The 261,310-nt window shown below is 41.7% G+C and overlaps 9 protein-coding genes and 1 long non-coding RNA gene across 35 annotated transcripts; 4 read left to right on the top strand and 6 right to left on the bottom strand.

Annotated features, from left to right (window-relative positions):
• Window positions 1-3,968: 3,968 nt before the first annotated feature.
• ZNF207 (zinc finger protein 207) lies at window positions 3,969-15,694 on the bottom strand. 14 transcript variants are annotated; one of them, XM_051635028.1, is made up of 13 exons: window positions 15,528-15,694; window positions 13,862-13,988; window positions 13,335-13,473; window positions 12,577-12,747; window positions 11,814-11,889; window positions 11,281-11,328; window positions 9,114-9,214; window positions 8,059-8,219; window positions 7,173-7,265; window positions 5,764-6,006; window positions 4,898-5,057; window positions 4,533-4,716; window positions 3,969-4,313 (listed from the first exon to the last, which is right to left on the bottom strand). In XM_051635028.1, the coding sequence occupies exons 1-12, from the start codon at window positions 15,566-15,568 to the stop codon at window positions 4,556-4,558; spliced, it is 1,521 nt and encodes a 506-aa protein (XP_051490988.1). In that variant the 5' UTR covers window positions 15,569-15,694; the 3' UTR covers window positions 3,969-4,313; window positions 4,533-4,555. The 14 variants fall into 14 exon arrangements, with proteins under 14 accessions (XP_051490988.1, XP_051490986.1, XP_051490990.1 ...); XM_051635026.1 differs by having other exon boundaries at window positions 3,969-4,716; XM_051635030.1 differs by having other exon boundaries at window positions 3,969-4,716; window positions 9,144-9,214; window positions 15,528-15,693.
• A 779-nt stretch (window positions 15,695-16,473) lies between these two features.
• C17H17orf75 (chromosome 17 C17orf75 homolog) lies at window positions 16,474-22,897 on the top strand. Of its 2 annotated transcripts, XM_051635042.1 has the most exons (10): window positions 16,474-16,670; window positions 16,950-17,027; window positions 17,664-17,789; window positions 18,168-18,308; window positions 18,499-18,556; window positions 19,228-19,347; window positions 19,995-20,059; window positions 20,182-20,318; window positions 20,813-20,916; window positions 21,446-22,897. In XM_051635042.1, the coding sequence occupies exons 1-10, from the start codon at window positions 16,534-16,536 to the stop codon at window positions 21,653-21,655; spliced, it is 1,176 nt and encodes a 391-aa protein (XP_051491002.1). In that variant the 5' UTR covers window positions 16,474-16,533; the 3' UTR covers window positions 21,656-22,897. The 2 variants fall into 2 exon arrangements, with proteins under 2 accessions (XP_051491002.1, XP_051491003.1); XM_051635043.1 differs by lacking the exon at window positions 16,950-17,027 and having other exon boundaries at window positions 16,476-16,670.
• A 4,697-nt stretch (window positions 22,898-27,594) lies between these two features.
• On the bottom strand, window positions 27,595-80,313 carry RHBDL3 (rhomboid like 3). 2 transcript variants are annotated; one of them, XM_051634828.1, is made up of 10 exons: window positions 80,194-80,313; window positions 76,740-76,763; window positions 60,244-60,327; window positions 46,910-47,068; window positions 38,759-38,983; window positions 38,335-38,483; window positions 34,271-34,383; window positions 31,548-31,648; window positions 29,392-29,452; window positions 27,595-28,679 (listed from the first exon to the last, which is right to left on the bottom strand). In XM_051634828.1, the coding sequence occupies exons 1-10, from the start codon at window positions 80,311-80,313 to the stop codon at window positions 28,408-28,410; spliced, it is 1,308 nt and encodes a 435-aa protein (XP_051490788.1). In that variant the 3' UTR covers window positions 27,595-28,407. The 2 variants fall into 2 exon arrangements, with proteins under 2 accessions (XP_051490788.1, XP_051490789.1); XM_051634829.1 differs by lacking the exon at window positions 60,244-60,327.
• An 8,038-nt stretch (window positions 80,314-88,351) lies between these two features.
• RHOT1 (ras homolog family member T1) lies at window positions 88,352-115,378 on the bottom strand. 8 transcript variants are annotated; one of them, XM_051634596.1, is made up of 21 exons: window positions 115,156-115,378; window positions 111,591-111,649; window positions 109,361-109,442; window positions 108,590-108,633; window positions 107,738-107,791; window positions 107,336-107,388; window positions 106,702-106,810; window positions 106,031-106,138; window positions 104,616-104,714; window positions 104,083-104,191; window positions 103,066-103,186; window positions 102,305-102,389; window positions 101,781-101,926; window positions 101,112-101,212; window positions 100,743-100,873; window positions 100,314-100,397; window positions 99,437-99,556; window positions 98,909-99,108; window positions 97,440-97,562; window positions 91,871-92,014; window positions 88,352-89,492 (listed from the first exon to the last, which is right to left on the bottom strand). In XM_051634596.1, the coding sequence occupies exons 1-21, from the start codon at window positions 115,190-115,192 to the stop codon at window positions 89,375-89,377; spliced, it is 2,127 nt and encodes a 708-aa protein (XP_051490556.1). In that variant the 5' UTR covers window positions 115,193-115,378; the 3' UTR covers window positions 88,352-89,374. The 8 variants fall into 8 exon arrangements, with proteins under 8 accessions (XP_051490556.1, XP_051490555.1, XP_051490557.1 ...); XM_051634595.1 differs by having other exon boundaries at window positions 98,909-99,111; window positions 115,156-115,369; XM_051634597.1 differs by having other exon boundaries at window positions 98,909-99,111; window positions 106,037-106,138; window positions 115,156-115,360.
• Window positions 115,379-118,207: 2,829 nt separating this feature from the next.
• ADAP2 (ArfGAP with dual PH domains 2) lies at window positions 118,208-126,472 on the bottom strand. Of its 3 annotated transcripts, XM_051634620.1 has the most exons (10): window positions 126,337-126,472; window positions 125,099-125,229; window positions 124,334-124,425; window positions 124,110-124,195; window positions 123,200-123,309; window positions 122,395-122,541; window positions 121,583-121,666; window positions 121,167-121,229; window positions 119,826-119,903; window positions 118,208-119,151 (listed from the first exon to the last, which is right to left on the bottom strand). In XM_051634620.1, exons 1-10 carry the CDS (start codon window positions 126,428-126,430, stop codon window positions 118,933-118,935), a joined length of 1,104 nt encoding a protein of 367 aa, XP_051490580.1. In that variant the 5' UTR covers window positions 126,431-126,472; the 3' UTR covers window positions 118,208-118,932. The 3 variants fall into 3 exon arrangements, with proteins under 3 accessions (XP_051490580.1, XP_051490581.1, XP_051490582.1); XM_051634621.1 differs by lacking the exon at window positions 122,395-122,541; XM_051634622.1 differs by lacking the exons at window positions 121,583-121,666; window positions 122,395-122,541.
• Window positions 126,473-129,714: 3,242 nt separating this feature from the next.
• Window positions 129,715-146,011, bottom strand: ATAD5 (ATPase family AAA domain containing 5). 2 transcript variants are annotated; one of them, XM_051634592.1, is made up of 23 exons: window positions 145,933-146,011; window positions 143,320-145,112; window positions 142,896-142,983; window positions 142,170-142,337; window positions 141,533-141,671; window positions 140,970-141,054; window positions 140,271-140,452; window positions 139,491-139,648; window positions 139,061-139,214; window positions 138,527-138,820; window positions 138,251-138,347; window positions 137,370-137,452; window positions 137,096-137,241; window positions 136,833-136,983; window positions 136,205-136,369; window positions 135,260-135,378; window positions 134,933-135,026; window positions 134,641-134,705; window positions 133,540-133,720; window positions 132,787-132,974; window positions 131,682-132,493; window positions 130,442-130,606; window positions 129,715-130,252 (listed from the first exon to the last, which is right to left on the bottom strand). In XM_051634592.1, the coding sequence occupies exons 1-23, from the start codon at window positions 145,996-145,998 to the stop codon at window positions 130,174-130,176; spliced, it is 5,472 nt and encodes a 1,823-aa protein (XP_051490552.1). In that variant the 5' UTR covers window positions 145,999-146,011; the 3' UTR covers window positions 129,715-130,173. The 2 variants fall into 2 exon arrangements, with proteins under 2 accessions (XP_051490552.1, XP_051490553.1); XM_051634593.1 differs by having other exon boundaries at window positions 142,170-142,334.
• A 488-nt stretch (window positions 146,012-146,499) lies between these two features.
• On the top strand, window positions 146,500-159,782 carry CRLF3 (cytokine receptor like factor 3). The gene is made up of 8 exons (XM_051634619.1): window positions 146,500-146,675; window positions 149,122-149,329; window positions 151,165-151,252; window positions 151,714-151,891; window positions 152,727-152,949; window positions 153,601-153,733; window positions 156,348-156,460; window positions 156,763-159,782. The coding sequence occupies exons 1-8, from the start codon at window positions 146,553-146,555 to the stop codon at window positions 157,014-157,016; spliced, it is 1,320 nt and encodes a 439-aa protein (XP_051490579.1). The 5' UTR covers window positions 146,500-146,552; the 3' UTR covers window positions 157,017-159,782.
• A 1,060-nt stretch (window positions 159,783-160,842) lies between these two features.
• On the bottom strand, window positions 160,843-186,147 carry SUZ12 (SUZ12 polycomb repressive complex 2 subunit). The gene is made up of 16 exons (XM_051634604.1): window positions 185,702-186,147; window positions 183,074-183,120; window positions 182,917-182,981; window positions 178,163-178,231; window positions 175,599-175,648; window positions 174,549-174,634; window positions 172,871-173,102; window positions 171,998-172,100; window positions 170,104-170,209; window positions 169,585-169,762; window positions 167,411-167,502; window positions 166,837-166,980; window positions 165,924-166,081; window positions 165,080-165,278; window positions 164,473-164,552; window positions 160,843-164,129 (listed from the first exon to the last, which is right to left on the bottom strand). Exons 1-16 carry the CDS (start codon window positions 186,003-186,005, stop codon window positions 163,784-163,786), a joined length of 2,259 nt encoding a protein of 752 aa, XP_051490564.1. The 5' UTR covers window positions 186,006-186,147; the 3' UTR covers window positions 160,843-163,783.
• A 252-nt stretch (window positions 186,148-186,399) lies between these two features.
• Window positions 186,400-196,029, top strand: LOC127391648 (uncharacterized). Its single transcript, XR_007891098.1, has 3 exons — window positions 186,400-186,639; window positions 190,132-190,249; window positions 194,591-196,029. It is a non-coding gene; the product is annotated as an uncharacterized LOC127391648 (long non-coding RNA).
• A 1,782-nt stretch (window positions 196,030-197,811) lies between these two features.
• Window positions 197,812-208,488, top strand: UTP6 (UTP6 small subunit processome component). Its single transcript, XM_051634614.1, has 19 exons — window positions 197,812-197,942; window positions 198,027-198,111; window positions 198,588-198,629; window positions 198,708-198,800; window positions 199,382-199,429; window positions 200,201-200,264; window positions 200,724-200,842; window positions 201,445-201,522; window positions 201,938-202,019; window positions 203,263-203,344; window positions 203,949-204,130; window positions 204,956-205,035; window positions 205,376-205,453; window positions 205,591-205,770; window positions 206,076-206,156; window positions 207,071-207,180; window positions 207,263-207,329; window positions 207,623-207,695; window positions 208,249-208,488. The coding sequence occupies exons 1-19, from the start codon at window positions 197,851-197,853 to the stop codon at window positions 208,404-208,406; spliced, it is 1,794 nt and encodes a 597-aa protein (XP_051490574.1). The 5' UTR covers window positions 197,812-197,850; the 3' UTR covers window positions 208,407-208,488.
• Window positions 208,489-261,310: the final 52,822 nt, after the last annotated feature.

The following is a 261,310-nucleotide window of genomic DNA, read 5'->3' as shown; positions in this document are numbered from 1 at the left end:
GCCTTCACCAAACTTGCTGCAAGTTTGGGGACATAAATATCCAACAGCCATGAAGCTGTGAAAGCCCCCAGAATGAATAAAATAAATCCCACTTGCCTCAGACTGAACAGGGCAACACTGAGACTCTGCCTCAGCCTGTCCTATGGCAGGGCTATAGGAAGAAGAAAAATTTAAATTTTAGAAAAAACATGACCCAATTAAGTGAAAGACATGCATTCAAAGTTAACAAAATTCCAGTGATCAAGCAAACAAAAGAAAATTACTGCTATTGCACCTGTTTCTTTAGGCCCAAACAAAACTTTACAGTTGGTAGCTATTTATGAATTGGAGAGTTTGTTTTGCTTTGTATCTTGATCAATGGAACATACGTCAGTTGTCTTGGGGCGATTTTCCCGTAACTGATAGTACTTACTGCACTAGTTCACAAAAAGTAGTTTAAAATTCCATCAGCCGCTGAAAATGTTCACACTTACCTAAGTATTTACGTAGAAGCTAGACCAGTACAATTATTAAGACATTTCCTATTATTTATAAATGTAATCAGTTACCATTTTAAATTGCAGCCCCAGCCCAGGGACTGCTACATCAATCTCAATTTAACTGAAGACTCATAATACACTTCTTGGTGTTTCTAAGCCTGAAGTAATCTTTGTTGTTTTTTTTTTATCTTGTATGCAGAATTCTTTTATTCCTATAAAATACCAGTTATATACTCCGATCACTTTTATCTGAGTTTTAAGGTGTTACACAGTTCTATGTAAGTTTGCAGAGCTCCATACACTAAAATCATTGCAGAAACCATAAAAGCCAGATGCAGCTGAATGTGTTTCTAGAAGCTTGTTTATTCTCCCATGCATGCACAGAGCGAGGAATAATTATCCACTGAAATTACTAGATACACATCCCAGCCTCAAATTTATTATCAGCATGTAAAAATCTCATCTGTGGAAGAAGGAAAAAAAAAAATCTAATAGTTTCAGAAAAATAAATTTTTCATCCACATAAGACAGTCAAATTTTCAGCAACCTTTGCCAAAGGCAAAGGCAGTCTAAAGAAAGTATGAAACAGCCATACTAAGACTTCTGAAAAACTAGCACATGCTTTTCCAAGGTTCTTTCATGCCAGTCTCACCCCTTTCACTCTAAAAATCAGTAGATATGAGATCAGCCTCTCATAATGATACTGAGGGACTAGGCATAAGATAATTTAGAACCTTTTAAACAAGTCCTAGATGCCATAAAATTTAAGTATTTTGCTAAAACATGTTTTCCCACCTGTGTTTAAACATTTTCTTGCAGCCTGATTTGTTTGTTGGGGTTTTTTTTTAATTCAACATTTCCATTACATTCCAATTTAAAGACTGATTAAATTCCACTTTCAAATTTTCATTTGACTTTAAAATCTGCCATAGCAAATTCAGGCAACAACTGAAAAACAAAGCTTCAGCCTACATAATTATATCACTAGAGGCCTGCAAGAGATACAAAAGATATCAAAGTTTTCTGCAATCTCCTTCTAAGGAGAGATTAATTGAAGTAAAAAGCTGCCTGCATGGCTGCTCTACATTAGGGATCTTGCTGGCACAACTGTGTCTGCTACACTTTGTACCATAAACCAAGCCTTAGTCTTTATACAAGCAATTACTGCATTCAAAGTAGTTTTTCTCTTTTTGGGAAAATGCACCATAAATCCAACTCTCTGAACATTAAGAAGCAGTATCCAAAGAAATGAAGGCAGGGACCAACAGACAACATATGCACTGAAATATCCAGCTCTTTAGAGAAGAGTACACGCAAGAGACACGAGGTACTAAAGATAGCCACATCACAGCTCTTACAGCACAGGAATACCAGGAGCAGGAAAGTTAAGTATCATGTGAAAAAACATGGAAAAATTGTTCACCTGCTTACTAAAGATTAGAGTAGTATATGAATAACATATGGCAGTACTTAGTTGAGAGACTATCATAACTTTACAACTAAGGCAAGTGCAATCTTAAAATGTGTCCAAGCTGTAAGTCTACATAGTATTAGCTACAAAATGGTACTATTACTGGAACAATGAGACATTCACTATTTAAGAGGGAAACTCTGAATTAATACAACTTGCAGAATATGCTGAGTTAAGAGTACATGCAGTAACATTTTCAAGTATTTATCCCAGGAAAAGTAGGGGTCTGAAAACAACATACCAACGAGTTACGCAAAGACACCGAAAGAAGGTATTTACTTTGCTAGAGGCAGTAGAGAAAAGCATCCTTCCAGCAGCAATATGATCTTCAGAAAAAGCACAAGTTCTATAGTTTTAAAAGCAGAAATTAATATCAATTTACAATCTGAATTTTACATGTAGTATTACAAAAAGGATCAATGCAAGACACTGTAAAAATCTCTCCAGTAAAAAGAATAATTGCAATTATTCTTATTAAAAGAAAAACAGAGGAAAACCAGAGTACAAAAGCACTGCCTAGTAGAACAGTTTCATCTGTTAGACTTCTGTATAAAGCAAGATGAAGAGCTCACAAAAGATCTGACATCAAGGCCCACTCAGCACATTTGCAAGCCAAATACTGCACATCTGACAGGTGATAAGAGAGAACTGCTTCTCATCAGAGGCTTGGAGTTATGGTCTTAAAACTGCTAAACACTTCAGATAATTCTTCATGGTTAAGCTAAGGCCATTCAGCTGCAATTAGCGTAGTGGGTGTTAATAGCCATTCCATTACCCTAAGTTTGAAGCTAAGAGACAATGTAGTATTTTAGCTGTACTGTATTTCTGGACTTTTAAGAAACAGTACAGAACTAAGCCACATGAAGTACTCAAATGCAGCTAAAGATCCCCAAGACTTCCAAGACAAAGAGCTAAAATGCTCCATATTATTAAGTGAACAAAGTCCACTATCAACAAAAACACATGTGGAACATAAACTGATATAAAAATGCTGATAAACTCCCTAAGATAGCCTGAAAGAGGTATCTCCATAAATTAAATTGCACAGATAAGGCTTGAGGCTGGAACATGTATTTAAAGTTGACCTGCAAATGAAAAGTTCACCACTCCTTTTTTCCCTTGCTGTGACAAGACCAGGGAAGCCCTCAGCTCCCCTATCATAAATACAGCACACTAACATGGGGATGTTAGACATTCAGAGAATTACAGCCTGGACTGTAATTTATCACTCTACTCTTATAAACAGATAACTGACCAATGCATATGGGGAAGATCTCTCTTTGAGAACTGTAACTAGGAGAACTGATAAAGGGGTCTCTTACTCTAGACACGTCTACTAAATGGCTTGAGAAACTCGGCCAACATCTGATCTAGACCCACAATGGATGACTTACTTACTTTTAGACTTTCTGAACTTCTGAACACTGAAAAGTAAAAATACAGTATATAACAAAATACTTTTGCTCCTCTTGCATCTCATACATGGGTCAAGCTACTTTTTCTCTTTTGCAGGTCAACTTCAATACAACATCATCTGGAGGTCACTCACCCATGTGACATGCACCTATGCTTCTAGAAACTTTAATCTAAAAGGCTCCTGAAATTGTTATGCACATTAAAGAGTCAGTTGAAGAATGAACTAACAGAACACATCTGGCACTAGGATGTATCTTAGAGCAAACACTTTCACATCCTACAAGTGCCAGGACTAGAAAACATTTAAGATTTATTCAGGACAAGAAAGCACAAATAAACATATGTATTAAGAGAAGTTACAACCAAGAGTTAATATATGCCTCCTGCAGCCTCATTTTTGAGGAGTCAGTTAATAAGTGTACAGGTCTTTGTCTACTCAGACGTGCAGCTAAGGAGTGATTTAATTTTAGAACAAGGAATTCAGATTTTATCAAAACAGCACCAATAAACAATGTGTTCCTTACACCAAAAACTACCATGGCATGCATCTGTACAAACCTTTCAGGCAGTTGTCCACAGCTGGTCATGAATAAAAAGGCATATAAATTTTTCTCTTCTTTTATTACAATGAAGTTTATAACAGTACAGAAAAGTCACACGACCTTAGTGGGTCAGTTTGCTTAAACCCTGAAACAGGAGTAACTCTAAATACATTAAATATTGTTACAAGTTCAGACTTAAATGTACAAGTAGTTGGGAACAGTTACAGCCCTCACCAAACTATGTTGGGGACATGAAGTCCAACAGCACTTGAAGTGCTGTGAAGGCATCATTTCACAAATAGCAACATAATGTCACAGAACTTGCCTTTAAGGTGGTATGTTCATGTAATTCCAGCGCCTTCACAATTTAACGAACCATATTTACTATACTTCACTTCTAAAAACCTAGATGAAACATGAAAAAGAAGCCATACAGTATAAATTGCAACATCAGGAAAAATTCCTGTTAATATTCCAAATAATTTTTTCCCATGTAAAATAAGAATGTCCAATAGCTCCTTGCATGTGGGAAGATATTTATTTTTAAAGTCACAATGAAGACTTAATTGACGGAAGCTCGGCTATATTAACAGCACAAGATGAGAAAAGGTTTAATCTCCAAACCTATTAGAGCGTGTGTAGTAGCATCAGTAGCGGCCACCTTGTGACATTACAGGAGGTCTCATTCCCATTGGAGGTCGAGGAGGTCCACTTTGGTAAGGGGGCACCATCGGAGGTCCCTGACCGTATGGAGGCATCGCTCCAGGAAGATATCCTGGCATGCCCTGGTGATGAGCACCATACTGACCTATAAACAGAACATTTAAGATGCAAAGAAGAATTTTATTTTTTTTTTTAATAATGAGCAGAACTTGCATTTTGTGAAATGTTTCACCCTCCCTGCCAGTATATGCCACTTGGAGTTTTAAAAAGGTTTATAGTGAAGAAAAATCTTTTCAAGAAAAGAAAGCTAGGAAACTCTTGATTACCATGAGGGGGCATGGGAGGTCTCATTCCTTGCTGTGGAGGAATTCCTGGCTGTGGTGGCATCATACCTCCAATTGGTCCAACTGGTGGATTACCCAAAGAAGCTTGTCCTGGTCGAGGAAGATTACGCTGATACTTAGGCAACTGTGCCCTTCTCTCTTCCTAAAACCAGGAACAGACAGACAACCATAACACATTGTAGGTTGAAAACTCACCAAGTATGAAGTTTAATAAAGTGGATTACAGGTACTGAATTATTTCAATTACCTTACAAGTTCAAAGAATGCTACTAGTAACATTACACAGCAGCACTAGGATTTCCCCCAGTTCCTCCACAGCTCCTGTATTAATACTGGCCAACCTAGCATTCTAACATATGCTCTCCTCCCTCAGCTGAAAAAAGTATCTTCCTCACAACAAGCTGAGACAAAAAGCCAAACACAAATCTAAAGATATCTGAACTGAAATGAAATGTCATTTGTTTGTATCCATAAATTCCGTATTTCTGACTGCTGTAAGAGCACCAAGATCAATTTTAAGTCTTCTGTCCTACACTCACTAGCTACATCTACTTAACGTCAAGCTTAAGCCATTATGCAGAGAAAGTCCAAGGTATATTTTGGGTTCAGTGATCTCCTACCACTAACAAAAATAAGGCTTAGATCTGCAGCAGGATCACTGCAATATGCCAGTCAGTCACCACTTTACAATGCAGGTTTTCTGAATGCATGGTTCTGTTACACTGATTCTGCAGTCTGCACTCTCACTGTTGTTAAAACACACATAATGCAGAAGAAAGTCCATTTTAATCAGCCATATCAGCATAAAATGCATTTTTCAGTAAGAAAATTAAAATCTTTTAACTTACCAGTGATATATCCTCATCTGGATGGATCAACTTACTGGTTGCACTGGTTGTTGTGAGGGTAGCAGGCTTACTTGTTATGGATGTAGCTGGTTTAGCTGCAGTACTGTTTGTCGTGCTAGTGGTTGAGGCTGTGGACTGCGTGTAAGCAGGGAATGTAGGTTTTGGGGGTTCTGTTGTTGTTGCAGGTGTAGAATTCAAAGGTTTGAAATCAGTACCAACTGGACCTGGAACAGCTGCCGCAGCCTGTGAAACACAGAGATCAGCATTTATTTCTTAAAGCATAAGAAAATTTAAATGATGTCTGTTAGACTTCTGAAACCTTCCAGTAAGATACATAATTAAAAGAAGCTCGATAAAGTAAAGTTCAGCCTTATTGCATACTAGAGCAACTGAAAACAAGACAAAATAAACCCCCATATACACACATACATACACACACAGGGAAAAATCTAAAATTTGCAGGTCAAAAGCCACAACTAGAAAAAAGGAAAAACAAAACACCCCCTCCACTATTTTTATCTCAAATACTGAGTTTGCTAAATGCCTAAATCTTTCCTGAATCACTGTTTCATTAAGAGCCTAGAAGTACAAATTCATGGTTCTCCCTAAATTATTAGCATACTTTAGCAACCGTTAAGAGTCCAGCTTAAAGTGTTAGTATTCATTAAAATTAGGTATTTAAGAAACGTTGTAATTAAATACTTAAGAAAGCTCTATTGTGTCAGAGTTTAAGCGTTCTGTCTATAAAAACACTGCAGTATTTTCACAAAGTACTGTGTCTCTCTATAGATCTTTAATCTCACCAAGAATCAATGGAAGGCAAATATGAGGCCTACTACAGATTCCAGCATCTCATCTCTCCTATGTTTTTCTTAGATTAGCTGTCAGATAGGCAAAGTTTGCTTTACCAGACTTTCTCTGAAGATGCAGCAATCTCCAAAGCAAGCTTTAGTCATGAGAGAATGCTTTCATTTCTGGCCACTATACACTTATAATTACCTGAACTTTCCAATTAAAAGAAAGTATTTCAATTTTTGCACATAATGGAAGTTATAAAATTCCCAATATTATGATGTACTATATTAAACAACAAACTAAAAAAGCCTTCACCATGCATCAAGCTAACCACTGCCCACTAAAATGCATTTAACTGCTTTCATGCTTTTTTAACCCTTTAGAACCAGGATGTTGCATTTCATTCACACTAAGAGAAAATTGGGCACTTTGAGATGCTTATTTCTATTAAGATGCAACTCGCAATCAAGGACTCTGCAGTTTTACCAGCTAAACATACTCAGGAATGTAATAGAAATTATCTGAAGATCTTAAGTCAATTTTAGATTTTACAGAACGGTCCAAAGGGTTAAGTTGCAAAGCAATTTGTTTTTTAACTGTGACTTCCTGCGTACTTGTGCTGTGCTAGGAAACAGAGCGTTAGAAGATGCTGACAGACTTTCTGAATTGGAGGAAGCTGTACTTGAGCTTGTGACAGGTGTCCCCATCTGTAGCATAAAAGAAAGGAAACAGTGAAAAGTCTCCAAACAAATGGGTGGACAGTATCCAGATGAAAGGACTTCTTATGCTAAGTCCTTTCTTATGAAAGGACTGTGTTTTTGTAAACAAGTATCTTTGTGCAGAAGTCCAAAATGCAAACAGCACACTGTTTCTGCAACACACTTGAGAGCATGTAAAAACGTTAGGACTTATATACAAGTGCAATCAAAGGGCAGAGGTCATAAGACACTACCAATTCCCCACTTCCCTCCCCAAAACATCTGTACTAATTTTTACTACTCTAAATTACTCCTGAAATTTTAAAGTAAAAAACCTCCTAATTCAGGCAATGTTTATGCAAAACTATAGAATAAATTAGTCCATCTATGGGTACAGAGCCCATTATGAAAAGCACAAGAGATAGTAAGTCATGTCAAGATTTATACTTCGGAAATTTTAGGTAAAGTTCTATGCAATCAGATTCCTGTAGCTGACTAACACATCCCTTCACCCACACAAAGCATCCTTATTAACAACAAGCTAAAGGGACTAAAGAAATAGTGTTTTGCCTACTCCTTTCTTCCCAACACGCTTACAGAACTTCTGTCTAGTTTCATGGCTAAGACAAACAAACGAATCTTTAAAAGTTCATACAAGCACTACACTGAATTAAACTTTAGAATCAACACAATCAAGAAACTTAACCAGTCATTTCTTGGGTCTCCTCAATAATAAAGAATAGACATTTCTGACATCACTTGAAGAATACAGGAAGAGATTCCAGGCTATGGGATACCTTACCTGCCCTGCACTTGGGAAGAGTGGTTTGGTAACCGGAGGCTGGGGAGTAGGTGCAGATGCAGCAGGTGCTGGAGGTCTGTTCAGAATGCCTGGTGCTGTAACAGGCTGTGCTTGTGTCATTGGAGGCATTCCAGGACGAGGACCAACAGGTGGTGGCATACCTACAGACCACAAAAAACCAGCAACAAATCAGGCTGAAGGAATTCAGAATAATCCGTTAGAGGATACTCCTCTGTGTCCCTTAGAACAAAGGCTCTCACAAGGAAGATGTATATTTAAGGCAACAGGAAAACAAAACATGACAAACGGTTATACCAGCAGTCATCAATAAATGTCCATGCATGGGCAGTAACCTGAAACACTTCAGAGAAATACTGAATTAAGCTGTTTTCTACTACAGCTTCAATGAAGAAGCAGCTTATGCTCCCAACAGATCAACTCCATTAATGCAGTGGCTGTTGCCAAGGCCCCTACCTGTGCTGCCAAGCACACGGGTGAGACTGTCACAAAATCTGTTAGGATGCAGCCATTATGAAAAGTACCAGAACTCTGACCAAAAAACAGATCAGCTCTGCTATGGGTCCTCAGCACAGTGGAACACTGACACAGGGCTACTTTTGGTAGCCTGTCATCACAATACATGCACTTGGCATGTGCGGGGCTCTAGGAGAGGTTCACAGATGGGAAGGTCCCATCACATTACTGTGCAGCTCTGAATGTTCTAGTGGCTTGCCTCCTGCTCCACTGAGAAATGTAGGCAAATCTCAAGCCATCACAGCACAGCTGTTGGTCAGGTGCAACAACTTAAGGGCATTAAGTGCTGCACAAACTTGAGAAACACAGAAGCCAGAGAAAGTCCAACAGTAAGAGAAAACTATTTTTTACCTTCAAAAAGTAATTATTTACAATCAAAAGCTATAAATTAACCCCTTCCCCTGTGCACCACAGTAGCTTCTGTGGCAATCAGTCCCCCCCAGGGTGGTGGCTTAAGTCTGTATATTCTTTATATAAATCCTAAATCTCAGTAAAACTAAATAAACATAATTAGCTCTCACCATAGTATGAGTTCGAGAACCCTGACCTACCTGGTGGCATACCAGGCATAAGGGGTGGTATTCCTGGCCCAGGAGGCATCATTCCACCCATTGGCATCATCCTATTAAACAGAAAATGAGCACTGGTATAAACACTCATTATGAACTCTAAAGACAATTGGCACATACCTGTATTAGATAAAAATTTATGGTAAATAATTTCAAGAAGCTCTCAATAGAGGCAACTAAAACCCAGCTGACTCCACAGTTAGAAATTATTTTCCACAATGAAAAAACACCAACCAACAACCCAAGAAAATCCCCAAACATTTTTAACTTTATTCCTCAAGTTTTCACTTCCACTAGTATCAGATTTCCAGAACTGGTGTTTCTCTCAAATGCTATTTCAGGCTACTAGTTTCAGCAGTGTTCCAAGTACCTACTTTTAGTACACTCAGAAAACATCTAAGTAGGGAAAACAGCTAACTCAATCACTGTACATCTGCTACTACTCCTTTCTGACACCACAAGTCTAATTGAGTTACAGCACTCTCATACTATTTTAACTTACTCTTCTTCCTCTAGGGAATTGCAGACACCCCAAATCTGTAAAACTATTCACAAAATACTCTTTTACAGCAGAGCAGAGACTACAGGATAAGAAAGCTCCGGAAGTTTCAGTGACATTAAGTATTCCCTATGCTAATGACAGGTAAGTGGGATTTTAAATTTTTTTTTTAAATGAGAAGCCCTTACTATGGCGTATTTTTCTTCTATATTAAAAACAGGTTTGCATTTTTTTTTCCTTGCAACTGATACCTGGAGAAAGTAACTGGTCTGTATTTCCTAACAGAAAGGTGGCATCTAAATAACTCCTTTTATCCTTATCTACTAAACCACACTAGAAATTAATAAATGTTCCACATGTAAAGTATACATACAACCCTTGATATAACCAAATTCCTTCTACACAGGGCTGCAACTCCATAAAAATAAGCTGTCTGCAACACTAAGTGTTTTAAAACTGGGAAGCCTTAAATCAAAAGATACAATTCCTTTACAGGGAACAAACCAAGTGTAGCCTAAGATTGCTTGAGTTTTTCCAGACATGAAGCTGGATTAGCCAAATGAAATAAAGGAATGCTTGTTATTCAGTTAGAAAGCTAAGCAGATGCATAGCAGCCAAGTGCACATCAAAACTTCAGTAAGAAGCAGTTCCTATTTGTACGATTAAGGCTAGAAACCTTCACCACTGCTGTTCCAAAATCAAACCAAATAGTCATCAACTGGGGAGCATTTATTCTGCAAAGCAAATTGCTGCCCAGTCTTATCTTTATTCTCAATTTGTCTACCACTGCTATAAAAGGAACATCCAATGCAGAAGCAGGAATGATGGGGAACACAGTATGCCCCTTTTTTGGGTTAATGGTTGGAGAAGGCCAAGTCAAGTCTTGCCACTCATTCTGCAACTACTTGTTAGATTCAAATAAGAGTGCTGCATGCTCACTGCCTGCTGCCACCACAGATAACCTGAGAAACCGCAGGGATAGTGCTAAAACTAGTGTCACACCCAAAACTAAGTTGCTTCCTAGGTCATAACCACCAAAATGGAAGTGCAGTGAATTTCTGGCAAATTATTTTGTGTTTTACTAGATGACATGAGTCACCTGAAGTTAGAGTTTAAGGAGAACTAAACATCAGCAAGCCCAACAAAATACCATTCAATTTCCATCCAGAAAAGCTAGTCATTATGAGCATCCACAAGAATTTCAACTATGTAATAATTTTTAAATTCAAAGATTGTTAAAACAACAATTATGCCCCTGAAGAGAAATACCTTTCACCTCAGTGCACTTTAAAACTTAGAAGCAAAGCTCCTGCTGTTTCAAAGTCCTAAAATGTAAAGGACTGAACAAAAGGAGCTGTACTCCACCTCAAGAGAGGTCTTAAGTCCCTAAAGGTCTATTTCAATAGTATTTTGTAGACTGCATTTCTCATAACATACAGTTTTGTAATATTTAGATAAAGTATAAAAACTTCAGATACACAGTAACAAAACCTAAACAGACATTTTCCCCAAATTAGGCAATATTCAGAGGTTTTCAGTAAGACAATTTCAAACTTATTAAAAACATGACAGAAAATGGCATAATGAATGTACCTAGAATTACATTAATGAGATGCTTACATGTTTCCACCACAAAATGACTGCATGTATTTTCTCTGTTGATGTAATCTGTGAAAATTTATGACAAAATCAAAAATCTAACTGTGATTTTCCAAAAACATTGTGACAGGGTACGGTGTCAATCCCAAACAACCATAAAAACCAACATCCTACTTTTGCCCCAACTACAAGATAATTAAACTATCTGGCATTTTTTTCCTGTTAGGTTGATGACTGATAACCAACTGCACAACATTATGTGCAATACACAAAGGAACAGCAGTTCACAGAAGGCTCCAAACCAACACAACAAGCTTTAAGTTATTATACTACTACTCAATAGTTAGGAGAAAGGCAACATACTTTACACATAAATTCATAGTTAAGCCATATAGCTAATGTTGGTTTACAGCCATCCAGTTCTTTGGTTAGTTTTAATATTAAGGTTATAGAGTTCACAGGTTCCTACATACATTTTTCTAATTAACTTTACTTTTTCTGTGACACTTTAAAATGCAGAGTACAAACATGTAATATTAAGTCTTTCTACTCACCCAGGTGGCATTCCAGGCATCACTGGAGGCATTCCAGGCATCATAGGTGGAACACCTGCCATTAATGGTGGTATACCTAAAAAGAAAAATAAACGTTAAACAACTCTGACAACATCCAGTCACTAACAAATCTCATCTAATAAATTTAGACTGGATAAATGCTCTACAAGCTGTAAAAGATTGGGTTTTGAATTAACACTGCTCACAAACAATGCAATACAAAAAAATTATCTGCAAATCTGACTTAGATTAATTGTTCTCAGACCTGCAAGACTGTGTACGTTTTCTTAACAGTCTCCAAAGAACATACCTTATCATTACAGAATATATAATGATAAGAGACTAGTTTTCAGTCACTGTCATTGGTGGAAAGTCTTTCCTCAGTGTATTTGTGGCTTGTGTATAAATTGCCTGTTCTCCATTAGGAGATACGTATGTGGCAGCCTTTCTGCCCCGTTCCCAAAATCCTGCTACAAAATACCATAAATACCATTGATAGACTTACGTTGAAAGTACTAATCAGTCTTACTGCCACATCAACATTCCTTCAATCTAAACACAAGCATTAGGCATCTAAATTACTTCACGAAGGAAAATGTGTGTGCACACACAAAACAGGGAAAAAAGGTAAAGAAACTGCTCACGTGCAGCTCACTGAACTATTTTGGGACCTCTAAAACCAAGTGTTATAAAGCGCCAGATTATTCTAGCATAAAAGCAGTATTTTCAGCTTTTCAGTAACCAGCTTATAACACCATCTTACCTGGAGGCATCCCTGGTGCTCCTGGCACAGGAGGCAACCCTGGCTGTGCCATTGGGGGAATGTATGCCTGCTGTGGCTGGACTTGCTGGGGTTGAAATGAAGTTGAAGCCGCAGATTCATCATCTTCATACTCATCAGAATCATCCTGTTGCTTCTTTTTCTGGCTCTCTGCTAAGGCATACAATGTATATGGTCACTCTGAAGACAAAATACATTCTACAACATTCATTTTACCTGAGATACTGCAGTTGGAATGCAAATAATAAAATTCAAGTCATATCAGCATGTTAAAAAATGGAGAGAATTACACATAAGAAAACATGTGAGCCTACCTATATGCACATATAATGAAGGGAAGGAAAGTGACTTCACACTAATGACCCTCAACATAAATGGGGGTCTTCCTTCACGTTTGTCTCATGCTTTCAGAATAAACCAAAGCAGTTCAAACAAATATATACTTAAACAGCAAAGAAATTCAAGCATTTGGGCATCATCAGGCTTCTATCACCGCTGACCCTTCCTCCCCTTGCCCTCAAAAGTAAAATCACCATCCCCAAATTCCTTAGGGAGTTGTTACAGCTGCACTGGCACGCAGATAGTTCTGAACAGGAGAACAATCTCCCTCACCATCCTATGTTAAGAGAATGTATTAAAACTCAATCCTTACTCTTCAGAGAAGCAAGACTTGTATCACACAGCTTAGTTATCAGTCAGAAACAGGGCAATAACAGGTAACTAGCAAAGTAACACTTTACCCTGAGTTTTTTGTTCAAGTAACCGCCTCCGTTCCTCCATATCTTTTTCTGGAATGCCCTCCATGCCATAGATTTCCAGTTCAATGTCTGTTCTTCCAGGAATAGCATTTGGAACAGCATCTATTGTTTCTTTATGTACCTAAAGAAAAAAAAAAGAAAAAAAAAAAACCTCCTGACCACAGTTCAAGTTAGATTCTAGTTGTTCTTCAGCCAGCTAAGGGGAAGAATCTCTCTGGCCAAGCATTTTCTTGACACGTGCTTCCTAATCACCATCAAATGCTATTACCTTCTAAAACCAGTTTATATGAACTTGTCTTCTGAACACCAATATGCTATAATTCCTTCACTACATCCCAAAAATGATGGCAGAGATCTTCTGCATACTCTCTGCTGACACATCAGGATTTCTGTCTGGAGCTGGGCCACTGCTGCCCTTTTTTTCATCAGTTTTTGAGACTCCAGAAGCCCCCAAACTCCTCTCTTTTAAAGTTTACTATTAATTCCAGTGCAAGTCTGAGACTTCTTACCTGCATGCAATGTATAGCTAAACCAGGTCCTGTATACAGTTTCTTATGACATATATGGCATTTAAAGTGCTTTGCTTTTTGATGCTGTATAAGGATCTTTTCATCATCAAAATCCCTGTTACAATACCTATTGAAGACTGTTAAGGAAACATTTAATTCTGAAAGTGACTTGTCATACAACACTAAGCTAAGGAACCTCACTGTGATTTTTCCTAAAGTGAAAAAGCAGCACAGGAAGCACCTCTGAGCATTCAAAGCATGACAATCATTTCACACATGTCTGAAACCAATCCTCCCCCTCCTACCATCCAGCATTTCCCTCTTCAGACAGGTACAAAACTGATAAGATGTTTGCACAGCATCAGAATTTGACTCCACATTCTTTGACACACACCTTTCAAGTTCTTGTTATTTCTAAGTGGATCCATCACTTCTCCACAGAGAAGCAGATTAAAATAAAGTCACTAAGCATTAAAGGAGAAATAGACTTGAAACCCAAAAAAGGGAAGTGATGATAAAAACTTAAAAGTGCATATTTAGTAACAACTATCAGTTCCTAACATTTTAAAAAGAGAATAAATGTTTTAGGTAAAAATGGCTTTTCTTTTTTTCAGCCATCAATTCTTATGACACTGCATAATTTGCTGCAGCCATTAAAGAATTCTGCTTTTAAACAGAAATATTTTAAATTAAGATATTTTTGTAAATCTATGTGAGAGAAGAGGCAAACACCAATTTCCTTTCTGCAGATCAGAATTAGTATTTAAGCAAACACTCCCAATGTATCTTCTTAACCAAGACAAATACAGAGCTGTTATTAGCTGTTCCTTGTTCGTGCAACATGTCCCTCATGTCCACCAAAACTTGAAATATGTTAATACCTAAAGCAGAAGCATAGCTACCTTCTGCCATAAAACGGTATCTCAGAGCATGTTATAAATTCCTTTATTAAACAATTCTAGATTGGGCAGAAAAATTTTAGAGAAAAGGGAAATCTGCAATCCCTTCCCCCCCTCAGCAGATCACGAAGGAGCGATCAAAGAAAAATCCACCAGTATTCCTGCACACCGAGAAATTTCATGCAACTCCGATGCAGCAATCCTAAATTCTGAAAACCCTGCTCAAAAAAAAAAAAAAAAAAAAAAAAAGGAAAAATAAACGGGCCTATTTTAACCATATTTGCCCCACTTATTCATGAATAACTGGATTTATTAGAGGCAGGGTTTTCTTCTGTTGACATCCTACCCCCCAGGGGATAAAGACCGTTCTCCATTTTCCCCACGACCTCGGCAATCCCGCCCGGCCTCGCCGCGGGAGCGCCGGGGACAGAGGGCCGGAGGAGCTGCGGCCTGGCGGACGGGACGCGAGGTGGAGGCCTGAAGCGAGGCGGGCGGAGCAGGCCGCGCGGGGGGGGAGCGGGCGAGGGGAGGAGAAGCAGAGGACACGGAGCAGGCCCCATCCCCGCGCCAGGGAACAGAAACGGGACAGGACCAAGCACGGAGCCAAACGGTAACGAGGGTGGAGAGCAGGAATCAGTCCCATCCCAAGCCAGCCTGGAGCCGGGCAGCGGATGGGACGGGACAGAGCCGCAGCCGGGCCAGGCCGCACCCCTCCCTCCCCCAGCTCCCCATTCCCCACACGGCCCCCGTCCCACACAGAAGGATACCAGCACCAAGGCTTCAGCTGCTTCTTCTTCTTACGGCCCATGGCGGCGGCGCCCCAGACCTACACAAACAGGAGACGGGCGAGCGCTTCCCTCCCGAGCCGCAGCGCCCGCAGCAGCCGCTCCGCAGAGGCTGGCGAGGCAGGCACAAAATGGCCGCCACGGCCCCGCCAGGCGCCGCCGCCTCCGCGCTCCCAGCCTGCACCGCGGCTGCCGCGTGACCAGCCCCTGGCGCTGCCCCGCCGCGGCGCGGCCGCCATTTTGCGGCTGAAGGGCTGGGAGGGAGGAGCGCAGGGCTCCGTGGTGCTGCTCATCTCCGCGTTCAGCCTCAGCCGTTTTTGTTTTTCCCTACGAAATCTGGCTAGGCAGGAAGCTGGGGTGTCTTACCCAGGCCGCTCTGTACAGTGGGCTGGGGATGGTCACTTGTGTGTGAAGCTCTTGCTAGGGAGGCGTTGGGGCGGAGGGGGCACAGACCTTCGAGAACACTGGGTGGAATCCCCAAAGATTCCTGTGCCTGGCCGGGGGCTGGTCCCTCTCTTACATCCCATCGGGTGTTTCAGTGTTAAGCCCTCGAGCATCCATCCCAGTGGCTGCCCCCTCGGGCCGGGACTGTGAGAAACGCCTGGTATTTCCGAGGCTGAGCTAACGCTGTTTTAAAAGTAAAAAATAATAAATTTGCAAGCAGAGTAGCCTTTTTTAAAACAGCATGGCTAATTTTGTCAAATGCGGTTTGAGTGGCTCCTGCTGCTAAGCAACCTTCGAAGGGTTCTCTGTACTGACACGGGCATTACAGCATCCGCAGCGTTCAATAAACGACATAAACGCAGCAGCTGCAGCAACGAGAGCTACTCCGGCTTCATCCCCACAGCTCCGCCTTGGCTGAGGAGCTGTCCCGCTGCCCGCCCTCCCCGCTGCCACGGGCGGCCCGTCCCGGGCGCGGCCCGCGGGGCGGGAGCGGCTGCGGTGCCGGCGGGGCGGGCCCGGCGGGGCGGGGGGCGGCGGGGCCGGGATGCTGCCGGCGCTGCCGGACGGCGAGGAGCGGGAGCTGGAGCTGGAGAGCAGCGAGGAGGGCGGCGCGGGCGAGGAGCGGCGGCCGGAGCGGCACGGCAGCACCTACCACAGCCTCTACGGCTACCGGAGCTGCGGGTGAGGGGGCCGGGGCCTGGCGAGGCGGCTGCCCACGGGGCCCATCCCGGGGAGGCCGCTTCCAGGCCTTGCCGGTTCCCAGCTGCTTGAATTCGCTTTATTTCCACCCTCCCCCCTCTCTCCCCAAACTGTTTTTTCCCCCCCCCCTCCCATAATGTCCCGGCTCCCAGCTCCTGCCTTAAAACGCCCTCAAGCCGTACCTTTCCCCGCTGCGGTCCCTTTTCCCGGTTCTGTGTGTTAAGGTTGTAAAATCCGTCTCGGGAATGGCTTGATTTCCAGATCCTGGGAGCAGGGCGCCGAGCCTGGGCATGGCGGGCCCGGCAGCGCGGCAGAGACACCTCCCAGCCAAGGCTTCAGGTAACGCCAGCCTGCAGAACAGCCACAGTGCCTCCGACATCCCTTGTCGAAGCTTTTGCCGTATTGCTGTTAGGGGAATAGTAAATAAGTATATTGGAGTCCCTTCAAAGCAGAAACCTCTGCAAAAAATGCTGAGATTCCCTGGGTGCTTCTTCTAGAATACCTAGGGAATGGGCACAACTACAGAGCTGAAGTAAGGTATTAAATATAAACCATAATCTCTGAGTTTGAATTCTTGCTTTCTTCAATAGTAATACATGACATTTCTGTACTAACTCCTAAAATACATGTAAAATTCATTAAACAATTTTAAAATTACCTATTTCCACAAGCCATGTAAGATTGTTGCTCTGTATCACAACTAGGGAAGCACAAGGGAAAAAAAGAGGGGCAGTGACTTGTTCACAGCTGCTGGGGAGCTCAGCATGAGCTGACATGACAGCTGCAGACTCCTGCTCTAGGGGACAAAGCACTGAATGCATTTCTGATGGGCCTGGGGCCACAGAGCCAGGTCCCTGAGAGCCAGAGAGAGATCACAGTGGTCCCCCTTCTAAAAGCAGGTGGTTCCGCACTTGCTCAGAGAAACAAAACAATAACATTTGCTTTTTGCTAATGGTTTATTTTTTATTTTTAAAGCCTCTCCTTGCTGGACACCAACTTACCAGCTGAAGCGGAGACTGAGCTGCGCAGTTTTATCTCCAGGCGCCTTGCCAAGGGAGCCCTGTTGGAGGGAATGGGGAATGTAGCATCAGTGGAGCTGAGGTGAATTTTAAACATTTTTTGTGAACGAGCAACTATAAGAAACGTTGACAGCATTGCACATCTTGCCATCTGCTGCTGCACTTGGGTTTAATCTTGATCCTGTGTTCTCAGTCTATTGCTGCTGTTAATAACAGCTTATTGTAGTAAATAATTTAGTGTTTGAATACTTAAAAATACATATGCTTAAGACTATTTCCTTTTAAACTACTCTGATCACACCAAGGATGTAAAAAGAGAAGGTTTAAGAGCCCTGTATATGACCACAGGAGCCACTAGTGCTAGAGGGTGTGAATTCCTTACAGAGATCATGTATATCTGCTTTTTGCACTTATTTACTGTGATGTATCTGTAACAAAATTATTTTTCTTTTCTGCATAGCATACCAGAATATAAAGTTGGTTGTTATTACTGTCGTTTCCAACAAGAAAATCTTCTAGAAATGGCAACACAGGAATCAGACATCAGCACTCCAGAATATGTCGTTTGCTTCTTAGGTGGCTCAGAGAAGGGTCTGGAACTATATCCTTACTTTTATCTGTGTGGAGAGGGAGATGATGTTAAAATTATGTTCTTATGTTGTCTGCTTCCTACTTGAAATCAGCTTGTTTATGCACACCATCCAGTAACTGCAAGTGTCAGTAACAGCCACATACTGGAAGGGAAAAATGCAGGTCTTAACTGATGCATCTTATTTTCCTTAAGAAGATACTTTCAGACTTGAGCTGGACAAATACATTCAAAGTCTGAAGATAAAACCTGTTTTGGAGGTAAGGCCTAACTTTTTTTGTAAGTGATGAAAATTATTTATACAAATTAACTACCAAGACAATCTGGAAGATTTAGTGTATAGAGACAAAACAGGTGTTTGGTGTACGAGTGTGAAACACCATGGGAGATACTTGATTCAGTCTAGTGACAGTAAATGGCTAAAGTGCTGTCAACCACACAAGCCAAAAGGGGAAAAAAAAAACAGAGGCAGCTTTCTTTTTTTGTGCCAGTCATAAATCTCTTAAAGGTTAGTTAGATTCAGAGACAGGAATGACTTATAAAAGGTAATGGTCTACAGGAAAGTTATCAATGTCATCCTAGATTCTTGTAACTTCTGAATGCTAAGGAAGGATTTTTAGTTTTTCTTATGACAATTTTTCTAATGGAAATGATGCATTTTAAGTCTGTCTCATCCCATCTGCTGTTGCATGATCTTTACTTAATATATACCATAAAATTACAGTTTTGTCTACTTAAAATGTGAAGCCCTTCATTGCTGATATTCCACATAAGTGTGGTTTAAATGTCAAACTCCTTATTTTAGTCTGCTGTGGTTTGAAATCAACAAGGCTCTGACATCCAAATATCTCAGGTTGAATACATTAATAGGCTTCTACTGGCGTAGAAATCTTCATTTGTAGTTAAGCTGTAATGTTTCAACTTGTTATAGCAAAAAACTTTGGAGACTTCCGTGAATCCTGACCTGAAAAGCTGGTTTGAGAATGCCCTGTGCCCAATTCAGAGAGTGGTTCAGCTCTTCCAGGAGAAACTCTCCTTTTTGCTACATGCTGTAAGTGTGTTTCAAATTTCTTAACTAAAACGGGTTCAGAAGGAATTTCAGTGACTCCAACATGTTTAAAATGTTTCTTGCATTTGCATTTCCAGCCAGGAGTAAATGAGGAACAACTTTTTTCTTCCTTTTGTGTTTTGTTGTTTTTTTCTTTAATTCATGGCAAGTACTTTTTCCCTGCTCTATTGCAGAGGATGCACATAGCAATTTCTTCTATCAATTTTTATAGTTAACTCATTTTAAATTACATAGTAATGTCCAAGCTGAAATTAGAATTAAAAAATGAGAAACAGCATGAGAAAGCTGTCCCTTCTAGAATTCCTGTGAAGCAAAAGGGATGCTGTATTGCCTGCGTGCCTCTTGTAATTCACTGGAAACAGAAATGAATTCTAGCTCTGGCCCTTGAGTTTGAGGAGACTTTGGATGGAATAGCTAACAGGGTATAATCACTGTGTTCTGAATGCAAAACCAGCTGCAATTGCTGTATTATGGAGTATTCCCTCAGCTTCTTTCTCTGTAAAGAACAATTTTTAACATACCATAAGGTGCATTTATTGCTACTAGCTCAAATATAGCAACAGAAGTAATATCAAAGTCCCATCTAGCTTTTCTTTTTTTTTTTTTTTTTTTTTTTTTTTTAATTTAAGGCTTTGAGTTACACTCCTGTGGAAGTGAAAAATGCAGATGAAAGAACAGAAAAAGATATTAGCAGGTAAAGATCCTTTGAGACCAAGGAATCTGTGAGTAACTTGGCTGTTGCATATGACACTCTCCTGTTCTTGCTGTTGAGCAGTTGTGAAGAAGCATGCAGTTGACAAGACCTTTTTGTTTCAGGTTTCTGGCAGCTGCTGGCCTCCAAGGCCTTGTTCAGGAAGGCACAATGACATCCTTGTCTATTGCCATGACGGAAGAGCAGCACAAGTCAATGATTATAGACTGTAGTGGACCTCAGCCTCAGCTGAGTAATGCAGGTGAGATTACAGATGTGAAGACTTCATGTTACCCTCTTACCTCCCTCAGCTGCTGAGAATACTCAGAAGTGCACAGGTTCATGCCCAGGAAGTGTGGCTTGTGGCTGGAAGCCACAACACCAGTTTTCCTGTGACGTAGCAGAGCAGTTGATTTTACCTGATACACTGGTTTGAAAATGGCTGATCGTAAAATCCACAGTCCCTTTAGTCTGCAAACCATGAAACTATCACTTGTGTGCTTCAGCAAAGCTTTTAATTTCCTCTTATATTTTTGACAAATGCTATGAAAAGGGATTCAACAATCAGAACAGAATTTCATATAATCTATGTAGCTATGTTTGCTTTTCTTTTTCATGTGTGACGTACTTCCTGGCCAAGGTGTACAATTACCAGTTGTTACCTGAGAGCAATTAAACCAGGTGAACGTGGTTATATATTTATGCTGAGTTCATTTACTACTTCTCTTCATCTCTGTGTTGCTGAACACGTAACAGGAAGCAACAGATTCTGTGAGGACTGGATGCAAGCTTTTGTGAATGGTGCTGAAGGTGGAAATCCATTTCTCTTCCAGCAGATTTTGGAAAACTTTAAATTGAAGGTATCTGTTCATATATGTTAGTCTTGAAGAAGGTATCATGGTTACCAAGGGAGCAAATACTTTTTGCAGTCAAGTGTTAGGTTACTTATGATGTCTATATCTCATGAACTGATTAACTCTGAAGTTAAAGTTGAGGACTGGCTCACTGTAGTTGACAAGACCAGAATGTAAAGCAGCACAGTTTTCTTCAGTGACCACTCCAAATGCATTTTCCCAATTTAAAATAACCCCCCCCCTTTTTTTTTTCTCCTTAAAATACTGTTAATTTTAGCTGTGCACACACAATATCGTGTAGTTTGGTCACGGATTCAGTAGTTAACACTTCTTAGGAACTCTCAATACAAGCTTGGGCATGATCAAGATGTGGTGTCCGCACATTTTTTCAGTACAATGGAAGTGGTGATACGCATCAAATACAACACTTGGTTCTTACATTACTCTTGAGCAGTAATATAAAATCCCTTCACTTTTCCACGTGTTTTCTTTCCATGTAGAAGGATAGGAAAACACTCTCTTACTTTTTTCCCAGGCTATACAAGACATTAACAACCTGAAGAGGTTTATCCGCCAGGCTGAAATGAACCACTACGCCTTGTTCAAGTGTTACCTGTTTCTCAAGAACTGTGGCAGTGGTGACATCCTTTTGAAGATCGTTAAAGTAGAACATGCAGAAATGGCAGAAGCCAGAAACGTAGTGACCGTCCTTGAGGAATTCATGAGAGAAACATCAGGGGCTTAAAAATTATTTTAATTATTCTGTACTTGTTTGAGGGTATTGTATAAATCATTCATTTCTTCTGTGCAGCTTAGTTTCACCATTGGAGGATTTCTTATTTATATTTAAAAGTATTACCTAAGGAAAACCTAAGTTGCAGTTTCATCTGCCTGTTCTCTTTTTTAGAGAAAGCAGTATCAGCTCTTTTTAATGTGTAAATACCCAATTATACAAACTCCTGCATAGTTTACAGTGCTTACCAGATTCTCCACATGATTTGCTCCTTTTCTGAGGAAATAATGACATTGGTTTTTTAGTCATTGCACATACACAAATAAAACCCCAAATCCCTTACCTGGCAAGTATTTTAAGTGTTTTAAATATTTTAAGTATCTTTAAAATAGTCATGTTTAATCATTAAGATCTGGTTACTATTAATACATAAAGCACAAATATCTGGATAAATAAAAGTAGATTGATCATATTTGTTTATGTAAGAGAACATGCGTAACAAGGCTGTAGCTAGTTTCCATATTCTACATTCTAAGTGGCAGTTTGATCTTCAGGTACTAAACAACTTGTTTATTGGTATAAAACAGACCTGCATTAAGCCTGAACTGCATTGAGGAATCAGTTTGTATGTAGGCATACATACACTGGACAGACATGTTACATTCCCAGGCTATTTGATGAATTCCCTTCTTTATTAGTTTGTGTTGTGACCTTCCTTGTATGTTCTTAGTACCCATTTTGCAGAGCTGTAAATAATCATGTGTTTTTCAGTTGTGGAAAATTAAACCTGAAAACTACAGGTTAAATATTAACTTTAAATTAATAGAAACTTCTTCAGAAATTGAAGTAAACTAAGTTACCAAGTTAATCAGACTTCAAAACATTTAATTATATTTCAGCAATGAATTCTTAACCACACAATAGGACATTTAGGCAGCAGAATCCTTGAATAAAATCTTTGGCTGCAGCTGGAGTTAATGCTCATGAGACCTCCGAGTGACCACATAAACAAGGATTATTTCTGCAAGCCTGACAGAAGCAAAACTTGTTACTTTCCTTTGCAGCAGAGGCTGAAGGCCTAACTTAAGGCATTGGAACAATTGTCCCCAAAACAGTAACTGTAACAGCCTTACTAATACAGTGAACTTGACTGACTGCTCTGCCTGTGCTGCATACTGTGATGATGAAAGCTGAATGCTTTCCTGTGACTGGAACCTGTAATACGGTTTACAATAAAACACATTCAAATCCTTATTTGTGTGCCTGCATTAAATGACAAATGAGTATTGTCCTCCATTTCTCCTGTTTAAAACCCAGTGCAGAGAAGCTGCTGGTGCAGTGTGCAGGAGTCTGCAAGTGTCATGGTGACATCTGAGGTGACACGTAACATACGAGGAAGTCAGAGAAGAAAACAAAAACAGTTTGAAAGAAAACAAGCCCCTTCTCTCATTTGCAGGACCTCCGAGAAGTACCAGTATTTTCCTTCAGAATGCTTTATTCATGAGTGAGTAAAGCAGCACCACACAAAACATGTTGCCCTCTGTTGCTGTTGTACATTTTAAGCAAAGTTGGGGAGCACTCATCATTTAGTATTTTGCCTGCTCAGGAAGCAGTGAAGAGCTCAAGACTCAAAAAAAAGTTGCATGTGAGGAACAGGTGACTGATCCGGTTGGAATACCAGAAATCATTGCAGAAAAACAGAACATCAAAAAACTCACCAACAAAAAAATTTAATGGACTCTGCATTCAAATAATATTGCTACAACAAAAATATACAGAATGTACAACAATACAAAAATATTTGGAAACATACGGCAGCGTCTTACCTTGCAAATATAAGTTTGTTTTACAGCCCTTAACGGGAAAGTATCATTTGCTCAGTATTTTAAGGCAGAAAATCACATTGTTTAGTGCTTTGTGTTTAACACTTGGACGTGTTAATAGCTTTAGCAGGGTATGCAAAAGAAAAGTTTCATAAATCTTGCTTTATGTGCAAACTAAATGGACACTGTGGGGGAGACAGTGACTAACATACTTATTAAGCTTCCTGGAAATTAAGGTACTTCTGCTACTTAAATCAGGCCTAGGGAATATTTTGTGCTCTGTGTTGTAAAGTATCCTGAAACAAATACTACTACTGGCATTTCAGAAATACCTCCTTAGAAAGCTTTTTCCAATTAAAAGCCAATTATTAATGCTGACATTAAAAATAATTTACCTTTAAACAAGCTTGGTTTCTGTCTTATGTGCGGTTCTTTCTAGAGCTGCAAAATGCACTGTTTTCCTTTATATCCAACTCAGCATCAGTGATTGCAGGAGTTTTTGAGTCCTATCACAGAACACCGTGGAGCCACCACTGCTGTAAAAGAAACAAAACAGCAGCAATATTCAGGGAGGCTGAAACCCCAGAGGTGCTGGCCTTTGCTCTCCAGATCCCAGGTTTGCCTCCAGAGATTGCTGGTGTTGAACTGCATCTGTATTCTCCAGTTCCACTGTAGATAAAGCCAGTGGATGGGGTTTCCAGAACAACTGAACTGAGCTGGAATCTATGTAAACAGATAAGACTGAGCTCTTCACTCACTGAAGTGTGTGTGAAAGTCCTACCCACTATCCTGTGAGACTAATGTTGGCACAACACAGCAGCTGTCATGTGAGGTCAGCAGAGGGCTGTTACTTTAGTATCAGCTCTGAGTTATCTGATTTAAAACAGTGGCAGGACAAGCCATCAGGAGGAGCAAGGTCTTGCGATGCAGAATCCCTGAGCTTCATACCTAGTTCAGCAGCTTCAGACAGCAATAATTTCTCTGGCTTCTCCCCTCCCCATTGATAAAATATTTTCTGCTGCTAAAGGAGCAAGTAGTGAAGAATCAAAACATGCCACATAAATGCTAAGATTCCTCATTGACTGATGGGGAAAAAGTGAGATGAGAAGTTGTCTTAAGAACTCAGCAAAAGTAAATTCACCAGCATTTTTACAACTCCCCTACATCTCACTCAGAGATTGCTCCTGGTAACCTCCTCTCCCATCATTCTCCCCCACCTCCTTGCTATGTTATGGCCAATGTGTGCAAAATTAATCTCTACCTGTCTCCAAGAATCTAGGAATAAAATATGCAATTTGCAAGCCCCGTGGACTTTGATTTACCTGGTTCTCTCCCTTCTTCCTCCCCACAGCTGCCAGAGCCCCTTTCTCCTGTCCCTCCCCTGTGACAGGGGTCAGCAAGAGGCTCCGGCTGGACCCATCTCTGCTCTGGCCGTGCTGCCAGCAGGTGTCCCTGAAGGAGCTCTGCAACCAGCACTCCAGGCTCTCCCAGTCTGCATTACTACTCCCTGCACCCATCCTCACTGGACCAGTACTGCAATATACTTACTAAATGGGAATTCCAGCACATAAATGGCTTTTTTTTTTTTTTTTTTCCCCAGGTGTTATGTCCTCACTCAAGGACACAAGCATAAAATAACTTCCTCAAGACATTCCCTGCTCAAATTTGTACCTTGATAACAGTCCCTGCCTTTTGCTCTAGCACTGCATGTTTACAAGGTTCGACAGATTCACAGTTTATCTGACTGACACAAAATCCTAGCAGCAGCTGAAATAAAACCAAAACAATCACCAAAACCAGTCCCTCTGTGGACAGCTCCTTCAGGGACATTTTGCCGACTGTGAGAAGTTAGAACCACAAATGAGCAGGATGGAGAGTATTACATCTCTGACACAAGCCAGCAGCTTCAAGGACATCTGGAGGTAAAAGAAAAGCCTGTTTGCTATTAGCTCTCTGGTGCTGCAGCAGTGTAGCACTTCTAAATCCATAAGAAAACAAAAAAACTGGGTTTCCTGATATTCTGTAAAAACATAACAAGCTTTCACAGTATAATTTTAGTTATTAAAAAAAAAGTCATAAAAGCTTAAGCACTTTGCCCTGCTCCTGACTCCATGAGCTGATAGACTCCAAGCAAACAGGCTCTGTGTATGGGGACAGATTTCAGCTGTGATCAGCAAAAATGTTAAGAGGTTTTCATTTCTTCACACACAATAAATCTAGCACTGCTCTAAAATCTGGCCTTTCTGACCCCCAGAGTTGCTTGTAGCCTTGCTCAGACAGGACATGGGGACACAAGAATGGAAGTCAGGAAGATGAACAACAGTTTAAATGAACAAGTCATAAGGTCAACCTCAGAGCCTTTTTCAACCAGTTCATGTAAACTATGTTATCTATGGATAGGGGACCAAAGAAGGGCACCTGGATTATTCTGTTCAGCTCCCTCCTACTCCTGATCAGAGGGCAAAGATATGTTGCTCTGGGTCAGGTTGATGAAGAAACAAGTGGCCCTTGATCTTGTAGCTTGATGCTTCACCCCAGAGTACACCACTGGCAGGCACAGAAACCTTTCCTGGGGAGAAACTGATGAGCATTAAGTTGCTTTCAGTTGAGAAACCACAAATAAAAGTCAATCAGTGCATACTGTACTCTGGTAAATTATCAGCAAAATAATCTGGGTTTTGTTACAACTTAAATTTTCTACTAAAAAATTCATAATTTTCCTAAAACTTCTGGAGAACTCCCATTTCTGCTCACCTCTGGTTTAAAGGCATCTGTAATCAGAAAGGCTTAGCAACAGGTGAGGAAAGGAACGACCTTCTTCTGTGTTAACCAGGCTTCTCTCAATATTCTCCTAGCTCCACGCTCTCCTGCTTGTCTGCTGCTCCCCAGGGAGATGATCTTCACAGCTACAAAACTCCCTGACCTGAAACAATGCATGCAAACTCTCTTTGACTGCTTTGATCTGGACCCAAACTGCAGAGATAAAATGGCACAGGAACCAATTCCCTTCTCCAAAGTGAACCCACCCGACCCTCATCTCTTGCCCTTGTTCCTTGATCAATGTACCAGCCATGCAGAACAACAAAGGTGCAATTGCCCTCAGAAATCCCATTCCTGTACACAAAGGTGACAAAAATTGTTTCTTTTGCAGGTAAGGCTTATTCCAGACTGTAGAAACACTTATTTTCTCCCTCCTCCCTTTCCCTGAGGCAACTGGAGTTTCACTAGTGCATACTGTGGGAGCAGAACTTCACACTTCCAGAGAGACTTTCCCATTAGAGGCAAAGAAGGGACAGCTAATAAGCACTTGTGAATGTCCCCTCTATAAAGATAGACTCCTACCAGTTTGTGGTGTCATCTGGCAGCACTGATGACACAGCTGAGGGAATAAAGCCCACGATACAGAGACATTTTGCTACAGAGCAAACACAACTGCTACAGTGCCTGTGAGACACGCTGTGGAAGGCTCTGGTGACTGGTGCTTGGGCACCAGTATGCAGATAGAAAACAGGAAGAAAGGAGCTCATCTAGAGAGACTCCTATGGCTGCTTTATCCAGACCATCAAACTAGGTGGGTAAAGCAGAGAGGAAAGGAGGGCATCCATATTCCTGGACTGTAATTTGGCAGCTCTCTATAGCATAAGCACCTTACAGAGAAGTGTAGCTATAAGCACTGCTTGAGCTACAGATGTTCCAGTTTGCCCCCAGGTTGGTGCAGGCAGCCTGTAACAGACCAGTTACAGATTGCTAAAACCTGGGCTTGACCAGTGTTAAAGAAAAAGGCATAACTGCAACTGCATTTTGCTTGGAGCCCCTGAACATCCATTGCCTCAAGAACAGGCATCCTCAAGCTTTTTACCAGTTTCACAATGGTCACTAACACGCTTTCCACCTCAGTGGGAAACCAGTGCTACATACAACCTGATTGACTCCACTGACTTCAGTGGATGGATTTGGCCCCAGATGGATTGTATGGCTGTAAAGACCACATAGTTCCCACCCTACACTGCTATAGGTGACCCTGACCCCACTTCACTAGTAAGAACCTGCTGGAAGAGTTGAGATCCTTGCTAGGAGCTCACTGCAGGCCAGGTGTTAGATCAACATGGCCGGAAACAAAGTGAGACAAAAACAGCACCTGATTGTCAGCTGACAAAAAACCACACTTGAACATTTGCCCCCTTTTTCCTCATCCCTCAAAAAAGAAACCCCAGTCACACCCTCTAGCCACAGCAGACTGGGGGAAAAATATTAATTAAAATCAAGTGAAACATGTACAGTAAAAGTCACCTCCGGCTAGGTGTCCACAACACTCTAACGAGTTCCCAAGGTTTATAGTGCAATTTAATGTGACCTGTAGTTGAAGACCAGTCTCCATCACTTTGGGTGATCAAGTTCTGCTGATTCCTTTGAAAGGTGCATAAGACAGGTTTCACTGTAGACTAAAATATCTTAGGAACCATTCAAGTAATTAGACAGTGGCACTGGTATGGCTGAACAGTCAAATGTGTCCATAGAAACCAAACCAAAGCTGCCTTGTGAGTACCATGTGAGTCTCTAATTAGCAAATGTCTGCTCTATTTCCCTTTTAGTGTTCAGTAACATCGAGGTGATTCATTCAACAACTGGCCATAATTCCAGCACTGATATGGCAAATACAAATCTCTCATACAAAATATGTGTGCTAGCAAACCAAGTGGTAAGTGCCCAGGCACGAGCTGCCCAATGGGAGCTCTGGCAGTGGAGAATCTGCAGGGTCCAGGCCAGCCAGTATTGCAGGACCTGGCTGATCTGAGATCTTTAAGCACCTCCTCCAGCACACTCTTGTGTTCAAAAGAATAATCCTCCCCAAAGCTAAATATAAAAATAGATCCTCCATCTTCATTCATTTAACATAGCTGACAGATTACTTCCACTCTCGAGTTTTCTGTCCCATTGTTCTCAAGGAGGGGGAGGTAGCTTCAGATCCAACAGGCTGTAGGCAAAAATGTTCCAGAAAATGGCAAACAAGACAAAAATTACATAAATAGAAAGGAAGATCCACCATAATGTCTGATCTTGGAGTCTCTGCTCATAGTTCCTTAGGATGATGACACCAAGGGTAATTCCAACCATCACCCCACCCAGGTGAGCCATGAAGCTGGGGTGTGGGCACGGAGGGTAAGCGGAGGGGTGGAATCGCAGCCAGACGGCTCTTCCAAATTCAAAGCTCACTGGAACAAAGAAGAAAAAATAAATAAATAATCTAGGTCTATACATCCTGAAGCCCATCTTGCAGGCAGCACTGCATCCCTGAAAAGGTGGAGAATAAGAAACTGCCTTGTGTGCTGAGCACAGAGAAGCTGGCAAGTCAAGGCTGTGTGAGGGTTGTGTTGCACAGACATGAGGCCTCCTCGGTGGCTGGTAAGTGATGTGGGTTTGTGGGAGTGTAGACCAGTGGGGGATTATTCAAAAATTTATACCAGACCCATTAAAAAAAGTCTTTGAAGACAATTATCTGATGGATACAGATTCTATGATACACATCCTAGTCTCCCTTATCGTGCCACTCTAGGGATATGGCTGGAAGATAATTCATTAATGTGTTTACGATGCTGTTGTCATCTCAAACAGAAGGTGCTCTATGAAACCTAAGCATTGTCATTCCAAAAATATTGCTTGTTTGCAAATCCAAAGATGAGAAGTGTAAGTCCCAAATGCCACAAGCTACAGAGGCTGGGTAACAATAAATCCTCATTTACAAATGCTTGTGTTGAAAGCCAAAGTCTGCATTTCACAGTGATGTGGTTTCTGCTGCCAGAAGGTCCAGCTGCAAGTTCCTACCAAAACTGCTGCAAAGTCAAAACTCTCTGCATCAGCCTGACTCTTGTGACAAGGACAAAGAAAACAGGACTGTGTGTGTGCCAAAGATTGCATGATACTTACTACAGACCAAGGCAACAGCCATGCGCAGCAGCTTGAATTGGCACTTCATTCCTGACCAGTTCTGGAAAAGAGACAAGGAAAAAAAGTGATGCTGCACACAAACCTGGAGGGATTTTACATTCAGATCTGCACTGGAAGAGCATCAAGGACGACTGGTCCTTGAAACAAACCCCTTTCACTGCATTTGCCACCTGGCTGTGAGCTCTCCACTCCTCACACCAAACACACCTCTGCCAGTCCCAGAGAACATAAACATAAGGGATATATTACAGACATATCCAAGTTATGGACAGTCCATGGCTTCTTTGCCTGGCAGCCCTACTGAATTGCCTTGCCTGGCCTTGCTGTTCTTCACTCTTCAGATGGACTAGCTTTTAACATGTTACTATGATGTTTCACCTTAAATTCTGTCTTCTGAAAATATTTCAACTCACCTACCCCGCAAAACCTTGTTGTACCAGGCCACATCCAATACAATTTTGTTAAGTAGCACCCAGCATTCAACACAAGCATCATTCTGGTTGACATCAACCAGCTCATCATGACTCACTTGGAAACCCAACACTGTCACCTGTCAGGTAATTTCTCACTGCATTCAAGCCCTACTGCACTTTTCCAGTGCTACTGCCAGTATCTCAGGCTACCCAAAATTCTGCAACTTGGATCTTCTGCAGAGCACACACAAATAATAAAGACCTCAAATAAAGCACACCAAGGAAACAGGGCCATACGAAAGTCTCCCCTGTCTTCAGGCTTGGTCATTAATCAAGACAGTGGAATAAAAATCTCTGAATGATAGTCAGAAATCTGGGGAGACATGTTTAAATTCCTCCTTTTCCAGTTGCACAAAATTTCCAAGCAGAAAAAGAAATCATGTTCCAGGGAACTCAGATGTATGACAACACTGTTATAATTATTAAGTGATTAAATAAAATTTTGCCTGCTGAAAGCAGTATGAGATACCAAGCTAGCCAAGCTTCTTGTGACAGACTCCCCATTTACGACACTGATGGAATAAAAAATAATGCTTGTAAACTCTTCAGCCTAACTTTAATGGCACCCAGTGAGTTTGCAGCCTGCTGAATAAATATTCCACTATACATATTACAGATATTCAAGTTTCAGGTGGGATTGATCTGTAAATCATTTCTGTGGCTCCAAAAATGCAATCTCTACAAAATAAGTAACTCATTTTCTCTCTCCACAGAGACACCTAATGCAGTCAGAAGGCTCTGAACTCATGCTGATTAAGACTGTGCTGCTTCCTTCCATTTTCATTTACATGTAGCTGTTTTGAATCCGTCACTATTTTCCTTAGGGTGACATGTTTTATTACTTCTCACTGTTGTTTATTTTATTTAATTCCAAGAGTATTTATTTCTACAAGCAGGAATCTTTTCATTTTCTTTGGCTACCAGGAGGCACAAGAAGATTTGAGACCCTCCCTATAACAGTCCTTCCTCTTCCCAACATGCTAAAAAGCACCTGTGCAAGACTGAGCTTCACCAGCAAGTGGCCAGCATCTCTTTCAGCATGTGGGAGCACTACATTTAGATACTATGTGAGCAGAGAGAGAAAAGAGGGGGAAGGAAAAGCAAAAAAAATCTCCACAAGAATGGGAAAGGCAGCAAAATTAATTTCAAAGGCAGCAGATAATGGAGAAATACAGGTGCTAAGGTAGCATTTGCTAAATAGATTTGGAGGAGATCAATGAGTAGTGAAATGACATGCCACTTTGCCATGTTTTAAGAAGCCTGGGAAGGTATCCACCAAATACTGAATTTCCTCAGGTACCTGACAACTCCACAAGGCACACGCAGACAGAGACAAGTCTGCAACCTCTGCTGAGCCAGTCAGCCCCTTCTTTTCCAAACATCTATCAGTTCTCACAAGGAGAGCTGATAGCCTGGAGTACACTGGTGAATCTTGGATTATCAGAACCTTTGGCTTCTCCTGGCAAGCTGCCAGCCACCAAGGTACCAAGCCACCATCCACAGTCTAGAATTTCCATTCCAGGACCACACCACTGAGACAAAACTCTTAACTGGGCTAAGCTCTGAATGACCAACAGTTTGGTCAGGCCCTATTTCCAATCCCTTTGGGCCACTAGACCCAGCTCACTTCTGAAGAGGTTAGACAGTCATTCTGGTACTCACCATGACTATATTGGCCAAGTGAGCTGAGACAAGAGCATACACGCCTCCAGAGGAGCCCACCACAGGAGCAGTCATATCAGCTACTGACACTGCCAGGGACCCTGGGAGAAAGAAGAAGGGTTTGTGACAATTACCAGCCACACTCTCTCCTACCTTAAATCCCTGCCTATTTTGTTTTAATTGCTGTAGGTCAGTAATATACCGATAAAGAGAAGAGGGGGAATCAATTGACTTGTAATTGACTCCATCCTGTAGTATTGATTGATTCTTTTGCATCTACCTTAAAAGCAGCCAAGCAAGGCAGCAGCAGATCTTCAGACCTATGCTGCAAAAAAGCACTTACACCCTGACTAAAATAACAAGGAAGCAGGAGACAGAAAAATGTCCTTGTTGTGTTCCACACCTGGAGACAGAAGAAGCTCCCATGCTGGATGCACAAATATTTGCACAGTGAGAATGAACTGAGGACTTGGAACTTAGCATAAGGCCTCTGATCAAAAGCACAGCCCATTTTTATAAAACTTCAGAGTAAAACTAGCTAAAAATAACCTGAATGGAGGCACTAAACACAAGACAGCAAAATGACAGGTCAATCACATAAAGGCACCATGAATAGCAATACATCCAACCATAGATACTGCTTCCCCTTATCCAAATTGGAGACTTGGATCTGCTCAAAGCTCTTTTCATTGCAAACTTTAAGAGCAATTAAAGAAATAGAGCCAAAGGCAGATGTGGTGTCGTAAGGCAGGGATAGTGAAGATCTCTGTGATGAGCAGGAATGGGAAAAAAGACACAATGGCAAATCTTGAGAGAGCCTTTGGTAGTACAGAATCTAACAAATTTCTTTGCTAATTGCTTGGCTGATTCTGGGTCAAGAAAGTGCTGAGGTACAACCAGTCAACACTGATGATACCTCCTTCCTTCACTGTATGGCCCTGGGACTTCTCAGCTCTTAAGTACTGCCATTAAGGAAAAAAGTTAATGAGAAGTTAAGAAAGGAGTAATAAGAATTCGCAGTTAAGTCTTCAGACACTGCACTGAGCATTTAACTTCAGTCTCTCAATCTCAGTCTCAAAATGTCTTCTAAGTGAAGCCTGACAAATAAGAAAAAAACCATAAAAGTAAGGAGTGAATATTATGGCCCATGTCTGCCTTATACTGTTTGTTCCTGATTGCTTAGGAGCTGTGTCATCCTTATGTTGCCAGATCCTCAACACAAATATGCCTCTTTCCCTCTCCCCCTGCACATGTCAAAGAATGAAGCATGTTTAATAATTAGCTGACAACTCAAACAGCTGAGGGGATTATCATGGGATGTTTTGTCTCTGTAGGACTGTCCAGTCACATTTGTAGTTCCCTCCTGCACTGAGAAGGGAAGTTTTCCCTTTCCATTTGGCACTTTGTTTCACCATTTATAGGTCATAGGGTGTGAAAGGCAAGACTGCCAGGAGGATGTGGCAACTTGTCTGAGAAAAAAATGGGATCATTTGTGCAGCAAAAACAAATCAGTAATGCTAGCTGGGATAGTGAGTCTCACTGATCCAAGCCTGCAGAGCTCTAGGTGTTCAGCCCAGCACCAATGCCCTTTAAAAAATTCCTCTGGCCCTGCAGGCCCTGCCAATGAGTCCATGACCACATGAACCTGAAGGGCAGCCGCAATTCCTGGTGCTTGTCTGGGCTCAACTGCAGCAGAGTCAACGCTCACTTGTTCTGCTGACCTGGCACAGGTGTGCTATGTGCATTTCCAGGTTTGGTAGATGGATCTATGTAGAAAAGCTTATGCCTGGAAAGCTGCAGACTGGGGACCACTTTAGAGCTTATTAAAATAACAGGAATGGGGTGGTGGAGCTGGTCTGCTAACTCTTTCCTCAAACAGCATGGTCTTTGTACCATGCTTACTCCTGTAACCTTGTCCCATTGTTCTTTCCACAGTCTCTCTCCTGGAATGCCAGATTTATTAGTACCCAGTGCAGCCCATTTTAGAAAAGGCTTTATCTGTTCATCATGGAAAACTACAATCATGTAGGTGGAAAAAAAATATCACCATAAATCTTGAACTAATACAGTCAATTGTTGCCCGAGTTCCTCTGTGAAGCCCTTGGCTGCTCTCATGCTCTCCTCCTGTGTTAATTAGATGTTGATCTATTGTCAGCTAACTTCCATCACCTGCAAACTGCTGGAAATGCTAAATAAAGGCAATACGGCACAAACTAAAAATCAATCAAACCCCACATCTTAATAATTAAATGCATTTGCAGATTTCTGTGCACTGCTCACAACCTACAACCAAATACTTCTTGCTTACTCAGGCTGTAGAAAGCAGACAGCACAGGACAAATGGAGGAGGAACTGGCACAGGACCTGGAAAAACAAAAAGACTCCTCATGCAAGGATGCCTGTGATGCCACCTTTCTTCTAGACCTCTGTGGGACACAAGAGGAGAGGAACAGCATGACCTCCACATTCAGGAAGACAACCTAAAGCAAGGCTATTTTAAAGTAACAGGTGGTTTGTGCTTTTTTATCAGGTGTCCTAAAAACAGAGCTTATGGCTAGTTAGATACCAAGTTGTAGCATATTTGCCACTTACAGCATCCAAAAGATTCTGAATGCACAGATCAGGGACTGCTCTTCTCCTATACCCAAATGTCACAAAACATTTATCCTACACAAAAGTCAGCACAGATGCTTCTCCATCTGGGGCATCCAGGTGTCACCTACCTGCCACAACTCCAGCAACGTACACAAAACTGATCCTTGCAGCTCCATGCACCATTTCCAGGGGAATCCCAACCAAAAGCTGAAGGACAACATTGAGTCCAAGGTGTTCTATTCTGTGGCAAGGAAAAACAACAGTTGTCCTCTTTTCTAAGTCCATGTTTCCCTTCTCTATCCTTGAGACAGAAATATTTTGGAAAGGAAATCAAATAGCACCTGTTTCACAAAAGTAGATTGTAATACTGGGAAAAACAATAGTTCCTGAAAAAAATCAGACTGAAAGTTGCAAGTTTCTTGCTGCTCATTATCTTTTTCATATCCACCCAGTTCTTTTCAGCCAAAGACTTCGTAGCATGCTCTGGTCTTACTGAGTTTTGTTTGGTTTCTTTAATGGAGGGTTTGAAGAAGTTAAATGATTTGTCCAAAAAAGAAGCAAGATGGAAGCAGAGCCTGGAACAGAAGCCTGAAACTTGACCTGCTTTTCTCCCCTCCTAATGATACAGCCCTTCCCTGCCCATGTTACAGTGCCATGATGGGGTGTGGATATTAAGTCAAGAGCAAGGTAAGTCTGGCAGTCCTAAGACAGTTGCCATTTCCTTGTGACACATCATGCTGCTTTACTGTTTGAGCCATCTGACCCTCACTCTTTTCTGCTGTGCCTACTTCAATGTGATCATGGCCAGAACGGGAAGCAGAGGACCATTTAATCTCTGGTTAAGCGTCTAGTGAGACAGTATTCACTGTAGCTCTCTGTTCACCTGCCCTTGTTCCCATCACAGTCAATAACAAAACTCCTGCTGAACAGAATGGAAAAAGCTGGGCTGAGACCAGTCTTGTAGAAAACCCTGCTGTGCACATTAGCAAGTAAGTCCAGGATGCACTGGCAGCCTAGAGGCAGAGGGCGTGACAGCTAAGATATTTGATATAGCATATTTGATAAACACTCTAGTGCAGTAGTTTTCTCCTGCACTGAATCAATAGTTTCCAAACAAGTCTTTTGTTGCTCTAATCAACAGTACTTAAGAAAACTGGCCTGTAACTTTTCAAAACTCTATACAAATATTTACTTATGCCTTGGTCATCTGCAGGATCCTCCAGTGAGTTAACAACATCAGGCCCCTGAACAGGGTTCTTCTCCTGAACAGGACTCCCAGGGCTGTGCCAGGGCTCACACCACACTGGGCCCCAGGGTTTTCTGATTCCTGTGTGAAGGGTGCCCGAGTCTTGCTTGCAAGGCAAGTGGAGCTAAATGACACAGTGTCAACCCTTAACACAGAAGATGAGCATCTTTTTGGGGAGAGATCACAAAACAGCTAATGTGCTGAAAATCTACACCCTATTTTGTGCAAGCAGTGGATTTCTCAGACAGCCACCAGCAATCTTTGGTTTAAGGTATATCCATTCTCACAGTTTTGGTCTTTCTTTATGTTACCATAGCAATTCCCCATACACATCAGAGAAAACGCAGGTGGTGAGAGGCAGTAATGACAGAGCAGTCTCAGAAATGAGAATGTAAACTTGGGACTGCAAAAAACTGCTAGAAATTATACTGCAGGCAACAGTCCTTTCTGGGTATCTTAATAATGGTTGTTCCACTGAATTTCTGTCCAAGGATAAATCTCTCTCCTGCAGAAGACACTCAGCACCTCAATCTGTCATCATGGGAAACTGCTGCATGTAACTGAGTGTTTTTATTACCTTGTTCAGGAATTTTGAAGCCCATGGGCACAGACATATTCTGGCACACACTCTGACCCTGCATGTTCAGAGAACTTAGGAACTAGATTAGGAACAACCAGCAAAGGTCAAGCTGAGATCACAGAAAAGAGTCAAAGCATCCAAGAACCCTCAGAGAGAAGAGAGGGAAGAAGCTTTGGCTGGCACACAGTCAACATCATGAGGCAGCACCTGACATTTTCACAAAAAACACTGGGTCTTATTTTTCAAAGGAAGTTTTTGTGAAGAGCTCAGCAAAGTTTATCGTAAAGTGACTGCTCTGATTCACTGCTGTTCTTAAAAGACTTTCCAGGAGCAATTCCATTCATTTCTGCTCCCCATCATGGCACAAAGCTTTGGAGACATCACAGTCAGTAAGCACCCATAAAATATAATTAGTCTTTGCCAGTGCTGAATGTGTCATTCTCAAAATGACAATTTCATTGATTTATTAAAGACTTTCTCCTTCCCCAGGACCAAACAAATGGGAGCATCAATGCAAGTCATTAGTTATGGCAGTATTACAAATGCATGGGCCCCAGATACTCAATGTCTACTTTCCATGAAAGCAGAAGGGCAGAATTTACAACTTTGCCTGCCTTTTCAGCCCTTGACAAAGCTCCCTCCATCCCAGCCCATGCATTTTTTTAATCTTTCTGGAGACACAGCCAGCCAAGTCTTAGCAACTGCTGTCTTCTTGGACACCTTATGGCTGTCACTTGCTCTTCAAAGCCACAGACTGAGTGCACTAAATTAGGGAGCAGTCCACATTACCATCTTAAAGTCTCAGCTGGAAGCAGTATAACAATAGACCCTGTGGCATTGTGTTAGCTTCTCATCTGTAAATGAGAGGAGAATGATGGGCTTCCACTAACAAATGTTATTACCTTTCCAAGATTTATCTGTTCTCCTCATATGAAAGGACCTTAACACAGAGAAGTTAGCAATAAATGAACATGTAGCTTAACTCCAGCTACTGCAGATAAATCATGGGGTTTATTGTTCCAGCAGGACTCTCCATTGTTTGGAAAGCTGTGTAGCTAAAGAACCTGGAATCCATCACAAAAACAATGAGTCTCCTGCACACCATCTTCTCCACTGCTCATCTCTGAGGCAGCCACAGACATGAAATAAACCCAAGATATTTTTCAGTCAGTAGGAGTGAACAATGCCAGAGCACTGCTTGCTACAGGAAAGGCTGACGTGGCACAGGTCAGGGAGGTGTGCCACAGGTGATACAAGACATGTAAATGCTGCACAAATTGCCCTTGTGCACATGCTTCCCTGCAAATGTATCCCAAAGCAATCTGCAGTTATCTAAGTGATAGAGTAGAGCACCACCAGAGGAAAATCCAGGCACAGCTTAGCTGACGTTAGTTAAAATCGTATGTTTCTTCCTTTTACAAGCCCAGTTTTCCTCATATCATCATCAATGGAAACTTTCAGTTCTCATTTTACATAACCAGTCTCATGTCAAAGCACAATAGTCTCCATTTGCAGATTGAAACCTGTATACAGTGGACTTTTTGGAGGAATTCAGCATGCAGAATACAGATGTTGCCATGTCCAAAAGTTTAATTTACAAATTTGTTCCTACTCTCCATTTGGGTGGAGTCTGTTCTGTCCTATGATTTTCATCCAGAGATCTGGGGCACATCTTGTGCTGAAAAGGAATTACACACTGAGGCAGTTATTCCATGGCAGAGAAGGGACATCAGCATGTCTTCCATCAGAGACATGGAAAAAGATCAGCTTGATCTTTCTGGCCTTTCATAAGAGAACGTGGACTGATGGGAATATAGGCTTTCTATTTAAGAACAAAGGGTCTTTATCCAGTTTTAAACTATAAACTGCTGCTAAAAAGCTTGTTGCTATGATTTTTCAATGACAGAATTCAAGAAAATTGCAATTATACTGCCAGGAATGTGTGAAGATAATGATCTGAGAAGCTACTCAGAAGGGGCACAGTGTCTTGTACAGGGATGAACTTCCCTGTGACACTCACTCATCACCATGGCATCACAAACATGACACAGTTAAGTCTTTTTCGAATCTTGGGAGGACTAGCACAGTCAAGAGGCACAGCATTAGAATCCCCATGTCTTGTCTTCTTTTCCCAGGTCTGCTACATACCTCCCATATGATGAAGGATTCATTGCCTCCTGCCTTTAGAAAGCTATGAAGGTTTGCTCCTCGTTGCCCAGCACTCCACAACAGATGCAGATGTTTATATGCAATTTAGAATTGATTTTTTAAAAATTATTTGAGATTATTCTGTCACTTCCTCCTCCTCCTCCCTCTCGCTTGAGAACCTGAACTGTGGAGAGTCTCCATAGTTTGTAAATACTCACCCTGCATGCATGAATATGTAGGTTAGGTACCTCCAAGCCTGAGCACGGAGCTGGGGATGGTAAAGCAGTGCATTCTTCAGGTATAAGGGATGGGTGACTTGCAGCACAAATCTGTCCAGTACCACCCCGTTGTAAAGAAAAAATGCAACCTAGAAGAGCATGGAGATTCCTGGGTTAGTTTTGCTATAGTTTCCCAAATTCTGTAGTTTCATATACAAATTGCTTCAATGGATAATAACCACACTTGGAGACAGGATAGGATCACAGACTCCACTTACACACACACACACACACAGGTAAGGCCAAATGGCTTTCAGCTTTGTGCCTGTCCTTGCCTGGGTGTAAAGGAGTCCTTGATCATACCCCAGCAAAGCCTCTGGCAGTGTGCCATGGGTTTCCAGAGACAGGGAATTAAGATACTTGCCTCTACAATAGTGATGGTAATCATGAACCAGGGGGGAGGGCAGCAGGTGTAGCTGTCATAGTACCACTTGCGGTCGATCTCCCGGGGCAGGGTTTCGTACGCCACATGTCGGATCAGCCTCTGCGAAAGGCTCAGCCCTGTCTCCTCCAGCAGGGCCTTGCTGCACAGCCTCCTGTTCCCCTGGAGGATGGCCTGGCGGAAACTATTTGATCTTTTGTTGCTCATCTGGGGAAAAAGGAAAGGGAGAAACCATGAGGACAAAGCAAGGCTTGGCACAACCATCGGGGACATCAGTGCCAGTCTGTCAGCACCAGATCTGGGCAGGCAGGAGAGCAACCATCAGGGTGGGGCTTTAGGAACCAAGTCTCAGGATGATCATGGGGTGACCAAATGGGGTGTGAGGAAAACCAGTAGCAGGGTTTGCTATTCCAAAGCCAAAAAAATGAGGTCAGGGCAGAACAATATGAAGGCAAAGCAGACACTGCTAGTGCACCTGGCTGAGCAGTCTCGCCCATTCTCCAGCCTTCCATCCACTGTCTTCACCATCAGTTACCACAGTACACACTCCTGTGTCCTCCTTTCCCCAGCTCCCCCTGCCCTATCACACTTCCCTGCACCTGCCACACAGCAGTAGGTACATTCACACACCCCTGTGCTCTGGCCCTTGTTGGCTGGAGTTAACTCTCGGCAAAGAAGATTATCCCTTTGTGTAAAAAAACCTGTATGAGCAACAGCAAAAAAACAACAGACCACCCTGGTGTACAGACCCTCTTAGCTGCTGCATATTTGCAAGAGGAAAGGATTTATTCTTTTAAAACAGTTATCCTCAGAGAGGGTAGGTTTTGAGGTGGTGCAGGCTTTGGAGGATACAACTAATTTGTATACTCATTATCATCTTACATGCATAGAATTAGCAATCTATCTTTTGAGTATGCACTTTCCCAATTTGGATGCATAATTAAAGCAATTGCATTTGCAAATTAGGCAGATGGAATTTTATGCCTTGCTTGCTTAGAGGGAAAAAACCCCAAAAAACCAAAAACAACCCTCATAAAACCCCCCACAACACACCAGAAAAACAACAGGTCTGAAAGAGCTTGCTCCAAGATTCAGATAACTGTTAATTAGCCCTGATGTCAAACAAACCTGCTGCATTAGAGTCACTATCTGTACTGGTTGAGTCTTTGGCTAAAATCCCAAAGACAGCAAAGCCCAGAGCTTCTGCTCTCAGGGCCCAGGCAGCTGTGTAATTGTTCCAAGCTGGACCAAGCTGCTTAAAACACAGTAATCACTGCAGGGAGCCACCTCCTGTTAATCACTGGAGGAATGCAAAGGGGCTATCTGAGGTGATGCCACTGTGACCCATTCTCCCAGCAGCTGCCCATCTCTCCTAACCCTTCTACTCCAATGTAGAAATTCACTGATGTGAGCAACATGCCCAGACGATTGATCTAATGTTCTTTACAACTGGGGAAAATTCTGCTCTTCTTGAGTTGTTTTAGTAACAAAAAGCTCTACACTAAAATATCTTCCTTTCTTGGTATTTCTCTTTTGCTCACTCCTTTGCTCATTCATAAAACACTTGTAAGAGAAAATTCTGGCAAAAGCAGCAGACACAGGAAAAAAAAAGAAAATCTGTCAACAAAAATCTTCCTTTTCACTCTTCTCAAGTCTATAATCTAAAACCTTTTACCTAAAACTAAGGAAGATCCAGGGAACAAATTGTTGGTGATCTTCTATTGCATTAAGAAAGCCTGCTCATGTTGAAAGACAGTATTTTCACACACAAACATCCACCAGGTGCAAGGCTTTCCTTAGCATTTGTGAGACGCTTCTTGGTAGGTGACAGACATACCTCTGCTTCAAAAGGTATTTTTAGCCACCTAATGACCTCACTGTGTTTTTAGGGAAAGTTTCCTTCCAGGTTAATTCAGAGCAGCCTCTCAGATGTACTGTGCATGCTCCCACGCAGAGTTCATTCTGTTCTCTTAGACTTCACTCCTCTTGTGGACAAGAACAAACTCAGACTGAAACTATAAACTGCCTGCTACAGATGAAGATACCGGGCAGTAGCCTGAAGCTGCTGGAATGCTTGTTCTAATTACAGTGACCCGTGTGATTTTCCTGCCCACCACAAACCGGTCAGTACTTTCCCTGCTTCAGCACTTCACTGGGAAATATAAATTGTTTCCAGAGCCAACCAAAGAAAATAAATCATCATTGCAATTCAGCATCAAGAAGTGCTGACTACTCTCAGCAGCTGATCACTTCATCACTGCAGAGTCTGGTGAAAGAGATGGGCAGGAAACTCCAAAGGCTGCTGACGTTCTGTCTGTACTGGGCTCATAACAGAAATTTCCTGGTGTTTGCTCAGCAGAGGATCGTGACGCAGGCACCGCGGAGCCCGCCTGCTGCAGCTGAGCATGGCAGAGAGGGACTTGGCTCAGTTCAACTGCCTGAACTCAGCACAGCCCTGGCACCCCAGTGTCCTGCTCTGCGTTCCTGCTAATGCTGCCCAAAGAGCTCAAATAACAGTGCAAATTCATCAACATGATGTTTCTGAAGGTGTTCCTCAACCTACTGACAATGAAGCAGAAGGAGAAAGGTGTTCTTAGTTTTAAGAGCAGGATATTGCAGCATCACTGTAGAAGTTGCACCTCACATGTACAAAGCATCTGGCTCTACTGGGGAGGTGGAAAGCTGGACCTCACAACAGTAAGACTTGCCCAAGGCCAAACACTAGAGTTATGCAGAGAGAAAGAAATTTCCCTTGCAAACCAGGCAAGCTGACATGACAGGTAACCACACTCTGCCACCTCTGCCCTTTGCTGTTACCAGACCAAAACAAAACAAGGCTTAATGCTGCAGCTCTGCTCAAAGGATGGCTTGATACATCTGCTAGAAAGTAAAACTTTTTCCTGCTTAGATCTGAACCCATCTTCAACACTGAAAATGTCAAAATTTAAGCTGAGAGTCTTTACCATCTAGTGTAGGACAGTGCCAAAGTTTGGTCAAGCACAAAGCCCTGCTTTTGTTCAGGACACCTGCCAGTCGAGAACCAGCCTCAGACAATCTGCAACTTGCAATGGAAATGACCCATCCCCACTGGCAGACCAATTTCTCTGGGTTTCTTGGCTATCTGTACTACTGCTGCCCCAGATAATCAATAGCCAAGTCATGTAGCATTTCCCCATCTCCAGTTTCATGGCCTGGGTGGGGCACAGTACCCTTTTTGTGGATTCTATTCAGCCTCACTCAGGAGGTTTTGAAAAACATGGATTCCTGCCCATTACGTATTGGCATCTTTGAGTCTGGTCTACAGCTATTTTTAAACATGTACAACACTGTGACAAGCCCTGCATTCAGCTCTCCAGCTCCAATCCTCCAAGACACAGAACACTAACTCAGAAGCTAGCAAAAGCTTTTTAAAAGCCTCTGTCACCTCCATTTTTATAACCCTCTTTACTTATAAATGCAGCTTTTCCAATCAATTTTGCTTTCAAGATTCACATTTATTTCCTTCCCTCAGTCTGCACTTCTACCAAATGCTAATGTGAGTACAGATTGCTTCTCCCAAAACACACAGCTCAGCGCAAAGTTCATCTGTCACAGATGTTCACATCCTCTGAGCCAACCTGGTAGCACTTTCCCAGACAGCACCAAGTGGGAAAAAAAACAGGTACTAACATCCTGATTTGCTCTCATCACGCAATGTTTTACTCTGGGGATTCAAGAAAAGTTAGAGACAGGAGAGACCAAATAAATTATCCTGGTCATTGCAAGTATTCCCTGCTCAAGGTTTTGTCTGGACTCCAACTAAATGTGCCAGGCTTCCAGCACTTCCATTAGAAAAGGTAAACCACCCTCAGATTTCAAGGTGAATTGAAAGAGCACTGCTTACAGGACAAGACTAACATCGTGGTTCAAATAACATTGTGTCAAAATACAGCAAATGTGAAACTTCAATCCCCCCAACACCTGTTCAATTTTTCATTGGTACAGGGAAAGATTCCACAACCTAGATGAATCCATATTTAATTTTTTTAAGCAAATAAAAAAAATAATAATCTTGATGACATTTCCCACTCACATGTGTGTTTCAGATACATACACAGTTAAAGTGACCATCTAAGTTGACACTGTGCTTCTCAAGTTTCAACTGTACACAACTGGAAACAGCAGAGGAATCATGGTTAAGGATATAAATTCCTATGCTAAGTTCCACTTTAATTGGCATAATGCTCATTTGCCAGACCAGTTCACTTGGAAGAGAGTTTTCTCTGCTGCTACATGTAGCCAGTATCTAATGGACTTAGATCAATGTACAAGCTGAACACACTCCAAAAGCAGCTCTTGCATCCCAGTCATTCAGTTTCAGGACTCTTACCTGGTCCACTGATGACTTCCCCCCACCAGGAGATGCACTTGGCTCTTGAAACACCAAAAATCCCCAGTTTCCTCCAAAATGGGAAAGAAAACAACATGAAGACACTGTGAGGCACATCTGTCAGGAGGGTATCCAGCTCCTGGAAATGCTCCCTGGAGTGGGAACTTTGCACCTCAATAAGGGCTTCAACACACTGAGAGGTAGGAGATGGATGAGAACACAATCATGTGACTGCTCTCATCCACCTCTTGAGAGCAGATCCTCCTTACCCATAACAGACTAATATTAGATCAAATACTGAAGTAAGATTTGCAAACCTTTTGTAATTAAATATTTATTATTACACCTCTGAATGACAGCCAGGAAGAGAGCTCAGGAATCCTATACTTTCAGCCAAGACAGTGAATTGAGGACAGAGAGAGCACTTAAAGGGCTATCCCATCGGAAACTGAAGGATATCCCAGAGGACTCCAGATGGGAGATGTTTGGCAGTGGATCTGCCCTAGTTCAACACTACAGCTAATTGGAAGCACAGGGGGGAAGAAGCAGAACTATAAAACCTGTAGCTTTGCTGAAACAAACCTTTCCAGATTAGCAACAGTAAGAACAAACCAAGGAACACTGGACAAGACCACTGGAACTGAAGTCCTGGGTTATTCTGCAATAGCCCTTTAAGCTAAAAACACTCACTAGAAAGTGAACAAGGATTTAGGAGGAAGAGAAGATACTCATTTGCGCAAACTTTTGTCTTGCCTGGGGATTCCCCTGAGAACTGAAGATTTAGGCTTCATTGCTTATCATCCCAGTGACTCAGGTAATAAAGAATTATATACAGTTCTTGTAAAGCCTTGTTCATCTAAGCATTCCATCCAGGCTGTCAGCTGGTTCAGTAAAGGACACACAAAGACACTGAAGTAGAATTTATAGCTACTTTATGGCTGTGCTATGGAGTACTTCTGAGCACTATTAAAAAAACACCAAGCAAAACATCATATAAAGGATTGCTCTCCCCTCTCCCTTCTCTGGCAGAAAGAATACTGTATGAAAGTTCTTAAAAGCTCCCCTCCATAAAGATAATAAAGCCCTCCTGGTGCTGTCACATACACAGTCACAAAGCCAAAATGCAAAATTCAGTATTTTCTCATTAAAAAAAAAGTTCTCTTTCCCTAGCTACAGCTCTTCTCTCACTGCTTTCCCTCAGTTTAGTTCAAGCAAGGCTGGAGGAAGTATCCCAAGCAAAAGTGTTACCATTGCAAGCACTGAAACAGCACAGGCAAGTGTTACCCACCCTTCAGAGCAGAAAGTAAGCCCATGAAAAGCCTACAGGCACTCAGTGTCCCCACAAGGGGCAGAACCAAGCCTTGCTTTTATCACTGAAGTGGCCAATAAGAAGAGATGGCTTCCAGCCATGCATTATTGGAAAATGTCTTGAGAGAAATATAAGAAGCTGGCTTTGAAGCCTTGGCAAACAATGGAAAAGCAGGCTGGAATTAGAGCAAGAGGGAAACAGGGAGCTAACGGAAAGCAGAAAGGGGTCACTAAGAGAGCAGCTTGTGAGATACACACACAGAGAAGTCCCGCACCTCTGCTTTGATAGCTGCACTGTGATGCACCTTTGAAACCCAGCCCCACTCCTCCCCTCAAGGCCTCTCCGGTGGCCAGAGCTTTATTAATGCAATTTTACCTCTTGCTCCAAGTTTCAGTACCTTGGATACATTTGGGAGGCCATGAGATTCTCTCATTATGTCAGAGTATTTGTTCATGAATATTGATGGAGAAAAGGAAAACCACACACAAAGTGCCATGCTTTTAAAACCTCTGTGGATCTAGTAAAAGGTCAGCCATTCCCTTCCCAACATCCAGCATTGCCTTTTCTGGGAGAAGATCAATTCTTCCAAAGCTACTGAAACAAATTACTCTGAGCAAAAAGCAGAGATGGCTGATGATCATCAAGCACAAACATGTACTTAAACACCACCACACACAGTTGCCAGGATTGACAGCTATAAAGTGAAGGAAATCACTAATAGCACAGTGATCCTGTGCCAACTGTCCTGTCTCTTTCTATCACAAAATTCAAAAGGCAGGTTTGGGAGCAGGAAACTATGGAAAAGAGATGGGGCCCTAAAAAGTTTGGATGTTGAAAATCAATAGCAACTAGAGGAGTGAGAAGAGAGATGCCATTTGTAAGTAGTTTAATGTCTGGCATTTGTATTGCCTATTGATTAATAAGGGGAAAAAAATGCAGATGAGGACACAGGTACTGATGACAGAAAAATCAATGGTTTCTTTACAGGAGTCATTCAACACTAGTGAAGGAAATCTGGCATTTTGCAGAAATCACATCAGGTGGGTGTGAGCTGGCACGATCTTCCATTCCTCAAAGGAGAAGGATGTCCAAACCTTTCACCTCCCACCTGCCTCTCATTAGCTTGTGCTGCTTCAGAGGTCAGTAGAGCAATGAGAGAGGAAAAAGCTCAGTTCTACTCCTGAGCTTGTTGCCAAAGTGTTGGCTGGCTTTAGGCCATAATTTCTGTAAACGAAATTAGATTACACCTCTTCCTGCTACCTAAGTGTTGTGCAGCTCAACTAGTGAATGCTTGTATGGTACTTTGAATATGTAAAGCTGTGGAACAAGATGCTGTTACTACAAACACACTGCTGATCACTGCCATTGTTTATTCAGCTGGAGCTGAGGAAAACCTCACACTGGGATCTGCTTCATAGTTGCTACATTTATTTTATTGTGTACCTAAATACATGCAAGGGGCTAACAAGACAGCTTGGTTAGATACAGCAGATCTACATCATTGCATCATAGTAATTTCACCTTCACACCGACCACAGCCTGACTGAGGTTGTGACCTCGATCCTTGACAGCTGTGCTCCATTATCATACTTTTCTGATTAATATGAAGACAGGACATGTGGAAGACACTTTCTTTCTATACGAAAAACAGATACATGAGTGACTGTGATTAATGGAGGGATCAAATCCCCATATTGACTGCAGGAGCACACAGAACGCAAATTATCACACTCTGCATCAAGAACACATCCAGCTTTCCAGCAAAAACTTAGAGATGTCACTGACTTTCATTGCTCATTGACTTTCTCACCCAGGTTTCTCTTACTGCTGCACTAAATCTGCTGGGACTCAGGCGGGGAATGACAGAGTAAGAACCGGGCAAAGCCCCTGGAATGGACATTGTCCAATATACTTATCTTGCAAAACACACTTGTAAGCCATTCTGGGCATCTAACAACACATGCCTACATTTGTGTTGAGTCACCAAACTGCCTTAATAAGAGAGAACCCTTCACTAATTGGCTCGTTAGTAGAGATAGAGAGGCATCCAAATCATGACTTATGCAGTCTGAGACATCTCACCTGTGATAAAACAAACATGACCTAGAAACACTTTATCCCTGTTGCTGCCTACAGCATTGCAATATGACTCCACTCAGAAAGTCAGCAAGTTATCTATATGTTTTTGTCTGGAAGTGGAGAAATCTCCAGATAAATCAGGAGACATCCAGACTGACAGACCTCTGCTTGCAAACCTGTTTCCCTGGAAAAAAGCAGCAGCAACTTGCCTGTTGGCTTGAGAGTTTCCTCACCATGGAATGTTTCAGCAAACCCAAGCAGAGTGTGATGCAGGGACACAGCAAACAGTGGTGTTGTAGGAGGGAGACTGTCCCTCAGCAACCAATGTTTTAGGCAGAGTCGAGGACTGACAGGCCCTATCAGCCGAAGCACTCACCAGGTTGACAAAGTCCTGGTAGCAGATCCTCCCCTCGGAGTTGCTGTCTGCCAGGGCCAGCAGGACCTCCAGCTTGTGGGGATCCAGCTCTGAGCCATGTCTCTGGAGAAGGGAGCGAAACTTCTCAGTGCTGATGTAGCCGGTGTTGTCAGGATCAAACTGGTAGAGAAGGGGAAAGTGCCAGAATTAACCATTCCACGTTACACACAGCTGTGCCCTTCTATGCATTCACCCACTGCAGATCCCAGGAACCCCAGGGGCTGCTCTAGGCTTGGTGACACATTGCCCTGAAATGACCCCATCTCCAGCTTCCTTTGCCCAGGGACTGCAAAGCACCCTGTTTCAGAGAGGGGTGAACCCAGGCATCACCATCCTCACTGTCATCCTGTCTTCACCCAAGTCAGCTCCTTTCACCTTCACTCTCTGCATCATCATTTCTCTTGGCTATTTTTTATATCCCTCTCTATGTGGGCTATCAAGCAAACCGGAGATGCAGTCTGTGAGATAAAATGTACTGAAAATGGTTTTATTCTTGTATTTCCTAACAGGATTGCAACACAAGAAAAACCTATCCCTCCTCAAGCCCTTTCTGTGCTCAGTGTTTCTGACAGTCACCTTTTCAGATCATCTCTACAGATGTCTTCAAAATGCTATATGCCTTCACTGCTGAAGAACTCTCTATTTTAAGATGGATTGCAAGGAAAGTTTTTGGACAGGGTGCAAAGCAGATGAATATTATGTCAAACTAAAAGTGACAAGGCAGCCACATGCTGTTTTCAGAACGTAAACCAGAGTCACTGGAAGGAAAGTCCCAGGTGAGATTCGGAGTTAATCCCACTGATTAAAACTATCACTGTTTTTCCTCAGACTAAGTCATTGATTTCCAAAAAATGCCACTGACCAAGAAGAGACAGCTTTGCATGGCTGTTCAAACTTAAGGCTGCTTCCAGAAGCCTCTAACCCACGCCGAGTTCCCCAGGGCACTCTGCAAGGGGCTGCCAGTGCAGAGGTGGGCAAAGCCCCAGCCCCAACAAAGCCAATGCTGGCACCATGCCAAGCACATTTCTTTTGTGCTTTGAAAACCAGTGGACACAAGCTGCCAGACCAGCCTGCACTTGCTGTGGTGCAGTCTGATCTCTGCCAGCTCTCTGTTGCTGGGAGATTTGCCTTTGATTTCCCAAACTTGGCTGTGAGGACCCTGGTTCTCACTGGCCTCCTTTTGTAGATAATGATATCAAGCTTGTTGGCTGGCGTCAATGGCTGTCAGAGGGCAGGGTGGTCAGAAGGGAGTCTTTTCATGGAAACATTTGGGACATAAAAGGCCTTGGCAGAACCAAAAAGGTCCTGACAACCCTGTCTCTCTCCTAATGGAGAACAAAAGCTGAACAGGCACCGGGCCTTTGATCAGATGCAGCAAAGTAAAGGCTCCCTTGCCAAAGGGGAAGGTGAGAGGGGCATGTGGCAGACGATGCAGCTTGCCAGAGGATGCAGCTTGCCAATGGCAGGGCTGGCACTGCTCCCATAAAACAGGCCAGCCTCAGGCACAAGCAGCTAGTTTAGAGAACCCAGTGCCCATGTGTGAGGCTGGCTCCATCTCCTTCTGGCCCAAACACCTTTTCTGGCTGCTCCTGGGGACTCTGCTATGACTGCCTGCTTTGTTGAGGAGGAGCTGTCTAACTGGAGATCACAGCTCCTTGCTGAGCAGGACTGGTCTGTTTTGGCAAAGCAGCAGCCCTTCCACGAGGAAGCTGCTGGGGCCAGGGGATTAGAGTCAGAGCTGAGCACTCTCCCCACCCTCTGTCCTTGCGAGGTGGCCTGGATGTACCTTCCTGACAGCTGGCACTCAGAGCCAAAGGTGGATTTCATCAGCTGTTTACTGTTAAACAAGGGCTTAATATTAATCTCTGGAGAAGTTTAGCTCCCCTACTCCAATCAGCCCACTCTGATGCTTTGAAGTAACAGATCAAATTCTAAAACCAACCCCAAAATCCACTTCTTCCACTTCAAAATCCGCTGCTCCACTCAGGCTCAGCTCTGATGCTCTTTGGCTCCTGCTGGGACTCCCAAGCCAGCCTAAGATGTGCAGTGTCCAATCCCAGGAAATAAAGTATTATTAGCATAAAACATGAGGTGACCTTTCTCAAGGGGAATCTGCAGAAGCTGGGAGATGAGTCATGCAGTGAACAGATCTAACACCTGCAATCCCATAGATACTGCTGTGTTCATCCTTGTTTCCTGAAACATTTGACCTAACCAAAACCTTATTTAACTGCACCAATTTAACCATATCTTGACATTTAAGATGTCAAAGACTATCCTGTCTAGGAGAAAACCATTTGCGCCTTGAAGGCTTAAATGCCTCCTTACTTTGAGGGCCAGGGTCAATGACTGAAGCGTGGGACACTCCCCATGTTCGCTCATTGTTTGATTTTGTAGGAAAGACCAGTGGCCACAGACACAGGGAACGTGGCTATTCCTTCAAAGGGCAAAAGAGACAGAGCTGAAGCATCCGTGCTCCTGAAGCACAAAAGAGCTGCTCAGATCTCAAACCAGTTTTCCCAGATTTTGTTCTCTTTTAAAGCACTCCAAAAAGAAACATTTTGTAACCAAACCCAGAAATTACCCAACTGCATTAGAGCTTCAAACCAGCTCCACAAGAGCACACTAATGACTCCAGACTCATTAGCACTAGAGCAGATAGGATCCTGTCACTCAAGACAGTACTGTCCATACCTGTTACTGGCTGCTGGCTTTCCAAATGGACAGACAGTTGAAGCCTGTCTGGTGGCTATCAATGAGCCTTTCCTCCAAGGATGCTCCCTTCTCACACCAACAGGCACCAGCATTCCTTCTTCATGTCACTGTCTTGCTGCTCATCCCACCAAAATCAAAGGAGCAGCAGCAGATCACTAGTATTTTTGGTACTGCAAACATACGAGGGAGCCTATTCTCTTCACATTACTATGCGCAGTTTTCTTTTTGGCACTAAGTTAATGATAGTAATTGGAAAAAGGTTTGAATTAAAATTATGTATCTGAACAGCATGAAAGACTAACAGGTGAACAAAGAACAAACTGGCATCTGAACTAGGAAGGCCTGCCCTAGAACAGGGCTAGACCACTGCTTCCACAGCATGGAACAGAATGTTTTACTCCAAACTCCAGCTCTAAGGGAGTTCTCTTGTTTATGTTTAAAGACATTTTTTCAGCATATAAAAAAACCCCTCATCAGTAACCACACACCAACATTTCAAACTGCCTCAAACCTTGCTTCTGACATCATAGCTAGCCACACAAATCAAGAGGCTGAGCTGGTCCTGCAGAACATGGGTCCCCACACATGGCAAAACCAATGGCTGACAGCATGCTCAAAACACTTGAGTCCATCAATTATGAAAGAGGCAACTGACCTTTGCTAGATGCTTCATGTGTTTATCCATGATGGTCTCGTTAAGGGCCCGTTGGTGCTCAAGCCCAGCTGAGCACCTTTGTCTCACGGCGAGGACAGCCGAGGACTGGCAGCAGCAGCATGGCTGCACTGAGCCCCAGGTCCAGCCCCACAGGGAGTGCTCCCCAGGAACAGCCTCCCAGCTAAGGCAGCGCAGTGGTTTCCTTCAGTGTAACCACCTCTGCAATCTACTTGGGCTGACAAGCACAACACAACCGGTGCAGGGATCAGGACGGGCATTTGCAACCCCTCCCCCCCCAAACAATGGGACACTAACGGCAATTTCATGCAAGGTTTCCCCCGCATTTCAATGACAATCACCCTTAACTCCCTTGATCCTCAACCAGGCTCTTAAGCAAAAATGTAAATATGTTAATGACCACAGCAGCCATCTGACCCAGGATCTTAATTCCCTGGCCCAAAACAAGCTATTATTTTCCATATCTTCCTTATTTTAGAACAGACATTCCATAAACTACAAGACAAAAATAAGGGGAGGGAGTCCTGTAAGCTCTGACAGAAATAGGAAATACAGTTGAGAAAAGAAAATGAGATCTCAAATTGTTCCTCCTCTTTAATTAAAGACGCATCAGCCACGGCTCAGTGAGCAAGTAGGGTGGAGGCTGGTGCTGCAGACAGACAATGGGTATCTTGGGAAAACACAGACATTTCACATAGTGCAGCCAGCTGCTCCTCTCCCCCATGGCAAGCAGCCCTCTGGGGCATCAGAGCAGCTGGAGAGTCAACAGCTGAACTTGGCACAACATGAGGATCCTTGGCTGGCTTTATGGTCACAGATCTGTTGTAGGAGTGGAGAATTTGCTGCCACCCATGGATTCCCCATTGAGGGGCTTTGTCTTGACATGAAGTTATCACCAAAGCCTTAACTTGTCTTTGCAATGAGCAAGGCTCCAAGCAACTTAATCTAATTTGAAAGTTGGCTTTGAGTTGCATCAGTCTCCTAAACCTGAATCATGCTATGATCCAGTGGTATCTTCACACCTGGGAGGGACAGTCCTGACAGATTCTGGAATACACTGTCCTAAACTTTTGCTTGCCCTCCAGTTATATGGAAATGACAGCTCCTGCCTTATTTCCCACCAGCAAGCAGCTATCAATAGTGGGCCTGCTTCTTGTTCACACATAAGCTCTTTCCCATGACTGGCACTGGAAAGAGGAAGTAAATCATGTGCAAAATCTCTTCATCTCCAAGGGTTTCAGAAACCACCCTGAGCTTTGCTGGATTGGAACTCATACCGTTAGATGGCACAGTCTCTGCAATCTAGAGATGCTTGTTACGAGCTTTGGGAACAACCAGACCATCTCCAGCCTCAAGGGCCATGCTGCAGTTAAATCAAGAGTCTCCAAGTCAATACATGGAATTGACAGTCCCCAGCTTAGAGCTGTGAAAAGACATTTAAGTCTGGCATTGAAACTCTTCTCAAGACAGTCACAGCCCATGCTCTACCTTTCCACAGCCTCTGGGGTCATGCTGTGAATTGGTGAGAAGGGTGGGGTTTGTTTATTAAAAAAGAAACAACCCAACAAAGTGGCAACAGAATAGGTAGCATTTGCTGTTTTGATGAAGATTAAAGGAATGACAAGGCAGAAGATGAAAGTCTGCTTTATAATCCAAATTAAATGGGAAAAAGCAGGGTCTGTTTAAACAGGAGTTTCATCACTGCCTGGTGGTGACAATCTTCTGAGCAGCTTAATGATCCTACTGTCTCTTCTAATAGTGGTAGGTGCATGGGAGAGAAGAAACCCTGATCCAGAAGTGAAGAAGGCCAGTCAAAGGTAAGCACATACCCCTCCACCTCAAAATCCAGCTTCTCACCATTAAAAGTCACATAATCTGAGGTGCCTGCTGTTACGGCTTAAGTGGCCCAGCAGGTTGTTCACACATCTAAGAGGAATTAGAGAGAGGGTCTTTAGTACCCTGAGGGACCCAGAAGGGTCAGAACAAAGAAGAGTCAGGATTCCCTCCTGCTTCCTGCCATACTCTTAAAAAACCCAGGAGAAATGGAAGCCCAGCCCTGCCTTCCTGTGCCTTTCTTTGTTGCTGCTGCTCAGAAGTTCTTCAGCTCCACACGTGCTCTTCAGAATCTAATTCCATCAGGTGCTGTGAGGAGTCATGGACCCCTCTCCTGAGGCAGCCCTGTCACAAGGGACTCTCACACACCTATTCCTGCCATCACTGAGATGGGTTTTGCATGTATCTATGTATAAGTTTATAGATCTGTTCTTTCCCACACACATTACTCCCTTTTCTGTGTTACAGTAAATTTCTTCTAGCTTCAATTCCCAAACCTTTAGTCTCCTTTCCTTACTCTCCTTTCATCTTCCCTTGGGAGGGTGGATGGGGAGTGACAGGGAGCAGTTCTGCCCTTCAGTTTGTGGTTTGCCCTGATCATTTAACCAGGACACCTACACATGTGTAGTAAAACGTTAGTGCTGGCCCCAGTGACATATACTCTCTTTCCCTGTAAATAGTGAATTCACCCACCCCTGCCCAGACAATATAATGTGATTAAGGGCTGTCCAGCAGGACTTTCAGTGCATGTTAGATTGCCTCGACCTGGGGTGAACCTGAGGGCTGGCACATCACCCAGCTCTCAAAAGCTAGGCTGCATTTATGCACGGACGGTATATCCCCACCAACCCAGCCAGACCTGCTCTCTGGAAAGCTGCATCCAGAGAGCTCAGAGCTGCCCAGCTCAGCACTCACCTTGGTAGGGAGGCAATGACAAAGCAGAACACCTGGATTCAAGTAAGTGTCTCTCTGGATGCATCACATGGCAAAGTAGAGACAAAGGGAGCTGCTGTAAGATTCCCTTTTCCTTGATGAGCAGAGTAGCCTGCAGGACCAGATCCATCAGCTAGCTGGCCAATCTGTAGAGGCATTTCTGCTCTAATTTATTTCTCCTACTGTCTTAGGAGCAAAGACAAGGAAGGGACCTACATTATGACCATCTGTTGTTACCTTCTGCAAAAGCACTTCATCTAAGCAGACACTGGAAGCATTGATTCAACATGAGCAAGAGAATAAAGATTTAGGAGTGCACCACTGCTCAGTTGTTAGCAGACAAGAAAGAGGCCTTTGGGACCAGGTTCTTGGTATTGCCAAGATTTCTGGAGTGAGCCCAGGTGCCTCTTGCAGTATCCTGACTTCCCCATCTACAAGGCACAAGCAACACACCAGTGCCTGCATGATCCAGCATAGTGAGGGCTGTGGAGCACCTCCAGAGCATGACTGGATGATGGCTGCAATGGCACAGGACTGTTAGCAAGCCACAAGGCCAAGCAGAACAGAGCTGGCCTTCTGCCAAGGCTTCCTGTATAGAAACATTTCAAATTTTCCAAAGCCAATGACAGCTGGACACCCCACTGAACTCCTGGACTCCACAAAAAGTTCAGACCCCTGGTTCAAGCCTCCACAGGCCAAGCAAATCCTGCATTTGGGGACCCGAGGAATTTGTGACCCCCAGCTTGCTGTGGAAGTCATTCATGCTGGGCCAGGTACTTAAATCTATCTTTCTGTCTCCATACACATTTTTAATGCAACTCTCTCCCCCTATCCTTCCTCTGCCCACAGGTTCCTTGCTAAGACACTAAGCAAGGACAGAGCTGAGATGCACTCACACAACCTGTTGAGCTAGCTTTCAGTCCTCTGTCATCGCCACAACCCACCACTCTCAATGATACCACTGTCTCTCTCCTGATCAGCCTCCTGGCAGAACACTCACAGGAATCAGCCTCCAGTCTCAGCTGGGGAATAACACAAAGTGTTCAAGCCACCCAGAACTAAATTATTCAAAATATGCCACTGTGCTGGCTTTGAAACCAGAGCCACTCCCCAGAAAGAAGGCAGGGTAAATAGAAGCTCCATTATCAGCAGCACTGACAAGGAAGGAGATGCAGCACTGAAAGTGAGGCAGATAATTACATGATTAATGAGACAGCATGGATGGCAGGAGATGCCCTCCATTACGCCACAACGCTTAATCCAAAGAACATGTTTATAGACTGAGCCTTCTCCAGCTCTACTTCTTCCTGTTTTATTATTTATGTAAGTGCATTAAGACTAATGGAAAGGAGCTGAGGCACTCTAAAATGTGGTGGGGTTTTTTAGGTGGAAATACAGTTTTTAATCTGATCCAGCAGTGGGCACACCTGGCACTTTTCTTCAGATAGATGCCCTCAGCTGCAGCAACAAGCTGGGCAGGTTACAGCCCAGGCTGGCAAATCACATATTGTACATCACCAGCCCAGCTCTGGTGCTGACTCTGCTCATTTCTGAGATTGTGGACAAGATAAAGCCTACAAGAGATCACCTAGCGACTGCCAGCACCAAACCCACTCTAAGAGTCAAAACCTTTTCTTAAATCCTTAGGCAAGAAGCTTAGCACTCTTTTCAGATCTGCTTGTCAGCACTGGCACAGAACTGTTTTATGTGCAAATGTCCAATCTCTTGCTCTCCCTTTTGAATTCCTCTGCTTCTCAGGGCTCCACAATCTCCTAAGGCAATGAGTTCTGCAGTCTAATTAAAATGAAACCCACTTTTCGTCTGGATAGCGTAAGGCATTAAATATCAAAAGCTGAAAACAGCAATATCCTACCATGACACACAATATTCTCATTTGGCACCAGATAATTATTGTTTCGGTCTTCTTAGTCATGTCTTATTGAAGAATCTCAAAATCCTACATCGATATGAATTCTATCTCTCAGGGTCTCTACATCGTAAGGGAACAATGCATAAGCTGCTTCATTCAGAGCTGAAACGTAATACTCTCTGGGTGGGATGCTGCATTTATTTGCACTACATCACTCAACAGAAGACCCAGTATGCACAGGCAACCTCGCAGCCTGGAGACACTCTCTAATCACTATTGCTACCAGGAAAATAATTCTAAAAAAACAACCCCAAACCAGAAATGAACACACAACAGTCACAGCATAGTGTTGAGCTGGGGCTTTATTTCAGGCCAAGTTCCTGTGGTCAAACCCCTGCTTGTCCCCAGGTTAACTAAACATACACAAACATTCCTGTAAAATTCACTACTATTGACCATGTTTCCTGTCACAGCAGCATGTCTGCTGGTACAGTGGAAGAATACAAGTCTTCTCATTCTAAAGAGGATTTTGGTCTGTTTAAAAGACACTTTGTTTAGACTTACGTGGGGAAGAAGAACCATTTCCCACAGTCTGGTATTATCTGTAAAAAGTAGAGGTGATACCAGCACAAAAGTGTCAGAAGTAGTTGAAATGTTTCTGTTCTATATATGGACAAAAACCCAACAAATGTCATACGATGATGATACACCTTCTGTCCCAGCAGTAATTCTGGAGAATTACACAGCAGCTGCTAAAGTTAGATAATCTTGAATCAGCAGGTCAAGGTAACTTTCATCCAAAAGATGTTTAAAAGTCAGTACTAATACTGATTTTCTGCAAGTCTGGGAACACTGGAAGAACATCAAGATCTGCTTTTTACCTTTCTTCCAGCTTTGAATCAGCAATGTAGCCCTCCCAACCATGGCTCCAAAACTTCTGTCCAAACATGGTGACAGGCATGCACACCACTCCCAAAACTACAGAGCTGTGACAAGAATTTAATGGGATAAAGCAAGTCTGTCAGCTTAATAGCAACCCACTAAAAATTAACAGATAACTGATATTGATTAATTCATAATTGAAGGAGGATTGGTCTAGTATCAGTCCAAACAGGCTACAGAAGGTAGACTATGTTCAGCTGATATTATCTAGATGAAAATACAAACTTGCTGCAGATAAGACAAGATCAATGGTATAACTGATTTCTGCAGCTGACACCACCAGACAACCTTGTGTTGGAGGACCTACTGTGACACAAACTCACACTGTCACACATTCAACATGCTAAAGCCCGGCTATTTGACAGGTCTCAAAAATAAAACTAAGCTAGAGAGCTACCATCACACGGAGATGCCACTAATGGGGTCCCATGAGAATTCACTCTTGCACTTACAGGATTATCATCAGTGACCTAGGAGAAAGCACAAGATTAGTCTGCATCATGCTCACAGATGAGCTAAAGCACCGAGTTACTAAGCATGAGCTGGGTCTTTTGGTAAAGCTGGGTGCTTGCAAACAATACATATTACACTAAAAGCAACTAGAAAATCATATGGCCAGGAGCCAAGAACACCATCCAGCTTACAGGATGGGGAATGCCATCTTCAGAGGCAGCCACACTGGGAGGTTGGGGAGGGTCTTGTTTGTTACACTGAGTGCTCTCGAGGTAACACTGCCTTGAAAAAAGGAAATGTGATCTGCAGGTTTGTAAATGAGGTGACTTTACCTCTGAGTTTGGCACTGGTAAAGTCTGACTGGCTCCACTGACAGGTTCAATTCATTTGTTTATCCCAGAAATTCCCTTTTGACCTGACTGCAAGTGATTAGGGCTCAGAAAAATGAGCCAAACAGTTGAATTTAAAGTTCCAACTAACAACTGCCATAACACACATGTAAAACCAGAATGACCCACCTATACTGGAATTCAAACCACATTTCTGGTTAGAACAACTGCAGAAGAAAACTACTAAATAGGTTGGGAACATTTAACTCCTACTGATTTTACATTGGCTTTGCCTGGTCGTGGGGATGAGATACTACCAAAGGAACTCCTCTGCTTTCCAAGCTAAACAGGAGCAGATAATGTCAGCCTTGTGAAGAGGAGACAGAGTTTCCACACGATTCCCTGCAATGCCTTGCAGGCACCTAGCACTACACTGCAGCAACAGAACCAAACCATGTCAGAAGTACTCCAGACTGGTTCCAAATGGATCCCAGAGCTGTGAGTATTTATCATTGAAACACTTCACAGCAAGCAACCCTGGCTTGCACCCTTCTAGGGTTACAACTGCAGTACAGGAGCCAGACTGCTGGAAGCTGTGGTGGTTCACATTGTTCCTTAGGAGATACATCCAAATCAGTCCTGGATGACACCCAAACAGCAGGTTCCCTGCATGAAGGACTGTGAGGGCAAGATCTGCAGGAAGGAACAAATCAAAACCTCCCAAAGAGTCACGCAAGAGCTGCAACCACTGGAAACAAAAGGGAAACAAGCCAGGTGGGAGAGACAGAAAGACCAGACTGAAAAGGATGGTTAGGAAATGGCAATGCTCTTGCTATTCATGCATCATGCTGCACCTCTGGGAAGTGGGAAGAGATTGGGGGAAAAAAAACCCAACAAACCTTCTCACCTGCAGGGTAACTAGGGAGACAAATCCACCCACAAAAAAAAAATCTCACCAGGCTTCCACTGGGGATTAATTAGCCCATCAAGTGGGGCCAAGTTCTAGCAGCATCCTCACAGAGCACACGCTGCAGGCTGCTGTGCTTCGGATGGTCGCAGAGAAGGGAGTGCAAGGACACAAAAGGAGGACTGCAGAAGGGGCAGGAGGAGAGGGCAGCCCAGACTGGCTGAGAGGAAGCCCAGATGAATGGAAAGAGGCAAGCAGTGAGGTGAATGAGCAAGAGGTGATGAATGGTAGGGAGGGCATGGAAGTTTTACACAGGGCAGAGAGCAAAGACAGACATGAATGGGGAAGACTGAAAGATGCCGCTTGAATGGAAGGGGAAAGAGGGAGGAGAAATGAGGCAGAGAGAGAGCTGAGCAACACAGTGAAACACTGCAGGCAGAATAGCTTCCCACATGGACTTGACAAGGCCTTAGAGAGAGACAAGTAACACAGCATGAACTTTAATCCAGGAGCAGAAAAGCTGCCTGGAGCAGACAGTGTTTCCGTCGTCTGTCCCTGTATAATCCCTCCACCACTGGGCACCTCCTTTCCTCCCTGTCAACAAATTCTCATGAACCCAGAGCAAATCGAGCAGCAGCCACCAAGGGCCAGGCGGGCCCCATCAAAGGCAATTGCAGCAAAACTGAGCCTATGACATGGAAAGAGCTGAGGGGATAAAGTACCAAGATAATTACAAGTGGCAGCCCAAGAGATGAACGTACAACGGGATCCTAAAGGTGGGACAAGATGCAGTTTATATCTATGACACAGAAACACTGTTTATCAGCAGTGTTATTCTCAGGACCTTCTTCCCATTTCTAAAGCCAGGATTTGTTTTTTCAAAACAAAACTTTTCCAAGCAAAAACTTGGAGATTTCAGTCATGTCAAAACTTTCCTGTAAATTTGCCTTAGGTTTGAAAACTGGCTCTTTAGAAGAAGTTCCCTCAGATTCTACAAGGCCAAAACACTGGACATTACCATTAGAAAACCAACATTTATGCTTATGTTCAGAGTGCTCAGGAGGTTCAGCTCAAGTAAAATATTTTTCTCAAAGAGAAATTGCAAACAAAACTCTAAATATCATTATTTACTCATCTCCACCCATTTCACAGCCAGAGAAAATAAAGCATTTAGAAAGGACACATATTCCTTGAACCTCACTGGCAGAGCTGAAAACTGGATGCACTCCTAACCCTTTTGGGTGTGCAGGTTAAAGTATGTTATCCTGATCTATCAGTGATCCATCAGTCACTCCCTGCAGGATCCTGTGCCAAATATAATTATTCCAACTGCAAACCAAAAGATAGAGTGACTCACTCTAAAAGGCAGAGTGCAAGGCCTTAAATCTTAGCCCTTTACTTTGTGCTCAGAAAATGTTTCGTATTTGTCAGGAATAACCATTTAAAAGCTAATTCAGTGTCTGGAGCTCATGTTTTGCTCACTCATAAATAGACTCCACTGTCACACAAGCTGAAATGAGAAGCCATAGAAACTCAGCATTAGGTGGGACACAGCCCTCAAAAACCAACACAGTGAAAGTAAAACAAATTTAAATCTAAGACTTGACCCTATTTGCCCTTTTCAACACATCAAGAAAGTCAAACATACAAACTGGTTTTTAAAACATTGCTAGAGGAACCATGAGGGGCCCACCTGTGCCTCAACTTGAGACTCTGGTTCTGCCCCTTCTTTTTTGATGTTTCTTGTGCTAAGCAAATAAAGATAACAATATCAATTAAGTTAATTTCAGGCAAAAAAATATGAGGATCCTAAAGCCAGAGCACATCTGAGAAAAGACATGAAGATTTTTCCCCCCTCCACAGAAATAGCAAAGGAATTCCTGAGAAATCTGGGCTGCACATCAATCCAGCTTAGAGAGGTCCAAAAATATAGGACAGAGACTTGGGATTTAGTAATTAGAGACTGAGTCTCTGTCACTAAGTGAATTTTGAAATGATAAATTGTGCTCTTTATGATTCATAGTGGTACCACTGCCCTTGGCTCAGTAGACACAGTTCCACAGTTCCAACTGGGAACTCAAGGTAGAGCAAAGTAGTAATTCACCCCAAGTTGCAAGAGGCTTAAAACACTAATACAGCTGAGATGAGCTGTCTGTGCTCCAGCCACCTCCACGAGGGAGATTTTTAAGGAGGGGTTAAGATAGAGTAAAGGTCAGAGTACCTCCAGGAAGTATGCTAAGCTTGGAGATATCTATAAGCAAAGATGGCCAAGCATGTGAGTCTCTCCTGGAAGCTGCAGGGAGATAAGAGATCAGTGTGTGTTTGTGCAAGTAGACACACACAGCACTGGCAGTGGGACAGTGATGGTCGCCAGAAAGGCTGCTCAGCTAAAGCTGACAAGTTTGACATCACAACTTCACAGGCCATTTGAGCCCATAAAGAACCATTACTGCAAACTGACTTGCTTTTCCATCTGCCAGCCTGGGTGCAGGCAGATCATGTTACATGTGGCACTGGGGGGGAAGGGAAAGAGAATATGAATAATTCTCAATTCAGTGAAAGGAGAGTGAGCTGTGCAGCTGCTGCAGTGTGAGCAAGCCCTAATAGCACGAGCTATTGCTGTGGGTCAAGAGATCATACCATTTCAGCCTGCTTCCTGACTTGTGCTTCATCCCAGCTGCTTTCCACTCCCTTTAGTGCCTGCCTGCGGGAACAGCTAGCTCTCTGGAAGAAATCCAAAAACAAGGAAGAGAGGTTACATGTGCCTGAGGGAGGTGACAACACATGGCAGGTCACCGCTTAAACTAAAAGCATTCAAGCAGGGTCAACACCTACTAAAAATAAATACATAAACACACACTCTACAGAAGAAGGATTTGCTCAGATGGGGCAGCCAGGAACTCAGGCATGCTTGGGGTTCCTTGAATCTGTATCTCTGGGAAGCTGGCAGCTATTACAGCTGAATCAGGCAGGCTTGTGCTGCCAGCCAGCAGGTGGGAGCTGGCAAGTTATTCTCCTTCTAGGAAGGGCTGCTGGAGTATCTATGCTGTCAGGGACCAGAACTGTCATCCCCTCCTCAGTCCACACCCAGCCTGGGAACTCGTTCTTTTCGGCTCCCCAAATTTAAGTGTCTCATAGCAGACAGCTAAAGCAAAGCCACTACCACAGGCTGGTCAATCTTCTTATGCAAATTAACTCAGGGTAATTGGGGCAGTTACAATGAGCCCCTGACAATGTTTGCCTTTGTGCACACCAGTGGTAAATATAGACTGAGCTGCTTCTAAGGATGGGGAATGAGGGGAGAGCTGCACTGAAGGACATCTCAGCTGCTCAGAGGGATGGTAAGGAAGTAAAAACTGTTTAAACACAAGGATGCTCTCAGAAGTGTGGACTTGATGGGCAAGGAAGAAGGCAGACGCTGCAAATAAAAGTCCCTGGCTGGAAGTCTCAAAAATATTCATAGCCACTGTGACAGGTCCATGGAGGTGTCCCCCCAAATTACAACCTTTGCTCCACAGTCAGAAAACTTCCACAGCATTCATCCAGCTAAACATCTCAGCCCATAGGGTTCAGACACCCACTGAGCCAAGAGTGGCCACCATACAAACACCTCCACCAGGGCAATTGCCAGCAGTCTCCAGGATGCAAACACACTGTGGCTGGCTCTGGCTCAGCCTCTCCCGCACTGTCAGCTGCGCTTCTTGGTGCTTCAGCCCATGAATCTCACATACAAACTCTACTTTTGTTGTTGCCCTCCAGGGCCCATGCAGCAGCCATGGAAGAAACTTGAACAAAAAGCAATCGCCCCCTGAAATCCTGTCATGCAAACAAGACTCTTCCCACCCATCACCACAAGGCCTGAATGGAGAGGGACTGAGCACCCCCACACACACCCCTGCCTGGTGGTCTTTTTGTCTCGTGACCTTCCCCACACAAACACAACCCCACAACAATCAGACAGGCAACATAATGCACCAGTGCCGGCTTTCCCAGCCCTTCAAGGCAGGCCAGGGAGGGAAGGGGGGAGAGCTGGGGAGAGCTGAAAGGATTTGGGGATGAAGGACAGATAGGATGGGCAAGGAAATACCAAGCAGTATTTTAATTTCTACTTGCATGAGCCAGGATAAAATCGTTTTAATGAAAGAAACAAAATAAATGGCTTAAAGGGACATGGGAATACCAGCTAGTGGGATTTTCATACAAAACAAAAAAACATCCAACAATGCTTCTAAACCCTGTGAACATCTTTTAACATTCCCTCCAAGCAGCTCACAAAATTGAGTCCTTTGCTGTGAACTCTGCTGGCTTTGCTTGCTTATCATTGAGATTTAAAGTCTGAGACAGACTAGATACAAAGGTTTTCCTTCAAACTGGGTAAAGACTTTTTTGCAACAGCTGCAGCCAGCACCAACACACAGGGAAACCCTCCTCAGTGTGACTGGTCCAAAGTACAGAAAGTTTCTGCCAGTGTGTCCTAACTATGGAAAGAGGGAGTCATCATCACCTGTGTTACTGGCAGCAATGTGCCTCCAGGCCCCAGATTGTCTTTGCAAGGTAACAGATACCCTTTGGTTACTGCAGGACACACACCACCTTTGAGAAAGAGCAACAAGGATCTCTAAGGACTTGCTAGGAGCAGATCAGGAAACCAAGAAAGTAAGGGGAAACTCCTACCTTCTGAAATGCCAAGGGATTCTCCCCTGCTCCCTGTGCACGTACAGGGAAAAAAAATACAGATGCCACAGGAAAGCAAACCAAATAAAGCAAAAAGAAATATCATCTCTCAGGGCCTGGATTCAGGGAGCTTAGCAGGGCCCTTGGCTATGCTTCAGGGCAACGGAAATACATACCAAGTACTTTTACAAGGAAAGGAGGCTGTGCTTTTGCCAAAAGCTGAGACCCGTGTCCCACGAAATCCTGGCAGCCAGGGTGGTAACAGAACACAAAGCTACAGGAAAGCACTTGTGTGATTTACAGACACATCAGCCACCTAGGGAGCACAAAATGACATCTCAGCCCCTACCACCAGCACTCCTTGCAACACTGCTCTCTTCATCCACGTCCTTGATTAAAGTACTGCCATAGCACAGTGGAAGAGCCAGGTATGAAATCAGCTCCATGGGATGGTGCAGCTGATACAGAAAGACTGAAAGTCTTGACAAAGGCTGTATGCAGCAGCTGGGTGCAGGACATCTCTCCCGAACTCAGATGTGGTACCAAGCCTCATCTGGCCAGCTGGCCCCCGTGGAGTTGTGACTGACTCTTGCCTATGTCCTGACATGAACTGGAGTAACTGGAAGAGCAGCAGCACTGAGCCCACAAACAATTGGCAAACTTCCCACAGCAAGGATACTGTCTCCTGTCAATCCACTGCAGATTTAATCCTCTCTGGAAAGATCCCATCAGCACTGTGCTAAGAGGCAATCTTTCAAGCCAGATGCTAACAATTAAGGATAGCAAAGATGAGGTAGGAAGGGACAGATGGAGAACAGATATAACCAGGTTCTGCTCATCACACTGAGTGACTTGGAGGAGCTGGGCAGGAGATAAACAGGCAAGGTTTTTAGCCTTGCTCAGCCCTGCAGTAAAGCATTACATTTAAGTGTGCATGGGACAGCAAATCTACTGCACCCCCAGACACAAATGTAAGGCAGTGACAGAGTCAGTCTTGCTGCCTGTTCTCACTGGAAAGGAAGGAGCTGTGGCCCCTCTGTGAAGCAGCTTTGGGCTCTGCAGTATTTGTCCTATGTTGGATAAGCACAAAACTGCTGCTTGTTTGCTGATTTGCCCTCTGAGTCTGGGTATTTCCCCAGCATAGAGGAGAAAATAGAGTTTTGACTCAGCTCATTCCACAGCCAAAGATCCCTCTTCAGAAATGAGATTACTCAGGCAACAGCAGGATCTTCAGTGCAGTAACCATATAAGCTAGCAAAATAACTGCATTAACTGAAGGCTATAGGAAACTATACGGTCATTTTAATTGACCAGTGTTGCCTGCTCCAGTTCTCTATGGTGTTTGGAGGCAGCTGAAGTAAAAATTATTTCAGAAATTGCCACCTGGTCTCACCAGAAGAAGCAGGTCTTGGTGAACAGCTTCTCCATTTGCTCTTCTCTTCCCAGGCCTTGTGGACATGCACTCAGACAAGCTGAAAGAAAGAATCCTTCCTACACCAAGGAAACAGACCAGTCTAAATAACTTTGCAGCCTTTTACAAGTTGAAAGGTGGGCTTACACCAACCCATAGCAGACTGCAAATCCTTGTGATCACAACTAGCTAGCTCCAGGACAACACATCACAACCAAGCACCCCTACTTACTTCTTCCAAGCACCATACTGTAGAGAAGTACCATGAAGGTGCCACCCACACCCCCAGGCACCCCACACTTGTACTTCACCCTGGTTCTATTCCTGCCCACCCAGCAAATCTGGCTCTTTTGATCACCTTCTTGGAAACATAACAAACCATGATCAATTATTCAAGCTGCAAAATGGAGACCCTGTTCAGTCTAACCCTGGCATACATTCTTAGAACAGATTCATAAAGGGCAATGCAGTACCTGCAGAGCTGTACCCATTTACAGTAATGATAGACTTGCCACAGCCAAACTCTGCTGCATTGAAATGAGCATTTAGACTATCTGTGGAGAAGGAAGACATTAGCAAAGAATTTTTTGCCTGACATGAAAGATGTTGGCTGTTAGCAAGCCTTGGATCCAGCATTTAGCCTTAGAAAAAAATAAAATACACTATAGAAGCCTCAGGGGGAAAGAGCATTTGAACCTGGATATTTGTTTCTCCTTGGCACAACTTTATGGTGCGTATCACAATATTCTCTCTGCATATTGTTACTGCCCCATCAGCCCAGGCTTGAGTAAGTGACGAAAAGCTGAAGTATTTGTCTCACGGTGCTAAGGGGAAAAGCAAGAAGCACCAATGTTTTCAGAGTGCAGCCTCTCAGTATCTCAGGGATGATCATAACCTCATATTCTTGAAAAATGAAATGTATTATGTGATGCTCTACCATGGAAGGGGGTGCACACTGCATGAGCTTCCTTTAATAAAACCCTCAACAAAAGAAACTGCATATTTCTATATCTGCAAGCTTAAAGAAACACTATACAATTAAAATCAGGGGAAGTCTTTAACACTCTGAAATCAGTAATGCAATTAGCATGGGGCCCAAAGGAAGCAAATGAGGCCCCTTCAGAGGGGCCAGGATTTCACCTTGTGTTTAAAACCCCACATTGGCAGATCTGTATTCATTTTAATGACCCACCAAATCCTTTTAGTCCTCTACATCTCTCCATTAAAGCCTAATAATGAAGAATTATCTACTAAAACCTGGCTTTTCCTGAAAAATAGTATGTCAACAGATCTCCAAAGACAGATACTTCTGTGGACACAGTGAATTTGGACTGCAATGCTTTGTTTTCAGATATCATTGCATTTCACATTTTCACAGCTTATCTGGAATAACATTTGATACAGAAGAAGTGTAAGTGATACCCAGACAAAAGAATAGCCAACCCTCTGAAACCACAGAGCCTCTCCATTTTTTATTGCTTTTGTAACAAATATAGCCTGAGCCACAGAATTCCAAGTAAGAGATCCTCAGGCTGCTTAAAAATTCAAGCAAACCATTATTACCATGCAACATTAAACGCGTTCATTTTTATGAGCATCCAATTCCACCTCTTAATGGCCCAGTCATCCTCTGCAGCTACTGATTTACATATCCAGCTTGCAAGCTGCTGAGGGGCCAGTGGACACAAAATACATGAATATATTAAATCTGAAAAAGGAAACTAACATCCATCCTAATGAGACAATGATCACATTTTATTTATGAGCAGCAGCAGAGTTCATGCCTGACAACAACTCGCCCCATAAAGCCACCCCAGAAGCAACACAGCCCTGAACCCTCTACTTAGAGTCTGTAACTGTGATGCCTTCAGTGCTTACACCTGAACCACATTCAAACCTTTCCCAAAGAGGGAACTCCTTGGAGTTACATTGTCACCAAGTGACTAAAACCCACGGTATTGTACATCAACTAAATTCAAAGGCCTGATCCTCAGTATGGAAGACAGCTTATCTGAATATACATTAAACCCCTGGAACCGTTTCTCAGCCCTTTTGCCAAGCCAGCTAGTTTTATCAACTTTAATATATAACAGCACTTTTGATCTTGTAACAGGTAAAGTGATGCTGGTACATCTATTATTCCTCCTGGAACAGAGCCGTGCTCTTGTATCACACCTACAATTCACTCCTTTTGTGCACAGTTATCTAGAAACAGATGTAAGAGAGAGCTTCTCAGCAGCATGTACCTCTTCTATCATCCCAGGAAGGTCAATGACCCTCTCCAGTGCTCAGCTATGGCAAGGAGAAAAGCTTGTATTTTAAGCCTGTTGAAGAGGTAACTGGGTGCTGCAGGCAGAAGGATGGACATGAGGCAAAGTCTCCTGTAAACTGGTTCTCTTTTTTCTCAGCTGGGCACCATGCCAGTAGACAGCAGTTTGAGGAATGAGGGGCAATCCCACCCTCAAATGGATTCCATTAATATTTTTTTAGTTCTGTAGCAGACTGTCCCCCATTGGAACAAGATACAATCACTGACCTCCTTATTCCATGTTCTCACCTGTGAAAGTGTAGAATAAGCTCTGAAGTCCTTGAAGAGGAAGGGCTATTGCAGTGCTGAATAAGGCACATTTTCTATAGCAAAAACCGTAAGGTGCAGAAGAATCAAACCCTGAAGAAAACTAAAAAGCTCAGAGAAAAGATGAAAGAAACTGAACATGGGAAGCTAATACTGCTCTGAACATTTACTGAGCAGAAATCCTTCCCAAAAGTGACAGAACTGCAGTTAGCAATCAGGGACTATTGGTCTGGCATCTGGGCTGTTAGGCAAGACCCACACCTGCCAAGAGATTCAACTGCAGGGCTTACTCAGATCCATTTCCCAGGCATCAGATACAGCAATTTTTCAGAAAGAAAGGCAAGAGCTGTTAGGTGAACAGCAAGGAAGAAGCAAACACCACTGGTTTATTCACAGGTCTTACTCTATCTTGCTGCTTGCATCACATGTCACAGTGCTAAGTACCTGTTTAGGAAAAAATAAATTAAAAAAATAAATGCAACAACAGCAAAACCACCCCCTGCAGCTAATCCAATTAAGACGCAGGGTAAAGTTGTAGAGGTTAATCAGATCTGAGCCACTGGGTCTCTCTCTGCTGCTGCTTAATGACATATCTGGTGAGCAATACCAGCAAGAAGGTCCAGGCAGAAACACCAATGATGTAGCTCACCCAGGGGATAACTGCCGAGATCCTGCTGTACCAGGCAGGAGAGAGAGCCTGGGGATGTCTGCTGGGCTCAGACTGGCTGTCCTCTAAAGCCTTATCAAGTGCCAGAAGGCTGTGACTGATGGGGTGTGTCAGACAGTCCTTACAGCAGAGGCCAAAGCTCTGTCTGCAGGTGCTGCCAGGTTGGTAACCAGGGTGCAAATTTACTTAGCAAGGAAATTCTGCCCGTACACTGCAGGGAGCTCCTCTTACCTTGTGTTTCACTATCTGCAACTCTATGCTGACCAAGGATGCAGCAGGGCAGGCAAAGGCTGCCCCAGCTCAAGGGGCCACCAGCACAGAGACAACCTGGACTGTCACCAATGACCCCTCCAGCACTAGGAGCCAGAAGGAAGATGAGCTGGGGTTCTCACTGAAGCAGCCCCACCAGTGCAGAAGGGACAGGATTCAGTTCTTATTAGGAAACATCTCTCTTGTCACACCCAAAGCATCCAGCCTCCTGCCCAGCCTGAACTGACCTAAAGCTACCTTGCAAAACTGAGCATGCTGCTTTCTCCAAATCAAGCCTTACTGTACAGCCAGATCTGCTCTGCCTCTCTCCCTCCTCCTCCCTTTAGGCAAAAAGAATCCAGCAGTCACAGCCCTTCTTGCTTAGACAAGTGTCACCTTAGTGGTAACGTCTTGCTGTCCCCTTCATCACACCCCTGGGGGCAGGACAGTGAGCAAAGGCTCTACACAAAGCTCTGCCACCAGCTAAATTAATAGACCCTAGGAAAGGAGAACAGGAATCAGGAGGCACAGCCTTGACTCTAACAACACAGGCAGTTAGACATCCAGTATTAAGGGCTACTGAGTAATGCAGGGGCTGTGGGACAGAGGGAGGGTTACCTTAGTAATTTGGTTAAGTGAGAACAGCCAGTCATTCCCTCCCTCCAAGCCAGTGTAGGATGACAGAGGCTGGATCATCTATACAATGTTGATAACTGTCTTATCATTGGCAAGGAACACAATCCCGTGGCACTCAGAAACATCCCTTCTCTGATGTCGCCATCACAACTGGCACACACAGAGCATCCTCATTACACGAGGCAGGTCCTGAGCAGGGCTGACTCTCTTTGCGTGCTAACATCAGAAAAACACCCTGGTGTTCCCAGTGGGAAAGAGCTGATGAGCTGATTCAGCTATGCCTCAGCGAGCACAGGGACCAGTGAGCAGAGAACAACCTCAGGAAGACTACAGCACTCAAATGAACTGCTTCAGCTCAGGTTGGGTGTGTGCAATCCAGGCTGCTTTAGACTACAAGAAACCATCCAATGCAGCTTTGTGTAAAACCTCCACCCACACATCAACTACATCATTAACAATGATGAAAGAGAACATTATCCCAGGCTGGTATTCAGATCCTCAGTGGTCAGTAAAGCTTGTTATATTCTGTTTGGCCTTAGCAGTCAGCAAAAAGAACATACTTCACGCATCGTGCTACCTACTTGGTCAGTAAATACAAGCTTATATACCCATAAAGTCAGTGTTGCTTGCAAGCATGGAGTTGTTTTTTGCATGAACTAGTTTGTCTTGCAGTAGGCCCAAAAGTTAATTAGTTTTCACAGCTTTATTACTCTACATGGTCAAATAACAGCCTGGAGCTTCCCATCGGCTGGAATTGCATAAGGTCCAGAAAATTCTCACTGCGCTTTCCAAGACTCTTTACTAGGACCATAAATCAGCAGCTGGCAAGTAACTTTCTGCCCCAGCTCTTCTTGGCCACCAGTACCAACCCTGAAAGATCCCATAAATCAATGCAGCAACTGCAGCCACAGCCAATGCATGGACCACGGAGGGAACAAGGCTGGAAGATGCTGTTTTAGAGACATAAGACAATTCTATGTGAAACATTTTGGCTATCACCACTCTGGGAACAGTCACTCTATGCACCTGTCTTGTGCAGCACTTATACCCCAGCTAATTTCAGCTTTCACATGTAACTACAGAGCTATGCTACTGCTCTCTGCACCACAAAAGCTGTTTCCAGTCATGCCTGACAGGTAGATAAACTGGCTGCTGGACTCATTCATAAAAAGATGTGGCTTTGGCTGCTGTAGAAGGCCATGAATGCAGGTAGGGGATTCCCATCAGGTGAAGAGCACACAAGCAAGCCAGCACACTACAGCCTCTGGGATACAGACTGAAAAGCATCACAAGAGCAAAACCCTCTGGTAGCAATGCCCAACACTGGAGAATCCTCTAAAAAAGCCAACATACATTCTAGTTTATAGAGCTCTGTAAGAGACAACACCAGAATATTTAACACGCTGAAGGCACAAAAGCAATCCTGCACACATATACACATGCACAGAGACATCCCCAAACTATTCCCAGGGCTTAGCAAGTCAAAGCATGATAAAGCAGTGATGCATGCAGCTCTATAAAGATTCTTCAAACACTGTATTTAGGTTAGAAGGAAGTTATTCCTCCAGCCCTGGTCTGTAGGCACAGCTCACAGACCAAAGACAGCAGCAGCAGCACCATCTACCATGCTTTTCACCGCAGTCTCCCCCAAAGGGCCTGTCTAAATGCACCAATCAATGCAACACTCCGGACCTTCACTACACATTTCATCAAGACTAGAATGTCCCCAGTGTCACCACAATTAGCTGAGTCACAGGGGAAACCACCACATGGGAGACTGAGAGAGAAGGAAAGTGACTGTCCCAAGTGCTACAGCTTGAACAGGCAAACACTGCAAGGTTTGAATCACATAAAAATCCAGAGCATTCAGAGATCAACCTTCCTCAGCAGCCTGGATGTACAGCAGCACAGGAAAAGAGCCCATCATCTGAACCAAATCAACTTTGTCTTGTGTTGGTATCAAGCTGACTTCAGACCAACACATTCTACAATGCCTAGTGAGGAGGCAGAAAGAGATCACAGCTTCCTTGGCTGCTGTCAAACTCAACACACCCACTGCTGCATTTAATTTGCAAATGTGCCCTGGTACATTTGCACTGACTGCAAATACCGGAAGGCAACAGGAGTATCACTTCCTATCACAGAGGAGAAACACTTGTTTTCCAGGTCTGGTAGAGAGTAACTTCAAAAGCCCTGTAAATGATGCAGATGTAAGTGATGATGGTGTAGAAAAGCACCTTCAAACTGTTTCCACTCACTAAGCAGCTGGTTTGTTCCTCTGGAGACAGGATGATCTCTTCCCCTTTTCTGTCATATCACAGCACACAGCCACAGAGCACAATGCAGCAGATTTGCATCAATCCACACTGTCCACAGCTTTCACCCCCCTTTCTTTTTAAACATGCAGGCTGAAATGTTTTTATTCCTTCAGCAATTTTCTATATGCAAGACAGTGTCCGAGAACAATGCATTGGCAAGGATCTATGTGCCTAAAAACCACAATGCACGTTCAGCTAAAATGGCAGAGCACAGGCTCCCAAAGCCCCTCACTGCAGCTGGGCTCAGGAAGCAGCAGAGGCACAGGGGTCTGCACACAGCTTGCCATCCCTTTCGGATGCTGCAGTCCAACATGCAAGTTTCCCTTCAGCTCAAACATGGAAGGTACACAAATGCATACAGAGTAGGAAGCCTCCCAAGGCTTTTACAAACCTAGAGACATCAAGCTAGCCAGTAACTCACGAGCTGTGTAAGACTGACTCAGCCTCCATGTGCTTTTCGGTGCGTTTGTTATGAGTCCTTGAAACCTTTCAGGAGATGCCTACTTCTGCCAGCACAAGCTTAATTGTGCTGTGTTTGCCACACAGCTGATGTCTGGCTCATATTGATGCCTTCTACTCTAACTTTTTGCAGGAGACAGAGCCAACAGTCTGTGTACAGGTTGGTGGGACTGAGGAGAGGCATACCAAATAGCCAGGGAAGGCAGAAACAGGGTAGCTGATCACAAACCTTTCACAGTGCAGGCAAGGTGTAAATACAAACAATCCCAGAGACCTCCATCCACCTTAGGGGCTGGCTGGAGTTCAGTGTACAGAAGTATTAGAAGATTAAGGAGGAACTTGGGGAATTTTTGCTGTTCATCCTGTAAGAGGCAGGAAGATCTGTTATTGACCTCCAGGTAGCTTTTTCTTGCTGAGCCATCACTCCAGGGTATCATGGCTAAAAGCCAAATCTGATTATAAGCCTTGAAGTACTGGGAGACTGCCATTTACTGTAACTGTAACAACACTGGGGACAGACACAGGCTAATCCAGGTAAAAGACAAGATATTACCCTGCAAAGGAAATAGTCTCTTGGCTGTTCAACGCCTCAGTTTTCTTCCTTGACTGAGGGAAGGAAAGATTTCCCTTCCCTCTTTCCTGGGGGCTGCTGTATTCAAAGAGCCTCTGGCAGAAGGCCGCAAGGGGTTGATAATCCAGACAGCACCAGCAAAACAATCTCCTTCAGCAAAAACTGATCCTCTCTTACCAGTCTACTCTTCCCTTCAAGTCTGTCCACAGGGCAATGGATTTGAAGGGACTCTTTTTTTCCCCCGATCCCATAACCTAAAGTGGAGGAGTCAAAGGGTTAATGCTGCATGACAAAGGTCAGTCCAGTTTGGGGAGGGAGGAGAAAGAAAAGCATTGTGGCCACAGACAGCAGCTCCCTGCGACCAAAAAGCCACTTGAGAAATGTAAAGTGATGGCATTGCTCAGAAAAAAAGGGCCTGAGAGCCCTGCCTAAATCCCAGGGCTTTATAGCTCACAAAAGCCCAGCCCCTTGAGTCATTAATCGTGTGCTCCATGGCCGCGCGCCTCAAAGAGCAGCAGATGACACAAGCCCAGCTGCCACTGCCACCCCTCCTCAAGGTAGCGGGGCAGAGGCAGGTGCACTCCCAGTGCCCTCTGCTCGAGACTAATCTATTCTTCCTCCTTGGCCTCTGCCTTTCATCTCCTCCAGCAGCCCACACTGACAACTGTAAATGAGATTAGACTTCAAGGCATGGGGCAGATGCAGAACCCCCTCTGTGCATTGCCAAGAGACCCTTGTAGCTTTTTAAGAGTCTTTCCTCTTTACAATGCACAGCTTGGTGGAGGGGGAGAAGGGGGCAAATTTCTTGTCACATTCACAGAAGTGTCGAATACAGCAAACAAGCCAGACCCTTGTTTTAGAGCCTGGATGCTAATCTGTTGTCACCATGGACAGTCTTCCTAACAGCACCTCTGATTCTCCAGTCACATTAGAAGAAGTAACAGGTCTATGTCTGTTGCTTCATTTCAGTTCCTATGACCTCCTCTTCTCAGCATCACTCCACTTAAACACAGACATACATATTGTCCTGATAAACACTAATCTAAAAAGGCAGTAATAGTCCAAAATTCAGGCAAAGACTTGAAGATCATATACAACCCTGTGCTGACCCCCCCTATCCAAAATTCTGCTCTCACTGCCATCATTTCCTGTTCCTCATCTTGCAGTTTCTGCTTGGCTGCTCCCAGTGACCCACACAAACTAGTCATAAGACATAAGCAATTTGTCAGAGAAATCTCCAGGCACAAACCACTGCTTACAGCTCAGAGAGACCTGCCTGGCCAGGTCTCCCAGCCACAGCTGGCAGAGGTTAGCCAGCAACAACAGTTAGGAAACTTTTCAAAGTGAATTGTGATGTTTAGCTCAACAGTGCCCCAGTAAACAAACTGGAATTTCTTTCACAGCATGGAATTAGCTCATCCTGCCTGTGTTAAAGTCTATCCAGACAAAAGGGACAGTCAACATAAAACATAATTGAGCTCAAAACAACTCCCTTTCTCTGTTACCACCAATAATGATCATAGCTGGCTTGCCTTTATGGATTGGTTTGCAACATCAATCTTGCAGGAACCAGCCCTGTATTTAAGAAGACTGCAAAGTCAGTGTATTTTGACATTTTATGAGACCACAGCAGAGCAGGTTCAGCTGCCTTCACCGCTGGTAGTGTCAGCAACTGAACTCTTCCTGGCAAGTGCATGTCTGGTTCAGGATATCTCTACAGCCTTGTTTCTGATCTCAAGTTTTCCATTAGCTGCCTACACATACTGGGTAACTTGGCATCTCCCTGCATTCCCCATAAACTCTGTTCATCTGTTGCCATCACACCCACATACAAGTCTCAGGAAGAAATCCAAGGTTTCTAAAGCAGCTGCAACAAAAACACAGCCTGGATTGACAAGCAAGAGGATCAAGGTGCTGAGCTAGTGAGAAGGGTCTTTTTGGAGAGCTCTCTGTGTGTCTATTTAAAACAAGTTTGTTGTCATGACTACAAACCAGAGTACAGGTGAGAAGAAGTGAAAACTCTGAGATGAGGGCTGATAATGTTAATTCACCCTTGAGATCTCAGCAGCCATAGGGATGGAGAAACACAGAAGATAATAGAAGCTTTTGGCATCTAATAAGGCTAAAAGCCATCTTTGGAAGGCAGGTCTATCCTAATAACAAATATAGTCCTCCTAGATAGCTCCTTTCACCCAGCACAGCCAAGGGCTGGATAGTACCAGTCAGCTGCAGCCACCTCTAAAGCAAGGCCACTGGGGACATGGAGGCAAAGCAGGGCACCCAAGGCCCTAGAGAGGGCAGAAGAAAGCAGAAAAGCCCCTCAGGAGACTCATCTGCAGCCTGATCCTCTAATCATCAGACAACTTGGTTTCAACAAGGACTGTGAGATGTTCCCATGTCTGCATGCAAGACAATTAACAAGTGATCTTATTAGCACAGAGAAGCCAGAAACTGTCAGAACCTGCTCCTGGGATTGCTGTACTTTTAACTCTACACGATTAACAAAAAAACCCGGGGTTTTGGCCAGTGAAGAACAAATGAAGAAACCTCCAAGTAATTGCAAAGGGATGGAGAGAGCCAGGGCTTGGATTCAGGGCTTGGATTCCATGCAGACAGTGTGGAATGCGCAGTGACAGTGCAGACTCTGCAGAAGGCAGCAGATGCGGAGCTAATGTGTGTGTGGGGGTGGAGGGTGTTTATGAGCACAATAAATAAATGTATGAATCTCTATAAAAGTTCCCATATAAAAGTGAGTTAGAGGCTGCCTGAGGGCCATGGCCTTCTAATAAAAAACACATCTCGTAAGCACAGTATGAAGCAGCAGCTGCACCAGAACTGCCTGGCTGTAGCACTGAAAAGCTGCTTGCCTACCTGCTCACAAACTCTTGGGTGAAGTGCTGACCTCACTAAATGCAGGAGGAATTTTGGTACTTGCTGCAGTATAGTCAGGATTTTGCCCTGGAAAGGGCTTCTTCTAAACTCAAAGCCTAGGCAGGAGTTCTGGTTCTCCCTTTTTGCCAAATTTAAGTAATTTTATTTCTTACAGCAAAGCAATCTGCAAGTGGCTGAACATACCAGTTTGATTCACTGACAGTTCCCAGTGTGACAGATTACAGCTGGATAGAAACTAATTAAAAATTCCTCCAGAAAGCATTGTCAAATGCTTTCCTCCAAAATAAACAATCAAAAAGCACTGCTTTATGGTTGAGTAGGAATTTTCATAATGAAGTTTTCAATTTTTAACTTAAGATGTTGAGGGGGGTAATAAAAAAACCCAAGCCCTTTAATTTTGAATGCCTAAATAGAAACCTGCTTTTTTGTCAGTAAATCTAAATACAAGAATTTTTTTTAAAAATCACTCCACACACAAAAAATAAGCATTCTTAATAATGTATTCCTCCACAAAGGCAAGGAGAGGAAGTACTGACCCTTCCCTTGCAGTGTTTGTACTCATGTTCCATCATCCCAGAAACAAGAGACTTGCAGACTCCCAGCCTGTGAACTCCCAACTGCTCTAGCACTTTTTACGGAGCCTTCTCTTGCTCTGCTGCTCTCCTGGGAGGTGGTGAACACAGAGGCCCACACGTCTCAGCTGAGAGGGTGGCTATCAAACTTCAGTCCCAGCCCATGAGTCACAAATGCACAGGCCACGTAAATCTTCAGCCACCCATTTCCACTCCAAGCACACAGGAGGCCAGGTCACATCTCCCAGGGAGAGCTGCAACTGTTCTAGTTTCAACACACTGGCTTTCTCTAGTCATTGAGACTGTCCTCTTGGTTCACATGGATGCCAATCAGAGTTAAACAAAACTCTCCCCTCTCCTACCAGCATAGACCTGCTGGGAATAGCAACCTTGTTCCATAACAAACAGCATCTTGGAATTCACTGCAGGGCTAATTGCATTGCTGCTGTAACGCTCAAGGAAGACGTCAGCTCCTTGGCTTTGCCCACAGGCAACAAGGATGTTATTGATTTATTCAGGACTTAGGACTAGTTGTCACAGGTTGCATTCTACTTGATAATGAAGCTTTACAGACAAGGCTTAAATTTCAGCTGCAGTCCTAATTGAAACATAGCTAATTATTGAAGGTCTGCCTTTACAGTCCAGCCCCTTGTCACTGGAGTAAATTCAATAGTCAAATTCTCCCCTCCCTTAAAAAGAAAAAAAAGACGGAAAAAATCCCTAAACCTCTACTATTCAAGCAAGTCCAGTGGGAAATTAGAGATTCCTCTCTTTGAGCCCAAGGTAGCTACCAGCCAAGAGCCCCATCCCACAAGAACTCAATGACTTCAAAGGATACTTGTAGAATCCAAATTGAGGCCAGGGGAGAATTCAAAGTGGTTGAAACAGTCAGTTCACACCACAAGCAATTTGTCTCACATCCACCTTTTGAGCAGCAGCATACCCTACAAGCCCCAGCAAATTCAAATACACCACACAATTTAGGTGTGATCAAGAATTACAGTAATCTAATTCCGAACTGTCAGCTTGATTGACTGTACAACAAATGTTCTGCAGTCCAGACACATGGATTAGCAGTTGGTCACAGCTATCTGGGTACAAAAGAGCACTCATCAGAACAGGGAGTCCAGTTAAAAGCTGAATGATTACAGGATCCTCAGGGTACCAAGGACATCCTTTTGCAGAGACTGCACCACAGCTTTTGACCTTGAAGTTCAGCCAGACACAGAAGCATGATTATTGCCTCATAAAGCAGGGATGAAATCCCATCTGACCTTTAGCATTGCCAGGAAGATGCCAGCATCAGAGCAAGCTCCCCTACAGAAGGCGACGTTTACACACACAACAGCGCAAAAGTTTATGACATCAGGGGAGTGCTGTAGTTTAGAAGCAAGTCAACCCTAGAATAACCCTTCAGTTCTATAGCTGCTTCACATGTCAACCTGGCAAACAGAAGGAATGCCACAAAGCAAACGCGAATTAATGCAGCTAAAAGCATAATTTACAAACTAGAATCTACAACTCAAACTCTCAGCAGCTGTAACTCAGAGCTCTACAGAGCTGTGCCAATTTCAGCTGGCTACAGATCCGACCCAAGGCATTTAGCTGATACAACCACAGTCCCAGGTACAGAAGCATATACTTGGCTAATTCTGTGCCAATGTAAAGCAGCAGGTCCTACATGGAGGATATAACCCCACAGGAGTCAGTTTAGCAGCTGGGGATCCATTTCAAAGAACACAGCACTGGTTTTACAGGTCCTAGTTTGCCTGCCTTAAAGAGGAGAAGATGCTTTAAGCCACAGACCAAGGACAGCACAACTGGCAGCAAAGAGAGCACCTGCTGCAGCCCCTCAGCTCAGATCCTGTGCTAGAAGGGATGGCCAGGCTGGGCCTGCTTCTGTCTCTGGCTGCTCTGAAGAGCAATTGAGAGAAAGGCCCAAAGCAGTAGTGATCATTATGACTTGCACATCAGCATCCTGGGAACTGGGAGCATGGGGCACATTACTCCTAGGCTGTATTTCAAATGCAGGGAAAATATAGTACAGACAAAATTAACTGGAGGTTAAACTCTTTGCTCACAAGACAGATAATAAATCAGTTGTTCACATACCTGATCAAATAGGGCTTTCCAGTGCTGAGAGGTAATGCATAAGGGAGGAAAAAGAAGAAAAAAAGGTATAAGAGCAACAACATTAACATGCAGTAAACTGTAGAAGAAAGTTCTAACAGAGAAATAACCAAACGATATAGTGCCATTCCCAACATCCTTCTTCATCCCAGAATCACCTGCCCTTCTGGGGGAGGAGGCAGGAGGAATCTACCAACACAGGGAGGACAGTTTTCAGTTACAAATCCAAATTAGGATAAACTCAGAACATTAATGTGTTAATTCTGTTTTCTCCTGCTTTGTCCACTTGTGGGCAAGCAAGGAATAAAAGGCTTTTTTACTCACAGAGATCAAGAAAGCTTGGTGCATATTAAGGGTAGGGAGTAGCAGTGGTTTTTCAGATCACTTTCTGATATTCTATGGCCCAACACTGACCCACAAACTGCCTTGCCAGGTTCTCAAAGCCTTGTCTGTTGTCCGCTAATAACTCTGGTAGGGACTTGCTGCAGGGTCTTTGATAACCCATCAGTTCTCTGAGCCTCACATGTCCACATCTGAAAAACAGCCAATTCCTCTTACACAACGTGGGAGGGGGGAAGGCTGGAGAAAGCCCGTTACAAGGATTTAGCCCAAAACTTTTGTTGTAGCACATCTCTCCTTGTCACTTGGGAACAGAAAAAAACAAGTTGGCAACTGGCTCTGATTTATACTTTGTAGAAAGACCAATGTTGAGTCACCTCCCTGCCCCAGGCTTGCTGCCTCACAGTCCCAAAGAACAGAGGAAATTCCTAATGAATTGTTTATGCTCTCACTCATCTCTCCTGGGTTTGGAGGCCAGCTGAGAAGAGACCAGCTTTCATGGGGCAACATGGCTTGGGGTCCCCCCAAAAAACCCTGCACATTTCCAGCTTTTCTGTCCACAGTGCTGTTCAGCATAATCCTTCGTTTCTGCCTCATTCGCCTTCCCAGAAAAGCAAAATGAATAAAATAACGACCATCACGCTCACAGAAACAAATCTCCTCACTGTGCTATATGCAAAGCAGAGCTCTGGTGAGAGTCTTATCTAGTCCTACCATTTCCTTTTACATGGTGGGCAGATGTAAAGCAGAATTGACTGGAGAGACAGTGGGATATCAGGCCACTGAATTCCATTTAATCAGTTGTTGGCTCCCCTCCTCCTCATTTATAAATACCCATTTATCATCATAAATCAGCTCAGCACTTTAAACAGAACATTTTGGGACTGCCTGAATACTGGCTTTGTGGAACACTGCTCTGAGAGCTGTAATGACATCAGAGCTGAGTCATTACACACTGTGAAGGCTGTGACAGCCAAAACTCCACTACGTAATATTTTTGTGGTTAATAACACATGAAGAACTGACCTTGTGTCAGTTCTTGCTTGCCAAGCCAGAGAGTTCACATCAAGCTTTCAAATATAATAACCACCACCTCCAGTTAGGTCCCGGGGGGCATGCTCCTAGCACAAAGAAGTTTGAATTTTCAGAGATGATGCTCTGTAGCCTGCTTATTTCAGCAGGAAATCTTGGCCAAGGAGGAGGAAGGCATTTACACCACTTCCTGATCTTCCAACTTGCAGATGATATACGATATCTCAGGCTTCTCTCACATTAGCTATTGCCAGGTCTCAGCAGCTTCCTATAACCAATGCAACTGCAGGCTCTAGCTTCATTTTGTTGATTGCAGAAAACAAGGTCAAATAACAATGCAGATCCCAGCCTAAGTAATGGCAAGACACTGTGAGCTGGATCGGACCCAAGCTGTCCTACCTCAAGGTCAAGCAGCAAGTCAGTAACAGAACTAGGATGAGAATCCAGATTTCACCAAGGAAAGCTCATGGTCTCTTTCCTGACTCAGGAGTCCAATCCTGCCCAAGCACTCAGCACTTCAGCGTCTCCTGGACCCCTAGCAGGATTGAACTGCTAATGGCTGCATTTGTCTAGAGGCTGGCATAACTGCAAGGGACCGATGTGTGTCACAAGAGGAAATCTTTCTTGTAGACCATCCAGACAAGCACAAAATTTGTCAGAGAAGAAAAGGTTACAGTCTGAGTTAAGCTAGCACAGGGATTTCAAAACCTGGACTGTGAAAGCTCCTGGAAAGCCATCCTTTCAAAGTGAAACCTTCACATGCCCCTGGGTCTGGCCTGCTACTCTTAAGACTGTCTGGCAGTGTTGTAGCCGAGGTAAAACTGCATCACACGTTCCCTCCTGACTGTACAGGGCTCAGAAACACAGCCCGGGAATGGAGCTCTACCAGACAACTGCACTTCCTCTGCTACCCTCTGGGAGTAAAATCCAACAGCAGCCGAATTCTAGGTGACTCAGAAGGGAGGCTGTGGGATGAAGCGCTGACACTGCCCTTAAGCAGCCCCAGGTGGGTTCCTCCAGCAGTGTCATAAAAGTAGAGAGGAAAGGGAATGTACCATTGCTGGAGCCTTGTTTCACAAGTGTCCCTTTCATGCCAGTTCAAGACCCCAAACAGAGCCCACTTCAGAAAGACATTTAGTGTCACTGCTTCATCCCTCCACAAGCAGGAACAGAGCCTGGGCTTACCTCTGCAGACTGAACACTTTGCACAGTCCTCATCCCAGCTGAGTTTGATGTGAAGGAGAGCTGCGAGCAGTCCCGGGATGCACCAGGAATGCAGGATCTGCTTGTGTTCCCTCCCGACAGGTGCACAGTGAGATCCTACCTCTGGGACCAGTAGATGTGCCACCCCAGCTCTGCAGGCTTTCCTGCTGAGCCTGGCAGGAGCAGATTCAAAGCACGCAGGACCACTTGGTGTCCTTCTAGGCTGGATGAGCGAGGCAGAGACCCGGTGCCAAATTATTCCACCCCCAAGTGCTATCAGAGCTCAGGGGGTGGTGAGAAGCTATCAGCCCTGCCAAGCCGAAGAAAAAACTTCCTCGGCTGTTTGTTGCTCGAGAGCAGCAAGAGGGAACAGGCTCCCGCGAGCAGAAGCGTTTCACATTTGTCACCCTCCAAGTGGCTGGGACTCTGGAAAAGCTCGCAGTCCCCAGAAAGCCCTTCAAGCCAAGGCGTCAGCCCCTCTCCAGCCTCCAGAGACGCCTCTTTGCGCAGCCCCGCTGCCTCTGCCCGGCCAGCCGCAGCTCACCAGCATCTCCCCGGCAGCGCGGCTGCGGACACCGAGCGGACGGGCAGCCCGTCAGGGCAGCTGCCGCCGGGGCCCTCCTGGCTGGGGCAGGGAGGAGTTCCGGGCCCGGGGAACGCGACGGCCCGGTGGCTGCCGGAGCCCGCAGGCTGCCGGCGGGCAGGGGCACGCAGGGCGGCGGGGACGGCGGCTTTCCCTCGCCCCAGAGAGTCACCAGCCCTATTCTTCCCCCCCATCCCGGACTTCATCTATAAATAGCTTGAGCCGATTAATCCGACCCAGGGAAAAGGGAGGGGAAGACATCGAGCAAAGGAAACTCACATCCTCTGCGGCCATAGGTAGGACATCCTCGGAGTCCAGCACCTCGATTTCCTCCGCCTCTGAGCTGGCAGCCACAGCAGGGGAAGAGCTGGCGTGAGGCTCCGGCAGCCTGTCTCCCATGCTTAGAAACGGTCCCCCTCCAGCCCCCGCCCCCCCCCCCCTTCTCCCCAGATCCTTAAAGAAATTAAACCTAGCTGCTGCTTGGCAAACTTTCAAGCGCAGCCGAGCCTGCCTTCATGACTCCCGCAGCCGGGAGGGGAGGAAATCCTCCATCCAGGGAACATCCACTCAACGCGGGCAGCGCTGGCGGGCAGCATCCCGGCGGCCGGCTCCGGACGGGGCAGGTGACCCCTCCCCGCGGCTCGGACCGCTCGCCTCCTCCCGCTGCCCGCCCCCGCGGCCAGGCGCTGCCCTCCGCCCGGGACACGGCCGGCGCCTCCCCCGAGCCATGCCGGCCCGGGGGGGAGGGAAAGGAGGGGAATGCCCTGCCCGGTGCGGAGGAGCTGCGCGTCCTCCGAGGGCTCTCGGAGGCAGAGCCCGGAGCTGCCGCGCCCGAAGATGCGGGCTGGGCGGCGACGAGGAAGGCGGGGGGGAAGCCCCGGGTAGCCCCTGCCCGCGGGCAGGGGGAGGCGGCGCGACCCGCTCGGGCACCGCCTCCCCCGCAGCGACCCACCGGGGGTCGGCCGGGGCCGGGCAGGTCTCGGCCCTTTCCTCTGTCCTCGCCCCCCGCCATCCCGCTCTCAGGTGCGGGCAGGTGGCAGGACATGCCGGGTGGTTTGGGCTTTCTGAAGCGAACTTCTCCGTCCCAGAGAGTCTCACAATTCGGGGTTGGTGTGGGGTTTTAAATTCTTTACCATAATTGCTTGTCCCTACGTGCCAAGATGGGTATCTCAGCCATCTGGAGCCTGGATTATGAACTTGAGGAGTGTCTTGACTGAAGGCAAAAATCCAGCAGTTTTAGCTTCTCCCAATCAAGTACAGAAATAGCAGGTTGGCGAGGGGGAAGGGCAAGCAGAGCCAGGCTGATCCACACACTGCCAGTGCCTCTGCTGTCTGCTGCACCGACTGCCAGAGCTAGACAGAGCCCAGAGGGTCCAAGAACAGAGCCAATCTAGAAGTCTCTCTTTTCTCTACAAATTTAAAAAACAAACAGCCAAAGAGAAAAAAATGCAGGTAAGAGTACCTCTGGAACAGGAATGGGATCTTCCATCTGAGAGTAGTGGAGCATAGAGACCATCTCTCCCATCCACAGCAGTCATCAACTGAATCAAGTTTGATCTGGATCAAGTTCGTACCACACAGCGACAGGAAACCCCACGGGCCCGTGCACTTAGCCTCTGGGTCCTAGCTTCTTGGCTACTAAAAGATTTTTCTACAGGAAAAGGGGAAATGTCCGAAATCCTTTCCATGTACCCACATGAGCTACATCTACCTAGAGCCACCAGGGAGCAGCAGGTTTCCATATCTCAGCACCCTGCACGGCTGGCACGAATTTCAGGTCAGGGCCAAGGGCTAAAATATCATCTCCCACAACTGAGCAAGGGCAAGCAAAGGGAAGGATCATCTCTGTCACCTGCTCTCATCCTTTGGCAAAACCAGCAGGAGAACTCAATCCTGCAAATTATCCCAATTTTGGGAATAAATGAAAGACTTAAGATGATAACCTCGTCCTGCAGTAGAGATGACCCATCCTGTACAAATATTAGAAGGGAATTTGTTTTCTTCAAGGAGTGCTAAGGTATAAATACTTCTCTCTGTTCCTGGTTCTGAGCCCAGCTGATCACAATCCTACCCAGTAGGTATTTTTAAAAGAAATGGCCCTCTGGGATTTTGAGGATTTTGGCTGAACTTTTAAAGCAAGTAGGAGAGAGAAGTAAATCCAGGAGCTTTGGGGTTGCTCTGAAGAGCAGAACTTTCCTACCTTGGGATTCAGGTGAGAAAATTACAACAAATAAAAGCTCTCCAGGGGTCTCCAGTGCAACTGATGAACAAGAGGGCTCCTCACCCCTTAAGGAGTAAAACTACCATCATCAGTTAAACAGCACAGATCTCCTTCAGTTTAAAGGTGGTTCCTCAGCACAGCACTCACTTCTTGCTTCTCTAAAGCCTGTCCAGCCTGCTCTCCCACAGTGTAAGAACAGGCTACCAAAACCAGCACTTTTGAGAAGCACTAACCCACTTAACTTATACAACACCATCCCTGCCAAAACATTGCAGGCACTAAACAGCTATTATAAGAACCATTTCTTTTGATTAAAAAAAAACAACAAAACCTCATCAAAACTTCAAAACAGATGGATAAGCAAAAAGAAACAGCAATCATTTCAAGATGTCTGTAGGGAAGAGGGAGGAGAGTTTTTTTTTAAACAAAGAGAGAACAAATTAGCTGAATTTCAGGGGTAACAGGTTCCACACAGCTGGGGACTGCTGTGTCAAGAGCTCTGTATCACCTCTCATTCCAGATGCTAGCAGGAAAATGCTAACCAGGAAGCCTGCAGTAAACAACCCCCAGAACTTTACCTTAACACCCAACTCCCACTAAACTGGAAAACTTGCAAAATTAGAAGTTCATTTTTCTCTGCTAAAGAATTATTTTCACTTGTGGTAATGATAGCTTTTTTTCTCAGGGAAATATCTCTGCACATTGCACATATGAGCTAGTGCCGTGCTATAATTGTCACAGAAAGGAAATTAACAGCATTCTAATGAGGAGTTTTGTTACAGACAAATTATCATCTTCCAAGTCTGTGAGAGCTTCTTAATTTAGACTCTCATTTCTCCCCACTGCATACGTTGGTGACTCTACCTTGGAAAAGAATAATTGCCAGAGAAATGAGGGAGCTGTGGGCCACCACAGAGCAGATGCAGACAATATAGTAGGGCTTCAGAAGAAACTTAGAGAGAAAGAACTTGAAATAATAAACCTCAATCAATTTTCACATGTGGTCACGTAGGCAGCCTTTTACATTTCTAACTCTGCAAATGACATGTGGACATGTGTCCTTCCTGCACTGGCAGTGGCTAAGGCCAGCTCATAAATATGAAATAAAAAGCTGGCATCTGTTAGCTAAGCCTCCTGCAGCAAATCAAAGCAAATCAAGTTTGCTGATGAGTTTTTTCCACCCAAAGTAGCCCCAAAAGGCTTTTACAAAACTGCACAGTTCTCATAACTGGAACCAAATGGAGCAACCAACACAGCTTGGTCACTGCACTGGAGCTCAGCCAGTCAAGGAAGGCAATTTCTGAAGCAAAATGCAGTGTTTTGGATCAGAAGCCAAAAAACACTGCACCCAAACACAACTCCAGCAAGGCATTAGCTAGCACATACGAAGTTAGGACTGGATCAGAGCAATTGCATTAACCCCTTCAGACGCATGAAAATAGCAAAAAATCTTTCAGAACCACAGATGGTAGGAGACTGGGGTTTAAACAGTGTCCAAAAGGCAACAGTGGCAAAGGGCTCTTTCACTGTCAATAATATTCCTTGCGGCTGGCACATGAGCTCATCTTTTAGGATCAATATTAATTAAACTGTATGTGCTGCCTTTTTAGGTTCTCCCTGATTCATGGATAGTTCTACTCCTGAAGAGAAGGAATAGTGGGAAAAAATAAGGTCCAATCTCTTCTCTGATTTCTAACCTGTGTTGAAGGACTATCCTCCTGACCCTCCCCATTCACCACTTTATACTTAGAACTTGAAGTCTGGCATTGAAAAAGTAGACTCTAATCTTTCTACCTGCAGCTTTCTTCTGCCCCAGTAGCTGTTACTGATAGCAGCTGGCTCTAACTGACTTTCTAGTTGTAGCTGGAGAAATAATTAAAGGCTCCATTAATCCTTTTTTGGGTGATTGTCTTAAGAGGGAGCTCTCCTACCAGGTCAGCCCTACAGAATTTAAGTCTCTGCTCCTTTTAACTGTTACCTGATGGGATCATAGCACACATTGGTAGGATCATTCAAAATTTAAAAAAAAAAAATTGTTTGAAATTGAGACCAATTAGTAACTCAAGGTTAATTTCCAACATAAAATCAAGTCATGCTTACAATTAATCCTGAACTGACAAGCTTTCAGACAGGAGGTCAAGGCTGAGGGGTGAAGGATGTTTCTCCAAGGAAGGTGAATCATGATCTTTGTCCTCTCTGTGATTTTACACCACGGACAGGCAACTCACACATCAGACTTGACCAGGAGGAGAAGGAGTCTGGTTTTGGAACATACAATTAAATAAGTTGTTAGGAAACTGACAGGATGAGAGAAAAGAAAACAAATTACTGTTAAGTGTGAGTGAGCAGAGTTGTCTGGGCTGCTGCTCCTTCTCCCCACCAGCCAGACCTCAACAGCAATGCTCAACCTTTAGGAATTCCTTCATGTGCTGCCTAAGGGGAGCACTTTCCCCTCACAGTGACTGCAGTCCTCACAGGACCCAGGTGTCTTGGCCAGTGATACAGTGACCACGGCAACTCTTACCGAGTGGCACAGCAACTTTCCTCAGAGAACACCGGACACCCGCCCAGCTGGACTCGCAGCAGAGCTAGATACCAGCGCTTGTGTTCTCTGCCCAGCTTTCACTCGAAGCCAATTCCTCTCCCGAATCTGCAGAGGCCCTTTTACAGAAGCAGGCAGTGCTCTGTTCCGTCCTGCCCCTACAGACCGGCGGCCGCGGGCGGCCTCGCCCCAATCCCGCCTTCTCCTCAGGCCCGCCCAGCTCGGCGGCCGCTGCTCCCGCCCGCCCCGCGCCGCCGCCCACCAACAGCCCGCCAACAGCCCCGCCAACAGCCCCGCCAACAGCCCGCCAACAGCCCGCAGCCCCGCCAACAGCCCCGCCAACAGCCCCGCCAACAGCCCCGCGGCCCGCCGAGCGTGCGGCCTGCTCGTTGACGTGAACATCAACCAGATCGGCTAGTTCCAACCCCCTGCACGGGCAGGGCCACCTCTTACTAGACCAGGGTGCTCCAAACGCCAACCAACCTGGCCTTGAACGCTTCCAGGGACGGGGCATCCACAGCTTCTCCGGGCAGCCTGGGCCATGCTCTCATCGCCCTCATAATGAAGAATTTCTTTCTAATGTCTGAACTATATCTTCGCTTTTCCAGTGTAAAGTCGTTATATCACTCCCTGCCCTTGTCCCAAGTCCCTCCCCAGCTTTCCTGGAGCCCCTTCAGGCACTGGAAGGTGCTCTAAGGTCTCCCTGGAGCCTTCTCTTCTCCAGGCTGAACACCCCAGCTCTCCCAGCCTGGTTCCAGAGCAGAGCTGCTCCAGCCCTCTGTTCATCTTCGTGGCCTCCTCTGGATTCACTCCCGCAGTGTAGCAGGATGCTCCATCTCTCAATGTGTCTGCTTCAGTTCTACTCTCTGATTCAACTGCTTTTCTCTCTCAGTTTTGTAGGCCCAGGCCTGGAGCAAAATATTCCCATGAGGAATGAAAAAGTCTAGCAAACATTGAGCTGGTAGCAACCTTGAAAGGTAGAAACAGAGGCCAAGCTGATGTTCCTAACACCAGCTGCTCTCCAGTGTTGAAGAACACAGAGCCCAGCCCAGCCAAAACTAGGCCCAAAAGCAGAGATAAATTAATAACAAACAGGTAAACAAAAGAGTTTCCTTGGTGGGAACTGGGCCTTTATGAATTTTTCTGTTGTTTTCCTGTTACTCTCCAACGAGAGATTTTGGAGGTATGGCTAATGGTTAAATGACAACAGTCAATCCACTGTATTCTATAAAAGCCTGGTCCCATTTTTGATGGGGAGGACTTCTGAACACTTTCCCAGAAGGTTGCTGGCTCTTCTCTCCAGGCTGGCACAGGAGGCAGCATTGCCTTCTGTGCACCCAGCACACAGGTCATGGTGGAGGCAATGCTGCACACATGGCACGTCCCAAGGAGGCCAGCTGCTCCGGGTGGATCAGGAGTGTACACACCAGTCTTCCCACAGGAAAACACAGCAGGCTCAACAGAGAGGTTCACAAACTGCATGACAAAACACAAGCAGCTCACTGGAACAGCAGTTACAAGCTCTAGCACTTGGCACAAAGGATGAGCTGCATTGTTTCTGTAATACTTCAGAGATTTCTGTGAGAGGGTACTTGTGGAAGGTGAGTGGGAATCGTGGCTGTAAATCCAGAGCATGGTATCAGATATTAAAAGTGTTCTGGAGCCAACAAGTCACTGAGTGGCTTAAAATAGCAAACTTTCCCCACAACTCCAACCTGAGAGATACCCCAGGCAGTGCTGCAGGGCCACCAGCCTCTCAGAAGCACTTGAGCACCAGTACATGGGCAGTCTGAGATAAATTTGAGATAAATTAAGTCCTGAAATGGCCTTTCAGAAGTGCATTTGGAGGAAGGGAATAATCAGCAGCTTTAAGATCAATAAAGTTAGAATTTCCCGTTAGGAAAACAAACAACAAAAGTCTCAAGGCAAGTAAATACCTGGTCTACCCTGTGTGCCGGTTTGGCGGGATTTTTGGTAGAGGGGGAAGGGCCCCGGGAGCGGCTCCTGTAACAAGCCGAGAAGCTGCCCCTGCTCAAACCCAGCCCAGGAGCCACCGGGGGGACAATAGCTGCGCCTCTGCTATTAACATACGAAAGAACTGAGATAAAGAGCTGAGCAGAACGAGCACTTAAAGGAAAAAGAAGAGCCGAGCTGGAAAGGCAGAGCGGTGCTGGTGCTTGGTGAGGAAGAAGGGGAAGAAGGTGCCCAAGCAGAAGTTTCCCTGCAGCCCATGGCGAGGTGGCGGCTGTGCCCCTGCATCTATGGAGGAAGGTGGTGGAACATTCCCTGGGGACGCCAGGAGGGGTGAACTTGGATTTTGTGGCCAGTGGACTCTGATTATGCAGCTGTGGAAGCCCCCGGGCCAGGGGAGGTGCCCGAACAGCCTGTGACTCTGTGGACCTGGCGGGAAGGACTCATGGAGGAGTTCGTGGAGGACTCTGCCATGGGAGGGACCCCGTGGGGAAGCAGGGGAGGACTGTGAGGAATCCTCCTCCCTGAGCAGGAGGGAGCAGCAGGAACCACCAGACTGAACTGACTCTAAACCCCATCCCCCTGTGCCGCTGGGGGAAGGAGGGAGAGAAACCGGGAACGAAGTGATTCGGGCCCGGGAAGAAGGGGGGGGGGGGTAACGTGTGTGAGCTCTGCTCTGTGTGTGTCTGTCCTGCGTGCATCTGGCTAGTGTGAAGTTATATTCCCCCCCCCCACCGCGTTGAGTATGTTTTGCCCGTTATCTTAGTCGGTGAAGAACCCTCCTTGTCCTGTTTTGACCCATGAGCTTCGTACTCATCCGAATGTGTTGGGGTGGGGGAGTTGAGTGAGCGGCCATGTGGCTGTTTCTTTGTTGTTGTGTGAGGCCCAAACCACGACATTATTGGCGAACCAGGCAGGAAAGAGACGGCCCACGACACACTGCTTGCTTTGATGCTAAAAGATCAACAGGCCCAGACGAGAAGTAAAAGATCCCTACAGATTAAGTTATACTATCACAGTGGTCTTCCTTCTTATTTTCTGTGACAATCTATTCTCTGTCTACCAAGGCGGTATGTTGTACCTAAACAAAACCACGTAACAACCTGCCAGCTCACATTGTGAGCTTCTCGGCTTTCACGTGCCATAGCTGCATGGCACCACAAGCTCCTGAAAAGTACTGCAAAAATTAATGGACAGGGAAGTGCTTGCTCAGGTCATCAGCTCAAAAGCTCTACAAAACATTTATTTTTCCATATGATGGATGTCAGAAGACATCTCACAAAATAAAGAGAATAGGAAATGCTGTTCAGCTACCTGACAAACCTTTCACATGCTCCATCTACAGTTACATGCAGTACCTGGCACTTGTGAGACTGCCCTGTATTACACGTCCAGGTTCAGGCTTCCCAGTACAAGGCAGACACTGACATACTGGAGCGAGTCCACCAGCAGAAGGCCCAGATGGGGAGGGAGCTGCAACAGGAGATAAAGAGAGGCTGACAGAACAAGATTCCTTGTTCAGTCTTAGGAGATGTGGGGGAATCCAATTTCTGTGGTTCTTCAGTTACCTACTGGGAGGAGGATCCAGAAGAGGTCTCTTTGACAGGGAAAATGGCAAGATTGTCAATAACAGTATATGCATCTCTCCAGGAAAATATTAGCTCCGGTTTCCTCAAAAACTTTTAGAAAAAGACAAACACAAACGCAGTACACAGTTATTTTATTGAAATATGTGAAAAGGCCAGCAATGGAAAAATAGGTTTGTCATGAGGAATTAATGTTTTATTTACTTGACCATTAAAAAAGCTGTGTTTATAGGTAATTCTAGCTGGTTACAGAATGCACTGTGATCCATGCAACTAATACTGTATTGTAGAATAGGCACTGTGTACTATTTTAGTTTTATCTTATACACAACTTATACCTTTTCATCAGGTATGACTAACAGATGTGAGAAATTAAACAGCGACACTTTGAATTATAAACATTTATGACATACAAACTTGCTCATCTGATTCATCATGGCTATAAAACACAACGTAGTGGAAAACGAAAAACACAAATAACACACAACATATTGATCTGGCAGTTTTTGAAGTTAATGTTTTTCCTTCTAAAAGAAATACCAGACTGCCAAATATGTCACTGTGCATTTAACATACAAAATGGTAGGCCATGACTGCAACAGTTTGTGGGGAAATTTGTTCATCAGTTAAAAAGAATAGGTAAGAATGAAAATCACCAATTCTGCCTGGTATAGCTTGTAGTCCAAAAAGACAAAGTCACTTCAGATGAATGTGAAATAAATAAGCAATCCTTGAGGGAGGATGATCCTCGAGTTGGACCTACTCTACCAAAAATGAATTTCAGCTATACACTAGTATGTAATCATGGTGAGATACCTCAGAACAGCATTTTGAACAGCTTTTTGGGAAGCCATGTCTTACTGCTTTAGTATGTAAAGGTTATTTACAACAAATTCCCTTTTGGCCTCACAAGTTAAGCCATTTTAGCTGGCTGTTAAGATGCAATTTTTTTCCACGCATTACGCAATACAGTAGTTAGAGCTATAATTTAAAATAATCTTATGCATGAATTACAAATATTAATAAAGTAACTCTGCATATATAAATATTTCTAGCAGAATTTAAAGCATTCAGAATGTACATAAAAGGTTTTTTGTTTTTTTTTTCCATTTGGTAGGGCCAGATGTGCTTCTTCTCAGATCATCGTTGCTTTGATAACGCTTTGTACATAGCAAACCCCAAAACTGCAAAGATGGCAGCACCAAAACTTGCTCGAAGCCAAAACTTGGAGCTCTTGAGGTCCGCTTGTGTCACATGCCTAGAATTTAACACAAACAAAACCAGGTTAACTCCATGACAGGAGTATCAGAGAACTTGGGCTAAACTACTCTGCTTTTGGAAATTCATCACTACACTTGTCACAGGCAAGCAGCTTACAATTCAGCCTTACCAGGACTTACACAGTCATTTTACTTTTCTTAAAAGCTTATGATTTGATTTGCAGCCCTGATGACATTAGATCTCACTAGAGTCAGAGAGCTCACACAGATGAAATGCAGGAGCAGATCATTAGTCATGAATGCAGGGAGGGTAGTGTGTAATATCTGAGTACCAGCAAGCATTGAGAGAAGGAAAACAAAAATAGCTAGCAAAGAATTAATAACCCATAGTTATTATAGAGAACAACTCTGTCCAGCAAAATCCCTTTTATTAAATGCTGAGTTTGTGTATTTTTTGCTTTCCCATTTAAAACTTCCAATCCTGCTGAATACCTACTTGCACTTTCTCCTCCCAAAAGTTTACTGACAAGTAGCAAGTAATATTTTTCCAAAAGCTAGATTCAAAAGGACCATTTATAAATCCCTTTCTTCCCAGTACAGTCACAAGAACAGCAATAGAAACAGTCATCCAATACCAAGCTGGAAGCAAAGAGAAAGTGCTAGTGAAACAAGCAGTGACGATGGCATCAACAGAAAAAGACAGGATGTAGTAACATTATGTAGTGACTCTATGACATAAAAAGCTACGTCTTGCATGACAGTAGAGAGCCAATGACCTAACTCCCAAATATTGCAGGAAGTCTTGTCAGCATGCTCAGTTAAACACAGCTTGCCATCCTCAAAGGTAGTCTCAAGTATGACAGCTTACCATAAAGCAGGAGCTACCACTTAAAACAAGTTCTCATAAATGCCATAATTGAAAGCACAAGGGGCTTGTGTATGAGCTGTTACTCAGATCAGACTTTGTCTCCCTTGTGTGTGTGGTGCTGGCAGAGCACACCCATTGGAGAGGCTAGGATGGTGGAATATTTTTGTGGACAAGGGCACCACGTATATTAGTGTATTCAGACAATGAGTCTGTTTGGGTGCAGAGCAGGAGACAGGGTGTAAGGAGACCACCCCCTCTGTGGAAAGTCCTGGACATACACTGTGGCACTGGTAGGAGACCTGTACTTGAGTCAGTGCCCAACCTTGTCAGAAACGCCCCCGTATGGAAGTCCTGCAATATTGGGGGCAGTTGCAGAGTCCTCCCATAGTAAGGATTGGGACCAGCTGAAACCTACTGGCAAAAGGGGAGAGGCACTGCTGTTGGCTTGTAAAACTGCTATGGGTACCATCAGGAGCTGCAGGAATGTGTGGAGGAATTAACTAAACAAGTGAGAGAGCAACAGGCTACAGCAGTAATACAGGCATTGCTTACAGAGACAAAACAACATGAGGATTTGGCGGAGAAATGTGCCAACTTAGCCCCCGCTTTGTGGTGCGAGCGGCACCTGAGCGCTGCCGGCCCTGCCAGCAGGAACTGGGGCTGAGGGACCAGGCACTAGTAACAAGCCCACAGTGGGGCCCCGAGAACTGGGATGGGAACATTTGGGATAATAGTGAGTCGGGGGACTCAGATAATGGTTTGAAAACAGAGGCGGGGGGGGGGGGGGCAGGCGTGCAGCCCCGGTTGTTCTCCAAGAAGCAGTTCAGGTGCCATTTACTGGCCAGTCTGTAAGGAGGGGACGTTCTCCCCTCTGGATTGAGGTTCAGGTGAGGGCACATTATGGGTTTGTAGGCAGCAGACCTGTAGCAAAGAAAGCGGTGTGAATTTCAAGTTTTCTTGTCTTCCTTTTAACAGAATCTGGTTACTTTTCCAGGATATCAAGAAGTCTGCTTTCTTTTTTGCTGCCCCTCTAATCTCTCTTGCACCTGTCCAGGAATTTCATCTTTGGCAAAAGCCCCTGGCTGTGATAGCTGCAGGAGTATGAAGCACAAGGAGCATACAGAGATCATACACGATGCACACGAGTTCATACAGTATGAACTGCAGAGCTACAGCAGACAAGCTGTTTAATAAAACAGGAATTGTTACTTGCTATCAAAATACACAAAATTAGTTTAGGATACTCCTTAGTAGACATTTGCAGGAGGGATGTAAGCCATATAGATAATCAGTGTACTGTTATACCACATGCTGAAGAACAGGCTCTTTGATACACAAACAGTGAAACACAGCTAGTCTAAAAAATCCTAATCTTATTCAAGAATACCTTGCTTGGTTATGGAACAGATACAATTAATGGAATGCTGCAAGCATTAGTTGTTCTACAGCTGGTTTTGACAAACTCTACAAACTATATGTCAAGTGGCTTGCTGGGGGATAGAAAGGGAAAAGGCAATGGCAAGGTCACCTTATTTTGGCTGCTGTTACCTGTCTTCAAGTACACGTGGACCAAGAGATGACTCCATGAAGATGGAATCTTCTACAGAGCTGACGGCGTGCACCTGCTGCATAATACTGCTCTCCTCGTTTGCTAACAGCATGGCCCCCAACTCAGCTAGGTAGGGTCTGAACCTTTTTACACACACGCACAGTTTGCAGTTCATAGCACAGCTCAGTAACAGAGCAAGTGTCTCAAATGTGCTCAAACAACAAAGCCCAGAGAATTTACAAGTTTTAGCCACCTAGCCTGATTCTTGTGCAGTTGTTAAAAACTTAGCGCTTTGGGAAAAAAATAAATAAATTGAGTCGGTACTTTTGATAAGCTAAGTAAAAAAATACTATTTCATATAGCTAAATGCCACTGTTTCAAGGACAAAGAAAACAGCTTAAGAAACTGAACCTCTTCCCACTCCATCTCCAAAGCCTGAACTTTCAGGTTACTGCAATACTCCTGGCATCACATGCATGAGCTAGAGCACCTGTGCTAAACATACTGGAATGACTCCAACACATCAGCCCTAAAACTGACAAGATCTCATTACTGTTAATAATTCAATCGAAAAACTGTACTGTATCACTACTAAGAGCTTTTTCTTTTTCCTAGTAAAAGACTATAAAACACTTGTATTCAGATCTGTCAGTTATAAACCTCATCAGTGTATGTAAAATAAATCACTTGTAGGTAACATGATTTTAAAAGATTATGTGACAAGCCCTGTTGAGTGTGTATTTGTGTAACTAACGGTGAACTCTCAAGTTTAATTTGGTTAATTCAAATGCCCAACTATTTGTATAATTTTAAAATAATCCCTTTAAAAGTGTCAATCAGTGTAAATTGCAATTGAATGCTTTTGCATTGCCTCATAAAGCTCTATCTCTCACATTGAGATTTTCTGTTTCCTGTCTATAATTTGCCTTGTTTTGGCTTTTCACATGTCCATATTTAATGGTATGCAAGAAACTTGCTGAGCATGCTTCAGCCTTTTAAAAACAATATATTCTCAGTCATTATAAAATCCTCTTCTCATGTCTAAAGCGAGGGTAAATTGACTCTGATCCCTTTTCTAAGCCTACAAGTAACTAATGCTTTCATTTAAATAAAGGAGCTAAATCAAGGCAGGGACTGGTCTTATAACCTCAAGGAAATCTACCAACTTCAATAAGAAACAGTGAGGACCCCCTGAACATCTCGGCCCAAAAATCCAAGTTCCAAAAATACTTACTGAAATGCAGAACCCTATGGATGACTAATTGCTTTAGACCATTAAAAAATTCCAGTTTTTCTTCCTTAAATGTTCCTTATGCTGCAATAAACTCCCTTTTTCTAACTTTGAGCCCTAATTTTTTTAACTGCCATTAAAGGGAAAAAAAAATTAAATCTGTCTGAAACAATAAAAAAGGATCAATGTTCATTTCCAGCACAGGCTCTTTGACATGAAGGTGGCTATAATGCAGAAAAACCTTTCCCAATACACACAAAAATATTCTATTACTTCAATAAATAATATTCAAATTTAATTTCAGTGTGGTTTGGTTTATGAAACTGATTTTGACCACTGCTACAAATTATTAATGCCTTGTAGTAAGAAAGTAACTGTGAATTAGAAATATTACTTTGAGAGTTAAATTTATATATGGATGGGCACATATATACACACAGAGAGCAGTAGTTAGAACTCCATAAATGAAACTGTAGTTGAAACTCTTTCTTATTAGTAATAATAACTAGCTTTCAAACTTCCCAGATTGGTGTGTGCATTTAATTATAGAATTAGTTCTACACATGTAAGAAAGTCTAGAATTTTTTTACTTTGACATAAAATTCAGATTTTTATGCAGGTTTTGGAAAAAAAAAAGATTTTTATTCAATGTACCCTTAAGAGTGAGTCAAGCAACTAGTCACTTGTTGCTCTTTGGAACATGTACAGTCTTCCAAGTGGCTTTAACAACTCACAAGAAGTTTGCAACATGCACTTTACAGAGGTTAACTGAGCGTGCCTGTCATGGTTACACAGAGCTGCTGAGCTACGGGCCAATACAGACACTTCTCCCCATGTCAGCAGCAAGGGAATCCCAGCTCTGGGAAGGTTTAACCTTAACTACAGAAGTTCAAAAACATTTCTCTATTAACTACACAAAAGAATTTTAAAAGCAGAGCGGTGAGACCAACAGGCTGGTCACATGGCTACTCACACCCAAGTTACAAGCAAGTGAATGCAGCCAGCAAGCAGCAGCAGCAGCCTGCTCCAGGAGGTTCTAACAACACAATGTAAGCAACTGAACTCCAAGAACACCACGTAACTCCCTTCAGGCACGTATTTTCCTAGGATGTAAAGCAACTCCAGCAGTCAGAATTTGCCCCCATGCATTTGTCATCTAAAATGTGAGAAACTCCAAGTGCATCTTGGTATCTACAAAAGCTAAGACAAATGTAAAATGGCAATTCAACATCTTATCTTTGGAAAGAAATCAGGGGACACAGCTTTGCAAATTTCTACTCAGTATGGGGAATAAAACAGCTCAGAGAAGGAGGAAATAGTGAAGTAAAATATTGTTATATGGTCTTAATTTGGGGGATACCTAAGTATAGGGATAGATTTCTGCAATTTAATTGCAGAATTGCAAATTTAATAGCAATATACTATAGCTTTGAAAAATAATGTGTGTACACTGCACATAGTGAAAAATAAATCCTGAGTTACTACTCTTAAAACTTACCCATGATTATGGTAAAATAAAACTGTTTAATTTCAGAGGGAAGGTTTTCAAAGAAAAAAAAGTATCTTACAAATAACTCCTGAAACAACCACATTTTATATACAAGTAGAACTTCACTTCTACAATATTTTAAAACTTTAGAAGAAAGAAAAAACATGTTCTGAGATATCTTCCTCGCTGAGCACCACAACTCTCATGCATTAGAATTTGGAAGTGAACTTAGCTGACAGAAAAATGCCACTACGGTACAAGCAAAAGGCAACAAGTGAATGACTAAAAACCAAGAAAGCAGAAAAACACACTTAAATTTATGCTTTAGAGTTACAGTAAAACATCCAGGATCATCATTAAAGAAATGGTTAGAATGACATAAGCAGAAGCCTTTCTTTTATTAAGAAAGGTAAAAAAATGTAGTATAAAGAGTTTAAGTGCCAGCCAGCCAAATACAAATGAATACCTAAAGGAAAGAACAAATTAAAAATATAAAAATAATACAGGATAGTAACAAGCCTCGTACATGCATGTATATACTGCTTTGAATGGAGTGCTTTCTTCCTCCAAGAACCAATGAAGAGTGATACTGGGAAGTTCAAACCAACAATCCTGTTCCTGCGCAATAAAATTCTCCAAATTCAACTTCATAAACCCCGAGGCCAGTCTCTTGAGTTTGTCCGCAGAAGAGCAATGGAAGGTGCTGTGCTGGTTTGGGGGGATTTTTGGTAGAGGGGGAAGGGCCCCGGGAGCGGCTCCTGTAACAAGCCGAGAAGGTGCCCCTGCTCCAAACCCAGCCCAGGAGCCACCGGAGGGACAATAGCTGCGCCTCTGCCATTAACATACGAAAGAACTGAGATAAAGAGCTGAGCAGAACGAGCACTTAAAGGAAAAAGAAGAGCCGAGCTGGAAAGGCAGAGCGGTGCTGGTGCTTGGTGAGGAAGAAGGGGAAGAAGGTGCCCAAGCAGAAGTTTCCCTGCAGCCCATGGCGAGGTGGCGGCTGTGCCCCTGCATCTATGGAGGAAGGTGGTGGAACATTCCCTGGGGACGCCAGGAGGGGTGAACTTGGATTTTGTGGCCAGTGGACTCTGATTATGCAGCTGTGGAAGCCCCCGGGCCAGGGGAGGTGCCCGAACAGCCTGTGACTCTGTGGACCTGGCGGGAAGGACTCATGGAGGAGTTCGTGGAGGACTCTGCCATGGGAGGGACCCCGTGGGGCAACAGGGGACGACTGTGAGGAATCCTCCTCCCTGAGCAGGAGGGAGTGGCTGAGTTACTACAGACAAAGCGATTCTAGCAAGTAAGCTTTCCTTTCTGCAGGGTCAGTGGAAGAGTCTACGATTAGTTCTCCTTACCTTGAATTACAGATTTTATTAGGCAGTAGTAGATCCCTATGTTTATTCCACACTACCTAGTGACAAGGTGTGGAATGACAGCATCCCAAGACTCATAAAAATATTTCAGTATCTCAAGCCCTTGAGAGTATTTCAGAGGAATGAAAAAAAGCACAGGCCCATAAAAGGGAGTGCCAGGACAGCTTCTGTAGCAGCCCATAACCATCCAATAATGAAGAGCTGGAATTTTCTAGAAGTTTGAGAGGGACAATATGCAAAGAGATGGCCCTCTCAAGGGGTTCTTCTCTAAGGGATCACTGCTGTAGAAGAGATGCAGGATGAACAGTCTCACTCATATTAAGTGTCCTTTCCTAAGCTAATGAGTTTTTCAACCTCTGAACTCTCACTCTGTGGTTAACACTTCTTAGCTTGGATTACAGTGGTCTTTCACAAAGATGACCAGTGCTGTAGGTGGGTGTATCAGTAGGCTTCTTATATGCGTGTCACTTGCATTTAAAGGAGGCAGCCACTCTTGTTTAGAGCAGCTACATCTGAAAACAGTAAAAAGTAGTAATATACATGGACCAGCACAGCAGTGTATCAAGACATGCTAACCATAGTCTTCAAATAAACATGTTTATCATAGTTGTCTCCAAGAATCAAAACTATCATCTAAGCCTCCAAGAGGGCTGTAAATCTTGGAACCACTGCACTACAACAGTTGTTGGGTTTGAACTCCCATGTGCTGGGGTGCAATGACAAGTGCTGAGGTGTTAGTGAGTCCTGTGATGACAACAGCCTGCAGTGCACACAAGACAAGGTACAGCCCTGTTGTCAATGCTGAGAACAAGTTCTCTCTCTTTACCAATTGTTTTCCAAAGTATCTGCAAATGCAACTGCTTAACCATTTACCAATTCTTACATGTTGCATTCAATTCAGAGAGGAATTGGATGTTAAAAGCTCTAGTTTTGTTGGTTGGGGTTTTTTTATCCCCTCTTTGTGCAAATCAAGCATAACACACACACACACACAAATTCTATTAATTCCCAAATATTAAACTAGCAGTTACAAACATGTTATACAATGCTGCTAGAAGTTAAGCTGTACCTTTATGAAAATATTTGTGTAACTGATACTGGAGAGGTACTACCTCTCATCTACACAAACCTATAATGTCTCAAGTGAGACATGTTACACATACTTATAGACACCTCTTAACGTCCATCATTAGTTCCCAGAAAACACAGGCTACTTCCTCCACAGTACTTTTGCAATCACTAAGTGCCTGAATCAACTACCAAATCTAGTATTTCAAAGAAATCACTGGACTAAGCTCGAAAGACTGAAAGTACCTTCAAGTTAAAGTCTGACAATTCTATGACTGTTATTAACTATCTGCCTATTTAGTGGTTATGGAGTGAAAAATCTGCAGTATATAAGGTTACCAATTGCTTTCTCAAAAAACCTTTAATTTAAAAGCACACCTGGGTACCTAGTAAATAAAGTTAAGGACCTGTTAAGAACTGCAGTGAAGAGTTTGTTCTTTACAGATTGTAGCAAGTCTGAGTTGAGGAAGTTCTTACAGATGCAAAATGTGCACCTGTTGCAGGAGCACATACAGCGTAACCGGGCATGGCTGCGAAAACACACAGAAGGACAGGAGTTGAAATCTTGCTCATAAAATCAGGTGCACATTAGGACTTTGCCACAACCAAGAGAGGTTTAGGAATAAAAGGTACATTTGAATGAGTAAGGAGAGGAGAAAAAAAATACACTGGGGAAGCAGGGGTACAACTACAGCTGTGCAGAATTTTAAGGTGAGATGTTCGATATCTTGGGTATTCTGGAACAATACACAGATCTTAAAAGGAAAGCACAAATAGGCATGAAAACGTTTACTGAATTTATTTCAGTTTGTAAGGAAAGCCTCTAAGGGCTCCCAAGTATGTCTGCACAGCCATAGGTAACACCCCTTTTTCAAAGGAAAGGTACAGCCACGTTTGTCTACCACTTGGAATGCACACTTTACAAAGTGACAGTTCCTTCTACTTTTCCCACCCTAACAAACCCACATGCTTGAAAACTAAGGGAGAAGCAGGAATATTGATATGACAAGACATTTGGTCAGTGCTACACTTTAGTGTTTCCCAGTATTTCAGTGCTTTAAAATAAATACAGGAGAACAAACACAAAACAAAAGCTTTACAAATCTAATTAAATAAATTCAGTTTCAAGTATTGGTTTTAAAATCCTACTACTTTGGGTGAAAATGACATTACTTCTATTTAATTTAAAGCAAATGTCAGCTGTCATACTAGACTCCATCTGCTGTAATAGTTATGTAGTTCATCACCATATTAAAAGCTCCACCCACCAAAAAAAGGGATGCAAAGTGAGTTTAGCAACAGTGAGATGTGTAGTGAAGAACATGAGCTTAAGTATCTTCTATCTGAAGCCCAAAAGGTGTTTATTTTTAATATAATTTCTATAAGATTATTCATGAACTGAATAGTAATACACAGTAATAAACACCCTGAAAATAAAAAAGCTTCAAGCAGTGCATTGGCAGAACTCTGGTTTACTAAGGAGTGTCATTACTTGTGATCAGCTATCAAACTGAGCTTGCAACAAGGATTGCAGTACAACTTTTATTCACAAGTATCTCAAAAATACCAAGATATGAATACTGACATACTGAGTTATGCATCCACAGGAAGCACGTGAGAGAACCCTAAATATTAATTGGAGTTTGTAACACAAGCTAGATGAAGTAGTCTAAATACCTTGGCAACTACAGCTGACACTGGTATGTGACACCAGCTCTCCCGATTTGAAAGAAATTGAAGATTCTACTCAAGTCACTTCTGTCTCTCTGTTGCTAAATCCCAGTGAGGCAGTTCCATCCTCGTGGCTAACAATGACATGCAGTGGTACTGAGTGTGAACCATGCAACATGAGAAGTAGAGCAGCGTAAGTACTTACGGATACATGGCCATAGTTGTCAGTTTAACAAAGATATCCTTGCTGGGCTCACCAACAGTATCACAAGTGAAGGCTTGAGGTGGAGGCATTTTGTGTTTTTTGCAGAATTCAGCCGGAGAAATACTATATTCCTGCCTAACTTCATGCAAGTCGGACTTTGCAGCTACCACTAAGCATGGTATTCTGCTATCCATGAAGTGCTGCTGCAAATTTAATGAAAAGAAGTGAAAGAAAGCATGTATGATACATTCAGTTTGGAACAGCCTGAGTTGAACTGATTGCAGTAGCATTAAGATACATTCATTGCACTGAATTCAGGAATTTCTTGAAGCAAAATGTTTTATATAGGCAAGTAGATGCTACTTTTGCATCAATAAAAGAACTGCATTTTTAATCCATCACTTATATGTAACCAGAACTCATAAATAAAAAGTCTTTTAACTAGAACTTCTGTAGAGGACTTGTAACTTATTGTCAGTGGAAAAAGATACCTAAATCTAAAGGCTTGTCTATACAAACTATACAAACCTTAAAAATCGTGGCACAGTACTCAAAGGACTTGGGGTTACTGACATCATACACCAGACAGACAGCATCACATATGGTCTCAGCATCAGTTACAAATCCAGAGTCACTAACATTATGTAGCTAGAAAAAAAGATGGTCAGAGAGGGAGAAAACCTTTGTCATTATGCAGTTAGAGAAATTTTATAACTTTTTCTTGTAATTTTTCTGGCTCATTTTTATTTATCCTTAGAAATAATGGACTGACAATAGACAGACTTAATGAAATAGCACGAATTTACCATACAGCAACCATGTGAGGTGTTAACATCACATCTGCAAGCAATCACCACCTCACCATAAGAAGTTACATTTACTTCTAACACAAAGTCAGATTCCCACAGAAAGTGGTGCTCAAACTACAGAGGAGAACCACAAGTAGTAGAGGACTAGATCTTGGAAAACAAAGAAAGATATCATACGATCATAAAAGAAAACTACAGTGGAGCAAGCTTTAAACAAAGTATTTCACCCACTGAAGATGAACTTTAGCCATCCTAATCACCCTACATGACAGATTCTTCTCTACTGAATAGACAGCTTGCTTGCTGATAACATATGTTATAATCTGATGCCCTGCAGCATAAACATAATGGCCTGGGTTCTATGCAATTTAGGTCAAGGTTTCAAAGATAGCAGGTCCTCAACAGGTTCAGTTTAAAATATTATTAACATGTAAAACCAGAAGTTTTGTGAGCCAGAAAAGGATGGGGAGGGCAGGTGTGGGAGGGAATCCACATTTATGAAGAAGAAAATTAAAACAGTTCACAGAAAGCTCTGAATAATTCACTGAATTTTAAGATTAACCAGTCACATGCAAACAAAAATGAGGCAACCTTACCAGCAAGTATTTTTCCTGCCCATATACATAGACTGTATTAATGGCATAGTAAGATTTGTGCTCTGCACGTATTTGCCTCTGTCTCTGAAAATACAGAATTTCGTGTTAGACCACAGCAACTTGCAACTTTAATTTACATTTAAACAGCTGTTTTACTCCATTTATTACTGAATTAAAATTACAGTAATCTGGGGTTTCTTTGGCAAGTGAATGCATAGCTCTAACCCATGATACACGAGGAATTCTTGCATGCTAAAGCCATTGGTATATCTGAAAAAAGCCAAAACAAACCCTTCCAGTATTTTTATATGTCCTCACAGAACTCTCCAAACTCAGTAATAATCAGGAAAGCCCTAAAATCAATTGCTCTTGCAGTCTGACCTTAACTTAACAGCATATATAGGTGAATATAAGCAAAAGGTTTCTTACCATTAGATTCCTTCCAAGAAGAGACTGAAGAACTCCACTTTTCCCACAGCCTTTCATTCCAACAACATTGCATCGGAAAACATTTCTTTGAGTCTGTTTCTTCTGCAGGTCTATCTTTTTATCTCGTGTTACTTTGAAAAAAAACAGAAATGTTTTTTGCAGGATGTACATGCATGTATGTGAAAGCATGAAATAATTGTCCACTTATATTAAAATGCACACAAAATAATGAAAAATATGAAATCAAGGATTTGACTCATGCAGAAAGTAAAAAAAAGACTGTAAGGGCAAAAAGTGTTTCAACACTATTGTTGAGCAGGTTTCTAAATTTAAATTCCTAAGCTGTACCAATTTGTTTCTTTTTATTACCTGTAATTGCTGATGCTTGAGATTCTTCTTCTGCAAGTATTGAATAGCCTAAGTAACCCAGGTACTCCAGGCAACGTTGGACATCTAAATATGTGGTTAGTCTAGCAGAGGGGACAAAAAGAAGTTTCTTAATTGTTAGCATCTGTGGTATCAATTCTTTACACCACTGAAATTATTTTTCCCTCCTGTCTCCAGGCTGGCATAAGAAGTGTTCCTGGCACTATGTGATACACAAGGACAAGAGCACTCTGAGGGTGACAGGTTTGCTACTCAGCAAAACACCACAAAGGCAGTACTTGCCAAGTCCTGCCAACCTACACCATGCTTTTTTTCTTCAGCAAGTAATGTTTTCCTCATTTTCTCTATTTTCAGTAGGAAAAAAACCCCTTATTATTGAACACCATTATTCATGCTATCTCTAAAGAGCAGAAATAAGTCAAAAAGTTTCAGGGAGATTTCCACATTTTGAAGAGACACTTGTTGATAGTTAGCACTAAATAGTGGCCAAATCCTGAACGGGTTGTAACAATTGTCTGAAGATCAGGCCACTGGATGGATTTAGCATCTTGACTGCTTGGGTCAATGTTCAGCTATTACACCTCCACAATCTACAAAAGCATTATTATATTCAGAGTCCTCAGCTACTAAAATGTAAGGGATCAAACTTACGTCCACTGAGAGAGAAACCCTTGGTATGTAATCCAGCCCCTCTCATTTGTACAAACAGTGTTGTTAACATCTGGTCCCCATGGCATATAAGGGAAGACTTTGAACAAATCTTTCAATTCATCAGGAGACAAAGCACAATCTCTATCCTAAAAACAAGCACATGATATCAGACAGAAATCACTGAATCCACCTCTACTGTAACTTAATATTTCCTTGTTGCACACTTGGCAGATTCTACAAACTGGCTGTAAGAAACTGAGCTGCTTTCTTTGTATTCATTCTTGTTTTTAAACAAGGCTACATATATGAGCTAGTTAAAAAACTGGTAGTACAACCAGAGCTGAGCTATAACTGCCAACTCTCCTGGTAGACAGAAATAGAAATGACAGGCTTGACTGTCTATCTTGAGCCAGAGACAGTTTCTGAATGAAATGACAGAATGATAAAAACATACTTTCTGTAAGCAAACTTGCTAGAAAACTAAGGCTCTGAAGGGCACACACACACTCCAATTAAAAGCTTACCAAATCGTGTTTATCAAAAATACTTTGAAGAAATAAATATGCATGATGATTTAATTCTGTTGTGCAGTCTGCAGGAATTCTTAGCCTGTTGATTGAAAAGAAAAACAAATACAAGAAGTGTTAAGTGTGTTTATGAAATATAGAGTATTGAAACTCAAAGATTTTTTGAATTACAATTGCTATTTGACCTTTGCGTTTAGCTTTGATAATTTATCCTTAAACAGAGATCACAGCACATATTTTTATGGGAATCCTAAACATTAGGAGTGTTTTTCTATTACATGATATATAGCTATATAAAAATCAAGTTTTTGTTTGGTTTCATTGTTTGGGTTTTGTGTTTAGTTCATTGGATTTTTTTAAACAGAAAATGATGTAGTTACATTTTGGAAAAGAAGTGACAGAGGTGGTTGATGCTTAACTTTTTAATTTGGGAATTTTCAAAGGATTTCAAGTGCTATGAAAAGCCTGACAAGCCTCTTCTAATTTGTTGCCACAAAGCAACTGCTCAGATTTACCATCTCGTTTTGTATTAAGAGTTTCTTTTGCCACCTTGTACAGAGAGACAGCAGCACATGATTAGGCACAAGAGGCAGGAGTTTTTTCTTTTGTCATTTTCAGTCACATGAAGAATTTGGCTGGCAGGTCACAAAGTAAGGGAGATACTTGATGTAAGAACATGTTAAACACACTACAACAGTAACACTTTCCATAAACTAAATGCATGTAAGTTGAAGAAAGCTAAAGTAAGTGATACCTACGGAGGGAACAAGTACTCTGGTGTAAGCTCCAAGTCATCATCGTATCCAAAGCGACGTAGAACAGTCCAAGTTGTTTCGTGCCTTCCTCGCTGAATGAAAAGTGTGTGAAGAAAAAGAAAACCTAAAAATCAAATGATGAAATCTTAAGGCCCTGAAGTGCTTTATCTGCTACAAGTATTTTTAATAGAATTGGTTATCAGACTGCAAACAAAAAAAGCCTGAAATACACATTCAGATTTTGAACCTCCTGAGGTGACTTACAGACTTGAAGGTTCAGAAATCATTTTTAAGTGCCCTCCAAGGAACTGTCCCCTTAAAACAACCCACTTGGTTTTCTGTTGTTTCTTTCTTTCAGTACTAACATTTTAGAAGAACTTGGCTGTATGAAAAGATAACGATGTTTTCAACACCTTAAAATAGCAAGCCTTAGCAAGAAGCCTGCATAGTCTCAAGGAAAACTGCCTTTAGTTTTCCTGTACCAAAATAACTGAGTAGGATTTTTGTTTAACACTTTCCAGGGATTAATGAACACTGAGATTTCACTGTTTAGTAAGGCTATGCCTTAAGATTCCCACACTTCACCATTTGTCACAAGTCCTATTACATGTGTAAGCTCCACAAGCAAAGCAGTTACACAGATGTCTAGAAAGAAAATATTTTTCTCCTTTCACTTTTGCCATATGCTCTAAGCAAAACTGCACAACAAAGCTGTCAAAAGGCTGGCAGACACTACACCTTGCTGACAGGTGTTGCATCCAGCAAGACTGGAGACAAGATACAGATTGATCTACAAGACAATCTCTTTTGAACCAATTATTTGGATTCCAAGCTCTGTAACAAGAATACCTTATTTTAGTCACTCTGTTATTCCTTAGTTTAATAATTATTTAAAATCATACAGCTTTTGTAGTCTAAAGGAATCAAAGTAGAGATCATATTCCAAAAGACCAGCTTTTTAGGTAAGAAGAATTACCAACTGTATAAAGACAGATCTTTTAAGAGTTACACAAAGGTTACCGTTTAATGTTAATCCATTATCTGCAACTCCATCACTTAGATGTTTCCTGACTACATTCTTTACATCTTCCAAAGCTTGAGATGGCAGAGGTGTATTAAAACAAATTCTCTAACAAAAAACAAAAAGAGCATGTTAGGACCACTGGCTACTAAGCTGGACAAACAGCATGTCCTGTATGAAATGCAGCCTTAAATGTTCTGATGAACTAATAAAGGACAATTCACTTTCTTAGTGGACATAAAGGTGTACAAACTGTTCCATTTTTAGATAGAAGCACTGGGGCTTGCACATTTAAATAGTTTATATTTATTTTGCTCTTGAACTAAAACTTGAACAATTGTAAAAAATAAAATTAAAAGCATTTCTGTTTTTACAGATCCACTCTTTTATGCTGCACTTGACACTTCTAGTATTTAGACCAAATTCCTTTACAATTCACCTTACTAGTCTTCCTTCAAAAACAATAACTTGTTTTTCTAGAATTATATAGTTCAACTACTAAGCATGGTGAAAAGATAAGCAAAAGAGTTACCTGAAAGAAGCTGAGCTCTGCATCACTGAGAGTACCATCATTATCCTGATCAGAAATTCTAAAAATGCGAGTGAGTGCCTTAATACAGGCAGGTTTCATCTAAGGAATAAAAGAAAGTTTAGTACCTTTCTGGGCTGGAATATAACAAGATGACACAAAAACAAAAAGCAAGAGGAAACTAAATCCTGATCTAGCAAATATCCATTATTTCACATTGTCTTTCTCTTCAATTATTAGAAGAGCCTCAAGTTCTTCACAAGCTGCAGGTGGCACTACTTAGTTAAAAAAAATCAGTTCTCTAAATTCAGTCTTACTGCTACAGAAAGCTTTAATATAGCTAACTGAATTATTTTTTTTTCCAAAAAAAACCTTTTTGATGGGGGAAAAAAAAAAGACCCCTTGCAATCCCAGTGTCTTGCAAAAATAAACAGCTCTAGAACTACAGTTAGCTCTTTCTAAAGAAGCACACTACCTCTAGTCACCATTTCAACTACAGCTTTAGAAGGCCTCAAACACCAAACACTGAGAATCTTCACAGGCCTCATTCATCTACCAGCAAAGCATGGATCATAGGGACTATCTCTATGACAAAGGAACTGCTGGGATACCTTCCAAGTGAAGGAAAACAGTGGTAATTCTCTCCCAACAACTAGTTATGATGGACTCTTCTCTTCATAGAGGTCACCCAGATTGCACAGAGATTGTTTTTTGGGAAACCAAAAAGATTTCAGCACAACAATTTTATCACAACATTACTAACTTACAAAGACTATTCTCATGGAAGAAATCAAAACAGTGTTATTCTCTAGTTCTATGCTTAACAAAGTAGTTATGACTAAAGAAATACTTCTACTGCCTAAAACTACACAAGGGTTACCTTCAGAGATTTTATTTGTAATTGCCCATAAAATCTATGTTTTTTTTAAAAAAAGCTCCTTCATAATATGTTCAACTAACTACCTGTGATACTTAAAAACCAGCAACATCACATGTTTCTTATCCCTTTTGCCGGCCTCACTACATGCTCAGAAAAGTTACTCCCCTTAAATCTGAAGAAGTCTGGGGTATTTTCCCTTAAATGGAGTTCCTGTGAAATGTACATTCAAAGGAGGAGTGAACTGAACACATGATTTTGTTCACATTAGGTTTGGCTTAAAGCCATTAGCAAAGCTTCTCATTTTACTTAGTTCACACAGGCAACAAAAAACTGTCATCCCTTTCAATGAAGAGGAAAGACAGATCAGATTAATACAAGGCAGAACAATCACCATAGTTCTGGAATGTACTGCCTGGCATTTGGGGGTAGGGTGGTGGTAACAGAACATACTAAGAAACGCAAAATGCACTGACAATGAAAGAACAGGAAAGTTATTAAGTTCCCCCCATATTGTATTAGTTCTTAAAGATCTACGTACAAATACCTCTTTCTCCTCTGGGCAATAAAGAGGGCCTGTAGGATGTAGAACAGCTTTCTGTGCGTAATAAAATAGCTCAGATATATTCTTCAAGTTTTTGGCTGAACACTGAAAGAGAAATCCTTATATTGATTAGCTAGTTTCTTGACTATTTGGCGATTTCTTCTGAAATTTAAGCAAGCATCAAACTTTTAAAGATCTAGCCCCCTCTTGTGGGTACAGTGCAGTGTTGGAAAAAAGACATCCAGCCCCTGTACCGATTGGGTAATTAACAGAGGACATCTCACAACTGCAGGATGTCATACCAAGAACAGAGAAATCAAAAGGTTGTATCTACTTTGGAAACAAAAAAGAAAAAAAGAGAGAGAGAGAATAAATAGAGGCATATCCACACATTAATTCAATTTTTAATCCTTTACAGACATCTGTCTGGCATAACACTTGCTAAAGGCAAGGATGTGAGATGACTAAGTATTAGAGGAATTTGACAGTAACTTCTGATTGTAATCTTCTCTAACAAAATATAACATATAAACTTACATGGACTGATACTTGAAGATTTTTCTTTTGAACAAAAAAATAAATTATCTTTTCTATTAAAAACTTGCCCTACATGCATGGCAAAGATTTATTTTTTGTTACTCACACTAACTTCAGAAAGTCTTGCATACCTCTACACAGGTTTCTATCTCTGTATATTGATTCATAATGGGAAGGATAGTTTCCATACTGCTATCTTCCACTAGATCAGACTTGTTTCCAACTAATATAAGAGGCAGCCTGGAAACAAAAGAAAAAAGCTTAAGAGCTTTAAAGACAGAAGGGTAAAAGGACTGATCTTAATTTAGCTTTCTGTCTCACATCAGAAGCCACTGCATTATTTTCATGCTGTAATTAAAGATCACTGGCAGCCAATAGGCAAAACTAAATGACAGTTTTAAGTCAGTTGTTTTGATATACACTTAAGACAGGAAAGTACTTGTTGATAATACAAAAACCACACAGTTAAACACAAAAGTAACTAATCATATTGTTGTTACACAAACCCAGCATCAACAGAAGAGCTATACAGACCAAACAAAAATATAAACACACCTGGTAAAAGGTGCCCATGAAATTGAAAATAAATAACATTGCTGACATATGTAACAGACCTACATACTTTAAATCTCTTGTTGCTTGGACTTCTTATATAAACCTTAAGTTTAGAATTGGATTTCATGAAACAATTAACATCCTCAACACTGTCCACTGACACCCATCGATGTGCAGCCTAACTCACACTTCTCATCTTTACTTATGCACCTGCTATCTTTGTCTGTCCTTTCATTGATGAGAGGAATCCATCGACTTGTTACCTAAAATGGGATCAAAAACAAACATGAAAAATGAGAAAAATAAAAAGTAGTCAACTGTGCAGAAGTTTAACTACAACCACTGCTGCTTCTTTCCCAAGAGGGCACATATTTACCCACAAAGGAGGAAAATAATAAAAACTGGAGTTGAATAATTAGCAGTTTTCTCAGATGACTGAAGTGACTGAAAACTCAGATGTTGAAAGGGACTAGAAGCAATAATACATCTGTACACTCCCTGAACAACTTGATCTCAAGCACTGTCTTGCACATTTTAGATATCCAGTAGTTTTCAGCTGTAATTGCCAACAATAAAGTGCACAATAAAAATAAATAAAATGTGTTCCCATACCTTATCGATAGAATTCTTGTTGTTAACAGCATATACTATACAAATCACATTTGCCTAAGATGAAAAGAAAGGAAAGGCATGGAATTCCACTGTTTACAGTCTCTAGAGCAACAGAGACAATTAAGAACCATACATAATAACAGCAGAGAAAGAACAGTTGCACCATTAGTCAAAAACTATGTGTCCCTGACTGGTTCAAGGTGTTTGTAGCCTGAACAACAGCTTAAACCAAGTAAGTTTTATGTTGAGAAGTGCCAAAAAGCCTGTCTTGGAGTGTGACATTCACAGCTTATGCCTGCAGGGAAACCTATGCTACCAAGAAATCTAAACTGGAGAATAGCAGTTTGCAGCCTCAACTCAAGTACCAAACTAAGTGTCAAAAATGGAATGCATCAACATGACAGACTGTGCAGAAAATGTGCAAAGGTGCTCAAAAAGAACTGGAAATAGGAAACAGAAGGAATTATAAAGTTACCGAGAATCCTGTGCTATCCATTAGTGCAATGGTACAACATGACAGAAAGAAGCTAAAAGGATCTTTCCAGGGTAGGATTATTTCTTTACTGCAACTGTCAATTCTTTGGCCTTCAGATTACAAGTTACTTAGGTTCTACCCTTCCACTGAGAAGGACAAAGCTTAAGATCTATCACCAACACAGTGGCAGTACCTACTTTGCTTCAATAAAGGAAGGTTTACTATAGCACAGGGCACAAAACAAAACACCAAGCAAGAAAAAGCAAGAGAGGTTTTCTTTAATTTAAACCGGAGTCCAACTAATGCAGGGAACTTTGAAGGGAAAGCTTTCTCCAAAAGCAGAAACTATTTCCTAGTAAAAACTAAAACACACTTACCTGTGATATTTCATGGTAAAGCTGCTCATCACTTTGCTCTGCTTCTGCATTCAACAGAATAAGCCATTTGTTAATGCTAAACATTTTTGCAAACAAAACCGAAAAACTTAAGAAACTGAACTAGGGTATTTCACTGTACTCAAAGCCTGTGAAAGCTCATTATTTATATGTGTCTTTATAAAATGCACCAGAGTGCTTCTGCTGCAGCAATAACAAAACCGATCCACTAACTCACAAGACAGGAACAGTCTCTTGCACACAAGTTTTTTAGCAGCTATTTTAAAGAGGAATAATTGCATTTGTAGACAGGTTCTCTCTGGAATAAGTCAGTTTGCATCCCCCTACATTTTTCTAGCTGTGCAACAGCTGCACATATTTATCATAACATAAAAGCCTGTTTATCTCTTCAGTAAGGTCAGGAGATTAGAATATATTGAAAAAGAGAAACACAACATATGAAACTGACACAAAAGGATAAGGTAACCAAATGGAGACATGTAGAAAGACGTAGAATATAAGGTATGTCCAGTCTCCTGCCTTGTAGTAAACTCTTTGCTGAAATAATGAAAAATAGTTTTGACTGCCATGAAAGTTCCCACCTGGGTCTGCACCTGTAAATGTGTCTATCAGACACAGTGGTAACTTCACTGGAGTTTCTACTTCAGTCTTTTCCTACATGTAGCTTTGGTCCCACACCAGTATGACTGTTAAAGAGGCTACTGACTTAGAGACAATTCCGTACCCAGTCAGGCAAACAGTAACAGTCCTTACCTGAATAATCCACTATGTGGGTTGGCACTCTTTCAGGGGTGACATCAGCTGGAATGGTGATTTCTTCGGCTCGTGCTGGAACCTGGAGTTGTAAAGAAACAGCAAGAAAAAGCCTTTAAAGATAATCCAGAAAATCGAGATGGTCGAAAAAAGTTGTATACTGTAACACATCTGAGAATAAGTCAGCTTTAAATAAAACAGGCTACCAGTAGTTCAAGAACTTCTGTGGAGTTTTTTTTGCAACATACTGAAGATCACTGCTACCTTCTCATGTTTATTAGTCTACTTACTGAGTAAGGAACTTCCTGCAGGCTTTGCAAGAAAGCAGTGTTGCTAAGGAATTCAATTAATGCTTCTATAAACTTCAAATCCACTAGACTCAACCACCTATAGAGAATTATTTTAATAGTTAAAGCTGTGAACAAAATTTGAATTCCAATTTACTTTAAACAAAAATGTCATATAAATAAAAGTTCTAAAATGTGGGGTGGTTATATAAAATTCAACCAATTACATCAAAGAGCTACATATTCTTTAGCAGGAGAGTAATATCAGAGTTTTCATGCCATTACTGACAAATTAAATACTGTTTAATCTGTTTAAACATCTAAATTTTTGCAAAAGATACCCTGTTCTTCTCCTGCTGAAATCAGTACAAGAACTATCCCTGCAAACAGCACGAGCTGTTGAACAAAAAATAAAATATTCAAGATATGATAAACAAGTATGGCAGGCAAAATACAAGTCTCAATTTTTACATAATCATACCCTGTCAACTTCTTTGTTTCTGACAGAGCGCTCAACATTAAGTTCAGAAAAGCCTGCAAAGAAAAACATGATGCTAATAAGTGTGTTCTGCAAAATACAAGCCATGATTGCTGGCCATTTTTTCCAGAGAACACTAATCCACAGTCAGGATCAATCATCTTAAACCTAATTTTAATGAAATATTCCTGCACAGCTATTTGTTGCTTTTTACACATCTGACCCATGACACTTTTGTCTTCTTTTAATAAAAAAGGAAAAGAGAAAAGCCAATCACTGGAAGAACAGGTCTTTGCAAAGCTTCAGGCTCTATTTACATCTTCATCAAGAATTATTACTGATTATTCTCAGTATATTAAAAACTATTTCAAAGCCTGAAGTGTCTGTTACATACACCCATGTAGCTCTGAACTGCATGACTGACCTGAAGGAATTGTACATGTCCCTTTCAGCAGTTTCTATAGGATGCAATATTTTTAAAAAATTATTTCTGTAATTTCAGGCAGATTTTGTTCTGTATAAATGATGCTTTTTCTCTCAATACAAGTTTAGAGAAATATTCTAAATTATACGAGAAATTAATAGAGTTCTACAATTCATTAAATACATCAACACAGCCTGTCAAAGGAATGGGTCCCTGAGCAGCTTAAGAACAACCTGGAGCTCCTTTTCACCTTCAAGGTTGGGAACTAAATTCAATCATGTTAACAATCTGATCTTGACTCATGAACTGTGGTAACCAACCAATCTGCATTAAACACAACACAGCGTAGATTCAAAGAGCAGCACATGATGTCTATTTTAAGACTTGTGATCAGAAGACATAAACATTCATATTTACATGTAAAAAGTTTAACTATTTGCAGCAGCTGCAGTTCTTTTTTATGGTATAAAGCAAAATATGTGCTGCTTGTTTTAAATAATAAAATGTAGAAGTGGCTTTACTTCTATTCTGGAAGAAAGCAGAGTTTTCAGCATTGTTTTACTTCAAGAGTCAGGAAAACATTATTCAAAAACAGAAATAAAGGCAATGTCTCAGTTACAAAAATGGGTAAGTTACACCATGTGACTCATCAATTCCTCATTCTCATTCAGTTTTCAATTTACCTGCTATTTCAATACAACACACACACGAAAAAGAGACTTGCCTCTTTCAGCACCTTCCCCTTTACAAGTCCCTACAGTTTCAACTGCTTAAGAAAAACTAACATTCCTCAAATATGTATTAAAAAATACTTTAATTAACCACATGAAAAACAAGGAACTTACATAAAATTTAAATTCTTAATCTTCACTTAGTGATATATTTAAACTAACCCACATGACTCTTCCAGAAGTCATCACTGCAGTTTTAGACTTTAGGAAACATTATTGTACAGCAGAGCTTATTAACTTACTCTTAAAAAAAATATAAAAATGCAATGGGATAGAAATAAAGTATAGAAAACAAATGAGGATGCTCTACCTCTTCTGGAAACTCTTCACTGACAAGTGACATAATTAGTGATGTCTTCCCAACTCTGGCTGCAAAAAGCATTAAAAACAGGGATTAGATAATTTGGTTTTGTTATACACAATACTGGCATCCCATCCTATAATGGGAAGTATTTTATAAACATTTTCAAAATCACCATATTACAGGCTTTTAATCTGTTCTTTAAACATACTAAATATTGATGACACAAATTCACTCACAGTTCTTTAATCAGAAAACTTTAGGTTCCATTTTATACTTCTGCATTCCATCCAGAAGGGAATAAAAACCTGCTCTGTCTTATACAAAAGAATTAGCCTGTTTTAAGCTTAATACAGAACAGTTAAGCAAACAAACAAAAATTCAAAACAAACTGGAAATACATTAATACAACTTAATAAAGGGAAACAAAAAAAAAATAAGCACGCAGAAACTTGTGAATTAAATTACTATTTTTATAGTATTATTGATTCAATGATTGTACTTCAGTCCTAAACTTCCAAGTATAAGAGCTGGGCAAGAAGACATGGCTCTATCATCAGTGGACAAAGTCTCCATAAACTAGTTTGACCATTTTGGAAGTGCAAGAGCATAATCTTGATAAAAATGAGCTGTCCCCCTCAAAACGTGAAGTAAAACCCAAACCATCAACACTTCTACAGTTAGAGTTTTCTTAATCCAAGAAGAAGATCATCTCTGTCTCAACATTCAACTGTATTCAATCAAATAAATGACTCAGACTACCTGCAAAGTTCAGATTTTTATATCACAAATGGATTGCTTGGTTTTGAGAATCTTTCAAGTGGCCATTTGACATGAAGAGTTGGTAACTCTTCTCAGGTTTCCCCTCTCTCTAAAAACCTTTATCTGTCAACTTTCTGTTCCTTGAAAGACTGTTACTTTTTATTTGGGTTTGAGACATTTCTTGAAAACCAAAATATTCAGATTCAGATACTGGCTGGGATTGTATATTTCTGACAGCCCTCAATTCAAGCAAAAAACTGTTTCCTCCTAGGCACACAGCATCTGTGCTAGCTTACATGTTTTACCCACCAAGACACTGCTCACCATTGGTCAGAGCCTGCACCACATTCCTACTGAAACATCAAACGTCACCAATCAACACAAGCTGTTTTGCTGATATAATTGCATTTACACTTGTCTATTTAATTGCATTTAATGCTGAATATGCAAAGAAGAAGAGATGAAATTGTAAGACTTCTTGCTTTTGTGCAGAAGGTGGCATTACTGAACTGATGATCTAGACAAAGTACATTCAACTCACCCAAGACTTTTTCTGGCTTAATAACAAAGGACCTCTGTCATTCAGAAGTAAAAGCTTATCTTCATCATCTTAAGTTAAAAAGTAGTTATTACAGAATTATGAGAAGCAAAGACAAAGTTATCCTGAGGAGGAAGACTTTTGTTTTCCTTAGGGCAAAGAGTTGTAGATTTTTCATCTGGGGTATTATCCAGAGAGCAGTTAAGATGCAAGTTCTTTACCAGCAACTTGGTTGTGTTTTCATCAAAGATACTCACATGAGCTAGGTGTCTCCTACATACACTACATCTTAAGTTTCACCCTGACAGAATCAAAATAACTTTAAAACCTCTCCCACTTCCACAGATGAAGAGTTCCCTGATAGACAAGTAAAGTTATGAGATACCTACTGGAAGTGGCACAGCATATTTTGCATCTGACCATGAGAGCTTTAATTTGAAACAGTGACAAAACATGTGGGCTTTGAGATATAGAAACTCATTTCATTAATGTTATATGACTGAAAATATATGATTATGGACTCATAGCTGGCAAAGATGCTCAGTATTTATAAGCTTCTGATAAACTTCCAAATGTTTTAGAGGAGGGTTTTTAAAATGCAAAACCATGGATTCAAGTGTAGAGATTTGGTTTATTTTGCTTGAATCTAGGTCAGCCATTTGCCTTTCCAATTCTGTTTATAGTCTTGGAAATAACAGCCTAAACAATATCAGCTGACTAAGATGAGAAAAAAACAGCACTTTGTGATAATTAACTAATCTTTTTCCTCCAAATAAGTCCTTTCAGGTCATGCTGCACAAAATAACATGCTGAACATATTCTGAAAATTATTGGCTATTAAAAACTGATGTTTGCACCCTGGATAGTAGGACTAAAACAACATTAAACCCAAAACCTAGACCACTGGGGATGAAAAAGGCTAAGTTTCTTAACAGTCTTAAAATAAAAGGTCTTCACATTATATTTCAGTCAGAATCTGATATTTTCAGTTGAACTCACTGTGAACCTAACTATCAAATCAAAGTGTCTATTATACCTGTACTTAAACCACAGCACAGAGCCAGTTCAGAACACACAATTGCCAAAGAAAGTTAGGTAAATTAGGTATATATTCCAAAATGAAATTCACTTGTATATTCAAGCACACAAATACATTCCTAAATAAGCTGTGCCTTGTAAAACTAGCCAAACACAAGCTTAAAGAGTTAACTCTTTCTGCCTAGTATTCCTGAGCATTCCTCTCTAAAGAAGTCATAGAGAACCCTTCTAGGCATTAGGGACAGAGCCAACCTGCACTATAAACCACATAAACTATAAATATGTATGTGGCATTCAACTATCAGGAAAGCTTTGTTTGTAGTACTACATTCTTAGTATAATTAGGTAGTTTTACTAATTACACTTAGTAATTACTCTGTATTCTTTTCCCGTGAGGAACGTAAGCACACTTCACAAACTACACCACAGAACCTCCTTGCTGCTATTTACATCAGTAAGAAGCTGTATCTTGGAACACCCAGCCACTTATTTGGTACCGACGAGTGAACTTAAAAGACAGAACGTTATGAAGGTAATGAAAAAACACTGACCCGCTGTAACTTTGGCATGCATGTAAGTAGGTGCTGATTATTCAAGGTCATACAGCAAGTTAACAGCAGAAACAAGGACCTGGACTCCCTGGCCCTGTCCTACCCACAAATCCACAACACCCAGCTGATAACTGCCTGGAGCATATCTGCATAAACACAGAGATGTTTATGATTTCCAAACGCAGCAAATACAAAATATTTAAGTTTGGTTTACACACACACATACACAAAGTTTAAACAGTCTAATACAGGGCAAGAATTTCATCGCTGTTTCACCTCCAGGGACGCCCAGGGAGCACACCAACTCTGAAAACTGACTTCCAGGCTGCCAGCTCGGTGTCCAGCGAAGGGCGGCCCGAAGCCGGGAGCTCCCGGCCGGTCGCCCCCTCAGGCTGCCGGGCCCGCCCTTCCCGCCGCTGCAACCCAGCGGTCACGGAGCACCGACCTCTCCCCGCCAGGCAGGGCCGGGCTCCCGTCTCCGCTCCCGGTCGCCTGGGCCGGGCTCACCGCCCGCAGGCGAAGAAGCCCGGGCAGGGCCGGGCTCACCGCCCCGCAGCCCCGGGCGGTCTGACAGCGCGGTCTGACAGCGGGCGGCATGGCGCCGGCAGCGCTCCCTCAGCCCGGCGGCCCCCGCCCTGCCGCTCGGCCACGGGCCCCGCCCTGCCCCGGCCCCTCCCGCACTCACGTTCTCCCACCAGTAGGATCCTGACGTCCTTCTTCATGGCCCCGCTCCCTGCCCCGGCCCGGGGCGCCTCACATCGGGCCCGGCGGGGGAAGCGGAGCCTGCGGCCCGGGAGCCCCTGACGGCGCGACCCCCCCGCGCGGAGAGGAGGCGGCGACGGCGGCTCGCGAGGGACAGGCCAAGCGACGCGCCCGCGCCTGCGCGGGGAGCCCGGCGGGTTGTGCCCCCCCCGGCGGGTTGGGCGGGAGCGGGACGGGACCTTCACATCAGCGAGAGTCCTCAACCAAACATTAACACCTGTATCCTGGGTCCAGTGAAGTCTGGAACATTTAAAAGGCACAAATGAGTAAACATCCATGACAGACCCTCTGCTCCAGCGGGAGGTGAAGGTACTTGGCACTCTCAGGATGGATGTTACTCCTAACCCCAATCTTATAAAAAAATTAATATTTTGCTAGTAATAAATGGGATGCTTACCTTATTACACCTTACATAGCCATCTGTTCACTGGGACATGTTCTTGCCTATTTTACCAGCAAAAACATTTGTTATGAATTTTAAGCTACACCTGTAGTACTGTCTGTTGGCTGTACAAGTATTTCTGTAAAGATGATGCAGGATTCAGACAACAAAGGGAGTCGTTACAGCTTGACACAGTAACTACCAATGAGGTGCAGTAACTGCCCATACACCAACTCAGAAGCTGCAATCAGCACAAGCTGCAACACAGCTTATACACCTCCATGAAACTGGTTTCTTACCTTATCTTGTGTACGAAGTCAGGTGTAGAGTTGCATTATGCTGCAGTAACTGATAAAGTCATGGAAACTTCATTGTGTTTCCATGCTCCAGGCAGACAGCCAGATCTCCTGCTGATGGGTGTGGACACAGTTTTCTTCAGCAAATCCAGTCTCATGCTCATTTGAATGAATAAGGAATAAACCCTGCATTACCTGCAATAAGAATTTAGCCATGTTAAGGATCTTGACTATTTTATGGCCAGCAGTCTTTGCTGGACAAGCTAGAAAGATCACTATTTCCTCTTTATTATTAGAATTATTTGAATTTTGCATCCAAGAATTCCAGAAACATTCAGGCTTCTCCTGGGCTAGGCAGAAAAAAGGCAACAATGCACAACTCCTGTGGCCAAGACAGGAGTCAGTAGAGCTAGTGTCACAGTTCATTTCCATCAATAAAAAGGAAAGATGTGAAAGAAGCTGTAGGAAACAAGAAGGCAGGCTCGTGCTCTGGGCTGGAAGGATACCCTGGAGTCACTCCTGTCTCCAGGTGCCAGTGAAACAGAAGCTACTGCTCCTACCTTGTGCCCGGGCGGCCGCGCTCCAGCCCTTGCAGGCAGCAGCTGCCGAGGGTGCCGGCTTTTCCTCTGTTTCCAACTCTCCTCTTCCTTGAAGTCCTGCGGGATTAAGTTCACCAAAGCGACCAGCTGCCGGTCGGGCCGCAGGTCCTGCAGCTGGGAGGGTCCGGGCCCCCTGCAGCGGCGGCAGGAGCCGCGGGTGCAGCCCGAGCCGCCCCGGCCCGCGGGCAGCGGGAGCAGCTCAGCCCCGGGAGCAGCTCAGCCCCGGGAGCAGCTCAGCCCCGGGAGCAGCTCAGCCCCGGGAGCAGCTCAGCCCCGGGAGCAGCTCAGCCCCGGGAGCAGCTCAGCCCCGGCCCGGCCGGAGCTGCTGCCCGAGCTTCGCTTCCCGCGGACGCCTCTTCCCGCCGCCCCGAGGCTCCTGCCCTGAGCCGGGAGGGCGGGCGGCGACGCGGGCCTGGGGGGCTCTGCTCCGCTGCCTGCCCCGTCGGGGAGCGCTGGGCTGCCCCGGGTAACGGGCTGTGCCCCGCGGCAGCTCCCCGCGCCGGCCGGACAGCCCCGCGCCGGCACCAGCTCCTCCTCTGCCGGAGACGCGGTCCGAGGATGAGGATGGATTGTGGAAATGACAGTGATGCAGAGCTCTGCGCGGCCCGGCCTTGATTTTTCATGGGCTCTCCAAAAAAAGTTGCTGTTATCTGCACGATTTAATTTTCAGTGGGAATTTCCCAATTTTGTAACAAGTCCTATCAAAGTTGCTGACGTGGCTGGTCTACTGACCCATCCAGGAGAGCACACAGTACAGCAGGACCTGCAGAGCCACCAAAACTGAAGATTGTTCAGAGTTGGATGGTGATGAGCTGGCTGAGACAGGCAGAATGATGGATCCAACTCAAACAATTCTTCTTCACCATTGTGGGAAAAAAGAAAAAATAAGTGTTAATCTCACTCATCCCTTCAAGTCTTGGGACTTCCTCATTTCTGCAGAAGAGAACTATTCTGGGTATCTGGCAACTGTCAGCAAAAGGTGGAAGCTTGACCAGAAATTTAGTCTGCAAGACTTCCTCATGATTTGCAGACTAAGGCTCTTTGAAGAGAAGAGTTAAGTATTTGAATGACTGGCTGCTTGGCAGAACCCAATCTCAGCCTTGGTCTTAAGGCAAAAAACCAATTCAATCAATGCAAAATTTCACCCAATTCCTGGACAAAACGGATGTGACTGGTACCTGATCAGGAGGCACTCACCCTGCACTTCCAGCACTGGTGTTTATTCACTGACTGTCTTCAAGAAAGTCACTGAAGAAAACACTTTTAAAACTAGTTTCTGCCTTACAGTGTTCAGGCTAATGAAGCTCATTACACTTCAGCTAGTTTTTAGAAGGTGAGGTACATCAGCATATGTTCATCCTGGACTTGTGTTTGCTGGAGCAAGGTGTGGGGTTGGTCATAGAATCACAAAATGCTAGGTTGAAAGGAACCTCAAGAATCATCTGATCCAACCTTTCTAGGTAATACTACAGTTTACATGAGTTGGCTCATGACATGGAAACCCTGTCAAGCTGAGACTTGGAAATCCAAGTGGAATCTAAGTCCAATGCGGGGGAATCCACCTCTTCCCCTTGGGAGACTATTCCATGGTCTTCACATGTTGGATATGCCACTCTTATATGAGTCAAATAGCAGAGATTGTTGAAAGCCAGGAGCTCAGAGTATTTGTCATTAGAGTGATTCCATTACAGTATCCTCCACAATTCAAACTTGGCTTTTATTTTTTACTGTGCCAGAAATGTAACAGTGTAAAAGACATTAAACCCACTCTATTGAAAACAAACGTCCCTACCTGGACATGCCATCCCTATCTGAAGGGCATCCAGTGACTCCAGCATGAACTGGTATCTTAGATCTATCCAAGAGGACACGCTGCATCTTCCTGATAGCTGACACTGTATTTGCCTCTTAGTGACTGTCCCTAGGTACTCATGCAACAGATGACTCTGTTCACTGGCAGGATACATGCCACTGGTTGGATTGTCAAGTACATCCTTCAGGATCTACAGGAGTCCTTCTGACATCAAAGACAAGAAAAGGAGCATCTGATACAACAGCACCTGCACAAGTCCTCAAGGAAACACATGCCAGCCCTTCTGGGGTCAGACTTTCTCCATTGTCTCTGTTTTTTTCCCAGAAGAAAACGCTGGATGATTCATCCCTATGTCAGGCTGGAAAACCCTTCTCTGCCCAAAAGCAGAACTGAGAAGGCACTTCAGGCAAGGTTCTGCAGGGACACAGACTATCTGCACTCCCTCTTACTAATTTCTCTGTAGCCACTCTTTCTGTGCCTGTGGCTGCTGAAGGAAGAAGCCCTTTGTCACTGCAGGGCCTTGAGCACCATCCTTGCCAACAGAAAGAGGCCGTGGAGCACTGCTGAACACAGCCCAAGCAGTGCAGTTCATCAGAACTCAGTGCTACTTTTAACCAGTCAAAGGCTGGGCAATTACTCCATTTAAGGCATCTATCCACTCCCTCTGCTCCCTGTCGTTCTCACACAGGAACACAAACTCTCTCAGGGGTGTGACCACAGTGATCGCTGGTTTCCTTTTCTTCACTCGGACTCCCTGGGGCAAACCAGCTCGTACTTCATATCCCTCATCCATCCTGCCAATGAAGACCTGGCCCTGTGCATATGCGTCCTAGAAAGAAGGAAGCAGAAGACAGCCATTAGCCAGTGGGCAGCACAGCTCCAGCAGACACTGTTCTATCCTTTGACAGAGAGCGGGAACTGGGGACGTGTGAAGACACTGTCCTTATTTGGTTAGGAACAGTGGCCAGCAAGAGCCCCGTGGAGGCACAGTGCCACCTTGCAAAAGACCACTTTCCCATTTAAGGACAGAGCACATGCGTGAAAATAAAGGTCACTGCTCAGTCAACCCAGATCAGGGACACACACACACACGCACACAAGTGATCATCTGAACCCCTGTGCCGCACTGACTCATTTCCAGAACATTTCCAAATCCGACACTGAGTCTGTGCAAAGTAGGTTGAATCTCACCCAGAGAGGCAGGGCCAGGTGCCATCCAAGAGGTGCCCCCACCTCTGGGGAGCTGTGCCCACCTTGTGGGATGTGACAGCTCCAGAAGCTGCAGGCTGTAGCAGCTACTTTTAAAAGACTTGTGTCTTCCTCACAGCCACTGTAAGGGCCAGAGCTCCCAAAGAGTGCAGCTTCAGCGATCCATTGACAAGGGAAATGAGCTCGAGACAGAGCCTGCTTGCCTTGCACAGCCAATAGAAGAGCTGCATGAGAACAGACTCTTCCTCCCCACCCAACTTGATAAAGAGGAATAGCAGAGAACACTCCTCTTACCAGTGGATTTTTAAAGTACATCAGGTTCCTTTCTTGAGAATCCAGGCAGAACCAGCGCACCTTAAAGGCCTCCTTCTGCTGCAAGGAGATGGTAGAAGTTCTTAAGAACTTTAAGAACTTAAAGACTAAGTTCCAAGGGGAGTTCAGCCTATTCAGGGCAGATCCCTGGACTGCTTAAATGACTCAGAACTTGAGTTCAGTTTCATTCATGCCTGGAACAAGTAATGGGCGAGTCATTGCTCTGTGCAGCCCTCAGCTCTCTTCTCGCTGGGTTCACACTAGAGATCTGCATTCAAGGACAATCCTTTTCATAGGGCAGGAAGTTTGGATCTACCAGTGATCAAATTACCAAGTTTAAGAAAGTCACAGCAAATGGATTAATTGCAAGCACTGCAGAGAATGATCCCTGGGCCAGTGGTGACAATAAAGAGAGTGTGCAATTTCAGCCTTTTGGTTTGGGTGGTTGTCCCTAGCACTGCAGGGTGCACAACGGTAGAAAGTGCCAATTGCATCAGCTACACTCATCTGACCATTCCCTGAGCTATTCATTGCTCTGTGCAGACCTGAAGGGCCTTCTTGTAAGCCTCACCTCAGTTTCAGTAGAATTTACGCCTAGGACAGAAACACACAATATTTCATGCTTGTAGCTGTGAGTATTCTCTGTGCAAGTACCTGTAGGAAGATGTACTGGGACACTAGCACCAAGCTGGGCCAAAACCCCAGCATATTCAGTATCAGCATTTAACCACTGAACTTTTTAATAGGACTTTGGCTTGTGGTTCACTCAGACAACAGCAAGACAAGAAGTGGCAATGTTCAAACAAGACCTCAGATCTTTATCTCCTTCAGCAGAACCTGAAATCTCCCCCTCCTGTTTCAAGGAGCAGTGACCCAAATACCTTCTCACAAAAAACAAACCAAACCATAGGTTTCACTGTAGAGAATTTGCTCAATCATACTTTGCTGCTATAAGCAGATGTGACTTATGTGATACTGACTTTAAGAGAAACAGGGAAGTAGGGGAGCCAGCATGTGATGTTCTGTTCTAGCAGGAGCTGCAGTTCTAGAGCTGCAGTTAGCAGGCACAGCAGTCCATCCAGTGTTGTGCAACAGGACTTTGCACATCCACTGCCAGATAATCCATCTTGCTTACTCTTCTAGGAGGATTCTGCCTCCCAGTCTTATTTTCCAAGCAAAATAAAACACAAAAGGTGTGAATCTCCTATCAACCCAGCAAGCATACAGTCACTCAGCAAACTGTTTACTAGTAAACATCATAGAATTACCAAATATTCCCCATGCAGACTAATCCCGTTTGTGTAATGCCAAGTATGCACTTACTTTTGGTCCTGTTTTCTCCATATGTCCTTCTTTGACATAATTTCTTGTGATCCTGGGTATGAGCTAGGAAAACACAAACAAAAAAAAGTGTCTCATTCAGGCTTGCTTTTCTGTTCAATTTTGGCTTTGGGGGCCTGGGTTATTTTTGGCTGCTCAGTAAAAGGAAGTCTGAAATAAGAAGGAACATAAGGTTTTTGAGAGATTACACTTCATAGGGATCACATGGAGACTTTTAGACCTTAAATGTTGACTAGGTTTTTGCATGTTATCCAGTGTGGCCTCTCCTTCTACCTCTTCTGTCCATCCCCAAGACCCATATGCTGCTGTCTGAGCACCCAGCTCTGGCAGAAGAAGTGAAAAAACGTTTTCCCATGCTGTGTTTGCATAGACAGCTTCAAGCCCTGTTCAGCTCTCACCTCAAGCTCAGGGACAGCTGGCAAGGTTGTTCTGAGATAATGGTAACGTGCTGCCCGAATGGCATTGAACCAGTCAACAATCTCCTAAGGAAAACAGCAAACACAAAGACAAGAATGACAAAGAGTAGAAGTGCTGCTTCTCCAAAATGCCTTTCTCCTTCCTTGTGACCTCTTTGCAAAGATGTATTTTCTCCCCAAGGGGCAGAGAGAATCAGTCATTTGTCCCAAACACCTGAAAAACATTGAGCCTCCAAAATAATTTAAAAATGCTCCTTCAGGGAGGTCCTACACATTCTCAGCATGGACAGTCACCCAAGCCTGTGTAAACAAGCCTTCTCAGTTGATTCACTTACAAGTTGTTTTAAAACCTTTGTACCTGGAAAGACACGAGAAGGAAAGGGAAGGGAGGGCAAGGGAAGAAATAGAAATCTAACAAAACTAATTTACATTCTTCTTTAAATTATCAATCTTTGCTTGGAAAAATGCAGAACAGCAATATTATTTTCTGTGCATGTCCAGAGGCCTTCAAAGAATATATTTGTATGAAACCCTCAGGCAGTCACCTTACAGAGATTTACAAATGTGACCCACTGAGGCTTTAAGACCATTCAGGGTGTGAAGTTGAGTAAGTGCCCCAGCAGAACAGACACAAGATGTTATAGTGATTACTGTCAAATTCTTCAACTTTCTATATTCTACAAGTCATAGTGATTTTAAGTAAAACCAGATCCTGCAGAAACAGAACATCTCTTCCAAAATATAGACCAAACATCTAAGCATCTTGCTTATTCCAAAGTCTCCATGGTATTCACCTTTCCACTTTCGTGATAGACAAAAAGGTTCCTTGTTTGACCATCTGTGCTGTATGTGATCTGCAGCCCATGAGCATGCTGGATTTTCTCTGTCTGGAACATTGCATTCATATTCTCAATGCTGATAATGGCTTTTGGACCTCTGGACTGTGAAATGAAAAGCATCACTGTATTAAAGGGCTCTCAGGGAAGGTAGTGAAGGACAACTGTGTGAGAACTACATCCCTACTGAAGAGGAAGCAGGCATCCTAAATATCTGATTATCGGATATACCCAAAACAGAAAGCCTTAATTACATGCAAAATCCCTTACAAAGAGCAACTCCCTTTCCTTGACAAATGCCAGGCTGCTATTTGAGAGGAATGTGTCTGACTAGCAAGGGATGGGTTCTATCTCTGGCCTCATAGTTGGAGAACAATTAGTTGCACTCTCCCACAGAAGCAAGACACATGGAGAATGATGCTGCAGCAGCTGATTAGAAAATATTTTGGTAATGTAAGAGGTAAGAGCTGCTAACAGCTCTTCTTCATCTTGCTGTTCAACTGCCAGTATCCATTTCCTTTGTTCACTAAGCAAAGGGAGGCTGCAGAGTTAAGATAAGAGATGAGCAAAAAGGCTAAATCCAAAGAGCAATTGCCTAAAATACCAGGTATGTTAGTGGGGAAACGTCTGGGCTGCTCCACAGGCTGGCCTGGCTGCAGAACTAGAGACAAAGCTCTTTATGCAGGTTTTTGCCTGTGAAGATCAGGGTCTGAGGATGAACGTTGACCAGCTACCTATGGCAAACTCTGACTGAGGAACTCACTTCTTTGGTGTAATACTTCATCACTCCTTCCCTTGCTGACAGAAGAAATCGCCTCTTCTTGAACTGCCTGCTTTCCCGCCCACGCTTCCAGAGGAATCCTTCATGGCTCCCTGCAGATCAGACCAAGATACGTGTCAGAGAGGGGCAGCACATCAGCCAGACTGTTCATCTGAATGGTGACATGCCACAGAGTTCCAAGGCTTTTCTCCATCTGAGAATTTTTGCCTCATGAAAAATGAAGTGGGGAACTAGAGAACTGTAATATCTTAATATACCCTTCCACTTGTCCAAGTGCCTTTTCTTAGGAGCTTCTTCTCAATGTTAAGTCTCAAAGCAAGGCCTGCACATCCAACAGTTCGAACAGGACAAGCCAGCCTTAAAGATCTTCAAAGCTGCAAACGTTCACACTGTGCTGTTGGGCTTTTCCCTGACAATCATAGAATCACAGACTGGTTTGGGAGGGACCTTAAAGATCATCTAGATCTAACCCCCTGCATGGGCAGGGACACCTCCCACTAGACCAGGTTGCTCCAAGTCCCATCCAACTTGCCCTTGAATGCTCCCAGGGAAGTATTTTCTAATGTCAGTAAGTATATATTAAAGTAAACAGGATCCCCACAGCTGCGAGGTAGTTACTATGCTAGCAGAACACAAGTTTAAGGTCATCCACTGTTACAGTTAGTCTGAGATCAAGAATTGGAAAACTGCCCCTCAGAACTACAACAGCTACACCCAGGGTTGTACCCAGGTCTTTGCCAAAAGAATGCTTTTTTTTTTTAAGATTAAAAGGCAGTTTATTTAACTAGCCTTGTATATGTAAGCAACTACTCAACTCAGGATACACAGGATTATTATTTTAACTAAGGGCTAGTTGATTCTTTTCACATGTACTTCTAATCCTGACTTTTACCTGCAGAACAAGGATCTTGGCAGATTCGGGTGGCAACAAATTCCTCACGCTCATACTTAGCTCTAATCCATTGCTCTTTTAAAACCCTGAAAGAGGAAAACATGTATAAAGCTTATCTGCCTTTCCTCTATTTTCACCAATCAACCAACCAAGAAGACCTGTAGAGGAAAGCAGTAGTTTAATAGCTGTAAAGGTCTGGAGCAGTAAATACCCCATGAACTTACAAGCAATCACAGGACTGAGGGATGTAATAGTATGGAGGGACCTTGGCCTCATATTTAGCTTTGGCACAGAGATTCCCGTGCTGCTTCATAAACTGAAAGACAAAAAAAAAAGTTACAGTTAGGCAAGCAACTACAAAATCCATACCATGTCATGAACATGAAATGAAACTTGTATCAAAGGGAGCACTGCACTTTTTGCTCAGTCTCACTGTAACTCTCAGTGTGTCCCTACACACATTTATAAATTCCCTTTGGCACTACAGTTTGCAATATTTAGGTGGCTGAGCCTCTGTCAGTATTAACAGTTTGAATCAGATCAGAAGGAGAACAAAAGAAAATGAGGAGAAAAATTATTTGTTTATGATTTCCCTATACCGTCATTTTCTCCTGGACATAAACTGCAATTATATTATTAATACAATTCAACTGAAAGACGAGAGCCTGAACCAATGGTTTAGCAGCTTATGTTGATTTCCAAATAGAACATACTATGTGTAAATACCTGTGGGCTTTTAAACCACACTGAGTAGTTACTGTGCACTTTCAAAAAAAAAAAACACACTACAGGATGTTAGAAGGTCAGCTACAGGTCAGCTATCAGTGTAATTTGATTGAGTAGGTTATAAAAAAACCCCTAAAGTTAACTGTGGAGTTGTCTCTGTGGTTTTGTTCCTCTGTCCATGGTGGAAGAGATGGGAACTACAAGGCAGAGGTTACGATCAAATGTGGTGAAAAGTAAGTGAATTATTGCTTTTTCCTCTATACCTCTATAAGATCATTCTCCCAGAAGTCAAGCCGAAGGGATTTGACCCTGCTGATCTGAGGAAGATTGCGATGGATTCCAGAGCAATTCAAACAAATGAATATTCCAAGTTTGTAAGAAGCCCACTCTGGATCTAGATACAAACACATAGAATTAACTAACACATGGGAAAAGGCACAGCCACTGGCAAGGGCAAAAGAAGCAAATCTGATGCACAGTCCAGGCTTCCCACACAGTGCATCAAATGCCACCCCACTGTTTATGACTGTCACATCACTATATTTAGAGGAACAGCACTGGCATTCCCCTTACAGTTGTAAACTCTTTCACCAACTATTTGTTTAAAAATTAATGTGACTGTGCAGGCAGGCAAGTGGTGATGTAAAAGCTCAGCTAATTATTAGTTTGGCATGGAAAGCTGCTGTTGCTGAATCAACAATGGACAGTTGTTGCAGTCAGTGAGCACTACTGAGGGAACAACGAGTACAACTGCCCAGCGTGGGGACTTTGTCTACAGCCTGTGAAAGCTCCTGCTTTTTCCTGCTGCTCCATCCCCTGTCTTGGCCTTGAGGAGCTGATGCTTAGAGCTCAGAGCACTCTGGCAAGACTGCTCCCTGAGTGCCACTTTCACCATGTCACCCTCCCCTTCTGCCTTATCACGTCAAACAGAAGCCACTTGTCATCCTCTTCCAGCTGCTGTAGGCTGCCGATTGACTGCTCGCCTCAGTGAGGGTGACTCCCTCCTCCAACAAGCACAGGCTGGCAGCACAGTGCAGGCTTTCCAGCAGGATCTTTGGTGCCTTCCTCTGTGCCAACCCCAGCAGAGACATTTCCCCCAGAGCTGGAAAACTACCCGGCACAATCTCCTCCTCCAGCCCTGTGTGCTGTCTACAAATAACTCCGGGGAAGCTGCTGGTGTGCCGAGGCTGCTTCCTGTCCCACGCTGTCCCCTGCTTGCCCCCTGCTCGCGCCGTGGGGCTCCTCGCCCCCGCTCCCGGCTCTGCCCGCCCGAGGAGCCGTGTCCTGACCGCCCGGAGCGCGGCGGCCCCGCCGGAACGGCCACGTCGGAGAGCGGGACCGGGAATCACCTGCTCCAGCCTCTGTGTGACCAAGGGCCCTGCTTCCAGGGACTCGGTGGGACGGAGACCGACGGGCCGGAGACCGACGCGCCGGGGGCTGCCCGGGGACAGACAGGCGCCTGGAGGGCGGCACAGCCCGAGGGGCCCGGGGCTGCCCTTACCTGGCTCCCCGCAGTCGGCGCAGCGGGCGTTCCCGGTGCCGGCGGCTCTCTGCAGCTCCAGCAGCAGCGTCTTGTTGCGGTCGCGGTCCATCATTGCCCGAGCTCTGAGGGAGACGAATGAGGAACCGGAGCGCGGCCGCGGGGCGCCCCGTCCCGCCCCAGCGGCGGCTCCCCCGGCGGGGCGGCCCCGGCCCCGCGGCGGGCAGGGCCAGCCCGGCAGACCCGCCCGCCCGCTCCCGGGGCGGCCTGAGGCGGGTCGGTAACGGACAGGGCTCCCCAGCGAGCTGCGCCTTTCTCCTCTCAAAATTCAGTTACCAACAGGCCTGTCTCCAGGACCCTTGCCCGTCCACACACCTACAGGTTTGCCTCAACTCCACCTCCGGTTTCTCTAAATATATATATATTATACTAATTTTAAAGCACGCATCCCTTCAGCAGCCACCCATCGATAGCCCACGGGTGAGCTCCCCTGAGCAGAGCTCTGCCAACCTGCAGGTGCTCACCACGGCATCCCAGGAGGAGCTGCGTGAGGCCGGAGGGCTGCGAGGAAAAACCCTGGACGCAGGGAAAACGGGAGCAGCGCAGGGTCTGCAGAAGCCGGATGAAAACCGGGCCTCCTGCAGGATAAAGGCAACGTCAAAAGGGCTGCGACTGGACATTCGGTTTATCTAAGAAAAGAAAGATGCAAAAGAGATGAGGAAAAGATTTTTAAGAAGGTTTATTTAAAGATTAAGAGGTATGTAATTTTTCATTTTACTAGTTTCAGGTTAAACTTCATTTGCATAGCTGTTCTGCGTGACTATAGTTCACTATAGTAATGTTATATAGTACAGTATGACATTATAGCAACTATAATTGCACTAACATACAATTCTTCTTCAGTAAACTTTAGGTATAACCCTGTTTAAACTCTGCAGATGACAAAATACTATATTAGAGATGTATTACCAGTTGGAAGTACTTGCAGACTCTTTCCATCTTTTCAGGCATTAAATAGCATTGTACCTTTTAATTATTGTTAAAGATTGTGAAGTCATGAAACAAGCAGCAGTAGAATATCTGAAAAGTTTTTCAACTACCTACATAAACTCTTTTCAGCACTTACCCTTAAGAACTGTTGCATCCTACAATATAGACCTGGGTTTAATTTTCCCAAATATAATTTCTTGCAAGCCATACATTGAAGCTCTTTTGCTAGCTTAAGTTTTCGAGTGTCCTTACAAATCCTGTAAAATAAGAGAACCTATATGACAAAATGGTTATTTATATTCAAGACAACATATAAACTCACCATCAAAAAAACCCTCAGCATTGGTCAGAAGCCCCAGGATTTTTCTTACAGTGTCATACTTGGCTGGCTGATCTTCAGTGTCTTTCTGTGACTTGCAAGGGTCATGTCCTTCCCAGACATCAGCTCTCAAGATACATCTTGCCCTGTTTCAGGGTTTTTACAAAGCCTGAGATAGTCTTGCTTGTAAAGGGATCCTTCCATCCTCCTACTTCTACTCTGCATCAGCATCAATACACTGTGCTTGCAAGAACATGCCCAAGCCTTAACTGCTTTTTTCTGTATCACTGATGGGATTGCAGAAGAACATCAGCTTCATTTGCATTCTAGAAAGCAACATTGGAATGACAGTAAAAAGAGAGAAAAGCTTGAAACTTGAATGAGATTTCAACAAGAAAGTTTGTTGCTTTTTTGCATTTTAAATTATTGTACCTCTAGCAATATCTACTGCTTACATAGAGTGTAGAGTCATTCTGAAACTCCAGGATTCTTTTACTTCTGGTTTCACCAAGTTATTTAAGTAGATCACAGGCCATGGGCTTTGTCTTTTTCCCTTCCACGTATCTTCAGTCACTCCCAAGATGCCTGAAGCTGATTTTTGTTTTGGAAGAAAAGGTGTTTTCTGCTAAGCAGCACCCAGACTATTTCAGGAAAACATTTTGAATCCAAGGTAGGCAACTTCTGGAGTACTGGAATGGATCTTGTGAAGCATTTCCTTTTAAGCCAAGTAATCAAGACCAGCCTGAGATCTCTTTTCCTCAAGACCAGCCCATCCCTCACAGAAACATACTTTCTTCTAGCATACAAAAGATGTTCATACTTGTTGCATAAAAATGCAAAGCTGCTAGTTTATCTCAGTTCAAATACTTACAAGTAGATTATATTTTCATTCAAACTAGCTTAAGTTGGTTTTATGTGGTAATTGCACACAAGTGTCTTATCAAGAAGAGAAATACTTGAATTCCATCTTACCCTTTGGACTCCTTAGCCTGGAGACTCTAGAAAAAATTCTTAAGGCAATTATTAGAACCAGAGAATGGAGATAAGTTGTGCCCCATTGATTTCAATGTGGCCTTCTAGATTACCTATGAATTTCCTAAAATAATACTTTATTAGGGCTTGGTTTTAATTTATGTAGCTCCCCACTGTAATCTAGTTAGACTGAGGATGTCTTCACAAAGTGAAGAGATACACATTTACTTTGTAATTTATTTTTTCTATTTATTTTTATAAAGATGTACAGGAGTTGCTTAGACCATGGACACAAGAATACAACCCAGTAAGATTTTAACAGATGCCACTTTGTTTCATTCTTATTTGATAATTCTGGTCCAGTGAAAGTGGAAGCAATAAAGATTACTATCTCCAATGCAGAACCTTAAAATAATTTACCATTTTCATAAATATTTCTCATTCCTGAACACCTTTAAGACATGAAAAATATGAGAACAGAATGTACTAAAAATGGCCTTCCTTATTATTACAGAAACATTGAGGTAAGTGGAGTACCACTGCATAGCACCAACCTGACTCAGTTTGAGGAATAGTCCAACTGCAACATAAAGGCTGAAAAGTACATGCTTGAAATATTTCCAGTTAAAAAAAACTTATACATCATGTTTATGGGCTGAAAAACTACATTTTAGAAGTCTTACTTTTCATTCAACAGAAATATTCAGAATTGTAGCCAAGTTTCACAAATTTATTGTCATATAAAAACAGTCAATTACAAATAATCAGGCTGAAGTCTTGTCAAATACAAAATGAAGTATAAAAATATAACACTATACAAAGACTAGAAGTAGTTAAATATTACTGAAACCAAAGTAACATTGGAATAATTGATATTTACAAAATCTTGCCTATTCTCTGAGTCCATCTTGAGCTACAATAATCACTTCTCTATCATTTTAGGAGATTAACATGCAGATCTGACAGCTGAAAAGAATGAAATTAAACCAATGTATACAAATATATGTACACTGAAGCACAGTGCTTTGTAAGGGCTTTGTTACCCAGTTGTTATTGTGAAGAGCTATTTTTAGTAATTTACATTTTAGAAGACTGTTGCATCCTCTCCCTGTCCCCTCCCACCCTGGGTTATTTCACAATTAACTGTAAATTCAGAAATAAACAAGCTTATTTTAGTAAAATGGTCTCAAAAAAACCCAACCAAACAAACAAAAAACCCCAACCAAACAACTTTGCTGTTGAAGTTGTGACAATTGCTCATTACAAAATGACTTGCTGCTATGTGATAAACAAGTTACAGAGAAAGATCCTATGAAATAGTCCCCATTGATTAGTTTGTGCATTTAATGTTATAAATGCACTTATTGGACAAGCACCAAACCAACCCACATTTCAGTTGTGGAGGGCAGTATCATGACAATAGATATATACATTATTTTAAATACTTATAGAAATTTAATATACAAATGGCTCTGAATATACAATAAAATCATGTGGTAAGAAAAATATTTTAAAAATAATCAAATGATGGTGAAAATATCACCATTAGGCACAAAGTATTTCTGGTGCTACCAAGTTTAAGGGAAGTCCAGAGATAGATCATTTATCATTTGTCTGGGTATTTCAAGGTGAATCCCTTCAAGATAATGCAAGAACCTATAAAAAGAAGAGTAAAAGTGACTATAAGGGGACAAAGTTATTTCCAAATATGAGGCAACAATTCTATGATTCAAGAGGCAAACATTCACCTTTCTTGTCTAGAATTATTTGGCAAAGTATTTTATTAAACTTCTTAACTACCTTGTATATTGAAATGTAGCAAGATTGAGGAAAACCAAAACTTACCTTCTTTTAGTCTTCCCTTGCTCTTTAAGCTTCTCAGACCTACAGATACTGCGAAGAGTGGGGAGGTATTCAAGTAAGCTGGCCTGTTTATTACCCAGGTTTAAAGGACTTCTGGAAAATACAGTTCTGATGACTGCCAGTCTCCTCTGTGCTTTTTCATGAATGCTAAAATGGAGAATGCAGATTTATTGTTTCTTGTTCAAGACTGTGCAGCCCCTACTTTTGTTCTTTTAAGATCAAATCCAAATTTTCAACAACTAAATATAAAACTCTGTTAAAACACACTAATGTCCCAAACTGTGTCCCCATGGATTGGAAGCCTGCACAGCATCACAGCTGCACTCAGCAGAAACCTGAGGGACAGCAGCTTGTTTGGCCAATGCTCCCAGCTTAACTATGGAGTCTAATCTGGCAACATCTTCACAATCCACTTTTGTATGTGAGGTTCAGGACAAGTCAGATAGTGTAGCTGAAAGCACCTGTGGTCTTTAAAAATAAAAAGTGCCCCACAATTGCCAGAATATCAAATCCAATTTGTAACTCATGACATACTGGTCAATCCTGGTCACAGGTTAGATGGTTAGATCCTTTCTGGGATCACCTATTTTCACTCTTAAATAGGTTTTATTCACCTATTATGCCAGTTTCACTTATGATGATGTGTTTATGTTAAAAGCCATCTTTCATATCCATTCTTGTTAGCAGGAATGTATTCTTTGATCTTTTATTAGACATTAAGGGTTATTCTTCGTTAGCATAAGTTACTACCAAAAAATTGCAATAACTTTGCTCTGAACTTTGTTAGGTCTTCATCAAGCAACACCTTTGCAATTCATACAGGCTCAATGTGACCAGGCACTGGATGAGAAATTTGCATGTCTAGTACTTGCAGAATCCATTTCAGTCCATCTGTCTGTCTTGAAAAAGCCATTTCCTTTAGCTTTTATTAAATTCTTTTTAGGGTGTTTATCTGTTTGTTTTCAAGCAAACAGACTACATTAAAGCTACCATTCCTGAACATTAAAGTCAGGATATTCAGAAAAGAAAAGTCACTTGCAGAGATTGCTAAGCAGTTCCTTTAAGCTTATACAAGCAAAGTGAACAACATATTCCAGCCTTTTGAAACAGACTGGTAACATTAATATTGGTATGAATGGGTATGAAACACTCCTACACTCTGTGAAATGTTTTTCTTGACAAATAACTGCTTTCTATTCTGGAAATACTAGCAAAGTCTTACCTTGACTCAGTCGACTGACTGAAGGACACATAATTTCTTGTGTTTGAAACATGCAAGGTAAGTCCCTCCAGTTGATCACTTTCAGGTGTTTTACTGGTACTCAAAGAAGATTCCAAGGTTTGTGAAGTATTAACAGAACATTTGTTAAAACTTAGTGCTTCAATAGCTGCCTTTATTTCACTACAGCTCTGGGAACTCCACCAATCAGTATTTTCTATACTGAATTCATCACAAAGACCATTTTTGATTTTGCCATTTGTCCAATTAAATCCTTCATCTTTAGAAAACTCCAGTGGTTCCTTGATGTTAGTGTTTACGCAGCAATCCAAGAATGACATGTTCTCCACAAATTCAGCCAGTGAATTCAGACACTGAAAAACAAGAGCAGACCTTTTCTCATTTGCTGAGGTTTTAGTTTCAATTTCTTCTTCGTTTATCAACAACTTTGATTCCTCTTTATTCACTTCAGCACATGATGTAGGGCTATCCAATGGCAAAGTTATGAATTCAGCTGAATAGTTCAGTCCAGTATCAAATAAGTCACTATCATCCAATATTTGAAGCTTTTTCTGCTTCTTTGTCTTTTTAGACTTTTTTCCAGGGCAATAACTATTAGTAGATCTGTTTTTTGAAGAAACTATGGTAGTCCTTTCAACTGGAGAGTTAGAGGCTTGAGACTGGTTTGAAATGAATTGTACTGGTAAGGGAAGAATAAGTTCAAGATTATTATATATAAAATCTACATTCTTCATCTGGAATTCTGTGAGCAGCTGCATCCATTTATTCCATTTTTCCTTGGTTGTGATTTTGTGCTGCAAAATAATAATAATGAAGAATCTATTAATACAAAAATATTGTTTTAAATTAAAAATATTATTACAGAAAACCCCTTACTCCTGGCTTTGTGTTTATGAGGTGAGGGACTGTTTTGCTTGCAGGAGACTGCCCTAAGTTCAGATTTTAATTAGTAATGACAAAATTCTCCAATTTTTACAACAAATATTTTCAAAGATACTTGCTTCTAAGGAAATGCCATTCATAATGATAAGCACACTTATTTATCTGGCAATCATTTCAAGTATTAGCTAGTCAGCTAAAAAAATACCTTAAGAAATGTAAACAAATCTTCTGAAGGCAACAGGATATTCTTAAGGCCAAGCAATGTCTCTACACAGCCTGTATCACATTTTGGAAACTCCTTAAGACATGGATCAGCTTGAGAAAAATCAATCCTGGAATCAGCAGTCTGTTCAGGATGAATTATGTGATCTGCTTTCTCTGTCTCATCTCCTCCTGCACAAAGATAACATGCTTTACTTGAAAAGAAAACTGAATAATGAAATTGGTTCCCCCCCTGCTTTGCCTGGATTCCTGTTACAAAGGTTAGTGGAACTGTTGCCTCTTGGTGCAGTTCTGAAAGAATATAGCAACTGAAATTGCATCCCACCTCCCTTCATCATCCCCATGTGTTACCAGTCTATCTGCTCTCTCTTCATTGCAAATAACTATTTGAATTAGTCTGTTCCTCCTCTGATGCTCCACCAGCCTCTGTTGCTCCCTCACACACCGTCTGACACATCTCAACCTGCTGAGGATGCTCTGACTGTATCTTCTGGGACCAAGTCTCTGCTCTTGCTGCCTGTCTGCAAGCTGTCCAGTTTTTCACCTTTTTTAATAATTCTGCTTCTTCTAGATCAATTACCTGTAACTCAGCTAAATGGATAAAGAACTGGCAACTCTGAGTTGAAAGGAAACTACTCCAGGCCATAGTTACAATCTATTCATACATGTCTAAGAATGGTTTAATTTAATCAAATTCACGTTAAGATGGAGAACTATTTTACTTAAATCAACCTACCGTGATGTGACAAATGTTTGTCTTTCAAGCATCCACCTCCACTTCTAACCCAAAATTGTAAGTAGAGAACACTTTGTCTGATGTCACAGTTATTTGTGGTTAACAGAGCAGCCAAGTCTTTCACATCTGTGCGCAGATTCTCAGCCAGACACAGCACCTGAAGGTAGCTGGCAGCATTTATCTAAACAGAAGTTAGACAAAGACCACTGAAAACAACTCCTACCAAGCACACTGCAGTAAGTCACACAGAAGCAAATGATTCTATTTATGCTTGCAATACATTTCCTTTTAATAGAGAGGATTGGTTTAGTGCATTAGATTTCAGTTACATCAAAACTTCTGTGGTAAAGTAGAAGACTCTACTGAACAGTCCATGTCAGAGAATTAAGTTATATTTAGAATTCCAACTCATTAAGCAAACAAAACTCACATAATCTGCTTATGTTCCTGAAACCGTGTACACTTTGCTTCTCATCACCAGTGAGCAGGTTTTAGTGAACTATATTCACTTCAGAGGTTTCTTATTTCTTTCTCCAACTCTGCAGTTGTTTGGTAGCCCAAAAAACTTTCAATTTCATATAAAAAAAATTCCGTCTCAAAAGTTAGTTCCTTCTGATTCTCATTTATTTAGGGTTTTTTTTTCATATAATAGATAGCTACAAATAAAATTATTTGCTATACAGAATATTAGTGTTTACATTAAAGGAATAACCCCTAATATTCCTAGAAGAGTTTCTATATTTTTAATGAACCTACACTGCCATAGTCAGCCTTCAGATCGAAACTATTAGATCTATCATACATGAAATTATTTACTCCATCCTAAAACCAAAAATAACTGATGAAGTGATGTTCTTACTGTAATTCTCTGAAATACTAAATAGTTAGAAAAATATGTCTTCCATGGTAGTAAAAAGAATTCCATGTGTATAGACAAATCCATCCCACACATCCTTCCATAAAAACTGAAAACAGTCTTCTGACTAAACAGATATATTACATCAGATAAATGTTAGCCTACACCAACATTTACATTTCAAACTTCAATCAACTGACAATTACTTGCTTAGGATGTAGCTGCATTTCCAAGCACAGACTTACCAAGGAAGGGGTTCTAAAGTTGATCTCTTCAAAATAGCCATCAAACATCAAGCTGAATGTTGGATCTATATAAAGACATACCAGTGAACTGTCACAACATTATGTTCAAAACTAATTATTTTCTTTACCTGTTAGAGCAGCCAGTATATTTATTCAAATACTAAAACACTAAAAATAGTCTCCATTTAATTTTACATTTAAGAGCTGTATTCAACCATCACCATTTAAACCATCTTATTAGATGAGATTCTTCTGTCTGTAAAGCCTAAGTGCTGTAACCAGCACTACTCACCATTGGTAGTAAGAACCACAGGTCTCTTTGCAGTTGCCATGAATGTCTTTATTGCACTTAGAAATCCTGCATCTTCATCAAATATTATATCTACCTATAGAAAACAGATGATGTACAAAACATCAACAGCTGTAACAATAGTGACAAATGTGAGTGCAGTGATACTGTTAATGACTGAGTGGGACTTAACACTAACGCAGATTTCTTGAACATGCACAAGCAGTGGAAGTTACTGTTCTCAGGGAGGAAAAAAACAAAAAGTTACAACTCTTTAAACACAATGAAAGGATATATTGCTCACACCAACATATTACATGTGAATTTTACCTCTTCAAAAAGAATGAGAGATGTTGCACTTTTTCTGTTGTGTTCTCCTCCTTCTAATTCCTTGTTTATTGACTTAACTTGGGCATCTTTCTTTTCTTCGTGTGAATTTTGAGTCTTTCCTGCAGATGGGTGAAGAATTGAGCATGAGGTAAAGGAGGACTGGAACAACTGAATAAGCTTTCCAGACACTGCTTTCCAAAAAGATCCTTTTATTATTGATTTATGTATTAAGAAAGTCTTCCCTGATCTGACCTACATCCTTTTCTGATGGCTGTTGTTGTTTTTGTTTGTTTGTTTTTAAGAATAAGCAAGCAACAAATTTGCTGGGAACTAAGCAGTGTTTGGTGAAGGACTGACTCTGTAAAATTAACTTTGCACCTAACCTGTTTGTGACCTGTGATGTGGAGGCGTGGAGCTGATGTCAGTCCTTCAAGACAATGCAACTTGATTGTCTGAAAAGACAAGGACTGTTCTTGATTGCCCCAGTTCAATCCAGCACTTTGCTCATGCATTCCTCTGCACTGTCTGTGCAAAAATGCTGGTTTGTCCAAATGTATTCTTTTGCTCTTAAAAACCTGTCTTTAAGACTTTCTGATCCCATGAAACATTTGGAAAGACAGCTTCAGCTATTAAGAGACTCAAAGATTTCAGAGTGCCTTTCTGCGTACTAAAATCCAGTCTGTAATAAAGTGTTAGTAGCTTTACAGGACCTCCTAATTCTATGGCAGTATTTGAGATATATATAGTACATATATAAATTTATATACACCTAGCACGACCATTCCACACCAATCTGAAATGGGCACTGAGATAACTAAAGGTGTCTTCTCCCAGAGCCAGTTTTTAATTCCTCTAATGCTTTTCTCCACACAGCTCCCCACACACAATAGTATGTGCAGTATTTCCATCTCCAAAGGTAACTGATTATTAAATTGCCATACCTACCCTTTTTTTCTTGAGCAGTTACTTCTTCATTACTTTTATGTTTGGAAGAAATTTTGAAGTAGTTTGCAAGTGTTTTAGGGGGCAAGTTTCGTTTTAATCCTGCTCCTTTAGGCGAGAGTGGAGGCTTCCTTGGTGAAACAACTTTTTTTGGAGAATATATTTTTTCTGCAAGATATATTTTATATTAAACTTTAAGCTGGAAATTAATTAAATTAATCTCAAGCTAACATTTCACATGCAAATTTAGAGCAAATCTCAGTTTTGTATCTAGTACAGGACAGGTTTACTGTACTGATTCCTGCTTATTTTACTTTTCTCCTGTTATAGGGGATGCTCTAAGTCCAATTTAAGTTCCATAGCACTTACTCCACCACTACAAAAATACCTTAAGATAATCAGGAGTCAGTAATTTTGATAAAGTAATTATGTAATTTGATATGTAGTTGTTTTAACCAACAAAGCATTTCTTATAATTATGGCCAGATAAACTGAAATTTACTATCTTTTTTTAAACAACGGATGTCTAACAATTGTTTTAAGAATTCAGTTCCTAGAAAAAACCAACAATAACCAACCCAGAAAAAGCCCAACCAAACAACAGAAGCCCAGATATAATCATTAAACTTACTTGGTGATTTGGCACTGCTACAACTGTTAAAAAAGCAAGGCTTATGTGCATTAATGCCTTTTTTGTCCACTTGATGAGACTGAGTAGCTTCTTTCAGCTGAGACAGAATCTGTCTACCACTACGTTGGCAAGAGGCATTGACTTCAAATACCTGCAGTGGTATTTAATATACATGAAAACATTCAGACATCTTGTAGTACAGATGCTTTCATATCACTAGTTACAAATAAGAAAACTGGTCCTGAGTAAAGGACCCCACAGACCTTAAAGCCAAGCTCCTGAGCACAAGCATACACTGCAGCAGTTTTCCCCACTCCTGGTGGGCCAGTTATAAGAACTGTATTGCAAAGGCTGGTCTCCTCCTCCAGATCAGATTTACCATCTTTAAAGTCAAGGCTGTCCAAAGAATCTGTATAATTATGTAAAACAAAAGAAAGGACTGTTCAAACCTTACCAGTTAATGCAATTATTATACCAACTTTAACAAACACAAACTATATATATACACACATGTAAAATTTTTAATTCTGTCAGCACCTTGATGCTCTTTGTCCTCCTTTTCCCCTTTCTGATTTCTTTTTTCTTCCCAATCAGCTCTTTTTTTCCATTCTTTTAGCCAACTATAACAGGAAGGAACAGAACAAAAAAATGTAAATTACTGCTGAATAAAGAGAACAAATTTTAAATGGAATAGAACATAAAACAAGGGGACATCAGCCACTTTTATCAGCCTCTCAGAAACTTCAAGCCCTTTCAAATTAAAAAAAAGTTGTGCAGGGTTTGATTCTTTTGTTAAAGAGGATTCCTTCATTCTCTGCTGTATTAGCCAGTTGGTAACAAGCCACTTAGCAAACTACTTGAACTGTGGAAAATGCTTTATCATTCATAGTTTAGTGGTGTTTGTCAGATGGATCTTTAAATTCTCCATAAGAGCCACGACAATAATTTAAACCCACATAGAAAACTTAACCAAAAGCACAACCTATTAGATGGACATCGGGCAGGTTTGTAGGGAAGGACAGACAAGTACTGGCAAGTTGCCATCTCTCATTCACAGTTTGTAAGCTTAAATAACCTGACAAAAAGTATTTTTTACTGAAATTGTAAGGGGATTAGTTACTGAAGTATTTCATTCTATCCCACAGTCTAATGTAGCATTTCATGTATGTTTTTGTTTTGTATCATACCATACAGGCTACCAAAGTGTTACTGTAAAAGAAACTATGACCAAAAGATCATTCACACCAACTGACAATTTGTTTCTCAAGTTTTTGGAAGAAAACCAAAGCAAAGACCACAAACATACACCCTGTAAGTGTTATTCAAGCATAGTGTAAAATAATTATTTCACTTCTTTAATCAAATAACAGGCTTTTTAGAAGTTATTTTAATAATGGATCCATGCTCCCACTTCTCACCTGTGTAGCCTTTCAATTTCTTTCTTGTTGCCTACAAGTTCACTGGAATCTTGAGGCTGGTATTTTTCTGTCCAGAGCATGTCTTCCTTTTCAACACCTGCAGAAGAAATGTTATCCATTTTTCAATAGTTCTTAATGCAAAAGAGTTGATCCAGTCTAGTAGAATATTAAGACTAGATAGGATTTTTGCATTGCAGTGGAAAGCTAACATATATATAATATATACATTCCCTCAATGCAGAGGTAATTAAAAGCAGATAGGAAATGCAGAGTTACCTGAACATGCATTTGCCTCTGATAAATATTCAGTGTCTTCTGTCATAGCGTCTATTTTCTGGGCCTTGTTTTTTCCAAAATGCATTGCTTGTCCTGTCTCTGCTTGTTTTCCTCCAGATACAGAAGAAATAAGGTTCCTGGAAACCCTAGATTTTATTTCAGTCTCTGTACCTTCAACTTGTTTCCTTCTTTTTGATTTATGGTCTTCTGTTTCTTTTCTTTTCCTCTTAGTTTCCTTCCAGTTGTCAGAGTGTTTCTGATTTACCTCACACTTTGCAGTGCCACCTCTGCTTTCTAAAAAAAACCAAAAAAACAACAACAACCCATTACACCCTTTTAAGATGTCAAACTGTGCCCATTGCAACCTTAGGTTTAAGTCATCCTTGAAGAATTTAGTCAAAATGACCTAAAATGTGAGGAGAAATTTATCTGCAACAGTATCCCTTGACTAAAACATTTCAGGAAATTCCAAGTTACCTTTTTATGCCAGAGAGAGAGTGTGAATGACTATTTTTGCCTACATAGGTTACTAACCTTGCAGACTGTTTTCAAAACCCAACTGTTCCGTTTGCTTTTTCAGAAACTTGTAGAAGTATTTTCTCACAGGAAACTGAGAGTTAGAAGACATGATCTCATCTAGTAACTCTTTCCTGAATGTATCAGGAAAAACTGGTCGGTGGCCAGAAAGCTGTAACACACACACACACAATAAAATTATTACTAAAAAACATTAACAATGACAGTTTTAAATAACTTAAATTAGTAGTTGTCTTGTTAAACCATTTACAGAAATCCTTGAGAAGTGTCCAGTGTTACAATGCAGAAAAGGTAAACCACATACAAAAAAAAGATATCCAGTTTCAAAATACAAGATTTTTTAAAACAACACAAGACCTCACAAGTATCACAATAATTTCAACTTTAATTCTTCTTGTAACATAAGCCCCCATTTTGAAGTACTTACCACAGGTGCAGAACAGCTTCCAGTTAGTTTGGAATTCACAGTGGAAAACTGACCAAGTGAGAGAGTGGTTTTTGTGATGTTAGTGACTTCAGTATTCAGTTTCCTTAGCTTAGTTAGTAGGGGACATGAAGGTGATTCCAGTTTCCACATTGGAGAACCTACAAAAGAATCCCCACCAAAAACAAAACTAAAGGAAACTTCAGTTAACAAAACTGAGGTACAGTCACAGATAAAACCATCCCACAATAAGTAAGAGTAAATGCTGTTTGAGCTACAGCTTTAGCATATCAAAACCAAGCTTATTTAACTTACACTGCATCAGCTTTTTATCTTTAATTAATTCCACCTCCCACAAGCAGAACAAATCTACCTTCTGCTCTGACATGCCCTTTAGTAAGCACAGTCCCTCACTACTGGGAAAAAAATGAGCTGTTCTTTTCTCTTCTGAGAAATACTTGGCCTTTGTCAGAAGGAAATGGTTTCTGCCCCCATCAGTCCAACATGATCTTTACTCTCCAAATTGGAACTTGAAAGACTTTTGAATAAATATGAAGGATTTTGCATCCTCACCCCTAAATGTGTACATGACAATTGGTAAATTGTGCATTCAAAAGAGTCTCACTGGAAGCTTGTAGGTTTTGCTTTCCTACTGTGACACAAAAGGAGGAACTACCAGCTATTCTAGTCATAGTAATAAGTTCTGCCATTCAAGTTTCTTTTCTGTAAAGATTTCCTAGGAATTATTATATGCATTTACAAAAAGGCTGAATAAAAGCTTACAGTCATCCTTCTGCTGGACATGAACAACAGTCTTAAAACAGGAACTTGCAAGAGAGTATGCTTCCACTGCTGCTGCTTTCTTTGCAATCTGTCTTTTCAGTGACTCTGGCAATCCACTCATCAGGAACTCACGTTTTGCTCTAAACTGATAATCATCTTGAGAATTTTCATATGCATCTTGGCTTTAATGAAAATAGAAATGACGAAAAAAAAAGAAATCATTAGTACTACCAACTGTTTAAGTCTTATAATACATTCACTTCTACACATGAATTATAAATAGTCTTGGAGAAACACTAAACTTAATTTAAATGTAGTAAGTTTACATTTAGTTTTATTTTTTGTGTTACAAGATTTAGTTCCTAGAAAGGTTGGACCAGATGATCCTTGAGATCCCTTCCAACCTGGCATTCTATAATCCTATGATTTGTATTTTTAGATGCAATTTAGGATTGCTTTTTAATCAGTCATCAACTACATTTCCAACCATCTAAAAATGACTCAACAATGGTTGAGGAAACAACTCTCCAGGAAATCCCCAATATTTTGCAAGCAGATTAACATATTGATCAGTATAAAACCCACAAACATTTAAATCACACTTCAATAAGTGTATTTAAATTTTTAAAATGAGAAGAATGTTAAAGTAACCTTGAAATAGATTTTGATTCTTAAGCAACTGGAATCCTGAAAACTGACCTGCTTTCATCAAAGATCACAACTGGTTCACCTGCAGAGTTTTGAGCATTTCTACCTGGGAAGGAAGATGAATATCCCAGTTTTCCTTTAAAAAGAAGAAAAAAAAATATATGAAATTAGCACAGATATAGGATTCTAACCTTACTTCTCTCTTCACTATCTATATGTTCAATTTAATAACAATAGGGAATCTCTGTTTCTTAAAGGGAGAGCTGTGTATTTTCACAAAATTCATTATAGTTTTATTTCATTATTTAATCACTATGGATGTTGTTTTCTGGAACACTACCAAAAAAAATCCCTTAACTTAGAAGGCAACAAACCACGGTGTACTATTGGAAGTTTTTTAAACAGTTTTCTCCAAATGAAGAAAAATCAAAGCAGCACATGTAAATAACCTCTGCACTATTAACTCATATCATAAAAATAAAAGGTATATATGTTGGAATATTATATTAAAAAAATCAGAAGACAAAAGTACTGCAAAGTCAGCTTTATAAAGTGAAATTATAATAGCCAATAACTGTAATAAAAATAAAATACATTCAGAAAAACCAAATTACCATGTGAGTTCTTTGCAACCTTCAAGTTTCTAGTCTTTTTCCCCAAAACATCATTTAAGCTTCGCAGATTCTTTTGTTTCACATTCTGCACTGTCAGGGTGTCTTTATCCAGGCTTGAATCTAAAATTATTACTGATTCCTAGAGGGAAAGAAAATAAGAAAGAAAACAACTTTTCCTCCATTATTAACGATACCATTTAGTGATGAGTACTGAGAAAAGTGAAGAAACTGCTTGAGGGCTTTGCAGTTAGCAAATATAATTTGGAGACTATACAATAGTTTTGTTACTGTTGCCTGCAGAGAAATAGTATTTCGAATAAGATCTCCAATATATAAATGAAGGCTAGAATTACTCTCATCTAAATTTAAAAATCTAAAACATACAGATTTGAAACAGACACCTTGTCCATCAGGAAAAAGTCACTTCTGAAGTGTGACCATCTGCTGCATTTTACAGAGCTGCACTAGGATGAGCTTTCCAGTCTGTGCCTGGCACTCTTTACTGTTTGCCATGTACCATACCATTGCACAGACACCTGCTTTATTTGAGAGAAACATTTGCAAGAATCATTTTTGTTGCTCAAATGAATCACAAAAACATAGAAATGTTTTTCCCCTACAAAGTAAACAGACTTACTTCATCTTCTTGTATTTCTTTCTTTTCAGCAAGAACTCGCTGACGAGATGAGCGCCTCACAGGAGCTGGTAGGTCTTCAATAACCTTTGATCTGTTGTGCCTTATGGCCTTTGCTTTTTCTATGAGCTGTTTTGCTTTGGATATATTTTTAGAAGTAGAGCTCATCTGCTAACAAAGTACAAAAGAAAAAAACACCTTGCAATTAATAGCAACATATTTGGTATTTCACATATTCATGTCATTTTTCGCATTCATATAAGCAGGTGTTTTTTATAAAGTTTTCCTTGTATCAAAACGAAAATGAAAGGACAGAAAGGAGGAGCAAACCATGATGATATAAATACTTTTCAAAAAGGAGTGAGAGCCCAACAAGAGGATCCTCCTATTTGTCCACAGAACAAAGGTAATACAGGTAGTGATGTTATTAAGCATAAGCTGTTCTGCTGTGCCCAAACACTGTGGTCCCATCCTGACAACCTGCAGAACTATCTTAGTGGATTTCTCTGTTATGAATAGTAGATAAAACATATTTTAAAATCTAAGGTACAATAACTGTACAAGAAACTAGCTCAGATTCTATCATAAATCACAGCAACAGTCTCGTTCCATAGAGCATCTGAGAACTGTCATATTGTATTAGACAATTACACAATACTGAATATTAACACAATTATTTGCATTTAGTAAATGACAAAATACTGAAACACAAACAGTTACACAAATTACCTTTATATTTTTGGAGTTAAACTCTTCCTTTTTCATTGCTTCAGCTTTGTTTGGTTTTGTAGCTGTGTTGATGCGTGTAAACCTCATTCTGATTGGGGGAAAAGTATTATTAAATTATTACTTTTTAAGAAAGGGAAATGCTACTATCAGTCTCATTTTGAAAAGCTTTTAAAAATACAGAGCTGCAAAGAGAAGCAACCCCCCCAGTTACTGGCTGGTTGGGTTTTTTTAATGCTTGGGGTTTTTTTAATGTCTTCAGTGTAAGCACATGGACAGAGTCAACTCTGGTTCTCATCCCACACAATCAGTATTCATGCATCTCTGGTATGCATCCCAGTCAGGTTATAGTTTTGTCTTACTATTAAAATGCTCCCAGGAAAACAAAGTGCAATAAGGTAGAATCTACTCTAAAATGCTTGTTTACCTTATTGGGCTGTCCCCATCAAAGGGCAGGGTGATCACCTCGGCTCTATACACATGACTTTTCCTCAAGGTTCGCTCACTCGCTTTTGGTGTAGAAGTCTGAAAAGAGCTACTTAATTCATCTTCAGAAAAGGTATTTCTAATCCTGTTTTTTTTAGGCGTAACATTTTTTGATGTTTTGGGTTTCTTCTGCCTTAAACTTCTCCTTAACTCATTCACTTTTGGACTCGATGAAATTCTTCCATCTAAGGCATTTTCCTTAGAAAGAACATTAGCTCCCGAATCTTCATCTTCATTATAATCACTAGTATTAGAGACATTAACTTCCTTAGTTTCTGAAACCTTCCTTCTTCTGTTTCCTTTCTTCTGAAACTTTCTAGGTCTTTTGGTTTTAGTTCTATTGTTTTCAGAACTAGAATGTGTATATTTGCCCACATAATCTTCTGGTACTCTTCTTTCTAATCCTTTATTTGAAGCAACATCATCTTCAGGTCCTTCTTTTTTTTTGGAAGACTTTCCAAGGCCTTGCTTGTGTTTTATAGGTGCCTTTTTAACTCCACTTTTTGTTACATCTGGTGTTGGTTGTCTAAATGCTTTCATAAACTGATGCCTTTCTTCCACAGTACATTTTGGCTTCAAAGAATCTGACCCTGCAGTCTCTAGTACAGCTAACTCCAATTCTTCTTCCTCAATAACTACATTAGATTTCCTTTTCTGAGATACCTGTTCAGTTTGTTCACTGTCCAGGAGGGGTGGGCTGCTTCCTTTTTCCCCTACAGCTCCTTTCTGCTTCAAAAAAATGGAAGCTATTTTCCTAGAGCCTTTTTGCTCCTTAGTTAATGGAGGTAGTTTTGGGGGAATGGAGTGAACTTGTGCAAGGACAGTGACTGTTCTAAGTGGCAGCTGTTGAGATTCCTCACACTTTTCTGGGTCACTAATACTATCACTTTTGTCCATTTCATTTGCTGTAGCAGAATTGTCCATTGTTGGCTTTGTGTCTTCTTCAACATGATCTACACTGCTTTCTCCCTGACTCTTCAGGAAGTCCTCAAATGACACTGTTATTATACTGTTATTTACCTGTGATGACTTATCATCCATATGAACTTCAAAACTGGAGTCATTCATAGCAATGTCACACTCTGCTATCGTAGGAGACACAATCTCTTTGTTATCTTCAGCTTCTTTTTTACACTTTTCATTCAATTGGTCTTCAGATGAAAAACTTTCAGATAAATCCATGTTTGCTTTGTGCTTCCTCTTCCTTGATTTTTTTATCCTGTTTTTTGTTTTACTTATTTCAGAACCAACTTTCTTAGCATTTTTTCTATTGATGACAGCATCAGAGAAGTCCTTTCTTTGGACATAATCTTCTGCTAATTCTCTTGCACTTTTCTGGTCAACTACAGTACAAGTAGCAATAAAATCATTACTGTCTTGTTCCAGTCCTGTTGTTTCTCTGCTGACATCCTTACTAATGTCTATCTCATGTTCATTCTCAGATTCTTGCATCTCTCTTAGCTTATTATTAACTCTCTTCCCTTTCCTCTTCCTCTTCAAAGGTGGTTTAAGAGGTGACTTACAGTTGTTGTCATCAGCATCCAATGGTGTTTCAGTTTCACCAGCTACAACTGGCAATGCAGCTTTCTCAGGTAGAGATGGCTTTTTAAAATAATCCAGTATGTTGTTGGGTTTTGGTGGTGACAACACTTTATCCATTGGTTTTGATAAAGGTGAAAAATATCTTGTGATTGTTTTTACAGAAGCATCTTCCTCGCGCCGTTTCTTGCATGGCTGTGAGAAGTTCAACATTCATCTTAGTTTTTTAAAAACTTAACATGACTTTAGCGTGGCAATATGAAGCAGCACAGTACCTGCAGTATGTGTTAGTGACACAGGTACTTATTCAGAGGATAAAAACCTCACATCAGTGTGCACGTTATCTCGATGCCTTCATAAGCTATTTACACTTGAAATTAAGATCCTGCCATTTCAAATAAAGAAAGATCCCGTTCTGAAACTTTGAGACCACCAAGACTGAAACCGACCCCAAGGTCTTCAGAACAGCTCTGCAGGGCTTTCATGTTATGAGAACCCAGAATATCTATTGGTTGTCTTAAGATGTTCACCAGAGCATTTGTGGAGAACTTAACAGAGAATTCCAGCACGACTTAAAGATGTACATTCCTATCATCAACATCTAACATATCTTAAGAAGAAGTGATACTTTAAAAAATAAATTAATGCAAGAGAATTCATATCTCATGGTTCCAGCCATACGAGGATGTATTTGTACGTCTCCAAGAGACGTACAAAGGCTCACAGCCTTTATAAACTCCTAGTTTATTAAAAACTGACTCTTCTGGGAGTCACATCACCTGAAACTGAAAACACTCCTGCCCGAAGTCACCGGGGACCCCGCAGAGGCGTCCCCAGAAGACACTTCATGACAGCCCGGCCCGACCGCCGGGCTGAGAGCGGCACCGGGCTGGGCAGCCGCGCCCGGCACTTCCCACCTCCCCGTGGAGCCGGGCAGGTCTTACCGAGCGCGAACGACAACAGGGCCCCACCCGCCCGGCCGCCCCCCCGCCCCAGCCCGTCTCCGCGCCCCCACCTGAGCGTCGCCGTCTTTCCCGGGCAGGGAGGCGGCCGTGGCGGCCACGGCGACCCTGCCCACCATGCCCCGGGCGCTGGCGGGGCGCGGGGCCCTCAGGCGCGGGGGGAGGCGGGCGCGCAGGCCATGGAGCGGCCCCGGGCCCGCCCGCCCGGCGCGCCTGACGCGGGCGGCAGCGGCGGCAGAAAAGCGCGCGCGGGACCAGATTCAGACCTGCGCGCGGAAGGGGGCGGCGCCACCGCGCCCCACGTGACCCCCCGAGCAGCCAACCGTGGCCCGGCGTGCGGCCTCACGTGACGCGGACCCGCTCCCGTCGCCCCGCCCCTTCCCCCTCCCTCAGGCGCGGTCACGTGCCGCGGGAGCCACGCCCCCCCCGCCGCTGTCAGCCGGGGCTTCGCGGCGCGCGCGGCCGGGCACGGGGCGCGAGAGGGGCCAAACTTGGCGGGCGGCAGCGCGCGCCCTGCCCGCCCCCCCCCCCCCCCGCCGGCCGGTGCCGCCGCCCCGGGGCTGCCCCCCCCCCCCCCCCCCCCCCGCCCCGCCCCGGTCACGGCGCCCGCCCGCGCGGCCCTTCCGGGGCCAGGCCCGCCCCGCCCCGCCGGGTCCCGCCGCCGCGGCTGCCCATGGAGGCCGAGGCCGAGGCGCGGCTCCTCCTGCAGGAGGCTCGGGAGAGCATCGAGGCGGCGCGGAGCTACCGGCGGGAGCTGGAGCAGCGGCTGCGCGGGCTGCAGCAGGCGCGGCAGCAGGTGGTGAGGGGGACGGGGCCGCCCGGCGCGGGGCCGTGGCGGGGCTGCCGGAGGGGCTCGGGGCCGGGCCCGGCAGGGACGCGGCCCGGAGGTGCCTCCCGCCCGGTGCCGTCGGGCGGGGCGGGACACGGGGCGGGGGCCGTGGCAGCCCGGCGTGCGGGAGCGGGCTGGGGAGCCCGCAGCGGGCTGGGGGGGCCCGCGGGAGCGGGGGAGCGCTGGAGCGTCCCTCGGCGGGAAAGGGTTGTTCGTGCGGCCTGTGCGGGTGCCGGAGGTGGGGGATTTGGGAGCGGACGGTGGAGCCTGTTCCGGAGCTGAGCGGGGTTTTCTGGGGTGACAGCAGGAGAGATGCACACGGGAACTCCGTGTGCTAAAGCAGTTGGGATGCTGACTCTGATTGTACAGGGAGTGTCTCCTTGCCCTCACACCTAGAGAGGCCTGCCCAGGCAGGTTGCTCTGCAGTTTGGCTGCTGTCCTGAGCTCTGCCGTCCCCATGCACCACACTCCGTGGGTCACGTACTCTGTGGGTCACTTACAGGTGTTGCCAGCGTTCCAGGGCAGCTGGTTTTTCTGCAGTTGTGCACTGAAGCAAGAGGAGAGTGTTCACTGGGGCTGCTGACCCAGGCACTCCGTGCTGAAGATGCGTGATAAGATAAGCAGATGTGGGCAGGGAGATGTGGAGAGCCAGCCAAGGGCTGGCTTCCCTGTTGGGACACCTTCTAAGGATATTAGTTTGTGCAGATTGGAACTTACTATCCTTGATTAAACTCTGCAAGGGACAAATAAATAAATAAGGAACCCCTCCAAACTCAGCAGATGTTTCTGTGGTGACATTGTTTTGTCTTCATGTGTATAGAAACCTGCTACAAATCTGCCAGGTTGGTGCCCTGCTACTGAGTGAATGTCACTGTACATTACATTAGTCATCTTCAAAACCACAAGCTACTTAAGGAAATTAATTGTTCGTGACTGTTTTTAATCCAAGCCTCATAATCTCAGAGTGTTGCTGGATAACTGAAATGAAGAGAGAGCCAGCTTGCCTTTTTGCAGTGGCTGGGAGTGCTCAGTTAGCTTTCCTGTCTTTCCTTTTCCACTCTGGGGGGATTTCTTTGCTTGGGTGCAGGTTTCTGTTTCCTCTTTTCCCCTCTTGGTGACCACATACTACTTTGTCCACAAAGACACAGCCATGCAACACACATTGAAGAACTCCCTGTGTTCAGAAGTGCTGAATGGCTTAGACTGGGGTTCAGGTAGCAGGAGCTTTATTATCTGGGGACTGGTGGGCTGATGTGATAGGAAAAGCACCTTAAAATTGATTCTGTTTCATCCTTTTGGACCAACGGGGCATGATTTTCAGCAAACTTCATGCATCTCTGTGCTCAGGGACTTACATTTCCCCTTCTGTGTGGCCAGTAGTATCTGATATGCTGGGGCTGACTGGTTGAGTTGTGTCTGCATGTAATGAGCTTAGAGAAGTGCCCGTTCTGTCTTCCTCTGCCCCACCCCTTCACCCAGCCAAATACTTCCTTTTTTTCTCAAGGCTTGAAATAACAAGAGAAGGGAAACCGAGCTGTGTGGCAGCTGCAGATGTTCATGAATATTAGTTGAAGAGGAAATTTATTTTACCTAACCAGAGAACTTCCTGTGTTGTCTGTTCTTCTAGAAATGACATGTAAGGCAGGGTGCCTGCTGCAGCACTTCCTTGTGTGTGTGACTTAGACAAGTTGTCTTTGGGAGACGTTGATTTTTGACTTCTGCGTCTTTAGCTCAGGGGTGTTCAAATGTGTTTTCTTGCCTAACAGTCAGATTCAGCAAGTTTGCAAACATTTTAATAAGCACTTGTGGAACCTCCTGTGGTCTAGTTCTTCCAGAATCAAAACAGACTTGCTGTTCGCCCTGCCCTGGAGCACAGACAATCAAAGGTGGCTATTTGAAGAGAACTGAAAAGAAAGCAGCTTTTTGAGGGTTTTAAAAATCCAGTGAAGTGACAGGCCCTGGAAAAGTGCTCCTAGCTGGGCTTCTAAAAGGCTGCTATCTTTTTCTTTCCAATGGAGCTGTATGTGATTGCAGTGTTTTGGAACAGGGCCACAGCAGTTTTGAGGGGTGGTGGGGGAAAGACCTGCAGAACAGCCAGAATCTTTCTGACAATAATTCCTTGACTGAAGTACATATAACCCAAGTTGTGTTTAGCTCCAGCCCCAGAGATTTATCTTGATTTGTTTTGTTAATACACTTTCTCCCCTGTCCAGACGAGCTTCTTTGCCTCCTTCCCTGCTGTACTTGTACTAAAAATGATCACACGAGTTTAACTGCCCCTGGTCCTGTTTTTAAGGCTGACTTCACACACAGCTTTTCTCCAGCAGATGCAGATGAAGTGGTTCAGAAAAATAAAAGTGTGCATGGCCTTTACTTTTATCCTGACTCCTTCTTTCCTCTTACCTGAATTTAGATCAGAGAAAGTGCAACATTGACCAGGGATGTACTTGAGCAACATTTTAATGATTTGAAAGGGACCCTGAAGAAGCTGTTGGATGAACGACTGCTGTCACTGCTGCAGGAAGTGGATGCAATAGAACAAGAGAGCATCAAACCCCTGGATGAATGCCAGAAGCTCATAGAGCACGGAGTCAGCACGGCTGACGATCTGCTCCGGGAAGGTAAGGCAGGATCTGGTAACAGGGCTTAGTCCTACCTTGTGGTGTGTCTTCTCTGAAAGACTGAAGTATTCCTGTTGTGATCGGCCTATTTGGCTCATTTTGGACTTCTCTCAAACCAAATGTTAAGAAAGGGTTAAAGTTGGATAGATGTAGTGAAAAGCCGATCAATATTATCTCCTAAAAAACTGTAACTTAGTATTTCCCTCCAGTCTTGGGCAGTGCAGTCTCTCCACGAGGGCAGGAAGTACCTACTTTGGAGATGTCTAGCTGCAGATGTGTCCTGCACCCCTCCACTCTAGAAAGAGGAATTATGTCATGCTGCTTTGCAATAAAATACATCTCAGGTACCATAATAACAAAATGTCCCTGTTGGTTGAAGAAAGTTATTTGTGTCTTAGTGGAATAGCAGCTGAAGTAAACAGGTTATGTCTCCTGTTTAGTGTGATTATGTTCACTGTTGATGGGAAACATGAGGAATGAAATGGCCATTGGATGGGAAAAAATTCTCCAAAAAGTCTGAGGATGAGGTAGACAAAAGTGGACAAATGTGGAATATTACTGTGAGGGCCAGTTTGTACCCTACTGATGTTGAATACCTACCCAGAAAGGAATGTCACTCTTGACTGTTTTCCTCACACTGCAGAACCTACTGGGAGCATGTCTGAGCCATGAGTATGTTGGCAGTTTCCTTGCATTGTTCTCGTGTCTCAACTTTAACTTTCTTTCAACATGATCTCAGTTGTGTGAACTGAAGTGCATTGGGCAGTCTCCCGGGGTAGGAGATCTCCCAGCTTCACATGTGAGCTTTGAGCTGAAACAGCATGCTGGCCTGGTAGCTCTATGCCTGCAGCTCACAGGATTGGTGACAATATTTAAGAATTAAAGTTACTGGATTATTTTTTTTCTGGCACCCCAACCTCTGGGACAAGTCACCTTGTTTTTATTTTAAGTCTCAAATTACTGGATCGCAGGGTGGTGGCAAAGATTGCCTGTGGTTTCTCTGAGTTCCTATGAGATCTCCTAAGAACCTGACTAGCTGTGTGCTTCCTATCCCATGGCTCGCCCTCCCCTCCCTCTGCAGCAGTGGAAGCTGCAAAGTCCTGTCCTCAGAGTGAGCAGACTTTGCATCTGAGTCAGAAAGGAGTTAAGCCTCCGTGGTTATTCAATCTCCTGCTGCCAATTATGACATCTGCTTTTCTTCAGAGAGTTGTAATGTTTGTAATCCTCCATCTGGAAAAGGACTGAGCTTGCTGATGGTGTAAATTACCATAAAGTCATCAGATAGGAGAATGGAGCATCTGTCTCTGTAAGCTGAAGTGTGGGATGCTACTTTATATGGAAAGCTTATGAAAAGTTTTCCATTTATCTCCACACTTTAAGGCATAGATTATTTCCTTCATTATGACAATAGTTACCCTTTAGATTGTAGCAAACAGAACAATAGTTGAAATGTTTTATTCTTTTTTGCTTTTAAGCTCCTGCTTTTTCATTTTCTGCTCAGGGAGGGTGCTTTACTTTTTTCTGCCTTTAAAGCAGGTGGAGGAAGGGATTAATAATTCTGATTTCTGGCATCTGTCCCCAGTTCTGCTACTGTCTGCGACCAGAGGCAAATTATTACATGTGCTGTAGGTGTGTCTGCAGGAAGCTTCAATGGTTGCTAGATGGGCTTTATATTGTTAACTGTTACTGCATTTTCTAGTTAAGAGTCTAGCAAAAGTGCTGAGAATGCTTCATGTTTAATTGGTTGTTCATGTCAGAACTGGTTCTTCTCTGAAGCAACGAATGCCTTTCTTGGATCTTTTCTCATTAGGAATATTTTTACCATTTGATTCCAGGAGAGAGTGCTGTCCATGGAGATGTGGGACAACAGAATGAGAAACTTTGCAGCTTTACAAAAAAAGCTTTACATATTCAGCTAGATAGGTAAGATCCTGACACACTGAGGTGATCTGAGGCAGCAGCCTGTGTGCTCTTCCTGTGCAGGGGATCTCTTCTCCTTTGAAACAAAAGCCTTCTGGTCCAGTGCCTTCAAAGATTCCTCTGAGGTGTTACTGTTTTGTTCCTTTCATAGCCTGCCATGGGCTGGCAGTCATGGAATGGAGAAGTTTTCAACCTCCATATGTTCTGTAGAAATACAGGCTGTTTGTTTGTGAATGATGAAACCACTCTGTATGGAACAGCCTGTTATTTCAGAGGATTTACCAAGAAACAGACAGTCTGGTTAGGGCTGAAACACAATGTTTGCTGAGTCTTTTAAGTTTGAAATGCACATGCCAATTTCTGCAGCTGCTCTCTTTGCTAATCTGCACAAGTTCAAGTGTATGGACAAAATATGAGTTTCTAGAAGCTGGCCCCTTTCATTACAGCAAACTTTCCTTTCTCAGCTTACCAGAAGTGCCCTCCTTGGTTGATGTGCCTTGTTTATCTGCCCAGCTGGATGACTGCCTTCTTACTATATTGAAAAATCAAATATTCAGACATGGAACTGTGGCATCTCGCCCACCTGTACAGCTGGAGGAATTCGTTGAGAAGCCTGGTGGGATTTTGGTCCGATGGTGTAAGGTAAGTAAAATATCCTGAGTGAAAATCATTAAGACTTGAGTTTTCTGGACAGAAACAGAAAAAGCCACTTTCATTCTGTGTTCTGTACAGCCTTCAGAGGAATAGTCCACTTCAGTGTGTAGTTAGAAACTTAAGAAGAGATTTCTATGGTCATGGCCTCATATAAAAGCAGAGTAATCAAGTGATGTTGTGGCTGGTGCTGGGGTTGGTGTCTGCCTGGCATTGACACTCCTGTGTCAGGATCTTGCTGTTGGACTCTGCAGGTAGAAAGGGCTGACATGTGAAATGCACCTTTGCCTCACAATCTCCTTCCCTGTGTGTGGGAAAGTCGGGAGGGGCAGCTGAAGACAGGGCTAAAACACAGGTAAAACGTGGTTAAACATGGCTAAAACATGGCTAAAGCACAGCTAAAACCTGTCTAAAACACAAGTAAAACATGGCTCAATCTCCAGAGGTCCTTTCCAAGCCCTAACATTCTGTGATTCTGTGACTTAAAGATACCAAAGAATTGGAAGTCTTTCCCTGGAATGACTGTTCCACCCTGAAATAGTTTATGAAGGATAATAGTGAGTTTCCCTTGCTGTTAAAAATGGGCACCAAATCTTTTTATACCTCTGCTAGATTGAAAAGCCTTCTGTTAAGTGTTTCTTCTATAGATACTTTTAACCTGTAACCACATCATTCTTATACTACTTTTTGTATTAGTTGGTTCAGACTCTGGTATTTTCTGTAAGGCCTACAAATGCAGTACTGCCGTGGAATGTGTTGCTTCAGGGGCAAAAGGGAAAGTGGGGGGGCAGGGGGGTCTTTGCTGATGCAATGAATGTTCCTGTAGGTGGATGATGACTTCGTAGCACAAGATTACAGGCTGCAGTATCGTAAGAGTAACGCCAGTCACTTTGAAGATGTGTATGTTGGCTCAGAGACAGAGTTCATCGTGCTGCACATTGATCCTAACATGGATTACCAGTTCAGAGTCTGTGCCCGAGGAGATGGACGGCAGGAGTGGAGCCCATGGAGTGTTCCTCAGATGGGCCGCACCACGCTGGTTCCCCACGGTACCATCTCCTTGCTCTTCATCTTAGGCCTGTGTCATCAGCACAGCACTCCTGAAGGTCCCTAGCTAGATGACTTATGGAGCTGTCTGTATGCTGATGGGGTGTCCTTAGCTGTGACATGTGTCTGTAATGTGTGATGGACTGTCCTTCCATCCTAGAATTTATTCTTTGCTCCGCAGCGTGGGTGACAGGGAGCTTCCCAGCAGGTGGCTGCTTAGCCTTGGGAAGCACCAATGAGCCAGAAGTGAAGTGTCTTTTCCCTTCTCTGTCACCCCTACCCAGGCAGTGTTGGATGACAGTCACATAACAAGCTCTTATCTTGGAGAGAGGAAAACCTAAATTGTCTCTTCATTTGCAAATTGTTAAGGGCAGCAGGTCAGGAAGGTGTTCCCGTGCCTGCAGCATGACTTGCAGGGGCAGCTGCAAAGGGTGAAGTGCTGGTGAACTCTGCGAGCTGGGAAATGTTTTTGTAATTGCAAATGATTTGAAAAAGAAACCTCCAACAGAAGATGTCCAAAACCACCTCCTCTTCTTAACATAGCTTAAGCTTCAAATGAAGTAAACTGAGTGGACGTTGTGACTGAGTTCATTTTGAGACAGTAGCTGATTTAGTTGAGGTTCATGCTGATTTTTTTTTCTTTTCCTTTGAAGAGTGGACAGCTGGTTTGGAGGGTTACAGCCTGAGCAGCCGAAGAAACATAGCGCTTCGGAACGACTCTCAGTCATGCGGTGTGCTCTACTCCAAAGCTCCTACTTATTTTTGTGGGCAAACATTGACATTCAGGCAAGTACTTTCTGTGTAGCTGTGGTCTGGTGCATCTCCTGGGAGTCAAGTGTCCTTCTCTAGTCCATTACATCCGAACTGTGTAAACCTGAGTCATGATGCATGTCTGAGTTGTACATCAGCCCCAGTCGAGGTAGTGTCCGTGTGAAGCCTGAACTTCCTTCTCTTTACTTCTGCTTCCTGGCTCTTTAGGAAAACACCAGATGTTTTCATTGGACCTGCACCTATCTAAAACAGAGACAAGAGTGAACTCCTGGGGGGTGGTAAAATACAGCCCATGCTGAGCAAATCTGTGGAATGTTGAACTTCCTCAAGTTTTGTAGCAGCTGTTCCTGGCTGATCTGGTCAGTGGTTTCACTGTTGATTCTCTTTAACCTGGACTTAGTGGGTGCTTTGCTTCCCAGACTGTCCATGCGCTGTGATGACTTTGGATGTGAAAACATGAGATGAGCTGCTGGGGCAGGTATGGATGACAGTCAGGCACTGGTGTCTTTAGCATCTGAGATGATTAGTGGTGATCAGTCTACTGCTTGAAACTGGCATTAGAAACTCTTGAGTGAAGAAAGGATCTTGTGAAATTCAAGCTTTTCATTTGATGCAGAATGTGATTAAAACCCTTGGCAGCTTTGCTGCCTGTAGTCCTGTCCCTGAGATGATGCTGTTTAATAGGGTATCAGGAGCTTCCTTGTGGCTATGTCAGTTGTAATTACAGTCCATGGAGATGTTGAAGCTTTATTCCATCTTTCCCTGGTTAAATAAAGCAATTTGCTGTATGGTAAGTGACCCCCAAAGGCAATTTAAGGGAGTTGTTAATGAAATTTTTGTAACTGATTTCATGGTGGTTCATTTATCCTGTCTTGTTACTGAATTATCTTAATTTCAGATGGTTGTAGTATGAGGATGTATTCAGTTGCCCTGTCTCAGCTAGGATGAAAAGATCTAAAGGTTTCTTTTGAAATCTGTTGCTGGATTTAACATCTCTTTGCTCAGAAATGCCTGTGAAATTAAAGGCAGAACTTTGAGGTTTCCCTTGGTTCTCTTTCAGACCAAGGCCTTTTATCTTTTTTTATCAGTAACACATGAAAATCTTCTGCTCTACATTTTGCTCATGTGGACTCCTCTCCAAGAGGAGATTGTTTCAGGATGCCAGAGCACTAACAAGCACATGTCCACAAGAACTGTAATTACATGAATCTTAAGATTGGAGACAGCCTCAAAAATCAGTTGTGTTCCTCCTCCAAGGTCCAAAAGTAGCTTCTTGTTTATTATTACATTTTTGGTCATTCTTGTGGCTTTACAAACACTTGTTTCCAACACAAAACTCAAGAAAGGCTCCCTCAACTGGGGATGGGATGAACTAATGTTACCTTATACACAAAGTTTACATATTAATAGCTGTTGATAAAGCTTCACCATAACTCAGAGTTTAAAATCTAAAGTAGGTTACCAAAATGAATTTGAAATCTCACTTAAAGTCATTTTGGGAAAACAGTGGGCATCACTTCCAAATTAAAAGCTTCTTGGCTTTTTACCTTTGTTGCTGTTTTTTGTTAGCTTTACTTTTCAGTAGAAGGCTTTGACTATCTTAGTATCATTCCCAGGGGACTGAAATAACTAATGGAGTGCAAAAGTACAGCATGGTTCCAATTTTATCTTCCCTGTTTGTCTTGAAAGAGGTAACCCATTGTGTGCCAGACTACTGCCCAGTTTCATTTCCATTCTTAAAAGCTTGTGCTGAAGTTTCTCTCTTGGTTGACGACAACCACATATCAGGGCTCTTTCTCTCAAGCTGTAATGAAAATAACCACTGTTTTAGTTTTCTATAAGAGACCATCTGAGTTTCCCAAGTCACTTGGGAATACAATTTAGTAACCTTGAGAGATGGCAGCACTAGAGAAAAGACTCAGATGCAGAAGGGTCCTTCAGTGTACAAACTGCAGCCTCGCTCTGCTGCTCAGGCTCCAAGGGAACCATGTCCCAAGGTGTTTGCACAACTTGTTTGCTTTTTATTCATATTCTTTCCCAGGACCAAGATCCTAAATGCAGCTGAGCAGAAGCCAGACTTGTAAATGCCCTTCTAGGCATATTTTTTTAATACACATTTCTACCAGACCGATTTGTTAAAAAACACACAGCCAACCAACCCACCACTGCCAAAACACACCAGTCTTCTGCCCCCACCCCTTTACAGCAGAACATAGCAGAGCTCAAAAACCCCATTTTAGCCATGCTTATTAAATACTTGCTGAAACTGCAGCCATCTTGCTATAATAGGTGATGTTGACCAGTAATCTGGTATAGATGATTGTAGATTTGCACATTTTGGTTGTTTCAGGCAACTGGGTCATTGCAAAAGCCTGTAAGCTGTGACTGGAGAATTTTATTAAATAACAATGAAAATTTGCAGGAAGCAGGTCAATGTTCTGTACAGATTAATAGTTAGAGCATTGCTCAGTGGAGCTGTTGGGAAAGCTGGTAGGCCCTCTGGTCATCCAACAGCAGTCTTCCCAAAAGCACAGTAGAGAGGTCTGGTATGGCAGGGTATTACTGTCTGGATTTCACTTTATGTTTTGATTTAGAGCTTCAGGGTTTGACTTAACATTTTGCTTGGTAGAATTGAAACTGTGGGACAGCCAGACAGACGAGACAGCCTGGGAGTGTGTGTGGAGCAGCGGAACGGCTACGATTCCTTGCAGCGGGATAAAGCTGTTTGTGTCAGCACCAACGGTGAGTCTGAGCCACAGCTCTGCACAATGGGATCTTTTTTCTTTTCTTTCCCCCCCCAAGACCCATAGCCCCTGTTTTTGGTATCCCTGGATCACATATAAGTTCATCTGCCTTTTATGTACACACAGTTCATGCAGTTAAAATCTTTGGTGAGATCACAGGGCTCCTTTTTCTGCTTGCAGTCATTGCAGCCTGTTTGGTATCACACTTTTGTTTGCCTGTGAAAAAATAGGGAGAGACAGTGTTGTGTGTTAGTACGTACAGAAAGCAAGAAATGACATTTGTTATCTTGACTGTTTCAGGGGCAGTATTTGTAAATGGAAAAGAGATGACAAACCAACTGCCTGCTGTTACTTCTGGATCGACTGTGACGTTTGACATGGAGGTTGTGCAGTTAGGGCCTTCCAGCAACGAGGGGGGAAACTTCAAGATCAGAGTAACCATTAGCTCTAACAACAGAGAAGTGGTCTTTGACTGGGTACTTGATCAATGCTGTGTCTCTTTGTATTTTGGATGTTCATTTTTATACCCAGGCTGGAAAGTTTTGGTGTTTTAGCAGTAAGTGAAGGGATTTTTGTTCTTGCTGTAAAGCATAATGTTAAAAGCTGGGTTTCCAGTTGTTTGATACCAACAATCTGTTAACAAAAACCTTTTTTATACTACTTGAACTCCACTGTATTGTAGTTCCTACTGGATTCATTTCAAAAAATAATGGTGAAACATTGGATTTGTTACTCTGGAAAAAGTTAGAAACAGGCATCTGTGTAGGCAAATTAATTTAAGCAGTCCATAGACCTTTCTCTTTTTTCCTCCAGACTTGATTTTTGTCAGTATTTCCTTGTACTCGTCTCAGGGTACGTGTGTTGTGTAGAATTAACTTTGCTTAATGCTGCTGTTCTGGGAAACAAGCCTGTAAACATTTAGGGGGGTGGCAGGGTAGTAATGGACCAAAGTTTTATTTATACCACTCATAAAAGAGCAAAGTATTTAGAGCAGTGCTGACCTGCTATGCTTCCTTGTGCACAATGCTGCCTTACTAGATAGAGGGAATGGAGAGTGGGGTCTGCACCAACATCTGTTCCTTCCCTCCATGGTACTGTTCATTTCTCCAGGGCAAGGATGTCTGAGCCATAATGTCTGTTTAATGATGTAGCCTGTTTGTTAATGTCTCACCCAAGTGCCTTATATTTCTTGAACTGTTTTCTGTGTTGTCACTTGGAATATATTTTCTAGAGTAGTTGCATGGTGATGCTTAGATCAGCTTAGTGCAGGTGCTTGCCTCAAGCTAGACCAATACCTAGAGTAGGACAGTTGTCCTCATCTGCTCCAAATGTCTTCCCTAGTTCTCATGTACCAAGTAGTCTACGTTAGAGCAAGCCTTGGTGATTCTGTACTCTGGCACAACATGCATGTGGCAGCCAGGATTCCTCACAGAGCCCTTCTAAGATCTGGAGACAACCATCTTTGTTTTCCAGAGACAAGGAAAATGCTGTTCTGATGTGCAGGATTCCTGGAAATCCCAGGTATCTCCCTGGGAACACTCTGTATTTGCATGCAGTACTGCAGGTTTATGGTCCAAGTGCTGGGGATGGACTGGGCCACCCAAGAGAACTGGGATAGCTGCTGGAGATCCACCTTGGGAGATAATGAAGAGGGGCTTTGAGTGTGGGCTTAAGGCAGACCCCAGATTAACCTGTGGCAGTCAAAATGGAGCAGCTGGGGGGATAACTTAGCTCTCCTCTATGTAGTAGGATGGGACAAGACATTATGATTGATTAATTTACTTGAAATTCAGAAGTTACATAGAATTACCACTATTTCCCCTAAGGAGCAACTAAGATTTGGAATGAGCTCATCAAAGAGAGCCTATTTCTGGCCAAAATATTGCAATACTACTGGATTTAAGGAAAATTTTAAAGTAGTGCTCACTGAGGGCCTTAAAAAGGACATTTTTACCTCAAGGTCAACTAAATATATTTTAGCATGTTAGAATAGCAGTATTTTTATAAAATCTAGACAATCATTCTGCCCTTTTTTCCTTCAGTGTCAACATAGTACATTAATCCTCCATTCCAGCATAAAAAACTTAAATGTACATTCCCCATGCTTACATGGTCAGTATAAAAAGATTAGTCACCTGCCTACATTTCCCCCCCCAAGCATCTGCAATTGGGGTACATGAAGTTCAGAAGAGAATTGGTGGTTGATATTCATAATATTTGCAAGAAAAAAAAAATTAGTAGATTCAGATGAATGCAGAGAACTTGCACATGGTAGTTAGGTTGGAACTTACTGTAAGACATAAGTGAGGAAGACTGGATACCTGCAGGTAAAATAATCCAGTGTTAGCAAAAAAAAAACCTGCAGGATTCTATTTTTCTAGCTTAACTATCTCATTGTTAGGGAGTAAGAGAATACTATCTTATCTTGTACTTCCAGTGTTCCTTTAAATTATCCTGTGAAGAGTATTTTCCATGCTTTTATAGCCAAGAAGATTCAGATGATCAAACAGTCCTGATTAGAGGGGTCAGGCTGGCACTACAGTGAGCAGCTGTCTTAAGTCTTGTTCCACTTATTAGTGCTGGCAATTTTACTTGCACACTTCAGGTGTCAGGTACTAGTTGTAACTTAGTACTTTTACTGCTTTGGAGGGGCCCAACCCAACTAGTGATCCTGCAGGATTTGTACTTGCATATTAGAAAATTAAGAGGAAGCTTTGAATTCAGGTACTTGCAGAGATGGTGATGCCTCCTCAGTCTGTTCAGAACATACACACAAAGCAGCTGGAGGTGAGTGTGAAGGGCCACAGGAGGCCCCTGGGGCTCCCCTTTGACAGCCAGGGATGGTAATAGAAATCTTTAGCTGTGTGTTGAACAAGGGCAGCTTGCTAATGTTGGGTTGGGGTTTTTTGTGGTTTTTTAAATTATTTTTAAACAACAGAAGCCTAACTGTCCAAATCACAACTTAGGTACCGTTCAGCCACCTCTTAGACCTGCACCTTTTCAACCTGGGAGGGGTGAAGTCTCAGGGCAAACGACCTGAGTAATGAAGTAATAAAGTATGCAGAGAATCAGGGGAGGCTTGAATTAAAAAAAGGTTGAAATTCTGTTCTTCCACAGCAGAGTTCAGCTAGATAGAAAACTTGACATTTGCTTTACAATTTTTCACCTCTAGGTATTGGAGCCTTGTGAGCAACAGTGTTAACTGCTTCTGAAATCCAATCCTGAAAGTTGTTCTTAAGCTAGTACATTCACTTACCTCAATTAAGACTTATGTGTCAAGTGAAATTGAATTTTTTTTAAATAAAAGTTTTATCCCTCAACATTGTATGGTCTAGTAAATTATTTTTTATTTATTTGGGCATAAACATGAGCATCACTGCCTTTTGCTACCAAGAAGCTAAAAATGGATGTTACAGCACAGCAGCCACCTTGAGCTTCTCCCATTTTTAAAAATTATTTTCATCTTCTGTTCCTCAGAAATCCCAAATAAGATATGAACTTAAGCAGAAAATAAAAATCGTAAGTAGTAAGTATCTCTGGCAGAAAGAATAATTTTCCTTCTTTAAAAAAAAGTTACAACATCTCTAAATTACTCTCCTCAACATTCCATCACAGCTAATGCCTCCATTTTACTGTTCCCAGCTCTTTGCAGTTCCATTAAATAGTGCAACTCTTACACAAAGCAGGTTTTGGCCACCAATAATGAGCAAGAGATTTAATTCCCTTCAAATAAACTCATGTTGAAATAACTTTACTTCATTCCTTTACTTCTGCTTTACCTGCAGCCTATTCCATTTCCCTGGTCCCTTTTAAAAGAAAAAGAACTTGTGAAACCATGCTGACAGGGTACCTTTCCCTCATAAATACACCACTCATATGAAGAACCTTCTTCATGGCAAGATGCTGAGTGTGCCTCCTAAGGAGGTCCCAAGCAACCTAACAACAGCAGGTATCAGTCACAGAAGGCAGACTTAACTCCTTCATTCCCAGCTCTTGTTTTCTTGGTTGTGAAAGCAGCACAATCAGATTTACAGCCAGGATCTGGTCCAACAGGAACACGCTCATTCAAGCACTGGTTGAGAATGGCACCAAACTTCTCTGAATTAAGAAATACTTAACTTGGAAATACATTTGTCAAAATTTGTCCTCACAGAATGGCTCCTGCATTCTCAAAGGTAAAATCAAATTGCTGGTTTGGGGTGGGTTATATGGTTTGGGGGTTTTGTTTTGTTAATTAGTGAAGCAATCAGAACAGTTCCAAATATTTGCAACTGCTTCATTCTAAGCAGTGAATCTTTACCCTACCCCAAAAAATGTGAGGACTACATTCAAGGCACAGTCAAAGCAACATACACTTAAGGTTAACAACTTAAATGCATCTAACAATTTAAATATAGTATTTAATGTACTGAATGAAATATTCAAGTCATATATCAGGTTCCAACTTGGGGTTCACCAGGTACAAAACATGATAAAAATCTGCCATGAACATGTTAGAAGGCTAGAACTTTGCCAGTTTTAGAGACAGAAACATACCAAAGAGCTACAGCCAACTTTACAGAATCTAGCTGTCATATCCTGTATTTCAGCACCTGAATTGTTTTCAACATGGAAAAAGGTTTTCAGTGTCTGCTAGTCAACAGTCAGTGCTCAGCCGAGCAGTGCAATTCCTTACTCTTTCTGTTTTGTAGCACCTGGAGTAGCCACCCTCTGCAGTCCCAGACAAGCACTATTTTAAAATGGTACCAATTTAAACTTTGGTCCCAACAGAGGGTACTGTAAAATCTGTTTGAAACATTAACCACTTGAGTGCAAAAAACCTCACAAGTCTTATTTTTATAACTCACATATGAGTGATACGTTTCATTTTCAGTTATATAAATTACAGTTCCAAACAGTAACATGCAGCTCAGAGACCTCTCAGGAATTCAGTTCCACCCCCAAGAAAGGACAATGTAAGTTGCTATAAGCTGGCTAAAAAACTGGTAATTTAGAAAGACACTTCAATTTTATCAAAACAACCAGACAGAAACTTAGCTGCCTTTGTAACAACCTGAAAAAGGAGGGACACGTATCCAATTTTTAAAAAACATGCAGAAGAGAATGTTTATACAAGGAACTGCTCGTGGCCTTTCTGCACGCACACAAAATGACTGGACAACCATCATGGCAGATTTTATATTACTGAACTTTATGTACAAAAGCAGATTTCAAATAAAACATTTAATGTAAAAACAATGGTTCGTTTAAACATCTGAACTTGTTTTGGTTTTTGTTTGGGATTTTGTTTTTACATCTACTGTACCATTCAAATTCTTTTTGACCAGCTTACACGGCATCTTCAAAATCTATCAAAGGTACATATAGAAAAGGCATCTTTATAAATAGAAAACAAAGGGCTTTTTTCAGCTTTTATTATAAATTGACATGACATACAAAGTTTACTGGACAGAAGTAATTTCATTACTATTTTTGGGGGGATCACCAACTTTTTGTGCAAACAATGCTAGCCTTCTTTTAAGCATTAAGAGCATAACTGCTTAAGAAATGACATAAGCAATAATTCTAGAACTACATCTCCCCTAAAAGAATCTATTTTTTTACATATGTGCACAGCTTTAGCAAATTAAAGCCAGAGAGAAATGCTTGATGTACTATCCAGAGGCATAATGAGAGTTTGCTAAAACTCAGAGAGCTGGCAAATTCAAGAAGTTTGTAATGAAAGCTGCAGTTTCCCTCTTTCCTATTTTGTACACAAAATCAGTGACTAAGAACTTAATACTGGATGACAAATCACATCCACACCATTAGTTAAATAGTCTCACAGTTAAACACATCTTAAGGACCATCAAAATCAGTATTTACATTTTATAAATTTCTGAAGACACCATTAGAAAGCTTATATAACCCTTAAACAGGGAACTGCATCTCATGGTGATGGAATGAAATAAAAAATTAAAAATACCTGTATTTACAGCAGCATTGTTCCTTTATAAATAAAGAATATGAAAAATGCAATATTTTAAGGATAATAAAAAATTGAGGTGATGTCACTCAACCACAGTGCTTGCTGGAATAAACCCTTCGGTGCTGATACTGTACCAGTAGTGAAACCACTTTCCATTGGAAAAAATCTGTAAACGTATGCATAAAATGTGTTAACAGCAGTGCAAAACTGCTCAAAAATAGTTTAGTCAGCATCTTAGTATCTGTATTGAATACAATACATCACAGAATACTTGCATAAGAAGTGCAACACATTTTCTGGTCCAATTTTACAGTGCATTTTTCCCTCAAGAGTGGCATCTCGAAAGCCAAAGCTAAACCTATGGCCTGGGCTTGCAGTCTGTGCTCAGGCAGGACAGCAGGCACCAGCTTCCCGAGAAGTTCCTCGACGGAATTGCCTACAGACGGTCTTTAGCATGGCACACCTTGATGCAGAACCCCAGGAAAAAAGGGTCTGCACCAAATCCTTTGTGTAGCTGTGTTAGATGTGGAATAAAAATATAAAGGAGCTAATGTTCAAGTTTAAAATGGTACACTGGGTGATCAATACATCAGAATTATCCACGAAAAACCAAACTGCTGGTATCCTCAAAAAGCCAAGGTGGTACTTCACTGTGTCTGGAACACAAAAAGCCAAGATCTTTCCAAACAGGCACGAGACAAAGGAAGTGCTAAGTTTGCCAACTTAGATAATTTTAGTGTAACAAAAAAAAAAACAATCAACCAACCAACCAAACAAAAAAAAACAACAAAAAAACCCAACAACCCAACTAATTTGCAATTTATGATCAATTGATAAATGATTTCAAATACAAGGATCGAGGTTAAACTTTAAATAGTGAAATGTTATTTTCACAAAACTCTTAACTGGAGAATTTCTAAGTAAGAAAAGCAGAAACTGTATCCCAATCCCCTTTCCCCAGCATTTCACAACGTCATGGTAGGAAAAACAGCCAGATACAGATCCAAAAATCTTACTCTAAAAACGGTTTTACATATACTTAAATTATGTAAATTCCAGAAAGTTCTTAAAATACTAATTACTAAAATTACAAAGATTTTCATATTGCTCTTCATGCTCAAACTGTTAGAATATTGTCATTACATCACCAAAACTAATACACATGTAGTAGTACTTGAATAATTAACTGAAGAGAAACCCTGTTAAAACAATATCCTTGTTGAAATCATTTATTTCCATCCACCAGTGCCTGTTTGGAACCTCTGTATTTTTGTGTGTAACTCTTTATAGAGCTCATGCACCCTAGAATGTCACTTCAATGCTTGTCCGTTGAATGAAAATTGACTTTTGACTTCAGAGCTTTTGTTTCTTGCTCTGTTTTGTGACACCTGAGATGCTATCCATGTCTGGGATTCTCTCTCTCGTATTATTTTCACTATATCCATTTGTTGTCCCACTTTGTTCCTCAGAAGATTCCTCATCTGTCGGGGAGGCCGACTCTCCCTTCTCTAACTTCTGCTGCATCTCTCGGAGTCTGGCAACAGCTTTGTCTATGGACATGATGCTGATGAGGTTAAAGTCATGCATGCTGACCAGGTGGAGCATAAAGTTTCGACACAAGTTCTTCTTAATTATTTTCTGTCCGTAATTTTCAACAAAGAGCATACAGGCATGATTCATTTGATTGTCAGCAATAAACCTGTCAAGTTAGAAAGCCATCATTAGCCAAGTGGAACATTTCCAAAAGCAAAGAGATACCCAACAACAGGGTTTATCAATCCAACTGCACAGACCATCTATTATGTACTCTCAACACCTGCTGTTTTTTTCTTTTCAATGCTGAAAAGCTACTAAGTGCACAAACATTTTAAAATAACTTAAACAGTCAAAATCTTCTTCCCAAACTATCCTTTAATCAAACACCCTTCCCTAAATGACTGGGCTAGCTGAATTTTAAGTGCTTAGTGAATTACAACACAAAACAGTCAAACAAATCTACACCAGTATTTATTTATATATAAACTAAGTTTATAGTAACATACCCGTGCTTCATAACATGAAGATTCCATAATTTCATCACTTCTTTCTCTCCTTCGTTAACATCAGAAAACTCTTCAATTTGCTGGAGAGATAAATGATTAGGAGAAAGGACAGGGGAAGAAACACATCAGAACTGCATGTTGGCTGTCAAGTAGTGCAGGCACACCCCAGATTCAACTTATGCCACCTATGCATCACAGAAAAAGCTACTGCTGAAAACTCAGGTGCTGTACTCAGAAAGCTCAGAAAAGAGTTGTATCATGTAGAGCTGTGATGATAAATGACTTCCACATGATCTACACACACCACTGTGTCCTCCTGCGATTTCAGCATCTCCTCTTTGAAGGAGAAAACCAGCCACAGGTAATTAAAACTTCTTAGGAGCCGTGTAGACTGAACTAATGACATACTTGAAAATACAAACTTTGATTCCATGAATTTCTATCATTACTGTGTCAGCATCACACTTTCTACTTCCTTGCAGAAGTAAATTCATAATTTCCACACACACCCCCCCCCGCCATGGTTTGTTGCCTACAACAACTGCAGCCCCATCTTTTAAAAACCACAATCTACTTTAAATCACTTTGGTGTAAAAGGGATAATTACAGTGATGGTTTTCTCCCGTAGCCATTCGGGGTCCTTTTCATCCTCACTGTCAACCTCCATCTCCTGTGGACGGAGGGGCAGGCAGGTGTCGCTGTGGAAGTACAGCCGGTTGTGGCCACTGCTGTAGGTCCTTTGCTGCTCCACCTCCCCGTCCTCCGACTCCAGGAACTCGGACATACTCGCTTTCGTGCGCTTTGGCCTGAGGAAAGGGGAGACAATCCACTGCTTTCAACCACCACCTCAACGACACAAACACTAAGAATTGTAATTGATGAATATGAGTTACTGTTTTAAGCTCTAGCTTGCAAAACTGCTGGGAGGGAAACATCAGTAGTGAAATAAAACCCATTGAAAACCTAACGCCCTGTTCCAACCCACACCCTTTTAGGAAAGAAAACCATTAGCGTAAGGCAGTTTAAAATGTTGCATCATTATGATTAGATACCTCAACTGAAGAGGTGTAGAAAAAATATAAGTGAAGTTAGCATCCTCCAGCTACATTCTATATAGTCATGAACTGCCAAACTTCAGTGACAGTGAAATTTAACACTGTGTATGTGCACCTACACATTTACAAATCCCTCAGTTTCCCAAATCTGTATGATGAATCACAGAATAACATTATTTTTTTGAGTTGGAAGGAACCTTAAAGATCATTGAGTTCTAACTCCCCTGCCTGGGCAGGGACACCTCCCACCAGACTGGGTTGCTCAGAGCCCCATCCAACCTGCACTTGAAAACCTCCAGGGATGGAGCCCCCACAACATCTCTGGGCAGCCTGTTCCAGTGTCTCACCACCCTTACGCTGAAGAATTTAAGCCTGAGCTTGTTTTCCATTTCCTACCTGCAAACAAGTATGTGTGTAATAGGAGTCCTCTTGACTGGCCCATTGCGACTGAAGGCAAATCCAGGCTGGCGATGGATGTCCTGGGGATTGCCTGCATAGGAGCCATCGTAGCACTCATTGATAGAGACATCTATCCTAGCACCTTTGGGATGATACTGAAACAGGTAATTGCAAATACACTTAGCAAACAGTAGAGACAACACAGCAGGAAGTTTAAACAAGTAATCTTTTCAATTCTGAACTCCTTAGATATCACCCCATCAATTAGCTGACATAGCTCTGGTTTCCTTTTACATCATGCAGATAATTTTCAACCTCTAGAAACAAATTATGCTAAAGGTTCCTTGCTTTGCACCATTTTCCTGTTTTTAATATAATCGCTCACAATAGAGCTTTTATGAAATTAAGGACAATATCAACAAAAGACTGCTAATAAGCACCCTAGAAATTACAACATTCTTAACCTAAGGAGTGAAGTTTTTGAATACACTGAACAGGGTAGTAGTGGGTACAGGAAACTACATTATCTTTAGATAAACAGGACAGAACTTCTCTTTAAAGTCAGACTGGTAGGAACAGGTAAATATAATACTGTCTTTAAATGTTCACCACCTTCCTAAAGCTGCAAGAGACTTCCAACCAAATGTAGATTACGTTGCTTTCTATATCTCATAAAAGAACACATTACATGCAAAAGCAATAGCTAAAAAAACGCAAGTATCAAACCCACAATTATTTTTTCCCATGTAACAAGCAAACATTCACATAACATGCAAAGGGAGAAGCTGCACTTAACCTGTAGATAGTCCTACAACTTAGCAGGCCAGAAACAGAATCACCGTATGTGTAACACCTGTGACAGACTGCACAGTGTTTCATAGTGCTAAAACTACCAAAAAACACTACTTACAACATAATTGAAGATAAATCTGCTGTGGCAAAGTTTAAGATGTTTGAGTAAACTGTAGAGTTTCCGACAGTTCAGTGTGCACCAAGGACAATGCAAGTCATCTCGGGCTTCAGTCTGCTGTCTCGTGTTGTTGTTGTAAAGGAACTGATCAAAGGAACAGGCAATATTAGCACCAAATGTGTTCCACTCATTCACCTCCCAACTCCCAAAACATCACTTCAGGAAGCCTCTACAGTAATAAGTTATTTAGAACACTACACCAGCTCAGAGTACTGAAACATTGGAATTTCAAGTATTTTTTCCCATAGGGAGACCACCTGTCCCCCTCCAGATGTCTAACAAGAGATGTCCTTTGTATTCCAAACACCAGGAATGCCCCCAGGAAGCCTGGTTTTCTAAACTACTTCCTGTAAGAAGAACTATGTGAAATGGCTGTTAATATATGAATCTGAGACCCCTCAAGATATCTGCTAAAAATGTAAACAGAAATTTCCATCCAACTCAGAAGATAACATTTTAATTCCATGCAATATTTACATTCTGTTTTTCTCCCTTCAATGCTTCTTTTCAATACCTGGTAAAATATTCGCAACTTTTGTCGAGGTTCATTTAAAACATCTCTCTCTTTTCTTGTTTGAAGGTCTGTTGGCAAGGATTCTTTCACAGCTGAAAAACACACACATAGACATACATTTCTTTGGTGAAGACAGAAAAAAAAGACCTTGTTTCTGATTCAAACATGGAAGCTCTGAAGGAAATGGGTTACTCTCGTGTACTTTCATACATGTGGCAACAAGGAAGACTTGATGCTCAGCTTTCTCCACAAATCTAGAGGCAAACTCATCACTTCTAAACACTTAATGTATCTCCATTTTGGAGAAAGCTTCAGAAAACTTAAACAGATAAAAAGCAACATTTTTCTTACCCCATCTAAGCAGAGAAATATCTAGGTATAGCTAAAACCAGGTGTGGGTGGGGAATAAAAAAAAACCAAACAGATGGCTGCATGGTAAATACCTTGCTTCAATTCCATTTCTGGAAGTTTCCCAAGTCATCCAACAGACAAAACAGTATGAAAGGAACACAAAAGATATTTTATTGAAGCTTTCGCCTATGACTCTTACCCCTCAAATATTTACTGGTCTGTGGCACTGTTGTTGCTGCTCAGCATCTTCCACACATGTTAATCTCACCAAGATTATTTGGTTCCATATGATTAACCAGAAACTTAACATATCTAAGCATGTTTCAAGTCTGCCCTCAGAAGAAACCAAATACTGACACCTACTTGCTTCTGAATGGTGAAAAAGGTGGAAAAACAAGTCTCAGCTCTACTGACCAAGAAGATGCAATTATTTTATAGTCAATATTTTGGAGAACAAGGGAAATTTCATCCTCTTCTTGTATGAAAATGAGAAGAGGCCCAACACTTCAGCCTGCACCACATCAGAGAATTAGAATTCCATGGCTCAGTTATGCTGAGCACTTTGTAATTACAGCAAAGCTTAAGCCACCACAAAGTCTTTGATGTCTTTATTCCATTGGTCTGCCTTGGGAAGCATGCCAAAGTAAAATGACAACACCAAATTGATATACCCTTGGGAAAGATGCACTGGAGCTTTTACTATCAGACCCTCTCACTCACAGAAGTTTCCTACTATTTTCACTTTCCTCCTTTCTTGATATTCAGAGACTGAAAACAGCACAACTCTCACAAATACTCTACAGGGCTGCACTACAAGATGTTTCTGCATTGAGAGCCTGCTCTGCTATTTTGGAAGGTGGCTCTTGCTGTAACTTTACCCAATCTACTGGGACACTTTGCTTCTCTGATGCAGGAGAAAAATGGGTTCTATCTGTAGATCCCAACACAGACTTGCCACATCCCTATTGCCTCTATATTTATTATGTAGTAAACCTGTACACACCTTCTAGAGTTAGTCAACATACAGACATTTCCTCTGCAAGTCTGAGCATAAAACTTGCCTAAAAAGTTACCATACAAGCCTCCAAGAAACTCTTAAATACAAGGAGGCCTGGTATGAGGAAGTCAGGGGAAATCAGAACAACTTTTACAGTAAAAGCTAAAAGACATACCTACAAAAATATCAAAGGACATTTGAATTTTCTTTTTCTAAAATAGAACTTAAAGCCACCTATGTAAATTTAGGATAAATATAATTTTATATTCAGCAGCTTCACAAGACAAACTTTTTAGGAACAGCAGAATAAGCAGTTCCTAGACATTTCAATAGCTCCTGAACTAGTGTGTTTATATAATGGGATATATTTTATATATGTCTGTGTATATATATATATATATATATTAAAAAAAAAAGTTTTCCAAGAGCTAAATACATCATCTCACGAATTTTAAAACTATTTTCACTACAAAGCATAATAAAATATTTACAGAGCAATAATTAAAAGGAGTACAAAAAAACAGATAATCCTGTAAGTCCTATTCAGATTTCCCCCCTGATTTATTTCAAACCAGGATTTATGAGCATTGTGTATCATCACTTCAACACTGTCATGACTTCAAAGATTCCTCTATTTTTAGCTTTCAAACTTGCCTTAAAAAAACAAAACGCACAAATTATGGGATACAACAAAATCCATTCATTTTTGCTTTCTCATGTGTAAGATTACCTGAAGCAGTTGCACCTGAAGCAGTGTGTCAGGAACCCTGGAGCACACAAGTGCTGAGCAGATGATTATTCAGCGACAAAACCAAAGTTTGCTTACCTATAGTTTGAGTAGGTTTAACAGAATTGGGCTTGTTTTCTTGAGGGAGGCTTTCAGAATTCCGTGTTGCAAGAGGCTTAGCTATAGGAGCTGTAGACTTATCATTTGTGTCTCCTGTCCAACGAAGTGTAAACTGAAGTGTAGGTCCCTGAGAAAATGTTTCAAATTGAGGCCATCTCTGTGGGGGTGGAAATAAAGAAACCAGCAGAATTAGTGTCTTCCCAGGTAAACTAACCAATCATAAGTAAACATTCACAGAATGGAGATGTACATTTTTTAATCACCCAAAATCCTTGTGTTTTCAACGTAAGCATACACAGACATACTAAAAACACCCCAAAACTAAAAAGATGACTATGCAGGTTCCTGCACATTCCTGAGCAACCACTTCATGCACATAGTGTGGCACACACATTGATCTTTGTGAACAGCACTTCACAGCACTTGGAATAGTGTTTCACCTTCATCCAGACCACTGTAACTGCAGACAGGTCTTTCAGCCCCTGAAAGAATCCATACCTTCCCATCAAGTATTGTTTCCCACGTTGCTCTTTTCTTGCTAATGGGACACTCTTCCATTTCCTGCATGGCCACTTCATATTCCCCATCCAGAAGCTGCAAGCGTCTGTCATGACAAAGTGTGAATTATGAGTCAAACACTTAGGTTCATTGTTTGTCTAGCAAAAAGTAGAATATATTTCACAGTAACTAAGTTTCTGTGAAACTAAAGGCAGATTTTCAGGCAAATTTATTTGGCAACTAAATGTGAATCTTAGGCAAACACCACCCATGAGAAAGCTCCCTTATGCCAAATATCAACACAAAGGCCTCCATCCAAGCAATTCCAGGAGATGTAAGAAAGCTACTGTTAATACAAAATTAATACTATGATGGGAAAATTCCTGTGAAGAAACAAAAACCAAACTGAATGACACTCCCTCCAAATAATCTTATTTATTCCTGCTTCATTAATAACTACTCTGTTCTAGCAAGCCAATATTACTTCTAATCAGGCCTCCAGAACTAAAGAATTCTGTCTTTGTATTAGAGCCATGTGAGATGTAACCTTAAGAGGATTCAACGTAGTCAATTTCAAGTATGGGATTCTTAAAAAGCAAAAAAATGCTTTACAGGGACAACGGGCAATTCCAACATCTTAAGCATCTTGCTACAATTTCACTTTCCTCCTTATCTCACCCTGCTCTCTCCTATGTATCAGTCTGTTCAGCAAGGCCTGAGAAATTCTGCTTTGTTTTATTTTCTTGCCACTTGCTGAACAGCATAGGAGAAGCAAACAAGAAAAAGTAGTGAATCAAAGGTGTAGTCTCAGGAATATATTTCATGGATACATGTGTTTTAAAGATACCAACAAAAACCAGCAAGTACTATCAAAATACAATAAAAGCTTACTTGTATTTTTCCTTTTGAGCCATTTCTTTCTGAAGCAATGGCACTGAATTCCTGACAACAGATCATAAGCTACAGAAGCATCACTCAAAATAAACAAGTCATTGCTACATAGATAAATTCCATGGGAATGTATGCAAACTGTTCTAGTCTGAACTTAGGAATTATGTGTTGCATAAAAAGGCTCTTTCTGTTTCTAGACCCTTCAGAGTATTCTATAGTGAGAGATAATGAACAGGTGAACTACAACCTATATCACAGCAGAAGTATCCCAGCAGAATAAATTCATTAACACACAGTAAGCCAGCAGTCACCTTTTGTTCTATTTCTTGATAGTCTCTTGAAAATCATTAACTCCCTCATAATTTACTCTATTTAGAACAGTAACTGCTTCAAAAGATTAAAAAAATAAACATTTAGTTAGAGGAGATAATGGCCTTACATCAATACTTTTCCTAGATTTGCATAGTAGGTATAATCCTTTTCCAGGCCTGGAATCTAGATAAAATAATTTATTTTTCAATTTTGTAGTCAAACAGAAGACTAACTTCAAGAGTTTAACAGAAACAAGTAGTTAAAAAAAAAATCCACAAATAATCAAGTTAATAGCTTATACTTTGAAGCTGGCTTTCCACATAAAGCAAAATGTTAAAGATTTTTTAAAAATACTCATTTCTATGCATGACTTGGTTCTGCAGCAAATCAGACAGTGTTGTTTCCACAGCAGCATGGCTGAAGATGTCCCAGCTTACGTATCACCCTACAAACCCACCTAATGGTTATATCATTCTTAGCATATTAAAGTTGTCCAGCAGAATTCAGTAACAGAAAAGAAAAAAAAAATGTCAAGGGCCTTCACCTCACTCCACCTTCTTTAAAATATATTAAATTGTGTCAATAAGTATTAGAATATTTCATCACACTTACGTTACCTGACAGAGCTATAAAACCTGTTAGGATTTTAACTACTTGTTTAATTTCTCTGTATCATATGTGATCATATTACCTGTTTTTATCAAATACAGTCATTTGTGCTACAAATGTCTTTTCTCCATCTTCACGATTAGAAGAGTTTCTTTTCCTTCTAGCTGGAAGCTCCTCATTGACATCTGCAAAGAAGAAATAAGGTAATATATTACCATGTAAGCGCAAAATCAGAAGACTGAACAGCTTCTATGCAATTGTAAACAGAACTGGCTGTTGATAATGTCACGTTTCATACAATAGCAAAGGACACACCATTAAATGAACAGCTCAATGGCAATGGAAAGAGCACTTAGCTTAACAGTAATCATATTTTAATATGTTCACATATAGTTACAATGTAGTCATGTTACTCTGTCAGCATAAGGAATTTAGGATTTGAGCCTCCTCCTCTTGTACCTATAAAATAGTTAAAAGTTTTTCATTCTACATCCACTCTTCAAGGCTGTAATATTTGTAATGTAACATACCATGTCTTGGCAAGATTAAGAAAATAGCTTTAAAAAATTTGTTATTAAGGTATTTTCTTTATTGGCTAGCCAGGTAGTTCTGATGAGTCAGCTGAGTCAGGAGCTAACAGTGTTGCTGGAGGTTCAATGACAGTCACAGCGACCACAGCTCTAATATGATTCACCCCCCCATCTGTGTTTCCTCACATCTTCACCATCACAAATTGGTAAAATCTGGTGTTAAACTTAAACAGAATTGGAAGAACAGTTTCTAGCTACCAGCTGTACTTAAGTCCCACCTTGAAAAAGAATGAAAGCAAATGAAAGCAAATCCAGTCACTCATCTATTACTGGCCCTTCTCAGAGTCTGCCCTGTGCTGCAGACCAGGAGAACTGTACACATGCCTACCAGATAAGCCTTGTAAAACCACATTTGAAGACTTTACCAATGTTCTCATTAGTTTCACCGTTGATCAATCCATTAAACTCTCTTCTTCCTGGGCGAGTTACTCTGAATAACAAGGAGTAAGACTTGACCATGTGGCTGTTGCTTGGTTCAAACTCATTGCTGGAAACTGCGAGTGATGGGAAGTTGCCTGGTTTTATTTGGCTGAGGTCTGGGTTTAAAGGCACCTGCTTTTTACCTGTAGGAACCTGTCTTACTGGACAACTGACATCCTGCAGGAAAACAGGAAAGCTGAAGTTTAGGTTTTTAGAATACAAAGTAAAGACATTAAGTATTAAAATTTATGTTAATAATTTATGAATTGTCTTTGTCCTGCCATCTTTTTGAAAACAAGCCTTGTAACAGATGTACATTAAAAAAACCTGGAACAGCAACCCTAGGTTTTCAATGCAAAAATAGATATTTGAAAGTGTAACTAAACCTGACATTTTATAACCACTTCTAGCAGCAGTCATTTTTCTCTAAGTGATTAAATTAACACTAACATGAGGCATTCAGAAGGACTGTAGAGCAGTCATTAATACTAATTTAATTCTGTTTACCTAAAGAAATTAAATATTTTGGTTATATACATATATTTCAAGGGCTTCCTATCTTCTTGCAATATTACAAAGTGCACTTTGTGCTATCTAGGAGATAAAGAACCACTTACCTAGGATTTATTATATTTAGTATCTCTCAAATAGATCATTGAACACTGTGTAGTACTGGACAAACAAGGCAAGATGACCTAATTATGAAACTTGCAGCAAAGCACTTCAAATCACCATCACCACCTCCTGCTTTTACCATATTTATTCCTATTACAGCAAGTAACAAAACTGGCTAGAAACAGTAACTCTTGAAAAACATGTCAAAAGAGCTTAATATTCTCAGGGAAAATTACAAAGTTCTGACTGCAGATCTTTCCCTTTTTGGTTAAAGATTACAGCATACCTAACTGAACCTCCCATATTCCCACAGCTGCAAAGATAATTTGCCAACTGGAGTGAAACATACATAGCTAAAATAGCAAGCAAATTCAAAGATGCTTCAAAAAACCAAAAGGTATAAAAATTGTTTATGATTCATGGTAGCTAAAATCTGCAATAATTGAGATGATCAACATAAAAAACATAGTTACAAGGAAAGAGACAAGACTTGGCAGGATTTCAGAACAATTGCAATTTGTTCCTTTTTTATTCTAAACTCTAAAGGGCACAGAGTATTTTATTATTTTGTGACTGGTTTACTTAAGCATCTGGACATCAGAACAGAATTAACAGTTTGAAGATGTGCTACAAAACATTCAAATAAAAATAGAGGTGGCTGAAATTCACAACGAATGAATCTGAGTGAATTTGACATTCAAGTAAGCTAAATTAAATTAACAATGTTTTATTTTTAACTTCCATTTATTTCTGACACAGCAAAACTCATATATATATATATATATATATATATATTTGCTTCTCCAGAATCCTTTACCCACTCAATAGAAAACAACTTGAATTAGTCCCCAAACTTAAAAGACTAAAATCATCTCAACAGAAGCATCATTTCACCATTACCTTGTTGTATGGCAACATTAATTAGATGTTCCAGAATCAGGTAAACATTTTGCATCAGGTAAACATTTTACTTGAATATATATTAATAGTTTGTCAACTCATTTTTACCTTTCGTTTCTTGTGGCAAACTTTCACAAGCAGTACTTCCAGAGTTACAGAATTTTGTTCATTCTCTGAGTTTTGTGATGGCTTATCTAAACAGAGAAATATTTTACATTCTGAATAAGTGAAGATCTACTCAACAGTGTAAATCCACGTGTAATTACTTTTTAACCACAGGCACTTCCAGGCACAAAGACCTCTAGTCAAATTCTAAGTTTCAGTTCTTCCCAAAGTTACTGCAAATTCCCACTTGAGAACATGCCCTCCCCAGCTATTCTAATACTAGCAGATTAAAATGCATAATTGATCTCCAAAGCTTTAAAAAAGTAAGCTTGCTACTTTTGGCATTGCCAAAACCTTTTTATAGTAGAGAAAAAGGCTATGGGTAGATTTAAGGGAAGGCAGAAAACACTTATTACAGATAAGTCAAATTATTTCAAATTATTTTTTTTCTTTACAGCTTGCAAACTCAGAATTTGGTTTGTATCAAACCTTAAAATACAGGTGCTATTAGATAGGAACACAAAACTAAAAAAGCCACCCTTAAAGCACCCTAATCTTAAAGCCATCCTTTAAGATTATGCAAGGTCAGGACAGCTGACGTAGTCTTTGTCTCACCTCTAGTCTCTAATTGATAAAGTTCATTATCAGGCTTCTATTTTAAATTAAACACCACTGGTTCTTTGAACTACTTGATGGCTGAGGTTTATTTTAAAGCTACTTCAAATATCCCAAAGACAAACTCCCATAAAATCACTTTGTTCAGGAACTCCTCAAGGTCTATTTAATTTTGAATGGATAATGACTTGAAGTATTTAACAGAATCACTGGTTTTGACTAAAATCCTGTAAGTTTAATCCACTCAACATTACAATTATGCTACAATATATTTAAAGTCCCATTGAAAGCATTGTAACTAATGGGATACTCTGAACTTAATTACCCTAAAATCTGCATCCAAATAGCACAGATTCAAAATACTCCCCTCACAGATCCATATTAATTTCAAAGGTGCTACATAAGTCAACAGTAGAATGAATGAACTAGCAAACATACCATTTTTATGGAAGAACCCAGTAAATGTAAGCTGCAAATGAGCAGACAAGCTAAACATAAAAAAGAGAGGAAATATTAGAACAAGTAAGTGGTTTCTTCACACAGCAGCCACTCCACTCACAGATGTTCAGGACAGGCTACCCAAGAGGCAGAACTAAAATGAAATAGTCCATCTCTCTCACTTGGAAACTGCCTGGATACAGCAGTTGCAATTGATGCAAAGTTGTAGACTAGCTTTCTAACTGATTCTCTCTGTGGATACTATAGCGTGATATATTAAAAAGAAAAACAACAACAACAAGCAGAGATTTAAGCACTGCAGCAGAAGGGCACTTTCTGAAGGTGTGAGATCTTGCCTTCACAGGCAGGCAAACACATTGCCATGACATTCATCAGCCACAGAGATGAGTTTTGGTTAAAATTTTCTACAACTTCACCCTGAACCATGCACTTGGTATTTTTAACAAGTATTTTTAGGTTTGGTAAGCAAAATATTTAAAATGGGAAAGCTACAGACTGAGAAATGAAGATTACCAGTCACATCAAGTCCATATCATCTATACACATGCAATCAAAATAATAATTGCATCCATTTTGTTCCAGAGCATTGCAGCTCGTAGCTACTCTTTTGCTGACTGCAGAACCATCTTGTGTCAGATTGTTAATTTCAGAATACATTTCAGTTTAAGGCAAGTATTCACAAACCTAGACTAAAACAGGTCTCAAAAACACTTAGTATTTTTGAAGTACATAGTACTGAACCAAATATTGTCTGTTACACTAGAATAGATACAATTTTGAGCACTTTCGATGACTTCTTAGGAAGATACAATTTGACATTAAATGTCTGTTTTTAAACACATTCTAGAGAGCACTGAGATTAGTGGAAGTGCCCAACAGCTTCGGCATTCAAAAAATTGCACCTATACCAACTTGCAACATTCACTTGTGTCAATTTTCCAGAACAATTCTAGTCTAAAGTACATGATTGTTCATAGATTTGAAAGCACAAGAAACAACACACACAGATCCACAGTCTATTTTGTTTCAACATGAACCTTATCCTTAAAAACAGAATATTTACCTAGCAAGTATCCACAATACATGGAACAGAAGTTAATGAAGAAAAAAATATACAGTAAATGTATAAAACCTCCTAGAACACAAGATTTATACATTTTTATCAGAATAAATTGTATCTAGCATGGTTGCCCCTGAAACAGGCTAGTGATTTGTTAACACTATGGAAAAAGAACATCTCGTTAAAAACCAAGCAAACAAACACCCACCAGAGAAAAAACACCTTAACAGGTCTTCACACATTCCAGCAACTCAGTTTAGTCTTTTAAATGTCTGGTTTTGTTTTAAAATTTCCAGAATGTTTTCAATTTTATTGTCTATCAGTATATTAAATAGAAGGGTTTTGGCAAATTATTTACAGTCTTTCTACCAAAAAAGAACATAAAACCAACCTGAAGGACTAGAACAGATCTCTGAATTGTATAGATTAGAACAAAATTACTCTGGAATTCTTACAATGGATTGGTTAATTTCCACCATATATACTTTAAGAAAAAACCTGGGTGTTTAATTCATACATAAAGGATATAATTAAAAAAAAATAATTTATGGTCATCATCTATCACACTCAAATATCACACACCATATGCTACATCACTTCTCAGTGAATTAGCTTTTTACAGCATTTTATTTCAGCAACTAGGAAACTTGTCAAGAAACAACAGACCAGGCATACTTGCTATGCCTCCTTCTTGCCATCATTACAAGGACAGGCTAGGATGAAAAAGAGCTGAAACACTCCAGCCCCAAGTTTTACATCTCTGCTGAACTTTGACTTTTGCCAAATACAATACAGCAAGTTCAGCAAGGGTTCAGTCTTTTTTTCTGAAGCAGAGTATCAAGACCTGATAAAATACGAGTTTTAGCTAACGTTTAAGTGTATTACATAACTTAATGTAAACTCTTGTGGGGTAAAAAGCCTAAGATGAAAAAAAAAAACAAACACAACAAAAAAATGAACAGGTACACCAGTATAAAGGTAATTACTGCTTCAGTTACAAATCAGAGGAAGCCCTTTGCAAACTGACAATTCCTTAAGAATTAAGACTTGAAAGTATCTATTTATTGAAGAGGAAACACTATTATTCAGGTAGAACCGTGCAAAGGTTCAACATGAGATGTGAGATTATTTTTTTTACATAATTATGAACATAAAGTTAAAGATATATATATATATACCTACAAAAGCCCCAATTAGCATAACAACATGGTATTTTCCCAAATCTGCCTATTTGATGCTTCTATATCGATTTCAAGAAGTGGCATGATAAATATTGAAAGTTTATCCTGATACTGCTTTTCTCCAAGTTTAAGTGATCCGTACACATATTTTAAGATTCTGGAAGCAACATTTCAAACAGTAAGTGCTTTGCTTCTAATAATTACTCTGTACCGCTCATTTTCTCAAGCAAAAAGACTTTTGATTTAGCACATGCATGTGCTCATTTGTACATACACACACAAATATATAAGCAGGACAGTACCTGTGAGATTCTTGTTCTCCCTTCATTTTCTCTACTTTTGATAACATGTCATCTACTTTGAATGTTTTCCTGTGAAGAAAAAGAAGGAAGAGTAGTTTCATATAGCCACTATTCTCATAATATATAACAAGAAAATTTATTCAACCTAAACTTTGATTTGTTTTTTTGGTCTACACCTATAATTTTACCATTGTGTTCAGAAAGCACTCTTTTTATACCTTTTCTGGCCTGGTAGCACACCCATGTTGCAGGAAAACAACTGCAATACAGCTTCTCATGCAGTACCAAAACAATACAGCTAATTAAAACCAGACCTCTCAGAAGTAATCCTACTGCTCATAACAAGTGTCATTTAACAGCACCTTATTCAAACCTTGCAATGAATGTGTCTAACCACATTTAGCTTTGGTCAAAGAAAATCTTCCTGCTTTAGTGACACTTTACCCTATTAGAAACATACATGCCAGCTCTTCAGTCATTACTATTTTAATCTTGATCACAAAAATGAAAAACACAACCTTACCTTACAAAATAGTTATAAAACCTAATAATAAAAAAACCCCTTTATTTCTTCACAACATTAAACGGACACAATACAAATAAAAATTAATTCTGAAGCTTCTTCTAGAGCACACTCACAAAAAAAAGGGAGGGGGGCTGACAACCTATGGGAACAATGTCATGAAGAAGAATCACTTCAAACCATTTCTCTCTGTAATTCTGAAATCAGTTTGTGCATGCTCATGTGTTCATTCTGCTCTTCCATATATACAATTTAATGTTTATTGCTAAATGAAGTTCACTCATGAACAGAAGTTATCAAATAATTTCCAGAATAGTTTGTTGGATTTTTTTTCCCAAGGAAAAGTAATGCTCTTGGACCTAGATGCCAACACAATTGCATTAGGCTAGACTGACAAAGCTTGAGCTTCAAGGGCATCCTTCCTTCATGTATATCTTAGAAAAATTAATTAAGAACAAAAGCTGTTGTCAAATACTGGATTTCTTGTAGGGGGAACAACACTACATGCTCTGGGGAAGTGGGAAGCATCATCCATCTACAGAAATACCCTGACTGAAGAAACACTGATGTCATACACTGTCTACATTCAGCATGTAAAGCATCCGAATGATTTAGTTACAAATAACATGGTGACTAAACAGCAACATTGGACAAGAAACACTAGGTAAGAAGTACAGGTTTGCAGTCAGAGAAAAATAATTATGATGTGTAGCAAACAATCAGTGATTCAAAGCTTTACTCAGCCTAAGATTCATATAGATGACACATTCACAAACTGACTCACCTACACTAAAATCTGGGACTATTAAAATGAATGTTGCAATGCTCAGCTTTAAAGCAAGAGATGTTAACAGAGAAATTTGTCAAACATTTCAGACTCTAAGGTAAAAAGTCTCTGCATGTACTTTGCCAGAGCTCACCAAAATCAGCCACTGTTCTGCAGAACAGCAAGTACCTTAGAAGGCTTTCTTAAGACTAAAGAATTGCTTAATGCAGCTCTATAGCAAAGCCAGGTCATGATCGGATTATGAGCCAGAAACCAACTAAGAGACAAACACATGTCAGGAATAGGGGTAAGTTTAGTAACCTTTCATAAAATACACTAATATCTGACACAGTTTGCATGTAATATTTGTGAGCATTACTGATGCAGAAAGCACAATGATACAACCTTTCCTAATGTCAGACTCTGTTAAAACAAGAGTCCTCCTAAAAATCTTTCAGAAAAACTGAAAATAACAACCAAAAAACCAAATTAAATAACAATTGTTTCCTTTGAAGTTAACTTGTAAGAACATTTTAAAAATACACAAATTACTTTACACTGAACTACTATTTTTAGGTTACTCTGTTCTCAGGCACAACAGACAATTTTTTGTAATAAACATCTCTACATGCAGGACTTTGAAGACAGCATTTACTTGTGCTACAAGTACGTGCATCTTGAGCATTCATTCCCTTCTCCACCCACTCTTATTCCAGTCAAGCACAGTAATAATTAACAAAGTATTAAAAGTCACTTCATAGCATGCCATTGCTCTGCCAATAAATAAATTAAAAATATTTCCTTTATCTGAATACTGTATGGGAAGCAACTTTTACTACCTAAATTCTTTCCAACATCATGATCTGGTCTAATAAACCCATAACACCTGAAGACAGAGCAACAGGCAGAAAGCCCAGTTCCGTTCTCCATCGAGTATGACCTGACTCAGGAATATTAGCTCTCTAGTGATAAGCAATTTCAATACTTTAACCCAAGTTGACACATGCCCATTAACTTATTCCCTCTCAACATTTCTCTACACTTGCAAGCATTCTGGACTTTACACAGTATTAAACATTTGGACCAACATCAACGTAAAATTTCTTGGTAAAAGTGCAGTTTTCCTTCCCTACCTCCGAGTGATAAATTTGTGTGGCATTTTTCTCAGACTACCGTAGAGCTAGAGACAAAAGATGGGGAGCTGTAATAGGTACATTCTATAAAGTCTGGAGATAACGTCTTTATATTTTACATACAACAATGGCAAACAATTTAAAAATGGCAGAACTAAGAAGTTCTAGGGAAATAAATAAAAACCCACATGTATAGTCATGGCCCACATCAGCAGGCTAACAATGATGCAACTCCAAAAGACAGTTCTTTGCGGAGAAAACTCTGCACACAAACATTTTTACTACACTGAAGCTAAGTACTTTTGTGGGTTTTATTCCTAATATAAGCCTCAGGAAGATCACCTACTCTAGTTTGGGTATTTTTCCTCTTTAAAGCCCCTTTTTTACCAGAATAAACACAATCATATACCTCAACTATTTCTATTGAATGAAGAATGGCAATTAGGGTCTTGTACACATTTGAAAGTGTTTACCAGCACAGCCCAGCAAACAACTATCCTGCTAACCCCTCCTCTGGAAGTTCAGTTAAGAATGTTTTGCCAGTAAATCTAGCTAGTTCAAACTACCTTTAATATACAGCTTTTGAGGTTTTAACTAGGCTCAAGGAGAAGGACCACAGCACTGACAGCACAGAAAAGCAGGAGGGGAAGACTCGGGAGAACACACTTCTTTGCAACTATCTTCTGGTTTTTTTCCCCTCAACTACAGTAGCTCACTTCTGTTGCACTGTGTTTTTATAATGAAAACATACTTAAATGTTTTACTTCATCTCCCTAGACATAATTACCAGAATAATTTTAGTAAGTCAGTATTGTCAGAAAACTAGTGAGTGAAAGGGCTATTAATATGACTTACTAGAACACTACCTGACTCTAAGTACAGCTCTAAAACACATGTTAAGGGAACTAGTAAAAATCAGTATGTTTCAAGGAGAAACTAAGCATCACTTGTGCAGCTTAAGTTGAACTGGAATGTGGAACAGTGGACAACAAACAAAATGTATATGCAACTCTAGCACAGATCCAAAGAAAGTGAAAAGAACATTACGCATTTCAACCACCTATAAGTAAATACAAGTTATAAGCACGAGCTTCCTGTTGCACATTTCTAGTTAAAAAAACCCAAATGAAACAAAAAAAAAAACACAACCCTGTAGCACCTTCAACATTTTCTATTACAATTTGGCTCTGCTCTGTTTTAAAACAGCAAACTATTCACTTTGGTAACTTTTGAAAGAAAAATCAAGTAGCAACTTCAAATTTAAAACAAAATAAAAATCTGAACACTGCCTAAGTACCTAAGTTGTATGTTATGGATTCAATTTGAAGAAAAACTTCTGTTGGAGCATTAAAGTTAATGGTAAGATCACTAAACATCCAAGAGATTAAACAATATCTAACATTGAATTAAATAAAAACCTGCACATTCTATTGCTCAACTGATCATTCAAATATTACCTTCCTTAGCTACAAATATAGCTTAATTAGAATTGCCTGCACGATCAGATTTTATGGCTATTCCTTAGGCATTTGTGATTCAGTCCCACAGCAACTGTTTCCAAGTGATAAGAACTTTAGTGTTAAAACGTATCAGAATAAGTGTTAAGAGACTACACAAAAATCCAAAGTGTAAAAAGTTATTTTCAGCGAATGAAAGGACTTTGTGATTCTGCTAACCAGTAATGTCCACTGTACTTTTCACTCAGTAGAACTGATGAAGCCTACTGACATGCAGTTGTAGCACCTCAGGATGGGAATTACTATTTTGCAAAGTCAAAACTGAAGTCCATTTTTCAGATGTATCCAGTTCAAAGCAACCTTTTTAAAGCATCTACTGGACTTTTTGTAAAATGCTATGAACTGACCTCCTTAATTTTTCAGCTTTTAAAATAATTTCAGAAACAATTACTGGATTCTTCCAAGACTAATTAACAAAACCAGTAGTTTGCTTTTTTTCAAATAAGCAGTTAATTTACAGTTTAAACTAAAATGTAAACTCAGATGTTACACAGTTTCATTTGGTTTATAACACCTTCTCCCCTAAACCAGAAAAAAAAACGTGGGAGAACCAGTTAGGATCTGCAGATAGTTAGTTATCCACATTTCAGTACTCCCAGTATCAACAGAAATCACAAAGTCACATACAACCTTAAACTGCAGAGTTCTTAGGTCTCAGAAATCACTTGATTCATACATTTTTTTAAGTTCTCCAAAACAAAAAGGTCATATTTTACACATCTCATGAAAAGAGGAGGTCACCCTCCACTATTTTTTAGACTTCTGCTACTTGGTTAACATTTTAGGATTGTTTTAAAACAACAAAACAATTTTACCTTTTGATATTTGTTCGGGAGTTTCTGTGAGACATGTAAGTGAGAGTTCTGTGCAAAAATATTGGCTGGAGTTAAAAAAAAAAAAAGAAAAAAGAAGTTATGCTTTAATATTTCCTAAAAGTCCAAAGTAAAGGAGTGATAAAGACCAATTACTCACTGCTATTAGATTCCGGGTACGTAGAAATCTGTATATCTGTGTTGGTTCTAAGAAAAAGAAACACATGTTACCCAAAATACTGTATACCTTCAGAAAGACTGTCTTATACTGATTAAAAAGTATCTTATTTACCATCTCAAAGCCCAAGTTAACAAGACAAAAGTTACTCCACCTATTATAGAACACAAAGCAACTTCTTGATTAAGCTACCATCTTGCTCTCCACAAAATAAGATTCATACAGGCTTTATATCATAAAAGGGCTGGAAAAAAAAATCTTAACATATTACAATCAATTATTGAATAGTAGTTTTCTTCATGAAGTTAATGAACACATTGGATATGACACCAAACTAGTATACTAAATTTACATAGTTGGACAATTTGGTATCCAATTGTTTTATCTTTCTGCAAAGTACCAAGGTCACTTGCACAAGGTATCAAAACGAGGGATTGTCAGTTGACTATGACACATTACAGATCACTCTAGGCTAGGAAACTTTTACATTCATAGGATCAGGAAAAGGTTGATTCCGGTACAACAGCTACTGTTTCGAAGAGAATTATACTGTCAGATGCAATATTGTAGCATCATTTGAAAAAGGTGCAATAGCCAAAGGTCAAAAGAGCAAGACTTGCCTACAGAAAACCGGATCGTCAGTTTAGTTATAACCAATTTGGTTAGATCAGGATGAAAAATGTTTCTGTCTGGATCGGGTTATCTCTAGCAAGAATTCCCACTTAAACTGAAATACACCCTTTTAAACTGAAATAAAAGCCAGCTTCATTAGGTAACACCAACAAGGAACTTGGAAATTACTTAATTTTTTTTTCGTATGACTGCAAAACGTTTATTTAAAATGGCTGGAGAACTTACAGTAATTTATGTAGTACTGTGATGAGAAGTGAAAAAGGACGATTCAGCCTTATTTCTACATTTATGAATGTATTACCACAAAGAATCTATTATTAAGAGAGACATAAGGCTATTTGAGAAGGAAATCTCAAAATGATGCCATTATTTCCTTTTAGAAGTCCGATGAAAACCAGTAAAATTCTGCTTAATGCAAATTACCATAACTAAAATCTGTATTTTTCAAATTAAGATAATAGACAGAAAACAAAGAAATTAAGAAACATCCACTTTGCTAAGAAGTGAAAATACAGAGTGGTCACAACTTTTAAAGAAACATCCTGGGTTTTTCAGTCACCAAAATAAGGTGACAACTGTAACTGAGAAAGGTATGAGAACATTAAATTACATTCGCAAGGATGTAATTTAATGAAAGACAATGGCATTGCTGTTTCAACTTCAGGTTTCCCAAGAAGAAAAATTCTGAAACACACTTTTCAACCTGCAGACAGACATGTGTTTCACAAGTTCGTATTACTCAGCAAAAGCTTAAAATAAATCTTTATCTTTTTCTAGCATATGACCTTGAAAAGGGACAGAAACACTCGGAAAGAAAGCAATTCAATACAATATGCACTGGGATTTTTTCTGGCCCAATATTTACTTCTTGTGGTTTTCCCATAACATTCACACTACAGAGTTAACATGCCATAATACATTTACCCTGTAACTCACTCCTGATCCAACTCCATGATTCCCTTGTCTGACAGACTGAGGTCAGGGAATTTTTTTCCCCCCAACTCAGACACTAAACGAACCTCTTAAAACTCGTTTGTCACTGGATGTATTTGCAGCACAGGATTTACTGAAGATGCAGCCTTATTAACAGGGCTGAGGTTGAAAGGATCCCACATCATTAAGGATTTGAGACATCACCAAGAACTCCCAAACTTCCTCAAACACTGTCACCCTTTGTAGCAAGTGAGAGTGAGCTGTGACAGCACCAATCCCAGAATGGGATCATGTGTTTAGTAGGGCACTTAAAATCTCCTTCGTGTCCCAGCAATTGCGCAAAAATGTTTCAGTACCGTGTAAGTTTATTACTACACTGTCCTTTTGAATCAGATTCCCATAAACAACTTTCTGGTGCATTCAAGAGGATTCTCCTTCTGTTTGGAACTGGCACAGGGTGATGCCTGGCTCGCAAAGGTCAATTTCCAATATGAAATCTCAACTAAGGGACAATTATTGCCAGACAAAGAAAAACCAAGTATAGCGGAGTACTAATCACATCCTGTTCAAAAGGGGCTCGAAAAGCAGTCGCCAAAGAGGGAAGAGCCTCCTCGTTCCCAACTCCCCAGCGCCTGCCCGGGCTGTGAGAGGAGGGAAGAGCCAGACCCCCGAAAGCCTGACGGGAAGTGTTAGTGAGACCAAGTTCACGGGCTGCGCGCAGCTCACACCCCCGCCCCGCACCGCCGGGCCCCGGCCCTGCCAGCCGCTCGCCACCCTGCCCGCCCCGGCCCCCGAGCCTCGCGCTTCCGCCGCGACCCGCCGGGCTCCCGCCTCCCCGGCCGAGCCCCCTTCCTCCCCCAGCCCCGCTCCCCTTCACCCTCCTCTCCTGTCCCAACTCCCTCCCTCTCTCCCCCGACCATGTTTACCCCCGGAAGCCCCTACTCTCCACAGCCCTCCCCTCCTCCTCCTCCCGCCCTTTCTGCGGCGGCCCCGGCCGGTCCCGCCGGCTCGGGCCCCCACCTCCTCCCCCGGCCCGGTACTCACTCTCGAAGGCCTGAAGAAAGAGCTCGTGGTCGGCCTGGATCTGCTCCATCTTCGGCTTCTTCACGGGGGGCAGCGCCGCCGCCGCTGCCGCCGCCGCCGAGGAGGCCGAGGAACCGCCCGAGTAACCGCTTCCTCCGCCGCCGCCGCCGCCGCCCGCAGCACCGGCGGATTTGCCGCCGGGAGCCGCCGCCGCGGCGGAGCCCCCGAACCCGCCGCCGCCTCCGCCGCCACCTCCTCCTCCGGCGGCGCCGCCAGCCGAGCCCGAGCTGGGCCCGGCACCTCCACCGTGCTTCTGGGGAGCCATGGGCCTCGCCCCCGAGAGGGCCCCGGCGGGACGGAGGCCGAGCGGAGCGGGAGGGGGCGGCCGGGGCGGGCGGGGTGCGGAGGGGGGAGGGGAAGCGCCGAGCTCCAACTCCTCCAAGTCTCCTCCGCTCCGCTCTCCTCGGCGCTACGACCAGCCGAACCCGACGACCACGACGTGCCCGCCTCCCCGGCTCCCCCATTGGCTGCCGAGATGGCGCCGCAGCTCCTCATTGGCTGCGGCGGGGCCCGCCCCCGCGTGACGCACGGATGGTTCTGGAAGCGTTTGGTTGGTCGGTGCGCTCCGCCGCTTGGCGCTTCTCCCCTCCCCCGCCTTTGAACTGAATTCGCGGGAAAGGGCCGCTCGCCCGGCGCGCGGGGCATGCTGGGTAGCGCGGGCGCCTCCGCCCGCCCCGCCGGGCCCTGCCTGGTCCTGCCGGGCCCCCGGGCCTGGCCGGGCCCCCTCCTGCGGCTCTGCCCCGCGCCCCGTCCCGGGCCGCCGCCGCCGCGCAGGCAGCCGGTGCCCCCCTCGCCTGAGGGAAGCCGCCCCCTGCGCTGAGAGGCCGCTGCGCTGCCCCAGCAGGAGCTGCGGCTCGATCGGTCAAAGAGTCAAATCAGCCGAAAAAAAAGAAGCTTAGGTATAAACTGGTATCGTTTGTGTGGTAAAAATGGTTACACCGGGTCGGAGGACGCGAGGTCCTGCTCGTATCCCGTAGCTTTAACCTGAATTAACAATGAGGTTTCCTCAGAGGGCGGTGCAAGATACCGCCCGTAGGGGCAGGGAGGCTGGAGGTGAGATGTTCGCTCCGGTTTTATTCCCGCCTTTCTTTGGTTAGTGAGGATCCACGGAGTCCTCGGAGAAATCAAAGTGCCGCGGGTGGTGTCTCCGGAGCGCTGGGAGCTGCCCGGGAACGGCGGGGCACGAGTTCAGGATCGGGCCCTCCGGGCAAGCTCTGGGACTGCCCCGATGTGGGATCAGATGCCATCGGGTCCAGCTGTGCCATGGGAAAATCCAGCACGGGCTTTATTTAATCAAGTCCTTATCAGCCGTGTGACCAGCTCAGTAGATAAAAGGCTTCGGCAGCGCTCCCGTTCTGTTTGCTTTCTTTTGCAAAACTTTTCCAGAGAAATGACACGAGGTAGGGTTAACATGGTCTATGTGTGAAGCACAACCTTGAATTTTGATACCAGATACAACTGTGGTGCTGGCACTGCACCATCTCGGTTTATCTTCTAATTCCTAGTGTTAAGGAAAATGAATGATAACTATTGAGAGGAAAACCATGTATCAAAGTCAGCTGTGCTGTAAATGTGCCTTATGTTATCAACTGAGGGAGATTCTAATGTGATGTCAACCTTACTATGTTTTAAGAAAATATATTAATATATGCCCCATACATTCCACTTAATAAGTCTTTATTGGCTACTCTCCTCCCAATTTATTTTTTTAATTATTATTAGCAGTTCCTTAATATTTATTCTAATTACCTGAAATGATTGATTTATTTTTCAATTATCTCTCCTCCTTTTGCTTTTTCTGCTGTACCATTTACCTTTCTTGTTTGTCTTGGAAAGGTCTTCCCTGATGCTTTTTTTTTTTTTTTTAATTACTCTTCTGTCTTTCCTTCAGTTTTTATCAGACACTGATGTTTTCCATTCAGTATTTTCTATAATTTGTTTTAACCTTAATTTTAATACATTTTTTCAAAGTTCACCTTTGTCACCATTTTACCTACATCCTATTTTTCTTCCCTCCAAACAAAAAGTGATATTTCTAAAATACTCTGTTACACATTTTATCCTGCTCACCAAAATTGCCTCTGCTTAGTACTCAAGTTTCTTGCTCTTCTGTTTCCTACTCAGTTTCTCTCATTTGTTGTCATTGGGTGTCTCTTTAATCACTTATTGGCAGCAGCAATGTTTGATGTACTACACAGTTCTGAGGACCTTACACTTACCTTCTTCACTCTAATACCAGGAGACTTCCTGGTGAGCCTGCTGATGCCCTGGGTATTTGCCAGTCTTTGGAACTCATAGAGTAGATAGCAACAGTTCACCAAATGAAGAGCATTTTTAGGTGATCGGAGGCTGATCTTGATGTCAGTGCCAAGTGAAAACAGGTAACAGATACTGCAGTGTGTGTGAGAAAGGCTCCTGAATGTTGTATAGCTGCAATTTTGTCCTTGGAAGTTGTTTATTGCCTAAAATGTGTTCCTGTTTCCTCTCCACGGTTTACAAGCCTCTGCTGCTTCTGGTGGCTCATCTTCCTAAATTTCAAAACCAGGAGGAGGAGACAGAGGGCACCTTTCCAAGGAGGAGTGAGAGATAGTTCAGCAATTAATCTCTGGCGTTGGATTTGGATCTGCTTGTGAACAGAGGAACCAAGGTTGAGACTCTAGCCTTGACTCGGACAGGATAGTGCAACACAAAACGTGTGTGTGAGCCCTCTGGAAGTGTAGGACTGACTGCCAAGTAGAGCTTCGACACTTTCAGCCTGTTTTCCTTATTTTGTACAGACACTTTTATTTGTTAGTTGTTTAGATCTGCTGCCCTGGGCTGTTCATGGCTACTCAAGAGTGCAGAGTACTGACTGTTGAGATATGTTAGACTGAAGGAGGCTCATCAACTCTGAAATGTTGTATTTGGGGCTTCATAGTGTGGATGGCTAGAAGGTATGCAGGGCATAAAATAACAAGCAAATTTTATTTACTTAGCACAGTTAGAAGCAAGAAAATAAATATTCCTCTTTAGAAATATGGAAATCACTATGGTTTCTTCAGAAGAAATGAGCTGTCACATCAAACTGTTGTGTCTTTGACTGGCTGATAATATAGACTCGTATAGCTTTTACAGATGGATTTATTTAAAAAATACATCATTAAAATTCTTATATATGTGCACACCAGGTAACAGAAAGAAGTTGGCCATGTTTAGCAAATGGCAGGATATCTGCAAAGCCAGTGAAAATGTTTTTTCTGACAAAGCAGTCTGAAAAAGACAAGCAGTGAAATATAGTGTACCTTACTGAAATTGATATAAACTCATAAAAAGTAAAAGATGATGACAAGTAGTGTATTTTTTTGCTATAAATATAGAAAATATCCAAATGTAACACAAAAAAAGGGCAGATTAATATGATAAATGGAAGAAACAATCATTTGCAAACCAGGGTTGCTGTTGGAACAAATTTCTGGTAAAGCAGAAGTAGTTGGCAGAAGTGCTTTTATGGTATGTCAGATTTTATGTCTTGAGATGGCCAATCCAGTCTTGTTTTCACATGCAGTTAGTGGGATTTGCATTTGATAGCCAAAAGATCAGGTTTGTTTCCTGCAGATTGAAAGCATATGCTGCTTCTAACTCTCTTTTTCCAAAGCCTTTTTGCAGCCTTTATGTACCCAACGTGCCTGTCATCTTGAAAGGCTAAACTGCAGGGATTTTTAACTCTTCAAATATGTATGAAAAAGTGCATGCATATTTTATAACACTTTATTATTTTTTTCTCTATTTCATAGTTACATGCTTCTCTTGGTTGCCTGTAGTATCCCTGTAGCCATACTACTTAATTTTCCAGCTTCCAGTCCACCAAATTACTACATCTCAGCAGAGTAAATATTTTTTTAAAGGAAATAATAAAGCCTGTGTACTTGGAACTTGGTCTAAGTGAAAGTTCTGTCAGCATAAAGGTATTATTTTTGTTACATCTTTAAAAATAAGTCTGTCAATATAGATATTTTAGTAACAAAGTACTACTACAGATCTAGCTTATCTTCTGAAAACTTAAATACAATTTTGGAACAAGACAGTAGTGCTTACTAGCTGAATATAAACTTTTGGTCAATCTTTTTAAAAAATTGCTTGCAGATCCAGGCCACCATGCAAGCCAGTGTCAGTATTTATTAGGGAGTGCTATTCCATCACGTTGGTAAGGAGCTGAAGTTTGCTGCTCAGGGTGTTGCTGAGCACAACAAATCCACAGTCAATGTTCTGGGTAGTTGCATTTCTTCATGTTGACCTTGAGCTAATGAGCACATTCAGTGGGATTCAAGGACATCCAGCATGGAAGAGACCTTACACACTCTGCTTCTGTGGTTACATGCAAACTTTCCTTCTTTCTGTTTTCATGCTTCCAGGTTGTACTTCCCACTCTTTGTCCAGCCTACCAAACCCAGGTTTTCCATGAGAGAAGTGAGAATGCACAGATGCTGTGGAACTGAGACAAATAAAAATACTTCATGCATGGATGGGAAGGTATGGATCCTGCAGCTGTCTCACTGTTCTCCAAGTACAGATTCATTTCAGTGGGATCCCATTCTTTCACTTATGTGACTAAACTTCACTAGATGCTGTGTTAATTTAATCTGAAGTAGTAATTAATTAATTTTTCAGTTCATATTCTTTATTTTTGGTCTGATTTGATGTCAATCAGCAGGCCATGGATGTTATTAGGTAAGCTAATCTTCCCTACCTATTTGGAAAGCTTAAGTCAACTCCCACTTAGTGTTTTCCCAGTCTCTTGTAAATAGAGGCTACATAATATTGTAACTGGAAAAAGGGAGTAGCTACAATTTACTGGGCAGAGAGTGTAGGTGCAGCACTGGGTATATTTAGGATGGTAGGATTATATTGCTGTTGGGGTGGTAGCTCTCAGTTTCAGTTTGCTTTTCTGCATGTTAGTGCTGCCCTGGTTTTATAAGCAGGGAACTAAGAAAAGAGAAAATAATCTTCAAGGGAACAACTGATCTGGAGCTTGGCAAAGGGAAGAGCTAAGATCTTACCCAGCAATTCAGGCATCCTGATGTACGGCTATGAATGCAGGATGTGTCAAAGATTGACACAGCCCCACTTGTGATTCTCATTCATGTATCTGGCTGGGGATTGCTTTTGTACAGAGCTGTTGAGATGTATTCTGGGAGCACAACAGTACTCAGGGAACTTGGCCCTCAGGGAATCTTTATGCACCCATAATGCACAGCTTTCAGCCAGCAGGTTGCTTATCTGTCCGGAGTTATTGTAGAGTGAAAAGTGAAGGCACAGTGTGTTTTGCACCACTGAGTCACCTGTCTCCTGCATTGTCATGGTGAGCAATAAGTGATAATTATTAGTTATTATTGCTTAGTAGAAATGGGTGCTCATGGATTGTTTCTTGGAGTTCTTTTGGTGATGTTTTAATATATTTTTTCATTACTCTTCTACAGTGCAATTTATTTCTTGATTTTCAGTTAATGATTTATTTTTGCTTGGTGGCTTTTTAGTAGTAATGTTTGGTTTTAGTGTTTAGATAGTGGACTAAAAAGATCAGAGTTGTTTCAAAGGCATTACTAAAAGCCTTAGACACAATAAATTAATTTGCTCTAGAAAGGCAGGAGATCTCTTTAAGGTGATTTAACTGTAAGCCTAGCAATGTACTAACAGTAAAAGCATTCATTATAGAAGAATAAATCTCCTACAATTAACTAAAAAAAAGATTTGTAATGTAAAAACAGTAAGTTCAGGATAACATCCACGTAGTTTTAAAGATAAAGTCTAAACCAAGATCTTTATTAATGTAAGATTGGATCAAAATCAAAAGGAAGTGTCTGCTTAAAGAAAATAAGGTAGTGGTATTCACCTTTGTTAAAACTTGAATAAATTCCATGTATCACGGAAGAACTTAGTGGGTAGGAAAAGGACTTGGAGAGTTGCTGTGGAGAAGGAGGACTGTCATTGCTCAGTTGAGCTCCCACAGCACTCAGAACAGACCTTGTCTGGTTTACTCCTTGGTCTGTGCCCTTTATTTTTAATGTCTTCATCAAATTTGTAATTATTAAAAGAAAATAAAAATGAAGGTGCTTGAGCTGTATAAAAGTTCTTGTCCCTTTTGTCCTCAGAGAAACTCTGGATCTTTGTCATGAGTCCCCTTTTTAAACTTGAGTTTCAGAAAAGGAAATTGTAGGCTTTTAATACCTTAATCCAGAGTTGTTTGTCTTTAACAGAAAATCTGTAAACCTCCTGTATATGATTAAAAACCCAAGCCCCCCTCTCAGATATATTTAATGTATGATTCCAAACAAAATAAACAGAAAAAATGCATGCCAAACCTTGATCTATAAATGCTTAATACATGGAAATAGAACAGGAATCCTGCTAGTTCATGCTGTAATTTCAGAGATCCAGCTTGTGTGGTACTTACTGCTGCAAAACTATCAGCAAATAATTCAAAGTGAACTTTCAGGAATTGTGTTGTCTTAAATGAGTCCCGGAAACTGTGAAAAGATAGGACAACTGAAAAACTTTTGATGTAAACTTAATGATTAAACTCAGAAATTCAGAGATCAAAGAGAAACTGCTGGGAAGATGTGAGAATTCAGTCAGTTACAGATGTAAATAGAAGTTTCTCAGCAAAGGGCCTGTTGATGGTGCAAGAATGAAAGCTTCAATCAACCACAAAGAAAAACATAGGAGGATCAAAGTATATGATAGTAAAATGAAACATCAAACTACTTAGTCAACAAATTAATTTCAGTTGTAAGTAAGGGGTAAGTATTAACAGGGATCAATTATTTATTTTGTAGCTAAACCGAGTACAAGTGAGTAAGGAGAGAATTTTGAATTTTATCATCAGCAATTACTTAAATTACAAGATCAGGGCACAAACTGCCTAATGTTTTCCACTTAGCACTAAGTGTACAGAATTCACACATCAGAGAGCTTATCTAAATGTTTCATACCAAAGTTAACATGTTATCTGTGGGTTTATATGCTATAAATTGTTTCAAAAGGCTTTTACAAGAGTCTGTCTCGTTTTTCGGAATGCTGCTTGGGATGTAGTCTGAGTTACCCATGCTCCATGATTGCTGCCATGGCTGTGCTCAGAGTACTTTCATCACGCTAAACGCATCTCCACAGAAGGAAGACAGAAACATAGCAGGAGGCAAATTGTGACCAATCCTAATCCCACTTTTTTGGAAGGAGAAATAAATATGTATGTGGCATAATTTATGCTCTTTGGCATCCAGTTTAATTGATGCTGGTACTGACATCTCTGCATTTAAAAGATACAAGGTTTTGCTCTGAGGAATTTCTAACTCTGCCTGCCTTCTTACTTTATGATAGCTGGGTCACTGGAGGGCATGCCACAATTTCTCCTACTCTTCAAACCTAGTCAGATTAGAGAGGTAAATTAAGATGAGCACAACTCTGCAGAGCTGTGGCAGCAATCCTAAATTCAAATGTACATGCAAGAAATAATATTAAAGATAATTAAGCAATACATTTCATGCTGTTGACAATTTGGGAGCATGTAGGAGATGACTGATATAGTTTTAAATTGTTGAAATATGATGCATTCTATTGGATTGTGAACTGGCAACTAAAATATGATTGACTAGTCATAACTGCCCTGTTGCATTTAAACAGACTGTCAACTATTTACTAACCAGCCAAATGACATACTGGAATTAAAAGTCATAGTTATAGCCACTACTGTACAAGCCCCTGGAGACCCTGAATAAACAGATGGATCTTGTACTGACTACCAGATGTGAATTGGCAAGGAGACAATTCCAGAAGCATCATTCTTCTTCATCGAAAATTCCCTGTTTATAGATATTCAGATCCTGGGGCAACTGAGAAGAAACAGAATGCCTCAAAATGAGTAGGAGGAAAAATTTAATTAATAAAAACTCAAGTTCAGAGCCAATGCAGAGAAGAAAGTAAGAGCCTGGCCTTTTTTAAGAGACTATATGTAAGAGTAAATTGTTGGATAATAATTCTGTGAAGGCATTGAATGAAAATGTTTATTTAAAAAAACCCACAATAATAGTTGAAGAGATAAGTGAGCGAATGGAACTGTAGGAAGCATTGAGATCTCCTGCTGCAGGGTAAGGACCAACAAGCTGCAAGAGTAAAGCAATTCATTGACAAAGATGAGTATTCTGTCAGAATGGAAAAAATAACATTTGTGTAGGACAGGTACATGTACTGGTATTCAAGTAAGTATGGAACAGTCCAACTGACTGATTGCAAAGTCTTAAGTCAGTGGAAATGCAGAAATGAAACCACTGTTAATGCAGTCCGACTGCTGGTTTTGGCAGAAGCGAAACTGAATCGTCATGTAAATTGTTTTAATTACAGAACTGGGGAAGTTAATATAGTCCAATATTTGGGTTAGTCTATTTTTGAGAGTAAATTCCAAGCTGCTTTGTTATCAGATGTGTTTGTATATTTTTAAACCAAAGCCCCACATGCTCAGTGAATGCTTTTAGGGCTTTTTTAAAAATAGGTCCCTGAGGATGAACCACTGGCTGGACTGAAGTCAGTAGAAGTTTCCCGGTTATTTTCATAAGGTCAGAATATCACTCACATTATTTAAAGGGCATCTTCATATAGTGTAAGTTAACTGTAAAATACTGTGCATCTAATGGCATCTTCTAAAAAGCTGTAATTGTTTGTGTTCATGTAGTAAAAGAGCAGAAATAATGAAGCGCTAAATCAATTTGTAATTTAAATATTTGCCTTATGCACATCAGCCATCATGCATTTTAATAGATCAAGACTTAAAGCAACAGCACTGTTATTATTTCTAATTCTCAATATATCCATTGCTTGCAGACTGTCATCTAGAAATACTAAGCCGTGACAGATTGCCAGAACTTTTCTTGAGAGGACTTCCTGATGGAGTTTTGCTAAAGAGGCCCCATAAAAGAAGCAGCAGCAGCAGCAAATGGAGTGACCCTACAGGTGCAAGCTGCAGTTGCCTCTCCAGTCTTCCCAATAAGATTTGTTGAAACTCTCTGTTTCACAACGTCTTTATTGGTAATGGATCCCTCCCTTAATTTGCACTGATGCATTTGGAATGTCAGCTTCCAAAACAAGGCACATGGGAGGCATTTAAAGTAGATTTTTTGAAAGGGAAATGAACAAAGAGCATGTCAAGTTCAATTTTGATTTGCATGACAAATCCAGCATGCAGTGTTCTAGTGGGTCGGGCTGGGCTTGCCTGCCACTCACTGCATTTGTCACTTGGGTCTGAGCACTTTTGACAGTCCGTTATGTTAATTGCTCTAAGGATTGTTTTGCCAGGGGAAGAAAAGGAAAGGCATTTTTTATTTTTGGTTTGTTGGGTTTTTTCCCATTGACAGGAAAGAGGAGATATCTGAGGAGCAGAAAATGTTTTCAATCTGTTTGTGATCTGTTTTATTTGTAAATAATCTTACGGGGTCATCAGCAAGTTCAGTATTTTAAATCTTATTGTAACTCACTGCGTGTTTTTTGAGTGGGAAATACTAGGCCCCTAAAGTAGAAACTTGGGGAGTCTATTGTTTTGGTGCACTCCATTCTTTCTTCGAGTCCCACAGTGATGGGTCCTGCAGAGTGGTTTGTGCTGTGCCTGTGTGCTTCTATTGGATGATATTGTGGTGCTTTGACAAGTGCTAACAAGGGATTTAATGCTTTAAGAGGCATTGTTGGACACACATTGTTACTGGTATGTGGATGGTATGTGAGTAACTCCCACATGTGTCAAAGACCTGGTGGTAGATACGTGCTTATGACTGAATTCTCCTGGAGGCACACTTCAGGGTGGAGGTTGCTGTTGCCTCTTAGGGAACACACACTTCTCTATCATCTATGTTAAAACAGTCATGGATTGCTTGGTGGTGGGTTTTGAGTTTCAAAGGTCATAACTGAACTGCAGGTGTCAGAACACTGTAGATTGATCACAAACAATGTTTTCAGACTGATAGAATGGTCAACCAAAAAGTTTCAGGAGAAGACTGTTTTTGTTGGTGTCGCTCTTTCACAGTTACTGTTTTTCAGCCAAAAGAGCTTAGTGTTGAAAGAATGAGGAAAGTAAGGAGACAGAATTTCCCAGAGGTTTCCAGGTAATGGCTGACATCTGCCTTTTAATCTTTTAATTCCTACACTGCACGTGGTGTTCTCATTTACATGTTGTGATCTAGGTGCACCATGACAGATAAGCTCTAGATACAAAATGCTTTGTAGCATAAAACAATGCAGAAATATCAAAATAAATGAAGCTAAACAATGAAGTGCAGTAATTCCAATCACATTCTTCCTTAGCGATTCCGTGTGCTGATGCTGCTTTTCATGACATGCTGTTCTGTGGACTTGGACGAGAATCAGTTTGAGCTGGTGTATCTCAAAAATAGTCAGAGCCAATATAATTACTAATGCATAATATTCTTAAACCACCACCTTAAGAAGGATTACCTGTTGTGCTGCTCTACTGAAAGCTGATCTCAGTGGGAGCTGAACTCACTGCAGTAGTTCCTGTGAGGCTGCAGACCCTGCCTAATGAGGCGAGGTGGGTTGTGCTGGGATGGCCATAGATCCCTGCTCCTGACCTCCAGCTCTCCTTGCTGAGGGAAGTTCCTCCTCCACTGCATGGATGCCCTGATGCAGCTGCTGGATTTAGTCAGTTCTATGTGAATATTGTGAGTATGTAAAGTTGCATGGAGAGCACTGTAATACACTGTAATACCCACAGCCTGGGTAGTTCAGTGTAGGGCACGGGAGCCTCCTGGCTGGACAGCTTATGGCAGGAGTTGCTGTTGTCCTTGTGATGTGGGCAAGTGGTCCCTTTGTGTGAGGCCGATACGACTCAGAACTGACTTGGCCACCATCTCTGCACTCAGGAGTAGTTCTTGTCTTTGGTTCTGTGACTGTACAACTTCAAGTAGTTCTTGGTTTTGTGACTGGATGGTGCCTCTCCATTTCCTGGTATCTTTCCTGTTTGATCACTTCCTGGAAAAGTTGTCACTGTTACCTGTCAGAGTGAAAAGCTGCTAAACCTTTCCCACTAAGAATTAGGCTTTTTCTCTAATTGGCACCCACTAATGAGACAAACCACCAAAAGTAATAGCAAGTGAAAACAAATACTGCTGTTCTCAATAGTTCTTGCAAACTCTTTTGCCTTACGTGTATCTTTAGCACAAGTCAGATTCTCACTCTGTACTCAGGAACACTTTTTAAGCTCTTCTACTGTAATAAAAGGGAAAGATCACCCACAGGTTTTTATTTTTTTCCCCACTATTCAGTATGAAAAATTCTGTGCCAGAAATCCTTTTGCTTTGGTCTTGCCCCTGTGCTTCTTCAAGAGAAACAGCTCGTGCTTCTCCTCCAGGAGCGGGCAACGGTGGCGGCAGAGGTTTGAGTGGTGGCTCCATCTCCTACCAGCTCAGGGGTGGCAGTGACAAAATCAAAGAACGAGCCCAAGATGCTGCCGTGGACAATGTCTATTTAAAGCAGCTCTTTAAAAAATTATCTCCCACTTCCCTTTTTTTTTTTTTTTAATTTCTTGGGACTTCCCTCATTTAAGAGACTGAAATTCACTGTCGCCTGGCTTCACCCTGAGTTCCTCAGAGCAGGGTGCCGTGTGAGAGGGAGGAGGCGTTTCCCGGAGCGCTGGGAGCGGGGCCGCAGCCCCCGTGCTCGCCCCGCGCTCCCCGCAGACCCGTGTTCCCCCCGCGCTCCCCGCAGCCCCCGTGTTCCCCCGCAGCCCCCGTGTTCCCCCGCAGCCCCCGCGCTCCCCGCAGCCCGTGTTCCCCCGCAGCCCCCGTGTTCCCCCGCAGCCCCCGTGTTCCCCCGCAGCCCCCGCGCTCCCCGCAGCCCGTGTTCCCCCGCAGCCCCCGTGTTCCCCGCAGCCCCCGTGTTCCCCCGCAGCCCGTGTTCCCCCGCAGCCCCCGTGTTCCCCGCAGCCCCCGTGTTCCCCCGCAGCCCGTGTTCCCCTGCAGCCCCCGTGTTCCCCCGCAGCCCGTGTTCCCCCGCAGCCCCTGCGCTCGCCCCGCGCGGCCGGCAGGGGGCGCGGGGGCCGGAAGGGGCGCGGCGGGGGCCGCGGGGCCGCGGCAGCCATGGCGGAGCGCATCGAGCAGCGGCTGGAGGACCGCGTCCCGGAGCTGGAGCAGCTGGAGCGGGTCGGGCTGTTCACGCACAAGGAGATCAGGTGAGGGGAGCGGGGACCCAGCGGGGACGGGGCGAGGGGCGGCGCGGCCGGGCTCGCCCCCTGGCTGATTCCCCCCTCCCGCAGGGCCGTCCTGAGGAAGGCCTCGGCTCTGGAGTACAAGATACAGCGGAGAGCGCTTCGGAAGGAGGATTTTATTAAATACATTCAGGTAGGCGTGACTGGTGAGCGGGGCGTGCGGGCTGGCGGCGTTGGAAGTGGTTTGTGGTCCCCGCGGCTGGCTCGGGGCCTGCTCCCCGCCGTGCCCGGGCACACGCGCTGCCCCAGACACCAGGGCCTGAGGCGCAGCCGGGGCTGCTGCCCGAGAGTCCTCGGCCTTCTGGTGTCTTTCTCGCGTGGTTTCCTTCTCCAGGGAGCAGACACCCCCGTTCCCTGATGTGCTGTCAAATTGTAATTAAGTGTATTTCATTTCTTTTTTTTTATTACGTTGGAAGTTTTTGATTCTAGAAGCATGCAGCGTGCTGACAGCTCAGCTCTGACTGCCGTGTGCAGTACAGATGCTCAGGCTTTCAGTTAGTCTTAGAAATGTAGTGGATTAGCTATAAAAAACCTTGATCTGTATTTTTTTTCCTTACTATCATCTGTCTCTTAATTTGCCTTTAAATGTGTTTTTTCTCTCCATTCTAGTATGAAATTAATCTGCTGGAACTGATCAAGAAAAGAAGAGCAGTAAGTTGTCAATTATTCAGAGTAGGAAATATGCCACATCTTTTACTACAGTGTAATTAATACTTTTTGTCCTCTCAGCGCGTTGGATATTCATTTAAGAAGGAAGAAATTGAGAACTCTATTCTGCATAGAGTCCATTGCCTCTTCAACCGTGCTACAGGAAAATGGAAAGTAAGTTGGTTGGTTTGTGTTGATAAGTTGAAAAATGCCCTTTTGCTATGAAAAATATATCTAGATATCATTGCTGCCAAGTATTTGCAATAACGCATAAGAATGTAATAGAAGAACTAGGTGTACATTTGGTCTTTGAGTTACCAATAGCCTGGATATGGATCAATCATATCAAATAGACTGTTTTGTACACAAACAATGTTATGTCCTTTCTGTGTCACTAGTCCTCAACTAACTGATAATATGAGTATTATTTGATACATGTGAGGGTAAAACCTAAGTGAGGTGCTTAAGGAGCCATTACAGTGAGCTCTCTACTGAGTTCCTTGTAAGATGTGATTGGAGAAGCTGCAAGGGTGTTTCCTGAGATGGGATGGTTGGTGTTTTTCAGATGTTTTGCAGGAACTTGAAAAATTTGAAGATCTGGGAAGAAAAAAACCCTCAGATTTGAGAATCAAAATCCCTTTTCCCTGCATGCCATGTCATTGCACCAAGGGCATGTTGTTTGTTTGTCAATATGTAAATGATTTTATGCTTGCCTTATTGTGAGGTTGATTCTCTCCCTGTTGCATTTCCAACAGGATGACATCCAGCTTTGGCTTTCACATGTTGCATTTTGCAAGCAGTGGGTGAGTTTTCAAAATGCTAGTCTTACCTGATTTGGGATGCTATCTTGGTGTTCAACCAGGCAACTGGAATTTGAATTAAATGTCAGGGGTACAGACTTTACTGCCACATGCTGTATTACTGAAATCATCATGACAGTATTATTGGAGTTGCCTAAGATTTTCATTGGTTTGTGTGAGAGTAGAATTTGACTCAGAATGAACTTGTATAAAATTTACTGCTTGTGAGTAGCAAAGATGAGGTTGATTTCATTGGTTCTGGGGTTAGGGAGAACCGTAATATTGGTTATACCTTCTCTGGAATGAATGGATCCACCTGACTGTGAAATGTTATTTTGTTTCCAATGTTTCTTACAGTGGCTGTGCTCAAAGCTATAATCCTGGTGATTCTGTCCTTTTTAAACTTACCTGTGCCAGTCTTCACATTATTATTAGCATTTGGTCATTGTCCTTCCTGTACTGAAGGTGATCTTGTCATAGTAAAGCAAGTGGCCACAGGAAAAAGCAGTCTTTACCTCAAAAGTGGTCAGTTTGTCACTTAGGCAATGTTTGTGTTAGCTGTGTTGTTCAGAATGGTCTGAGTTAATCATGATAATCTAGTCTGGGAACATTGGAAAGCTTGTCAGTATTGAAGAAATAGAAGAAACTTTCTACTGAAGGCAAAGTAGCAGAGAAATGTCTATTCCAGGACAATTGCATTACAACTTGTAACCTTTCATAATGAAACTTCAGTGTGGTACGATAGTAGGTGAAACAAAACTACTTCTTTTACAGAATGCAAAACATCAGCTTAGTAAAGTGTTCTCTACCATGTTGGCCATTCATCCCAATAAACCAGGTAAATAAAACAATTGCAAGTGCTGCATAAATGACTGAGTATAAATTATGTAATGTTGGTTTAAGTTCCTAGAGATCTCAGTTCAAGGTATTGGGGTAAAAGTTCCTATTGGCTTTGCTGCTCCTTCAGAGAGAAGGGTCTGATGGGTTGTGCTGAGCAGTCAGAAGGTGATGGGGAGTATGTTGAATACTTGTGGTTGCTTTTTGGCTACTGAAGACATCATTTACCATCATGGGATCTGATCTGTAGCTATACCAGATTAAACTTGTTGGATCTACTTAGCTTTTAGTCCTTTGACTCAGTTTAAATGGAAGATAATCAGTCTTATTCCATTGTTGAGCTCATGGGTTATGTTGGGATGGCTACATCGAACAAAAAACAACCTGTGCAGCCTGGAGAGCAGCTTCAAAATGGGTTCTCCTGACCTTAAAATGAATTTATTTGTGTCATCTGTTGCAGCACTGTGGATTATGGCAGCAAAATGGGAAATGGAGACCCAGCTGTCATCAGAAAGTGCGAGGCACTTGTTCCTCCGTGCTTTGCGCTTCCACCCAGAGTGCCCAAAGATTTATCAAGAAGTGAGTTCCTGTTGTGTCCTGTGAGCAGTTATTTCATCAACCAGAGGAAATCAGTTCAGCATATTTCTTGGATCAAGCTGAGAAAACTGGAAAAAAGCTTAATTCCTCATCAGAAGGGAAATGACTTTAAAAAAAACAACAAAAAAAACAAAAAAAAAACCACTTTGTATTGGCAGGTTTTTTCAGGTGTTCAACAAATCCTGTGTTTATGTCTGCAAAGCAAGGGTTTTACACTTTATGGATGAATGTGTCAGTTACCTTTTAAAGTACTATAAGGTCTGATAGGTCATAGTTCTCTGGATTAGATCTGGCATCCCTAGCCTTTGCTAGGGAACATGGTTTTCTGTGAGGGCAAGTTAAGGTTTAAAGAATTACTTGAATTCTTTGAAGAATTACTACATGTGGAAAATTTCTGAGTAAATATGTGGGGCAGGTAGCTATATGCACAAACCTGTACAAACCAAGGATCTCACCTTATGTGGGAAGTTGGTAAAGTCCTGATTTGTAGCTCATCAGCAGGGCTTGTTACTATGTTTGTAGATTTAGATGTTTTATCATTTATCCCCAACCCTCACTCAGTCATTCCATTCTCACTCTTGCAGTATTTCAGAATGGAGCTGATGAATGCTGAAAAACAGAGGAAGGAAAAGAAAGCATTTGAACAAGCAAAGATGGACTTGGTAGGTCAGCTGAACTTGAGATACTGTCTGCTTGTGTGTCACACGTTTGAGTGCCTGGTTTCAAGGGATCTGTATTAATGTTTTGCTTGAGAACAGCTTAGAGAAAGTCTTCATTCACACCCTGTGCCTGTGTTAACCTCTTCAAGTGTTGACTGATGCTCAGCTCAAATACTTCATACATTGAATTTTCTTTACACCTGTAAAGTCTTTCTGTTGTATCCTCTGGTTTGAAAGTTAATAGCAATTTCTGGAACTGACTCTTATTTCTTTATAGTTGACTTGTTCAAGTTAGGTAAAGATAGACTTAGATGAAGAAAAACATTAATAACTTCTGATGTTTTTTTTCCATTTTTGCAAAAGTGGTTGCTTGGAAAGGAAGCCAATTTTTTCAATTATGTTATACTTGATGTTGCAGGGGGAATTCAGTTATTCTGAAGAGATTCTCAATGGGGAAATGGCTCGCATCATCTACAGGGATGCTGCTCAGAAAATTAAAGGTGATTTAACATTTCTTGTACTATTCCTATTCAGTAGGAAAATTGTCATCTTTAACTCAGCTCTCCAGTAGGAAATACAGATTGACTTAGTGCTAGTGGACAGACAGGAGGTATTTCCAACTATACTATTTATTCAGTAGAACTTCGATAATGCCAAAGTGTAAGTTGATAGTGCTGATAGTTCTGATTTCATAACTGTTCTGCAGGCTGACACCTCTTCTAGTACAACAGCTTTTGGGCTGAAGAGACAGAAGTTCTGGGCTTACACTCTCAAAACTTGTTTGTTTGCTTAGAAAAACAAAGGGAGGACAGTTCAGAATTACCCACCTGTTTGCTTTGTTGTTTACTGAACATTAGATCACAACAGATCAGCAAGCACTAGGGACAGAGAAGTAAGAATTCAGACTAACCATGAAGCAGGTTAGATGATTTTAAATTAACCAGGCTTGGTAAAATTCACCCATTTTATTGAGAGAATTGGGTAAAGTAACTGCAAAGTAGTAGCAGGTATCTTTGGGAAACCACGATAGACAAGGGTATTTTGTAAGACAATGGGGAAAATATAATAACAGCATTGAAAATTGGAGGGGGAAAGAAGGACATGAGAGGAAATGACAGAAAGAGTTGGCTTAATTTGAACTCCTGGAGGCGTACTGAAATAAATAGGAATACAAATTATTTATAAGAACCCAAAAATAAGGATGTGAGTAATGATTGATAGAGTTTTGAGGTAAGCTAGTTATACCAAGTTGTGTCACTTTGTGTTCTCAAAGGTAAGTGACAGAGGGACAGGATGGATTGATGTAGTTCATTGACAAATACTCTATGCAGCTTTGGAGAGGTCTGTCTCAGGTGAGGAGCATTCTGTGTTCATGGCAGAGTCAGATGAAGGATCAGAGGAGGTGCTGATTGAATTTGCAGGTAGAACCAAGCTGGAAGAATCTGTAAGCATGTCAGGACTAGTTTATCACTTTGCAGTCAGAGATGTTCTGCCTGTTGGGTTTTTTTTGTAACTGGTAACATGAAGTTGTGAAGGATATAGTTAGACCATCAACATCATAACACAGGGCTTATCATATGGGTTCAGCACTGAGATTTATAGAAAATAAAAGGGTATCTGTTACTTAGGCACTTAAATGTTACCTGTGTCTAGACAAAAGCTTGCAAAGATACAGAAATGCGAAGTGTGCCATGGATACAATTACTCCACTTGATATTTTTCTTCACTCTTTTTGAAATGTAGGTGTTGAGTTCCATCTGGCTGTACTTTCCATTGCAAAGCTCTTTGATTTTACCCAAGATTTGCAAAAAGAAATTCTGGAAAGGTGAGGTGTGGGTTTGGATTTTTTATTTGTTTTGTTTTGTTTTTAAGAAACATACTCCCATGATGGATAGTGAGTTAACAGATTAGCAACTAAAGGCTGTTCTTCTAGGGAAACAGTCTTAAGCCTATGGGAAATCCTTTAAGGAAATTTAAACACAAGGCAAAAAAGCTTTTTAGAAAAGGATACCTTTATCTAACTATCTAACTTCATAAAAAGTTTTGAGAAGCTGCTAAGAAAAGTTTAGTTGAAGTAAAGTTGTCTCTGAATATGACAACACTTAATTTCTGTAAATTGACTTTCGGTACTGTGGATTTTCCTATGTATTTGGTGGTTCTTTTGCATCTTTAGTTTCTCCAGTTGCTCATCTCTCAAAAGAAAGATCTCTCTTGAAAATTTTCTGTCCCTGGAGAATATCCAAGTTAAATAATAACCCAAAATAGACAAATATTTTGTCTTTCTCTTGTGGAAAGGTAAAATGTGTTTTCTCTGGTGCTGGCTTACTCTAGAAATTAAGTACATTACTACACCAATATAGTAACCCTTCTGAATGTGCTTCTGGGAGAAGAATGGCAGTTGAGGGATGTTACAGACATGGTGTGTTTAGTTTGCAGGCCAAGTATGCTGATGATCCCCTTATGTGGGACTACATGGCCCGTCGTGAGCTGGAGCTGGGGTCCCTGCAGTCCTCAGAACATACCACGAAACGGATGAAAGTGTCTGAAATCACCCAGAGGGAGGAACGATGCTGTGCAGTCTTTGAAGAGGCTGTGAGAGCTGTCCCAACAGGTGAAAAGTACTGCTTGCATTTAAGGATCTTCTTTTTTTCACTGGTATTTTAGCATACTGTGAAAGTTCTGAAGTAGGTGTTTGCAGGCTCTACTGTAGCTGAGAATTTTTAGATGCTACCTTTTTTGCAATTTATTTTACGGGTTTCTTGGGTTGTTTTCCAGTGCATTTGTGCACTGGAAGAGCCACTTAACTGAAGGTGCTTTTTCTTGCTTGTTTGCTTTTATTATTGTGATTTAACCAATCAGGTGAATTGAAGCACACAGATTAATAGAGTTTTGGGAGCTGTAAATGAAAAAAATTGCTAAATAAAGGAAATCTGTAGAACTTGAGTATGTTGCTGGTTAGCTGTGAGTAAGCAATGTTCTTGAGTTGGTGGTGCAGTGGATATCCAGCTTCCACCTCTGGCATTGTCCTTGCTCTCAGGAGGCTCCCAAAGGTCTGCCTGTGGAGTGGACTCAAACTTGCTGCTTTTATAAACTTTGGAGGGAAGGATTTCCTTGACTGCCTTTGAGTGTCCTTCCACTTGCAGCCCTGATGAAAACTACAGGCAAAGGGTGCACTGAGCATCAATTGTGACAGCATGTGCTGAGGGCTCAGCTGAGAGCTTGATGCTCTTTAGAAAGAGCTATTGGCTGCAACTTATACTGGGAAGCTCTTTTTAAGTGTCAGTGTTATAAATGTAGGGCCTCCTTTATAATACAACATTTTAAATCAAAGTTGGCTTTACCTGTTAGTGCTTGGATTTTCTTTCTTGGATTTCTTAAATATTTGTGTATATTCTTCTGTTTCTATACATGTCATCTTCTGCCTTTGATTCTACAGAGGACATGTGGAAATGCTACATCACTTTTTGCTTAGAGAGATATAACAGGAAAACCAACAGTGAAGAACTAAAGCAAAAGGTAATAGCCTACTGTGGGCCCCTTAGTGATGCATCTAAGCTTGAGTGTGACTCAGTGAATTAACTAATCATCCTGTGCAGTTTGGTTCTCTTTTAATACAGTAAAAAAAATTGCTATTTTTTTTCTTTTGTTCCTTAAGGAGGAAGTGTAATTTAAATGCTCAGATTTCCCCTTTATCTTGAATTGCATGCAGGTACCTAAAGCATTAGATAATGTAGTTCCAAATGAAGCTGAGTGATGTATTGATACACTAATCCACTGGGCTTCTTGTGATGCTGTCATCTGGTATATGCAGGAGTAATGCTTATTTTCTTTACATTTTCTTCTGTGTTGTTCTTAGAGGCTGGAGAGGACACTCAGCGTGTTCAACAAAGCCCATGAGTCCAGACTGCTGCCAGAAGTTCTCTACAAGCAGTGGGTAAGAGTTGACACAGAAAAATCGATTGTGAGGCTGTTCCACGCTGCTTCACGTCCATCTTCACCATTTTGAGTTTTTGCTTTTCTAACAAGGTGTTACAAATCTGGTGGTGATGAGCTGTGTCTGTTGGGTTTTAGCTTCAGCTGTTACTGGAGTTCAGCCTCTTGGAGAAGGCTACAGAGGTGGCAGAAGCTGCAACTGAGCAGTTCAACCTGTCAGTGGAAATGTGGCAGATGAGGCTGCAGATGCTGATCCAGCTGAAGAGTGACGGTGTCGGCCAGTGTTTTGAAGAAGCCATTAAGCACGTGAAGTCTCAGGTCTGTGCTGGTTTGATGGACTTGCATGCATTAGTCTTGGGCTGGAAACCTGATATTTATTTGAGGGCTTTTTTTCCTTTGCAAGGCATTCAGAGCCTCTGACCATTTTTAAGGTCAGAAATAAGAACTTGACATTTCACATGTGCACTGCATTCAGGAGCAATGTTGTCTTTCTAAGAGCTATGTTTAAAGGACAGTTTTTAATGGCAGCTGTAATACAGAACCTGGTGGATGTGCTGCAGTCTGTTTCTGTGAATCAGAGTCACTGTATCTCAATATTTTGATTTATCTGCTTACCTTATTAGGGCACCTTGCCATTATGGACCCTTTGGGTAGAATGGAGTGAAGGCACGAACAGCAAGGAAGAGACAGAAGCTCTCTACCAGGTACTTAGCTTACAGAAATCTACTTTTTATGACTGTGCAAATAAAAGGGAGCAATGTGTGTGTATGGAATGTGTAGCAAATGCTTTATACTGGAGTTATTTCATAGGTGTGTTGATATTAAAGAATTTCAAATAAGACTGAATGTTGCCAAAAATCAGTTGGACATAGCACAAATGTCATCCCCATGTTTCTAAGACGTCTAGATGTTTGTAAGCACAACTAGTGATGGGCTCTTCTTTTCCTTTGTGGTCTAGAATTTTCCTTATTTTCAAATATCTATCTGAACATGGAAAAAATAGTTTTCCAACCTGTATGAAAACAACCTTGCTACAGAAAACTGAAGAACAAAACTAGGACTTCAATCTCACTGTAAATTCGTTAAATAGCTTAGAGCAAAACATTTCCTCTTACCTGGTGTGTTGGGTTGGTTGCTTTTTTCCTCCCCTATTTACAACACAAAATATTATTTCAAGTGAAAGCTTGAATTCAATTGTTTGTTGAGTGTTGTGAAACACTCTGCATGAAGAATGTTAGGGGAAATGCCAGTTGCCAGCTGTATGTAATAATGGAGGAGACACAATGTATTTTAGGTTACAGCAAATACTTTAATTTGAAAAATATTTGACGTATTACCTGCTGGTTTCTTTCAGACATAATTTGGGATGCTTTTGTCCAGTACTTAGTCTCACTGATGAGATACGCTCTGTCAGATGCCTAATTAGGGGAGAAGGTACTATTTAATAAAATCTTAGAATACTTTGGCTTGGAAGGGGCCTTTAAAGGTCATCTAGTCCCACTTCACTGCAATGAGTAGGGATGTTTTCAACTAGTTCAGGTTGATTTCTTCAACCTTGTTGCCTTTTAATTATAGCTCATGTGGTTAGTTTGTGTTTTTTTTCATTTCACATTTGCAGAGATCCTTGCATGCCACAACTCCTGCTGAATCTGTGACTATGAAAGAAAAATATCTTGACTGGACATACAGAAGTGGTGGTTATAAGAAAGTTAAGAAAGTCTTTAACAGGTGACAAAACCTTCAAACCTGATTATTCTAGGGCATATGTGAAAAGGCTTGAAGTCTAAAGTGACTTGTGTTTTTACTTCAGCTTGTGTGAAAATCGTCCATTTTCAATTAACTTCTTCAGGAAGATGATCCAAATAGAAAAGGAGCAAGTAAGTTGTTGAATGTCCACTTAGTGCCTTGTATTTGTCAAATACACTTATAATTTTGACTTAAATAGAAAACAGAGGGCTTATGAGTGATGTCATTAGTTTGTGATCATACATTATGTATTTGTCTTCTGAAGTTGATTTATGGCATGTAATACGAACCCAGGTTCCATGGTAACTAATCTTAGGCAGTGTGCATGTGCACACGTAATTACCATGACTCTTTTTCTTTGTAAGAATCTAATCAAGCTGCAGATTCACAAAATAAATGGCCTTTTAATACCTTCTTTTGTTAGGAATCTTGCAAAATGCTGCATGTAAGAGAATACTATGAACGTGCCTTGAGAGAGTTCGGTTCAACAGATTGTGGTAAGGAGACTGGATTTATTCATTCATTCAGTGCTGCCTCTTTTATTTCCATCCATTTCAAAAGGTAGCTGTTTGTTTTGCCCTTGTGATTGCTGTCATGCAGAGTGGAGCTTACTTTTTCTGTGTGCCATTAAATGCAAAGACACTGCAGCAACCCTCCACTTCCAGTCCAGGGTCATGGTTCACAGTGGGATGGCTTCAGCAAATAAGGCTTTGACACTGGCTGGCAGAAGAGATGTGCATCACCTCTAACTTGGGTTTACAAACAGTATGGAGCTATGTTTTTATAATCGATATTTCTGCAGTATTCCTTTTAAGAAAGTAACCAGCTCAATTATTGCTGCATTATTTCTTGAGACATCACTGTTCCGTCTGGGAATAGATCCCAGGTCTTTGGTCCTCAAGGGGCAGGGAGTTAAAGTTTCACAAAGTAAACCTCATTGCATTAACATCAAGGACACTTGCAAAAAGAGAGTTTCTAGGTGAGGATTGGTATGTTTGTTCTGTAATAGGCAATCAAAATCTAACCAGAACTTCTGTTTTTCTTCTAAAGATCTATGGCTGGATTATGTCAGAGAGGAACTAAGTCATCCCCAAGGCAAACCAGAAAACTGTGGGAGCATTCACTGGCGAGCTATGAAGATGTTGCAGGGAAACCTGGTGGAAGACTTTGTTTCCAAATACACTTTATTGCAAACTGGACATTTATGAAAAAATATAAATAGTTACAACGTGATAGTGTGGAATTTTTTAAAACTTTTTTGTACAAAGGTAAATATATGCCTGGATCATATTAACATGTATCTTCTTTATGTTCTTGCATATGTGGGAAAAAAATAATTATCTGCCCCATTGCAGTTCTTTGTAGTGTTGTGTCTGCCAGCAGCAAGTTTAAGTGCACAGTTAGAGGAGAAAGCACAGGCACACTGAGGGTGTTCTTTGTTGAGACTTCTGAGAGCAAACTCTTCCTCCTCCCTAAACATTCAGAGGAAATAGTCATACTGCATCAGGTTTTACACTCTGGAAAGCTAATACTACAGCACATAAGTGCCAAAAAAGCTCCCCTAGAAGCTATATCTGTGGGAGTATCTTTGTATCTTATTAAGCTGAATAAGGAGAAGTGGACCACTGGAGAAAAAAGCTGTCAAATTATGGTAATTGTTTTCTAACCTTGAAGTAATCTATAATCCTCTTCAAAACCTATCTGCAACCACTTTGGATTTGTGCCTCTGAGAGGGACTATGGAATGCAGAGGGGAGCTATGTTACAATTGTTCCTGATGTGTAACACTAAGAATGTTCTGATCTACACTTCAACTTTCTGTCCCCAGCGCCTGAAAAATGGGTAAGGGGTTTTTGAGACAGTGTTGCTCTTGGTTGTTGGCCACAAATTTCCATGTCAAAGCCATTAAATCAACATAAATTCTATCCTCAGAGTACTAGAGCATGCCTAGAGAAAGTACAGGAACATGCAGAAGTAGTTCCTTTATTTGACTGAATGGTGACATAAGGACAATACAGATAAATATTTCCCTAAGGTTTTTTACAGAAGCAGAAACTGCAGCTTCTCTCAAGTATTTAATCCTTCTAACTTTTGACTAAGTGGAAACAAGGTTTGGAGCAACAGCCTGTGAGATTGCTCCTTCTGTGACATCTGAAGTACTTCCTGGTTTGTCTTAGCCAGGCTTTCTTCCATCTCCCTGACAGTATTGAGCTGTCTCATGCTGTAATGGTGCTTTCCCTTGGTAATTGCTCCTCTTAAAGCCTGTCTGCACTTCATTATGTTGCCCCCTCCTCTGAAGTGCTCATCTTGCTTCTTCAGGTGCACAACAAAAAGCTTTTAAGTGCAAAGTATATTTTGCAGGGATTTTTTTTCCTTTTAGTTTTGTTTTGTTTCTTTGGGGGCCTTTGTTTTTTTTTTTGAGTCCAGCAAAGCTTTACTTCTTCTGGAACTTAGCCACTCACCTCACTGCCCACAGCACCTTTGAAAAATAGGCATTTCCACCAGTTCATGGAGCACCTGCTGATCTGTTCACTGCAGGTGTTTCCCATCTCATTGTGCTTTCTCTGAGCATGCTTCTAGCATGAGACTTACTGTTAGGATATTGCTCCTGAAATGCAGAGAAGGAGACTACCTTTAAGAAGTAGATGTTATTTATTGCAGGTTTGTACAAAGCTGGATGCTTGGTGCCTTCCCACAAATCAAGCACACCAAACAAGATTTTCCATTACACATTTATACACAAAAGTAAGCTTTGAAGTCCATCCTCCTTATAGTGATTGAGCAGCAATTTACATGTAGTTATAACATGATTGTATCACTGTGTTTACTACCACCTGGTCCTCACCTGGGCACAGGGGTCTTTTTGATGTGGGGGTATGATTTTTAGTATTATAATGCCATTATATTGAGCTAAGTTCACCTAAAAGACACAGTATCAGAAGTTCTATAGCTCCAACCACCCAAGACTGTTCAGCAGTCAAATCTTCTTGATGGTGGTTCTTCTTTATCATGTCCTGCATTCCTTAGGTCCAATTATCCATATAGACTTTAATTTTTCTCTGCCAAGTCTGATTTAGATGAGATGACCCTAAAACCTGTTGATTAATTGCCTTCTTCAAGGCCTAGTTACTCCAGGATGTCCTTGCTCAGTGCTGGCTGTGCTGCCAATCGTGTGCCTCTGTGACCACCATTTTAACTTTCCTATCTCTACAGAGTACATCTTACACAAAATCACCACATAATTCTAAATTTTGAAGTTGCTTTCCAACAATATTTACAACTTCACGAACGTACAGGTGTTCCCCGAAAGCTCTTGCATCTGGATTCCTCTGCCTCGTTTCTCCAGCTTTAATTGCTTGTTCCTGCCCCCGCATCAGGCTTTTCCCCCCTCGCCGGGCGAAGCTCCGGGCAGAAGGCAGGCACAGGGCGCTGGGAGCAGCAGCCCCGCGCGGAGCCGGGCTGGGGATGGCCCCGCCGCGCCGCCTTTCCCGCCTCTTTCACGAGCGGCACCGCGCCCAGCCCCTCAGCGCTGTCGAGGCACAGCCGTTCCGCTCCGCCGGCTCTGCAGCTGCCGCCCTTTCCTCGCAGCCCGCCCGCCGGACGGAGCCCGGAGCCGCTGGCTGCCTCGGGCGCTGCGGCCGGCAGGGCGGGAAGGCGGGCGGGGCCGGATGAACAGCTTCTCCTCGCGGCGGCTGCTCGCCCGGAGCCTCCCTCAGCGTCTGCCGGCTTCGCGGGGCTGGTGGCACTGTCGCCTGGGCAGTTGCGGCTTTCTTCCGCCGGGGCGGGGTTGCCCCAGGTACGCGGCGCTCTGCCCTTCCCCGCCGGCCGCGGCTCCCTCAGGCCCGGCCCGGCAGAAGGCCCGGCCGCGGCCTGACGGGCTCTCAGGACCTGGGAGCTCAGCTTGTCCCTCACTTCGTCAGCGAATTCATCTCTGTTGTCCTGTAAACGGTGGGGATAACTCGCCCTTCCCTTCCTCCCCCTCAGAGGGCCGTGAAACCAGTTGAGGTGTTACCTTTTGTTCTCCAGCTTTGCGTCCGCCATTTTCCTCCAGCTCCTCGGGGCCTCGAGGGTTTGCCCCCTCCTGTCTCCTTGGATGGCAGTTTCCTCAGCGTGGTTGTACTCTGTACTCCTTGTGTCTTCATTACCTCTGCAGCATTTACAGTCTGCTGCTGTATCCCAAATAGGTGCCTTTTGAGTCAGTCTTGGGACCCTTTCCCAAAGAGTTCTGTGTTGGCAGCTGCCTGGGCTGCCTGATGGCAGCGGCAGGATGAGCCGTTCCTCAGCAGATTTGCTTTTTGCAGTGAAATCCTGCCTGGTTTCAAGCCTCTGATTTACCAAGGGAGCAGAAAGGTTGTTCTCAAGGGCTCAGGGACACTTAAATGCAATAGAAATTGCATGAGCCTTATTGAAGGAATCAATGATAGGTGCTATTGGATTCTTTAAAACTGTCTTGTAGGTGATGGCTCATGATGCCATTGAGTCTGTAAGCTTTGAGGAGGAACAGCTTCCTAGTGAGAGAAAAACTATGAGCTGGAAGCCCAGAAAAGGTAAGCCTAAAATGTTAGAGACAAAGCAGACAGTAAGTAATGAAATTTGCACTCTGCTTGAGGAAATAAACTTGAAGCTTTTTGGTGATGCAGGGGAAATGCCTCCAGTTACTGCAGTGAGTTATTGCCATGTAGATATTTGTGCATGCCTAGGTGTAAGAATAATTCATCAATACTACAAAAAACCCCCTATTTTTTAGCTTTGTTCGTTTTGTTTTTAAATTAGAGCTGCAGTTTTTCAACATACCTACTTTTTAAAAATGCCAACAAGTGAATGTGGTGAAACAAGATTGGGTCCTTTGCCCTATTTTAGAGAGTTATTTTCCAACAAGTCTGGAAAATCCTGACTGGGGCAAGTGTTGTGCTGCAACCCTTATGTCTGATGACCCTAAGCACCTGAAACCTGAAGCAGCACTGTAGTGATATTACATATGTAAGAAATTGCATATATTATAATTAGATTAGTAGCCACAGGTGCATTTGTGTATTTGAATTATTGCATGTTAACGATTTAATCATTCCTCTTTAATTCCTGAGTATCTCTGTTGTCTCTATTGGTTTTAGAATGGTTGCTGAAGAATGTTCTAAGTGTTCTTGATAGCGAATCTGAAGAAGACGAATTCTCTGACACCTCTCACAATGAAAATGATGTCAGTATCTCTCCTTCTGAGTATGCTTATACACATCCTGTCCTGGAAGACTTGGGTGGTGAAATCTCTGGAAAGCCTGCAGCTGTAACTTTTCTGGAGCAGCAACCTGCTTCTGGGTATGAGGTGGAGGACTGGGATAAGGAATTGGAGTGTGATCCTTATGGTGAGTACTACTTTGTTTTCTTCATTTGACTTTTGGATAGTATGTGATTTGAAGTAAGTGCTTTGCAGGATAATGTTTTTAAAGAACTCTGTGTTCTATTTTGGGAAGCAATGTTTGTTGTTGTTGGTCTCATGAATCTGTAATGCATAATTTTGTTGTCAGATATATAGGATTTAAAGGTAGTGTGAAATTGACATTAAACTCTTGCTTGAGAACTTGAATACTTAGGAAGTGGAATGTTAAGGAGAGAAGTGAATGTTTTTATTGAGTTTCTCTGGAGAAGTTAACACTCGGTGTATCTTTTATTCTCTGAAGCAGAAGAGTTCATGGAATGCGGAAATGTAACTTTTTGTGTAGAGTTCCTCTTTTTCTGCAAGAAAATGAATCCAAACTGTACACCATAATGCCCTTCTATAGCACAGAGTTCTTTGGAGGGGAGCAGTACAAGCACTCAGTCTCTCTCCTGAATATAGTTTCTTGTTGCTTTGCTGTAGGTTTGTAGGGTTGGGTCCTTTCTGTGTGGTAGGGCTTTTTGTTTGGAGTTTTTTGTGGTTTTGTTTTGGTTTTTGAAGTTTTACCCTCTGAAGTGGCTGTGCATGTGATCTGTCCCATGAACAAAGTTGGCCATGGAAATGGGTAGAAGCAGTTTTGTCCACATCTTCAGAATCTTATTAATCCTTACGTGTTGAACTGAGAGTCTCAGTCTCCTGTTTGCCAGGCTGTATGTTAGGATAGAACAAGCAGTTAAGCCAGCAGTGGTGATCTGCTGTGTCTTTGCTGATGCAGAATAGGACCACTTTTATTTTCTTCTCATTAATGTGTATCCTTTGTGCTTATCACAAACACACTGTTCTTTGCTTAGGAAATGCTGATTCTTTGTTTATTTTGGTTCCAGAAATGGCTGTTGTATTCAAGTTCCATTGCTTGATAACAGAAGGAAATTATAAAGTTTTTCCAGCCTTCCTATAAAATAATTCTGATTTTAAAATGGAAATACAACAGTGTTTTTTCACACTGGGTAGTCTGAGAAAAAGATTTTCCTTTTTGGATACTTTTCTCTCTTCCAATCTTCCATCCTGGGCTTTCCTTTTAATCTCTCTTCTGCTCAAATTTATGGAATGCTTTGAGTTGGTTTTGTTTTTTTTTTTTTACTGCAATTGTCACAAGTTCTCTTCCTTTAATTAACTAGCTCATTCCTACCTGTAACTTATGTTCTTCAAATCTTCACAAACTTAGTTGAAGGAAGTGGTTGGTGATTGTGGGGTTCAGGTGCTTGTGAAGGATATTAAATGCAAGTGGTTGAGTTGTTAACTGCTACAAATAAAAAAAGTGCCTGATCGGTCATTTTATGGCTTTTTATAAAATGCTTTGATGGTTTGTTTGGCAGTGCTACTGGAGAGCTTACATGTGGATATGCTGTGACGGGTCCTCTGCTGCCTCATACTCTGGCTTTTCATTTGCTCAGTCCTTTCAGTGTCTGTTGGCTAGAAACCTTTTGCTTCTGTTAAAGGACTTTGCCCTATTTTTGTGCTAGGTTGGTTAAATAACTTGCTTGTTAGGTTAGTTCTAGCCTAGTGAAAATGTTGTTCAGAGCTTTTACAGGACCCCACCCTGCCATTTTATCCAGTGACACAGTTCTTAAAGGGTTTGGAGGTCTCCTAATTGGGATGTGGTTATGGAGACAGCAGGAAGGGGGAGCGGAAATAAAAGTAATGTTTTCACGAGCCTTTTCTGCCTGGAGAAAACTTAGAAGAACTGCATGCATTATAAGAGCTGGTGGCAGATGTTCTGAATCCAGGGATATCATTGAGTTTTCTGGAAAACTGTTTTGTCTCTGTGCCAAAAACCTTCTTTAAAACAAAGACATTGCCAAATTCATCTTTGTTTCTGTTGTTTGTAGGTCTAATTCGTAAGTGCTGGCAGACAAAATTGAAATGCTTAGCTGGAAGATGCTGTACACTTGCAAAATAATCTGCCACACTATACCACTAGTTTTCCAACTATCTCCCATGCTTTAAATCCTTTCTTTGATCTTCTTTAGATGCTGACGATTTCTACTGTGGAAGCTTTGAGGAATATAATCTTTTGGCCTCATACTCACGGCAAGAGGATTCACTTTACAACCCAAGCTCTCACCATGTAGCTTGCATTGATTTTACACCGCCAGTTAGAGTGACTGAGGCTGGCCAGTTTGATGATGCTGATGAATGAGGTTGACCCTGATCAAAACTGTTTGGTTTCTGAGTTGGATTATGTTCTTCATGACAAATGTTTCGGCTTGCTTGCAGAGTTCTGCGTAAGGCTAGAAATGCTACACCATCTCCCAAGTTTTGCTTAGACTACTTCTGAGCTGTTTATAAATTGACCTCTGGAAACCAGAGGTGAGGTGGTAGCTGTAGGGAGTCAGTGCATTTCTGGACTTTTTGTCTGTATTATATAGATTTGTGTTGTTGCTAATTGAGAGACAGTATTTAATTTCTAAATTTCAGTTTGTTTGCCAAGCTTTGCCAGTTTTGACATGCTGATCCCTATGTGCCTATGCAATTTGCAATTTGTAGTTTTTGTTCCTTTTCACTTGATCCTGTCAAATTGCTAAGGATAGCTTTAAAACTCTTCCTCCTTCCAACTCCTGTATTTCTGCGTTGCGGTTTGTGAATCCGTATCTAGTCCTGGTGTTCAAAAAAGCCATGGAAAATACAGAATGGGGGTTTTGTTTTTATTTTTATGTATTTCAGTATAAAGGAACTACAAATATGTGATACACATTTTGCAGATATGTGGACATATTGTAGGGCCTGCTGCATCTAGCAGGAATGCTGGGTGCTTAAAACTGCCTCCCAACAAAGATTTCTCCACATCAGACCTTGTATATGGGCATATTATCCTTCCGTCTCACAGCTGACATGCGACATCAGATGTGTGATGACAAAGAAAATATGTGTGCTTATATAGAGTCTTGGAGTATATAATCTCTGTGTCCTGTGACCAGTAGTGGATTAAAGTTCCTGGTACTGCTGCTATGTTTTGTTGTTGTGTGTGTTGTGGCAAATGAGATGGAAACACAAAATACTTCCATAAAGTCTCTAAGAGAATATCTGGAACTAGAACTATATCCTTCTTGCCTTTGCTGTGGAGTTAAAGGAGGCATTCTCAAATGAAGTATATAAGTAGATTCAGTGGCCAGTCACTTCAGTAACAATAATCTTTAACTTATTCTTATATTTCATTAATTGCTTGTCTCTCAAGAAGATACTGGAGCACAGTACTCATGTTTTTTTATTCTCAGAAGAGGAGTTAACATTTACCACTGGAGGACTTTTTTTTTAATCATCTGGTGTATGAGATGGAAATAATTGATGCGCTAGTTTGGAAGGAGGAAGTGAATGATGCAGTGATATTTGCTTAATCTTTTCCCAAAGATCAGAGGAGGACAAGAGCTTGGAAAAGTCTTTTCTTCTGGTACCTTATAGTTCCTGGTTACATCTCAGTATCTAGCAAAGTACAGAGTGGTGGTAAAGTAAAAAAAGTAAAACCTGGTGGTGAGGTTGCAAGAAAGAGGGCTTGTTCTTTAATTCCTGTATGATGAAGCGCTGTAGGGATTAGTACTTCTGTCAGAATGTACCTTGGCATGCCTCCAGGACATACAGCAGAAAGCTCAGTCTAACAGACTCTTCTTTCCCTGCACAGCAAGAAAGCGTTAGCTGTGTTCTCTATGGCATTGGGCATGTTTTTTTGCTTTGTGGACTGCAGTGTATCAGAGAGAGATTGCAGCTCTTTTGAACTCTGCATTAGTTAGAACATACACTTGACTCTGTGGAGTACTTGTCAGAATTGGCTCTGCACAGTTCATCAGGTTTAGAAATATAGTGTCTTCTTTTTCTGAGAAAACGGGAATGAAACTCTGAGCAGAATTATAACTGACTTGTCAGCTGAAGTAAAATTGTTGATTTGAATTTATAAATATAATATTAATAAATATAAATTGAGTACAGATTACTTTTGAAATAACAATGCACTAGTAAATTGTAAAAGTTCCTTGTAAAGCACAGATTATATTTGTGAGTCTGATCACTTCCCAGCCTCAGTGGTGGATGATGATGCTCAGTTCTATCCTGCAGAGAGCAGCAAAACATTGTCCACCCTGCTCAGCTTTTCATCTGGCACTAGGTTTCATCAGCAAGTGTCAGATCCTGGGGCTGGGTTTCTAACATTGATAGCAATTTAGATCTGTGTTCTACATAGTCCCATTGTTCCCTATGGAGGCTGATTCATGCCACTGATTAGTTTCTCATATTTTTTTATTTCACTCTGAAGTTGCACTTACTGGACTGAAAAATTTCTCCCAAGGCTGAAAAAAGAATATCACTTGACTTTGAGCTTAATATATATTTTTTTTTACTATACTTGTGGGAGATGTCACATCATGTCTAATAAAGATGAAACTAACAGAATTCTGTAGAAGCAAACCTGCCTTCCTTAAGATTACTTTTAAAGTATAATGAAAAAAGTCTTTGTAACATTGATTATGTTGATTTTTCTTCCTGTATGATTCCAAAATTCCATCAATACTGAAGTCTTCAATCCATTTTCTGTGCACTCCATAAATCAAGGTTTGTTTTGTTTTTCAGCCTGTAGTTTTAATTGCAATCAGCCTTGTCTGTTTGGGCTGTCTTGTCATTTGAGGATAAATTGTCTTGAATGGCAGCCTTGCTGAACTGCTTGTATTATAAATTATAGTAAACTTAAACCACTTGTTTTCAGTTTCCCTTATAGCTTAAAACTGACACTACTCCAACCAGCTTTGGAAAAGATGGCATGAAGATTTTACAGCAGAGATGCATTGCATGCTCTAGGGAGATGTTGGCAAATGTAACCTAATTTGTCTTGGCCCTGCTTGTTACAGAAGGGACTTATTGTAAAGCTTGATCTGAATTCTCTCAGACTTCTGTGGGATTAGAAAACCAGATGCAGAGTTCTCAGAAAGCATCTCCTTGGAAGGATTTGAAACCAATCTCAGGGATTCTAATGTTTCTGCACTAGAGAGTGTATAAAATTTCATTGTGAATCTTGCAGTGAGCCTGTTTAGTGTGACACAAGTGTGACATTCTAGGCAAGAATAGGTTACAATTAGAAACAACATAAGGTAATGTATAAGCAAACAATTCAAGCCAAGAGCATCAACCCTTCAGCCTGCTCAAATTATTGGAGGGAAAAGAGTCCTATTGCAGGACCAAACCCATGCATATTTTACACATACAAGAAACAATGACAGTGTGTAAATCAGTTTGAAAAGTTATCACAAGCATCAAAGATTTCTTGGTTAAAAGTGCATACATCTTTGACATGTTTCTGCCTTTTATACCTGCAGCATAAGACACCATCCCGAGGACAGCAGGTTACCATCCTTGCTGGCTTTATATTGTGGGGGAGGCTTAGTAGTGTGGTGTAATAGGGTGACTCAGAAGGAGACCTGGATACCACTCTGAAGATGCCTTGCTTTTCTTATTTCCCCTTTTGACAGGTAGAGGTAATGATATCAGCCTATTTGTAAAGCACCTCAAGTTCTCTGAGCAAGGAATTGTTTTTAAATAGAGAGATGTTAAAAAAAAACAACAATGAAGGTAGAGTTTTGCTTTTTCTTTGAAAAGGCCAGCAAAGAAATGAAATCTTGTTTGGGGTGCATCTGTTGTTTCTGTTGAAACCTACAGGGGAATGATTTGCAAGAGGAAATAATTGAAGGAAATGTGTTCGTATTTCCTGTTGATAAGGTACAGTGTTTAATTCATACATCAGATTGAGATAGTGGTTTCTTGCTCTTATGTAAACACAAAATCCAACTCACTTTGCTGTCTTTTGAAGATACTACTGCTTGATTCTTTTTGTCCCATCTTTTAACTAGAGTGCTTTGGCTCTTAAGTTGAGGAAGCACCTTCACTTTTGAGGGGACTACTATGTGAATAATTTCACAGACTAAAGCAAAAATGCTGATGACAGCATCTCATCCTGACCATCTGCTGCTTCCAAGGACACTAGTGTAAATCCCATTGTAACAAAGGTCATTTTGTGAGGCTAGTGGATGAGTCTCTAGGCACGGGGAAGGAACTTGTGATTCTTGCCCTCTCTAGTTCTGTATTGCAAACATAGACATCGGAGGCTAAATTATTAGAAGATAAAATTGTGGTGAGGTTGTTAGTCCTGGGAGTACCAGCTGCTCATAGCATAGCTTCCCAGCTTGGCAGAAGAAACTGTAACCTACTAAAAAAAGCTGCAAAGCACACAGCCCTAATTATTTGGTTTAGTGATGGAAACAGCTTCCTTCAGGCATTTGGAACAGATCCCCAGCTGGTGTGAACTGTTGCAGCTCATTACCCAAGCAGAAGTTCTGTCCCTGTATATTCCCCTAGGCGATGCCTGTGTCATCTCTGAGCTAAAGCTTCTGTTCATTGTTTCATTACTGCTGTGGATTTAAGTTCTTAACGTGATGGACTTTCTGTATAGTCATTGTACTCTATTGACTTTCACAAACCAAAACCCATGAATATGGCTCAATGGCTGTATTTGTTTCTTTGTAGGCTGTGGTGTTGTGTTTTTGGGTTTATTTTGTTTTGGTTTTTTTCCACACTGACAATAGCTAATTTCAGGACCTGTAGCTGACTAGGATGAAGTAGTATAATTTCATCTGTAAACTTTGCCCAGACACCTTATGGGTTTGTGAGTGAATGTACAGTGTGATAATACAGAACTGACTGCCTGTGTTGGGCTGGGCATGGAGTAACTCATCTCCTGCTGTACACCTTACAGGCTGAAATGCTTCTGGGGAAGTAAATAGGTGTGACAATGTGCTTAAACAGAAGGTATACACCACAGCAGAGAGTATAGCCTCCTCTTTTGTTCCTGGATTTCCAGATAGTAAGAAAAGGTATTTTAGCTGAGCAGGTCTTCATAGTGTTGGTGCCAGTAGTGTGGTAAAATTTGAATAGCAAGGTCAGAGAAGCAGCTGATACTTCCAACACAAGCATGGGCAACAAATCAAAATAATGCATTAGGGGTTGTTTTAGTAACTTTTAGAGGGAGCAGTGATAGACTAGAACCTTGTTCAGCACTAGCCTGGTATTTTCAGTGAGATTGACTTTTTAGATAAAGCCACTTAGACAAATGTTTCTCAGGCAGACTGCCTGTCTACTAGATAAGAACTACATTTAGTTCTATTACCTGCACTTGCATTAGTAGGTGGATTATATTTAATTTGGTCTATTGGAGGGAAGTGGGCAGACTGTTCTTCAGACAGATCTGGGATTTGGTTTAAGGACAGGCTTTCTTATGTGGTCTCTAAAGTGCACCGTAGCCTTACAGGAATGCTTTGTGTGTCTGGATCCTGCCTGCAATTTTGAACACTAATTTTAATGATGATGCTTCTAATTATGTACAGAGGTAAATTCTCAGACCAAAGAATGAGAAGTTTCATCATCTGTTCCATTAACTGCAGCAGGTTTCTGTTGTGCAAAGAGTGACTGCCTAAAAGCAGCACTGACCACACACCTCAGGGGCAACACTGGCTGCTGCACAAGGCACCTTCCATCCCTCCACAGTGTGTAACTGATTGAAGATATATTGACTTCTTAAATCAGCCACATCTTTGTCACTTGCAGGTTATATTACTGTCATTTACTTTTAATTAGGTTCCCTCTGAAAAGAGAGTGGGTTTGGTCTTTTTGCCAGCAGGTAGCAGCGTGGTTGTTCAGTATTATCAGACTGGGGAAACTGGTAACACCCAGCCTTTGTGATCCTGAGTGCCTGTAAACAAAAGGGCTAAATTCAGTGTCCTGCTAATGGACTTAACTGTTCCATAATTGAGACTGCAGGTACTTGGGAAACAACCTCTTTTGCTACATATCCTTTCAAGTTTGGCTTAATTACTCCAGTTCAGTTACCTTTATATTAGATATTGCTAAAGCTTTAATGCTGACTTCAAACATATTTCAGTCCTTAAGGCTTGGCAATAGAATTTTTACTGGTTTTAGGGCTTATCTCTATGGTTTGTGTTTAACTTTCTGCTTCAGTTTTCCATTTTGGAAGGATTCTTTTCTGTCTTGGTGTTTTTTTGTTTTATGTTTGTTTTTTTTTTCCCTATGACTGCTTCTGCCTGTGTTTAAATTTAGTTTGTGTTTCTACCTGTAGTATTAAGACCCAGCAAAGGGTGCTAGCTAAAGAGAAGACGAAATATGTTCTCTGGCTATTACAGCAGCTTCCACCTCATGCAAGAATTTGAGGGTTGTATCAACAGTGAGTGTGGGAGGAGGCTGAAATGAGGTAGATAATGTGAGATCACTGAGAGTATGTAGTAACTGTGCTCATTTTTACAACTGGAGCATGCTTCAAGTTTTACTTGATTACTCCCTCTTTGATTAATTGAAGCCTCACCTAATTGAGCTGAGAGCTTTCCGTTCTCTAGGGTGCCTTGTATTCTTTTTTGCTGCACTTGCTATGTTACCTTAAACATGACACTGACGTGAGAGGGATATTTATTTTTAGCACTTCTTCCCATGATTAATCCATGCAGGTTCTGTTTGACTGTTCAATTCTATTTTAATGATGGAGGCAACAGCTGTTTTCTCCATGTCTTATCAAATATCCTCCATGGTCTAATAATAACAAAGAAGTTTCTTTATTCTTGGCTATTCCAAATTTCCACCCAAGTGATCTCATTCCATCTCTTCATGGGGACTGCAATCTAGGATTAAGTACTTGTGGCTAAATAGATTGATTCTTTGCTTTAATAAAAAAAAGAGTGATTGAGGATTTAGCCTTAATTTTATCTGGATTCTGTCATTACATCTAGGATGACATTTAGGGCTGATTTTTTTTTAACAGCTCAGTTGTTTTAACTATCTTGTTGCTTTTGTAAAATGATAAGTACACCAATGTAGTTTGCTGTCAGATGCTTTAGGGATGATTTAATTAGACTATTTTCATTAACACTTCCATTGATCTTATTTTGTGAATTTTTTTCTGTGAATTTTCTCTCATTCTTTTTGTTGCATGTTTACTATCACAAAACCGATACTGTAGTGTTTGTCTAATTTTACAGGAGGTGTCTCTCTGATGCCATCTGGCAAAGTATGGTATCTGCACCACTGTTAAAAGGTATATTTTTTCTGTTGAACAAGACTGCATGTGATTTAACTTGTCCTTCAGGTAGCCCATGGAGCCTATACTGATTGAGACAGTGTGACACAGGTGTGTACCAGACCTCTCATTTCCACCGTCCCACCCAGAAACAGGATAGCATGAACTAATACTCTGCTGGAAAACTCTAGGACAAAATCCTATAAATCATGATAACGCTGGTAGACCAGAACTGTGAAAATGTGATACATCCCAAATTCCTTCTGACATTCGGTTTTCACTGCTGGTATTACTGACTGTGGAGTGTAATGGTTTAAGATCTGATAGAAATGTGTTTTTCAGTGGAGAGTCTTGAGGAAGTTCTGGATTTGTGAAGTAGTTTTTTTGTTTTCAAGCTTCTTACAGTCTGCAGTGTACAACAAAGGAATGCAGTTTATTCTTCAGTGGTAGAGTAAGTCTCCATGCCAGAGTGTCACCATTTGACTCAGGTCCGACAACAATGCTCTCGATCCCCTCCCCTTGCAGATTTTCTTTGTCAAGGCTGATATGAAAATTATATTTGGAAGGTAGCTGTGTTGTGGATCACTTCAGCAGCCACTGCTAGTAAACATGAGTAACTTCATGTATTGAAAAGTTTGGGTCCACTGGAAAAAAATTACTTGAATTCCAGTCTGTGATTTGCAAAATTAAATCTCTATTAAAATTTATAATGAAAAATTACAGTGTTGCTATAGTTACCAAAGCTTCCCTAGTTCTAGGGCTGCAGTGCATTTCATTTCAAACAAGACTCTCCTTTCCCCTGTTCTTTAATCAAATAGAACTTTCCAAAGTGCTTTTAATTTGCATGAATTAGTTGGCAGAACTTGTTGCCATGAGGAATTGGAAAAGCTGGGTATATAGTTGTTCCCCAAACATAGGCTTTTATTTCATAACATCTTTGAATTAAACCTCATTAAATCATATTCTTCAGTTCCATAATGTAGGGCAGAGCTGGCCACCCTTGGCTGGGAGGACAAGTATGACTCACAGCGACCCACTGAATGTGGATAAAGCTCTCACAGATACTTGCTGTGGGTTTCTCATGTGTGTTATGAGGAGAATGCATAGTTTATAGGAGTGGCCTATGCCCACTTGTTCTTGAAATTGGTCTTGCACTTCTGATCTTTCTCCTGTAAAGTACACTTGACTAGTAAATGAAATGTTAAGGAAGAATTACTTTTATTAGCAAGGTAAGCTGTTACTGTTCCATTAGGGCTCATTTCCTCTGAAGCTGCAGGTGCTGTCACCATTACCATGGTGGCAGATTGCTGCAGCGTTGGTGAGTCCATTGGAAAATATAACCTGTTATTTGTAATATGAAGGGATAGACCTAAGTCCTGTGGTGAGATCCTGTTAGACAATTCCTATGCTGCTTTCCTCACTGAGCTCAATAAATTATATCAGCAAGATTAGAAAAACAATACAGATTGAACAGAGGAAATAAAACCAAAGGACTTTGCTCTGTCATCCTGGCATCTGGCCTGCACCAACAGCACATCTGTCCAGCAAAGGTCAAATTTCAAGTGCTTCTGTCACTTCTACTTAGTAAGAGGTAGGAGAGAAATAAACCGGTCTGATGAGTGCTAAAATAACAGGAAAGGGCTATCTTTAGAAAAAATAACTTGCATTTTGTTTTGTGAAATTATGAAGTGCAAAGTACAGAGCAACCATAGATCAGGCTTCTCTGTAATCTCTTTCACATTTTGACAGATGGACAGTTTTAATTAAGAGTGTTTTCTGTAATTCCTTTTGCCCTTACACCTGAGTGTCCAAAGGCCTATGTAGGTTTAGACTGCTATCCTGAGGGGTTTTTTAAAATATAATTGTTGGTCATTTAAAAAATGGAAGTAAATATTAAGAAAGCTTTTAATTTTCATTCCTGCTCAGGAGGTTCCCAGATCGCCTCTTAAGCTTACATAAGTTATTTTCGTGGTTTCTTGTATTTCAAAAACTTACGGTACAGTCTTTATAATAATAAAACCATAACAGGTTCTACTTTGCCATAATTACAGGCTAGTGATCTCTTCTAAGTGAAAGAAGCCATTGTGATTGTCTCTCAGTTTTAGGATTTTAACAGCAGCTCTTCTAACAATTGGTGAAGTCTGAAGTAGTGTGATCTGTATGGAAAAATGTTGGGTTTTTGTAACGAGAAAGGTATTCAGTATCTTTTTCTGTGTCCTTCAAGGAGTATTATTCCTCCATACAGTAGGTGGAGACAAAGACCTAATGAATTTTATAATGTCTTCTCAGGCTGATGTTATTAGCTATGTTAGGTCTCTCCTGATTTTTGTTATAATTATTAAATTCCATTATAAAGATAAGAAATCACAAACTATTTTGTTCCAAAGGCTGTTAATTTATGTTTACATTAAGTGCCATAGTTCTTTTGCTAGCTCCTATCGGTAAATTGGTTCTTTCAAATATCAGGTCTGATTTGGAGATTGAGGAGATGTTTGTGAAACCTTTCTGTGCAAGTACAGATCTGTCTTGGGCTCAAAAATTCAGGGGTCAAAGCATGCCCAGGACTGACTTCAAGTTTAAACGTATCTAGAAATTCCCAGTGGTGTAGTAGTTGGATCTCTGTGCAGACTGGAAGATTGAGGTGTGGTCTGCCTCTTTATAAGGTGAATTTGTATGTGTATGTATGTTTATATAAATCCTGTGCCTGTTTACAGGCTGGTGTTTGTGTGTTTACAGCGTGTTTGTCAGCACACAGAGGATGGCGTTGGCATCCTGCCTCTGCCCAAATTAACTGAAATCATAGCATGTCATTTAGAGTAGTGAGAACAAACAGGGTGTGATACCTACAGCAGGAGAGATAGTTTTATTAGATTTTCAGAAAGAAAATTGAGCTTCCAAGTTTCTCAGATACACTAGTTGACTGTTTAAAGGGAGAAATAATCTGTAGATACATTTTTGTTTTAATCTTCTCCTTAATATCACTTACACTGGACTTCTAGATGGTCTTTTAATAGAGAAGGGAGTCTCACTGACACATACATCAAACCACATGTACTGAAGTTCATTGAAATAGTCATGCCAGAGATGGATTTCCAGGTGCAGGATATGTTTCTCCTGTTCTGTTGGATGCAAAGCAGGCTGCCTTAGGAGTGAAGGCTTTGTCCAGTCTGCCCCCCATGCTCAGCTAAAGTTAAAATTTTACATTAACTGCTGTGATTTCAGCAGATCATGGAAGGATTCCCTCATTCACTGATCTCAGACTGGCCTGAGTTGATATGGTGAGTTAATGTCTTGGTGATTGTCCATGAAGAGTGCCCAAGTACTGAGCTCTCAGTGAAGCCTTGTTCTGTGGTTCTTCAGAGTCACTTTTTTTCACCTCGCGCTGCCACCCAAGCGTGACTTGTGCAGTTTTGGGGTAAAAAAGACTGACCTTCCTCAAAACCCACTGAGTGGGATGAGACAGGAGAGAGATGACAATACTTGGGATTAAATTTGAAGCAGGAGAATGAGTAGTTCTCCATTCAGTTCCTCGTTAAAGCACGTAGCTTTGTGCATATGGGGCAGGTCTTTCCACTTGTCTGGACTCCCTTCACTGGAATCCTGACAATACCTCCGTTTCATGCAGAAGAGTTATGCATTACCTGAATTTTACTTGTGGGCAGTATATGCTATAGAATGTCAAAATGTATGTAATTATTAAGCACAGTTCAAGTGAAAAGGCAATGAGCAGAGTAGTTATCCAAAATTAAGACAACCCAGGTTTTGGAAGGAACTGATAAAGATGTGCAGTGTAGAAGCCTGCTGCAGTGTCATGTCTGTTCTTGTGAGGTGGGCGTTTTGCAGGGCATCTATTTGAATAAATCAAAATATCCTCCAGTAAACATTAGTGGGAAGCTGTGAATGACATACAAGTGGGTGTATGGATCTTTCTACTAGTGATGCACAGAGGCTGTTTTTCCAGTATGTTCGAGTGGAGACAAATGGGAATATTGGATTAGAAATCTGAACATCTCAACATTGCTTTAACTCTTAAGGGCAGAAGCAGCATTAAGCTTTTCAAATGCAATGTGGTATTTTCCAGTTTTGACCTATTGGGCTAATTGCAAAGACTGAACAGAAATCCTGACTTGGGGAAAAAATTATCATAGTGAATGAACATGCAGTCAAATGACAGCGTGACTGCTTGGCACAAGGATTACCTTTATTGGTGTCACTTAAAGTTATGGTTTATCAGGGTTTCTTGTATGCTCTTAAAAGCAAAATCTCTTCAAACAGGTGAATATTTTAAGGGGTGCCCAACTATATTTTGGACATATTTGGCCTCTGATCCATTGGTTTGTTTAATTCATGTGAGAGAATAAGCTGCTTTTTGCGCATTCTTTTATTCTGCCTGTTGTCTTTATGCAACTTGAGTGCTTGGCCACTTTGCTGAGATACCATGCAAAGGTGTAAATCCTGGTGTTTTGAATCCCTATGTGCTGGAAAATAGACATTCACAAGTTATTTAGTTGAACATACAGCTTTCAGTGCATATGGCTTTCCAGTTCAACCTGATGACCTGAAAAGACACAGTCTCACAAATTATTGATGGCTGGAGCCATTCAGTTTCTTCTGTGCTGGTCATTGCACATGGAGGAACATTGGCACGTTGCTGCTTGTAAGGGTCTCAGCTAAACCCAGTGAAGAAATCTAGCAATACCTTCTTTAAAATATATAAAATAAAACCAACTTTTTCCTCCACTTCCAAACATCATAATACAAGAACTTCTTAAGTTCTGTGTTGTGTTTGGGTGGGTTTTTTTGTCCCTTACAGATAAAGGAAGCTTTTATAATAAGTTTTCTGGAATGAAGAAAATAATGGAAACTATGCTCTTTGCATGTATTTATTCATGTTTCTAAAATAAATTGCTTGAGTCTTAACAGAAATTGCAACTAAAAAGTAAAAAAAAAAAGGTAGATTTAGTGAAATAACATTTGTAGAATTTACATGGCATTCTTTTTTGTGTTGTTAAATATTTCATACAAAAATGTAGAAATGGATCAATACAAATGCCATCCAACGTATTGGTTTTGCATATATGAGTTTCCCTATAAATGCATGTACATAATTTATACGTTATATTATTCATATTCTAAATTGACAGCAAGCATAATTGATCAAGAAATAAACCCCACCAAGTTAGTGTATTTTGTTATCTCCTCACTGTTTAAAAATGCCTTTGGAAATAGCAGGATAATTAATGGTGTGCTGTCATTTAGTTTAATTTTTAAGCATGGCATGTGACTAATACCTGTTAGGCTTGAAAAATGAAGCTGCCATAGCTGCAAATTTTAAGTGCTAATGGTCAGGGCAGAGAGGTATGAATAGTTGTGAAGCACAAAGCTAAGATACTGGGATGGACAGGGGTTTTCATTCCAGCATATCCTGAAATGTTTTTGTTGGCTTTGCTGTTTCTGTTGGCTTACATTTAAACGATGCAGACTACCCTGTGAAAGGAAGAATGAAGTGTCAAAAGTGGCTGGAGGGAGACTTCTTTGAAAGTTATTCAATATGTGAGCCAGTAAGTAAGTGGGCAAATGTAGTGTTAACTTAGAAGGAGGTAAATTTTATTTGTTCATGTTTTGTTCACAAAGGGCCAAAGACTGAGAGATAGTAAGGATTAAGTGTTTTTTGATAAAATGTTCTTTTGTAGATTTAACTTCAAGTTGCCTTGGGTTTTCTTCTCCAGATATGCCTAAGAATTAGCTCTTTCTTTGGCAACTCTAGTTTTGCTCAAATTATTTATTAAACTACATTGTAATCTCTGACTCAAATGCACATAACATTTGCCTAAAAAATGTGTTTTGGTAATGAGAGACCTTGCTTGAGGTCTCTGCTAGTAAATCTTTGCTGAGGGGCAGGGAGAGGCTGTGAGTTTTTTGGTGAAGTTAATAAAATGTGTGGATTAGTGAAGTGCTGATTAGTGAAGTTCTATTGTAGACAGAAACATTCCTGCCTTAGCTGAAACCCAGATGGAAAGCTGCCCACTTCAGATCGTGGAAAATGGTTTATGTTGCTGCTTTGCTGTAGTATGTTGCTGAGGTTGCAGCAAAGTGAATCTTACTAATGTCTTGAAGTGTAATTAACTCTGTTGTTCGATGTAAATATTTGAATACTGCTCATTCCGTCTCTACAGGGGCCTGTTTAAAACAATTTTTGCCAAAAAGCTCAAAGGCCAGTAGGGAATGTGTGTGCATTAATAAACTTCTCTTTGTCCTGGACTTGATCCAGAGCTTATAGAGGGCAAATGGGAAGATCTCATCCTATCTGATGTATTTACAGTAGAGCTCAGAGTGCTTGGTCAAGGCTTCATTGTGCTGTCATTGTGCCTAGGATTTAGTTTAGATATGAAACAGAGTGCAGGACATGGACACAACAGGCAAAAGGATCTAGGGTACTGAGAAAAAATATAAAATAGTAAAATATCAGATATCTATAGACCAGAAAAGTAGTGGACTGTTATCCTCTGTGTTACATAAGAATTACGGCTTTTTAAAGATACAGAGCTTCCATTTTTGTTCCCAAGCATCAGCTTAAATGCTCAGGAGTAATGTTGGTCAAAACAAAACTCTCAGGGAAATAAAGTTATATTTTGTTGCAGTCGTAATCTTTTTAGAGGTGGAAAAAGTGTGCTTTCTGCCAAAACTCGTCCTTTTTTTAAAAAGAAAACCCTCATTTCTGAAATCTGAAATATGCATGCTTCCTTTAGAAAATGTCAAATTGCTTCCAAGGCATTTTATCATATTCTCTGGGTCTGGGCTCCCTAGTATGCCCATTTTCATACTGTCTCCCATTTCCAAAGGCTGATCCTGCCTGCTTGAGCAAGTAAAACTGTGGAGGGTATGAGTGCAGCCATTCAATAGCAGATTGCCAGCTTTCATGTGCCCAACCTACAACCCCTGTAAGTTACACTGGCAGTGTTGCCAAATGAAAGTGTATCTTCTGCCAAAGGTTTTTTTTTTTCTTGTTCGTTGGCATTTTAAATTTTCACCAGAAATGCCTATTTATCTCTGATGAACTCACCTTTTGAGCTGCTCTCCTTAGTGTCTGCAGCAGTGAAGATGAGCAGGATTCTGTAGTAATTGCACAATGGGAGAAGCAGACAGTGCTGGGAACAAGGAATCAGATTTTCATTATATTTCTGGCTTGGTCTAGTAAAGTAATTGGTAATTCAGTTTAGCCTATGTTAATTTTTACCTCACTATGAAATATACTATAATAATGACAGTTATTTCCTATCAGTGTTATCAGTTTTATTATTTTCTGCAAAAGTGCCTTGAGATCCTGGGCTCTGAAACCACTTGATTATTCCCATTAATTGTATTATTCAGCTTGTTCTTCAGATCACTGGCAAAGCCACAAAGGTAAGCAGCATACTGGAGATATTAGTAGCTTTGACATTTTTAGTTTTCTAAAGATGTGTGCTTGGCATAGCTCCAGGCCCTGAATTTCTAGCTCTCTCTGAGGTAGAGACCTGTACTGAATAGTCACCTTCAGCCTGGCTGCTGCAGCCTCTGAATGATGTTTGCTGTGGAGTTGTCATCTTTTCCTTTCTTCTTTGCACCAACAGAAGTCAAAGGAGCAGTACAGGCTGGAGGGGAACCCAGCAGTAGCTACAGTGGAGCAGCAGTGCATCTTTACTCCCTTTTCAGAAATTGCCTGCTTGAAAGTTAGTCAGTTCCTGAGATCTTGTTCAGTGGCTCTGACTGTCTGCAGATGGGGGCTGGCTGCTGGTGCTTTCCTTGTGGCTAGCACAGCTCAGGCAAAGATTTAACACCCACAAAACCTCTGTGTTGGTGACTCCAGACAGTGTCTATGTGGAAGTGCCCCATTCAAAACATAATTTTAAAAAGGCCAGAAACAGAAAAAGTAGTCGAGGGAGAGATGTTTGGGGTTTTTAGTTATTTTGGGGTTTTTCAAGCTCATGAAAATGAAAGCTGACTGTGAAGAATTCCAGTCTAAAAAGACAAGGGTGGGAAACAGTAGGTCTTACTCTGTTTTACAGATTGACAGCTAAGGCACAGAAACAAGAGTAACTTTCTAAGTGTCAGAGTGAGGATAACCAAGTTCAATTCCAAATCATTTGTCCTGGCACAGTTGTCTTTCCTCTCTAGCACTGAGTAAAACAAACCTTACCATTAAACCTTTTTTTCATAGAATCATAGAATCCTAGGGGTTGGAAGGGACCTCGAAAGATCATCTAGTCCAACCCCCCTGCCAGAGCAGGGTCACCTAGAGTACATCACACAGGAATGCGTCCAGGCGGGTCTTGAATGTCTCCAGTGAAGAAGACTCCACAACCTCTCTGGGCAGCCTGTTCCAGTGCTCTGTCGCTCTCACAGTAAAAAAATTTTTTCTGATATTCACCTTAAACCTCCTATGCTCCAATTTGTATCCATTACTCCTTGTCCTATCATTGGTCATCACTGAAAAAAGCTTAACTCCATCTTCTTGACACTCACCTTTTACGTATTTGTAAACATTGATGAGGTCACCCCTCAGTCTCCTTTTCTCCAAACTAAAGAGACCCAGCTCTCTCAGCCTTTCCTCATAAGGGAGATGTTCCACTCCCTTAATCATCTTTGTGGCTCTGCGTTGGACTCTTTCAAGCAGTTCCCTGTCCTTCCTGAACTGAGGGGCCCAGAACTGGACACAATACTCCAGATGTGGCCTCACCAATGCAGAATAGAGGGGGAGGAGAACCTCTCTTGACCTACTAACCACACCCTTTCTAATGCACCCCAGGATGCCATTGGCCTTCTTAGCCTCAAGGGCACATTGCTGGCTCATGGTCATCCTCCTGTCTACCAGGATCCCCAGGTCCCTTTCTCCTACACTGCTCTCAAGCAGGTCAGCCCCCAACCTGTACTGGTACATGGCATTTTTCTTCCCCAAATGCAAAACTCTACACTTGCCCTTGTTGAACTTCATCAGGTTTTTCCCCGCCCAAGTCTCCAGCCTGTCTAGGTCTCTCTGAATGGCAGCACAGCCTTCTGGTGTGTCAGCAGCTCTTCCCTAATAGAGGGCTAATCAGGGAAACAGGAGGAAAAGTGTTAGAGAGCATTTGTATTAGCTGTAGTTTACTCTGTAGGCATAGACTCCCAAGCTGCTCAGTTCTGCATCAGCTCATCATAGAGAAATAGCTAACTTTGCTGGAGGAAATGAATAGTTACATGTGTTTGGGTAGTTACTGTATCGTGCCCTCGGGGGGCTTTGTGAAAGCCGAGTCTGAGTGAGTACACCAATCCTTGTGGAAAATCCCAGGATTAGGCTGATCTCCTTAACAATGTGCCACTGCCCCTTCTGATGTGTGTGACTGAAGCTGCAAGGATACATCTCGTCTGTTTGCAAACACAGTATCTGTGGGTTTAACCTTTGGGCAACTTGTCTAATAACTGCTCTTGGCATAAACCATTGCTGTGCATCAGCAGCAAAGACAATGGGAGAAATAATTTCACTTTTAGGACTTTGTGTCATGTCAAGAAAAGTAGAAATTGCTCATCCCATAAGGGAAGGAGGTGGCAGAAGGAAGCTTGCTTTAATGAGTGGTGGTTGGTTGGAATTGTGCACTAGGAAACGTCTTTCATCTCATTTCAAGATGTCGCTGGCTGCCAGGTACAGAACATGCTCTTGAATTGCGTAATGACACACCCCAACTCTTTAATGATTTATGTTTTGAAGCTGTGCTCCTTCACTCATAATACTTCTGGTGTGAGATAACTTGCTGCCGTAACTTTGAGGACAGATTTGTTGAAGACTCACAAACGGAGGCCTTAAACACACAGCTGGGGTGGTTCATGTGAGTCTTGGATCACCTGGTCAGCCTTGCAGTGTCTTTAGGAGGCTTACCAGTCAAAGCACTACGTTTTGGTTGCTCTGCTGCTATTTTGGTGACAGTGAGTTGTCTTTGTTTCCAGTGAAGGAAATGAGTTTTGCTAAGGTGACTTGGTTTATGTCTAATGTAGAAAGGTGCCACGCACTGTCCAAGGTCATAACATCAACTGGCATAAATTGTTAGAAGCCACTGTGGTACTATCACATTTTACCTGAAAAATCTGTTGTTTTTCAAGTTATGATCTAAGCAAGCTCCTTGAATAGTTTGCAATAAATAACTAGCTAATCTTCATTGCTGAAAGCTATCACTCCCTGGGAACTGCCTGAACTCTTTGCATATCTATTAAAAAATCTCTTAAGAGAGGACCTGCTAAGTATAGTTTGTGTGAGGTTTATGGAGCTCCAGTATGGATCCTGCTGTAGGACAGAAATGAATCTCAACTTCTAGCATGTTTATCATACCCTCCTGGTTAGGGAACTGTAGACAGTGACCTGAAGCACACGGGAACCAGATAATCTTCTTGAAGTTTATTCTATGTCTCATTTCAGAACACTCGCACCAAAGCAGAAATCAACCAAAAATAGTTTGCATATTGGGACAGAACAGTCCATCTGCTTTTCTTCCAGCACAGCCCTCAACCTCTTGCTCTTGGCTCTCTCCTCACCATGTACATTCTCATCTTCCAAAACGAACAAAATACAAGGGTTTACCTGGTGCTTTCAGCTCCACAACATATTCCTTCTGAATATTGGTCCAAATTGGTTAGTTTCTTTTTATATTACTAGTTCCTGTCACCTTCCTGTGTCTTAAATCTGTTTTCAGCCTTAGGGAAGAGAGAAATCACAGGCATCTGTAGGTAATCTGGCTGGGAGGTGCTACGTGATTGAGGAAGGCAGCTTCTGGCAAAGCTGGGGTTGTGGAGGGTGGCCAAGGTCACTTCTTAAAGTGGTGTATATATAAGCAAATTCCTCTATTCTGGGGAGCTGTGTGGCCATCAGGTGGACACTGGAGTAAGTAGTGAACTCGGCAGTGCTGGGGGAAGCTTTTGAGCACTGGGGCAAACTGGTTACATAGGGAGCAATTCTCTGTACTTCCTTCTTGACTCTGATCTTTCTTTTCTATTTTTATCTCTGTAGACACTCATGCAGTCTTTTGGGAGAAAGTTTTCTGTGACTGAAACTTGAGGATTTATTCATTGCCACGGAAGAGGAAATAACAATAGAGTTGTGCAAAGAGGGGGGCAGTGGCGTCGTTCAGACAGGTATCACCTCTCATCCCTGAGTGTTCCTTGATATGGGGCAACACAGAACCCAACATTATCTTTAATCCATCAACAGCTGTAGTCTTTTTGCTCACTTTTTGACTGTGTAAATCTGTCCAGTCTGTCCACTTTCTCCTCTCTTCTTAAAATGAAACATCACAAAGGACATTGGTGATATCACAAAGGACATTGGTGAATATGTGCAGCTGCGTCGGGTCTGCGCTGCCACACCACTTTGTGAAGAACTCTGTGGAAAGCTATTTGGAATTGGGAGTTGCTTTTCTATGTGCTAATGAAATAGGATGTTCAGGACTCTCTGTAACTTCCAGTGTGATTTGATTCTGAATTACATGGAAGACTGCCTGTACCACCCCAGCAGTCTAACAGGATATTAAAGTAAATTTAAATTTAATGTATTTTTAAGCTCTTTTGCTCTTCTAAATGCTGGAAAGGGGCTGTTTTATATTAAAAGGAATCTGGCCTCTTGAGTCTTCAGCTCTTGCGAAGTTGCAATTTTTCCTTTTCTCATTAAATTGCATTTTTTGAATCTGCATTAAAAATGGCAGAGGAGCTGCACACAGATCAGCTTGTGCTGGCAAACTATTTTTGCTTTTCAATTACATTCTCTAGCTTACTTCTGCAAGGGTTGTCAATCTTTTTTCAATCATACTAGTCTGACAGCAGCTTCATCAGAGTTAAGTCTTAATCTACAGCTTTGGCTAGAAAAAACTACCTCCTTGCTTTGACTGAGGAAGTGTTGCCATCTTTTCTGCAACGTGCACTTACTGTCATGTCAAGAAGAATGGAAAAACACCCATGTCTCTGCCTTGCAGTTCAGGTTCATTGTCATGCACTGGAGTTAAAGTTCCGCTATTCATAAGCAAGAAATTCAAGGAGGGTTTGGAGCTTCACCTGCTTATTTTTGAAGTTTTTCTTGTGCTTGACCATGCTCCTGACTTAACTGTTGCATGTTTGTTGTAGAGCTGCTGACCTCTAAGCAAAGAGTAAATCAGTTGAAAGGGTTCATGTCACAGCCTTAACATGTCCTTGTGTACAGTGAGGCCTGTATGACCGTAGAGCTGGTAATCTTAGTCATGGCCAGTTGAGATGATGCTATTCTCAAATGTAAGTATGGCCACAGGTGGATCTTAATTTTCATTCTTTATTTTCTACTCATAGTTTCAGTTCCTCAGGAGATGCTCTGGAGAGAGAGTTTTGAGAAATACTTGGGATGACCAGGTAGCTGACGTTCCTGAGCCCTTCTTCACATCGTGCAAACCGTTACTCTCCATCTTCTCAGTGAGATGAAACATTACTTTCAAATGACTTGTCACCTTTAAAGAACTCCTGTTGCAAGTTAACCCTCTATTCAGGCTAAACTTCAGCTTCTTACTCTTGCCTATTATTATTTTGCAGTTATAAGTGTGTATTGATGGCCCTCACATCCTGTTGTAAACTGCTGTGAAACTCCCTTTCATAGGAGGCTGCAATTTAAACTTTTCCAGGTCCTGCATAGGTTTATAAAATGCTTTGGGTTGGTGCAGCTGTGTAAACTAGGATTTTTGCCTCTGCATCTTAACAGAGTTTCTTTACTTATTGCTAATTCTGGACACATAACATAAATATACTGTTGCTTTTAGTGAGATGTGGACTGTGGATTTCAGATTGACACAGGTTTCTTTCCTGGCCCCTCAAGGTCCTGTAGTTTTGTAAACAACTCAATTTCAGTCTGAACTTTCTTGTAAAATCAAAATAAATGAAACCAGTTTCCCACCTGGTTTTGTTTATGATGTTTGTTGAAATTCCCGGGAGGTTGGACATAGCTAGTCAGAAATACCCTATCAGCTGGGCCAGTCTTGTCCATTAAGATCAATTTTTTCTTTCCTTTGGGGTTGTGGGGGAAGGGGAAGCTGATGAGAGAGAGATATTTACTGCAGCTGGCAGAGAGGAGATGTACTTCTCTTCTATGACAGCTCACATTTTCCTCTATGTTCTTCCAAGTCTGGGTTCAAACTTCTTCTGTTTTGGACTAATCAAGATTTGGTAGCTAGAGCAAAGCTCGCCCATCATGTAAGATGCCAGATGCTTTCAAGTTCATTGATCTCAGTGGAACATGAGGGAGCTCAGCCATCAGTGCTACCATTTCAGTTCTTAAAACATTTTCAGGCTTTAAAATGGGCTATTAATCTTGACTCTGGTAAAGCATCCAAGGATGTCAGTGGTGTGTGATATGTCCCATAAAGTGCAACTTCTAGGACTCCTTTTTTTTAATGTGCAGAACGCGTCAAGACTCATGTTCTGTTTGCATTTAGTCTAATGACATCTCGGAATGTGTTATTTAGAGCACATCTCAAAAAAAGATTTTGTTAACATACAGCCAGTGTCTGGGCTAACGTGATTACCTTAATTCAAAATGCAGCTGGACTCTCAGATGTATAGAAGTTCAGTGTTTTTTATAGGGAATATTTGTTTTGAAATAAAAGGAAAGTTTAGAGCAAAATCTTTATATTTTATACCATAATCTCATCTGTTTTCATATAAAAACTTGCAATCCTTGTCAGTCTACCTGAACTAAAAAAGTATCTACTTTTAGGTGAGAAAACAGCAGGGACCCAACCTCCTTCGTTTGTTTTTGTCTAGTGAACCTAAACAACAGAGCTCATGGATCCTGGGCAAAACATGACCCAAAGTAACAAAGGGATATGACATGAAATGTGCACAGGAGGCTTTTTAAAAAAGACTACACTTTCAAATTTCTTAGGATTTCAACAACGTAATAACGAGAATGGTGCTTTTTGGTGCACAGCATGTTCCCAGTCCATGTGAAGCAAATTGGACTGTTGTGATGTGCTGCTTTGTAAGAAGTGTAGCTGCTTTGCAGTTACTTATATTCAGACTTGTGCCAAGGATTAACCCATGGGCTAAGGCCAAAAGGTCCTGGTCTGTTGCCCATCAAAGTCAGCAGAGAGGTTTGCATCAACTTCAGCAGCTCCTGGATCAGAGCTGAGAATCATGATCCAAATGCAGCTATTAATCTGTCTCCGGTTTTCAGTGTATCCTAGAGGAATATCACTTTCCTCTCACTTCACCTGACTTTGGGCAAAGCTGTTACTCTCTCTGTGCCTCACCAAGAAAAGGGTGCTTAAAAAAATCATTAGTATTTTGTAAGCACTCATTCCAGAGAGGGGGCTGTGGAAGCAGAGCTGTAAATCCTGCTCTATTGGAGCTGTCCAAATATTATTGCTTGTATTGAATGAAAGCTCTTAAATGAAGGCGGGTGTTCAGAAGCTGGTACAGGCCAAGTGATCTGCTAGAAACATGGAGCTCGTCAGTTGACATACTGTGCTTTCACAAAACACAACTGATGAACTCCAAGCTTCTAATTTAACTATTTGTGTCTCTGGAGGAACAGATTTGGATATTCTCATATCTCTTTAAATTCAAGTCTAGAGTACATAACTCTGGAAAGCACTTTTTGGATTTAGAAATAGATGTCACAGCCTAGTCCCTGTAAAAGTCCCCATCTACCTGTCGTTATGTCACAATGAAAATGCAGTTTATCATTCCTGCAGATACAAAAAGATGTATATATACATGTATATAATGTGAGGAATTGAAGCTTTCATTGACTTGATTCAGAAACTGTTGAAGATGTACAGATTTTTTTTTCATCAGCTCTTGTAGGTCTTTGCTTCAAGCCCTTCCTGGGTCAAGTATTTTTCAAAGTAGTGTTGTTGTATAGGAAGATCTTATTTACAGTTATTGCAACATGGATTTTATTTTGGCTGCAAATTGAAAGCAGAAATTAATAGAAAAATACAGCAGGATGATGTGACTATTACTACAAAATAATTGTATCTTTTTGTCTGAAGTCTGTACACAGCCGTGTATCCTTCACAGAATGAAAGCAAAGGAGAAAGCCTCAGGTCTTTTTTGCCAAATTTTGGAATAGTTTACTTCTAGTCAGTTTGGCATTTCAGGCTTGGAGCTGCATTTCTAGCAGCTCCCAGTGGTTAACCCTTTTTTTTTTTTTTAATTTTTGCTGCTTTTAAAATAAATGTTAAATGCTTCATCCTGTTCTACTTCTAGTGAATTGAACCTAAGTGTAAGACAGTATTCTGGAAAAGAGTTGTCAGTTTAGAGCAACATCATATGAGTGTGCTTGTTTTGTAGGGTGAGTGGGAAAGAACCCCTTTCCCTCTGAAATCCTCCAGACTTTGTTCTACAGTTCTGCCTTGTGGCCTGATGCATTTTGTGTCTTACCGTGTTCCCTGCTGCAAATCAGGGCTCTAAAGTTCTCATGGGTTTTGGAGGGGGAGGAAGGTCTTGCAAGGCCAGGTTAAGTAACTGAGTAGGTTTACCCTATAAAAGGAGACCACTGCATGCTTGAAATGGTCTGTAGGCAAGTACTTCAGTTCCTGCCACAGAGTCAAAGGTTTCCAAAACACTTTCTTGTTACGTGATTCCTGTTAAACCAGCTGGGTGTACTCATGGGCATCCTCATCAAAATGCTCTGGCACTCCTTTTGAGCTTTTGCAGCACCAGATCATCCTAGAAAGCTCTTCAAGAGGGTCTGGATTTTTAAAAAGCCCACAAACCTTAAACAAAACAACACTACCAATGAGATCTCAAATTAGATAAGTATTTGGTCAGCTGGAAATGTAAAGGCCAGTGTTACACACATGCCTGCATACCCAGGGAAGGCTGCAGAATGTACACAGGCCTGCATTTAGCCAGATGTTTGGCCTGTGGTGCATGCATGGAAACATTTGAGCATGTGAGCAAGTTATCATTTTGCACTGGGACCACTTAAACTTGAAATTTCCAATGATAAATTGAAGAATACTTCTTTTTAAGTTGCAGCACAGTAATGGGAGCTAGGATTTATAAGCCCTGCCAAATTCAATAAACTTGTGTTATAGCCTTTTAAAATTGTTATATTGAACGCTGCTTATAAAGAGCCATCTTCCTTCTATTGTTTCATAATTTATTCAGTGTTTTCTTAACTGGCCCATCAGCAGAACAGTAAAAATGCCACTGAGTAAACTTTGTTTAATGATGACCAATTTTTGTCTATGCTACAATAATGTCTGTGGGAAGAAACAATTACCTTGTGATTTGCTGCCCAGGCAGTAAGTGCATTTTCTTTCCACTTCATTTAGAACGGACATCACTTTCAAGGCTTTCCTCGTTCTCTTTGTGGGGTTGTTTCCTTTTATGCACATTTGGATTTTTTACTATATGCACTAGAAAGTACTGGATCAGTCCTGAGTCCAGGATTCACAAATAGAGCCTCTGCTGTCCTCTGTGCAGTGTTGTTCTTCAGTGATGCATTATCAGTACAGCTCAGGCTCAGTGCTCAGTTGTTTACTGAAGCCCCCTGAAGTAGAGCAAACCTTCCAGTGTCAGCTACTCATGCTGTTTTTCCACTTGGTTTGCTGTACGACCCAACATTGATTGCGGTTTGTTTTGTTATGTTTCCATTTTGAATTGCAGCACAGAGACTCTCAAAGATCTCATATGGTCTGTTTTCTTTTCATACCTGTCCAAAGTGTTAGGAATGGAAGCATTTGTGAGTTTTTGGCCACTGCGTGTTGCAAGCATTTATCATCGTTATAATAATGTAAGAAGGCAGTTAGAAATGATCACTGTGGCCTGAAACTTCTCAAGTGCCTCATAATTCTTTCTTTTAGTGAGTGATGGTCAGGCCCTGATACGTTTGCTAGGGTGAGAGCATTCAGAGGGTGTCTCAGAATCACTGGTGAGGTCTGAAAAATCTTTCCTCAAAGAGGAGAGGAGCACGTGTCACTACCCAGCAGCACATATGGAGACTGTTTGCAGTGAAGGTGCTGAAGATTCAAATACACTAACAGAAAATAGTCCTCAGAGTCAGGGTATTGGGCAGCACCCATATGTGCCACCAAGCTGAGGGTATCTGTAAGCATTACAGAGCTTCTTGATATGTAGGGTCTAATCTAAGAGGTGCTTCCTGTACTGGTTGCAGGGTTTTCATCCTCAGAAATGCCTCCTAATCTCATTGTCTCATTTGTACACTGAAAGGATGAAAAGCTAAATTGACCCCAGGGATTCAGGGTGTTTCCACGGTGAAGATTAGGCTGCTAAACGACCCCAGGGTATGAATAGCCTAAAATCTTCCCTTTGGGCTCTATGAGAAGGGTGTAGACATAATCAGAGTATTGGGCTCCGTATATCATATTACCCTTCTTGGATGCCAGAATTCTGTTACAAAAAACATATTTGGAATTCATAAATTGTTCTGTGCTCCTCTCCAGCATGCTGGCCATTAACCACTGCAGGGATTAAACAGCTACCATTATGTAGGCAGCATCATGTGTATAACAAATTGCTTCCTTATAGCCCACCTGCTGCTTTCAGTAATTTGGAAGCACAGAAGTTAGGTCTCGAAAGTTGTATTTTGGAAGATGACGGGGGTTTAAATAAAAGGTTTCGAATTACCAGACCTCAAATAGCTACCTAGAGAGGCAGTGTCTAGCATCTGGATTGTTACTGAATTATTGTAAGTCTCTTAATCAGCAAGGGAGCCCCTAAACTGAATGGCTGGTGGGAGTGAAACTTGACACTAAATGGACAGCAATGTAAGAAAGCTTTGTGAGCAACTCCCAGAGGAGCGGGATGAATAAGTACATCTTCAGGAAAGAAAACCAGAGTTGGCCTTTAGGATAGAAAAGCACATTCCCTGCAATGTGTTTCCTCTTGTTTTTGTTTTTTGGTGGGTTTGTTTTCCTCATGTGGTTTTTTAATGTCTCCAGACCAGATCTTTTGGTGCTATAAATTGATGTAGCTCCATTGGCTTGAATAGGGTTATGTTGATTTACTCCAGCTGAGGATCTGCTGTATGAGCCTATTCTCATACTGCTGGAGTGAGCAAGATCAAGCCCACATTTTGAGTACTTCATGCATGCACAAGAAATTAATCATAGCAATGATGTGTGCAAACTATGTGTGAACATTTTTCCACAGGAGGTTCTCAAAATCCCTGCCTCTGCTATCTCTATTTAGTGTTGATCCTGTCTCTTCTCTCAGTTGTGCAGGTTTTACACTGGCCTAAGTCCACTGACTTAAGTAGTTTTGCTCCTGGTTAACACCTGTCTGTAAAAGCAGTGTTAAATCGTGCCTGTAACTTTAAATCTTTTGTCTCCATGTAAAGCATCATATCCCCAAGACTCCTAATTTTGGAATTATTATCCCCCTCCATTTAATGTAGTAATGAGTGATGAGCTGTATAGTTCCCATCCAGCACCTACCTGAAAAACAACATTTCACAGCACCTTCTGTGGATATTGGCTCAAGCTCAGATTTCTTCAGGAGTGGTTTAGCATTGCCTTTTGTAGCTTCATCTGTCTTTGTGTGTTATCTTGTCCATTGGCTGAGGCATGGTGGGCTTGGAAGGGAGAGGAGCTTGCTTAAATATTAGTACTTATTTGTTCTGATGTCCTGAACCATCATCCTGACAGGGCAGAGGGGTGTATCTAACCGTTGATACAGGGGGAGACAAAATGCCATCCATCCCTCTTTGCCTGAAAGCAGTGACCGAGGAAAACCTTGCTGGTGTGCTAGTTCAGGGCTAGGATTATCAAACAAGTCCTGGAGCACTACACCACAGTGTCAGTGCAAACTGGCTCTAAACTCCCTCCAGCCTTTCCTGGTTCTCTTTAATTTCCAGCAGAGTAGATCTCTGTACTTACCTGTTTTTCCAAAACAGTGGCAGAGATGTGATGTGAGCAGCTCCTCATTCATTGCCATTGACCATAATGTAGGTGATAATTTGGGTTTTGTGCATTCTTTTGCCCTCTCCTCACTGCTCTATTGAAGCTACTGAGCAAGAAGGTGCTCAGCCTGGAGACACCCTCTCTGTGCACACATGTCCTCCCTGGTGCATGCAGGATCATAAATCTAGGCATTTAACACACTACCTTCTCTAACAGCTGTTCTGAAAACCAGAGGTCCAAATAATCTTGGAAAATAAACTTTAAGGTGGTCTCAGTCACAAAGGTGCAACAGGGAAGGGAACAGTGAAATAACCCTGAAGTGGACGTGCTGAAGAAAGGCAAAGAGCCTTTAGCAACATGGTGGGGGCTGGTCCTTTGAGGAGAATGAGTGAGCAAGGGAGGTCTCTTTCTTCATCTGTCCATGCATGACATAGGAGAGAGACCTTCAGTCTGGAGCTTCTCTCCTGTGCTGTATTTCATTTCTGCTTTCTCAGTAGCAAAGCTTGGGAGGGGTCACGTCACCTCATTTAGCAGCCTGGCTCCAGGAGGTGCTGATTCCTGGGCAGCTTCCTTCTTCAGAGTAGAACATAAATATGTGTTCAGATAAAATGTGCATGGAACCTTACAGCCTGGCAGGTGGACAGTTGCAAAGACAAAAACTGGAGCTGCCAAAGAAATGTTTGACTTTGTTAAAATGCTCCACAATGGAGTATTTGTTTCAGTTCTGATACCTGAGGTATTTTAAACTGACATGGCTTAATTTAAACCTTCCTGCTATCTGCACACTTACATGTTTGCCATTAGCAATGCCCATGGCTGAATGTTTGCACACACAACTACTTTGGCCAGCTGTCTAGGCCTGCACACTCCCAGCTAGATTGATTTATTTAATTTTTCTATTGGCTGCTGAACAATGTGTGCCAAATGCAGAACTTGGATGTGCTTCACGATAATAATAGAAACTCACGTAACTGCCCTGTCAAAAGGACATTCTTCTCTTTTTGCAGAGGAAGATTCATGCTCTGTGCACTGGTCTACACTGATCTTGTCTTTTCTGGTCCGAGTTGAAACTGGACCAAATAATGTGAATAAACAGGTTGATATTTTTACTCTATACGGAGTAAAAATCTTAAACTTTCTAAGTCAAAGGTATTATTTTTGAGTATGAGAAGCAGAAATGTGTGTATGGTTTGGAGTTAGAGTCACTGTTGCATCAGTGACAGGAATAACGTGGCTCCTGAGAACTGCATTTAGCATATGATTGCTTTAAAATAGCAACATGCACACCTACTAAAGAAGCAAAATAGAAATACTTTAGCTACGTTAGATCATTATTTTTAAGACTTGTGTGTGCAAGGACTGATCGTTGTATGCAAACAAAGCCCAGTAATTTAATTCCTAATATAACAAAGTTAAATTACATTTTCTGCAGTCCTTCTCACTGTATGCCATTTTAATTGGGGATGTTTGGAACTTGCCCTTTTTATGAAAGCCTTTATGATTCTGCCTAAGAAAAACCCTACTACCATTGTGGAAATAGTCTTTTCTTCCTCCCCTGGGTAAATATTCTTCCTGGCATCTCATTGCTACCTGAATCATATGTTTCTGGAATTTCCTAATCCGGGCTATGGGACTGCAGCTGCAGTTTGTAGAGGTCGACTGAATTCTCTTCTGCAGATCTCTCCTAAGAGCTGAGTTGTGTGTTTGTTCCTTCAATAGTCTGAAATCTATTTAAAAAGACAAGAGTTCTGCTTCCTCTAACCAAAGCTGTTTGAAACTGTGTAAGGAATATTTGGTACTGAATTTAAAGGCATCTTAATATGATGTAAAAATGGGCTTATGTCACATGTCTAAGGTGTGAGCGGCTCTGCCCTCCCGTGGAGAGAAGAAGTCAGCTGCCTGCCCAGTCCCAGCGCCGCTGATGCCTCAGAAATATTTTCAGTCTAGAGTCTGGTTTATGGGGCAGTAGAGTCTGAATCCTGGTTTCCTACAGTGTTAAACATTTATTCATTATAGTGTGAAGCATGAACACAACCTCGTGGTTTTCTGGAGCAGTTTACTTTCTTGGTCCTATTTTTGTTTCCTTTGTGTTTTCTTGTCCTTCACCTCCTCCATGGTGCCTGCTCTTGCCAAGTCAGCCTTACCTTCCATGAAGCAGTTTCTCAGAGCTAGTGCTACCCTCACTGGGATACTTAACACTCTTGGAAAGAGGTGTTGTTGCACCGTGTGGGTGTGTGTCACTGTGTAGGTGCACTGAATTTCAAGTGATAGTACTAGTGTATCAAAATGTGGTTGTTTCTGGTCACACTATATTAATATGATTTATTTTCAATTCTAATTAGCCACTTAACAAAGTCATTTTAACCTGTCTCCATCTACCCTTGCTTTTCCTGTGAATAGTAGTACTTTAGCTCTTCTCCTTTCCCATCCCTTACGACTTTTTTGACATGCCAAGGAAACTCTGAATAAATGTTTTATTTTCCCTGGGAGTAAAACCATGATAAAAATAGTGTTAGATGATGCTCTAACCCAGGTGAGCAGCACCATCCAACTATACTGGTGCTGCTGCTGATGTTCAGAGGGCAAGAAGAGGAGGGGAGGGTTCATCAAGGAGGGATGAACAGTTTTTTTCCATCATCCTGCCAAGCTTCCTCCAAAAGAGCCAAGACTGCTGACATGAGCAGAAGCTTGACCTGCAGGCAGCAGTGCCAAGCAATGCTGGCATGTGTTTTACACAAGGGTGTGCTAACCTCGGCATTTTTCCCGAGCTAGATCATTCCCACAAAAACAACTCTCTCTCCTCTCAAACGTAGACCGCAGTAGAGAGCTTGGTTTGCAAGCTCTGATTTGATCAAACATGCCCAGCAGAAGACAAAACGGAATTGCAGCTTTGCAACTTTAAAACATGTCCATTTCCTTTCAAGCCACATAAATAAAAAATGGTAGACTCTTCCTGCTCAGAGGTGCTTGAGTTGCGTGTGATAAATTTTGCATGGCAGGAAGAACGCGCTGTGTCAGTGTGTCATTAGATTTGATAATTCACAGACTCAACAAAAATATTTATTGCCTGGATTTACTTGTCATGAAATGGCTTTAAAATATGGATGGAAAAAATATCAAGTATGGCAAAAAAAAGAATAAAAGGAAAATGCATTATTGGATTAACATAATAAAAAGCCTTTTGGAATTGGCATTTTATAACCATTATTTATGTAGGTAGATTCAATTACTTTTAAATTAGTTTATATATAAATCAGTGAACTATATACGTTAACCCAGGAGGACACTCTCAGGAATTCCTCCTTGTGGCAGTGGGAATGAATGATTTGGAGGAGGAGGCTGTTAGGATTCAGTGTCCCTTCTTGTTATGCTTTTTTGTTGGGCTTTATCAAATTACAGATTTTAACAGTGAATATATTTTTGAATTTGATAACATTTTGTAATTATAAAAAACACATGAATAAGGGATTCTACAATAATTAGGATAGAAATGGAGAGTAATAAATCCTAATAATAAGAATTCTTTTTAGTGGCTTTTTTGCTTTGTTTTTTTTTGAATTGGGTATTCATATTGTTACTCATATTTAATTTACAAAGATCCTGTTGTAGCAACAACTGCCAGAACTTTATTCAGGATATTCCAAAAGATCCATTTATTTTTCTTCTTAAGTTCAGCTCAAAAGGTGAGATATGTTAGAGATACTGTACTCTGGGAATTAGGCAGCACTATTAATTTGATCACTTGAGTATACATAAAAATGTTTGTAAGACTTAGTAATAACAACAGTACTCTTTTATCTCTAAGTCAATAATCTTATGAACACTTTATGGATTTTATGAAGTACCAGTGTGAAGCTGGAGCTCAACTCCTTTCTAAATATGAGCCTTATGCCAAGTGCCCCTTTGGCACAGGGAACCTGAGTTGGGTTTCTGATCCTGCGGCACAACTTTAATGTGACTGTTGGCGAGTCTCTTAACCTCTCTGTGCCTCGTATTTGTACACGGAGTAAAGACATTCCATTTTTATAGCTGTGCAGTGAGAAGAAGCTGGGAAAACAGGAGAGCCACAGGTAGAGTGATGAGTAATAGGAAGCATTTTGGCAAAGTGGTGAGCTAGAGCTTTTCTTGAGACTCATCCTGAAGGCCACTTTTACTCAACCAGGGCAGTAATGTGCTGGTGAGGGCTAATATATGTCCTGACTCAGCATCCTGAGCCATGTGGAAACATTTGATTTTGGGTTTTTTTTTTTAATTGGCTTTGGGGGGGTTGGGGTTTTTGTTCTGTTTTGTTGTGTGTGGGTGTTTGTTTTTGGTTTTTGTTTCTTTTTTTTTTTTTTTTTGTGCTCAAACAAGCAAGCAATCTGGAATTCAGCTCCCCTCGATATTTTTAATACTGAAACAATAAAACCTCTGAAGTGTGCTTCATTTTAGCAAAGTCCTTGTTTAAAATTTGTCTAGAAAAGTAATTAGCTAGATCTTTAAGCGTGTGATTTATAAGCAAGAAGTTGACAACTTAAAAAAATCTAGTGAAGCAAAATTTTTGTTTTTATTTTAGTATCTGTCAAGTATTGCATGATTGTTTGGGTTTTTTCTACTTTCTGACCTAAACTATAGAAGCCAACAGTCACATGTGCCTCAGTGGAGGCAACAGACTCAGTGGGAAAATGGAGGGCATCTTGAAGGGATCACGAAAGTTCAGTCCAAATCAAAACCAGGAGATTCTTCTACAAATTACTGGCTTGCACCTGAAGTTGGGGCACTCCCCATCCTAGTCTCACCTAACTGGAAAATGGAAGGTTACAAAAAACCTTGAAAATTTACTTGTCTCCTCCTTTGCTCTCTCCCTTCCTCCATGGTCTGTACATTATTTTCTGTTATATTTTCCAGTCATAGCTAAGTGTAATCTGCAGAGCAGTGTGCTGTAGCAAGCTCCTCTTTCCCTTTTTATGTTTTTAATTTAATCAATCAGTTTCAAGAGAAACTGGATGGGTATGAAAGACTAGTCTTGCTACTTTTTTTTCCAAATGATGCTGCATTAAATCAGTCAGTTTTTGAATGAGTGTACTAGATAGCAGACTGATACACGGAAAGGAGTTAGAAGGAACAAATGAGTCTACAGGGAGCTTTTCTTCTCACCTGACAGTTGCTCATAGGACCCTAAAACCCTAGAGGCCTGGCAGGAGACAGAGGTGACATTTAAAATTGACCCCGTTGGAGAGAACTGCATCACTTGCAGGGCCCACCTCTGCCAGTACAGCAGCACGAGGTGTGTGGTGTCCATTGCATTTGTCTCTGCTTTGGTGGGGAGCCATGGGGCAGTGCTGGGCTGGCAGATCACCTCACCCCATTGCTCCAGCCTGTCTTTGTGGAACTGCACGTGCTGCATCTTGATAGGAAGCCTGGAGAATGTTTGTGATTCTCCTTGGTGTGGCAGGGTGCTTCAAGGTATTAGAAGTGAACCTGCTGCAGGCTGTTGGATGCTTTTCTTGATCTGTGTGATAAAGACAATGATGATTTATCTTCTATTCAGTTACTTGTCTTAGGGTAAATCTGGTGAATAACTGATATCTTATTTTCCCCTTCAACCTTCTCTTTCATTCTGTTCAGGGTGGAAACACAGAGGACACTGCTAAAAGGCACAACTTGCCTCAGGCACTTTTGCTGTTTTTTTTTTTCCTGTCAAGCCATTTTCTTACTGCTCTGGAGGCCTTTCTGAGGCATTTCCTTGGCCGAAGGGTTTAACTGTGTCACTCATACCAGACTTTTAGCATTTAAACATGTAGAATTTAAATTAAGGGTGATCTTACTCTCTCATCTTTTGTCTCCATTTTCCACTATTTTGTTTGCAACAGCAATGAGCTGTTCCAGCAGAAATGCTGAGCCAAATTCCTTGCTGATATAAAACAGAGTTGGGGAACTTTATAATGGCAAAGATCTGCATCATTTGATCTTACCTGTCTGTGTAGAAACCACAGACATTAAAAAGTGAATTGGGAAATGAGGTCCAGGAGAGGCGGCTGAGTTGCTAAGGTCACACATAAAGTTGGAAGTATAGCAAGGAATAAAACTGATGCAAATGTTTATCCTCCCCAGCCTCCTCTTGATGCTTATAAGATGATAATTGAACTCTGCGGTTTCTTCAGCTAAGGAAAGTCTCAAAGACCTTGCTAGTTAGAGAAGTGTCTCAGGGCTGCAGCAGAGATTGTTTTCCCCATTTTGTGCAGACTTAAGAAGTGAAGGGCTCTTTCTGATTGAGTTGTGGGCTGTTCAGGTGCTTCTACTGTGTGTCTCATTCTGCTAAAGTCCATCCCCATGCTGTTTTCCAGAAAGCACTGCAGCATGTTGCCTACAAATTACTTGATTCTCTTGTTTGCTGTTTTTTGTTCCTTTCCCCTTCTTCCATCCATGGTCAGCCATTTACAAACTATCATTCATTAGAAACTTGAGCATCTCCATCCTGAGGGGGGAGGGGGGGGGGGAAAGCAAGCTTCTAGTGAGCCAAAATTTACTCATCCTGTCCTGTTTTTCTGCCTTCTAAGAAAAATGAATATGGTCTAATCATAATTCCCAGGTGACCCATAAGCTGGGTCTAGCTGTGGTAATCAGAGCCTCATACTGGAGGCTGGCTGTCAGAGACGGTTGTTAGAGCAATTGATGCAGCAGACATCTGTCTCAGCTGAACTGTGCTTGTACCTTTTGGAAGAAAGTGAGCATTCATTTGTATACGTAACATGGGAACAGGAGAGAATCCGCAATTCTGTTGCCATCTTTCTTTAATGAGCTATCATGATGTTTCATTAAAATAACATGCACACTTTGAACTGTCAAACCGCTGCAGAAGGAGCTGCTGGAAGAAAAATTGCTGCACTGCACACAATGCAATACTTCTGCAAGTCATTGGTCTGGCTGAGTGGCAAGGGGGGATAAATTGGTGAGGAACAGAAAAGTAATTTTTGCTTGGATAATTAGGGCTGTTTAAATATGTAAAAAACCCCTTTTTGTCCCCTCATCTCTTAGAGAAATATTGTTGAGATGCTTTTGGAAACAATTCATACTTCTGATCTACAAAGATTATGCTTCAGGCACTACAGAATTTCCAACAAATATCAAGCTCTTGAGTCAAACACAGAGGCCATCATGAGGCTGAAAATCACACAAACAAACTCTTGTTAAAATTTGCTGGTGCTACTGGCATTGCCAGGGGGGCATTTTGTTGTTCTTAGCTCATATGATCTAAAGTAACGAGAAAATTCCATATGAGACAAATTAGGAGGCAAATCGTATGAAAGAACCAGGTCTTCCCCACTGCCACTGAGCACTATTGGGGCCTGTTGCCAGATGGGCAAATGCATTCTAAATAGTTGGTATCAGTAGTAAAGGGACATAAGGATGATCTTAGAGGAACTGAGAGGAGGAAAGAAGAAATTGAGTTTTGAAAAAATGAGGCCCACAGTTACATTTATGATTTAAATATTGAAGTCCCAATCGTATAAGCACAAATTATCTTTATAAGTTATCACTGCACTCAGCTCACTCATACGACAATTAATTGGAAAGTGCATCATTCTGTGCAGCTGAGTAATTTTTCCTCCTCCAAATATTTTACACTGTTTAAATGAGGCAAGATTTTTGTGAACAAAGTGTGTATCAATCTAAAATGAATTACACTCTCATATTCTTCTCAGGCCTTTATTTACTAACTCCTTTGCACCACTTTTGAAATATAAGAATATATCTTTACCTGTTCTTAGTGGAAAGTCTGGTTTGTAAAGAATCCTTTGTACCATATTAACAAAGCAGTTCAAACATCTGTCTAAAGGCCTTCAGTGTATCAGAAAATGAAGCATCATGCTTTCCTGTTTGAAGACACTTGAACTCTCCCTGTAATAAAAACAGAAAGATGAAAAAATTCTGTTAGAGACAAGTGATGGTGATTCCACTTTTAAGTGGAGGCACACTAAAATACCGTTTCTCCTGTAGTGTGGGCACATATATGTTAGAAATATTAATGTATGATTACAGCAGCTGATGTGGTCTCAAAAGTGACTGACTGGAGCTGCCACCAAAGGTTTTGAGAACTGGAATGTGCTGGGTGCTCCTTGGCCTTGGTGAGATGCCCTTCATCGTTAAAATGGACGTTCATGCCCTGGACTGTGCGCTGCCCATGGAGAAGTTGTCTTTGAATTTGTTTCAGGGCCTTAACTACATTTTCTTTAAATCCAGGGCTGCCTAGGTCCTACTGAGATGTTCTGTGTACTTGAAAATTCATTCAATCTGAAGTTGTGTGCATGGCTTACATAGCTTTTTGACTCTTTTTCCCTGTTTTTGTTTTCAGTTGTATTTTTCCAGTCTGACTGATTGCAGTCCCCTGTTCCTATCATAACGTGTGGTGTGAGTATTGGACAAAGCAACCTGCCTATTTTGAGCTTCAGGCTGGTTTCCTTTTTTTGTCCTTATAAACCATAGAACTGGAGACTGGTAGCCATAGTAACTCCTTTATCTGTGTTGAAAAATAAATCCTAAAATTGCTTTTTTACTATTTGTATAGAGAAATGCAGAAGCAAATAAAACCTGCATTGTATGACTCACTTCATATTTTTGAAGTCTCCACTACTTGTGTTAAGTGTGGAATGAAATAATCTGAGAAAATTAAAACAAACTCCACTCCTTTTCCAGGGATTCCACTGGCAACATGCACAGGAAGGCTTTGTCTGTGTTCAGCTCCTGTTGGTTTATGTACCCCAAAGGGGTGAAAGCAACAATCAAGAGAGCCTCAGCTGGGGTGTGGGCTGATCATGAGTGATGGAGATGCTCCAAAAGGAGCTAGATTTGGAAAAAGGCTGAGACTGAACTTTGCTGTTTTTTCATGTCTTTGCTAATCAGACTTTATCCCACAAAAGAGCCTATGTTTTTCATACCTTTTTTTTTTTTTCTTTCCCAGAATAGGCTGAGAAATGTACCTGCTCTCAGTTAATTTAACAGAAACCTTTCCAAGATGGAATTGCTTCAGGTCTAGAAATCTTTATTTAATTACTGCACCTTGATATCTTGAGACTAGTGTATAATTCAGTGATTCCTTGTAAAGCAAATCAATGTTTTCATTTCAATTCCCACAGAAAAGAACCAGCAAATTACTTTAAAAAAATAAAAATAAAAAATTACATTCATTAGATGTGATATATGGCTGCAAAAATGTCTCAAATTTTTCCTGCCTGGGTGCCACTGACATTTTAAAGATGATGTGCCATCAGTTCCTCATATTGCCACATACTCTGAAGACCACTGGGATCAGCTATTGGCAAAGTGACTCAGTCTCAAGGAATATCTCATCTAAGATCTTACTTATTTTCCAGTAACTGGGCTCCAGCTGCTGCTAAACGTCTCTTCCTTTTGTAAACAATGAACTTCCTACAACATCTTTGAGGTTAATTCATTCTTCCACTCTCTACCCACCTGGTAAGGGTGATGAAGTTTTTTTGGGAGAGGTAATGCTTTTTTTTTTTTTTTAGAAAAACAGATATAATTTCTGGGAGAAGAGACACAGATTTTTGGCCACTACCACATTTGTTTGTGCCTCACTATTTGATGAGCCTGTTCTTTTAATTAATTAATATCAGCTTCCATGAAAAAAATGGAAAGCAGATGTTTCCATTGATGACATATGGCAGGGGTTGCCAATACTGTATTTTAAATTCAGATAATATGCTGTTTCCCTTTACACGTGTGATTTTGTTTCTCTTTTTGGCTTGAATGAGCCTAACTTAGGATGTCAGTGAAAATGCTTTTGCATGAGTTCTTTGAGTATATGCCAACATATGATCAAAATGCTCTTGTTTGCAACATTTCTACTTACAGTCTGATTTGCTAGAACAGTCACATATGGACTCAGTATGAAGAAAATGACTTGAAAATGTTTCTTTTCACAGAAAAAAAATTGTTTTGGAGTAGCTCTATTGCTGTCTCACTTCTTCTGTTCTCTGTCCGTGATGCATGTATTTGTTTTCCAATAGGGCTGCTCCACATGGTGTTCCATTGCTCACTCTCTCTCTCCTATGTCTCTGATTCACTAATAAACTATTTTTGGTTCTTCTTTTCCTCTTGCTAAGTTGTTACAGTTTTGCCCTCTTCCTGCAGCTGTCTCAGTGAGCAGTGATTCTGGCTTGATTCCCCCCCCCCCCCTTTAATGGTTTACGTTGTTTTGAATGGCAGAGCAGCTCTGAAGCTCGTTCCATGGCCATCCCTGTTCTGACAGGCAACACTCCAAATTAGGGACTCTGGCATCCAATTGTGACAATTGCTAGGCATGATGTTGAAGGATAAATTAGGAGCATCTGTTACTCTAGAAATGGGCTGCCCATATATAGTCTGAACTGATTAGCCAAAGGAGGTTTAAAAACTTGTGGAATTGCCTGAGAATGGCAGGCAGCAGTGTCCACATATATATGTGTGCATTTACAAACATGCATATGTTTGCAAGTATGTGAATTTAATAAGTTTTTTCTTTTTTTTTTTTTGCCTATCATCTGTATAAAGGGAGTTGTGACCCTCAGAAGAACTCTTGGCTTTTGTACTGTTTTAGTAGTTATGTGCTGTTTAAAAAAGAATACATTTCTGTATGACAGTGTTAAGGACTTCACAGCAGATGTGTATTTGATGCTCAGAGCAGTGCTCAGCATTGTTTCCCAGGCTGAGGCACAGCTGGGTTGAATGGGCTGTTCCAGCCACTGCAGCTGTTTGGTGGCCAAGCTCAGGAGCACAACCCCAATGCTGTCCCCAAGCCTGGGCAGTCGCTGTCTAGTCTGCTCTTGTCTGTACTTGACCTTGGCCTCTGAGAAGTTCCACTTCAGCTAGAAGCACTGCTGTTTTATTTGAGCTTCTTCCTTTGGGAAAAAGTGAGCTTGCATTTCTTTGCAGAGATTTCTGATGCGAATGAGAGCTCAGATGGGCTGCAGAAAGCTCTGCACTGCTCACAGCAGTTGTGTGTTAGAAACTCTGTGCAGAGAGAGGAAAATTTGCTGTCACTCTGTAGAAGCTTTTTTGGCAGTTCTGGAAAAATCTTTTCTCTTCCTGAGCAACATCTCAAGTTCATTCTCCCAGGGCAGAAGTGCAAAGATGGAAATTCTTGTTTAAATCTCATACATTTCTTATGAATACCTTGTTCCTGATATGTGCTGTTTCATGCCCTTATGTGGAATCTGCTTGTCACTGATGCTGACGGATGCAGGATAAAGTGCACTTTCCTTTGGCTGTGCCAAGTGGATATGCAGCAGTGACCTCAGCTAGGAGAGCTAACAGTGGTTTCTGTGCAGAGCTGGGGTTGTCTGAGGGAGAGCTTTTCTTTTCTTAAAAGTACCTGTTTAAATGTGCACATGCAGCTGTCTTGATGTACTAGCATGGATGTGGTAGTGGCCAGTCATATAGAGTGAACTGGACATGCTAAGCCCATTCCTCCTCTCTACTTTTCAAATCCAGAGTGATTGTTCAAGTTATCTCTACTGTAAACTGAAGTACAAATTTTTAGTTTCCCAATACAATGGCTCTCTACTCAGGCCTGACGTCAGGGCCCACAGGTTTTAGCTGTAGCAGCTAATCCTTGCTACTGAATAATGGGTGACTTTACATAGCAAACATGTTACAAGACTGAGGTCAGTGGATGGGAATGAAGAGCCAGAAAGAAGGTTTGTCACGTCTCAATACTTGTCATAACAAGCCAAGTAGCAAGAGCCAAATTTGAGCACCAGTTACAGATCGTGTACCTCAGCACTCCACTTGTTGTGAGAATTACTGGTGTTGAAATTCAAAGTAAAATATTTCCAGGAAGGAGATAGGCATGGCAGTTAGGCCAGTAGATGTTGCCTTTCCATTTCTAGACTTAAATAATTAGGAAATGTTAATTTACTTTTGCAGGCTTCTAGTGCTGGTTAAAAACGCAGGTGTAGTGTAGAAAATCACCACACAGGCTATTTCTTCCCTTTAAGTTATAATTCTCCTGTTTGCCAGCAGCACTGCTGTTTACAGTCTGAAGACTGCAGATGGATGTGTTCATTCAGTGTGAATTTCCATGCAGAATTCAACCTCTACCTTATTTTGAAATGCCACGGGAAAAAAAAATCCCTGTTTCTGTGTACTGGTTTTCATGTATGCAGTTGCAAATGCTGGGTGCCAAGAATGCAAAGGATCCAAACCTATAGTAACTAAGTAGGTCACTCTTGAAACGTTGTCACGTGTTTGGGCGTTTGCCTTTTTTTCTTTGGTGAGGCTGCAGAAAGTAAAGGCTCAGCAAGAGGCAGCAAAGCAAAAGTTCATCTATATATTCTCTCTTCAGCTCTTCTGTATCCTCAATAGTGTCTAGAAAATGTTAGACTCCAAAGTGGAGTTTGTCAAGGATGAGCTGACAAGAAGCAGTTGTGAACCAGTCCTTTTTAATGAGCAGGTAATTCAACTGTGAAGCAGTAAGCAAAGCCAGATTGTAAATCCTGATTAATCATTGATAGCGTTAGATGCTTTTGGCTTGCATTTTGTAGTTAGACTTTCTAGGTTTCAGCTGCTACTGCTTCAAAAAGGTTATGCAAAATTGCTAAGGTTTATGTTAGAGATGTCTGCTTTTGTGGTTCCTTGGTGGGAAGCTCTGACTGAACTCAGAAACAGCTTGTCAACATGCCTGCTTCCTTACTTTTCCTGGTTGTACAGAACACTGTGCTTTCATGGCCTGGCAGTTCCAGTGAGTTAATGGATGGAGGAGTCACTTGTGCCAGGCTCTGACAGACCAAGTCTGCCTACCTCTGCAGGGAATCACTCTCTTAATGCTGTTTGGGAAACCAAGGCACATCCAGGCTCTGCTTTGCAGCCATCACCTCGTTGCAGCTGCTTATCTGCTGGCTGTTTAGGCTAAAAGGCTCTGGAGGACACGTGGTAGGAGGAAAATCCAAGAACTGAAGTAGAGATCAGGGCTGGTGTAGCAGGAAAGGTGTGTACTGCTTACCTACCATGTTGTGAAACCACCACAGTTTTATTCCAGTACATAAAGCAAAGAGATTCCAGGAGCTGAGTCAGGTGGTTTTGTCTTGGCAACATCTGTCAGAGGTTAAAGTCGGTGGTGAGAGGCACTGTTGTCAGCACTGCAAGATGCTCTTCAGCTGCACCTGCAGAGTTCATGTCCACAGTCAGGACCTGCTGTTACACAGGCACAGCAGGTCTGTCTGTGGCAGAACAACCTTGACAACCTTGACATTGTGCAACAGATGAAAAGTTTGTGAGCTGGGAACTTGATCACTGCTCTCAGCTATTGCTTTGGAGAAAAAACAGATATATATATATTTTTTTTTTATGGATTTCAGCTTGGTCCATTCCAACCCAAATCAGTCACATTTAATTATCTGCCCAGGGCACAGGGTATCCATCAAACTCTGATAAATTCAATGAACATGTAGATCGTATCATCTTTTGTCATCAGTACTGTCTGTTCTTGGCATTCATGCTACAGGGGCTAGACTGTAGATATCTTGATTAGCAGATATGCTGATCAGTCATGAAAATTCATTTCCAAAATTAATTTGGATTTGGAATGAATATGGTTTTTTTTCCACCTCAGGCAAAGTGAGCCTGAATTCTTGATTACACATAATTATTTATCCTCATATTTAAGCCATTTTATATACCCCCAAGGTGGTGTAAACTGGAATGGGTTTAAATATGAGGTTAGATCTGAAGTGTTTAAGCATTTCACTCACTTGTTGGGTTCTTGGAGGACAGAGCAGAATGGAAGTTGTCTTTCTTTTTAATTGTCTTTACATATAAGCTGATTTGGGTTTCCTCTGCTATTTTATTTTCTCTTTGGAAGTCTGACTTAATCTTGATCAGAAATAGCCCTACTGATTCTCTCAAGCTTTTCCTAGAAAGTTCACTTTTCATTGGTTAAGGAGCATCTTCTGAGGGGTGCCAGCTCTCCCCATTTTCAAGTTAATGGGATTCCTGACTCTTATTTCCCCAAAGACAGATGGTGTCCTACACTTGAAATCTGAGTAATGAGACTGCCTTGCATCTCAGCTTGTGTTGCTGAGAATATCCCACTTCCACCTTTACTTCATTGTGTCACAAGGAGGAACCTCTCTGTTCTTCACTTGTGCTGTGACGTTGAAGGTAATACGGATCCTTGTGCTATGGTTTTCAAAAATCCGTGCAACACCAGTCAGCTGGCATTGAAGGGAAACTTTTACAATGTTTAGGAATGTCAGACTGCAGTATATGCCAGCGTAGCTCAGGCAAAATTTTTGCCTGGTGTTTCCACAACAAAATGACCTGCCCAGAGTTCAGTGTCTGCCACTGTCGTACCTTGGGACTATCCATGGCTCAGTGTTCGTTCAAGCCTCAGTTTTTTCCTGTAAACGTAGGCAGGCCTGGTTTTCACTGTGCTGTAACCAGGTTGGTAATGTGACTTTCTCTCCGTTAGTGAAGTTTAAGCAAGAACAACATTTTAAACTACATGTTGGAAAAAACCCCACAAAACCAAAGAAAAATACCCAAGCAATAGGCTTTCTACCTAGTCCAAATTTTATTTTACATAAAATGTGAGATACTTTTTTTTCTAATGCTTGTGTGGGAACCTCTGTTGCAGAAAATCCTGTTGGAGGTTTCTAGTGTGTCTCCAGCTGTCATTCCTACTGATCGGCAGCAGGGGCTGGACTTCCCCTTCAGCATGTAAGTGTATTATTGTAGAGGACAGTAAGTGTTTAAGGACTTATTGTAAACCTGCAAACATTCTGAAGTCCTGGACTTGATATTAAGCCCACCAGAGGTGGACCCAGCTGCTATCTTTATATTTTACTGTTTGTTCAGAGTTACCCTACGTTCTGGTCAGAGCACTTAAGCTCCAGTCCTATGTTAAGTCTACAGGCAAGCTGGGAAACTTGTCTGGGCGCAGTAGGGGCATCAGGATCTGGCTGTGTGCTATATACTGGTGATAAGGACCTGTTCTCCAGTATTCTGTATTCTTCTTTCCTTTTTAACAGATTAGTGTTTATTTGATCTTCCCTTGGGTGTGTGTTGTCCTCTTTTAATTGCAGTTTTTGGAGTATTCATACTCCTTTGCTTAGCTCCTAAGTTTTGCTAATAGGTTCCTGATGTGTGCCAAGATAATGAAGATGATTAATGAAATAGTTACACTCCCAGATTCTTGTTCTAACTTGCTGTCTTTAACTGGTTTCAAACTTGGATTCATCTGCACTGTTACCTGCAACACAGCCCTTAGGTTTTAGCCACCAAAGCAGGAAAATGGGAACATGCTTTGCTGTCCTCAGAGATGTCAAGAATCCTTCTGGAAAGTTCAATATAATGAGTGGGGTGGTGGCAAGTGGCTGGTGATTCAGTCATGGGTTTTACTGAAGCCCACAGGGAGGTGACCCAGGTACTGGTAGCCCACTTTTGAATTTGGCAAAAGGCATGCTCCCTCTATGCCCAGACTGCGATCATCCCAGATGCCACAGAACAGGACTGGCAAAGATGGTGAAAGAATACGTACTAATACAAAGGGGCTCAAGGGGAATTGATAGATCTTGTAATCACTGTTATACTGCTTGTTTTCATAAGTACTTTCACTCTTCCTCCAAGACTCAAACACAGGTTAAGCTCATTAAAAACACTGTAAGTTAAAAACATTCACCATTTTTCATTTCCTTTGCAAAGAGCACTGATCTGATAAGTGTGTTTCCTTTCTCAGAGCTGTGAATATTTCTTTTTAGGAAAAAGTTTGCTTTGATAGAAGCAGATTTAGTAAAGTGTGAGTGTGTGAGTCTCTTCCCTCTGACAAGTGTTTTGCTTCCCACTGATGTTTTCTTTTCCAAAGATCTGCCCTGTACAGGGAATTTTAGATTTGGAAAGAAAAGAGCTCTTCACAGTGCCTTGTGGGGGCACTTGATACAATATTCACTACGTGCCTTGAAAAGCAAGAAATAGTTCTGGGTCATTGGTCAGATAATTATTTTGAGAAATACTAGGAAAGACATCCAGTTTGTTTCAACCACCTTTAATAAAAAGGTGTGTCAGTGTAAAGCAGATTTATCTTTTTCTGGAAATTTGCATGGATTGCAACGAGGTTTTGAAATACTGCCTGTGTTAGAGATGGCTATATTTTTTTTTCTCTTGGGATCCTTATTTAGGAATTGTCTGAAATGGAGTGTGATGGTAGAACTGGGAATCACCAGTTTCACTCCCACGTTTCCTTTCTGAGCTGTTGTTTTTATTCTTTCATGCCCATGTGGATCCTTCCTTGAGAAGAGCAAAAGCAGGGAGGAAGGGGCACCCAGCAGCTGGTCCAGCCATGGGACAGGGAGCATCTGGCAGCTCTGGGACATTGTGAGCATTTGTAGCTGTACCACAGAATACTGTGGGTACCTCTGCCCACCCAGAATCGGGGCTTTAGGCAGCATGGAGGCAGTTGCTCAATCTTTTCCTTGCTGTCTTTGTCTCTTGGTTGATGCTTCTAGAAGAGTCCAAGTGCACTGGAATTACAAATCTTAAAGCTTATGTCTCACTGTAAAGGTTGACATATTCCAGCCCTATGCAAACTTTTCTTCTGTGCTATTCAGTGACCCCATTTGTTATCTGCTTTTTAGCAGACCTGGAGAGAAATCCAGGCACTCATGCTGAAAGAGATTTATGTTTCATTCAAGCCTGTAGCTCCCAAACGTGCAGAGATTCACTTGCCAGCGAGGATGTGTTGTGCCACTGCCTGATCCAGAGCTGTTCTGGGGCCAAACACGCCCTTAGAAACACCTTGTGTACAAATAATAAAAACAAAAACATTATTAATTTCTTAAGAGCAGAACTAACCTTTTCTGGAACAAAAACCATGCACTGTAGAGCTAAATGCTACTTTTATTTTTAACTCTGGAATATTTGGAGTTTTTTATTAAAAATGAAATAGCTTCATCATGGTTCATGGGCACATCTTGCACATGCACATCATCCTCTACAAAAAGTCAGTTGTTATGATAAGGAGGGAGTTTAACAGCTACAGCCAGGACATTGTTCACAAAGTGTTTCTGAAGTTGGTGTTGATCTGAAGTGTGAAATATCTGTGTTCCTGCTACTCCACAAGTTTCTTCTGTGACTTTTGGCAAGTCAATTAATCTCTTGAGGCTTCCCTTTAATACCTGTAAAATGGCTGTTAAAGTATTTTCCACCTTACAGCAGTACTGGGGGAATCAACGCATCTAGTGTATTGTACCGTGAAGTAGTGATTAGATTCTGTGGCAACTGGGGTCAGACAAGACTTAAGACTGCAGGAACACAGAGGAGCACCCCTCTGTGCACCCCATGTGCATGATCTGAACTTTGCTATTTCATCTTGGGAGGGAGCAGGAATGTGGGCTCTCTCCCCTCTCTATGCAGTAGGTTGAACCTCTGTTTCTAGGACGTATTATTTCCCAACCACTGAGTCTGCACACTAAGTCTACATATAACAGGGCATCCTCTTGCCTAATTGCAAAACTGTGCTTAAAAAACAATCAAGACAGCAGGCAGCTAAATCATCCTGCTGATTTTCTTGCAACATCCTCTTCTTCTCTGTTTCAACTGGAAACTGTCTGACCCTTGAATCTAAGAACCAATTCCAGTGATATGTGAACCATTTAGTGTAATGTAAAGATTATCCATGTCTGTAAAATTAGCCTGCAATTGATTAGCTGGGTCAAATATATTTAATGATGCTTCATATCACTGATGACATCACATCCTAGCCTAATTATGAGTGGTTTTTGGTGTTTTTTTTTTCCTAGCTAACGTTGCCTTTTGTCCAAAATACGTTATTAGCTCACAGTATTATTGGCTCACTTCCCATGAAGACCTCCCATGTAGGCAGGGAGGACAAAAGAAGAAAGCTGTTTTTTGAAAAAGGGAGTGTGGGTGTGAGGGGTGGCTGTTCAGTGGCTCTCTGTGCAGCTCAAGTTTATGTTAAGTACTACAGGCAGAAAGACTCTGCAGAAAGCCTATAAATCCAGGCTCTCACAGGTGTTCAGGTACCTCATCTCCCCTTGAGGATTTAACCATAGGCTGTTGATGGTCTCTTTAAATGCAAACTCTGATAGGTTAGATTTCAGCACTAACAGCAGGGATTTCAGCACATGAAGAATGTTCAATATCTATGGATTTTGCTTAAGAAATGAAAAAGCTTTTATACTTCTTGGAGAAATGTAAAAACTTGCTTCTGTGGCCAGAGTGTATTCAGACTGGGAAAATGGTCCCTGATTTTGAGCTGACAGTGAGGTATAAATTAAATCTGTATCCTAAAGATTTCCAGTACATTCCATTGGGTAACTGTGTCCTGTAGGGCTGGATAGGGTAGGTCCATCTGGTGGCGTTGGCGACTTCCTAGGTGAAGTTCCTTCCTGCATTGGAAGAAATGTCTCCAGCTTTTGTAGCTTTCTCCTAGCTAGGAAAGAGGATCCATTTGACAGCAGAGCAGGAACGTCTGTAAACATTTTGGCAAATTCTGCTTAGAGCATTTGCTGAATCTCCCAAATGCTCCTGGATAAACCCACTGACTAATTCCCTTCTTCAACCATATATAGTCTTTTTACCTCTGAATCTAGTAATGTATTTACTTTCTTTCTCAGTAACAGTTTGGGGATTTAAGAGGCCAAGACCAGTTTTCAGAAGAGATTATTCAGGCAGTATGTACTCCCTGTTTCTACTATTTGCTGTTGATTGGGTGTGACAGAGAGAGATAGATGCTTTCCAAATAGGAATCATGAGCCATTGATTTTTTTGAAAAAGTAAAATTTTACTCTGGGCCTTAGCAGCATAATTTTTATCAGCTTTCACTGAGGTGTGTTCAGGCTTCTGAGAATTTGGAGCACCTTTAGAAATGGGACTCCGAATTGAGTTACTAGTTATATCAGGAAACAACTGGTGCTGATAATAAATATTTTTGTGAGTTCAGGTGCCATCCAGATAGACACATCATAGAATCATAGAATGCCAGGTTGGAAGGTACCTCAAGGATCATCATCCCCTTGCTTTACAGCCAATCCTACACTTTCTTGTTCCTCAGAGAGCTTGTGTCACCAGTGCATGGCCATGTGCTTGCAGGAACAGCCTCCCCTTTCAGGCAGTGGCAGGATCTCATAGGCAGAGTGTCCTGGCTGGCTTTGCACCTAACTGCATAAATGCAAAGATGTGATCCAAAAGTCAGCTTTTCCCCTGCTCTTGCAAATGTTTAAGTTCTGTTTGAATGCTGTAAAAAACCTATCATACTATTTCACAGGCACCTAGGCTTTGCTTTTTGTCCCCTATGGCAGCCAGCACCAGCTCAGACTTCAGATGTTTCCTTATGCCAGGGCAAGATTCAATGGTCTTAGAGATTTGTGACCCTGTGTCCAAAGCCAGGAAACTGTAGTTGAGCCAAAACCATTGGCATCACTGCTGAGAGTTAATAAATAGATTCATTCCTGTAGTACATTTTTATTGGCATGAGCTTGGCTTAATACATACCACCTTGTTTTCTCTGTGCCTGAACAAGGAAAGTTGTGCGAGTTGGACTTAGCAGTGATCAAGAGACCTAAGCAAGCTGGACTGATAAATTAATAGATTTTAAGACCACTGTGTGTCATATCGTCTTATCTGTGCTCCTGTGTAGCACACACTGTAGAGCTTCATCCTTTATCCTTCTTAAGCCAATGCATTTTGTTAGAGCAAGACCTGCCTCTAAAGGCTACCAGTCATTACTCTCTGGATTTGATTTCTTGTGGGCATGCTGCAGAATCACGAGCGGCTGGTCTGTATCAGAGCTTCTAGACAACTCCTACTCCTTGTTTCAAATGTGTTGTTTCTGGTACTTCTGCAAAAAACATGCCGAAGTAAAGAACTTAAAAATACCTGTGAATCATCCTGAAGCCAGTCCCTCATTGTGCACTCCTTGCACATGGAGTGCCTCCTTCTAAGAACACATCTCCAGCCCCACAGCTGTCACTTCCTCCATGTGTCTCCTCTGCAGCTCCTGCTCTTTCTTACCTGTGTATGAACTGGGGTTCTGAGCTCTTCTGTTGGGCTGATGCTTTGGTGTGTTTTGGGTGGTTCTACCTGTTTCACAACTGGCTGGGCACTGGCTTTGGCCACCACCTAGCAGAGGCACCTGGCCCCAGCTGGTGAAATCTGCATGCACGCCCAGTGCAGCACTCAGGGTGAGTTAAAGGGGTGCTCATGCACAGGCTGACTGCTCGTCCATGGAATATTTGGGTCCTCAAGCATAAGTTTTTGGTCATTCATGCACGTACTGATTGGCTGCTCATGCATAAAAATAAAATACATCCCCCAGGGGTTAGTTATCTGGATGCTCATGCATGAAGCATTTGAGTGCTCAAACATGACCTAATAGGAGGTTCAAGCATATACCAATTAGGCACTTGTGTACAAACTAATTGGCTGCTCATGCATGTACCAGTTGGGCACCCATGGATAAACTAATTGTGTGCTCATGCATGGATTAGTTGTGGACTCATGAAAAAATTAATTGGCTGCTCATGCACAGGCTGATTAGGCACTCGTGTGTGTACTAATTGGGCACTCATGCATTAATTTATCGGGTGCTCATGCATGAACTACCAGAGCGTTGCTGCATAAACTAACTGGGTGCACATGGGTGAACTAATTTGGCATTCATATGTGACCTGATGGGGTGCTCATATGTATTGTTTTGGGACTCATGCATGAGCTAATTGGGTGCTCTTGCGCAAATAAGCCCTTC

This window comes from Apus apus, chromosome 17, assembly GCF_020740795.1.
Source record: "Apus apus isolate bApuApu2 chromosome 17, bApuApu2.pri.cur, whole genome shotgun sequence".
NCBI lineage: Eukaryota > Metazoa > Chordata > Aves > Apodiformes > Apodidae > Apus > Apus apus.
The sequence above is the reverse complement of the archived record's forward strand: the minus strand, read 5'-3'. Positions and strand labels throughout refer to the sequence as shown.

Bases quoted from the DNA above. Each gene is read 5' to 3' on its own strand.
- ZNF207 (XM_051635026.1), bottom strand. From the start codon at position 15,568: ATGGGCCGTAAGAAGAAGAAGCAGCTGAAGCCTTGGTGCTG. The intron at 12,748-13,334 runs GTAAAGTGTTAC...TGTATGCCTTAG, and splicing joins ACTTGAACAAAAAACTCAGG to CAGAGAGCCAGAAAAAGAAG. The intron at 5,058-5,763 runs GTAAGTTAAAAG...TCCTGGTTTTAG, and splicing joins CAGATGAGGATATATCACTG to GAAGAGAGAAGGGCACAGTT.
- C17H17orf75 (XM_051635042.1), top strand. From the start codon at position 16,534: ATGCTGCCGGCGCTGCCGGACGGCGAGGAGCGGGAGCTGGAGCTGGAG. The intron at 19,348-19,994 runs GTAAGTGTGTTT...TTTTAATTTAAG, and splicing joins TCTCCTTTTTGCTACATGCT to GCTTTGAGTTACACTCCTGT. The intron at 20,060-20,181 runs GTAAAGATCCTT...TTTTTGTTTCAG, and splicing joins ACAGAAAAAGATATTAGCAG to GTTTCTGGCAGCTGCTGGCC.
- RHBDL3 (XM_051634828.1), bottom strand. From the start codon at position 80,313: ATGGGAGACAGGCTGCCGGAGCCTCACGCCAGCTCTTCCCCTGCTGTG. The intron at 38,984-46,909 runs GTGAGTGCTTCG...CTTTTTCCCCAG, and splicing joins ACCAGGACTTTGTCAACCTG to ATGAGCAACAAAAGATCAAA. The intron at 31,649-34,270 runs GTAGGTGACACC...TCTTTCTCCCAG, and splicing joins CGTTGCTGGAGTTGTGGCAG to GGTCCCTGGCAGTGTCAGTA.
- RHOT1 (XM_051634595.1), bottom strand. From the start codon at position 115,192: ATGAAGAAGGACGTCAGGATCCTACTGGTGGGAGAAC. The intron at 106,811-107,335 runs GTGCATAAGTAA...TTTTGTTTCCAG, and splicing joins AGGACAGACAAAGATAGCAG to GCTGCCTCTTATATTAGTTG. The intron at 101,213-101,780 runs GTAAGTTTGATC...CCCCTCTGCTAG, and splicing joins GGGTTTCTCTCTCAGTGGAC to ACTAACCACATATTTAGATG.
- ADAP2 (XM_051634620.1), bottom strand. From the start codon at position 126,430: ATGATGGACCGCGACCGCAACAAGACGCTGCTGCTGGAGCTGCAGAGA. The intron at 124,196-124,333 runs GTAAGTTCATGG...TTCCTCTTTCAG, and splicing joins CCTCAGTCCTGTGATTGCTT to GGTTTTAAAAGAGCAATGGA. The intron at 122,542-123,199 runs GTGAGTTCCTCA...TTCATTTCACAG, and splicing joins TGAAGTATTACACCAAAGAA to TCCAGAGGTCCAAAAGCCAT.
- ATAD5 (XM_051634592.1), bottom strand. From the start codon at position 145,998: ATGGTGGGCAGGGTCGCCGTGGCCGCCACGGCCGCCTCCCTGCCCGGG. The intron at 140,453-140,969 runs GTCAGTTTTCAG...TTTTCATTAAAG, and splicing joins GTGATCTTTGATGAAAGCAG to CCAAGATGCATATGAAAATT. The intron at 137,242-137,369 runs GTGCTGACAGAA...ATAATTATACAG, and splicing joins GGAGGACAAAGAGCATCAAG to ATTCTTTGGACAGCCTTGAC.
- CRLF3 (XM_051634619.1), top strand. From the start codon at position 146,553: ATGGAGGCCGAGGCCGAGGCGCGGCTCCTCCTGCAGGAGGCTCGGGAG. The intron at 146,676-149,121 runs GTGGTGAGGGGG...ACCTGAATTTAG, and splicing joins TGCAGCAGGCGCGGCAGCAG to ATCAGAGAAAGTGCAACATT. The intron at 152,950-153,600 runs GTACCATCTCCT...TTTCCTTTGAAG, and splicing joins CACCACGCTGGTTCCCCACG to AGTGGACAGCTGGTTTGGAG.
- SUZ12 (XM_051634604.1), bottom strand. From the start codon at position 186,005: ATGGCTCCCCAGAAGCACGGTGGAGGTGCCGGGCCCAGCTCGGGCTCG. The intron at 173,103-174,548 runs GTAAAAATGAGT...GTTTTCCTGCAG, and splicing joins TTTGCCACAAGAAACGAAAG to GATGTCAGTTGTCCAGTAAG. The intron at 167,503-169,584 runs GTAAGCAAACTT...TGTGTTTTTCAG, and splicing joins TAAACCTACTCAAACTATAG to CTGTGAAAGAATCCTTGCCA.
- UTP6 (XM_051634614.1), top strand. From the start codon at position 197,851: ATGGCGGAGCGCATCGAGCAGCGGCTGGAGGACCGCGTCCCGGAGCTG. The intron at 200,265-200,723 runs GTAAATAAAACA...CATCTGTTGCAG, and splicing joins CATTCATCCCAATAAACCAG to CACTGTGGATTATGGCAGCA. The intron at 205,036-205,375 runs GTAATAGCCTAC...TGTTGTTCTTAG, and splicing joins GTGAAGAACTAAAGCAAAAG to AGGCTGGAGAGGACACTCAG.